Source organism: Heptranchias perlo, chromosome 20, assembly GCF_035084215.1.
Source record: "Heptranchias perlo isolate sHepPer1 chromosome 20, sHepPer1.hap1, whole genome shotgun sequence".
Lineage (NCBI taxonomy): Eukaryota > Metazoa > Chordata > Chondrichthyes > Hexanchiformes > Hexanchidae > Heptranchias > Heptranchias perlo.
The window spans coordinates 8,527,230-8,737,191 of NC_090344.1; the positions used below are offsets into that span (position 1 = coordinate 8,527,230).

General features: G+C 44.7%; 1 protein-coding gene and 37 non-coding genes across 38 annotated transcripts; 25 read left to right on the forward strand and 13 right to left on the reverse strand.

The window, feature by feature from the left end:
• Positions 1-1,297: 1,297 nt before the first annotated feature.
• Positions 1,298-1,371, reverse strand: trnan-guu (transfer RNA asparagine (anticodon GUU)). Its single transcript has one exon. It is a non-coding gene; the product is annotated as a tRNA-Asn (tRNA).
• Positions 1,372-7,496: 6,125 nt separating this feature from the next.
• On the forward strand, positions 7,497-7,578 carry trnas-uga (transfer RNA serine (anticodon UGA)). The gene has a single exon. It is a non-coding gene; the product is annotated as a tRNA-Ser (tRNA).
• A 4,444-nt stretch (positions 7,579-12,022) lies between these two features.
• trnat-agu (transfer RNA threonine (anticodon AGU)) lies at positions 12,023-12,096 on the reverse strand. The gene has a single exon. It is a non-coding gene; the product is annotated as a tRNA-Thr (tRNA).
• A 9,406-nt stretch (positions 12,097-21,502) lies between these two features.
• Positions 21,503-21,584, reverse strand: trnas-gcu (transfer RNA serine (anticodon GCU)). Its single transcript has one exon. It is a non-coding gene; the product is annotated as a tRNA-Ser (tRNA).
• Positions 21,585-27,823: 6,239 nt separating this feature from the next.
• On the reverse strand, positions 27,824-27,896 carry trnav-cac (transfer RNA valine (anticodon CAC)). Its single transcript has one exon. It is a non-coding gene; the product is annotated as a tRNA-Val (tRNA).
• A 9,415-nt stretch (positions 27,897-37,311) lies between these two features.
• LOC137335901 (zinc finger protein 850-like) lies at positions 37,312-82,281 on the forward strand. The gene is made up of 4 exons (XM_068001419.1): positions 37,312-37,394; positions 40,419-40,600; positions 63,503-64,253; positions 79,683-82,281. The coding sequence occupies exons 1-4, from the start codon at positions 37,312-37,314 to the stop codon at positions 81,613-81,615; spliced, it is 2,949 nt and encodes a 982-aa protein (XP_067857520.1). The 3' UTR covers positions 81,616-82,281.
• Positions 40,822-40,894, reverse strand: trnar-acg (transfer RNA arginine (anticodon ACG)). Its single transcript has one exon. It is a non-coding gene; the product is annotated as a tRNA-Arg (tRNA).
• On the reverse strand, positions 47,503-47,574 carry trnaw-cca (transfer RNA tryptophan (anticodon CCA)). The gene has a single exon. It is a non-coding gene; the product is annotated as a tRNA-Trp (tRNA).
• trnak-uuu (transfer RNA lysine (anticodon UUU)) lies at positions 55,275-55,359 on the forward strand. The gene is given in 2 exon segments: positions 55,275-55,311; positions 55,324-55,359. It is a non-coding gene; the product is annotated as a tRNA-Lys (tRNA).
• trnay-gua (transfer RNA tyrosine (anticodon GUA)) lies at positions 68,269-68,363 on the reverse strand. The gene is made up of 2 exons: positions 68,327-68,363; positions 68,269-68,304 (listed from the first exon to the last, which is right to left on the reverse strand). It is a non-coding gene; the product is annotated as a tRNA-Tyr (tRNA).
• On the reverse strand, positions 71,947-72,039 carry trnay-gua (transfer RNA tyrosine (anticodon GUA)). Its single transcript has 2 exons — positions 72,003-72,039; positions 71,947-71,982 (listed from the first exon to the last, which is right to left on the reverse strand). It is a non-coding gene; the product is annotated as a tRNA-Tyr (tRNA).
• An 11,721-nt stretch (positions 82,282-94,002) lies between the features above and the next one.
• On the reverse strand, positions 94,003-94,076 carry trnai-aau (transfer RNA isoleucine (anticodon AAU)). Its single transcript has one exon. It is a non-coding gene; the product is annotated as a tRNA-Ile (tRNA).
• Positions 94,077-96,546: 2,470 nt separating this feature from the next.
• Positions 96,547-96,620, reverse strand: trnai-aau (transfer RNA isoleucine (anticodon AAU)). The gene has a single exon. It is a non-coding gene; the product is annotated as a tRNA-Ile (tRNA).
• Positions 96,621-99,109: 2,489 nt separating this feature from the next.
• On the reverse strand, positions 99,110-99,183 carry trnai-aau (transfer RNA isoleucine (anticodon AAU)). The gene has a single exon. It is a non-coding gene; the product is annotated as a tRNA-Ile (tRNA).
• A 14,785-nt stretch (positions 99,184-113,968) lies between these two features.
• On the forward strand, positions 113,969-114,041 carry trnaf-gaa (transfer RNA phenylalanine (anticodon GAA)). The gene has a single exon. It is a non-coding gene; the product is annotated as a tRNA-Phe (tRNA).
• A 1,967-nt stretch (positions 114,042-116,008) lies between these two features.
• On the forward strand, positions 116,009-116,081 carry trnaf-gaa (transfer RNA phenylalanine (anticodon GAA)). The gene has a single exon. It is a non-coding gene; the product is annotated as a tRNA-Phe (tRNA).
• A 2,056-nt stretch (positions 116,082-118,137) lies between these two features.
• On the forward strand, positions 118,138-118,210 carry trnaf-gaa (transfer RNA phenylalanine (anticodon GAA)). The gene has a single exon. It is a non-coding gene; the product is annotated as a tRNA-Phe (tRNA).
• Positions 118,211-119,104: 894 nt separating this feature from the next.
• On the forward strand, positions 119,105-119,177 carry trnaf-gaa (transfer RNA phenylalanine (anticodon GAA)). Its single transcript has one exon. It is a non-coding gene; the product is annotated as a tRNA-Phe (tRNA).
• Positions 119,178-120,873: 1,696 nt separating this feature from the next.
• On the forward strand, positions 120,874-120,946 carry trnaf-gaa (transfer RNA phenylalanine (anticodon GAA)). The gene has a single exon. It is a non-coding gene; the product is annotated as a tRNA-Phe (tRNA).
• Positions 120,947-121,637: 691 nt separating this feature from the next.
• trnaf-gaa (transfer RNA phenylalanine (anticodon GAA)) lies at positions 121,638-121,710 on the forward strand. The gene has a single exon. It is a non-coding gene; the product is annotated as a tRNA-Phe (tRNA).
• Positions 121,711-123,686: 1,976 nt separating this feature from the next.
• Positions 123,687-123,759, forward strand: trnaf-gaa (transfer RNA phenylalanine (anticodon GAA)). Its single transcript has one exon. It is a non-coding gene; the product is annotated as a tRNA-Phe (tRNA).
• Positions 123,760-124,652: 893 nt separating this feature from the next.
• trnaf-gaa (transfer RNA phenylalanine (anticodon GAA)) lies at positions 124,653-124,733 on the forward strand. Its single transcript has one exon. It is a non-coding gene; the product is annotated as a tRNA-Phe (tRNA).
• A 1,697-nt stretch (positions 124,734-126,430) lies between these two features.
• On the forward strand, positions 126,431-126,503 carry trnaf-gaa (transfer RNA phenylalanine (anticodon GAA)). Its single transcript has one exon. It is a non-coding gene; the product is annotated as a tRNA-Phe (tRNA).
• Positions 126,504-128,359: 1,856 nt separating this feature from the next.
• trnaf-gaa (transfer RNA phenylalanine (anticodon GAA)) lies at positions 128,360-128,432 on the forward strand. Its single transcript has one exon. It is a non-coding gene; the product is annotated as a tRNA-Phe (tRNA).
• Positions 128,433-130,159: 1,727 nt separating this feature from the next.
• On the forward strand, positions 130,160-130,232 carry trnaf-gaa (transfer RNA phenylalanine (anticodon GAA)). The gene has a single exon. It is a non-coding gene; the product is annotated as a tRNA-Phe (tRNA).
• Positions 130,233-131,325: 1,093 nt separating this feature from the next.
• On the forward strand, positions 131,326-131,398 carry trnaf-gaa (transfer RNA phenylalanine (anticodon GAA)). The gene has a single exon. It is a non-coding gene; the product is annotated as a tRNA-Phe (tRNA).
• A 1,728-nt stretch (positions 131,399-133,126) lies between these two features.
• trnaf-gaa (transfer RNA phenylalanine (anticodon GAA)) lies at positions 133,127-133,199 on the forward strand. Its single transcript has one exon. It is a non-coding gene; the product is annotated as a tRNA-Phe (tRNA).
• A 6,886-nt stretch (positions 133,200-140,085) lies between these two features.
• trnak-cuu (transfer RNA lysine (anticodon CUU)) lies at positions 140,086-140,162 on the forward strand. Its single transcript has one exon. It is a non-coding gene; the product is annotated as a tRNA-Lys (tRNA).
• Positions 140,163-141,180: 1,018 nt separating this feature from the next.
• On the forward strand, positions 141,181-141,253 carry trnaf-gaa (transfer RNA phenylalanine (anticodon GAA)). The gene has a single exon. It is a non-coding gene; the product is annotated as a tRNA-Phe (tRNA).
• Positions 141,254-144,110: 2,857 nt separating this feature from the next.
• On the forward strand, positions 144,111-144,183 carry trnak-cuu (transfer RNA lysine (anticodon CUU)). The gene has a single exon. It is a non-coding gene; the product is annotated as a tRNA-Lys (tRNA).
• A 1,018-nt stretch (positions 144,184-145,201) lies between these two features.
• trnal-gag (transfer RNA leucine (anticodon GAG)) lies at positions 145,202-145,274 on the forward strand. Its single transcript has one exon. It is a non-coding gene; the product is annotated as a tRNA-Leu (tRNA).
• A 4,511-nt stretch (positions 145,275-149,785) lies between these two features.
• Positions 149,786-149,858, forward strand: trnaf-gaa (transfer RNA phenylalanine (anticodon GAA)). The gene has a single exon. It is a non-coding gene; the product is annotated as a tRNA-Phe (tRNA).
• A 7,124-nt stretch (positions 149,859-156,982) lies between these two features.
• Positions 156,983-157,053, reverse strand: trnag-gcc (transfer RNA glycine (anticodon GCC)). Its single transcript has one exon. It is a non-coding gene; the product is annotated as a tRNA-Gly (tRNA).
• A 12,940-nt stretch (positions 157,054-169,993) lies between these two features.
• trnat-ugu (transfer RNA threonine (anticodon UGU)) lies at positions 169,994-170,067 on the forward strand. Its single transcript has one exon. It is a non-coding gene; the product is annotated as a tRNA-Thr (tRNA).
• A 3,323-nt stretch (positions 170,068-173,390) lies between these two features.
• trnas-gcu (transfer RNA serine (anticodon GCU)) lies at positions 173,391-173,472 on the forward strand. Its single transcript has one exon. It is a non-coding gene; the product is annotated as a tRNA-Ser (tRNA).
• Positions 173,473-178,440: 4,968 nt separating this feature from the next.
• On the reverse strand, positions 178,441-178,529 carry trnap-cgg (transfer RNA proline (anticodon CGG)). The gene is given in 2 exon segments: positions 178,441-178,476; positions 178,494-178,529. It is a non-coding gene; the product is annotated as a tRNA-Pro (tRNA).
• Positions 178,530-183,641: 5,112 nt separating this feature from the next.
• Positions 183,642-183,715, forward strand: trnat-agu (transfer RNA threonine (anticodon AGU)). The gene has a single exon. It is a non-coding gene; the product is annotated as a tRNA-Thr (tRNA).
• Positions 183,716-202,934: 19,219 nt separating this feature from the next.
• On the forward strand, positions 202,935-203,019 carry trnak-uuu (transfer RNA lysine (anticodon UUU)). Its single transcript is given in 2 exon segments — positions 202,935-202,971; positions 202,984-203,019. It is a non-coding gene; the product is annotated as a tRNA-Lys (tRNA).
• Positions 203,020-209,962: the final 6,943 nt, after the last annotated feature.

A 209,962-nucleotide genomic window follows, 5' to 3' on the forward strand; every position in this document is an offset into this window, starting at 1 on the left:
GACTGGACACATTCTTTCCATTGGAAAGGTTGGGCATGCAAAACTAGAGCTCCCTGGATGACAACAGAATATTTGAGACAGCATTTTGTACATTCTGAACACCAATGTCCGGACAGGTGTGCCCGCGGTTATCACCCACAACCTCGTCACCTCCACGCTGAAACAAAAAGGGGCCACATTCTGCTTCAGTGAGATGAAATCCGAGAGCGGTTTCAAGGTCAATTGTAATTGCAAGTAAAATGCATTCAGAGGACATGAGGTCAATGAGATACCTCCAAACACCCTGCCAGTTTTACAGCAGCTCAAGATCAAAAGTTCGGGGGGTTGGGGGGGAAATGAGGGCTCGACCGGGATTTGAATCCTGGATCTCTCACATGTTTCAAACAACAAACCCAAAGTGAAAATCATACCCCTATACCAACAAGCCCGCTGGAAAGAAAAAGCAACAAGCAGTAGTTTCTGAGTATCAGCGGCCACTTTCCCCAAACCTCCCTTTCAGTGCCGTAAATAAAAGTGTGTCCGTACATTAGTGAAGAATCATAAAGCCAATTTCTTCACTGTTGAGTTTTGTTTGGGGCTCCTGACGCTGATAAAGATGATTGGGGACAATTGATGAGTTAATGGTTGTAAAGGCGCAGATACTCCGGTGCAACGGTGCAGATACTCCAGTGTGAGGGTGCAGATACTCCGGTGTGAGGGTGCAGATACTCCGGTGTGAGGGTGCAGATACTCTGCTGTAAAGGTGCAGATCCTCGTATTTAAAGGTGCAGATACTCCGTTGTAAGGGTGCAGATACTCTGCTGTAAAGGTGAAGATGCTCGTATTTAAAGGTGCAGATACTCCGTTGTCAGGGTGCAGATATTCCGGTGTAAGGGTGCAAATACTCGGATTTAAGGGTGCAGATACTCGGATGTAAGGATTTGTTGCCGCGCTGCAGGATCCTTTCATGATCTCTCACAAATCAACTGAAACCCATCGGAATGTGAATACAATGTGAAACCCATCGGAATGTGAATACAATTTTGCGTTTCCAAAATAAACGGGAGTGACATTCATTGTGGAAACAGTCTGGTGTCGCTCACTGCAGAAATATCCATGTCAGAGTGAAGCGCCTCTCCTGCAACCTTCGGACCTTGTCTGTCAAGAAGAATTCAGATTTCCCCGAAGCCAATCACAGGTTAAATGGTGGAAGATCGGCCGTCCTCAGCTGGCCATCGAAAGCGGGCATTTGTTTTATAGCCAAAACAAATATCAGAAACCATGAAATGCGAGACCATGAAGATAAACGTTACCCCACCGTCTCTGGGTGGGCTCGAACCACCAACTTTTCGGTTAACAGCCGAACGCGCTAACCGATTGCGCCACAGAGACAGTACCCGTGTAGTACTGAACCACTGATTCAACGAGCTAAAAAATCAGGTTGCAGCGATTAATATCACCTCTCTCTGCTATCAGTTTACTTTTCCAAAATAAAGTGTGTGAAGTTTGCACGAGTGAAAATCTGTGCTCTGTTATTCCTGAACATTAAACTCACTTTGCCATTAAACACCTGTGTGTTGGAAGACTCAGTCACCTCGTGGTCGAGAGGATTGATTTATCGAGCTGTGATTCGCCATTCTCCATTCCAGTAATATTCAGGTTCACTGAAAATGAGATGAGATGAAATGAGCAGGTCCGACGAGCAGGTCTGTGACACTACACGGTGTCTACAAAGTTGTCTCTTGCACTTACAGTGAAGCGGACGGCAGTTTTCACTCTTAAACCAGTAACTATGATGTTCAGAAAAAGTGTGGCCGAGAAATGCTCGATTGCAGCTCGGTGACACGGGGTCAGAGTAAAGTTCAGTTCATTCGATTGCCGAGTGGCGAGAAGGTGGATTTGGAACTCCTGTGCGGCTGCACTGCGAGTTGTCCAGATCTGCTTGGAGCGATATTCACTTCAATTCATCACTGACAGGGACAATTTGATTCTAAGTTTCTTTTTCTCTGCTGCTTGGTGAGATTTCAAAAGTTGTAAACGACCCATACCGACCCCAAACTCGTCACTTCCACTCTGACAGATGAAACGCGGTCACACTCTTCACTTCAGTGAGATGAAAGCCGGGAGCGCTTTCACGGTCGAATGCAATGGCGGACAAAACTCATTCCAAGAAAGTGCAGGTCATTGAGGTGCCTTTAAATTCCTGATTGTTTGAACTGAACGTCTTCCCAAAGCGTTTGAGATTCACGTGGAGCGATTTGGGGACTTCTTTTCCCTCTTTGCAAAAGTTTCAACCGCAGGTCAAGATCAAAAGTCGAGGGCAGAATGAGACGCCTTCCTGAAATTTGAGAACCAGGGAAGCAGACTTTACAGCAAGGTTCTGTTTATTGAGAAAAAGCAGATGAAATATTCATTCCGGAACGATCCAGAATCCGATCAGCTCGAAAAGTAACGGTTACCCCGTGATTTGAACACGCAGCCTTCTGGTGACGCAACAAGTCATGAAGATCGAAGCAGGAAGTTGAAAAGTGGGAATTGATAGTTTCAGTGAGTGGGCAAAACTGCGGCAAATATAGTTCAATGTGGGGGAGAGCGAGGTCATCCACTTTAAATCTAAGAAAGATAAATCAGAATGTTTTCTAAATGGTGAGAAACTGGGAACTGTGGAGGAGCAGAGAGATTTAGGGGTCCAAGTACAGAAAGCGCTACCAACTAGCGTACAGGTACAGTAATTAATTAAAATGTCTAATGGACCGTCAGTACGGCCGGTTAACTCAGTTGCTTAGAGTGTTGTAATGCCATGATCATGGATTCGATTCTTATAATTTACTTTATTTATTTCGGCTTTTCATAACTTTTAAAATCGAAGCTTTACAAAAAAAAAATGAAGACAGATTCGAGGGGACAGTTTTTTGAATAAAATCCATTGTCACTTTGCCCCTGGACCGGAGAAACACGTCTTTCTTTTTATTCGGGTTTTTTTGGCAACTGACCCTGTGACGCAACGGCTGGTGTGTTGGACTTCTACTTGTTTTGTTTGATAAGCTATTCAAAGGTTGTGGATTCGAGTTGCAACGGCGTTGCATTTTAGTTCGGGAGCTGGGAAGTGAAATTTTGCAGCAAAACCGCAACAGGATCATTAATGTCCGTCAAGGATGTGAAACTGCCCCCGACACTTCATCTGACACAAGTGGCTCCAGTCACACCCGAATTCATGATTGTTAAACCACTCTGAGCTGGATTGGCGAAACGCTCTCAAGAAGGAGACTCATCATCTGCTCAGACCGAAAGTCAATCTGCTGGACTTCCGGCTCTGTCAGTCTGCATGTTCCTTCAGACAGGTTTCTAACTGGACACATGCATCCTGCTGCCGTGCGAGCATTGGTGCTTCAGGGGTAGAATTCTTGCTTGCAGTAATTCTATTCCTGTAAAACTAGCTCCTGAAGTGTAAGATGGAAAGTATCCTGGCTGAGCGGCCTCTGGCGCTGGTTTAAAGCTCCAGTTAAATCCCACGATTTGAAGATGGATCAAAATCATAGTTTGTGTCTACAAAACTGCAGCCTCCCTCCTGTAAACAAGTAATACCAAACATCTCATCTGCTCTTGCAACCGCGTAGTCCGGAGGAACCACATGGCAATTCAGATAATTAAATGAATTTTGGAGCACATCAATTTTACCTTCAACTCCGGTCGAAATGTTCACAAGGAAAAGGATTGTTTGATCTTGCTGAGATTCGAATTAAAAACCCCGGTATTTCCTGAGCCTGTAACTAATATAAGGACTGATTGCGCCGCTGGAGCCCGGTCACTCTGATCACCTGTCCCACTCTGCTGGAAAGAATCTGAAGGTGAGAGGTCATTACCTGTGGAAACGTGTCCAGTCACTGTGATGAATCTAATATCTGCACTTTCACTTTCAGCTTCTTTCATATCCTCTGCTCCATTGCACTGCAATCGGGATTTCTGTGAACAGGTCAAAATGGATAATTGCAGAAATTCTGTCAGTGGTAAAATTAGAATCGAGAAACGCACCAAACATTGAAACCAGCGATTTAAACCACGAGCTCAGACTTCCACAAAACAAGGCCTGTCTTTAAAGGTCTGTTTAATGATCAAATTAATTAATTGAAGCCATTTGACCGCATTTGCCTAGTGCTGGGGTTGTTTGCCTTAGAGCAGAGAAGGTTCAGAGGAGATTTGATAGAAGCGTTCAAAGTCATGAAGAGTTTAGATAAAGTAAACAAAGAGAAGCTGTTTTAATTGGCGGAATGGTCGGGAACCAGAGGACACAGATTTGAGGTGATTGCAAAAGAACAAAAGGCGATATGAGGAAAAACTTCATTTCGCAGCGAATAGTTCTGATCTAGAATGCGCTGCTTGAAAGGGTGGTGGAATCAGATTGAATCGTGAATAAAAAAAGGAATTTCAAGGGGAAAAATACAGAGCACCGGGAAAAGGCCGGGGAATGGGACTAATTGGATGGCTCTTATAAAAAGCCGCCACAGGCTCGATGAGCCGAATTGCCTCCATCTGTGCTGTAACCATTCTATGATTCGATGGACAGAAGCGGTCTGAATGAATGGGCGATCGGTTGTGGGTAACAGGGACATTTTCGACTGTTTGTCCGGTTGTGTTACTGACGGCTCCTTGTTCTCGGATTATGGTTTTCATTTTGGCCGTTTCACTGTTTGATATGCGAGAGGTCCCCAGTTCAAACCCCAGAACCCTCCTGTTTCACTATTTCCAGTGAAGATTCACTTATTTCTTTCTCACATCTTTTCAGCGTTGCAGAAAGCAGCATTGATTCAATTCTCGAGCATGTTTGAGGTCCAGAGGCCAGAATGCAGCCGGTTTATCGACGCAACACACACGGAGAGAGTAAAATATCTCACGGCGGTGTGCAGATTGAAACTGAAGGTGAATTTATCCCAATTCAGGCGATCTCAGAGGTGCGGAATAAAAATGCTCCTTAATTGGTCGGGAATACGAACCCTGTTCCCTCGCGTGGTAAGTGCAAATTCTACCAGTGAAACAGCAACGTTTGCATGGCATCGGGCTCTCTGTGTCCAGTTGGAAACCTGTTTGAAACAACATATAATTTCACAAACCTCCTCTGAGTACCTTGCACATTCTGATTTACAGCCCTGCATTACCAGCACTCGCTGCTTGTGATGGCCGAGTGGCTCAGGCGTTAGATCTGAAACTGGACAGGGTCTTTCGGTGAATCATTGGAATGCTGCTCGCGGCGCTATTGTTTAAAGTTTTGTTCAATGCTCAAATAAATATGAACTGGAAATAACGGGCCTCATTTCCTTCTCTCAGAGAGATCCTCCATCGCGGCAGAGCCTTTTAATTGGGAGCCCAATGGTCATGCAAAATTTCAAGGTGCGTGAAGGAAACTTCACAATAATCCGCAACTGGAATATTGTGTCTAGTTCTGGGCACCGCACTTTAAGAAGGATGTGAAGGCCTTAGAGAGGATGCAGAAAAGATTTACTGGAATGGTTCCAGGGATGAGGGACTTCAGTTACGTGGATAGACTGGAGAAGCTGGGGTTGTTCACCTTAGGGCGGGAAGGTTGAGAGGAGATTTGCTAGAAGTGTTCAAAATCATGACGGGTTTAGATAAAGTAAATAAACAGAAACTGCTCCCGTTGGCGGAAGGGTCGAGAACCAGAGGACACAGATTTACGGTGGTTGACAAAAGAACCAAAGGCGATATGAGGAAAAACGTTTTAAATCGGCGAGTAGTTATAATCTGGAATAGATCTCCTGAAAGGGTGGTGGAAGCAGATTTAATCGTGACTTTCGAAAAGGAATTAGATTAATATTTGAAGGAAAATATTTGCGGGTCTACAGGGAAAGAACGGGGGAATGGGACTAACTGGATTGCTCTTAAAGAGAGCCGGGGCAAGCTCAATGGGCCGAATGGCCTCTTTCTGTGCAGTAACGATTCTATGAGTGTATGATTCCATCTCTCTCAAGCTTCATTTCAAATTCTGCTAACTTGATATTCAGACTTTTTTTTCTTTACTTTTATCTCTCTATCTCTCCCTGTCTCTGTCCCTCTCTGTTTTCCCCTGATGGACTTCTCAAGCTTCCTTGAACGGCCAAAGCTCATCGAACCTGCGACACCAGCAGAGAACGGTAAAGATCGAAAGACTGAGACGGGAGGCAAAGTAAAGGACCAACCCAGATGATGAATTCGTAGCCAATGTCCACATATTGATGTCTCTTCGTACTCATAGTGAAATCATCAGTACTTTTAGCCCAGTACAAAAACAAAATCTTGTATTTACGAAGCGCTTTTCACGACATCAAGACCTCCCAAAGCGATTTACAGCCAATGAAGTATTTTTGAAGTGTAGTCACTGTTATACTTGTGGTGGAGTGGATAATCTGCGGATGCCGAGACAGACAACAATGTAGCTTTAGAGCAATTAATTCTGCAAAGTCGCACTTGATATTACAACTCGCACATTCGAAACGAATGTGGTAAAGAGAGGCTAATATTGTTGATATGAAATAGTTAATGTACGTCTTCACATTGCCGTACATCGGAACAGAAAAAGTGATAGGATGGAGAGAATGGTGGCCGATCGGCTGTGGGTGGCACAGAATTCTGCATTGGTTGCACCCCTCTGTTATCAGTGGCTCGTTGATCTTGGGGTATGATTCTCGCTTTGGGGATTTGCTGATTGTTCTGTGAGAGATCCCGGACGAGCCCTGCGGTGTTACCATTTTTAGTTCAAAATCACTAATTGGCTTCTCACGTCTTGTCAGCGGTGTCGTCGGCAGGATTATCTTAATTCCAGTGCATGGAGGACAGAATGCAGAGGTTCTGTCGACGACAACACACACGGAGAAAGGAAAATATCACAAGATGGTGTTCAGATTGAAGCTGAATGTCAACGGATCACAATTCACGTGACCTCATGAATGGAGAATGAAAATGCTCCTCTATTGGGTGGTGATCGAACCCGCGCCTCCCGCGCAGAATGCAAGAATTTTATTACTGAAATAACAAAGTCCGCATCGCAGCCCGCGGCATGTGTTCAGTTCGAAACCTGTCTCAAAGAACATACAGTCTCAGAGTTCTCCTGTCATAACCTTCTTCATTCTCTTCTGCAGCCGTGTGGGATTTGTCGCTTGCAGCTGCGATGACCCAATGATTAAGGCGTTCGACTTGCAATGTGATTTTCCAACCCAGCTTCGACGCAACACACGTGGAGAATGGAAAATGTCTCGAAATGGTGCGCAGATTGAAGCTGAGGGCGAATGTCGCACAATTCACGCGATCGTATGAATGGAGAATGAAAATAATCCAAAACGAACCGGAAATCGAACCCCGGTTTCTCACGTGATAAATGAGAATTCTATCACCGAAACAGCAAAGTCAGCACATTAACAAGCTGTAAGTTTCCAGTTGGAAACCTGTCTGAGAGAACAAAGTGTCACAGATCTCGTGTGATAACCCTACGCATTCTGATTTATAGCTGTGCATGATCGATGTTTGCCGCTGCGATGGCCGAGTGGTTAAGGCGTTGGACTTGAAATCCAATGGGGTTTCCCTGCACAGGTTCGAATCCTGTTCGCAGCGCTACTTTTTAAAGTTTGTTCAGTGTTCAAATTAATATGAACTTGAACGAACGGACCTTGTTCGCTCCCTCAGAGAGGTGCTCCATCGCCAACGACGCTTTTAACTCGGAGCCCAATGATCTCTCGCAAAATTGCAAGACACGTGAAGGAATCTCTCCCAAGCTCCATTCCAAGTTCTGCTCGTTCGCAGAACTTGACATTTATACAATTTATTTCTATGTTTTAATCTCTCCCTATCTCTGTCTCTTGACTTTGCCTGTTTTCTCCTGATGGACTTCTCAGGCATCGTGAACAGCGAAGAATGATGGAACCTGCAACACCAGCAGAGAAGGGTAAAGATGGAAAGACTGAGACGGTAGGAAAAGAAAAGGTGCAACCCAGCTGATGAATTCGTAATTAATGTCCACACATTTATGTTTCTTCCCCTCACAATGAAAAAATCAGCAATTTGAGTACAGTACACTTATGGTAGAGTGTATAATATGCGGATGTTGAGACCGACAATCGAACCTTTGCCGTGGTGATGAAAGCGCCGAATCCTAAACACTAAACCCCAAGGAAACGCTGAAAATTCTTTGCTGCCAACAAGCAGAGCAACGCGGCCTTTCCTACTTGGCCCTTTGTAATTCAGGTCATTTTCCTGCCAGACAAACTGCTGGCACAAAATGGCATTTTCTGTTCGAAATAATATCGCGACAGAGGTGATGTTCAGGCAATGACATCACCAAGTGCAAGTAGGCATGTACATGAAATGGAAAGTGAGGTAAAATACGACCACAAGCTGCTGATGGACATGTTTCCATTTCCAAAATTCACGCACTGAATGCAGCTCCTTGGAAAACTGCAAGGTCACGCAGGTCCATCATGAATCGTTTGAAGCAACTGGCAGTTTAAGGTGGCATCTCCTGCTGCTTCTGTGGGGAGTGAGAGAGAGGCACTGTCGGTATTTGCGTGCCGTTTGATTTTGCACAGAACTGCACAGAGAAACAGCAAATATACCGGGGCTGTGAGATGTTCTATATTATTGATATTTCGCCACAGGAATATCCGCGGTCAGAACCTGAAAAGAAGGAGAGATAAGAGGCCTGAGAATAAACACAGAGCTGAATGAATCAGGAAAGAGCGAAAGAAAAAATAATGTCATCAGTTCCACTTTGTCTCGTGCGCAATCTTGGGAACTCCCCAATGGCCTGGTGGTGAGAATTCGGTACTCACACCGCCGCGAGGTTCGATTCCCAGTCAGGGAATTAACTTTAAAAAGAGTTATGAACTTATTAAATTAATTACATGAAGCTAATTAAATCCTGTTCGTAGTTGAATCCCTGTTTTAATCACCATGAATCAATCGATAACTTTCTATTTCAGACTGAAGGCGATATTGACGTGGTTACCGAGAGACAGTCAAAACTTTAATAAGATTTTTATGCTTTGAATGTGATGATTTTTTTTCATTTTATAGACTGCATCTTAAGAGTGGGATTAAAAACGCAGTGGAGTCGTTGTTAAATTTAACATTAACTGGCAATTGTCGCTGTTTATCACAGGAGCACCCGAACTGGTTCTCCGATCAAGATGAAAGTAACGCAACGAGGAACATCTGATACAACACGAGAGGCATCGTGCTATGACAAAAATCCCCACCGTTTTGCTTTTCCAAAATAAAGGGTGTGAAATTTATTCTCTGAACATAGAAACAGTCTGGTCTCGCTCACTACAGAAATCTCCATGTCACAGCGAACCAGCTCTCCTGCTGTGAATGCGGCCTCCCTTCGGGCCTTTCGGGGTTTGTCTGTCAAGGAGAATTGTAATTACCGTGAAGCCAATGTTCCATTCCTTTATATGATTCATGTGCCTGATTCCCGACCGCAGGGTAAATGGTAGAATATCAGCCCTGCTCAGCTTGCAATGATTCCGGTACATTTTCTTGATTCCAAAACATGCGTTGAAACCCTGGAACTTTGAGGCGATGAATCCTGAGGAAAAATAAAATAAGGGCTCGAACAATCAAACTTTCACGCTAACGGATAACACCGCCGAGAACAAGTGAAGAGATCACCTGCTAAACCAATAATTCACTGGGCTAAACTTTGAGATTGCAGCGACCAATGTAACAACTGTCTGCAATCAGTGAAAAATGAATGATTAAAGCTTGTAGGAGTGAAAATCCAACCAGCCGGTCTTCACTCTTAAACCAGCAACTATGAAGAAAAACATGCCGGAGAAATACTCGATTTCAGTGCGGCGACACTGGGCCAGAGTAAAGTTCATTCAATATAATTGCCGAGTGGCTGGAGGGTGGATTTGGAACTCCTGACCAATTGCACCACGCATTTTCCAGATCTGCTTGGATCACCTATCCCTTCAGCTCATCACTTAGAGGGACAACTCGATTCTCGGTTTCTTTTTCCTGACGATTGATGAAATTTTACAAATTGGAAGCGATCAATATCAAATGTAAAGACGTGATGTGGAGATGCCGGTGATGGACTGGGGTTGACAATTGTAAACAATTTTACAACACCAAGTTATAGTCCAGCAATTTTATTTTAAATTCACAAGCTTTCGGAGATTTCCTCCTTCCTCAGGCAAATGTTTGCCTGAGGAAGGAGGAAATCTCCGAAAGCTTGTGAATTTAAAATAAAATTGCTGGACTATAACTTGGTGTTGTAAAATTGTTTACAAATGTAAAGACGCCACCGACATGCTCACAGATGCAAAGCGGCCACACTCTGCTTCAATGAGATGAAAGTCAAGAGCGATTTCACGGTCGAATGCAATGGCTAACACAATTCATTCAACGAAAGTTCAGGTCGTTGAGGTGCCTTTTAAGTCCTGATTGTTTCTATTGAACTTCTTCCCAAAGCATTTGAGATTCACGTGGGACGATTTGGGGACGTTATTTTCTTTTGTGCAAAAGTTTCAACTGCAGTTCAAGATCAAAATTCCTGGGACGACAGTTGTTCACAATTTATCGGTGCTGGGACCACTGCTGTTCACAATTTATCGGTGCTGGGCCACGGTTGTTCACAATTTATCGATGCTGGCACAACTGTTGTTCACAATATATCAGTGATGGGACCACTGTTGTAAACACTTTATCAGTGTTGGGACCACTGTTTTTCACAATTTATCGGTGCTGGGACCACTTTTGTTCAAAATTTACATTCATGATTTGGACACGGGAATCGGAAGTACAATTTCAAAACTTAGGGACGACACCTAATTGCGAGCTGTAGTTAATACAAAGAAAAATGCGAATAATAAAGGAAGACATTAGTAAATTTGCAGAATGGGCGTGTAAATGGCAAATTAATTGCAATATTTGTCATATACTCCCTTGCCTTTTTGCCCCCCCTCAATAAATGCATTACGTCACACTTCTTCAGATTGAATTGCATTTGCCACTTTTCTTTCCACCTGTCAGCTCTATGGATATCTTCCTGCAGTCGACAGCTTTCCTCCTCACTCTCAACCACAGGAACAATTTTTGTATCATCTGCAAATTTCTTCATCATGCCCCCTACATTTAAGTCTAAATCAATGATCTGTACCATGAAAAGCAGGGACCTGGTACGAAGCCGCATGGAACCCCACTCGAAACAGCCTTCCAGTCACAAAAGCACCCGTCGACCACAACCGCTTGCTTCCTGCTGCTCAGCCAATTTTGGATTCAACTTGCCAATGTCCCTTGGATCCAATGGGCTTTTACATTTTTGACAAATCTGCCCTGTAGGACTTTGTCAAAAGCCTCGCTAAAATCCATGTTGACTACATCAATCGCGATACCCTCATCGATCCTCCTTGATACCTCCTCAAATAATTCAATTCAAACGACCATCCCTTAACAAATCCACGCTGACTGTCCTTGATTAATCCGTGCCTTTCTAAATGACGATTCATACTTCCCATCGAGTTTAGGCCGACTGGCCTGTATTTACTCGATCTATCCCTTTACCCCTTTTTCAGCAATGGTAGAACGTTAGCAATCCTCAAATCCTCCTGCACGACACCTTTTGCCAGGGTGGATTGGAAAATGATGGTTTGAGCCTCCGCTATTTCCTTCATTGCTTCTGTTAACAACCTGGGATCTATTTCATCTGGGCTTGGAGATTCAGGTCGAGCAATTTGAGGACTTCTTTTTCCTCTTTGCAAACGTTTGTCCCGCAGGTCAAGATCACAAGTCTTGATCCAAATTAGGATGTCTTCCGGCTTTGAACCTCAAATCGTGAATTATACCCCGATCCCAACGAGCCCAGAAACAAGAACGTGTCCTCAAATTAACGTGTTACAGACACATTCTCTGAGAGGTCTGTCTGTGGAATAAAAGGGCGTTTTTGAACAGTCATTCTGTTATCCGTTTCCTCCTGAAACCTGAACAAAAACGAACACCACATTGTTATTTTGTCGCTTTACTCCATAAATTAGGTAAAATAATGAACTGCACAAGGCACGACTGGGAGTTGAACCCAGGATCTTCTGTTTACTAGACAGATGCTTTAACCAACTAAGCCACAGCGCCAATTGATGACATGGTGCCCCCACCTCCTCACTAATATCTATCAGCGACACTTCACTGTTGGGGGTTCAGGCCGTTTTGTCTCTGTCCATTTCGCTTGTCCGTTCACCTGTGCATTCCGACACTGACTGCATTTCTCGCTGAGTTTATCTTTGTGTACCCTTCAGTGAGTTGATACACGGATGATTATGTGTGATTGTATTTGTGACATGAAATAAATCAGGGCTTCAGACAATTCTCGCTCTGACATTGGAGAACTATTGAGCCGAACTTTACAGCGAAGTGTTGTTTATTGTCGTGCTGAAACTAAAAAAATCGCAAGAGGAGCAAAAAGGGAAAAGGAGAAAAACTTATGAGGGAAAATGAGGACAACTCTCAAGATTTTTACGAGTATATTCAGAGAAAGAAGGGAGGCTTAGAGTAATGTGGGCCGCTTAAAGACAGATGGAGGTGATATTGTAATTGAAAATCAGGAAATGGCAGAGTTGCTAAATTTTTACTTTGCATCGGTCGTCACAGAAATGGATGAGGCTAACATACCAGAGACACGAGGAAAACTGTTAATAAATCAAGGGGATTCAGTACAAGTAAAATAATGGCAATGGAGAAAATGAGGAGGCGGAAGAAAGATAAATCTCCAGGAGCTGATGGTTTCCACCCCAGGGGATTAAAAGGAACAGGTGAGGAAATTGTACATACTTTAGTCATGATCGATCAAAACTCTCTTGATTTAGGAATTGTTATTTAACGAATCGCATCTTGATTGGAGGCTTCTGTTTGAGAAAGATCTCGAAGTGATAATTGAGAGACCGAAAATGAAGCTGTTTGGCAGGAGCGCTGATGCTGTCGGTTGTTCGCTGCTCTCGTGTTGCACAATTGTTAAGCGTGCGTTACTTATTTATAGCTGTATGGGCTCCAGAAATGACCAGGTTGTGAGTTCGAGCGTCTTCTAAAACAATCAAACCTTTTACTCCGAACATTTTGATCGGAGTTCAAGGTACAAATGGTATCTTCCATAACGCATCTTGTTAACAACCAGTCGTTTTTACAATACGCTCTTGTGGGACAAACGTATGGAGGTCAACAATCGACTTCGTAGTTTTCCCATGTGGGCATTTGGGTTCCTCTGGCCTACCGTCTTTCAATAGCAGGTGCCAGTTTACTTGTTCACAGGGGGAGAGGGGGCTTTTTGCGGCAGCTCATATGGCAAAGGGGCCGGTACAAGATCTTTAAATCTGAAGAACCAAACAAACAATTATTTTCTTTAAGCCGATTTTCATCGGTTGGAAGTTTCTTGTTGGGAAAATTTGGAAGAGAAATATGCTGCCTGATGTCACTGTGTCACGGGTGAAATTATTCAGCTTACAGATGTTAATACGCTGAAAGGTCGAGAGGCCTTTTCCAACTCCCGTGTGAGACAAGTTCAGCTTTTGAGCCGCTGGGTAAAGTGTTATTTTAATTGCTGCTAACGAATGACAAGACATTTGGCACAAACAAGAAGAATTGTAAACTCACGAGTTCACTGTCCATGTTTCTTACATCTTGTTCAACAGGAACAAGGATTCTCCTCAACACGTTGCTGAGAATTTTATCAAACGGACCTTACCCTCGTTCGACGGCTGCAGGGATAATTCAGAGATCTCCCATGAATGTGTACGATGGGAGCTTATGTAGTATCGAGCCTGAGTAGCTCAGTCGGTAGAGTATCAGACTTTCAAAGTGGGCAGTGAGCTGAAGGTCCAGTGTTTAACTCCCTGTCTAGGCTCCAAATTTCGGAACAGCTGGCAAGCTGTGTCTTTGCAGCGGGACCTGCGATGTGTTGTCAAAGTTTCGATCGTATCTTGTTTCCCAGGGATGGGCAGTAATGCGCTGTCTGAGGCGGTTCCCGATCAGGAATTCAACTTTACTGTATTAGTTCACTGTATTAATTTCGCAAAACTCATTCAACTCTGTAAAAAAGACGAATACTTGTTCAAATCGCCATTGATCAACCAGTAACTTTCTGTTTCCGGCTGAAAGTAATGCTGACTTTTTTATGCGTTAATTCACCTGGCCGAATTTAGGGCGTTCAGAGGGGAAGTGAAAAAGGAAATGAGAGGCAAAGAGAAATATGACTATCGACTGACGGCCAACATAAAAGGGAATCCAAAAGACTTCGACAGGCATGCAAACTGGAAACGGGTAGTAAGGGGAGGGGTGAGGCCGATTAGGCACGATAAAGGAGATCTACTCATGGAGGCAGAGGGGATGGCCGAAGTAACAAATGAGTATTTTGCATCTATCTTTACCAAGAAGACAGAGTCTCAGCAAAGGAAGTTATCGTTGAGATACTGGATGGTCTAAAAATTGATAAAGAAGAGGCACTTGAACGGCTGGCTGTACTTAAAGTAGATAAGCCACCACGTCCGGATTGGATGCATGCTCGGTTGTTGAGGGACGTAAGGGTGGAAATTGCGGAGGTACTGGCCATTATCTATCAACATGTGTGTGGTGCCAGCGGACTGGAAAATTGCAAAGGTTACACCCTTGTCCAAAAAAGGGTGTACAGCTAAACCCAGCAATTATAGGCCAGTCAGTTTAACCTCAGTGGTGGGGAAACGTTTAGAAACCATAACCCGGGACAGAATTAACAGCCACTTGGGCGAGGGTGGATTGATTAGGGAAAGGCAGCACGGATTTGTTAAAGGCAAATCGTGTTTAACTGAACTGTTAGAGTTTATTGATGAGGTAACAGAGAGGATAGATGAGGGCAATTTAGTTGATGTGGTGTATGTGAACTTTCAAAAGGTGTTTGCTAAAGTGCCACATGGTGGGCTTCTCATCAAGATTGCGGCCCATGGAATAAACGGGGCAGAAACAACATAAATGCAGAATTGACGAACAGCAGGAATCAGATTACTGGTGAACTGTTGTTTTTCGAACAGGCGAGAGGTGTACAGTGGCGTTCCCCAGGGATCAGTGCTGGGACCACTGCTTTTCTTGATATATATTAATCACTTGGACTTGAGTGCACAGAGCACAATTTCAAAATTTGCAGATGAAACAAAACTTGGAAGGGTAGTAAACAGTGATACGGATAGTAATAGACTTCAAAGGATATAGACAGGCTGGTGGCATGGGCGGAGACGGGGCAGATGACATTTAACGCAAAAAAATGCGAAGTGATACATTTCGGTCGGAAAAACGAGGAGAGGCAAAATAAACTCCAGGGCACAAATGTAAAAGCGGTAGAGGAACAAAGAGGTGTTTATGTGTACAAATCGTTGAATGTGGCAGGGCAGGTTGAGAAAGCGGTTAAAAAGCATACGGGATCCTGGGCTTTAGAAATAGATGTATAGAGTACAAAAGTACAAAAGTATAGAAGTCAGGATGAAACTTTATAACACACTGGTTCGAACACAACTGAAATTTTGTGTGGGGTTCGGGACACCGCACTTCAGGAAAGATGTGAAGGCCTTCGAGGGGGTGCAGAAAAAAAATACGATCATAATTCCAGGGATAAGGGACTTTACTCACGTGGATCGACCGGAGAATCTGAGGTTGTTCTCCTTGGAACAGAGACGGTTTTGTCGAGATTTGATAGAGGTATTCAAAATCATGAAGGATCTCGGCATGGAAGATGGAGAGAAACTGTTCCCATTGGCGGAAGGGTCAAGAACCAGAGGACATAGATTTAAAGTGATTGGCAAAATAACCAAAGGTGACATGAGGAAAAACTTTTTCACACAGCAAGAGGTTCGGATCTCAATGCACTGCCCGAGGGTGTGATGGAGGCCGATTCAATCATGGCCTTCAAAGGGGAGCTGGATCGGTACTTGAAAGGGAAAAAAAATGCAGGGCTTCGGGGAAAGGTGGGGGAGTGGTTCTAGCTGGATTGCTCTTGCAGAGATCTCGCACGGACTCGATGGCGCGAATGGCCACTTTCCGTGCTGTCAGCTTTCTATGATTCAATTCTATGTGTCGGTTGCAATGCAAAGGGAACAGAGCGTGCCAGAAATCGATACGACTCCGAGTATCCTCACAAGCAATGTATTTTAAGAGCAACTAATTCTGAAACGTCTTACTTGATAACTCAAGTCGTGCACTCGAAAGCAATTTGGTAAAGGGAGACTAATATTGGTGAATGGAAATAGTTAGTGCACAACTTGATATTGCTGTCCACCCGAACAGAAAACGAGATTGAATGGATCGAAATGGTCTGATAGGATGGTCGATCGGCTGTGAGACGCAACCAACTTTTACACTGGCTGCAAAGCTAAAGTAACAGCGGCTCGTTGGTCTAGGGATATGATTCTCGCTTAGGGAGTTTCATTGAGTGATATGCGAGAGGTTCCGGGTTCAAATCCCGGACGAGCCCTCATGTGTTTTTCCTTTTCGTGAAAAGTCACCAATTGTCTTCTCACATCTTTTCAGTTCTGCTGTTGGTGGAACTGAATTATATCCAGAGGATGTTTGAGCTCCAGTGGACTGAATGCCGAAGTTTCGTCGGCGCAATACACATGAAGCAAATAAAATGTCTCAAGAAGATGAGGAGATTGAAACTCAATTTGGATTTTTCCCAATTCAGGCGGATATTAGGTGACGGGATAGAAAGCCACATGTCCAAGTTTGCCGATGACACCAAGATGGGCAGCATTGTAAGCAGTGCAGATGAAAGCATAAAATTACAGAGAGGCATTAATATAAAAAATGAATGTGCAAAATTGTGGCAAATCGATATGAATTTCGTCAAGTGTGAGGTCATCCACTTTGGACCTAAAAGGATAAATCAGAGTACTTTCTAAATGGTGAAAAGCTCGAAACAGTGGAGGTCCAAAAAGACTTTGGTGTCCATGAACATACATCATTAAAATGTCATGGACAGGTACAAAAAATAATCAAAAAGGTTAATGGAATGTTGGTCTTTATATCCAGAGGACTAGATTCAAGGGGATAGGCATTATGATACAGTTATACAAAGCTCTGGTTAGACCACACCTGGAGTATTGCCTTCGGTTCTGGGCAACGCACCTTAGGAAGGATATATTGGCTATGAAGGGAGTGCAGCGTCGATTTACTAGAATGTTACCTGGACTCCACAGTTTAAATTACGCGGAGAGATTACATAAACTCGGGTTTGCCTCGAATACAGTACATTAAGTGCTGATTTGATCGAACATTTCAAAATATTAAAGGGAACTGATGGGGTAAATAGAACAAAAACTATTTCCACCCGTTAGCATGTCTCGGACTCGGGGACATAGCCTAAATATTAGGGTCAGGACTTTCAGGAGTGAAGTTGGGAAACACCTCTGCAAGCAAAGGGAGGTAGAAGTTTGGAATTCTCTTCCACAAACGGCAGTTGATGCGAGCTCAATTGTCAATTTTAAAACTGAAATTGATAGATTTTTGTTAACCAAAGGCATGAAGGGACATGGGGCTAAGGCGATAATATGCAGTTAGGTCACATATCAACCAAGATCTCACTGAATTGCGCATAAGGCTCGAGGGGCGAAATAGTATACTATTGCTCCTCAGCTCCTCATTGTTACAGAATGATCCTGCATTGTATCGGGAATCGAACCAAGGTCTCCAGCGTAACAAGTAAGAATTCGACCCCAAGCACCATCAATGCGCGCGTTTGTAACAGCAGCATGTGTCCATTTGGAATCCGATCTGAATGAACATGCCGTTTACAGCTGCGGTGGCCGAGTTTTTAAAGCGTTGGACTCAAAATTCAATTGAGGTTTTCCTGCCCAGGTTTGAATTCTGCTCGCAGAGCTATTGTTTCAAGATCCCTTCAGTGCTGAAATAGATTAATTGGAGTTAATTGACCGCATTTATCTCTCTCCCAGAATGAGAGATTCTCCAGCGAGGCCGGTGCTTTTAAGTTGTGTCCAATCTTCTCTTGCAAGATTTCAATACCGAAGAAGGAATCTCTCCCAATCTGTAACATAAATTCTGCTAGTTTGCAAAACCTGACATTTATGCTCTTTATTTTCTTTGCATGCATCTCTCCATCTCTCCATGTCTCCGTCTCTTGTCTCTCCGTATTGTCCACAATGGACTTCTCAGGCTTCCTTGAACGGCGATGGCTGATCTAAATTGCAACAATTGCAGAGAAGGGTAAAGAAAAAAAAGACTGAGGAAGTAGGAAAAGGAAAGGTGCAACCCAGCTGATAAATTCGTAGCTAATGTTTCCACATCCGTGGCTCTTCGTTCTCATGGTGAATGAAAGCAGCAATTTGAGTAAAGTGTACTTATGGTGGAGTGTAAACTATGACGATGCCGAGACAGACGACAATGTCGTTTCAGAGTAATTCATTCTGTAAAGTGTTACTTGATAATACAAGTCGTACATTCAAAACAAATTTGATAAAGAGAGACGAATATTGTTGACCTGAAATAATTAGTTTAGAACCTGATATTGCTCTACATCGTATATCGTACAAGAAAGCGAGATTGGATGGCCATGGTGTTCTGAAAGGATGGCGGATCGGCTGCGTGGCAGCGAAATTTTACAGTGGCTGCACGGCTCTGTTCCCAGTTGGACTTTGGATCTGATTCTCGCTCAGGGAGTTTCACTGGTTCAAATCCCGGTATGAGCCCCCTTGCTTCCCCATTTTTCGTCAAAAAACACCAATTGGCTTCTCACATCTTTGAAGCAAGTGCAGAAGGCAGGTTTGATTTATCTCCAGCCGAGCATGTTTGAACACCAGAGGACAGAATGCAGAGGGTTTGTCCACGAAAGACACGTGGACGAAATGAAGATAATCTTTCAAGAAGTTGTACAGATTGAAGCCGGCACATGAATTTATCCCAATTCAGGCGATCTCATGGGTACAGATACAAAAGGTAAAGGAAGCTGCATTGGCCTGGAACCAAACCCCTGGTTTCCCGTCGCAGGCGTGGATTCTACACTGAACCACCAATCCACACACGGCTGCAGGCTGCACGTGTAGCGTTGGATACAAGTCTGGAACATGCAGTCTGGCAGAGTTCCTGTGATAATCCTGCGCAGTCTACAACCGCGTGCTACCTGTGGGTGACCAAACGAGTGGGTCAAGCATGGTCTTGAAATTCACTGAGATTCGAAATCACTTCACACCGCCACTGTAAAATGGTCAAATAAATAAGAGCTGTCTTTACCAGGCAGTGTTTACTTTTTTCAGAAATAATGTAAGAATCCAGCCCCATGTACACGTCTAAGATTTCACGGCATGCGACGAATTTCCTTTAAGCTGCCACCTAAATTCTGCTCAATCACAGAATTGGAGATTTATACTATTTTTCTTTGCATGTATCTATCTATCTCTGTCTGCGTTTCTTCACTTTCGCTGTTGATCCCTAATGGACTTATCAGGCTTCCTTCAACAGCCAGGTCTGCAAACCCGGGATGGGAAAAGGCTGTCGGTTCTTCGTCCAATTGTTGGATTTCAACGGGATGAGATTTGCTATTTTCCGTCTCCGTTTTCGGAAAAAATAAACCCAGATCGGATTCCCCGTCCTCGGGTCCCGTCACCTTCGGGTAATGGGAATGAACCCGATCGAGCACTCGATTTAATATCTGTATTCTCATTGTTTAACAATAAAATTATAGGGATATATTTATTTTGAGGACACATTTTAGAAATGAACACATTACAGACTTATTCGAAAACTAGAAGCACGTGGGATTAAAGGGTCGGTGGAAACGTGGGCAAGTAATTGGCTAAAGGATAGGAGGCCGAGATTCGTGGTGAACGGATGTCTTTCTGACTGGAGAGAAATATGCAGTGGAATCCCCCAGGGGTCGGTATTAGGACTATTGCTTTTCTTGTTATATATAAATGACTTGGATGTGGCAATAGGGAGTACAATTTCGAAGTTTGCGGATGATACAAAACTTGGTAACGTGGTAAATAGTGAGCAAGATAATAGCAGACTTCAGGAGGACAAAGTCAGACTGGTGAAATGGGCAGTCACGTGACAGATTTAACGCCGATCAGTGTGAAGTGATGCACTTTTGGAAGAAGAACATGGAGAGGCAGTATAATCTAAATGGAACAATTTATGGGGGTTCCAAGAGCAGAGGGACCTGGGGGTTCATATTCAGAAAACAGGGCAAGTTAATAAGGTGATTAAGAAAGCATATGGGATACTTGGCTTTGTGAATCGGGGCATTGAATATTAAAAAAGGAAATCATACTAATCCTTACAAATTATTGGTTAGCCCTCAGCTGAAGTACATTGTACAGATCTGGGCACCACACTTTAGGATGAAAAGGCATTGAAGAGGATTCAGAGCAGGTTGACCTGGATGACACCAGTGATGAGGGACTTCAGTTCTGTGGAGAGATTGGAGAAGCTGGGATTATTGTCCTTACAGCAGAGATGGTTAACGGGAGACCTAATAGAGATATTCAAAATAATGAGGGGTTTTGAAAGAGCAAGTAGGGAGAAACTGTTTCCTCTGGCAAGTGGGTCGGTAACCAGAGATCACAGATTTAAAATAATTGGCAAAAGAACAAGAGGGGAATTGAGAAGAATTTTTTTCACACAGAGGGTTGTTAAGACCAGGAACGCACTTCCTGAAAGGGTGGTGGAAGCAGATTCCATAGGATCATTCAAAAGGCAATTGGACATAATTGAAGAGGACTAATTTGCAGTGTTATGGGGAAAAATCTGGGGTGTGGGTCTAATTTGGACAGATCTTCGAAAATGCTGACACTGGCACGACGGCCGAATGGCCTGCTTCTGTGCTGTAAATTCTCTGATTCTATGATAACCTTCTGAATCATTGAAATTGATGCTATTCGTTGTTGAGGAACCAAGAAAATTATAACCGTGATATTCGGCTTCTCCATTCCCTTATGAATATCGCAGCTTACAATGTCCAGGCGGGGGTGGGACTGAATGGGGGATAGAGTGCGGAGATTGAAATGGAAGCCCAGCAAAATGAACTTGGTCTCATCAGTTTTTGTTATTTTTCCTACCAGTTGCCCGAAGCAGGCGGTGATCCTTCGTGTCGAGAGAGGATCGTCATTTCAGTTCAGAAGGAAAAAGGTCTCAAGAAAATCGGGTAAAACGCACACAGAATGATCCGGGACTTACAGCACACCCCTTTTTAACAGACACAGACACGGAATAATCCGGGACTAACAGTACGTCCCTTTTTAACGGACACAGACACGGAATGATCCGGTCATAAATCTTCATTGTGGTCCATACGTTTCTCTTACGTTGACCATAAGATTTACTCTTTTTACAATGACACCAATGTAAAATCTGATACTTCGCGACCATACAATCTCAACACCTTCCTGGAAGGAACTGTTGCTGACTTCAGCAAACAATGCAATACCCACGGTCTGCCGTTTCGAGAAGGATGGGACTTTGACCCGATCTTCTGGGTGGACTGAATGAGAGAAACAAAACTTGAACAAAATACCGACGAGGATAGGATTCGAACCCACGCGTGCATAGCACACTGGATTAGCAGTCCATCGCATTAACCGCTCGGCCACCTCGTCGCATTAGGAAATAACCGAAAGGGCCTTTATTCAAAATGAAAATACTGGCTATGTTGCCAGCCTGAAATAGAAACTGCAAATGTGTTTATCCTCAGCAGGTCAGGCAGAATCTTTGGACACAGAAACAGAGTGAACGTTTCAGGTCGATGACCATCACATAAGACTTCCAACTCACTCAACTTGCGCCTTGCAGATGGTTGAACGGCTTTAGGGAATTAGAAGGTGAGTGACTTGGCTCAGAATATCCAGCCTCTGATCTGCTCTTGCAACCACAGTATTTATGTAGCTGGTCCAGTTATGTTTCTGGTTAATGATAACCACTAGTATGTTGATGGTGGGGGTTCGGCGATGTTAATACCAAATCCCAACAGAAGACATTTACTGTAAAGAGTCCAGGGATATGGGGTATTAATTTCATGGATAGACTGGAGAAGCTGGGGTTGTTCTGCTTGGAACAGAGACGGTTACGAGGAGATTTGATAGAGTTATTCAAAATCATGAAGGATCTGGATAGAGTAGATGGAGAGAAACTGTTCCTATTGGCGGAAGGTTCAAGGACCAGAGCACATAGATTTAAGGTGTTTGGCAAAAGAACCAAAGGTGACATGAGGAAAAACTGTTCCACACAGCGAGTGTTTCGGGTCTGGAATACACCGCCCGAGGGGGTGGTGGAGGCAGATTCACTCAAAGTCTTCGATAAGGAACTGGATAAGTATTTGAAACGAAAGAAAATACAGGGCTACAGGGATAGGGTGGGGGAGTGGGTCTATCTGGATTGCACTTGCAGAGAGCCGGCACGGACTCGATGTGCCGAATGGACTCTTTTCGTGCTGTGACCTCTCTCTGATTCTATTCTATTTGTGGGAGGCGATGCAAAGCGACCGGAGCGTGACGGAAATCGACCTGCTCATGTACATTCTCTGATAATAAATCCTTGTGTGATGCAAAGAAGAAATTCATAATTATGTTAGATATCTTTTATATTATACTGACTATAAGAGGTGCTCGGTTCACCAGGGCGCCATTGTGCACATTGGTTGATACTTCACCGAGATCACGCCTTACAGTCCCAACACCTCCGTCTAAGAAACAGTTGGGTGGCAATCCAGACTTTGCTGAATTGTTCAAACAGGTGTAAACCAGCAATGCAGAAAAGCACTTCTTGTCAAAGAAGGGTTTTTGGTGAGGCGGCCAAAATGAAAAACTCTACAAATTCTGGCAGCAGTGAGATACGAATCTACATAATTCAGAGATGTAAGTCCGCATCTTGGACAGCGCAGTTACTCACGCAAATAGTAAACCATTCAGTTCTGATGATAAAGGTCATAGAGCTGGAACGTTCCCTCTGGTTCTTTCTCCACAGGTGCAGCCTGACCTGCTCAGCGTTTTCAGCATTTTCTGTTTTCATTTTTGTGCTTTCACAATGGCTGTTGTCCTGAAAACACCCAATTTGACCCAAGGACGCAGCTCGCACTTTACTTTCCTCACGCGCTTAAAGTCTGCCGTTTCCGAACAAAATCCCCTCCGCGCCGAGCTTTACAAGGACCTTTCGCTCACGGCCAATCTCCTGTAATCGACACCTTTTCACCATTGCCGCTCTTTTCATTTCTCCTCATTACTTTTCAATCGGACATTTCCACAGACATATTAAGATCAAGCGGAACATTTCCGACCTTCCTGCACCGCCCAGATTGCCAAAAGTGCACCTTTCAGCCCTCATTCGCAGCTGTGCAGCGCCGCCCGTCTCTCCCGCACATCAACTGCTCGGGGAAAAGCGCCAACGACCATGAAAACAAAACCCAGTTCTTCAGTTAACATCCCGCGTATCACAAGATACCCCATGGAAATTTCACGGAAAAGTATGCGCTGTCCTTCCGAATGCCAGCCCTGCTTTCTTTGAGCTCGTCTCTGGAGCAGATGGAAATGTATCGACTGGTTTCAAGGCACAAATGGACATTGATGCGAACGGGACATGTGCCCCCGAGAAACAGCGGTCGATGCAGTGCAAACTCAAAGGTGTAAGACTGTGAAAGTGAGGGTTAGAGTAGGCAAGGCCGCAGAAAAGTGTCAATGAAATAGACCATGATTGTGGAAGGAAAAAAATCTGGAAGAAGCGGCGGGTCTGAATTATGGATCTTTCAGCAGAGAAACATGAGAGAACAAAGACAGGACACAGACAAAGGTGCTGGAGGCAGAAAGAAAAAGAATGAAATAATAGAAATGAAAAGAGAGTGAAAGAAAGGATAGGATATAAGGCGATGAAAGAAAGAAAGAGAGAAAGAAATAAGGGAGCGAGAAAATCAAGCGTGCAATACTCAACCCGCAAACGGGCGCTGCTCCCAATCGGCTACACTTCGCCCCACAGAACCTCATCCCATTCACACCATCCTACAATATACTGTCAATGCTGTGCAGTGAAACAGAGAATTTAAAGGTATAAAGACACTCACATCGTCCTACAATACACTGTCAATACCTGTGTAGAGAGCCAGAGGGTTTAAAGGTACAGAGACACTCACACACCGTCCTACGATACACTTTAAATACACGTGCAGTGAGACAGCGAGTTGAAAGGTACAGAGATACTCCTGGTGTAGCTGAGGCTTGTCAGCCAACAGTCCCCTCCTCCCAGTATTGGCTGTGGAGGAAGTACAGTGTAGATTTAATGGAATACCTTCAGTCTGACCGAGGTTAGGCTGACTGGCCATGTGTTTATCTAGCTTCGCCGTAAACGAATCCATGCTATTCGCCTAAACTACTCCTTGTGGGAGCGAATTGCACATTCTAACGACTCTCTGGGTGAATGTGTTCCTCTTGAATGCCATATTGAATTAAATAGTGAATACCTGATGTTCATGGCTCCAATGATTTGGAGTCCTCACCTCCGCAAGTGCAAACACCTTATCTACGTCGAACCTATCAAACCCTTGCATAATCTTAAAGTCCTAGATCAGGTCACCCCCGAGTCTTCTCTTTTCTATACAGAAGAGCCCCAGTCTGTTCAAACTTTCAAAATGGGCAAGTGTGAGCTCATTTACTTTGGACCGAAGCAAGATAGATCAGAGTATTTTCTAAATGGTGAGAAGCTAGGAACTGTGGAGGAGCAGAGATATTCAGGGGTCCAAGTACAGAAATCGCTCAAAGCCAGTGGAATGGGAGAAAAATTAATTTAAATGTCTCATGGGATGTTGGCCTTTATTTCAGGGAAGCCGATATTCAAAGGGGGGAAGTATGTGACAGATAGAAATCCCTGCTGAGAAACAATTTAAAGTATTGCATTCAGTTCTGGGCACCACATCTCAGGAAGGAAATGTTGGCCTTGGAGGGGGTGCAGCGCAGATTCACCAGAATGATACCGGGGCTAAAATGGTTAAATTATGAAGACAGGTTATGCGGAGGTCGGTCCTCATTTTTCTCTTATGAATCCGGCCACAACCGTTTTCTGTTGACGGGAGCGCGTCTGATACTAAGTCAGTCAGAATCGGATGCAAATCACATCACGGGCACAGCGGCTCTGGAACTGACGACTGGTTTAGCATTGAGTTTTTTTATGGGATAGGCTGTACATTGTTTGTATAATAATAATATTAATAAGTTGGATACAATGAAGGTTTTTTCCGTTGTTTCCCGTTTCCACCCTCACCAGTTTTATATAGTAACAGGTAACAATGTTTAAGGGATGTGATGTGCAGTGTTTGAAGAATCAGTGTAATTTAACTTGATACATTGAAGAATCTCTTGTCTATCCCAGGCTCTTACCTCAGGTTTAGACCCTCAGCTAGTTTAAAATCGGTGACTCACTGATATCAATAAACCAGTAACAACCCCGAAACCTCAGCGGGTATATTTGTTCCGATACTTAGTGACGGTCCCAATTTGCATTGAAATTCCAATCAACAAATCCCAGAGGCTGTTTCGGGTTTGACAAACTGTGAAATAGATTGTTTTAAACGCCGAAAAAAGGGGAAACCTGGTGGTTGATATCAAGTTTTATACATTATCTCTGATCTGATTGGTGCGCCTTTCCCTTCAATTCACGACTTACAGGAAAAACTCGATTTTACAGTCAATTTTCGGGTCATGACGTATGGTAATATTTCAAATATTTGATATCGACCTTTATCAATCCCAATATCGTCACCTACACGTTTGACAAATGCAAAGCGGCTTCAATCACGGTTTTGCTGACACAACTCGTTCAAAGATACTGTCGGTAATTCGAGGGTCTTTCAAGTCATGACACGAACGTCACAGTTCGCGCTGCCGTTTTCCGCAAGACGCTTCAGATTCATGGGGAATGATTTCGGTCTGGCGGTTAAATCAGTTCCCTCTTCACAAATCCGCGTTTGACCCCGTGTCTTATAGTATTTTTGATAACCGATACCAAATCGGCTTGCTCTGTACTGTACATTACTTTTTAAATATTACAGCTAAGCAGAGCACTTGAGCTGTCACAGCTGTGACTTTGACTTTTCTCCCTTTCCTCTGGATCTCCTCGGCAACTGTCACGAACCACAATCTTCTGTCACACTTCTCCATCAGAAAGTTCCGAGCCTCGGTTTTCAAATGAAATAACGCCCATCTCTTCAATCAACGACAGCCCAGAGAGAGTTTCCCAATTTCGTCTCACACTTTCCCCAAATACTCCTTAAAGTACCATCAAAAATTGTCCCTAAGTTAATAATAATATAATTAAAGGCTCTTATCGTCTGGGGTTTTGTTTCAGATTCCACGGCTTTTAAAGGTCACTGCGGATATTTATCGAAGCGCATCTTGATTGGAGGCTTCTTGGAGAAATCGGAGAAAGATCTCGAAGCTCTTGTAGCGCAAGCGGTCAGCGAGCGGCACTTTTATCAGTTTCAGAAATGCCCAGGTTGTGAGTTTCAGCCTCACCGAGAACAGTCGAACATTTTACTCCGAACATTTTGACCGGAGTTCAAGGTACAACTGGTATGTTCCGTCACGCATCTACTTCTTAGTGTTCCCATGTGGGCACTTGGGTTCCTCTGGCCTACCGTCTTACAACAGTAGGTGCGAGTTTAATTGTTTACGGTGGGAGAGGGGGCGATTAGCGTCAGCTGATGCCGCAAAGGGGCCGGTACGAAATCTTTAAATCTGAAGAACCAAACACACAATTCTTCTTTTCGTGAAGCCGATATTCATCGGTTGGAAGTTTCGTGTGGGGAAAATTTGGAAGGGAAATATTCTGCCTGATGTCACTGTGTAACGGGTGAAATTATTCAGCTTACAGATGATAATATGCTGATAGATCGAGAGGCCTTTTCTAACTCCCGTATGGGACAAGATTAGCTTTTGAGCCACTGGGTGAAATGTTATTTTAATTGGTGCAAACGAATGACACGACATTTGGCACAAACAGGAAGAATTGTAAACTCACGAATTCGCTGTCTGTTTCTTACATCATGTTCAACAGAAACAAGGATTCTCCTCAACATGTTACTGAGAATTTTATAAAAGGGATTTCACCCCAGTTCGACGTCAACGAGGGATAATTCAGAGTCCTACCATAAATCTGTATAATGGATCTTTTTGTAATATTGAATCTGGGTAGCTCAGTCGGTGGACTATCAGACTTCCATAAGCGGCTCGTGATTTGAGTGTGCAGAGTTCAAATCCTTGTTCAGACAATAAACATTGAAACAGCTGGCAAGTTCTGTGTTTGCAGCGAAGCAAGAACACTGCGGGACAGATGATACCTGCGATGTGTGGTGAAAGCTTCGGTGGTATATTGTCCCCCAGGGATGGGCAGTATTGCGCTGTCTGAGGCGGCATTTGCAGCTTTCCGCCAGCAACCTGTGATTGGAGGGAGCGGGGCCGGACAGGCGGCCTGAATGTCGTTGCTGTCGTGGCCGCACTCAATCCGGGAGCTGGGGAACATCGAACTTCGAAAAACTGATGTGTTTGTTGCCGCGGCTGCAATGCTGTTTCGAACTGTAGTTATTAACCGAGGCCGCTCTTCAGGGTCCTTTAATGGTCTCTCACAAATCAACTAAAACCAGTCGCAATGAGGAGCTTTGAGAGGGAAATTCTGCACAGTCAGGGCAGGAAACTGGAGTGAAGGAGAGACATTTTCGGTATCTGTGTAATGTTTGAGTGTGTGTCGAACTGAACAGAGAAAGGAAAATATACCGGTTTTGTATTTTATTCATATTTCACCACAGAGTGAATTCTTGCGTTTTTTCATATTTATTGATTTTTAGTGGATAACGTTTTGAAAATGTTTCCGCCTGGTTTCGAACCTGGGACCTTTCGCGTGTGAGGCGAACGTGATAGCCACTACACTACGGAAACGCTGCTGTGCAAACAGTTATAGGAAATGCTCGGAAGATAGTTGCCGTCTACAAATGTTCTCAGTGCTGGGAGACGGGCCGGTTTTCCTTCAGGAAATTAACTTTTACAAAATAGTTTGCTCTATTAATTTCGCAAAAATCATTCAACTAAGTAAAAAGACGAACAGTTGTTCAAATCGCCATTAATCAACCAATAACTTTCTGTTTCCGACTGACGGAAATCCAACATGTTTTTCATTCATTCATTCACCAGGCTGAATATAGAAAGTCCAGATGGGAAGTGAAAAAGGAAATAAGAGGGGCAAAGAGAGAGTATGAGAATAGACTGGCGGCCAATATAAAAGGGAATCCAAAAGTCTTCTACAGGCATGTAAATATTAAACGGGCAGTAGGAGCCCTACTCTGATTCAGGACCATAAAAGAGAACGATTCATGGAGGCAGAGGGGATGGCCGAGATACTAAATGAATACTTTTCATACGTCTTTACCAAGGAAGAAGATGCTGCCAGAGTCTCAGTAAAGGAAAATATGGTTGAGATACTGGATGGGCTAAACATTGATAAAGAAGAGGTACTTGGAAGGCCAGCTGTACTTAAAGTAGATATGTCAACCGGCCGGATGGGATGCATCGTCGGCTGCTGAGGGAAGTGAGGGTGGAAATAGCAGAGCTGCTGGCTATAATTTTCTAAACATCTATAAATACGGGGGCGGTGCCAGAGGACTGGAGAATTGCAAATGTTACATCCTTGTTCAAAAAAGGGTGTCAGGATAAAGCCAGCATCTATATGCCAGTCACTTTAACCTCAATGGTGGGGAAACTTTTAGAAACGATAATCCGGGACAGAATTAACAGTCACTTGGACGACTGAGGCTTGATTAGGAAAGCCGGCATGGGTTTGTTGAAGGCAAATCGTCTTTAACTAACTTGATAGAGTCTTTTGATGAGTTAACAGAGAGGGTTGATGAAGCAACGGAGTTGATGCGGTGCATATGGACTTTCAGAAGGTGTTTGATAAAGTTTCGCAGGATAGGCTTATCAGTAAGATTGAGGTCCATGGATTAAAGGGGGCAGTAGAAACATGGATACAGAATTGGATAAGGGACAGGAAGCAGAGAGTAGTGGTGATTGGTTGTTTTTTGGACTGGAGGGAGGTGTACAATGGTGTTCCCCAGGGGTCAATGCTGAGACCACTGCTTTTCTTGATTTATATTAATGACTTGGACTTGGGTGTACAGGGCACAATTTCAAAATTTGCAGATGACACAAAACTTGGAAGGGTAGTAAACAGTGACAGACTTCAAGAGGTTATAGATTGGCCGGTGGCATTGGCGGACACGTGGCAGATGAAATTTAATGCAAAGAAATGCGAAATGATACATTTCGGTAGGAAGAACCAGGAGAGGCAATATAAACTAGAGGGTACAACTCCAAAATGGGTACAGGCCCAGAGAGATCTGGTGGTTTATGTGCACAAATCGTTGAAGACTTCAGAACAGGTTGAGAAAGCGGTTGAAAAGGAAATTGGATCCTGGACTTCATAAATAGAGGCATCGAGTAACAAGCTATGGAAGTCATGATGAACCAATATAAAACACTGTTTCGGCAACAACTGGACTATTGTGTCCAGTTCTGTGCACCGCAGTTCAGGAAAGATGTGAAGGCCTTACAGAGGGTGCAGGAGAGATATACTAGAATGATTGCAGGGATGAGTGACTTTAGTTACTTAGACAGACTGGAGAAGCTGGGGTTGTTCTCGTTGGAACAAAGAAGGTTGCGGGGAGATTTGATAGAGGTATTCAAAAGCATGATAAGTCTAGACAGAGTAGATTGAGAGAAACTGTTCCCAATGGTAGGAGAGTCGAGAATCAGAGGACATAGATTTCAGGTGATTAGCAAAGGAACCAAAGCTGACATGAGGAAAAACTTTTTTTAAACAGCGAATGGTTAGGATCTGGATTGCACTGCCAGAGGGGGTGGTGAAGGCAGATTCAAAGGAAACTAGATAAGTGCTTGAAGGGAAAAAAATTGCAGGGCGACAGAAAAAGGACGGGAGAGTGGGAATAGCTGGATTACGATTGCATGGAGTCGAATGGCGTCCTTCCGTGCTGTAAACTTTCTACGATTTCTTTGGGATGTGAGCATCGCTGGCAAGGCCAGCATTTATTGGCCATCCCTAATTGTGCTTGAGAAGGTGGTGGTGATTCAGCTCCTTGAACCTCTGAAGTCCGTGTGGATGAAGGTTCTCCCACAGTGCTGTAAGGTAGGGAGTTCCAGCATTTTGACCCAGCGACGATGAAGGAACGGAGATATATTTCCAAGACAGGATGGTGTGTGACTCGGAGGGGAACATGCAGGCGGTGTTGTTCCTATGTGCCATATGCCCTTGACTTTCTAGGTGATGGAGGTCGCGGGTTTGTCGAAGAAGTCTTGCAAATTGCTGCAGTGCATCCTGTAGATGGTACACACTGCACCCACGGTGGTGGAGGGGGTGAATGTTTATGGTGATGGATGGGGTGCCAATCAAGCGGGCTGCTTTGTCCTGGATGGTGTCGAGCTTCTTGATTGAAGCTGGAGATGCACACATCCAGGCAAGTGAAGGGTATTCCATCACACTCCTGACTTGTACATTGTAGATAGTAGAAAGACTTTGGGGAGTCAGGTGATGAGTCACTCGCCGCACAATACCCAGCCTCTGACCTGCTCTTGTAGCCTCCGTATTTATCTGGCTGGTCCAGTTCAGTTTCTGGTCAATGGTGAGCCCCAGGCTGTTGATGGCGGGGAATTCAGCGATGATAATGCCGTTGAATGTCAAGGGGAGTTGGTTGGACTCTCTCTTGTTAGAGTTGGTCATTGCCTGGCACTTGAATGTTACTTGCCACTCATCAGCCCAAGGCTGATTGTTGTCCAGGTTTTGCTGCACGCGGGCACGTACTGCTTCATTATTTGAGGGATTGCGAATGGAACTGTACACTGTGCAATCATCAGCGAATATCCCCATTTCTGACCTTATGATGGAGGGAAGGCTATTGATAAAGCAGCTGAAGATGGTTGGGTCGAGGACACTGACCTGAGGAACTCCTGCAGTGATGTCCTCGGGCGGAGATGATTTGCCTCCAACAACCACTACCATCTTCCTTGGTGCCAGGTAAGATTCCAGCCACTGGAGAGTTTTCCCCCTGATTCCCGTTGACTTCCAATTTCCTCGGGCTCCTTGAAGACACATCGGTCAAAGGCTGTCTTGATGTCAAGGGCAGTTACTCTCACCTCACATCCGGAATTTAGCTCTTTTGTCCATGTTTGGACCAAGACTGTAATGAGGCCTGGAGCCGAGTGATCGTGGCGAAACCCAAACTGAGCATCGGTGAGCAGGTTATTGGTGAGTGAGTGCCGCATGATAGCACTGTCGACGACACCTTCCATCACTTTGCTGATGATTGAGTGTAGACTGATTGGGCGGTAATTTGCCGGATTGGATTTGTCCAGCCTTTTGTGAACAGGACATCCCTGAACAATGTTCCACTTAGTTGGCTTTCCACCTTGATTACCAAGTGACAGTCGAAAGATTAATGAGTTTGTTGTGTTTTTCCTGTGTTGAATTGTCACCCGTTCTCATTTAAAGGCGGTATTTTAGGACTTGGTTAAAAATGTTTCGTGCTCGTGATGCAAGGTATCTGGTGCAGTCTTTGTTAAATTCCCCACCTTAGTAATACAGAAGGGCAACGGCTGCTCCACTCTATCATACAACCCCAACTAGTGCCGCCTCAGTTAAAGTACATGAACTAGTGCCCCCCACTCTTGTATAAACTCAAGTGAGTGCATACAAAGAGTGTGTGTTTGTTTGACTGTGTTGTTTATGCAACAGCATCCGCCAATCTTTCCGTTGCTGTCGAAAGATTGTTGGAGACGAAAATCGAATCCCACCCGGACAGTCCTGAAGCATCAATGTCAGGACTCAGTGCACTCGGCCATGCTCTATGTCAATGTTGTCCAAGAGAAATTGCTGACTAGCCGCAAATGTGGCTATGGTGGCATTGTCTAAGTCACATGAACGAATTTTAGCAGAAAACATCTTGCACACACACAATATACAGTGAGGTGTACTTCATATGTGTCTGTTTCATAACAAACATCTCCCACCATTCAGTAACCGAGGAAGTAAAGCACTCACAACGATCAAAACATTCACACACTCTGCTTTTCACCATTTTATCAACAACACACAAAAAGTTTAAAGTCCACATGCGAATATGAGTATTGAGATCACACGCCTCAAGACGTGTCCATGATTCATTTTTATTTAATAATCGCAATTGTAAATTGCCACATCTGGATTCCCATTCAGCCAGATGAGGCTCGTGGCTAAGGTATTGGAACAACTGGTCAATGCCACAATGGACTGATTCCACGGGCCGTGTTCTTATGACCTCAAACACTGCACATTCTTACAACAAATAAAAATAAATCTGCCGGGGACGGATGTCGGGTTGGTTTTCTGGAAGCAACAAATCAACTGGGCAGAAACATTACCTCCAGCCTCACGCACAAGAAAGAATTTCGTACAAGCAAAGGACTGAATGTGAAGATTGAGGATTCAAAACCACACCACCAGGCGAAACTGCGATCTGAATACAGCGCCCTCAACCGCTGGCTCATCCTGACTCGAGAATCTCGAGTTCACTGACCCCGATTTACTCAGTGAGGCCCAATGGCAGTTTCACTCTCTCTGGTTCTCGCTTAATCCTGCTGGAAGGCCGAGTGATCAGTTTATAAACTCTTCGGAGTTTCCTCTGCCTGTCCTCGGTGTATGGGGACGTTTGGTCGGGCCGTGCTATCCAGTTTCCCAGGGAAGGGCAATAATGCTCGGTCTGTGACTGCATTCGCTGCTTTCCATCGGCAGCGGGTTATTGGGGAGAGCAGGACCGGACAGACGGCCTGAATACTGCTGCTGTCACGGCCTCACTCACTCCGGTTGCTGGGGAACAACAAAAAACTGATGGGATTGTTGCTGCATCTGATATGCGGCTTAGAACTGCTGTTGTTCACGGAGGCAGCGCTGCAGGATCCTTTAATGATCCCTCACAAATCAACTGAAACCTGTCGGAATGTGAATACCATTTTACTTTTCCAAAGTAAGGGGAGTGACATTCATCACGGAAAAATGGGAAACAGTTTACATCTCGCTCACTGCAGAAATATCCACGTCACAGCGAGACAGCTCTCCGGCAAACAGCGAGACTTCTCTTCGGACCTGGTCTGTCAAGAAGAATTCTGATTACCTTTAAGCCAATCTCGGTTTTTTTATTTATCGTTCTTGTGCCTGCTCTCCGACCGCAGACTAAATGTTGGAATATCAGCCGTGCCCAGCTGGTATCAGCACTTTAGAAACCCGGGAATGCGAGACAATGAATGTTAAGGTAACAGTTCGCCCCTGTGAGTGGAATTGAGCCACCGACCATTATTAATTAACAGTAACCAATTGCGCTACAGAAACATGACGTCTTGCGCACTGAACCATTAATTCACCGAGCGAAAGCTTCAGCTTGCAGCGATCAATGTAACAGCTGTCTTACCATCAGTTTACTTTTCCAAAATAAAAGGGTGTGCAGTTTGCACGAGTGAAAATCTGTGCTGTCTTTTTTCTGAACTTCAAACTCCCGTTTCCCCTAAATGCTTGTATGTTGGAAGACTCAGTCACCAAGTGACAGACAGCATTGTTTTTTCGAGCTGTGATTCACCATCCTCTATTTTAGTAATGTTCAGGTTTTCTGAAAATGAGATGAGTTGAAATGAGCAGGTCCAACGAGCCGGTCTGTGACACTACGCGATGTCTGCAATGTTGTCTCTTGCACTTACAGTGAAACGGACGGCAGTTTTCTCTTTTAAACCAGTGGTTATGATGTTCAGAAAAAAATGTGCCCGAGAAAGACTGGATTTCAGCGGGTGACTCTGGGCCAGAGTAAAGTTCAGTTAAAATTTGTGATTGCCGAGTGGCTGGACGGTGGATTTGGAACTCCTGTGTGACTGCACTGCGCGCTGTCCAGATCTGCTTGGATCGATATTCCCTTCAACTCATCACTAACAGGGACAGTTCGACTATAAGTTTCTTTTCCCCGGCGCTTGATGATATTTCAAAAATTGGATAAGACCCGTGCTTAGCCTAACCACGTCACTTACACGCTGACAGATACAAAGCGGCCACTCTCTGCTTCAGTGAGATGAAAGCCGAGAGCAGTTTCACGATCGAATGTAATGGCGAACAAAACTCATTCAAAGCAAGTGCAGGTCACTGAGGTGCCTTTAAAGTTCTGATTGTTTGAACTGAACTTCTTCCCAAAGCGTTTGAGATTCACGTGGGGCGATTTGGGGACTTCTTTTCATTTTATGCAGAAGTTTCAACTGCAGTTCAAGGACAAAAGCCCTGGGACCACTGTTATTCACAATTTATCGGTACTGGGACCACTGCTGTTCACAATTTATCGGTGCTGGGACCACTGTTGTTCACAATTTATCGGTACTGGGACCACTGCTGTTCACAATTTATAGCTGGTGGGACCACTGTTGTTCACAATTTATCGGTGCTGGGACCACTGTTATTCACAATTTATCGTTGCTGGGACCACTGTTATTCACAATTTATCGTTGCTGGGACCACTGTTGTTCACAATTTATCGGAGCTGGGATCGTTTTTGTTCACAGTTTATCGGTGCTGGGACCACTGTTATTCACAATTTATCATTGCTGGGACCACTGTTATTCACAATTTATCGTTGCTGGGACGACTGTTGTTCACAATTTATCGGTGCTGGGATCGTTTTTGTTCACAATTTACCTGGACTGGAACCATTGTTGTTCACAATTTATCGGTGCTGGGACCACTGTTGTTAAAAATTTACATTAATGATTTGGACACGGAAATCGGAAGTACAATTTCAAAATTTGCGGACGACATCTAATTGGGAGCTGCAGTTAATACAAACGCAAAATGCGAAAAGTACAGGAAGACATTAGTAAACTTACAGAATGGGCGTGTAAATGGCAGAATAATTTCAATATAGAGAAGCGTGAGGGGGTGCATTTTGGTAGGACGAATAAGTAGGCCACATACTGCTGGATAATAAGAGTCTAAATGGAGGAGAGGAGCAAAGGGATCTATGGGTACCGATAGACAAATCATTAAAAGTCACTACGCAGGTTAATAAGGCTATGAGAAAACAAACCAAGCACTAGGGTTCATTTCTAGAGGGATAGAACTGAAAAGCAGAGAAGTTATATTAAACTTGTAGACAACCTAGTTCAGACAACATCTGGAGTACTGGGCACAGTTCTTTCTCCATATTATAAGAAGGATATAGGGACATTGGGGAAAGGTGCAATAAGATTCACAAGGATGATACCAGAACTGAGAGGATATACTTATCAGGAAAGGCTGAACAGGCTAAGGCTCTTTTCTCCAGAAAAGAGAAGGCCGAGGTGTGACCTGATAGAAGTAATGAAGTTAATGAAAGGGTTTGATGTGGCAGGCTTGTGGGGGTGTCCAAAACTAGTGGTCATAAGTATAAGATAGTCACTAATAAATCCAATGGGGAATTCAGGATCAACTTCTTTACCCAGGGTGTGGTCGGAATGTGGAGCACGCTTGCACAAAGAGTAGTTGAGGAAAATAGCATAGATACATTTAAAGGGAAACGAGTTAAGCACACGAAGAAGAAAGGAATAGAAAGATATGCTGATCGGGTTAGATGTGGAAGGGTGAGAGGAGACTCGTGTGGCGCATAAACGCCAGCATTGACAAGTTGGGCCGAATGGCCTGTTTCGGTGCTGTAGACTCTATGTAAAAGTCGAGGGCAGAAAGAGACACCTCCCTGAAACTGGGGAACTCGGGAGACAGACTTTAGAGCAAGGTTCTGTATAATTAGAATGAGCAAATAAAACATTCATTCTGGAACATCCGGAATCCGATCAGCTCTAAAAGCAACTGTTAACCCCGCGTGATTTGAACACGCAGCTTTCCTGTGACACAATAAGTAATGTGGATGCAAGCAGGAAGTTGAAAAGTGGCGTTGGTAGATTAAGAGAGTGGGCAAAACTGCGGCAAATAGAGTTCAATGTGGGAAAGTGCGAGGTCATCCACTTTGGTCCCAAGAAAGATAGATCAGAGTATTTTCTAAATGGCGAGAAGCTAGGAATTGTGGAGGAGTAGACAAATTTAAGGGTCCATGTACATAAACCACTGCCAACGAGCGTGCAGGTACAAAACATAATTCAGATCAATAGCGGAGTATTAGAAAGGGTCGTTAGTTCACTTGGTTAGTCCTAATCACGGGTTTGATCCCCGTACGGGCCATGAGAAGCTCACTGGATTCGTTTCCGTTTTTTGCAAGTCTTAAAATCCAACCTTTACAAGCAAATCCACACTCCGAGTCAAGGGAATTTTTCTGGTTAACATTCATTGCATCTTTGCCCCTGGGGCGGAAAAAAAACAGCTCTTTCTTTTTATTTGTCTTCCTCTGGTTTGCAGATAAACGTTTAACTCGCGGCCTGTTCCCATTAATGGTCAGAAGCAGTAACAGACAGACAGAGCGGGTCTGACCGCCACGAGATCTGGAAAAGACAACAGTTTAGGGCAAATGCATCAAATCCAATGGTCACCTGGAACCGGGGGAGACAAAACCAAGAGAAAAAGGCAGAGGGGAATAGAGAAATAAAAGCTAAAGGAATATGATCGAAATTTTTCCCAAACGTGATTCCTTTCTATTCCATCCCCAATCCTCCAGTGGCGGATATAAAATTTCACTGTAAATAAACGCAAGAATGGACCTAAATCTGGTTCTGGGGAATGAGGTGGGCCAAGTGGAGCAAATGTCAATGGGGGAACATTTAGGGAACAGCGATCATAGTATCATAAGGTTTAGAATCGATAAGGTTTATGGAAAAGAACAAGGAGCAATCTCGAGTAAAATTAGTTAATTGAGGAGGGCCAATTTCAATGGGTTGAGAACGCATCTGGCCAGGGTAAATTGGAATCAAAGATTGACATGGAAAACTGTAATTGAACAATGGGCGGCCTTGAAAGAAGTGATGGTTCAGGTACAGTCCAGGTACATTCGCACGAGGGGGAAAGGTCGGGCAAATAAAGCCAGAGCTCCCTGGATGACGAAAGAGATAGAGAGTAAGGTGAAACAGAAAAAAGAGGCGTAGGACAGATGTCAGATTGATAATACAAGTGAGAACCGGGCTGAATGTAGAGAGTTCAGAGGGGAAGTGAAAAGGGAAAAAAGGGGCATGGAGAGATTATGAGTATATCCTGGTGGTTAACATAAAAGGGAATCCAAAAGTCTTCTTTTGGCACATGAACAGTAAACGGGTTGGAAGAGGAGGGGTGGGACCGATTAGGGACTAAAAAGGAGAGCTACGCATGGAGGCAAAGGGCATGGCTGTGGTACTAAGTGAGTACGTTGCATTTGTCTTTACCAAGGAAGAAGATGCTGCCAAGTTACAGTAAAAGAAGTAGTTGAGATACGAGATGGGATATAAATTAATAAAGAGGAGCTATTAGGGAGGCCAGCTGTATTTAAAGTAGATCAGTCACCTGGTCCGGATGGGATGCATCCTAGTTTGCTGAGGGAATGAAGGGTGGAAATTGTGGAGGTACTGGCCATAATCTTCCAATCATCCTTAGATACGGGGGTAGTGCCTGAGGACTGGAGAATTACTCCCTTGTTCAAAAAGGCATGTATGGATAAACCCAGGAACTACAGGTCAGTCAGTTTAACATCCGTGAAGGGGAAACTTTTAGATACGATAATCCGAGACAAAGTTATTCGCCAATGGACAAGTGTGGATTTATTAAGGAAAGCCAGTACGGATTTGTTGAAGGCAAGTCATGTTTAACTAACTTGATTGAGTTTTTTGTTGAGGTAAGAGAGATTCGATGAGGGCAATGTGGTTGACATGGTATATCTGGACTAGCAAAAGATGTTTGATAAAGTGTTGCATAATAGGCTTGTCATCAAAGTTGAAGCCCATGGAATAAAAGGGGCAGTGGCAGTACGAAATTGGCGAAGTGACAGGAAACAGAGAGCAGTGGTGAACGGTTGTTCATCAGACTGGAGGGAGGTGTACAGTCGTGTTCCTCACGGGTCGGTACTAGGACCACTGCATTTCTTGATATATATTAATGAATTGGACTTTGGTGCACAGGGCACAATTTCAAAATTTGCAGATGACACAAAGCTTGAAAGTGTAATGAACAGTGAAGAGGATAGTGATATGACAAAGACAGGCTGGTGGAATGGGCGGACAAATGGCAGATCAAATTTAACGCGGAGAAAAGCGAAGCGATACATTTTGGTAGGAAAAACGAGGAGAGGCGAATTAAACTAAAGGGCTTAATTCGAAAGGAGCTGCAGGAACCGAGAAATCTGGGGGTATGTGTGAACAAATCTTTAAAGGTGGCAGGGCAGATTGAGAAAACGGTTTAAAAAAGCATATGGGATCCTGTGCTTTACAAATTGAGGCAAAGAGAACAAAAACAAGGAAGTTACGATGAGTTTTTACAAAACACTGGTTCGGCCACAACTGCAGTATTGTGTCCAGTTCTCGGCACCGCACTTTGGGACGGGAGTGAAGGCTTTAGAGAGGGTGCAGAAAAGATTGATTAGAATTGTTCCAGGGATGTAGGACTTCAGTTACGTGGATAGACTGGAGAAGCTGTGGTTGTTGTCCTTGGAGCAGAGAATGTTGAGAGGAGATTTCATCGATGTATTTAAAATCACGAAGGGTCTAGACAGAGTAGATAGAGAGAAACTGCTCCCATAGGCGGAAGGTTCAATAACCAGAGGACAAAGATTTATGGTGATTGCAAAAGAATGAAAGTCGACATGAGGAAAAACGCTGTTACACAGCGAGTGGTTAAGATCTGGAATTCACTGCCTGAGTGAGTGCTGGAGGCAGATTCAATCGTGGCTTTCAAAAGGCAATTGGATAAGTAATTGAAGGGAAAAAAATGCAGGGCTACGGGTAAACTGCGGGGGAGTGTGACGAGCTGGATTGCTCTTGCAGAGTTCCGGCATGGACTCGATGGGCCGAATGGCCTCCTTCCGTGCTGTAACCATTCTAGGATTCAAAGAAGCAGAAATTAAATAACTCAAACTGCCGAATCCCGAGATCTTTAGCCCTTTCGTCAAATGCCCTCCCAAATGAGCTATTTCCACCCCACTGTTAATTGATCTTTGTGTCCTTATGTTGGAAGAACATATAAACCCAGGGGGAATTGCCCCTCCCGGTCATTCCGCACTTCATGTATAAACATCGCACTCATATATACACACCCACAGTTCATATATAAACATCGCACTCATATATACACACCCATAGTTCATATATAAACATCGCACTCATATATACACACCCACAGTTCATATATAAACATCGCACTCATATATACACACCCATAGTTCATATATAAACATCGCACTCATATATACACACCCACAGTTCATATATAAACATCGCACTCATATATATACACACCCATAGTTCACATATAAACATCGCACTCATATATACACACCCACAGTTCACATATAAACATCGCACTCATATATACACACCCACAGTTCACATATAAACATCGCACTCATATATACACACCCATAGTTCACATATAAACATCGCACTCATATATACACACCCACAGTTCATATATAAATATCGCACTCATATATACACACCCATATTTCATATATAAACATAGCACTCATATATACAGACCACAGTTCCTATGTAAACATCGCACTCAGAAATACTCAGCCACAGTTCATATATAAACATCGCACTCATATATACACACCCATATTTCATATATAAACATCGCACTCATATATACACACCCACAGTTCATATATAAACATCGCACTCATATATACACACCCATATTTCATATATAAACATAGCACTCATATATGCACACCCATAGTTCATATATAAACATCGCACTCATATATACAGACCAGAGTTCCTATGTAAACATCGCATTCAGAAATACTCAGCCACGGTTCATATATAAACATCGCACTCATATATACACACCCATATTTCATATATAAACATCGCACTCATATATACACACCCAGTTCATATATAAATATCACACTCAAATATACAGACCCACAGTTCATATCTAAACATCGCACTCATATATACACACCCATATTTCATATATAAACATCGCACTCATATATACACACCCATAGTTCATATATAAACATCGCACTCATATATACAGACCCACAGTTCATATATAAACATCGCACTCATATATACGCACCCACAGTTCATACATAAGCATCGCACACATATATACACACCCATAGTTTATATATAAACATCACACTCATATCTACACTCCAACAGTTAAAAAAGAACAGCGCACTCCTACTCCACACCCAGTTTATCTGTTTCCAAAGTCCTGTTTATAGTTCTCACCAAAGTCTAAACACTGAAAGTTTAACTGTTCTCCAGATACTGTCCGTCCTACTTTGTATTTTCAGCATCGGATTTCCTGCAGACCGGCAAAGGGAGCGGAATAGCGGTCCTGTCGGTGAATGCTGCTTTTAACGAACGTCTCGGCGTCCAGGAGCTATCGGGGATTGGAAAGCTCTTGTGTCACACGAAGTGTCTGAACGGCCCGGATACACCTGAAGGTCATCAGCGCGGTGTCTCCACCTCGTGCTGCAATGTTCGTGTGTCTGACATCAAACTAAAAGGCGGCTTGTTGGAAAACGTTGTGGTCACAGTTTCTTTTTGTAATTGAACCTAAATCTTTCAAGATGGAATGTTTTCTTTGCTGCTTCACCATAAACAATATCTTGTTACGAAATTTGATTCTTTGTTCCCCAGTGTCAGCGATAAAATTGCATGAACCTGAGCCAGGTAGGAGTCGAACCTGCAATCTTCTGATCCGTAGTCAGACGCGTTATCCAATGCGCCACTGGCCCATGTGATGACCGTTAGTGTATTTTATTTAATTTTTCATTAAATCTACCGACAGGTTGACACAGAGATGAACACAGCGAAACAGACAAGAGAAACAGAAATGAACCAAACGGCCTCAAACTCCAACACACAGTGGCGAGTGTCTGACAGGTATCAGTGAGAGGAGATGGTGAATTTGCAGCTTAATTTGGCCCCGTGGCTTCGCTGCTCAAAGTGCCTGTTTCGTCGGGTCCTTTATTGACTTCAGCCTCCGATGTGATATTTGCCCAATTTGTGAGTTAAGCAACGAAATAACATTTTAAAAAATAATATTTGTATTCGTTTCGGAGTCAACAAGGAAAGGATTCCAGAACTGCAGTGCGGAAGTGCTCCTTCATTGTACAGATGGACCTCTCATACAATGTCTCCAAAACACGTTTCGAGGATACTGCTTCAGAGGGCTGATTTTACAAACTACTTTAGTTACAACCAGCAACCCATCTCCATTAAAAGTTGCGAAGCGATACTCGTTTCAGAGCAGTTTTCGCTGTTCAACTTTTGTAAAATTAGTAGAAACTCATTTTGAACACATCTTAGTATTAATGAGAATATCAGGCACATGACAATTGGGATGGAACCGTCTCTTGCAATAAGTACAAAGTATAATCGATTACAAAGTGAAAAAGCCAATCCAATCTCTCAGTCTCTCTCTCTGTCACTTTCTCGGTGAGTGAACCTTAACCAGCAGAAGAAGCTTAAACAAAGAACTGAGCAGTTTTGTTTGTTTCCTTTTCCTTCGGGCGAGTACAGTTGAAGAGAATGATTTATGTTTCCTGCTGGACAAATAACTGGAATGAGCAGTGTATCCGGTTCCCATGGTACCCAGTGAAACATCCACGTTTCGATCTCCCATTTACACTGATAGCTTCCTTCCTTACTAATTATAGGAAACTTTTGGTAAGGTTCAATCACACTTCAGAAGTCCAGAAGCGCAAAGGAACGTAGACGTCTCATCGTGACGTCACCGACAGGCGAGGGAGGTTTGCAGGTTTTCCTGGAGCTGTCAATGTATAAACTCCTTCCAATGTGCAAACTCCCCTCACCAACAGCAATTCAATTCTAACTGATCTGAGACTTTGATCATTTATGGTGATTATACTTTGTGGAGTTAAAGCAGCAGTAAAATCCGTTATGTGTTATACACATAGCCGTTCAGTCAATATAAAACATTGTCATCCGACTTACCATGTGCAATGCCACACGGGGTGCCTCCAGCAGTTGTTCTCCCGGTCACACATCCGGCATCACCTCTCGGTCTCACACTTCAGAGTCACTCCTGAATATAAACACATTTCTGCTTCAGACTTTTACCTGAAGGTCAACAAATCACAAGTCAAGATGGAGGGAACAAACAAATCACATATTTAAGATCGTTAACGGATAGAAATTCACCATAAATGACTGAAAAAAATGAAGCAAACGGATCAAGATGAACAATTATCAAAAGGTAACAATTAAAGAAAGGAGAAGTGGAACCGATCAAATCGCTCCAAATAGTTTTTGAAAAATCCTTTTGGTTTTCATCTTAGGTTCTCTGTTAAGTTGGGGACGGACATCTAGAAATATGTTTCGCACCATCATAAAGACAATTCGAATACAAATTTCACAAAGTCGGCCTTAATCTTACTTATACGATCGCATGTTATGTGTTTGTAAAACCTGCAATTGTTTTACCATTCTTTAAGTTTAGAGGGATACTCTGAATATATGTTCTACATTGAAACGTAAGTGGATTAATAAAATATAATGAGGAAATTTGTTTAAGAACATGAAGAGCTGCTTTCCCATGTTGGATATCGAGATATATTTATTTACACAACTGTCATTTGTGAAATGATGGAATGTATTTATTTCTATATCTGTACAGGTAAGGAAATCCCCACTGGATAATTTCCAGGAACCAGCCAAATAATAAATTAGTTTGTCAATTCCAAAGCACCCGTTGGGATTTGCTGATTGAAAATTTGAATGAAAATCGAGACCATCACAAAGCATTGGAACAAATATACCCGCTGAGGTTTCGGGGTTGTAACTTTTTTATTTATATCACTGAGTAACCTATTCTAAACAGGGTGAAGCTACAAATCTAATGATCAGAGTCTGGGTTAGAGAAAGAATAGATGAAAGTATCAAATTTAATTACACTGATTCCACAAACGCTGCACACCACATCCCTTAAACATTGTTAACTGTTTCGACATAAAACTGGAGAGGGTGCAAACAGAAAGTAACAGAAAAAAGCTCATTAATGTCTCAAACTTAATTTTGATATTGTTGCACAAACACTGAACATCCCATCACTAAAACACTGTCCTGATCCAAAATCTATCAGCAGGACCCTGAGCCACAGTGAAAATGCTGTGATTTCAACCTGGTTCAAAACACGCATCCTTCTGATGTGGAGGCAGACGCGACTGTTCTTGCACCAGGCCCACAACAAGCGGCTGGAGCCGGATCCATTGGAGGGTGATCCGTGCAGACTGCCGCCGCGGCTCTCGGAATGTGATAGGCGGAAGGAGGAGCAGCATGACCGCCTCAACCAGAGCACAGGATCCCCGCTCTCCCACGTACTGCATAACTGACGTTGTGGCGCAATGGATAGCGTGTTGGACTTCTACTTAATAATTGGAGGAGATATTCAAAGATTGTGGGTTCGAGTCCCACCAGAGTTGAATTTTAGTTTCGGGAGCTGGGAAGTGAAATTTTGCAGCAAAACCGCAACAGGATCATTAATGTCCGTCAAGGATGTGAAACTGCCCCCGACACTTCATCTCACACAAGTGGCTCCAGTCACACCCGAATTTATTATTCTAAATCCACTCTGAGCTGGATTGGCGAAACACTCTCAAGGAGGAGACTCATCCTCTGCTCAGACCGAAAGTCAATCTGCTGGACTTCCGGCTCTGTCAGACTGCATGTTCCTTCAGACAGGTTTCGAACTGGACACGTGCATCCTGCTGCCGTGCGAGCATTGGTGCTTGAGGGGTAGAATTCTTGTTTGCTGTAATTCTATTCTTGTAAAACTACTCCTGCAGTGCAGGATGGAAAGTATCCTGGCTGAGCGGTCAAAGGTGCTGGTTTGAAGCTCCAGTTTGATCCCAAGATTTATAGATGGATCAAAATCATAGTTTGAGTCTCCAAAACCGTAGCCTCCCTCCTGTGAACAACTTACTTGACTTCGTCCTCACCAATCCACCTGTCGCAAATGCATCTGTCCATGACAGTATTGGTAGGAGTGACAACCGCACAGTCCTTGTGGAGACCAAGTCCCGTCTTCGAACTGAGGAGACCATCCAACATGTTGTGTGGCACTACCACCGTGCTAAATGGGATAGATTCAGAACAGATCTGGCAGCTCAAAAGTGGGCATCCATGAGGCGCTGTGGGCCATCCGCAGCAGCAGATTTGTATTCCAGCACAATCTGTAACCTCATGGCCCGGCATATTCCTCACTCTATCATTACCAACAAGCCAGGAGATCAACCTTGGTTCAATGAGGAGTGTAGAAGAGCATGCCAAGAGCAGCACCAGGCGTACCTAAAAATGAGGTGCCAACCTGGTGAAGCTACAACTCAGGACTAGATACGTGCTAAGCAGCGGAAGCAACATGCTATAGACAGAGCTAAGCGATTCCACAACCAGCGGATCAGATCAAAGCTCTGCAGTCCTGCCACATCCAGTCTTGAATGGTGGTGGACAATTAAACAACCAACGGGAGGAGGAGGCTCTGCAAACATCCCCATCCTCAATGATGGCGGAGTCCAGCACGTGAGTGCAAAAGACAAGGCTGCAGCATTTGCAACCATCTTCAGCCAGAAGTGTCAAGTGGATGATCCATCTCGGCCTCCTCCCGATATCCACACCATCACGGAAGCCAGTCTTCAGCCAATTCGATTCACTCCACGTGATATCAAGAAACGGCTGAGTGCACTGGATACAGCAAAGGCTATGGGCCCTGACAACATCCCAGCTGTAGTGCTGAATATTTGTGCTCCAGAACTAGCTGCGCCTCGAGCCAAGCTGTTCCAGTACAGCTACAACACTGTCATCTACCCAACATTGTGGAAAATTTCCCAGGTATGTCCTGTCCACAAAAAGCAGGACAAATCCAATCCGGTCAATTATCGCCCCATCAGTCTACTCTCAATCATCAGCAAAGTGATGGAATGTGTCGTCGACAGTGCTATCAAGCGGCACTTACTCACCAATAACCTGTTCAACGATGCTCAGTTTGGGTTCCGCCAGGACCACTCGGCTCCAGACCTCATTACAGCCTTGGCCCAAACATGGACAAAAGAGCTGAATTCCAGAGGTGAGGTGAGAGTGACTGCCCTTGACATTAAGGCGGCATTTGACCGAGTGTGGCACCAAGGAGCCCGAGTAAAATTGAAGTCAATGGGAATCAGGGGGAAAACTCTCCAAAGGCTGGAGTCATACCGAGCGCAAAAGAAGATGGTAGTGGTTGTTGGAGGCCAATCATCTCAGCCCCAGGACATTGCTGCAGGAGTTCCTCAAGGCAGTGTCCTAGGCCCAACCATCTTCAGCTGCAACATCAATGACCTTCCCTCCATCATAAGGTCAGAAATGGGGATGTTCGCTGATGAATGCACAGTGTTCAGTTCCATTTGCAACCCCTCAAATAATGAAGCAGTCCGAGCCCGCATGCAGCAAGACATGGACAACATCCAGGCTTGGGCTCAAAACTGGCAAGTAACATTCGCACCAGACAAATGCCAGGCAATGACCATCTCCAACAAGAGAGAGTCTAAGCACCTCCCCTTGACATTCAACGGCATTACCATCGCCGAATCCCCCACCATCAACATTCTGGGGGTCACCATTGACCAGAAACTTAACTGGACCAGCCATATAAATACTGTGGCTACGAGAGCAGGTCAGAGGCTGGGTATTCTGCGGCGAGTGACTCACCTCCTGACTCCCCAAAGCCTTTCCACCATCTACAAGGCACAAGTCAGGAGTGTGATGGAATACTCTCCATTTGCTTGGATGAGTGCAGCTCTAACAACACTCAAGAAGCTCTACACCATCCAAGATAAAGCAGCCCGCTTGATTGGCACCCCATCCACCACACTTAACATTCACTCCCTTCACCACTGGCGCACTGTGGCTGCAGTGTGTCCCATCCACAGGATGCACTGCAGCAACTCGCCAAGGCTTCTTCGACAGCACCTCCCAAACCCGCGACCTCTACCACCTAGAAGGACTACAGCAGCAGGCACATGGGAACAACCCCACCTGCACGTTCCCCTCCAAGTCACACACCATCCCGACTTGGAAATATATCGCCGTTCCTTCATCGTCGCAGGGTCAAAATCCTGGAACTCCCTTCCTAACAGCACTGTGGGAGACCCGTCACCACATGGACTGCAGCGGTTCAAGAAGGCGGCTCACCACCGCCTTCTCAAGGGCAATTAGGAATTGGCAATAAATGCCGGCCTCGCCAGCGACGCCCACATCCCATGAACGAATAAAAAAATACTAAACTTTGCAACAGAGTAGTCCGGAGGAACCACATGTCAATTCAAATAAGTAGATGCATTTTGGAGCACACCAATTGTACCTTCAACTCTGGTCGAAATGTTCACAAGCAAAAGGATTGTTTGACTTAGCTGAGACTCGAATTAACAATCTCTCCATTTCCCGATCATGACCTGTCATATAAGGACCGCGCACTGACTGATTGCGCCGCTCGAGTCCGGTCACTTTGATCACCTGTCCCACTCTGCTGGAAAGAATCTTCAGTGTTTGAGGCCCTTACCTGTGGAAACGTGTCCAGTCACTGTGATCAAACTAATATCTGCACTTTCACTTTCAGCTTCTTTCACATCATCTGCTCCATCGCACTACAAGCGGGTTTTCTGCGAACAGGTCAAAATGAACATTGCCAGAAATTCTATCAGTAGTCGGATTGGAACCCAGCGCCCACACAGCGATTAGATTTATTGTCTTAAAGCAACGAGCTTTGTTCGCAAATCGCCTTGCCAGTCTTTCACGTTTTGTTTAATGCCCAAATAAATACATTGGAGCTAATTGACCGCATTTACGCCGTGCTGGGGTTGTTCTGCTTAGAACAGAGAGGGTTCAGAGGAGATTTGATGGAAGTGTTCAAAGTCATAAAGGGTTCAGATAATGTTAATAAAGAGAAGCTGTTCCTATTGACGGAAGTGTCGGGAACAAGAGGACACAGATTTGAGGTGATTGGCAAAAGAACCAAAGGCGACATGAGGAAAATCTTTTTTACCCAGCGAATAGTTATGATCTGGAATGCGCTTCCTGAAAGGGTCGTGGAAGCAGATTCAATCGTGGCTTTCAAAAAGAATTTGATAAATACTTGAAGGGGAAAATGCAGGGCCACGGGGAAAGGGACGGGGAATGGGACCAATGGGATTGTTCTTACAAAAGGCAGGTAAGGAATTGATGGGTCGAATAGCCTCCTTCTGTGGTGTGTTCATTCTGTGATAAATATTATTTTACATACAGTGAACAGACCATCCCTGAAAGACTGCCCCGCGATAAAACAGAGTGACACTGAAACGTTGCGAAAATGCAATGACCCCGACATGATTCGAACACGCATCATTCTGATCTGGAGTCAGACGCGCTACCGTTGCGCCACGAGGTCTACAGCAAGTAGCTAGATCCGGATCCATAGGAGGGAGATCGGTACCGACCGCCACAGGGACTCGAAGAGGCGGAAGCAGCAACAGCAAAAGCGCAGGAGCCCCGCTCTCGAATCCAGCCGTTCCCAGCGGAGAGCTGCCAGTCCCGGCCTGAGCCCTCACTGGGAGCCGCCTGGCATTCTTTCTTCACAGAACGGGACCAATCCAGTTTCAGCTCACACACAAGCTCAGGAATCCCACTCCTGACAGATTCACTTATTTAAACCTTGTTTAGATTAAGTGAATTGGGATTTAATTCAATCCTCATCTGCCCTCCGCCCTGTCAGTTCAGGACTTTATTTAAACCGATACTTGGAGCTCTGTTTTACAGGGTGCCGCCTGTTCATGCATTTCTCAGTCCCACTACAAACACTGATTGCTGCTAACTTCTGCTTAATACAAAGTGCTCAGGAACGAGGGAATTTCTCCTGGGTACTGAGTTCGAGTTAAGGAACAATAGAGGTGCGATTACACTACTTGGTGTATTCTATTGGCCAACAGCTGGTGGGACGGATATAGAGGAGCAAATTTGCAGGGAAATTACAGAGAGGTGCAAAAGCCATAGAGTATTAATAACCGGGGATTTCCAATATCCTCATGTAGACTGAGATAACAATAATACAAGGCACAAAGAAGGGGAAGAATTTTTGAAATGTGTTCAGGATAACATTCTCGACCAGTACGTTTCTGGCCCACTGAGGAAGGAGGCATTGCTGGACTTGGTTCAAAGGAATGAGGCGGGCCAAGTGGAGCAAGTGCAAGTGGGGGAGCATTTAGGGAGCAGCGATCAGTTTCATAAGGATTAGAATAGCTATGGAAATGGACTCTGTCAACTCTAAAGTAAAAATACTCAATTGGAGGAGGGCCAATTTCAGTGGGATGAGAACAGATCTGGCCCCGGTAAATTGGAATCCAACATTGTCTGACAAAACTATAATTGGACAGTGGGCGGCTTTTAAAAAGATGATTCGGGTAGAGAGAAGGTACATTCCAACGAGATAGAAAGGTAGGGGAACTAAAGCCAGAGCTCCATGGATAATAAGAGAGATAGAGAGTAAGATGAAGGGGGAAAAAGTAGCGTATGACAGGTGTCAGGTTGATAACACAAGTGCCAACCAGAGACAATAGAGAAAGATCAGAGGGGAAGTGAAAAAGGAAATAAGAGGGGCAAAGAGAGAGCACAAGAAAGCGGAAAACATAAAAGGGAATCAAAAAGTCTTCTACAGACAAGTTAACAGTAAACGGGTAGTAAGAGGAGGGTTGGGGACGATTCGGGACCATCGAGGAGATCTGCTCATGGAGGCAGTGGGCATGGCAGAGGTACTAAATGATTACTTTGCATTGGTCTTTACCAAGGAAGAAGATGCTGCCAGATTCTAGGTAAAGTAAGATATAGTTAAGATTCTGGATGGGCTAAAAAATGAGAAAGAAGAGGTACTAGAAAGGCTTGCTGTACTTAAAATAGATAAGTCAACTGGTCCGGATGTGATGCAACCTAGGATGCTGAGGGAAGTAAAGGGGAAAATTGCAGCGGTACTGGCCATAATCTTCCAGACATCCTGATATATGAGGATGGTGCCTGAGGACTGGAGAATTGTAAAGGTTACAACCTTGTTCAAAAAAAGGGTGTAAAGATAAACCCAGCAACTATAGGTCAGTCAGTTTAACCTCGGTGATGGGGAAAGTTTTGGAAATGATAATCCGGGACAGAATGAACAGTCACTTGGACGAGTGTGGATTGATTAGGGAATGCCAGCACGGATTTGTTAAAAGCAAATCGTGTTTTACCAACTTGATAAAGTTGTTTGATGAGGTAACAGAGAGGGTAGATGAGGTCAATGCAGTTGACGTGGTGTATATGGACTTTCAAAAAGCGTTTGATCAAGTGTCACGTGGTAGGCTATTGATCAAGATTGCAGCCCATGGAACACAGGGGGCAAAAACAATATGGTTACAGAACTGGCTAAATGACAGGAAACAGAGAGTTGTGGTGAACGGTTGTTTTTCGGACTGGAGGGAGGTGGGCAATGGTGTTCCATAGGAGTCGGTGCTGCGATAACGTCTTTTCTTGATATATATTATTTACTTGGGCTTGGGAGTAAATGGTACAATATCAATATTTGCAGATGACACAAAACGTGGACGGGTAGAGAACAGTGAGGTGGATAGACATGAATAGGATATGGACATGCTGGTGACATGGGCGGACACGTGGCAGATGAAGTTTAACGCGGAAAAATGCGAGATGATGCATTTCGGTGTGAAAAAAGAGGAAAGGCAATATAAACTAGAGAGCAGAATTCTAAAAGGGTGAGAGGAACAGAGGGATCTGGGGGTACATGTGCGCAAATCGTTGAAATTGGCAGGGCAGGTTGAGAAAGCGGTTTAAAAAGCAGTCGGGGTCCTGGGCTTTATAAAGAGGAAGTCATGATGAACCTTTATAAAATACTATTTCGGCCACAAATGGAGTATTGGGTCCAGTTCTGGGCAGTGCACTTTTGGAAGGATGTGAAGGCCTTGAGAGGGCGCAGAGGAGATTTACTAGAATGATTCCAGCAATGAGGGACTTAAATTACATGGATAGACTGGAGAACCTGGGATTGTTCACCTTGGAACTGAGAAGGCTGAGAGGAGATTTGACAGAGATATTCAAAATCATGAAGGGCCTAGACAGGGTAGATAGAGTTAAACTGTTCCCATTGGCGGAAGGGACATGAACCAAAGGGCATAGATTTAAGGTGATTGGCAAAAGAACCAAAGGTGACATGAGTAAAAACTTCTTTCCACAGCGAGTGGTAGGAAGCTTTGATTTTTGTGCTTTGCATGTGATGAAATGTCATCATTTTACAGACTGTATCTTAAGAGTGGGATTAAATGCTCAGTGTTTATGACACCAGGAATCTGGTGCAGCCGTTGTTAAATTTATCAATAACAGACAATTGTCGCCGTTTATCACAAGAACGCCCTAACCAGGTATGCGATCAAGATGAAAATAACGCAAAGATGGACAATTGATACAACACGAAAGGCATCGGGCTATGACAAAAATCCCCACCGTTTTGCTTTTCCAACATAAAGGGTGCGACATTTATTCTCTGAATATAGAAACAGTGTGGTCTCGCTCACTACAGAAATCTCCATGTCACAGCGAATTCGCCTTTCGGGACCTTGTCTGTCAAGATGAATTGTGATTTCCGTGAAGCCAATGTTCCATTCCTTTATAGGTTTAATGTGCCTGCTTTGCGATCACAAGGTTTTTTTTTAGTCCACAGGGTAAATGGTGGAATATTAGCTCTGCTCAACCGGCAATGATCAAGGTACATTTTCTTGCAGACAAAACACACATTAAACCCTGGAACATTGAGGCGATGAATCCTCAGGAAAAATAAAATAAGGGCTCGAATCAATCCAACCAATAGCACCATCGAGACAAGTGAAGAGTCCACCTGCTAAACCAGTAATTCACTGAGCTAAACCTTGAGGCTGCAGTGACTAATATAACAGCTGTCCACCGTCAGTTTACTTTTCCACAATGAATGGTTGAAGCTTGCGGAAGTGAAAATCCAACGAGCCGGTCTTCACTCTTAAACCAGCAACTGTGAAGTTAAGAGAAACGTGCCGTGAAATATTCGATTTCAGCGCGGTGACACTGGGCCAGAATAAAGCTCAGTTAATATGATCGCCGAGTGGCGAGAGGGTGGATTTGGAACTCCTGATCGACCGCACTGCGCATTTTCCAGATCTGCTTCGAGCACCAATCCCTTCAATTCATCACTTACAGGGACAATTCGATTCTCGGTTTCTTTTCCCTGAACTTGACGAGATCTTCAAAATTATAAGCGACCAAAATCAAAGCGAACCTCGTCACCGACATGCTCACAGATACAAAGCGGACACACTCTGCTTCAGTGAGATGAAAGCCCAGAGCGGTTTCAAGGCGGAATGCAATTGCAAAGAAAGCTCGTTCAATGAAAGTGTAGGTCATTGAGGTGCCTTTAAAGTCCAGATTGTTTGAACTGAACTTCTTCCGAAAGCGCTTGAGATTCAGGTGGAGTAATTTGTGGACTTCTTTTCCCTCTTTACAAAAGTTTGAATCACATGTCAAGATCAAAATTCCAGGGCTAAATTTGGGTTTCTCCGGGGTCTGAAGCTCGAATCGAGAATTATACCCCGACCTCATCGAACCCAGAAATAAATCAAGGGGATTCAATCCAAGTAAAATAATGGTATTGGAGAAAATAATTAGATTAAAGATAGACAAATCTCCAGGACCTGATGGTGACCATCCCAGGGGATTAAAAGGAGTAGGTGAGGAAATTGTACATGTTTCAGTCATGATCGTTCAAACTCTCTTGTGTCAGGAATTGTTCCATGGATTGAAAAATTGCCAATGTCATTCCATTATTTAGGAATGGGAGGAGAGATAAAGTAGGAAATTATAGACCTATTAGTCTGACGTCTATTGTCGGGCAGTTACCAGTATCTGCTATTAGGGAAGAGTGACTGAGCACTTGGATAAATATGAATTGATCAGAGAAGCCGGCATGGATTTGTAAAGGGTAAGTCAAGTGTAACAAAACGAGCTGAACTTCTTGAAGATGTAATAATGTGGTAGATAATGCAGTGTCTATGGGTATTATATGTATATTGACTTCCAGAGGCAATCGATAAGGGAACACATAAGAGACTGTTAACAGAAATGAGATCACATGGAAATTAAAGCAACCTATTGACCTGGGTAGGGAGTTGGTTTGGAGGTAGGAGACAGAGAGTCGGGATAATGGATCTGTGCTCAAATTGACAGGATGTGATTAATGGTGTCCCCCAGGGATCTGTACCGGGGCATCAGCTTTTTACTATATGTATAAATGAGGCAAATGAAGAAATAGAGAGCCATATATCCAAGTTTGTCGACGACACCAAGTTAGGTGACACAGTGAGTAATGTAGATGGGAGCATAAAGTTGCAAAGCGAAATTGATAGATGAAGTGAGTGGTAAAACTGTGGCAGATGGAGCTTACATAGAATTACATAGAATGTACATCACAGAAACAGACAATTCGGACCAACTAGACTATGCCGGTGTTTATGCTGCAGACGCGCCTCCTCCAACCCCTCTTCATCTAACCCAATGAGCAAACTCGAATATTCCTTTCTCCTCCCTGTGTTTATCTCGCTTCCCTATAAATGCATCCATGCTTTTCGCCTTAATTATTCCTTGTGGTAGTGAGTTGCACATTGTAGCGAGCCTCATTGTAAATATGGTTCACTTGAATGCCATTTTGGATTAAATGTGACGATCTTATATTTATGGCCCCAATTTTGGACTCCACCCCACAAAATTGCAAACACCTCTGACTTCTCAAACCCTTGCATAATCTTAAAGTCCTATTTCATGTCACCCTCAGCCTTCTATTTTCTATGGAAAGAGCCGTAGGCTCTTCAATCTTTCAATATGGGGAAGTGTGAGTTCATCCACTTTGGACCTAAGCAAGATAGATGAGAATATTTTCTAACTGGTGAGAAACTAGGAACTGTGGAGGAGGAAAGATGTTTACGGGTCCAAGTGCAGAAATCATGAAAAGTCAGTGGACAGTTACAAAAAAATAATTAAAAAGGCTAATGGAAATTTGGCCATTATCTTCAGGGAGCTGGAATTCAAAGGGGTGGAAGTTATGTTACAGTTATATAAACTCTGATGAGACCACAGTTCGAGTCCTGCATTCAGTTCTAGGCACCACACCTCAGGGAGGATATAATGGCCTTGGAGCGGGTGCAGCGCAGATTCACCAGAATTATACCGGAGCTAAAATGGTTAAATTATGCGGACAAGTTGAATAGAAAATGTTTGTATTTCCTTGTGTATTGAAGATTAAGTGATGATGTAATCGAGTTGTTGAAGGTGATTGAATGAGCCAATGGTGTGTGTGTGAGCTGTGAAACAGCTTGAAATACCAATCCTCTCCACCACTGGGGACTGAGTCTTCCAGCATCCAGGGATTTTCACTCGTGCAACTTTCATCCACATTTTCTGCTCTTCATTTCTCCGACCTGCTTGTTGCGCCTTTTCCTTCAATTCAGAACTTACAGGAAATACTCGATTCTGCCATCAATCTTCGGGTCACATGGTGAGATTTCAAATAATTGAAATCGACCCTTTTCAACCTCAATATCGTCACCGACACGTTTGACGAATGCAAAGCGGCTTCAATCGCGGTTTTGCTGCACAACTCGATCAAAGATACTGTCGGTAATTGGAGGGTCTTTCAAGTCATGACACGAACATAACAGTTCGCACTGCCGTTTTCCCCAAGACGCTTCAGATTCATGTGGAATGATTTCGGTCTGGCGGTTAAATCCGTTCCCTTTTTACGAATCCGCCTTTGAACCTTGGACTTTAATATTTTTATAACCGATACTAAATCGGTTTGTCCTGTACTGTACATTACTTTTAAAATATTACAGATAAGCGGATCACTTGAGCTGTCACAGCTGTGACTTTGACTTTTCTTCGTCTCCTCTGGATCTCCCCGACAACTGCCACTAACCACAATCTTCTGTCACACTTCTCCATCAGAAAGTTCCGAGCCTCGGTTTTGAAATGAAATGACGCCCATCTCTTCAATCAACGACAGCTCAGAGAGAGTTTCTTAGTTTCAGCTCCCACTTTCCCCAAATCCTCAAAGTAGCATCAAAATAATTGTACTTAAGTTAATAATAATAACAATATAATTAAAATTCTTATGGTCTGGGGTTTTGTTTCAGATTCCACGGCTTTTAACGGTCACTGCGGATGTTTAACGAATCGCCTCTTGGTTGGAGGCTTCTGTGTGGGAAAGATCAGGAAGCGATAATTGATAGACCGAGGATGAAGCTGTTTGATGGGAGCACTGGTGACACAGACCGTGCGCGGCTCCAGTGGTGCAATCGGTCAGCGCGCGTTACTTCCACAATAATTATACGCTCGAGAAATGCTGGGGTTGTGAGCTCCAGCGCCATCGAAGGTCGTTGAAACTTCTCAACATTTTGACTGGAGTTCAATGTAAAACCGGTTCCAGAACACATCGACTTCTTCATGTCCCCATGTGGGCACTGAGGCACCTCTGGCCGACCGTCTTGCAATAGCAGGTGAGAGTTTATTTGTTAAAAGGAGGGAGAGGGGGCAATTGGCGACAACTGAAATGGTAAAGCGGCCGGCACGACATCTTTAAATCGAAAGAACCAAAAACACAATTCTTCTGTCCGTGAAGCAGGTATTCAACGGTTTGAAGTGTCGTGTCGGGAAAATTCGGGAAGTAAGTCTGCTGCCTGGTGTCACGGTGTGACGGGTGAAATTATTCAGCTTTCAATTGTTGATCGGCTGAAATGTCGAGAGGCCTTTTCCAGCTCCCGTGTGGAACAAGTTTAGCTTTTGAGCCAATGTGTAAAGTGTTGTTTTTAATTGCTGCTAACGAATGACAAGACATTTTGTACAAACAAGAAGAACTACAAAATCACGAGTTCACTGTCCATGTTTCTTACATCATGTTCAACAGGAACAAGGATTCTCCTCAACACGTTGCTGAAAATTCGATAAAAGGGATACTCCCCCAAATTCGACAGCGACAAGGATAATTCAGAGTCCTACCATGAATCTGTATGATGGAAACCAATTTGACAGCGAGCCTGAATAGCTCAGTCGGTAGAGCATCAGACTTTTAAAACAGGTAGTGATCTGAGGGTCCAGGGTTCAAGTCCCTGTTCAGGCTAAAAGTTTTAAAACAGCTGGCAAGATCTGCTTTTCCAGCGGACCAATATCAGCGAAAGGAGCAAGAGTTGGCCATGCAGTCCCTGGAGCCTGCTTCGCCATTTGATAACGTCATCGCTGATCTTCGACCTCAACTCCACTTTCCCGACCTATCCCCATATCCCTTGAGTTCTTTTGTGTCCAAAAATCTATCTACCTCAGTTTTGAATCTATTCAATGGCTCAGCATCCACAGGCCTCTGGGGTGGAGAATTCCAATGATTCACAACCCTCTCAGTGAAGAAATCTCTCTACAAAATGGCCGGCCCCTTATCTTGAGATTATAACCATTAGTTCTAGACTCTCCAGCGTGAGGAAACAACATCCCAGTATGTACCCTGTCAAGCCCTCTAAGAATGTTATATGTTTCAATGAGATCACCTCATTATTGTGAACTGCAGAGAATATCGGCCCATTCTACTCAATCTCTCCTCACAGGACAACCCTCTTATCCCAGGAATCAATCTAGTGAACCTTTGTTGCACCCACCCGAAGACAAGTGCATCGATCCGCAGATAAGGAGATCTGCCAGGTGAATTAGATGTTTGTTGCAAACACGGAGTATTAATGAAACCAAGACTTCCTTGCAGAGCAAGGAGTTGGAAAGAAAGATGCTGGGCATTGAGAGGCGAAGGATTTTGTATGTTGCAGGATGAATGGACAAAAGGATCTCAACTCCCTGCTTCTTTTCTACACTGATAAATCGAGACAAAAATAGAATCTCCGTGCTTCTTTCAGATAATGAATGTCTGAATGCTCAAGAGATCACTGATCCAAGCCAATTATCTCCTCTCGCACTCTCCTTTGAAATTGTGCATTTTTTCACACTGGGATTCAACTTGAAGAAAACGAAGCTGTGATCAGCTGGTGTTGTTCAGGAAACGGAGTGCAAGAAGATACATAAAAGGCCAATGATAACAGTGACTGTTCGAACACTGTGAGCTACAGTTAAAGATTAGCAACATTTGAAGTGTAGGCAGCAGATATTTTCCAAGTCATGACAGAAATGGCAAGAAAATTTCATGCAGACTTTGATCAGCGTCATGACTTTAGAAAAAGCCGGCATTTCAGACCGGCATTTCACACTCTGGATCTTGACCCTTCCCCTGGGATTCTCACTTTGAACAAGTGGGATTTGTTTTGAGACAGGATGTCCCAGCTCTCCACCTTTAAAGGGACAAGGACAGGACCAGATGTGCTGAATGGCATTTCTTTTTGACTTCACTGCAGTGCCTAGAAACCCTGCTCACTATGGTCTGTGTGTGTTTGATGGGACAGCATAGAGGGTGTGGAGGGAGCTTTACTCTGTATCTAACCCGGGCTGTCCCTGCCCTGAGAGTGTTTGACGGGGCAGTGTAGAGGGAGCTTTACTCTCTATCTAACCCGTACTGTCCCTGCCTTGGGAGAATTTGATGGAACAGTGTAGAGGGAGCATTACTCTGTGTCTAACCTGTGCTGTCGGTATCCTGGGTGTGATTGATAGGGCAGTCCTGAGGGAGCTTTACTCTGTATCTAACCCGTACTGTACATACCCCAGGAGTGTTTGATGGGACAATTTAGAAGGTACTTTACTTTGTATCTAACCCGTGCTGTACATACCCGAGGAGGGTTTGATGGTACAGTGTAGAGGGAGCTTTACTCTATATGTAACGCGTGCTGTACCTGCCCTGGGCGTGTTTGATGGTGCAGTGCAGAGGGTCTTTAGTCTGTATCTAACCCGTGCTGTACCTGACTGGAGAGTGTTGCCACTGGGTGCTCACCTCGATGAGAACAACATTTAACCCGAAGATGATAAGATAAACCCATCTGCTCCTCCCCTGTACACAGACCTTGGGAGACATTGAGTGTACCTAACATATTTAGACAATGCCCATAATCAATTTTTGAACACCTCCCTCAGATCTCCCCTTACCGTTCTTTGTCCTATGAAAAGAGTCCCAATTTCTCTAATCTCTCCTCATATCTAAAGTCTCTCGTCACTGATATTTCACATTTCAGTGAATCATTTCTGCACTCTCTCCATGGCATTGACATCCTTCCGAGTGTAAGATCCCCAAAACTTGACACAATATTCTAACCGCAGCCTAACCAATAACTTGTACAGGTTTACATGGCCTCTGTCCTTTTGTACTCTATACCCCTATTTGTAAAACCGAGGATCACATGTATTTTTCAACCACTTTATCAACTTGACCTCCCACTTTTAAAGGTTTGTGTATCTGAACACTTTGCAGGTTTAGAGATATTAACATAACATGGCTAAAATACATTGACATTAAATGTCTGATATAATGTGTATTATGGGAAAGAGAAGTTTAATCTGAGTTAGAAACTCAAACAGTCGCTTGACTGCAGGCAGGTCGTCATGGCAACACTAATCAGCCATTCCATTCCACAGAGTCGGCTGGTTGGAATCTCTAATCCGATAAGGGGAAGGAACAGCAATTCGTCTGTTATTAACCATAATATAAACCTGAACCAGAGTGAGCAATATAGTAGATTAGATTGTAATGTGTGATGCTTATTTAATGAATATGAAATGTTTTCTCCTGATGTCAAGTAGCATACAGGGTAAGATAAGGCAGAAAAGGAAAGCTTATGTCAGACACCGAGAGCTCAATAATACAGAAAGCCGAGAGGAGTATAAAAAGTGCAGGGGTGAAATTAAAAAGGAAATTAGGAAACCAAAGAGAGAGCATCAAAAAATATTGGCAAATAAAATCAAGGAAAATCCAAAGATGTTTTATAAATACATTAAGAGCAAGAGGAAAATGAAGGAAAGGGTAGGGCCTTTTAGAGACCAAAAAATGAACCTATGTGTCGAGGCAGAAGATGTAGGTCTGGTTCTTAATGAATACTTTGCTTCCGTCTTCACAAAAGAGAGGGATGGTGCAGACATTGTAGTTAAGGAGAAGGTGTGTGAAATATTGGGTGCGATAAACTGAGTGAGAGAAGCAGCATTAAGGGGTTTAGCATCTTTGAAAGTAGATAAATCACCAGGGCCGGATGAAATGTATCACAGGGTGTTACAAGATGCAAGGGAGGAAATAACGGAGGCCCGAACCATCATTTTCCAATTCTCAGTGGATACAGGCGTGGTGCTGGAGGATTGGAGGACTGCTAATGTTGTACTATTGTTTAAAAAGGGAGCGAGGGACAGACCGAGTAATTACAGACCAGTTAGTCTAACTTTGGTGGTGGGCAAGTTTAAGAATCAATTCTGAGGGACATGATAAACCATCACTTAGAAAGGCACGGAGTAATCAAGGACAGTCAGCGTGGATTTGTTATGGGAAGGTCGTGTCTGACTAACTTGATTGAATTTTTTGAGGAGGTAAGAAGGAGAGTCGATGAGGGTAATGCATTTGATGTAGTCCACATGGATTTTAGCAAGAGTTTTGACAAGATTGCACATGGCAGACTGGTCAAAAAGGTACAATCCCATGGGATCCAAGGGAGAGTTGCAAGTTGGATCCAAAATTGGCTCAGTGGCAGGAAGAAAAGGGTGATGATCGACGGGTGTTTTTTTGACTGGAAGGCTGTTTCCAGTGTGGTTCCGCAGAGCTCAGTACTCGGTCCCTTGCTTTTTGTGATGTATATGAATGATTTGGACTTAAATGTAGGGGGCTTGATCAAGAAGTTTGCAGGTGATACAAAATTGGCCGCATGGTTGATAGTGAGGAGGAAGCTGTAGAGTGCAGGAAGATATCAATGGACTGGTCAGGTGGGCATAAAAGTGGTAAATGGAATTCAATCCAGAGAAGTGTGAGGTAATGAATTTGGGGCCAGCAAATAAGGCAAGGGAATACACAATAAATGGGAGGATACTGAACGGTGTAGAAGAAGTGAGGGACCTTGGAATGCATGTCCACAGATCCCTGAAGGTAGCAGGATAGGTAGATAAGGTGGTTAACAAGGCATATGGAATTCTTTCCTTTACTAGCCACGGGTAAGCGTACTCCAAGGCGGCCTTCGAGACACACGTTAACGCAAAATCGTCGAGCAGAAATTGATAGCCAAGTTCCGCACCCATGAGGACGGCCTCAACCGGGATCTTGGGTTCATGTCACGCTACACGTTACCCCACCAGCGAACAAATGTTATCTGTTTTTAATATAACGGGTCAGTTGCTGTCTTTTCTATGTTTCTACCTCTCTATCTCTGTTTTTTTTTTGTTTGTTGTTTTTTTTTTGGTGATTTGTATATTCTGAGACCTGGCAGGTAACACCTGTCTGTCTGCACACTGATTGCCTTGGCAACGGGCAGTTGAAAAAACTGTCTGTCCTCACCAAGCATTGTTCTGTGAATTATAAATGCGATTTCATTTCGAGGATTTCATTCCACATCGTTCACCTGACGAAGGGGGAAGCCTCCGAAAGCTTGTGAATTTAAAATAAAATTGCTGGACTATAACTTGGTGTTGTAAAATTGTTTACAATTGTCAACCCCTAGACCAGGGAGGTTATGCTGGAACTGTATATAACACTGGTTAGGCCACAACTTGAGTACTGTGTACAGTTCTGGTCACCACAATACAGGAAGGGTGTAATTGCACTTGATTGGGTACAGGGGAGATTTACGAGGATGTTGCCAGGACTGGATAATTTTATGCACGAGGAAAGATTGGACAGGCTGGGATTGTTCTCTTTGAAACAGAGGAGGCTGAGGAGTAATTTCATTGAGGTGTACAAAATTATGTGTGGCCGTGATAGGCTGGGTAGCAAGGACCGATATCCCTTAGCAGAGAAGCCAATAAACAAAGGGCAGGGCATAGATTTAAAGTGATTGGTAGTAGGATTATTGAGGAGCTGAGGAAAACATTTTTCACCCAGAGGGTGATAGGTGTCTGGAACTCACTGCCTGAAAGGGTGGTAGAGGCAGAAACCCTCAACTCATTTAAAAGGTACCCGGATATGCACCTGAAGTGCTGTGACCTACAAGGCTATGGACCAAGTGCTGGAAAGTGGGATTAGGCTGGATGGGACGAATGGCCTCCTTCTGTGCCGTAAATTTTCTATGATTCTATGATTCTAATTAACAGTAAGCAGGGTAGTTCAGGGATCAGGAGAACACTACTGAAGAAAAGTAACTGCTGGGAACCAAGCAATGTGTCCTTGTAAACCACAGATGAGGGAAGTTGCAGCTCCAGTGACAGATGGATCACAACAGGGTATAAAAATGAGGGGATACTGATGTAAGGGGCAGTTGGGACTGGAGACACCGGAGATCAAGCTCAGGGCGTCCGTCGTTCCATCCAGAGGACTGATCTCGTCTACACGGGGGATTTGCATGTTTACTCTGGAACGGTAGAAGCAAGAGAATTTGCTCATATATTTCTTAATGAGGTATTAAAGTTGCTGACTCTCAGACTTGTTAATTAATAAGACAATGCATCAGTTAGAACCTTCCACACCTAAGTCTCTTTGCTGCTCGACTTTAAGACTTTGACCATTTAGTTTACATTTCATCTCATTTTTCTTCCTCTCAAAATGCATCCCGTCACATTTCTCTGCATTAAATTTCACCTGCCCCATTTACTAACCCGTGGACATCACAATTGCCCAAGGTGCCAATTTTGGCGTCATCTAGAAATCTTCACCTTTTGTCCCACATATCCAAGCTCAGATCATTCTCTATATTGAGAAGAGCCATGGTAACACTGACCCTGGGGCACACCACTATTAATATCCCTCCAGTCTGAAGAACATCCATTAACCACTACTCTCTGTTTTCTGCCCTTTACACAACTTCCTATCCACACTGCCTCATTCCCGATAATAAGGGCAGTATTAATTTTATCAACAAGCCTCCTGTCCGGCATCTTACCAAACACCCTTTCACAATCAATGTACACAATATCCACGACATTCCCTTTATCAGTAGACTTGAGTTCTCTCAAATGATCCATGTTGGCTGTTCTTAATTAATGTGTTTTTCTAACAAATGTTGAAATGCTTGCTCCACCTCATCTGCTTTGATCTGTTTCAAAACGCAACAGAAAGATCAAGTCGTCTTCTGGAGTTTAAGATAAATTAGATTTTAAAAATTATGTTTAAGACAATGACGGGCATCTGGGCTGAGACCCGCCCATTCTGTGCCGCAACTCTCGCCCCTCACACACTCCGATTGATTGGAGGAACAACTCACCCGCTCACCCCTCCAGTCAATTTCCGCTCCTCCTATTGATACGGAACTCTCCTTCATCACCATGGTGGGATTAGTGCTGACACTGACATCCTGAGGTGCAGTTCGAAAATAAACCTTAATTGAACCCGTCAGTTGCAACATTTAATAAAACGAAATTAATAAAAGTTACCGTAAAATATATTTTCTGGAGTTTACCAAAGTGGTGGAGCGTCTGCGCTGTATGTTTGTGCCAGTTTAAATGGCACGAAGAGCTGGGGTTTCAGTTAATTTTATTTTCCTTGGTCCAAACGCGCTCTCGCTTCTTCCAATGTATTTGCTTCTCAGCAAGATGTTAAGACCAGCAATGGCGGCTGCAACACCCAGCATGCAGCACGGTACAGATTGAGCCCTATCTGAATCAGTGGAGCACAGCGCGCAGGCGCAGTCTGACTCATTATCGGGCTGTGTGTCCTGAGCATGCGCGGTCAGTCGAGGCTGCTGGAGGAGCGCGTTCGGTGCAGGTGAGAGGATCGGAGCAAGAGGATCAATAAACCCCGGGGCCCGGGTCCGGGCTCAGGCCCAGGCTCAGGCTTCACAAACCCCGAGTGCGGCCCCAGACCCGAATATAAAACAGTGAACATTATCCCCCCTCACTACCCGCCGGTTTCCGGTTTCTCCCGTTTCGCTCCGGACCAACTCTCAACAAAAGGAGAAATGGTGATCGGTCAGGGAGCGTCTGTAAATGAAGGAGAAATAGTGATCGGTCAGGGAGTGTCTATAAATGAAGGAGAAATGGTATTCGGTCAGGGAGCGTCTGTAAATGAAGGAGAAATCGTGATCGATAAGGGAACAAATGCAAATGAGGGGGAAATTGTGATCGGTCAACGAGCGTTTGTAAATGAAGGAGAAATGGTGATCATTCAGGGAGCATCAGTAAATGAAGGAGAAATGGTGATCAGTCAGGGGGAGTCTGTAAATGAAGGAGAAATGGTGATCAGTCAGTGAGAGTCTGTAAATGAAGGAGAAATGGTGATCTCTTTTTCTTCAGTCATCCAGGGAGCTCTAGCTTTGGATGCTATTCCTTTGCTCCTCGTGGGAATCGGTCTACTCTCTACCAAACCCACTCCTCCTCGAAGGCCTCCCATTGTTCAATTACTGTTCTGCCTGCCAATTTTTGATACCAATTCACCTGGACAAGATCCCATTTTAACTCATGAAATTAGCCCTCCTCCAGTTAAGAATTTTCACATTTGACTGTCCCCTGTCCTTTTCCATAACTGTTCTAAACCTAATGAGATTATGATCACTGCTGCCCCACTGAAACATGCTCCACCTGTCCCACTTCATTCTCCACACCGAGCCCACTGCTGTACTCACATTCACTCTCTCACATTCACTCTCTCACACTCACTCTCTCACACTCACTCTCTCACATTCACTCTCTCACCCTTTCACTCATGGTTTAGGGCCACTGAAAAATGATGCGATGTGTTTGGATTTCAGCACAGGGAGGAGGGAGAGTGTGTGGGACGGGGATTTACAGCTTTGAGGAATAAGAGAGGAAAGAATGTTCCATAGAACGTCGAGTTATCTGATCTGAATTTTTATCCTGTACTTACAGTGATAACTTTTATAAACTCCTTTTACAGGGTATTAGAAGGGGAGGATTTGCAGAGGGAAACTCAAACCAAAGATCACGTCAAGATCTGACAGAGTCATTTGATTCATCAGGACTTGAAGATCATCGGCCTTTGAATGTGGAAGGAGAAATGTTTGTCTGTTCGATCTCTGGGAGAAGATTTCAAACATCAGTGTGAGTGGAAAAGCACCAAGACACACACACCCGAGTGAGAGTGTTCCAGTGCACTGACTGTGGAAAGAGCTTTAACCAGTTACACAGCCTGAAAAAACATCACACCATTCACAGCGGGGAGAAACCGTACACGTGTTCTGTGTGTGGACGAGGCTTCAACTGATCGTCCAACCTGGAGAGACACAAGGACACCCGGACCACGGAGAAAACGTGGAAATGTGGGGACTGTGGGAAGGGATTCAATTACCCGTCACTGCTGGAAACTCATCGACGCAATCACACCGGGGAGAGGCCGTTCACCTGCTCCGTGTGTGGGAAGGGATTCACTCAGTCATACAGCCTCCTGATGCACCAGCGATTTCACTCTGATAAGCGACCTTTCAAGTGTTCGATTTGTGAAAAGAGGTTTAAAAGCAAAAGTAACCTGCTGACACACCAACGCATTCACACCGGGGAGAGGCCGTTCATCTGCACCGTGTGTGGGAAGAGATTCACTCGGTCATCTCAGCTTCTGTCACACCAGCGAGTTCACACTGAGGAGAGGCCGTTCTCCTGCTCCGTGTGTGGGAAGGGATTCACTGGTTCATCCACCCTGCTGACACACCAGCGAGTTCACACTAGGGAGAGCCCGTTCACCTGCTCCGTGTGTAAGAAGAGATTCACTCAGTCATCCCACCTTTTGTCACACCAGCGAGTTCACTCTGATGAGAGACCTTTTAAATGTTCTGACTGTGAGAAGAGGTTTAAAAGCAAAAGGAATCTGCTGACACACCAACGCACTCACACTGGGGAGAGGCCGTTCACCTGCTCCGTGTGTGGGAAGGGATTCACTCGGTCATCCATCCTGCTGACACACCAGCGAGTTCACACTGGGGAGAGGCCTTTCAACTGCTCCGTGTGTAAGAAGAGATTCACTCAGTCATACCACCTTCTGCAACACCAGCAAGTTCACTCTGATGAGAGACCTTTTAAATGTTCTGACTGTGAGAAGAGGTTTAAAATCAGAAACGAACTGCTGAGACATCGACGCACTCACACTGGGGAGAGGCCTTTCAACTGCTCCGTGTGTGGGAAGGGATTCACTAATTCATCCCACCTTCTGAAACATTAACTTGTTCACACTATTGAGTGACCTGTTAATGCACTGACTGTGAGAAGAGCTTTAAAAGCAGAAATGAACTGCTGACACATCAATACATGCCCATTGGGGAGAGACTGTTCACCTGCTCCGTGTGTGGGAAGGGATTCACTCAGTCATCAGACGTGCTGAGACACCAGCGAGTTCACATATGACTGCAGGGGTCGGATTCTGCTGTTAATCGCATCCAGGACTGAACCATATCCATTCTGACAGTTGGGGTTTGTTTCTGCTGATGTCAATAACCCCTATAACTGGGCTGGAGTTTAATATTCTGGATATCTGTTCAATAAATCAGATTTGTTTTAAACACCTTCTTGTAGATTTTAGTCTTTCCCACCTGAGTGTTTAGCATCACCTGACTGGAGCTCAGAAAGGACAATATGGGGGGAGGATCTTCCGGTGGGAACAGAACTTCAGCCTGGACACAGTCCTTCAGGGCCACACTGAGAGGGGCAAACGGCACTTTGGTCTTTCTCATCTCTCTTCGGTGACAGCAAAGTCACTGTATGACATCCAGTCTAAAAATGACTGTGGTAATTATTCTATGGAGATTTCACCTGTTTGAGTGACAGTCCTGAGTCTACCATTTAAGGCAGGCGTTAACTCATTTAAAATAAACCCGTTAAAAATAAATGAGTTAAAGTCTGCATTAAAATAGCAGAGGGAGGAGTTCACAGGAGCCTGTTAACTGCTGGTACAATTATACAACAGTCATTCGATCTCCAGATAAAGAAGGACCTGCAGTGTGTTTCCAGAATTCATGGTTTTATTGATGTGTGCGTGTTAGACACCAGGATCACTAAAAATACACGACCCGGACCATCCACAGGGTGGGGGCGATCCCGACAGTTACTCTGGGATCACTCCCACTGCGGAACTCCACCACTGACCCTGCTGAAGGTTGCAGGCTCAGGGAGTGGGGCCTCCAGGAGTGGACTGTAAGAAAGCTGGGTTTCAGTATCCTGACAAATATATGCTGAGGTACCAGAGGAATCCTTACTAAGGAACCGTCTGGGATTTTACCTCTCAGTGTGGGTCTAATGGTGAATGATTCCTGACTCCCCGAACTGTCTTACATTTAACCCAGGTCGGAACAGGATGAATTCAGTTTACAGGAAAATTGGGACAAATATCACCCACAATCGAGGGAGACAAAAGCAGCCATTAGAGAAGCTCAGAGATCTTTGGAAAAGAAGATGGTGCACAATTGTGGGAATAATAGCAAACGCCTTTCCAGCTACGTCAGGAGTCAGAAGACCATTAAAGATGGTTTAGGGCCACTCAAAGACAGTTCAGGACAGATTCCCGGGCTATAGCAGAGATGTTAAATGACTATTTCTCATCAGTTCCACTCCTGTGGATGATGCTCAGATTCCAGCTGTGGGATGTGCTGTCAACAATAACATCATAAATATTAAAATAGAAAGGGATGTCACTTTGGATAAAATATGAACTCTCAAAATGCATTGTGCTCCAGGTCCAGATGATATCCACCCCTGGGTGTTTAAAGAGATGGGACGGGTGCTCTGTGAGCCCCTTGCCTGTATCTTCAACAGATCAATAGAGTCAGGGATTGTCCCCTGAGATTGGAAGGTAGCTCACGTCGTTCCCATTTTCATTAAAGGGGACAAATCAGAGCCGGGGTATGACAGGCCCATCAGTGTGACCTCGATCAGAGGGAAGATGCTTGAAGGGATCCTAAGAGATGCTGTTTATGATCCCGGGGAAAGAGAAGGAGCCATTAGAGATACTCAACACGGCTTCTGGGAAAGAAGGTCGTGTCTCACAAACTTGCTTGAGTTTTTTGAAGAAGTTGCTGGGTCAGTGGATGAGGGTAATCCTGTTCACATTGTCTATCTCAGGGGTGTCAAACTCATTTCCTTTGGGGAACCTGACCCGATATCCTGGCACTTGGCCTGGGCCACATTCAGCAAAAGTTATTAAACTGGAAATAGATGAAGATGAACTATATTTTTACTTCCATACATTTAGATGTTGTTTACTGCTACTGTTGCTCCTGATACCTGGCGCCTCTTAGCTTGAACTATTGCACCAACATTTGGAGTAAATGACTGGCCTGAGGCCTGTCTTGGATAAAAACATGAGGACCACTTGTCATTACAGAACTGTGTGCCCCAAACACTAACCCTGGAAGTGAATTCCACAGACTGCCTACTCCCTATGTAAAGAAGTTTCTCTTGACTACTGCTCTAAAACAGATAGCAGTGGTTAATTGTAGCGACTCACACTGCATAAGGTGGAAAGTGATGCTCCACAAGGATTGGTTCTGGGACCACTGTTCACAATTCACATAAACGATTTGGACTCGGGAATCGGAATTACAATTTCAAAATTTACAGATGACACCAGATTGGCGGGGTGGGGTGGAGTTTAGATAATATTGATGAAGATTGCGACCAAATACATAAGGATGTTTGGAAGATTATGGCCAGTACCTCTGCAATTTCCACCGTGAATTCGCTCAGCAACCTAGAATGCATCCCATCCGGACCAGGTGACGTTTCCACTTTAAGTCCAGCCAGCCTTTCAAGTACCTCCTCTTTATGAATTTCTAGCCAATCCAGTATCTTAACGACATCTTCCTTTACTGACACTCTGGCAGCATTTTCTTCCTTGGCAAAGACAGATGCAAAGTATTTATTTAGTACCTCAGCCATGCCCACTGTCTCCCACTGCCACTTCCTCACTATAACTGGGGTGAGTGGTACAATGGATAACGCATCTAACTATAGCTCAGCAGACGATATGTTCGATTCCTACTTGGCTTGGGAGTTTTTTTAATGCAAACTGCATTATTTTATGGCTTTCAATACCTTGCAAGCTGTCCTACTTGATGGTGCTGCCTGGCTCCATACCTGGTAAGTGCCTTCTCAGTGCAGCAAGCAGTGGTTCAATGCCATAATCTGAAAGTCCTGAATCCAATCTTCAGAGAAGGCATCAAGGATTACGATGCTTTTTTTTCCATCTCTCACCTCATCTTTCCATCTTTGCTGCATAGCAAAATCAAGAACTTTTGCTTCCTGCAGCACATCAAAAGATTTGCTGCCCCTTGACCTCTCTGTACCCAAACACACAGTGAAGTTTAGGAAGTTCATGGGCTATGGACTCAATGACAACACTCTTGTTTCTGTATAATTGCACCAAGACAATCGGTGAGTGGAGAATATAATCAACGATCCCGCTACTTCTCACATGCCAAGTGAGCGCTCTACCAGTTGAGCTAATTCCTCGTTTGCTGTTTGTAAATCGTCCTTCACAGTTCCCGCCTCGCACTCACCTCCAAGCTGCTCCACGACCAGCAGAGAAATCTTGCCTTGGGTTGCTGCTCCCTGAATATATCAAATACTTTGCTCCAATCGGCGGTATCGAGCATCAGCAAGTGAGGAACAGCAGAACGGGAAGCCACAGTAATCATGAATGATGCTGAGAAGAGCCCGAGCCTGCGGAAGGAAGATGAGGTCACCGGAAAGCAACAGCCGCCCGAGCTTGAGGGAGCAGCGTGAGCCCTGACTGACTGACTGATCGAAGACCTTTTTGCCTGAAATTGAGGGCGATTTGAAGTGTTGCTGCTCAAAGGCACTCCCTGCTGGTGAGCAGAGGGAAATGCTCGAGTGAAACAGCCGTGCTTGGGCAGAAACAGAAAGCTTTCAGGTTTGAGAAAGGAAAAGTGGTGTCCTGTGACTCAGTGGCAAAATGTTAATCTGTAAGATGCCTGTAAAGTTCAGAGAGCGACCTTGAGGTAATTGTTGCTTATTCCAAAAGCACACTCACTCCTTCGAGCCGGAATTGAACCAGCGACCTAAGGATGACTTTACTTTAGTTTCATTCATTACAGTCCTCCGCTCTACCAGCTGAGCTATCGAAGGGAAGTGATAGAAAGGGTTGTCTTTGGTGATTGTTCACCGTGCGCCTGTTAACATGTTCAGACTCGTGGAGTCCGGTGCTGATCGAAGACTTCTTTTGCCTGAAAGCCAGAGCTGAGTGTTTTGAAGTATTGCTGCTGAAAAGCACTCCCTGCTGGTGAGCAGAGGCAAAACAGCCTTGTTTGGGCAGACACAGAAAGTTTCACGGTTTGTGAAAGGAAAAGAGGCGTCCTGTGCCTTCATGGCAACATGTTAATCTGTAAGTTGCGTGTAAAGTTAAGAGAGCGACCTTGAACTAATTGCTGCTTATTGCAAAAGCACACGTACTCCTTCGAGCAGGAATTCAACAAATGACATAAGGATCAGTTTGTCTTATTTTCCATGACAGTCTTGTCGCGCTACCAGCTGAGGTATGGAAGGGAAGCGGCAAAAATGTTTCACTTTGGTGATTGTTCACCGTGCACCTTTGACACACCCGGACTCGTGGATTCCAGTGCTCATGACTGAGGCTGACTCGGTCCCTGCTCATACCGCAGTGATGTGGGAGTGGGAGCTGCTCCGTGTTCTCCACAGCCTGGGCCAGTGACACAATGAATAATGCGACTGATTATTGATCTGGAGATTGTGGGTTCAAGTTTACGGAGGGTGTAAAGTGGAAGGCTGGGCCTGGAGTGCATTGGAATAGTCGAGTCTAGAAGCAAACAAAGGCACGGATGAGGGTTGCAGCAGCAGAACTTCATTCTGGCAGTTGGGATTTGTTTCTGCAGATGTTAATAGCCGCTATAACTGGGCTGAAATTCAATATTCTGGTTATATGTCAAATAAATCAACTTTGTTTCAAACAGAATGGTTCAATTACTTGCTGATTTCAAGATAAGAGACTAATTGATGTCCTAATTACCGATTATTATGCTTTTTCTCCTTTCTCACTGTAAATTACTTCAGTTCTCATACCTTCAATTACTCTCATGGCCAAGTCCCAGTTCCCCGGTCCTTCCTGATTGCCTTATCCAGCCTTCAGATCCATGGAAGGTATCTGTAATGTACCGGGGAACACTAAACACAAAACCCAGTCTGTGAATCACTTTCAGCTACTGGACTTATCGTGTGTCCCACAGCATCTCTCTCACCTTCAATGCGTGAATTGAGCATCAGGCCTGGAAATCTCGTCTTCAATTTAAATACACTCAGCAAATGTATTTAACAAAATACTGACAAGTAAACATATCACGGACCAATAATCCAGCACTAAATTCAAAGGAGTAAGTCTGTTATCAAACTCCTTGAGTGGACAGAATAAAGAAAAATCCCAACTCTAAGATTCCCTGGAATCCTTTGCAAATACCTTACAAATCTTGACAATAATCAACAAGTCTAATTTAATGTTGATCTTTATCTTGAGTGGGGTTGGAATACAGAAGTGATGCTTCAGTTGCAAAGAACCTTGGTCAGACCCCATCTGGAGAACTGGGCACTGAACCGAAGGAGAGATAAATCGGCCTTGGGAAAGATACAGTGCAGATTCACCAGAATGATGCTGGGGTTAAAAGGATTAAATTATGAGGATAGGTGGCATGAACTTGGTTTTTATTCCCATGAGTTTGGAACATTGAGATGTGATCTCACTGAGGTGTTTAAAATAATAAAGGTACACAATAAGGTAGATACAGAGAAATGATTTCTTCTGGAGGGGGAATCCAGAACAAGTCAGTAATATATATCAAGAATAGCAGTGGTCCCAGCAACGACCCCTGGGGAACACCACTGTATACCTCCCTCCATTCCGAAAATCAGTCATTCACCACTACTCTCTGCTTCATGTTATTCAGCCAATTCTGTATCAATGCTGCTACTGCCCCTTTTATTCCATGTGCTTCAATCTTGATGACAAGCCTATTATGCGGCACTGTATCAAACGCCTTTTGAAAGTCCATACACACCACATCAACCGAATGGTCCTCATCGACCCTCTCTGTTACCTTGTCAAAAAACTGTATCAAGTTAGTTAAACACGATTTGCCTTTAACAAATCCGTGCTGGCTTTCCCTAATCCTTGTCCAAGTGACTGCTAATTCTATCCCGGATTATCGTTGCTAGAACTTTCCCCACTGCCGAGGTTAAACTGACTGGTCTGTAGATGCTGGGTTTTATCATTCACCCTTTCTTGAACAAGAATGTAACATTTGCAATTCTCCAGTCCTCTGGCATCACCCCCATACCAAGGGATGTTTGGAAGATTATGGCCAGTACCTCTGCAATTTCCACCGTTACTTCCCCCAGCAAAGTAGGATGCATCCCATCCGGACCAGGTGACGTTTCTACTTTAAGTACAGACAGCCTTTCAAGTACCTCCTCTTTATGAATTTTTCGCCAATCCAGTATCTCAACGACATCTTCCTTTACTGACACTTTGGCAGCATTTTCTTCCTTGGTAAAGACAAATGCAAAGTATTTATTTAGTGCCTCCGCCATGCCCACTGCCTCCTACTGCTACTTACTCACTCTATCCTGGGCCAGTGGTGCAATGGATAACGCATTTGACTAAAAATCACAAGATTATAAGTTCGACCCCAATCAGGCTTGGATTTTTTTTTGCAAACTGTGCATTATTTTATGGCCTTCAATACCTTGTAAGCTGTCGTAATTGCTGGTGCTGCCTGGCTGCATACCTGGTAAGTGCCTTCTTAGTGCAGCAAGCAGTGCATCAGTGTCATAATTTGAAAGTCCTGAATTCAATCTTCACAGAAGACATCAAGGATTACGAAGCTTTTTTTTCCCATCTCTCACCTCATCTTTCCATCTTTGCTGCAGAGCAAAATCAAGAACTTTTGCTTGCTGCAGCCCATCAAAAGATTTGCTGCCCCTTGACCTCTCTGTACCCAAACACACAGCGAAGTTTTGGAAATACATGGGTTATGGACTCACTGACAACACTCTTGTTTCTGTATAATTGCACCAAGACAAACGGTGAGTGGAGAATATAATCAACGATCCCACTACTTCTCACATGCTAAGTGACAGCTTTACCAGTTGAGCTAATTCCTCGTTTGCTGTTTGTAAATCGCCCTTCACAGTTCCCGCCTCGCACTCGCCTCCAAGCTGCTCCACGACCAGCAGAGAAATCTTGCCTTGGGTTGCCGCTCCCTGAATATATTAAATACTTTGCTCCAATCGGCGGTGTCGAGCATCAGCAAGTGAGGAACAGTAGAACGGGAAGCCACAGTAATCATGAATGATGCTGAGAAGAGCCCGAGCCTTCGGAAGGAAGACGAGGTCACCGGAAAGCAACAGCCGCCCGAGCTTGAGGGAGCAGCTTGAGCCCTGACTGACTGACTGATCGAAGACCTTTTTGCCTGAAATTGAGGGCGATTTGAAGTGTTGCTGCTCAAAGGCACTCCCTGCTGGTGAGCAGAGGCAAATGCTCGAGTGAAACAGCCGTGCTCGGGCAGAAACAGAAAGCTTTAAGGTTTGAGAAAGGAAAAGTGGTGTCCTGTGACTCAGTGGCAACATGTTAATCTGTAAACTGCCGTTAAAGTTCAGAGAGCGACCTTGAGGTAATTGCTGCTTATTCCAAAAGCACACTCACTCCTTCGAGCCGGAATTGAACCAGCGACCTAAGGATTACTTCAATTGTTTAATTCACTACAGTCCTCCGCTCTACCAGCTGAGCTATCGAAGGGAAGTGATATAAAAGATTGTCTTTGGTGATTGTTCACCGTGCGCCTGTTGACATGTTCAGACTCATGGACTCCAGTGCTGATCGAAGACTTCTTTCACCTGAAAGCGAGAGCTGAGTGTTTTGAAGTATTGCTGCTCAAAAGCACTCCCTGCTGGTGAGCAGAGGCAAAACAGCCTTGTTTGGGCAGACACAAAAAGTTTTAAAGTTTGAGAAAGGAAAAGAGGCGTCCTGTGCCTTCATGGCAACATGTTAATCTGTAAGGTGCCTGTAAAGTTAAGAGAGCGACCTTGAACTAATTGCTGCTTATTGCAAAATCACGCGTACTCCTTCGAGCAGGAATTGAACAAATGATATAAGGGTGCCTTTGTCTTATTTTCCACGACAGTCTTGTCGCTCGACCAGCTGAGATATCAATGGGAAGCAGCAAAAATGTTTCACTTTGGTGATTGTTCACCGTGCACCTTTGACACACCCGGACTCGTGGATTCCAGTGCTCATGACTGAGGCTGACTCGGTACCTGCTCATACCGCAGCGCTGTGGAAGTGTGAGCTGCTCCGTGTTCTCCACAGCCTGGGCCAGTGACACAATGAATAATGTGACCAATTATTGATCTGGAGATTGTGGGTTCAAGTTTACGGAGGGTGTAAAGTGGAAGGCCGGGCCTGGAGAGCATTGGAATAGTCGAGTCTAGAGATAAACAAAGGCACGGATGAGGGTTTCAGCAGCAGAACATCAATCTGGCAGTTGAGATTTGTTTCTGCTGATGTTAATAACCGCTATAACTGGGCTGAAATTCAATATTCTGGATCTATGTCAAATAAATCAACTTTATTTCAAACAGAATGGGTCAATTACTTGATGAATCCAAGGTAAGAGACTAATTGATGTCCTAATTACCGATTATTATGCCTTTTCTCCTTTCTCACTGTAGATTAATTCAGTTCTCATACCTTCAATTACTCTCATGGCCAAGTCCCAGTTCCCCGGTCCTTCCCGAGTGCCTCTCCCAGCCTTGGGATCCAGGGAAGGTATCGGTAATGTACCCGGGATCACTAAACACAAAACCCAGTCTGTGAATCACTTTCAGCTCCTGGACTTATCGTGTGTCCCACAGCATCTCTCTCACCTTCGATGTGTGAATAGAGCATCAGGCCTGGAAATCTCGTCTTCAATTTAAATCCACTCTGCAAATGTATTTAACAAAATACAAACAAGTAAACACATCACGGCCCAATAATCCAGCACTAAATTCAAAGGAGTAAGTCTGTTATCAAACTCCTTGAGTGGACAGAATAAAGAAAAATCCCAACTCTAAGATCCCCTCGAATCCTTTGCAAATACCTTTCAAATCTTGACAATAATCAACAAGTCGAATTTAATGTTGATCTTTATCTTTAGTGGGGTTGGAATACAGAAGTGATGCTTCAGTTGTAAAGAACCTTGGTCAGACCCCATCTGGAGAACAGGGCACCGAACCTAAGGAGAGATAAATCGGCCTTGGGAAAGATACAGTGCAGATTCACCAGAATGACGCCGGGGTTAAAAGGATTAAATTATGAGGACGGGTTGCATAAACTTGGTTTTTATTCCAATGAGTTTAAAACATTGAGATGTGATCTCATCGAGATGTTTAAAATAATAAAGGGATTCAATAAGGTAGATACAGAGAAATGATTTAATCTGGAGGGGGAATCCTGAACAAGAGGGCATAAGAAATAGGAGCATGAGTGGGCCATACGGCCCCTCGAGCCTGCTCTGCCTTTCAGTAAGTACATGGCTGATCTTCTACCTTAACTCCACTTTCCTGCCTGATTCCTTGAGTCCTGTGTCCAAAAATCTCTCGATCTCATTCTTGTATATATTCAACGTCTGAGCGTCCACAGCCCTCTGGGGTAGAGAATTCCAAAAATTCACCACCTTCTGAGTGAAGAAATTTTTCCTTATCTCTGTCCTAAATGGCAGATCCCTTATCCTGAGACTATGCCTCCTAGTTCTAGACTCTCCAGCCAGGGGAAACAGCCTCTCAGCATCTACCCTGTCAAGCCCTCTAAGAATTTTAGACGTGTCAATGAGATCACCTCTCATTCTTCTAAATTCCAGAGATTATAGGGCCATTCTGTTCAATCTCTCCTCACACAACAACCATCTCATCCCAGGAATCAATCCAGTGAACCTTTGTGGCACCCCCTCGAAGGCAAGTATATCCTTCCTCCGGTAAGGAGACCAAAACTGTACACAGTACTCCAGGTGTGGTCTCACCAAAGCCCCATATAATTGCAGCAAGACTTCCTTACTCTTATACTCCAACCCACTTGCAATAAAGGCCAACATACCATTTGCTTTCCAAATTGTTTGCTGTACCTGCGTATTAACTTCCTGTGATCCGTGTACAAGGACACCCAAAACCCTCTGAACAACAGCATTTCTTAGTCTCTCACCTTTTAAAAAAATATTCTGCTTTTCTATTCTTCCCACCAAAGTGAATCATTTCACATTTCCCCACATGATACTCCATCTGCCAACTTCTTGATAATCTTAACATTAGAGTTAGGTCATTTATGAGCAAAATAAGATAGTAATTTTTCACACAAATGGTGGTGGAAATTATAAACTCACTTCCCCGAAAGGCTGTGGATGCTGGGGCTCGATTGAAATGTTCAATATTGAGATTGATGGGTTTGTGTTGTGTGAGGGTTGAAAGGGATCTGGAGCTTGAATCTGATCAACAAGCCTCCTGTCCGGCATCTTCTCAAACACTTTTTAACAATCCATCTTCACAACCTCCATTGCATTTTATCCCCACACTGTGTTATTCCCTCCAATAATCCCTGCTGTCTGTCCTGAATTAATCCATTTCATTCCCAATGTTGAAATCTTTGCTCCACCCACTCGGTTCCATCGGTTTTTCTCCACAACACAAAGGGCCAGTTTTCCCCAAGAGTTTCACACCAATCAGCTTTCAAAATGAGGCAGAGTTTCAGCCAATGAGGGAGATCCGGGCTCAGCCCCGCCCACTCGGTGCCGCAAGTCCCGCCCCTCACACACTCCCATTGGTTGGAGGACCAACCGCCCGCTCGGTCCTCCAGTCCCTCTCCGCTCTTCCTATTGGTCCGGAGCTCCCGTCAATCACCCGGGCAGTGTGAGCTGAGCATGCGCGGCGGGCGGGGAGTGAGGCCGAGATCGTGTCCGCAACAGGTGAGAGATGGGCGGGGGGAGCGGGTTAATAAACCCCGGGGGAGGGGGCGGGGGCTTCACAAACCCCGAGTGCGGCCCCGGGCCCGAATATCAAACAGTGAACATTCTCCTCTCTCTCTCTACACTCCGGGGGCTCCGGTTTAGATCAGACCCGAAACTCAACAAACGGCCCGCGGCCTCCGAGCATGCGCAGAGTCAGCGTCAAACCTCGTGACTCATCGAATCAGGGAGCGTCTGTAAATGAAGGAGAAATGGTGATCGGTCAGGGAGCGTCTGTAAATGAAGGAGAAATGGTGATTGGTCAGGGAGCGTCTGTAAATGAAGGAGAAATGGTGATTGGTCAGGGAGCGTCTGTAAATGAAGGAGAACTGGTGATTGGTCAGGGAGCATCTGTAAATGAAGGAGAAATCGTGATTGGTCAGGGAGCATCTGTAAATGAAGGAGAAATGGTGATAGGTCAGGGAGCGTCTGGAAATGAAGGAGAAATGGTGATCGGTCAGGGAGCGTCTGGAAATGAAGGAGAAATGGTGATCGGTCAGGGAGCGTCTGTAAATGAAGGAGAAATGGTGAACGGTCAGGGAGCGTCTGTAAATGAAGGAGAAATGGTGATAGGTCAGGGAGCGTCTGGAAATGAAGGAGAAATTGTGATCGGTCAGGGAGCGTCTGGAAATGAAGGAACAATGGAGATCGGTCAGGGAGCGTCTGTAAATGAAGGAGAAGTGGTGACCAGTCAGGGAGCGTCTGTAGATGAAGGAGAAATGGTGATCGGTGGGGGAGTGTCTGTGGATGAAGGAGAAATGGTGATCGGTCAGGGAGCGTCTCGAAATGAAGGAGAAATGGTGATCGGTCAGGGAGCGTCTGTAAATGAGAGATAAATGGAGATCAGTTAGGGCACGTCGGTAAATGAAGGAGAAATGGTGATCAGTCAGGCATCGTCTGTAAATGATGGAGAAATGTGGATCGGTCAGGGAGCATCTGTAAATGAAAGAGAAATGGTGAAGGTCAGGGAGTCTGCAAATGAAGAGGAACTGGTGATCGGTCAGGAAGCATCTGCAAATGAAGGAGAAATGGTGATTGGTCAGGAATTGTTTGTAAATGAAGGAGAAATGTTGAATGTCAGGGAGAGTCTGTAAATGAGGAAGAAAACATGACGGTTCATAAGAACATAAGAAATAGGAGCAGGAGTAGGCCGTACGCCCCCTTGAGCCTGCTCTGCCATTCAATAAGATCAAGGCTGATCTTCGACCTCAACTCCACTTTACTGCCCGATCCCCATATCCCTTGATTCCCTTCGAGTCCAAAAATCTATCGATCTCAGCCTTGCAAATACTCAACGACTGTGCATCCACAGCCCTCTGAGGTAGAGAATTCCAAAGATTTACAACCCTCTGAGTGAAGAAATTCCTCCTCTTCTCAGTCCTAAATGGCCGACCCCTTATCCTGAGACTATGCCCCTAGTTCGACACTGTCCAGCCAGGGGAAACATCCTCTCAGTATCTACCCTCTCAAGCCCTCTCCGAATCTGAGAAGTTTCAATGAAATCACGTCTCATTCTTCCAAACTCCAGAGAGAATGAATTAGCCCATTTTACTCAATCTCTCCTCATAGGACAACCCTCTAATCCCAGGAATCAATCTAGTGAACCTTTGCTGCACCGGCTCCAAGGCAAGTATATCCTTCCTTAGATAAGGAGAGCACAACTGTACACAGTACTCCAGGTGTGGTCTCACCAAAGCCCTGTACAATTGCAACAAGACTTCCTTATTCTTCGACTCCAACCCCCTTGCAATAAATTCCAACATTCCAGTTGCCTTCCGAATTGCTTGCTGTACCTGCATGTTATCTTTCTGTGTTTCTTGTACGAGGACACCCAAATCGCTCTGAACACCAACATTTAATCATTTCTCACCATTTAAAAAAAATTCTGTTTTTCTATTCTTCCTACCAAAGTGAATAACCTCACATTTCCCCATATTATACTCTATCTGCCACCTTCTTGCCCACTCACTTAACCTGTCTATATCCCTTTGCAGACTCTTTGTGTCCTCCTCACAGCTTACTTTCCCATCGAGCTTTATATCATCAGCAAACTTGGATACTTTACACTCGGTCCCATCATCGAAGTCAATGATATATATTGTAAATAGCTGAGGCCCAAGCACTGATCCTTGCAGCACCCCACTAGTTACACGTCTCGGTCATTAATATATATCAAAAAGAGGCATGGTCCTGACACCAACCCCTGCGGAACACCACTGTATACTTCCTTCCAGTCTGTGAAACAATTGTTCCCCACTGCTCTCTGCATTCTGTCTCTCCGCCAATTTTGTATCCATGCTGCCATGGGCTTCAATTTTACCAACAGGTCCATTCGGTGGTACTTTACCAAACGCCTTTTAAATGTCCATGGACACAACATCGAGTGCACTACCCTCATCAACCCTCTCCGTTATTTCATTGAAGAACTCAATCAAATTAGTCAGACGTGATTTTACTTTTAACAAATCTATATTGACTGTCATTTATTAACTCACGTTGTTCCAAGTGAGAATTAATTTTGTCCCGGATTCTGGTCTCCAGAAGTTTCCCACCACCGACGTTGGGCTGACTGGCCTGTAATTGCCGGGTTTATCCCTCTCCCATATTCTTGAACAGGGGTGTAACACTTGCAATCCTCCAGTCCTCAAACATCACTCCCATATCCAAGGAGGATTGGAAGATTGTGGTCAGAGCCTCCGCTATCTACACCCTTACTTCCCTCAGTAATCTCGGAGGCATCACATCTGGACCGAAAATCTTTTTTACTTTGAGCACTGCCAATCTTTTAAGTACCTCCTCTTTATCTATTTTTATTGTCTCCAATATCACTGCTACCTCCTCCTTTACTGTACAATGGCAGAATCCTCTTCTCTGGTGAAGACGGATGTAAAGTATTCATTTAGTGCCTCAGCCATGCCCTCTGCCTCCACAAGAAGATCTCCTTTTTTGTCCCAAATCGACCCCACCCTTCCTTTGACACCCCTTTTACTGTTTGTATGTTTAGAAAAGACTTTTGGATTCCATTTTATGTTAACCACCAATCTATTCTCATACTCTCTCTTTGCACCTCTTATTCCCTTTTTTAGATCTCCTCTGTACTTTCTTTGTTCAGCCTGGTTCACGACTGTATTATGAACCTCACATTCGTCATAAGCCTCCTTTTTCTGTTTCATTTTAATCTCTATCTCTTTAGTCATCCAGGGAGCTCTAGCTTTGAATGCCCTTCCTTTCTCCCCCGTGGGCTGTCTGCTCTGTACCCGAACCCACTCCTCCTTCAAGGCCTCCCATTGTTCAATTACTGTTCTGCCTGGATTTTTGATTCCAATCCATCTGGACAAGTTCCCTTTTTAATTCACTGGAATTCGCCCTCCTCCAGTTAAATATTTTCACATTTGACTGTCCCCTGTCCTTTTCCGTAACTATTCTAAACCTAATGAGATTATGATCACTGCTGCCCCACTGAAACATGCTCCACCTGCCCCACTTCATTCTCCACACCGAGCCCACTGCTGTACTCACATTCACTCTCTAACGCACTCTCACATTCACTTTCTCACTCTCTCACATTCACTCTCTCACATTAACTCATGGTTTAGGGCCACTGAAAGATGATGGGATGGGTTTGGATTTCAGCACAGGGAGGAGGGAGAGTGTGTGGGACGGGGATTTACAGCTTTGGGGAACAAGAGATGAAAGAATGTTCCGTAGAAACTAGAATTGTGTGTTCTGAATTTCGATCGTGTATTTACAGTGATGACTTTTGTAAAATCTTTTTGCAGGGTATTGGAATGGGAGGATTTGCAGACAGGAAACTCAAACCAAAGATCATGTCAAGATCTGACAGAGTCACTCGATTCATCAGGACCTGAATATCATCGGCCTTTGAATATAGAAGGAGAAATGTTTGTTTGTTCTGTCTGTGGGAGAAGATTTCAAACACCCGAGTGAGAGTGTTCCAGTGCACTGACTGTGGAAAGAGTTTTAACCAGTGAAACAGCCTGAAAAAACATCACACCATTCACAGCGTGGAGAAACCGTACACGTGTTCTGTGTGTGGACGAGGCTTCAACTGATCGTCCAACCTGGAGAGACACAAGGACACCCGGACCACGGAGAAACCGTGGAAATGTGGGGACTGTGGGAAGGGATTCAATTACCCTTCAGAGCTGGAAACTCATCGACGCAGTCACACTGGGGAGAGGCCGTTCACCTGCTCCACGTGTGGGAAGGGATTCGTTCAGTCATACGGCCTCCTGATACACCAGCGATTTCACACTGGGGAGAGGCCGTTCACCTGTTCCGTGTGTGGGAAGAGATTCACTGATTCATCCTCCCTGCTGATACACCAGCGAGTTCACTCTGGTAAGAGACCTTTTAAATGTTCTGACTGTGGGAAGAGGTTTAAAAGCAAAAGTAATCTGCGGACACACCAACGTACTCACACTGGGGAGAGGCCGTTCACCTGCTCTGTGTGTGGGAAGAGATTCACTGATTCATCCTCCCTGCTGATACACCAGCGAGTTCACTCTGATGAGAGACCTTTTAAATGTTCTAACTGTAGGAAGAGCTTTAAAAGGACAAATGATCTGCTGGTACACCAGCGCACTCACACTGGGGAGAGGCCATTCACCTGCTCTGTGTGTCAGAAGAGATTCACTCAGTCATCCCACCTTCTGAAACACCAACGCACTCACACTGGGGAGAGGTCGTTTACCTGCTCTCTGTGTGGGAAGGGATTCGATCGGTCATCCACCCTGCTGACACACCAGCGAGTTCACTCTGTTGAGAGACCTTTTAAATGCTCCGACTGTGAGAAGAGATTTAAAAGCAGAAACGATATGCTGACACACCAACGAGTTCACACTGGGGAGAGGCCGTACTGCTGCTTTGTGTGTGGGAAGAGATTCACTCAGTCATCCAACCTTCTGACACACCAGCGAGGTCACACTGGGGAGAGGCCGTTCACCTGCTCCGTGTGTAAGAAGAGATTTACTCGGTCATCCAGCCTTCTGTCACACCAGCGAGTTCACTCTGATGAGAGACCTTTTAAATGTTCTGACTGTGAGAAGAGATTTAAAAGCAAAAGTAATCTGCTGAAACACCAACGCACTCACACTGGGGAGAGGCCGTTCACCTCCTCTGTGTGCGGGAAGGGATTCACTGATTCATCTGAACTGCTGACACACCAACGAGTTCACTCTGATGAGAGACCTTTTGAATGTTCTGACTGTGAGAAGAGGTTTAAAAGCAAAAGGAATCTGCTGACACACCAACGCACTCACACTGGGTTGAAACCGATCACCCGCTCTCAGCATAAGAAGAGATTCACTCGGTCATCTCACCTTCTGTCACACCAGCGAGTTCACTCCAATGAAAGACCTTTTAAATGTTCTGACTGTGGGAAAAGCTTTAAAAGCAGAAACGAACTGTGGACACACCAGCGCACTCACACTGGGGAGAGACCGTTCACCTGCTCTGTGTGCGGGAAGGGATTCACTATTTCATCCGAACTGCTGATGCACCAGCGATTTCACTCTGATGAGAGACCTTTCAAATGTTCTGACTGTGGGAAGAGATTTAAAATCAGAAACGAACTGCTGAGACATCAACTCACTCACACTGGGGAGAGGCCGTTCACCCGCTCTCAGCATAAGAAGAGATTCACTCGGTCATCCCACCTTCTGTCACACCAGCGAGTTCACACTGGGGAGAGGCCGTTCACTTGCTCCGTGCGTAAGAAGAGATTCACTCGATCATCCCACCTTCTGTCATACCAGCGAGTTCACACTGATAAGACACCTTTTAAATGTTCTGACTGTGGGAAGAGGTTTAAAAGCAAAATTAATCTGCTAACACACCAACGCACTCACACTGGGGAGAGGCCGTTCATCTGCTTCGTGTGTAAGAAGAGATTTACTCGGTCATCTCACCTTCTGTCACACCAGCGGGTTCACACTGATGAGAGACCTTTTAAATGTCCTGACTGTGAGAAAAGCTTTAAAAGCAGAAACGAACTGTGGAGACACCAACGCACTCACACTGGGGAGAGACCGTTCACCTGCTCCGTGTGTGGGAAGAGATTCACTTGGTCATCCACCCTGCTGACACACCAGCGAGTTCACACTGGGGAGAGACCTTTTAAATGTTCTGACTGTGAAAAGAGGTTTAAAAGCAGAAACGAACTGCTGAGACACCAACGCACTCACACTGGGGAGAGGCCGTTCACCTGCTCCGTGTGTAAGAAGAGATTCACTCGGTCATCCCACCTTCTGACACATCAACGTACTCACTCTCATGTTCTGACTGTGAGAAGTGTTTTAAAAGCACAAATGATCTGCTGAAACACCAACACACTCACACTGGGGAGAGACAGTTCACCTGCTCTGTGTGTGGGAAGGGATTCACTAATTCATCCCACCTTCTGAGACATCAACTTGTTCACACTATTGAGTGACCTTTTAATTCACTGACTGTGAGAAGAGCTTTAAAAGCAGAAATGAACTGCTGACACATCAACTCACGCCCATTGGGGAGAGACTGTTCACCTGCTCCGTGTGTGGGAAGGGATTCACTCAGTCATCACACGTGCTGAGACACCAGCGAGTTCACATATGACTGCAGGGGTTGGATTCTGCTGTTAATCCCATCCAGGACTGACCCATGTTCATTCTGACATTTGGGGTTTGTTTCTGCTGATGTTAATAACCCCTATAACTGGGCTGGAGTTTGATATTCTGGATATCTGTTAAATAAATCAGCTTTATTTTAAACCCTTGTTGTAGATTTTGGTCTTTCCCACCTGAGTGTTTAGCATCACCTGACTGGAGCTCAGAAAGGACAATCTGGGGGGAGGATCGTCCGGTGGGAACAGAACTTCAGCCTGGACACAGTCCTTCAGGGCCACACTGAGAGGGGCAAACGGCACTTTGGTCTTTCTCGTCTCCCTTCTCTGACAGCAAAGTCACTGCGGCGTCCAGTCCAAAAATGACTGTGGTAATTATTCTATGGAGATTTCACCTGTTTGTGTGACAGTCCTGAGTCTACCATTTAAGGCAGGCGTTAACTCATTTAAAATAAACCCGTTAAAAATAAATGATTTGAAGTCTGTATTAAAATAGCAGAGGGAGGAGTTCACAGGAGCCTGTTAACTGCTGGTACAATTATACAACAGTCATTCGATCTCCAGATAAAGAAGGACCTGCAGTGTGTTTCCAGAATTCATGGTTTTATTGATGTGTGCGTGTTAGACACCAGGATCACTAAAAATACACGACCCTGACCATCCACAGGGTGGGGGCGATCCCGACAGTTACTCTGGGATCACTCCCACTGCGGAACTCCACCACTGACCCTGCTGAAGGTTGCGGGCTCAGGGAGTGGGGCCTCCAGGAGTGGACTGTAAGATAGTTGACAAATATATGCTGAGGTACCAGAGGAATCCTTGCTAAGGAACCATCTGGGGTTTTACCTGTCAGTGTGGGTCTCTGGGTGAATGATTCCTGACTCCCTGAACTGTCTTACATTTAACCCAGATCGGATCAGGATGAATTCAGTTTACAGGAAAATTGGGACAAATATCACCCACAATCGAGGGAGACACAAGCAGCCATTAGAGAATCTCAGAGATCTTTGAAAAGAAGATGGTGCCCAATTGTAGGAATAATAGCAAACGTCTTTCCAGCTACGTCAGGATTCAGAAGACCATTAAAGATGGTTTAGGGCCACTGAGAGACAGTTCAGGACAGATTCCCAGGCTATGGCAGAGCTGTTAAATGACTATTTCTCATCAGCCTACACTCCTTTGGATGATGCTCAGATTCCAGCTGTGGGATGTGCTGTCAACAATAACATCATAAATATTAAAATAGAAAGGGATGTCATCTTGGATAAAATACGAAATCTCCAAATAGTTTCTGCTCCAGGTCCAGATGATATCCACCCCCGGGTGTTTAAAGAGATGGGACGGGTGCTCTATGAGCCCCTTGCCTGTATCTTCAACAGCTCAATAGAGTCAGGGATTGTTCCCTGAGATTGGAAGGTAGCTCACGTAGTTCCCATTTTCATTAAAGGGGACAAATCAGAGCCAGGGAAAGACAGGCCCATCAGTGTGACCTCGATCTGAGGGAAGATGCTTGAAGGGATCCTAAGAGATGCTGTTTATGATCACGGGGAAAGAGAAGGGGCCATTAGAGATACTCAACACGGCTTCTGGGAAAGAAAATGGTGTCTCACAAACTTGCTTGAGTTTTTTGAAGAAGTTGCTGGGTTAGTGGATGAGGGTAATCCGGTTCACATTGTCTATCTCAGGGGTGTCAAACTCATTTCCTATGGTGAACCTGACCTGATATCATGACACTTGGCCTGGACCACATTCAGCACAAGTTATTAAACTGGAAATAGATGAAAATGAACTCTATTGTTACTTCCATACATTAAGATGTTGTTTACTGCTACTGCTGCTCCTGATACCTGGCGCCTCTTAGCTTGAACTATTGCACCAACATTTGGAGTAAATGACTGGCCTGAGGCCTGTCTTGGATAAAAACATGAGGACCACTTGTCATTACAGAACTGTGTGACCCAAACACTAACCGTGGAAGTGAATTCCACAGACTGACAACTCCCTATGTAAAGAAGTTTCTCTTGACTACTGCTCTAAAACAGATAGCAGGGGTTAATTGTAGCGACACACACTGTATAAGGTAGAAAGTGATGTTCCACAAGGATTGGTTCTGGGACCACTGTTCACAATTCACATAAACGATTTGGAATCTGAATCAGAAGTACAATTTCAAAATTTACAGATGACACCAGATTGGCGGGTGGGGTGGAGTTTAGATAATATTGATGAAGATTGCGATCAAACACAAAATACATTCATAAACTTGCAAAATGGGTGTATAATTGGCCAATGAATTTTAATGCAGATGACAGTGAATTGGAGCATTTTGGTCGCAAGAATTTGGAAATTGTGCCCTGTATACCCAAGTCCAAGTCATTAATGTATATCAAGAAAAACAGTGGTCCCAGCACCGAACCCAGGGGAACAACACTGTATACCTCCCTCCATTCCGAAAAACAACCGTTCACCACTACCCTCTGTTTCCTGTTATTCAGCCAATTCTGTATCCATGCTGCTACTGCCCCCTTTTATTCCATGGACTTCAATCTTGATGACAAACCCATTGTGAGGCACTTTATCTGACGCCTTTTGGAAGTCCATACACACCACATTAGCTGCATTGCCCTCATCTACTCTCTGTTACCTCATCAAAAAACTGTATCAATTTAATTAAACACGATTTACCTTTAACAAATCCGTGCTGGCTTTCTCTAATCCTTGTCCAAGTGACTGCTAATTCTCTCGCGGATTATCGTTGCTGGAACTTTCCCCACTACCGAGGTTAAACTGACTGGTCTGTCGATGCTGGGTTTTATCTTTCACCCTTTCTTGAACAAGGGTGTAACATTTGCAATTCTCCAGTCATCTGGCATCACCCCCTTATCCATGGATGTTTGGAAGATTATGGCCAGTACCTCTGCAATTTCCACCGTTACTTCCCTCACGAACCGAGGATGCATCCCATCCGGACCAGGTGACGTTTCTACTTTAAGTCCAGCCAGCCTTTCAAGTACCTCCTCTTTATGAATTTTTAGCCAATCCAGTATCTCAACTACATCTTCCTTTACTGACATTCTGGCAGCATCTTCTTCCTTGGTGAAGACAGATGGAAAGTATTTATTTAGTACCTCTGCCATGCTCACTGCCTCACAATGCTACTTCCTCACTATAATTGTGAAGAGTGGTGCAATGGATAACGCATATGATTATGGATTAGAAAACAAGAGGTTCGATTCCTACTTGGTTTGGGAATTTTTTTGCAAACTGTACATTATTTTATTGCTTTCAATACCTTGCAAACTGTCCAACTTGGTGGTGCTGCCTGGCTCCAGACCTGGTAAGTGCCTTCTTAGTGCAGCAAGCAGTGCATCAGTGTCATAATCTGAGGGTCCTGAATTCAAACTTCAGAGAAGGCATCAGGGATTACGAAGCTTTTTTTCCATCTCTCACCTCATCTTTCCATCTTTGCTGCAGAGCAAAATCAAGAACTTTTGCTGACTGCAGCCCATCAAAAGATGTTCTGCCCCTTGACCTCTCTGTACTCAAACACACAGTAAAGTTTCGGAAGTACATGGGCTATGGACTCGCTGACAACACTTCTTTCTGTATAATTGCATCAAGACAAACGGTGAGTGGAGAATATAATCAACGATCCCGCTACTTCTCACATGCCAAGTGAGCGCTCTGCCAGTTGAGCTAATTCCTCGTTTGCTGTTTGTAAATCGTCCTTCACAGTTCCCGCCTCGCACTTGCCTCCAAGCTGCTCCACGACCAGCAGAGAAATCTTGCCTTGGGTTGCAGCTCCTTGAATATATTAAATACTTTGCTCCAATCAGCGGACTCGTAGATTCCAGTGCTCATGACTGAGGCTGACTCGGTACCTGCTCATACCGCAGCGCTGTGGGAATGTGAGCTGCTCCGTGTTCTCCACAGCCTGGGCCAGTGACACAATGAATAATGTGACTGATTATTGATCTGGAGATTGTGGGTTCAAATTTACGGAGGGTGTAAAGTGGAAGGCCGGGACAGCAAAGCATTGGAATGGTCGAATCTAGAGATAAACAAAGGCACGGATGAGGGTTTCAGCAGCAGAACTTCATTCTGGAAGTTTGGATGTGGTTCTGCTGATGTTAATAACCACTATAACTGGGCTGAAATTCAATATTCTGGATCTATGTCAAATAAATCAACTTTGTTTCAAACAGAATGGTTCAATTACTTGCTGAAATCAAGATAAGAGACTAATTGATGTCCTAACTACCGATTATTCTGCATTTTTTCCTTTCTCACTTCAGATTATTTCAGTTCTCATATCTTCAATTACTCTCATGGCCAAGTCCCAATTCCCCGGTCCTTCCCGAGTGCCTCTCTCAGCCTTGGGATCCAGGGAAGGTATCGGTAATGTACCCGGGATCACTAAACACAAAACCCAGTCTGTGAATCACTTTCAGCTACTGGACTTATCGTGTGTCCCACAGCATCTCTCTCACCTTCGATGTGTGAATAGAGCATCAGGCCTGGAAATCTCGTCTTCAATTTAAATACACTCAGCAAATGTATTTAACAAAATACAAACAAGTAAACACATCACGGCTCAATAATCCAGCAGTAAATTCAAAGGAGTAAGTCTGTTATCAAACTCCTCGAGTGGACAGAATAAAGAAAAATCCCAACTCTAAGATCCCCTCGAATCCTTTGCAAATACCTTACAAATCTTGACAATAATCAACAAGTCTAATTTAATGTTGACCTTTATCTTGAGTGGGGTTGGAATACAGAAGTGATGTTTCAGTTGTAAAGAACCTTGGTCAGACCCCATCTGGAGAACTGGGCACCAAACCGAGAGAGAGATCAATCGGCCGTGGAAAAGATACAGTGCAGATTCACCAGGATGATGCCGGGGTTAAAAGGATTAAATTATGAGGACGGGTTGCTGAAACTTGGTTTTTATTCCATTGAATTCAGAACATTGAGATGTGATCACATCGAGGTGTTTAAAATAATAAAGGGATTCAATAAGGTAGATACAGAGAAATGATTTCTTCTGGAGGAGGAATCCAGAACAAGAGGGCATAAGAAATAGGAGCAGGAGTGGGCCATACGGCCCCTCGAGCCTGCTCTGCCAAACAGTCAGTGCATGGCTGATCTTCTACCTTAACTCCACTTTCCTGCCCGATTCCTTGATTCCCTCGATGTCCAAAAATCTCTCCATCTCATTCTTGAATATACTCAACGACTGAGCATCCACAGCCCTCTGAGGTAGAGAATTCCAAAGTTTCATCACCGTCTGAGTGAAGAAATCTTTCCTCATCTCAGTCCTAATTGGCTGATCCCTTATCCTGAGACTATGCCCCCGAGTTCTAGAATTTCCAGCCAGGGGAAACAGCCTCTCAGCATCGACCCTGTCAAGCCCTCTAAGAATTTTAGACGTTTCAATCAGATCACCTCTCATTCTTCCAAACTCCAGAGAATATAGGGCAATTCTACTCAATCTCTCCTCATACAACAACCCTCTCATCCCAGGAATCAATCCAGTGAACCTTTGTTGCACCCCCTCGAATCAAATATATCCTTCCTCAGGTACGGAGACCAAAACTGTACACAGTACTCCAGGTGTGGTCTCACCAAAGCCCGATACAATTGCAGCAAGACTTCCTTACTCTTATTCCTCAATGCACTTACAATAAAGGCCAACATACTATTTGCTTTCCTAATTGTTTGCTGTACCTGCATATTAGCTTTTAGAAAATATTCTGCTTTTCTATTCTTCCCACCAAAGTGAATAATTTCCAAATTTCCCCACATTGTACTCCATCTGCCACCTTCTTGATAATCTTAAAATTAGAGCTAGGTCATTTAAGAGCAAAACAAAGTGGAAATTACAAACTCATTTCCCCAAAAGGCTGTGGATGCTGGGGCTCGATTGAAACTTTCAAAATTGAGATTGATAGATTTGTGTTGTTTGAGGGTTGCAAGGGATATGGAACAAAGGCGAGTAAATGGAGTTGTGGTACAGATTAGTCCTGATCCAATTGAATGGTGGAGTTGGCTTCAGGGGCTAAATGGCGAATTCCTGTTCCTGAACCCAGTCACTGACACCAATCACCTCCATTCTGAAAAAATCACCACAGTCACTGACATTAATCTTAACCTGTCTGATACAAACCAACCCCATACTCACTGACACCCATCTCACTGAATGGTGGAACAGGCTTGAGGGGCTGAATGGCCTACTCCTGTTCCTAATGTTCCTATATCACACTTAAGTTGCTAACATTCCTCTTCACAGTTCTTAATGCTCCCTATCTTGGTGTTGTCAGGAAATGTTGATCTAATGCCCTTGTACCTAAGCCCAGGTCATTGCTCTGTATTGAGAAGAGCAATGGTCCCAACACTGCCCCTGGGGACACCACCGTTTACATCCCCACAGTCTGAAAAACATCCATTAACCACTACTCTGCCCTTTATCCAACTTCCCATCCACACTGACCCACTCCCTTTAATACCGTGAGCTTTAATCTTATCAACAAGCCTCCTGTCCGGCATCTTCTCAAACACTTTTTAACAATCCATCTTCACAACATCCATTGCATTTTATCCCTACACTGTGTTATTTCCTCCAATAATCCCTGCTGTCTGTCCTGAATTAATCCATTTTAGAACAAATGTTGAAATCTTTGCTCCACCCACACGGTTCCATCTGTTTAAAGCCACAACAGAAAGGGCCAGTTTTCCCCTCGAGTTTGACATCAATCAGGTTTAAAAATGATGTGGAGATGCCGGTTATGGACTGGGGTTGACAATTTGTAAACAATTTTACAACACCAAGTTATAGTCCAACAATTTTATTTCATAATCACAAGCTTTCGGAGGCGTCCTCCTTCCTCAGGTGAATGTGGAAATGAAATCCTCGGACATTTCGCATTTATAAATCAGAGAACAATACCTGGTGATTACAGATCGTCTTTCCAACTGCCCGTTGCCAAGGCAATCAAAGTGTTCAGACAGAGAGGTGTTACCTACAGGGCCACCGAATATACAAACAACCAAAAAGTAGAAAAAAACAGAGAGAGAGAGGCAGAAACACAGAAACATCCGGAAGGAAGAGAAAGACAGCAAATGACCCGTTATATTAAAAACAGATAACTTTTGTTCACTGGTGGGGTTACGTGTAGCATGACATGAACCCAAGATCCCGGTTGAGGCCGTCCTCATGGGTGCGGAACTTGGCTATCAATTTATGCTCGACGATTTTGCGTTGTCGTGTGTCTTGAAGGCCGCCTTCGAGTACGCTTACCCGAAGGTCGGTGGCTGAATGTCCTTGACTGCTGAAGTGTTCACCGACTGGGAGGGAACCCTCCTGTCTGGCGATTGTTGCACGGTGTCCGTTCATCCGTTGTCACAGCGTCTGCATGGTCTCGTCAATGTACCAGGCTCTGGGGCATCCTTTCCTGCAACGTATGAGGTAGACAACGTTGGCCGAGTCACAGGAGTATGAACCATGCACCTGGTGGGTGGTGTCCTCTCGTGAGATGGTGGTATCTGTGTCGATGATCTGGCATGTCTTGCAGAGGTTACCGTGGCAGGGTTGTGTGATGTCGTGGACGCTGTTCTCCTGAAAGCTGGGTAATTTGCTGCGAACGATGGATTGTTTGAGGTTGGGTGGCTGTTTAAAGGCGAGTAGTGGAGTTGTGGGGATGGCCATAGCGAGGTGTTCGTCGTCATCGATGACATGTTGAAGGCTGCGGAGAACATGGCGTAGTTTCTCCGCTCCGGGGAAGTACTGGACGACGAAGGGTACTCTGTTGGTTGCGTCCCGTGTTAGTCTTCTGAGGAGGTCTACGCGATTTTTCGCTGTGGCCCGTCGGAACTGTTGATCGACGAGTCGAGCATCATATCCCGTTCTTACTAGGGCATCTTTCAGCGTCTGTAGGTGTCCATCGCGTTCCTCCTCGTCTGAGCAGATCCTGTGTATTCGCAGGGCCTGTCCATAGGGGATGGCCTCTTTGACATGGTTAGGGTGGAAGCTGGAAAGGTGGAGCATCGTGAGGTTGTCCGTGGGCTTGCGGTAGAGTGAGGTGCTGAGGTGCCCGTCTTTGATGGAGATTCGTGTGTCCAAGAAAGAAGCTGATTCTGAGGAGTAGTCCATGGTGAGCTTGATGGTGGGATGGAATTTGTTGATGTTATCGTGTAGTCTCTTCAGTGATTCTTCGCCGTGGGTCCATAGAAAGAAAATGTCGTCGATGTATCTGGTGTATAGTGTTGGTTGGAGGTCCTGTGCAGTGAAGAAGTCCTGCTCGAACTTATGCATGAAAATGTTGGCGTATTGGGGTGCAAATTTGGTCCCCATGGCTGTTCCGTGTGTTTGGGTAAAGAACTGGTTATCGAAGGTGAAGACATTGTTATCCAGGATGAAGCGGATGAGTTGTAGGATGGCGTCTGGGGATTGGCTGTTGTTGGTGTTGAGTATTGATGCTGTCGCAGCGATGCCGTCATCGTGGGGGATACTGGTGCATAGTGCTGAGACGTCCATCGTGGTGAGAAGTGTTCCTGGTTCAACTGGTCCGTGGGTACTGAGTTTTTGTAGGAAGTCTGTAGTGTCGCGACAGAAGCTGGGGGTTCCCTGTACGATGGGTTTCAGGATGCCCTCGATGTATCCAGAGAAGTTCTCACACAGGGTTCCGATAGGACGTCTGGGTGTGTTGGCTTTGTGTATCTTTGGGAGGCAGTAGAAGTCTCCCACTCGGGGAGTACGTGGGATGAGAGCGTGCAGGATGCTTTGAAGGTCAGGACCTCTCTGGATACATCGAGGGCATCCTGAAACCCATCGTACAGGGAACCCCCAGCTTCTGTCGCGAAACTACAGACTTCCGACAAAAACTCAGTACCCACAGACCAGTTGAACCAGGAACACTTCTCACCACGATGGACGTCTCAGCACTATACACCAGTGTCCCCCACGATGACGGCATCGCTGCGACAGCATCAATACTCAACACCAACAACAGCCAATCTCCAGACGCCATCCTACAACTCATCCGCTTCATCCTGGATCACAATGTCTTCACCTTCGATAACCAGTTATTTACCCAAACACACGGAATAGCCATGGGGACCAAATCCGCACCCCAATACGCCAACATTTTAATGCACAAGTTCGATCAGGACTTCTTCACTGCACAGGACCTCCAACCAACACTATACACCAGATACATCGACGACATTTTCTTTCTATGGACCCACGGTGAGGAATCACTCAAGAGACTACACGATAACATCAACAAATTCCATCCCACCATCAAGCTCACCATGGACTACTCCTCAGAATCAGCTTCTTTCTTGGACACACGAATCTCCATTAAAGACGGGCACCTCAGCACCTCACTCTACCGCAAGCCCACGGACAACCTCACGATGCTCCACTTTTCCAGCTTCCACCCTAACCACGTCAAAGAGGCCATCCCCTATGGACAGGCCCTGTGAATACACAGGATCTGCTCAGACAAGGAGGAACGCGATGGACACCGACAGACGCTGAAAGACGCCCTAGTAAGAACGGGATATGACGCTCGACTCATCGATCGACAGTTCCGACGGGCCACAGCGAAAAATTGCATAGACCTCCTCAGGAGACTAACACGGGACGCAACCAACAGAGTATCCTTCGTCGTCCAGTACTTCCCCGGAGCGGAGAAACTACGCCATGTTCTCCGCAGCCTTCAACATGTCATCAATGACGACGAACACCTCGCTATGGCCATCCCCACACCTTCACTACTCGCCTTTAAACAGCCACCCAAACTCAAACAGACCATCGTTCGCAGCAAATTACCCAGCTTTCAGGAGAACAGCGTCCGCGACACCACACAACCCTGCCACGGTAACCTCTGCAAGACATGCCAGATCATCGACACAGATACCACCATCACACGAGAGGACACCACCCACCAGGTGCACGGTTCATACAACCTGTGACTCGGCCAACGTTGTCTACCTCATACGTTGCAGGAAAGGATGCCCCAGAGCATGGTACATTGGCGAGACCATGCAGACGCTGCGACAATGGATGAACGGACACTGCACAACAATCGCCAGACAGGAGGGTTCCCTCCCAGCCGGGGAACACTTTCGCAGTCATGGACATTCATCCACCGACCTTCGGGTAAGCGTACTCCAAGGCGGCCTTCGAGACACACGTCAACGCAAAATCGTCGAGCAGAAATTGATAGCCAAGTTCCGCACCCATGGGGACGGCCTCAACCGGGATCTTGGGTTCATGTCACACTACACGTAACCCCACCAGCGAACAAATGTTATCTGTTTTTAATATAACGGGTCATTTGCTGTCTTTCTCTTCCTTCCGGATGTTTCTATGTTTCTGCCTCTCTCTCTCTGTTTTCTTTTCTTTTTTGTTGTTTGTACATTTGGTGGCCCTGTAGGTAACACCTCTCTGTCTGAACACTTTGATTGCCTTGGCAACGGGACCTCCTCAGAAGACTAACACGGGAAGCAACCAACAGAGTACCCTTCGTCGTCCAGTACTTCCCCGGTGCCGAGAAACTACGCCATGTTCTCCGCAGCCTTCAACATGTCATCAATGATGACGAATACCTCGCTATGGCCATCCCCACACCTGCACTACTCGCCTTTAAACAACCACCCAACCTCAAACAGACCATCGTTCGCAGCAAGTTACCCAGCTTTCAGGAGAACAGCGTCCACGACACCACACAACCCTGCCACGGTAACCTCTGCAAGACATGCCAGATCATCGACACAGATACCACCATCACACGAGAGGACACCACTCACCAGGTGCACGGTTCATACTCCTGTGACTCGGCCAACGTTGTCTACCTCATACGTTGCAGGAAAGGATGCCCCAGTGCATGGTACATTGGCGAGACCATGCAGACGCTGCGACAACGGATGAACGGACACCGCGCAACAATCGCCAAACAGGAGGGTTCTCTCCCAGTCGGGGAACACTTCAGCAGTCATGGACATTCAGCCACCGACCTTCGGGTAAGCGTACTCCAAGGCGGCCTTCGAGACACACGACAACGCAAAATCGTCCAGCAGAAATTAATAGCCAAGTTCCGCACCCATGAGGACGGCCTCAACCGGGATCTTGGGTTCATGTCACGCTACACGTTACCCCACCAGCGAACAAATGTTATCTGTTTTTAATATAACGGGTCATTGACTGTCTTCGTTCTGCCTCCCTCTCTTTTTTTTGGGGGGGGGGGTTGTACATTCAGTGGCCTTTTAGATGACACCTTTCTGTCTGCTCACTGTGATTGACTTGGCAACGGGCAGGAATCACCAGGCATTGTTCTGTGATTTTCAAATGCGAAGGATTCGAAATTGTCACTTCCACAAATAGGAATAGAGAACGAGATTGGGTGGACAGAAGCGGTTGGAAAGGATAGCCGATCGGCTGAAGACTATGGTGAAATTTTAGACCAGCTGCAGGGCTTTTCAGCAAGCGGCTCGTTGGTCTAGGGGTATGATTCTCGCTTTGGGCGTTTTTCTAATGGAATATGCGAGAGGTCCCGGGTTCAAATCCCGGTCGAGCCCTGTTATCTCACTGCTTTTTAGTGAAAAGTCACCAATTGGATTCTGACATCTTTGCAGTTGTTCGAATTGAATTATATTTGAGCTCCAGAGGACAAAGTGCTGAAGTTTCCAAGGCGCAACACACACGGAGTAAATAAAATGTCTCAAGATGATGTGGAGATTGAAGCTGAATGTGAATTTACCCCAATTTAGGCGGTCTCATTGATATTAGATGACGGGATCGAGAACCACATATCCAAGTTTGCCGATGACACAAAGATAGACAGAATTATAAGCAGTTTGGATGGAAGAATGAGATTACAGAGAGATATCACTAGATTAAGTGAATGGGCAAAACTGCGGCAAATGGATTTCAACGTAAGCAAGTTTGAGGCCGTCCACTTTGGACCTCAAAAAGATAGATGAGAAAACATATTAATGGATGTTACTCCAAAAAATTGACCACATGACATTTTGTGTGGATTCGCTTGTTTCTCAAGTCTGCCAAACTTTTAAAAGTTACCAAAATATTGCAAAAGGAACCTTATGGCCCGTACGGGGATCGAACCCGCGACCTTGGCGTTATTAGCACCACGCTCTAACCAACTGAGCTAACCGGCCATGTATACATTTTAGCTTTATGGGCTTACCCGCGTGTTGGGTAGTTTGTGTTTATTTTTACACCATCTGACAGGGTTTTACAACGAATATTGAATAAATCACATCCCTTAAACATTGTTACTTGTTTCTGTACATACTGTCGAGGATGTAGATCAAAATTAACAAACAAAGAGCACTTTAATGTAACAAATTAAATTCCGATCAATATTATTTTACCAACAATGAACAGCCCATCCATAAAACACTGCCCCGCTATAAAACCTGTGGGCAGGACCCTGAGCTACTGTGAAAATGATATCACCGCAACGTGATTCGATCACGCTGCGTTTTGACGTTGAGTCAGATGTCTGTCTGTCTATCCGTCTGATTGGGTCTCTGCCTTATTCTCAGGCCAGTCTTTTTGTTTGCTGGCTGCAGGCCTCGCTCCCCGACTGACTGAACAACTACCGGGCCGTGTGCCAGAATCAATGACTGTGACTGACTGTCTGCCCATTTATGGCCACATTTCTGAGTTCCTGCCATCGCTCTGTGTCGCAGGCCTGTCTCTGTCCCTTAGGATCACAACACACCCACAAGCTGCACGACTGAACGCAGGTTTGGTCAGTCTGTCCGCGCAGGTCCTTCGGAAGCTAATGATTTTGAACTAAATTATTTTTCCTGAGTGACTTGTGAAGTTTGGTTCAGTGATATGTTTGCGAAAGAGAACGGAGGAAATAGTTAGTGTGCAACTCGACATTTCTCTACATCGGAATACAAAACGTGATTGGATGGATAGAAGAGGTCTGAAAGGATGGCCGATCGGCTGTGGGTGGCACCGAATTCTGCAGTGGCTGCAGTGGTTCATTACCGGTAATGAAAATGAGGTAATATACTACCACAAGCTGCCGCTGAAAATCATTCAATTTCCCAAACTTGACCCACCGAATCAAATGAAGCTCCTGGGAAAGCTACAAGACAACGCCGGTCTATCGGGCATCGTTTGAAGCAACTGTCAGTTTAAAGTGGCATCTACAGCCATGCAAGTATTGCCACGTGCCGCTGAGATCGCCGAGTGGTTGAAGAGTTAAATTCAAGATCAAATGGAATTTTCCTTCGCAGGTTTGATTTCTGCTCGCTGAATTATTGTTTAAAGATTCGTTCAATGCTCAAATGAATGAACTGGATCTAACTCACTTCATTTATCTCTCTCAGTGCATGAGAGATACTCGAGCGTGGCCGGCGCTTTTAATTGAGTGCCCAATGTACTCTTGCAAAATTCAAATACACAAGAAAGAATCTTGCCCAATCTGCAACTAAAATTCTGCTACTTTGCAGAACCACCCATTTATAAGCGACTTTATTTAGATGAATCTCATTATCGCTCCTTGTCTCTTGTCTCGATGTTGTCCCCTGATGGACTTCTCAGGCTTCCTGGAACGGGAAAGGCTGATCGAACCTGCAACACCAGCAGGAAAAGGGAAAGGAAATAAAGACTGAGACGGTCGGAAAAGTAATGGTGGAACCCAGCTGATAAATTCGGAGCTAATGTCTCCACATTTTTGTCTCTTCGCCCTCACAGTGAAAGGAAACAGCAATGTGAGTAAAATATGCTTATGGTAGCTTGTATGCTCTGACGATGCCGAGACAGATGCCAATGTAGCTTCAGATTAACTAATTCTGAAAAGTATTATTTGAAGAAACAAGTCGTACATTGTAAACGAATTTAGTAAAGAGAGGCTAATATTGGTGACTGGAAATAGGTAGTGTACAACTTGATATTGCTGCAAATAGGAATAGAAAACGAGATTGGGTGGACAGAAGCGGTTGGAAAGTATAGCCGATCGGCTGAAGACTATGGTGAAATTTTAGACCGGCTGCAGGGCTTTCTAGCAAGCGGCTCGTTGGTCTCGGGGTATGATTCTCGCTTTGGGCGTTTTTCTAATGGAATATGCGAGAGGGCCCGGGTTCAAATCCCGGACGAGCCCTGTTATCTCACTGCTTTTTAGTGAAAAGTCACCAATTGGATTCTGACATCTTTGCAGTTGTTCGAATTGAATTATATTTGAGCTCCAGAGGACAAAGTGCAGAAGTTTCCAAGGCGCAACACACACGGAGTAAATAAAATGTCTCAAGATGATGTGGAGATTGAAGCTGAATGTGAATTTACCCCAATTTCGGCGGTCTCATTGATAATAGATGACGGGATCGAGAACCACATATCCAAGTTTGCCGATGACACAAAGATAGACAGAATTATAAGCAGTTTGGATGGAAGAATGAGATTACAGCGAGATATCACTCGATTAAGTGAATGGGCAAAACTGCGGCAAATGGATTTCAAAGTAAGCAAGTTTGAGGCCGTCCACTTTGGACCTCAAAAAGATAGATGTTACTCCAAAAAATTGACCACATGACATTTTGTGTGGATTCGCTTGTTTCTCAAGTCTGCCAAACTTTTAAAAGTTACCAAAATATTGCAAAAGGAACCTTATGGCCCGTACGGGGATCGAACCCGCGACCTTGGCGTTATTAGCACCACGCTCTAACCAACTGAGCTAACCGGCCATGTATACATCTTAGCTTTATGGGCTTACCCGCGTGTTGGGTAGTTTGTGTTTATTTTTACACCATCTGACAGGGTTTGACAACGAATATTGAATAAATCACATCCCTTAAACATTGTTACTTGTTTCTGTATATACTGTCGAGGATTTAGATCAAAATTAACAAACAAAGAGCACTTTAATGTAACAAATTAAATTCCGATCAATATTATTTTACCAACAATGAACAGCCCATCCATAATACACTGCCCCGCTATAAAACCTGTGGGCAGGACTCTGATCTCCTGTGAAAATGATATCACCGCAACGTGATTCGATCACGCTGCGTTTTGACGTTGAGTCAGATGTCTGCCTGTCTATCCGTCTGATTGGGTCTCTGCCTTATTCTCAGGCCAGTCTTTTTGTTTGCTGGCTGCAGGCCTCGCTCCCCGACTGACTGAACAACTCCCGGGCCGTGTGTCAGAATCAATGACTGTGACTTACTGTCTGCCCATTTATGGCTACATTTCTGAGTTCCTGCCTTCGCTGTGTGTCGCAGGCCTGTCTCTGTCCGTTAGGATCACAACACACCCACAAGCTTCACGACTGAACGCAGGTTTGGTCAGTCTGTCCTCGCAGGTCCTTCGGAAGCTAATGATTTTGAACTGAATTATTTTTCCTGAGTGACTTGTGAAGTTTGGTTCAGTGATATGTTTGCGAAAGAGAACGGAGGAAATAGTTAGTGTGCAACTCGACATTTCTCTACATCGGAATAGAAAACGTGATTGGATGGATAGAAGAGGTCTGAAAGGATGGCCGATCGGCTGTGGGTGGCACCGAATTCTGCAGTGGCTGCAGTGGTTCATTACCGGTAATGAAAATGAGGTAATATACTACCACAAGCTGCCGGTGAAAATCATTGAATTTCCCAAACTTGACCCACCGAATCAAATGAAGCTCCTGGGAAAGCTACAAGACAACGCCGGTCTATCGGGCATCGTTTGAAGCAACTGGCAGTTTAAAGTAGCATCTCCAGCCATGCAAGTACTGCCACGTGCCGCTGCGATCGCCGAGTGGTTGAAGCGTTAAATTCAAGATCAAATGGAGTTTTCCCTCGGAGGTTTGATTTCTGCTCGCTGAATTATTGTTTAAAGATCCGTTCAATGCTCAAATGAATGAACTGGATCTAACTCACTTCATTTATCTCTCTCAGAGCATGAGAGATACTCGAGCGTGGCCGGCGCTTTTAATTGGGTGCCCAATGTACTCTTGCAAAATTCAAATACACAAGAAAGAATCTTGCCCAATCTGCAACTAAAATTCTGCTACTTTGCAGAACCACCCATTTTTAAGCGACTTTATTTACATGAATCTCTCTATCTCTCCTTGTCTCTTGTCTCGATGTTGTCCCCTGATGGACTTCTCAGGCTTCCTGGAACGGTAAAGACTGATCGAACCTGCAACACCAGCAGGGAAAGGTAAAGGAAAAAAAGACTGAGACGGTCGGAAAAGTAAAGTTGCAACCCAGCTGATAAATTCGGAGCTAATGTCTCCACATTTTTGTCTCTTCGCCCTCACAGTGAAAGAAAACAGCAATGTGAGTAAAATATACTTATGGTAGCTTGTATACTCTGACGATGCCGAGACAGATGCCAATGCAGCTTCAGATTAACTAATTCTGAAAAGTATTATTTGAAAAAACAAGTCGTACATTGTAAACGAATTTAGTAAAGAGAGGCTAATATTGGTGACTGGAAATATGTCGTGTACAACTTGATATTGCTGTATATAGGAAGAGAAAACGAGATTGGGTGGACAGAAGCGGTTGGAAAGGATAGCCGATCGGCTGAAGACTATGGTGAAATTTTAGACTGGCTGCAGGGCTTTCTAGCAAGCGGCTCGTTGGTCTCGGGGTATGATTCTCGTTTTGGCGTTTTTCTAATGGAATATGCGAGAGGTCCCGGGTTCAAATCCCGGACGAGCCCTGTTGTCTCACTGCTTTTCAGTGAAAAGTCACCAATTGGATTCTGACATCTTTGCAGTTGTTCGAATTGAATTATATTTGAGCTCCAGAGGACAAAGTGCAGAAGTTTCCAAGGCGCAACACACACGGAGTCAATAAATTGTCTCAAGATGATGTGGAGATTGAAGCTGAATGTGAATTTACCACAATTTAGGCGGTCTCATTGACATTAGATGACGGGATCGAGAACCACATATCCAAGTTTGCCGATGACACAAAGATAGACAGAATTCATAGCAGTTTGGATGGAAGAATGAGATTACAGAGAGATATCACTAGATTAAGTGAATGGGCAAAACTGCGGCAAATGGATTTCAACGTAAGCAAGTTTGAGGCCGTCCACTTTGGACCTCAAAAAGATAGATCAGAAAACATATCAATGGATGTTACTCCAAAAAATTTACCTCATGACATTTTGTGTGGATTCGCTTGTTTCGAAAGTCTGCCAAACTTTTAAAAGTTACCAAAATATTGCAATAAGAACCTTATGGCCCGTACGGGGATCGAACCCGCGACCTTGGAGTTATTAGCACCACGCTCTAACCAACTGAGCTAACCGGCCATGTATGCATCTTAACTTTATGGGCTTACCCGCGTGTTGGGTAGTTTGTGTTTATTTTTACACCAGCTGACAGGGTTTTGCAACGAATATTGAATAAACCACATCCCTTAAACATTGTTACTTGTTTCTGTATATACTGTCGAGGATGTAGATCAAAATTAACAAACAAAGAGCACTTTAATGTAACAAATTAAATTCCGATCAATATTATTTTACTAACAATGAACAGCCCATCCATAAAACACTGCCCCGCTATAAAACCTGTGGGCAGGACACTGAGCTACTGTGAAAATGATATCACCGCAACGTGATTCGATCACGCTGCGTTTTGACGTTGAGTCAGATGTCTGTCTGTCTATCCGTCTGATTTGGTCTCTGCCTTATTCTCAGGCCAGGCTTTTTGTTTGCTGGCTGCAGGCCTCGCTCCCCGACTGACTGAACAACTACCGGGCCGTGTGTCAGAATCAATGACTGTGACTGACTGTCTGCCCATTTATGGCCACATTTCTGAGTTCCTGCCTTCGCTCTGTGTCGCAGGCCTGTCTCTGTCGCTCAGGATCACAACACACCCACAAGCTTCACGACTGAACGCAGGTTTGGTAAGTCTGTCCTCGCACGTCCTTCGGAAGCTAATGATTTTGAAATGAATTATTTTTCCTGAGTGACTTGTGAAGTTTGGTTCAGTGATATGTTTGCGAAAGAGAACGGAGGAAATAGTTAGTGTGCAACTCGACATTTCTCTACATCGGAATAGAAAACGTGATTGGATGGATAGAAGAGGTCTGATAGGATGGCCGATCGGCTGTGGGTGGCACCGAATTCTGCAGTGGCTGCAGTGGTTCATTACCGGTAATGAAAATGAGGTAATATACTACCACAAGCTGCCGGTGCAAATCATTCAATTTCCCAAACTTGACCCACCGAATCAAGTGAAGCTCCTGGGAAAGCTACAAGACAACGCCGGTCTATCGGGCATCGTTTGAAGCAACTGGCAGTTTAAAGTGGCATCTACAGCCATGCAAGTACTGCCATGTGCCGCTGCGATCGCCGAGTGGTTGAAGCGTTAATTTCAAGATCAAATGGAGTTTTCCTTCGCAGGTTTGATTTCTGCTCGCTGAATTATTGTTTAAAGATCCGTTCAATGCTCAAATGAATGAACTGGATCTAATTCACTTCATTTATCTCTCTCAGAGCATGACAGATACTCGAGCGTGGCCGGCGCTTTTAATTGGGTGCCCAATGTACTCTTGCAAAATTCAAATACACAAGAAAGAATCTTGCCCAATCTGCAACTAAAATTCTGGTACTTTGCAGAACCACCCATTTATACTCGACTTTATTTGCATGAATCTCTCTCTCTCTCCTTGTCTCTTGTCTCTGTGTTGTCCCCTGATTTTTGTGGACTGAAGAGCGGAACAGTCTCGATGAGCGAAATGGCCGAGTCCTGTTCCCGTGTTCCTCATTGGTTCAGAATGTAAAACGATCCTGCATTGGCCAAGTATCAAACCCAGGTCGCATGATCAGCAGGCGAGAATTCAACGCCAACACCACCAATCCTCGCATGGCCATTTGCTGCATGTATCCATTTGGAATCCTGTTTCAAAGCACATGCAGTCTGGCGCAGGTCCTGTGAAAACCTTTGCAGTCTGACCTGCAGTTGTGCAAGAACTGCTGCGTGCAGCTGCGATGGCCCAGTGTTTGAAGCGTTAGACTCTTCCTCCACTGGGGTTTCTTGCACCGGTTTGAATTCTACTCGGTGAGTTACTGTTTAACGATCTGTTCAATGTCCAAATGTATGAAGTAGAGCTAATTGACCGCGTTTACCCTTTTCAAAGCAGGAGAGGCGGGCGCCCAACGTTCTCTTTCAAAATTTCAAGACACGAGAAGGAATATCTCCAAATCAACACCTTACATTCTGCTAGTTTGCTGAACTTGGCATTTATACTCTTCGTTTATTTCCTTGCATCTCTGTATCTGTCACGGACTCTGTCTCTTGTCTCTCTGATAGAATTCTCAGGCTTCCTTGAAAGGCGAAGGCTGATCTAACCTGCAAGACAAGCAGGCTGAGATGGTCGGAAAAGTAAAGTTACAACCCAGCTGATGAATTCGTAGCCAATGTCTCCACATTTATGTCGCTTCAGAGCAATTCATTCTGCAAAGTGTTTCAGGATAATGCAAGTCGTACATTCAAAACGAATTTGGTGAAGAAAGGCTGATATTGTTAACTCGAAATAATTAGTGTCCAATCTGATAACGCTGGCCATCATATTTTGTACAAGAAAGCGAGATTGGATGGACATTGTGTTCTGAAAGGATGGCTGATCGGCTGCGTCGCAGCAAAATTTTACATTGGCTGCATGGATCTGTTGCCAGTTGGTCTTTGGATCTGATTCTCGCTCAGGGAGTTTCACTGGTTCAAATCCTGGAGCTCTTATTCACTTTCACTGGATTTCCCACCAAAGCCCAAATAAAGTTTCAGTCCCTCCGGTCCTCCATAAATCCTGCTCTCGCAGCCTCACTCACTCCGGGAGCTGGGGAACAGCGGAAAACTGATGGGTTTGTTGTCCATCTGAAATGCGGCTTCGAACTGTTGTTTTTCGCCGAGACAGCGCTGCAGGGGCCTTTCATGATCTCTCACAAATTAACTGAAACCGGTCGGAATGTACAAATCATGTTGCTTTTCCAAAATAAAGGAGTGACATTCATTGTGGAAACACGGTAGCAGTCCGGTCTCGCTCACTGCACAAATATCCATATCTGAATGAACCAGCTCTACGACATTGAGTCCTCCCTTCGGACCTTGTCTGTGAAGAAGAATTCTGAGTTCCGTATCGCCAATCTCGGATTTTTAAATATTTTTCATGTGCCTGCTATCGGACCGCAGAGTCAGTGGTGGAATATCAGCCGTGCTCCGCTGGCAATTTTTACCCTGCATTTTCTTGCAGACAAAACACACATTGGAAACCTGGCGCTGTGAGGCAATGAATCCCGAGGTAAAAGTTATCCTGGGCGGGCTTAAACCAGCAACCTTTCAATCAACAGCCGAACGCGCTGACCGATTACACCACAGAGACACAATGTGCTTTATACTAAACCATTAATTCACCGCGCTGAAGCTTGAGTTTGCTGCGACCAGTACAGCAGCTGTCTACCATCAGTTTACTTCTCTAAAATAAAAGGTGTGCAGCTTGCACGAGTGAAGATTTGTGCTGTATTATTTCTGAGCATTAGGCTCATAACTGCCTGTATGTTTGAAGGCTCAGTCCCCAGTGGTAGAGAGAAGTGGTTTTTTGAACTGTTATTTTTTTTATTATTCGTTCACGGGATGTGGGCGTCGCTGGCAAGGCCGGCATTTATTGCCCATCCCTAATTGCCCTTGAGAAGGTGGTGGTGAGCCGCCTTCTTGAACCGCTGCAGTCCGTGTGGTGACGGTTCTCCCACAGTGCTGGGAAGGGAGTTCCAGGATTTTGACTCAGCGACAATGAAGGAACGGCGATATATTTCCAAGTCGGGATGGTGTGTGACTTGGAGGGGAACGTGCAGGTGGTGTTGTTCCCATGCGCCTGCTGCTCTTGTCCTTCTAGGTGGTAGAGGTCGCGGGTTTGGGAGGTGCTGTCGAAGAAGCCTTGGCGAGTTGCTGCAGTGCATCCTGTGGATGGTGCACACTGCAGCCACAGTGCGCCGGTGGTGAAGGGAGTGAATGTTTAGGGTGGCGGATGGGGTGCCAATGAAGCGGGCTGCTTTATCTTGGATGGTGTCGAGCTTTTTGAGTGTTGTTGGAGCTGCACTCATCCAGGCAAGTGGAGAGTATTCCATCACACTCCTGACTTGTGCCTTGTAGATGGTGGAAAGGCTTTGGGGAGTCAGGAGGTGAGTCACTCGCCGCAGAATACCCAGCCTCTGAACTGCTCTCGTAGCCACAGTATTTATATGGCTGGTCCAGTTAAGTTTCTGGTCAATGGTGACCCCCAGGATGTTGATGGTCGGGGATTCGGCGATGGTAATGCCGTTGAATGTCAAGGGGAGGTGGTTAGACTCTCTCTTGTTGGAGATGGTCATTGCCTGGCACTTAACTGGCGCGAATGTTACTTGCCACCTATGAGCCCAAGCCTGGATGTTGTCCAGGTCTTGCTGCATGCAGGCTCGGACTGCTTCATTATCTGAGGGGTTGCGAATGGAACTGAACACTGTGCAGTCATCAGCGAACATCCCCAATTCTGACCTTATGATGGAGGGAAGGTCATTGATGAAGCAGCTGAAGATGGTTGGGCCTAGGACACTGCCCAGGTTCTATTTCAGTAATATTCCCGTTACCAGAAAATGAGATGAGACGAAACGAGCAGGTCCAACCTGCCGTTCAATAACACTACACGGCATCTAAAAAGTTGCCTCTTTGCACTTACAGTGAAGCGGAGGGCAGTTTTCACCCTTAAACCAGCAAGATAGGTGGCGCAGTAAATAGTGTAGATTGGAGCCATTGATGATTAACTGAGAGGGCAAAACTGTGACAGATGGAGTTCAATGTGGGGAAGTGTGATATAATCCAGTGGGAAACTAAGATAGATCAGAGTATCTTCTAAATGGAGAGAAGTTCGGAAGTATGGAGGAGCAGAGAGATTCAGGGCTTCATCTCCAGAAATCTTTGGGTTTGTTGATTTGCTGGCAGCTTGTGTTTTCGACATAATAGTTTCATTTTCGTGTTGCGGGTTCGATTCTCGGTCAAGAAAATCGTTTTCACAAAACAATGATGAACCTTAACAATTTAATACACGAAACCGATGATTCTCTGTGAAAGATGAATAATTGTAATCGTCATTAATGAACCGATAACTTTCTGCTGCAGACCGGTGTTAATATGAACATGGTTAACGAGTGACAGCGAAACTTTGTGCTTTGCATGTGATGAACTTTCATCCGTTCTCATTTCACAGACAGTAATTTAAGAGTCTCGTTAAAAATGTTCGGTGTTTATGACACCAGGACTGTGATAGAGCCGTTGTAAAATTGAACAGGAACAAACAATTGGCGGCGCATTTTCACAGGTGAAGCTCAGCCCTGGAGGGTCATCAGGAGTAACTTCCCAAATAACGTTTCTGCCTCCGATCTAACCGGGGACTTTTCGCATGTGAGACGAACGTGACGACCGCTAAACTAGCGAAACCTTTGCTCAGTTCATAGCACTGTGTCGCTTCTCCGTTAGACAACATCACTTCTGTCCCACACTAAACGCCGCCAATCCTCTTCCGCTTTCCTTCACAAGCATCTCAATGATCAAAACGTCACAAGTTACACAGGAAAAAATCTTCAAAATTTCAAAATCATTAATCTCCAGCAGGAACTAAGATATTAATTCGTGGTATTTAGGTGTCACTGGCAAGGCCAGCATTTATTGCCCATCCATAATTGTCCTTGAGAAGGTGGTGGTGAGCCGCCTCCTTGAACCGCTGCAGTCCGTGTGGTGAAGGTTCTCCCACAGTGCTGTTAGATAGGGAATTCCAGGATTTTGAGCCAGCGACGATGAAGGAATGACGTCACCATTCCAAGTCGGGATGGTGTGTGACTTGGAGGTGAACGTGCTCTTCCCATGTACCTGCAGCCATTGTCCTTCTAGGTGGTAGAGGTCGCAGGCTTGGGAGGTGCTGTCGAAGAAGCCTTGGCGAGTTGGTAGAGTGCATCTTGTAGATGGTACACACTGCAGCAGATTAAAGTTGCGTTCAGTCAAAGTCGGTGTGTGAATGTTGTGTGTGTATTGTCATCCTGAGAGACAGAGACAGGATTGTGACACAGAGCGAAGATATGAACTCAGAAATGTGGCCATTCAGTTCCATAAAAAGGCAGACGGTAAGTCAAAGTCATTCATTCTGACACACGGTCCGGTACTTGGTAATTCAGTCAGGGAGGGAGGCCTGCAGCCACCAATCAAAAATCCTGAGAATAAGGCAGAGACGCATTCAGACGGATATACAGGTAGACAGCCAGATAGACAGACAGACAGACGGGCAGAGAAGCAGACCGTGTCCTTTGCCTTTTATCCTGATTTGTCAGTAATAATTTTAAACAGCATCTGGATCGGTCCCTTCCTTTAATCCTGTGCAGCAGCAGTGACAATAAGTTTGTGGATTTGAGGGTTGAGCCGAATCCGAGTCCGATCCCCAGTCCCCAGGAGAAATTCCCTCATTCCTGGGCACTTTGTGTTAAGCAGAGGTTAGCAGCAAAACGTGTTAATAATGGGAGTAGTGGGACTGAGAAATGCTTAAACAGCCGGCAGCCTGTGAAACAGAGCTCCAAGTATCGGTTTAAATAAAGACCTGAACTGACAGAGCGGAGGGCAGATGAGGATTGAATTAAATCCCAATTCACAAAATCTAAACAAGGTTTAATGAAGTGAACCTATCAGGAGTGGGATTCCTGGGCCTGTGTGTGAGCTGAAACTGGATCGGTCCCGTTCAGTAAGAGAGACCGGCAGGCGGCTCCCAGGCCGGGCAGCGGCTGTTGCTGCTGCTGCTTCCGCCTCTGAGAGTCCCTGCGGTGGCCGGTACTGATTTCCCACTTATGGATCCGGCTCCAAGTTTTGGTTGTGGACCTCGTGGTGCAACGGTAGCGCGTCTGACTGCAAATCAGAAAAAATGCTTGTTTGGATCACGTTGGGGTGATTGAATTTTCGCAACGTTTCAGTATCACTCTGTTTTTTAGCGGGGCAGTATTTTAGGGATGGTCCATTCACTGTATGTAAAATAATATTTATGATAGAATGAACACAGCACAGAAGGAGGCCATTCGACCCATAAATTCCTTACCTGCCTTTTGTAAGAACAATCCCATTGGTCCCATTCCCCGTCCCTTTCCCAGTGGCCCTGCATTTTCCCCTTCAAGTATTTATCAAATTCCTTTTTGAAAGCCGCGATTGAATCTGCTTCCACCACCCTTTCAGGCAGCGCATTCCAGATCATAAGTATTCGCTGCGTAAATAAGATTTTCCTCATGTCGCCTTTGGTTCTTTTGCAATCACTTCAATCCTGTGTCCTCTGATTCTCGACACTTCCGCCAATGGGAACAGCTTCTCTTTATTGACTTTATCCAAACCCTTCATGACTTTGAACACTTCGATCAAATCTCCTCTGAACCGTCTCTGCTCGAAGGAGAACAACCCCCGCACGGCGTAAACGCGGTCAATTAGCTCCATTTTTTTATTTGGGCATTAAACAAAACGTGAAAGACTGGCAAGGCGTTGTGCGACCGGAACTCACTGCTTTAAGACAATAAATCCAATCGCTGCGTGGGCGCTGGGTTCAAATCTTACAACTGATAGAATTTCTGGCAATGTTCATTTTGACCTGTTCGCAGAAAACCCGATTGTCGTGCGATGGAGCAGAGGATGTGCAAGAAGCTGAAAGTGGAAGTGCAGATATTCGTTTCATCACGGGGACAGGACACGTTTCCACAGGTAAGGGCCTCTTACCTTAAGATTCTTTCCAGCAGAGTGGGACAGGTGATCAGAGTGACCGGACTCTAGCGGCGCAATCGGTCAGTCCGCGGTCCTTCCATGACAGCACAGGATCGGGAAATGCCGTGGTTGTTAATTCGAGTCTCAGCAAGGTCAAACAATCCTTTTGCTCGTGAACATTTCAACCGGAGTTGAAGGTACAATTGGTGTGTTCCAAAATGCATCTACTTATTTGAATTGCCATGTGGTTCCTCCGGTCTGCGCTGTTGCAATAACAGATTAGATGTTTAGCATTACTTGTTTTCCGGAGGGAGGCTGCGGAATTGGAACCACAAACTATGATTTTGATCCATCTAAATTTCAGGGATTTAACTGGAGCTTTAAACCAGCGGGTTAGACCGCTCAGGCAGGATACTTTCCATCTTGCGATTTTTAGGAGCCACTTTTACAGGAATAGAATTACTGCAAGCAAGAATTCTACCCCTGAAGCACCAATGCTGTCACGGCAGCCTGATGCATGTGTCCAGTTAGAAACCTGTCTGAAGGAACATGCAGTCTGACAGAGCCGGAAGTGCAGCGGATTGACATTCGGCCTGAACAGATGTTGAATCTCCTCCTTGAGAATGTTTCGCCAATCTTCCCGTCCTTGACGGACATCAATGATCCTGTTGCGGTTTTGCTGCAAAATTTCACTTCCCAGCTCCCGATCCCTGAACTAAAATTCAACTCCAATTATTAAGTAGAAGTCCAACACGCTATCCATTGCGCCACAGAGTCAGTTCTGCAATGTGAGGCAGAGCGGGGATCTTGTGCTGTGGTTGAGGCGGTCAGGCTGCTCCTGCTTCCGCCTCTCACATTCCGAGAGCCGCGGTGGCGGTCGGCACCGATCGCCCTCCAATGGATCCGGCTCCAGCCGCTTGTTGTGGGCCTGGTGCAAGAACAGTCGCGTCTGTCTCCAAATCAGAAGGCTGTGTGTTTTGAAACAGGTTGATATCGCAGCATTTTCACTGTGGCTCAGGGTCCTGCCGACTGATTTTAGATCGGGACAGTGTTTTGGGGATGGGCTGTTCGATGTTTGTGCAACAATATCAAAATTAAATTTGAGACATTAATGAGCTTTTTTTCTGTTACTTTCGATTTACACCCTCTCCAGTTTTATGTCGAAACAGTTAACAATGTTTAATCGATGTGGTGTACAGTGTTTGTGGAATCAGTGCAATTAAATTTGATACTTTCATTTGTTCCTTCTCTAACCCAGACTCTTATCATCAGATTTGTAGCTTCACCCAGTTTAAAATAGGTTACTCAGTGATATAAAGAAGTCAGTAACAATCCCGAAACCTCAGCGGGTATATTTGTTCCAAGGCTTTGTGATGGTCGCGAATTCCATGCAAATTTTCAATCAGCAAATCCCAAAGGGTGTTTTGGGTTTGACAAACTAATTTAAGTACTTGACTGGTTCCTGGAAATGATCCAGTAGGGATTTCCTTACCTGTACAGATATAGAAATAAATACATTCCATCATTTCACAAATTACAGTTGCATAAATAAATATATTGCGATATCTAACATGGAAAATCAGCTCTTCATATTCATAAACACATTTCCTCATTTTATTTTATTAATCCACTTCTGTTTCAATGTAGAACATATATTCAGAGCATCCCTCTTAACTTAAAGAATGGTAAAACAATTGCAGATTTTACAAACACATAACATGCTATCGTATAAGTAAGATTAAGGCCTACTTTGTGAAATGTTTATTCTAATTGTCTTTATGATGTTACGAAAAGTATTTTTCGATGTTCGTCCCCAACTTAACGGAGAAACTAAGATGAAAAACAAAAGGATTTTTCAAAAACTATTTGGAGCGATTTGATCGGTTCCCCTTCTCCTTTCTTTAATTGTTACCTTTTGCTAATTGTTCATCTTGATCCGTTTGCTTCATTTTTTCCTCAGTCATTTATTGTGAATTTTATATCCGTTAACGTTCTTAAATATTTGATTTGTTTGTTCCCTTCCTCTTGACTTGTGATTTGTTGACCTTCAGGTCAAAGTCTGAAACAGAAATGTGTTTATATTCAGGCGTGACTCTGCAGTATGAGAACGAGAGGTGATGCCGGATGTGTGACCGGGAGAACAACTGCTGGAGGCAGAACTGTCCGTAACCTAACATACCCACTGTGGCATTGCTTATGGTAGGTCGGATGACAATGTTTTATATTGACTGAACGGCTATGTATATAACACAAAACGGATTTTACTGCTGCTTTAACTGGACAAAGTATAATCACCATAAATGACCAAAGTCTCAGATCAGTTAGAATTGAATTACTGTTGGTGAGGGGAGTTTGTACATTGGAAGGAGTTTATACATTTACAGCTCCAGGTAAAACTGGAAACCTCCCTCGCCTGCAGGTTACGTCACCACGAGGTGTCCACCTTCCTTTGCGCTTCTGGACTTCTGAAGTGTGATTGAACCTTACCAAAAGTTTCCTATAATTAGTGAGGAAGGAAGGTATCAGTGTAAATGTGAGATCCAAACGTGGATGTTTCACTGGGTACCATGGGAACGAGATACACTGCTCATTCCAGTTATTTGTCCAGCAGGAAACAGAAATCCTTCTCTTCAACTGTACTCGCCCGAAGGAAAAGGAAACAAACAAAACTGCTCAGTTCTTTGTTTTAGCTTCTTCTGCTGTTTTACGTTCACTCACCGAGAAAGCGACAGAGAGAGACTAAGAGATTGGATTGGCTTTTTCACTTTATAATCTATTACACTTTGTCATTATTATAAGAGACGGTTCCACCCAACTGTCCTGTGCCTGACATTCTCATTGATACTAAGATGTGCTTTAAATTACACATTGCGGATAAAAGCTGAACGCCGAAAACTGCTCTGAAACCAGCTTTGCTTCGCAACCTTTCATGGAGATTGGTTGCTGGTTGCAGTTAAAGGAGTTTGTAAAATAAGCCCACGAGTGCATTATCCTGAAAACGTGTTTTGGACACATTCGCAGCTCAAATATATTGCATTAAATATAACAAATATACAAATACGTCACATGTGTTAAGATTAACACATAATGATACGAGGAAGGAGGCATTGGTGGATCTGGTTCTGGAGAATGAGGTGGGTCAATTGGAGCAAGTGTCAGTGTCAGATTTATTGAACGGTGATCATAGTATCATAAGATTTAGATGAGTTATGGTGAAGGAGAAGGAGCTATCTCGAGTAAAGTACTTAACAGGAGAAGGGCCAATTTTAATGGGTTGAGAACGTACCTGGCACGTGTAAATTGGAATCAAAGATTGGCAGGCTAAAATATAATCGGACAATGGGTGGAGGAGATGTTTCGGGTACAGATTAGGTAGATTCCCAAGAGGGGCGAAGGTAGGGCCTGAGATCGCTGGATGACGAAAGAGATAGGGGGTAAAATGAAGCAGATAAAGGGGGTTTATGATAGATATCAGTTTGACAATACAAGTGAGAACCAGGCTGAATATAGGAAGTACCGTGAAAAAGTAAATAAGAGGGGCAAAGAGAGAATATGAACATAGTTTGCCGGCTAACATAAAAGTTAATCCAAAAGTCTTCGACAGGCATTTAAATAATGAAAGGTTCATAAGAGGACGGGTGTGGCCGAATAGGGACCAAAAAGGAGATCTACGCATGGAGGCAGAAAGCGTGACTGAGGCACTAAAAGAGTACTTTGCATCTGTCTCTACCAAGGAAGAAGATGCTGCCAAAGTCACAGTAAAAAGGGAGGTAGTTGAGACACTGGATGTGGTGAAAATTGATACAGAGGAGGCACTTGAAAGGCTGGCTATGCTTAAAGTTGATAATTCACCCGGACCGGATGGGATGCTTTCAAGGTTGCTGAGGGAGTGGAAGGGTGGAAATTTCAGAGGTCCTGGTCATAATCTTCCAATCCGCCTTAGATGCGGGGGTGATGCCAGAGGACTGGATGATTACAAATGTTAGATCCTTGTTAAAAAAGAGTGTAAGGATAAACTCAACAACTCCAGGCCAGTAACATTAAACTCGGTGGTGGGAAAGCTTTTATAAACGATGATCCGGGCCAAAATGAATAGTCACTTGGGCAAGTGTGGATTAATAAACGAAAGCCAGCATGGATTTGTTAAAGGCAAATCGTGTTTAACTTGATTAAGTTTTTTGATATGGTAACAGAGAGGGTTGATGAGGGCAATGCTGTTGATAAAGTGCCACAACAACAGCAGCAACAACAACAACAACATCAACAACGACGACGACTTGCATTTATTTCGGGCCTTTAACGTAATGAAACGACCCAAGGCGACTCACAGGAGAGATTATCGAACAAAATTTCACACTGAGCCACATAAGGAGGTATTCGGACAGATGAACAAAAGCTTGGTTGAAGAGGTAGGTTTTAAGGAGCATCTTAAACGAGGAGAGAGAGGTAGAGAGGCGGTGAGGTTTAGGGAGGGAATTCCAGAGCTTAGGGCCGAGGCAGCTGAAGGCACGGCCGCCAATCGTGGAGCAATTAAAATCGGGGATGCAAAAGAAGGAAGAATTGGAGGAGCGCTAAGATCTCGGAGAGTTGTAGGGCTGGAGGAGTTTACAGAGACAGGGAGGGGCGAAGCCATAGAGGCATTTGAAAACAAGGATGAGAATTGTAGGGCTGGAGGAGGTTGCAGAGATAGGGATAGGCGAAGAGATGGAGGGATTTGAAAACATGGATGAGCATTTTAAAATCGATGCTTTCCCGGACTGGGAGCCAATGTCGGTCAGTGATCACAGGGGAGGTGGGAGAACGGAACTTGTTGAGCGTTAGGATACGGGCAGCAGAGTTTTGGCCTCCTTCCCTCCTCGAACGATTCTATGATTTGTCAAGCTCAAATGCTTGCTACTTCAGTAAGAGTTCCGTCTGTGCAAAGAATGGGCATTTCAGCAGTCCTTTCCTTGTTGGCTCCGGAATTAATACAAATACGGCCCTGCCTTACTTTGTTGTTTAATTCACAAATGAGGTAAATATCAGATGGAACAAAAAGGCGCCGCTGGCAATCGAACCTTGGATCTCTTGTTACAAAAAAGGCAATTTGCCCAGCTTTTGCAAATTAAGGAGACAAATTAAGCTGCAACGACCCTACCTCCTCTTCCTGATATCGACCTATCACTGTCTGTTAGCGTTTGAGGCAGTTTATATTTTTCTATTTCTCTTCTCCATTTCGCTGTGTTTACCGATACTCTGGATCTCTCGCTGTGTTTACCGATACTCTGTATCTCTCGCTGTGTTTACCGATACTCTGTATCTCCCGCTGTGTTTACCGATACTCTGTATCTCTCGCTGTGTTTACCGATACTCTGTATCTCTCGCTGTGTTTACCGATACTCTGTATCTCTCGCTGTGTTTACCGATACTCTGTATCTCCCGCTGTGTTTACCGATACTCTGTATCTCTCGCTGTGTTTACCGATACTCTGTGTCTCTCGCTGTGTTCATCTCTCTGTGTCAATCCGTGGGCTAATTCTGAATGAACAATGAAATAAATGAGGAGTTTTAGACAATTCTCCCTCTGACACTGAGGAACCAATGAGCGAAATTTTACAATAAGATACTGTTTATTGTGAAGCAGCAAAGAAAACATTTCATTTTGAACGACTGAAGTTCAGTTATGCGCAAACAGAAACTGTGACCACAACGTGTTTGCAACAAGCCGCCTTTCAAGCTGATGTCAGACACACTAACATTGCAGCACGAGGTGCAGGCACCGCACTGATAACCTCCATGTGTATACGGGAATATCAGATACTTCGTGTGACACAAGATCTTTCCAATCCCCGCCAGCTCCTGGGCACCGAGACATGCGTCAGAAGCAGCATTCACCGCCAGGACAAATATCGTGCCCCCTTTGCCAGACTTCAGAAAATTTAATGCTGAAAATACAAAACAGGATGGACAGTATCTGGAAAACAGTTAAACTTTCAGTGTTCAGTCTTTGGTAAGGTCGAGAAACATAACTTTGAGTAGATATTAAGTGGATGTCAATAAGAGTGCGCTGTTGTTTTATAAAGTGTGGGAGTCCATATATGAATACGATGAACACATATGAACTGTGGGTGTGTATATATGAGTGTGATATTTATATATGAACTGTGGGTGTGTATATATGAGTGTGATATTTATATATGAACTGTGGGTGTGTATATATGAGTGTGATGTTTATATATGAACTGTGGGTGTGTATATATGAGTGTGATGTTTATATATGAACTGTGGGGGTGTATATATGAGTGTGATGTCTATATATGAACTGTGGGGGTGTATATATGAGTGTGATGTTTATATATGAACTGTGGGTGTGTATATATGAGTGTGATGTTTATATATGAACTGTGGGGGTGTATATATGAGTGTGATGTCTATATATGAACTGTGGGGGTGTATATATGAGTGTGATGTTTATATATGAACTGTGGGGTGCATATATGAGTGCGATGTTTATAATATTGAGAGGATGACAACTCTGGATCCATTCGCCTGTCTGATACCTCTTGAGCCCACCTTACCTTCTTTGATTTTCCCTGAGTTCCTCATCTTCTCTGATACCCTCAGAGAGTCCTTTACACTATTTGAACCTTGTCAGCGCCGTTGACACTCTCTGATACCCGCTGAGTGCCCCTCACCCACTGATACGCCCTGAGCGTCCTTACACTCTCTGATACCCTCTGGCAGTCCTTCCCCTCTGTGAGATCTCAATATACTCTCTGATACCCTCTGACTGTCCTTTACCCTCTCTGAGCCCCGTTACACTCTCTGATACCCTCTGACTGTCCTTTACCCTCTCTGAGCCCCATTACACTCTCTGATGCCCTCTGACTGTCCCGTCCCCTCTCTGAGATCCCCTTGCCCAAATGGATCGCCACTAAGAAGCCATTAGACGTCCTGATGCCTTCTCAGAACCCGTTACCGTCCTTGCTATCAAAGTACGGTGTAACTTCACAGGTGGATCTACCGGTCTGTGTTAAGGATGAGATCCAGAGTTTGTTCGGTGGCTGTTGCTTCCGCCTCTGAGACCTGTATTGGCAATCGGTACCGATCTCCCTCCTATAAACTGGGTGTGGAAATATGCATGCGTTGTTGTTTTATAAACTGTGTGAGTGCATCTCTGAGTGTGATATTTATATGAACTGTGGGTGTGGAAATATGAGTGCGATGTTTCTATATGAAATGTGGGTGTGTATATATGAGTGCGATGTTTTTTTATGAATTGCGGAATGAACAGGAGGAGAAATGCCTCCTGGATTTATATTTTCTTCCAAGACAATGACATAACTTAAACTTTTAAAAAGGGGCAGAAATAGCTCAGTTGGGAGAGCGTTAGACTGAAGATCTAAAGGTCCTTGGTTCAATCCCGAGTTTTGGCAGTTCCTGGTTATTTAGTTTCTTCTTCCTTGCTTCGATTCTCGCATTTATTTACAGAAACATTTGATACCGGCCACTGAAGGATTGGGGATGGAATCGAGAGGCATCAAGGATGGGAAATATTTATGGTGTCTAAATTTGGCTTTGATTTCTCTCATACCTTCTGCCTTTTTCTCTTGTTTTTTTCATTCTCGGTGCCGCTAACATTGCATCACCAGGTGTCGGCACCGCGCTGATGATCTTCATGTGTATTCGCGCCTTTCAGACACTTCGTGTGACACAAGAACGTTCCAATCCCGGCCAGTTCCAGGACACCGACTCCTCCGTCGAAGCAGCTTTCACCACCAGGACCGATATCGCGCTCCCTTTGCCGTACTTCAGCAAATTTAAATCTGCAAATACAAAACAGGACGGACAGTATCTGGAAAGCAGTTAAACTTTCAGTGTTCAGATTTTAATAAGAACTATAAACAGGGCTTTGGGTAGATATTAAGTGCGTGTGCAGTAAGAGTGCGCTGTTGTTTTATAAAGTGTGGGAGTCTATATATGAGTGCGATGTTCACACATGAACTGTGGGTGTGGAAATATGAGTTTGATGTTTATATATGAACTGTGGGTGTGTATATATGAGTTTGATGTTTATGTATGAACGATGGGTGTTTATATATGAGTGTGATATTTATATATGAACTGTGGGTGTGTATATATGAGTGTGATGTTTATATATGAACTGTGGATGTGTATATATGAGTGTGATATTTATATATGAACTGTGGGTGTGTACATATGAGTGCGATGTTTATATATGAACTGTGGGTGTGTATATATGAGTGTGATATTTATATATGAACTGTGGGTCCGTATATATGAGTCTGATGTTTATATATGAACTGTGGATGTGTATATATGAGTTTGATGTTTATATATGAACGATGGGTGTTTATATATGAGTGTGATATTTATATATGAACTACAGGTGTGTATATATGGGTGTGATGTTTATATATGAACTGTGGGTGTGTATATATGAGTGCGATGTTCACATATGAACTGTGGGTGTGTATATATGAGTGCGATGTTTATATATGATCTGCGGGAGTGCATACATGAGTGCGATGTTTATCTATGAAGAATGGGAGTGTATACATTAGTGCGATGTTTATAATATTAAGAGGATGCCAACTCTGGATCCATTCGCCTATCTGACACCTCCTGAGCCCACCTTACCCTCTTTGATTCTCCCTGAGCTCTTCATCTTCTCTGATATTCTCAGAGAGTCCATTATCCTCTTTGAACCTTGCCAGCGCCCTTTACACTCTCTGATACCCGCTGAGTGCCCCTCACCCACTGATACGCCCTGAGCGTCCTTACACTCTCTGATACCCTCTGGCAGTGCTTCCCCTCTGTGAGATCTCAATATACTCTCTGATACCCTCTGACTGTCCCTCACCCTCTCCGAGCCCCATTACACTCTCTGATGCCCTCTGACTCTCCCTTCCCCTCTCTGAGATCCCCTTGCCCAAATGGATCGCCACTCAGAAGCCATTAGACGTCCTGATGCCTTCTCAGAACCCGTTACCGTCCTTGCTCTTAAATTACGGTGTAACTTCACAGGTGGATCTCCCGGTCTGTGTTAAGGATGAGATCCAGAGTTTGTTCGGTTGCTGTTGCTTCCGCCTGTCCCATCCGAGAGCTCTATCGGCAGTCGGTACCGATCTCCCTCCAATAAACTGGATGTGGATGTATGAATGCGTTGTGGTTTTATAAACTGTGGGAGTGTATCGATGAGTGTGATATTTATATGAACTGTGGGTGTGTATATATGAGTGCGATCTTTATATATGAGCTGTGGGTGTGTATATATGAATGAGATTTTTTCTATGAATTGCGGAATGAACCGGAGGGGAAATGCCTCCTGGAGTTATATTTTCTTCCAAGACAATGACATAAAGGTAATTGTTGAAAAGGGGCCGAAATAGCTCAGTTGGGAGAGCGTTAGACTGAAGATCTAAAGGTCCTTGGTTCAATCCCGAGTTTCGGCAGGTTCCTGATTATTTAGTTTCTTCTTCCTTGCTTCGATTCTCGCGTTTATTTGCAGGAACATTTGATACCGGCCACTGAAGAATTGGGGATGGAATCGAGAGGCATCAAGAATGGGAAATATTTATGGCGTCTATATTTGGCTTTGATTTCTCTCATACCTTCTGCTTTTTTCTCATGGATTTTTCATTCTCGGTGCCGCTAACATTGCAGCACCAGGTGTCGGCACCGCGCTGATGATCTCCATGTGAATCCGCGCCTTTCAGACACTTCGTGTGACACAAGAACGTTCCAATCCCGGCCAGTTCCGAGACACCGACTCCTCCGTCGAAGCAGCTTTCACCACCAGGACCGATATCGCGCTCCCTTTGCCGTACTTCAGCAAATTTAACGCTGAAAATACAAAACAGGACGGACAGTCTCTGGAAAGCTGTTAAACTTTCAGTGTTCAGATTTTAATGAGAACTATAAACAGGGCTTTGGGTAGATATTAAGTGCGTGTGTCGTAAGAGTGCGCTGTTGTTTTATAAAGTGTGGGAGTCTATGTATGAATTCGATGTTCACACATGAACTGTGGGTGTGTATATATGAGTGCGATGTTTATATATGAACTGTGAGTATGTACATATGAGTGCGATGTTTATATATGAACTGTGGGTGTGTATATATGAGTGCGATGTTTATATATGAACTGTGGGTGTGTATATATGAGTTCGATGTTTATATATGAACTGAGGGTGTGTATATATGAGTGCGATGTTTATATATGAACTGTGAGTGTGTATATATGAGTGCGATGTTTATATATGAACTGTGGATGTGCATATATGAGTGTGATGTTTATATATGAACTGTGGGTGTGTATATATGAGTGCGATGTTTATATATGAACTGTGGGTGTGTATATATGAGTTCGATGTTTATATATGAACTGTGGGTGTGTATATATGAGTGCGATGTTTATATATGAACTGTGAGTGTGTATATATGAGTGCGATGTTTATATATGAACTGTGGATGTGTATATGTGAGTGCGATGTTTATATATGAACAATTGGAGTTCATATATGGGTGCAATATTTATATATGATCTGCGGGAGTGCATACGTAGGTGCAATGTTTATATATGAACAATGGGAGTGTATACATGAGTGCGATGTTTATAATATTAAGAGGATGCCATCTCTGGATCCATTCGCCTATCTGATACCTCCTGAGCCCACCTGACCCTCTTTGATTCTCCCTGAGCTTCTCATCTTCTCTGATACGCTCAGAGAGTCCATTATCTTCTTTGAAATTTGTCAGCGCCCTTTACACTCTCTGATACCCGCTGAGTGCCCCGCACCCACTGATACGCCCTGAGCGTCCTTGCACTCTCTGATTCCCCCTGGCAGTCCTTCCCCTCTGTGAGATCTCAATATACTCTCTGATACCCTCTGACTGTCCCTTACCCTCTCTGAGCCCCATTACACTCTCCGATGCCCTCTGACTGTCCCTTCCCCTCTCTGAGCCCCATTACACTCTCTGATGCCCTCTGACGGTCCCTTCCCCTCTCTGAGATCACCTTGCCCAAATGGATTGCCGCTCAGAAGCCAGTGGACGTCCTGGTGCCTTCTCAGAACCCGTTACCGTCCTTGCTATCAAAGTACGGTGTAACTTCACAGGTGAATCTACCGGTCTGTGTTAAGAATGAGATCCAGAGTTTGTTCGGTTGCTGTTGCTTCCGCCTGTCACATCCGAGAGCTCTATCGGCAGTCGGAACCGATCTCCCTCCAATAAACTGGGTGTGGATGTATGAATGCGTTGTGGTTTTATAAACTGTGTGAGTGCATCGATGAGTGTGATACTGATATGAACTGTGGGTGTTTATATATGAGTGTGATCTTTATATATGAGCTGTGGGTGTGTATATATGAGTGCGATGTTTATATATGAACTGTGGGTGTGTGTATGAGTGCGATTTTTTTTAATGAATTGCGAAATGAACAGGAGGGGAAATGCCCCCTGGGGTTATATTTTCTTCCACGACAATGACATAAAGTAAACTTTTGACAAAGTGCTGAAAAAGCTCAGTTGGGAGAGCGTTAGACTGAAGATTAAAAGGTTCTTGGTTCAATCCCGAGTTTCGGCAGTTCCTGGTTACTTAGTTTCTTCTTCCTTGCTTCGATTCTCGCATTTCTTCACAGTCACATTTGAGACCAGCCACTGAAGGATTGGGGATTGAATCGAGAGGCATCAAGGATGGGAAATATTAATGGCGTCTTTATTTGGCTTTGATTTCTCTCATACATTCTGCTTTTTTCTCTTGTTTTTTTCACTCTCAGTGCCGCTGACATTGGAGCAGGAGGTGTCGGCACCGCGCTGATGATCTTCATGTGTATTCGCGCCTTTCAGACACTTCGTGTGACACAAGAAAGTTCCAATCCCGGCCAGTTCCGAGACACCGACTCCTCCGTCGAAGCAGCTTTCACCGATAGGACCGATATCGCGCTCCCTTTGCCGTACGTCAGCAAATTTAACGCTGAAAATACAAAACAGGACGGACAGTATCTGGAAAGCAGTTAAGCTTTCAGTGTTCAGATTTTAATGAGATCTATAAACAGGGCTTTGGGGAGATCTACAAACAGTGCGTGTGTCGTAAGTGTGCCTTGTTGTTTTATAAAGTGTGGGAGTCTATAAATGAATTCGCTGTTCATACATGAACTGTCGGGGTGCATATTTAAGTGCGATGTTCACATATGAACTGTGGGTGTGTATATATGAGTGTGATATTTATATATGAACTGCAGGTGTGTATATATGAGTGCGATGTTCACATATGAACTGTGGGTGTGTATCGATGAGTCTGATATTTATATGAACTGTGGGTGTGTATATATGAGTGCGATCTTTATATATGAGCTGTGGGTGTGTATATATGAATGAGATTTTTTTCTATGAATTGCGGAATGAACCGGAGGGGAAATGCCTCCTGGAGTTATATTTTCTTCCAAGGCAATGACATAAAGTTAATTGTTGAAAAGGGGCCGAAATAGCTCAGTTGGGAGAGCGTTAGACTGAAGATCTAAAGGTCCTTGGTTCAATCCCGATTTTCGGCAGGTTCCTGATTATTTAGTTTCTTCTTCCTTGCTTCGATTCTCGCGTTTATTTGCAGGAACATTTGATACCGGCCACTGAAGAATTGGGGATGGAATCGAGAGGCATCAAGAACGGGAAATATTTATGCCGTCTATATTTGGCTTTGATTTCTCTCATACCTTCTGCTTTTTTCTCATGGATTTTTCACTCTCGGTGCCGCTAACATTGCATCACCAGGTGTCGGCACCGCGCTGCTGATCTTCATGTGAATCCGCGCCTTTCAGACACTTCGTGTGACACAAGAACGTTCCAATCCCGGCCAGTTCCTAGACACCGACTCCTCCGTCGAAGCAGCTTTCACCACCAGGACCGATATCGCGCTCCCTTTGCCGTACTTCAGCAAATTTAACGCTGAAAATACAAAACAGGACGGACAGTCTCTGGAAAGCTGTTAAACATTCAGTGTTCTGATTTTAATGAGAACTATAAACAGGGCTTTGGGTAGATATTAAGTGCGTGTGTAGTAAGAGTGCGCTGTTGTTTTATAAAGTGTGGGAGTCCATATATGAATTCGATGTTCACACATGAACTGTGGGTGTGCATATATGAATGTGATGTTTATATATGAACTGTGGGTGTGTATATATGAGTGCGATGTTTATATATGAACTGTGGGTGTGTATATATGAGTGCGATGTTTATATATGAACAATTGGAGTTCATATATGAGTGCAATATTTATATATGTTCTGCGGGAGTGCATACGTAGGTGCAATGTTTATATATGAACAATGGGAGTGTATACATGAGTGCGATGTTTATAATATTAAGAGGATGCCATCTCTGGATCCATTCGCCTATCTGATACCTCCTGAGCCCACCTGACCCTCTTTGATTCTCCCTGAGCTTCTCATCTTCTCTGATACGCTCAGAGAGTCCATTATCTTCTTTGAAATTTGTCAGCGCCCTTTACACTCTCTGATACCCGCTGAGTGCCCCGCACCCACTGATACGCCCTGAGCGTCCTTGCACTCTCTGATTCCCTCTGGCAGTCCTTCCCCTCTGTGAGATCTCAATATACTCTGCGATACCCTCTGACTGTCCCTCACCCTCTCCGAGCCCCATTACACTCTCTGATGCCCTCTGACTGTCCCTTCCCCTCTCTGAGCCCTATTACACTCTCTGATGCCCTCTGACGGTCCCTTCCCCTCTCTGAGATCACCTTGCCCAAATGGATCGCCACTCAGAAGCCATTGGACGTCCTGGTGCCTTCTCAGAACCCGTTACCGTCCTTGCTATCAAAGTACGGTGTAACTTCACAGGTGAATCTACCGGTCTGTGTTAAGAATGAGATCCAGAGTTTGTTCGGTTGCTGTTGCTTCCGCCTGTCCCATCCGAGAGCTCTGTCGGCAGTCGGAACCGATCTCCCTCCAATAAACTGGGTGTGGATGTATGAATGCGTTGTGGTTTTATAAACTGTGTGAGTGCATCGATGAGTGTGATACTGATATGAACTGTGGGTGTTTATATATGAGTGTGATCTTTATATATGAGCTGTGGGTGTGTATATATGAGTGCGATGTTTATATATGAACTGTGCGTGTGTGTATGAGTGCGATTTTTAATAATGAATTGCGGAATGAACAGGAGGGGAAATGCCCCCTGGGGTTATATTTTCTTCCACGACAATGACATAAAGTTAACTTTTAACAAGGGGCTGAAATAGCTCAGTTGGGAGAGCGTTAGACTGAAAATCTAAAGGTCCTTGGTTCAATCCCGAGTTTCGGCAGTTCCTGTTTATTTAGTTTCTTCTTCCTTGCTTCGATTCTCGCATTTCTTTGCAGTCACATTTGAGACCAGCCGCTGAAGGATTGGGGATGGAATCGAGAGGCGTCAAGGATGGGAAATATTAATGGCGTCTTTATTTGGCTTTGACTTCTCTCATACCTTCTGCTTTTTTCTCTTGGTTTTTTCACTCTCAGTGCCGCTGACATTGGAGCAGGAGGTGTCGGCAGCGCGCTGATGATCTTCATGTGTATTCGCGCCTTTCAGACACTTCGTGTGACACAAGAACGTTCCAATCCCGGCCAGTTCCGAGACACCGACTCCTCCGTCGAAGCAGCTTTCACCGCCAGGACCGATATCGCGCTCCCTTTGCCGTACGTCAGCAAATTTAACGCTGAAAATACAAAACAGGACGGACAGTATCTGGAAAGCAGTTAAACTTTCAGTGTTCAGATTTTAATAAGAACTATAAACAGGGCTTTGGGTAGATATTAAGTGCGTGTGCAGTAAGAGTGCGCTGTTGTTTTATAAAGTGTCGGAGTCTATATATGAATTCGATGTTCACACATGAACTGTGGGTGTGTATATATGAGTGCGATGTTTTCTATGAATTGCGGAATGAACCGGAGGGGAAATGCCTCCTGGAGTTATATTTTCTTCCAAGACAATGACATAAAGGTAACTGTTGAAAAGGGGCCGAAATAGCTCAGTTGGGAGAGCGTTAGACTGAAGATCTAAAGGTCCTTGGTTCAATCCCGAGTTTCGGCAGGTTCCTGATTATTTAGTTTCTTCTTCCTTGCTTCGATTCTCGCGTTTATTTGCAGGAACATTTGATACCGGCCACTGAAGAATTGGGGATGGAATCGAGAGGCATCAAGAACGGGAAATATTTATGCCGTCTATATTTGGCTTTGATTTCTCTCATACCTTCTGCTTTTTTCTCATGGATTTTTCACTCTCGGTGCCGCTAACATTGCAGCACCAGGTGTCGGCACCGCGCTGATGATCTTCATGTGAATCCGCGCCTTTCAGACACTTCGTGTGACACAAGAACGTTCCAATCCCGGCCTGTTCCGAGACACCGACTCCTCCGTCGAAGCAGCTTTCACCACCAGGACCGATATCGCGCTCCGTTTGCCGTACTTCAGCAAATTTAACGCTGAAAATACAAAACAGGACGGACAGTCTCTGGAAAGCTGTTAAACTTTCAGTGTTCAGATTTTAATGAGAACTAGAAACAGGGCTTTGGGTAGATATTAAGTGCGTGTGTCGTAAGAGTGCGCTGTTGTTTTATAAAGTGTGGGAGTCTATATATGAATTCGATGTTCACACATGAACTGTGGGTGTGTATATATGAGTGCGATGTTTATATATGAACTGTGAGTGTGTACATATGAGTGCGATGTTTATATATGAACTGTGGGTGTGTATATATGAGTTCGATGTTTATATATGAACTGTGGGTGTGTATATATGAGTGTGATATTTATATATGAACTGTGGTTGTGTATATATGAGTGCGATGTTTATATATGAACTGTGGGTGTGTATATATGAGTTCGATGTTTATATATGAACTGTGGGTGTGTATATATGAGTGCGATGTTTATATATGAACTGTGGGTGTGTATATATGAGTTCGATGTTTATATATGAACTGTGGGTGTGTATATATGAGTGCGATGTTTATATATGAACTGTGGGTGTGTATATATGAGTGCGATGTTTATATATGAACAATTGGAGTTCATATATGAGTGCAATATTTATATATGATCTGCGGCAGTGCATACGTAGGTGCAATGTTTATATATGAACAATGGGAGTGTATACATGAGTGCGATGTTTATAATATTAAGAGGATGCCATCTCTGGATCCATTCGCCTATCTGATACCTCCTGAGCCCACCTGACCCTCTTTGATTCTCCCTGAGCTTCTCATCTTCTCTGATACGCTCAGAGAGTCCATTATCTTCTTTGAAATTTGTCAGCGCCCTTTACACTCTCTGATACCCGCTGAGTGCCCCGCACCCACTGATACGCCCTGAGCGTCCTTGCACTCTCTGATTCCCCCTGGCAGTCCTTCCCCTCTGTGAGATCTCAATATACTCTCTGATACCCTCTGACTGTCCCTTACCCTCTCTGAGCCCCATTACACTCTCTGATGCCCTCTGACTGTCCCTTCCCCTCTCTGAGCCCCATTACACTCTCTGATGCCCTCTGACGGTCCCTTCCCCTCTCTGAGATCACCTTGCCCAAATGGATTGCCGCTCAGAAGCCAGTGGACGTCCTGGTGCCTTCTCAGAACCCGTTACCGTCCTTGCTATCAAAGTACGGTGTAACTTCACAGGTGAATCTACCGGTCTGTGTTAAGAATGAGATCCAGAGTTTGTTCGGTTGCTGTTGCTTCCGCCTGTCACATCCGAGAGCTCTGTCGGCAGTCGGAACCGATCTCCCTCCAATAAACTGGGTGTGGATGTATGAATGCGTTGTGGTTTTATGAACTGTGTGAGTGCATCGATGAGTGTGATACTTATATGAACTGTGGGTGTTTATATATGAGTGTGATCTTTATATATGAGCTGTGGGTGTGTATATATGAGTGCGATGTTTATATATGAACTGTGGGTGTGTGTATGAGTGCGATTTGTTTTTATGAATTGCGAAATGAACAGGAGGGGAAATGCCCCCTGGGGTTATATTTTCTTCCACGACAATGACATAAAGTAAACTTTTGACAAAGGGCTGAAATAGCTCAGTTGGGAGAGCGTTAGACTGAAGATCAAAAGGTCCTTGGTTCAATCCCGAGTTTCGGCAGTTCCTGGTTATTTAGTTTCTTCTTCCTTGCTTCGATTCTCGCATTTCTTCACAGTCACATTTGAGACCAGCCACTGAAGGATTGGGGATGGAATCGAGAGGCATCAAGGATGGGAAATATTAATGGCGTCTTTATTTGGCTTTGATTTCTCTCATACCTTCTGCTTTTTTCTCTTGGTTTTTTCACTCTCAGTGCCGCTGACATTGGAGCAGGAGGTGTCGGCAGCGCGCTGATGATATTCATGTGTATTCGCGCCTTTCAGACACTTCGTGTGACACAAGAACGTTCCAATCCCGGCCAGTTCCGAGACACCGACTCCTCCGTCGAAGCAGCTTTCACCGCCAGGATCGATATCGCGCTCCCTTTGCCGTACGTCAGCAAATTTAACGCTGAAAATACAAAACAGGACGGACAGTATCTGGAAAGCAGTTAAGCTTTCAGTGTTCAGATTTTAATGAGATCTTTTAACAGGGCTTTGGGGAGATCCACAAACAGTGCGTGTGTCGTAAGAGTGCCCTGTTGTTTTATAAAGTGTGGGAGTCTATAAATGAATTCGCTGTTCACACATGAACTGTCGGGGTGCATATTTAAGTGCGATGTTCACATATGAACTGTGGGTGTGTATATATGAGTGTGATATTTATATATGAACTGCGGGTGTGTATATATGAGTGCGATGTTCACATATGAACTGTGGGTGTGTATCGATGAGTGTGATATTTATATGAACTGTGGGTGTGTATATATGAGTGCGATCTTTATATATGAGCTGTGGGTGTGTATATATGAATGAGATTTTTTCTATGAATTGCGGAATGAACCGGAGGGGAAATGCCTCCTGGAGTTATATTTTCTTCCAAGACAATGACATAAAGTTAATTGTTGAAAAGGGGCCGAAATAGCTCAGTTGGGAGAGCGTTAGACTGAAGATCTGAAGGTCCGAAGGTCCTTGGTTCAATCCCGAGTTTCGGCAGGTTCCTGATTATTTAGTTTCTTCTTCCTTGCTTCGATTCTCGCGTTTATTTGCAGGAACATTTGATACCGGCCACTGAAGAATTGGGGATGGAATCGAGAGGCATCAAGAACGGGAAATATTTATGCCGTCTATATTTGGCTTTGATTTCTCTCATAGCTTCTGCTTTTTTCTCATGGATTTTTCACTCTCGGTGCCGCTAACATTGCATCACCAGGTGTCGGCACCGCGCTGCTGATCTTCATGTGAATCCGCGCCTTTCAGACACTTCGTGTGACACAAGAACGTTCCAATCCCGGCCAGTTCCGAGACACCGACTCCTCCGTCGAAGCAGCTTTCACCACCAGGACCGATATCGCGCTCCCTTTGCCGTACTTCAGCAAATTTAACGCTGAAAATACAAAACAGGACGGACAGTCTCTGGAAAGCTGTTAAACTTTCAGTGTTCAGATTTTAATGAGAACTATAAACAGGGCTTTGGGTAGATATTAAGTGCGTGTGTAGTAAGAGTGCGCTGTTGTTTTATAAAGTGTGGGAGTCCATATATGAATTCGGTGTTCACACATGAACTGTGGGTGTGCATAGATGAGTACGATGTTTATATATGAACTATGGGTGTGTATATATGAATGTGATGTTTATATATGAACTGTGGGTGTGTATATATGAGTGCGATGTTTATATATGAACTGTGGGTGTGTATATATGAGTGCGATGTTTATATATGAACAATTGTAGTTCATATATGAGTGCAATATTTATATATGATCTGCGGGAGTGCATACGTAGGTGCAATGTTTATATATGAACAATGGGAGTGTATACATGAGTGCGATGTTTATAATATTAAGAGGATGCCATCTCTGGATCCATTCGCCTATCTGATACCTCCTGAGCCCACCTGACCCTCTTTGATTCTCCCTGAGCTTCTCATCTTCTCTGATACGCTCAGAGAGTCCATTATCTTCTTTGAAATTTGTCAGCGCCCTTTACACTCTCTGATACCCGCTGAGTGCCCCGCACCCACTGATACGCCCTGAGCGTCCTTGCACTCTCTGATTCCCTCTGGCAGTCCTTCCCCTCTGTGAGTTCTCAATATACTCTGCGATACCCTCTGACTGTCCCTTCCCCTCTCTGAGCCCCATTACACTCTCTGATGCCCTCTGACTGTCCCTTCCCCTCTCTGAGCCCCATTACACTCTCTGATGCCCTCTGACTGTCCCTTCCCCTCTCTGAGATCACCTTGCCCAAATGGATCGCCACTCAGAAGCCATTGGACGTCCTGGTGCCTTCTCACAACCCGTTACCGTCCTTGCTATCAAAGTACGGTGTAACTTCACAGGTGAATCGATCGGTCTGTGTTAAGAATGAGATCCAGAGTTTGTTCGGTTGCTGTTGCTTCAGCCTGTCCCATCCGAGAGCTCGATCGGCAGTCGGAACCGATCTCCCTCCAATAAACTGGGTGTGGATGTATGAATGCGTTGTGGTTTTATAAACTGTGTGAGTGCATCGATGAGTGTGATATTTATATGAACTGTGGGTGTGTATATATGAGTGCGATCTTTATATATGAGCTGTGGGTGTGTATATATGAATCATATTTTTTCTATGAATTGCGGAATGAACCGGAGGGGAAATGCCTCCTGGAGTTATATTTTCTTCCAAGACAATGACATAAAGGTAATTGTTGAAAAGGGGCCGAAATAGCTCAGTTGGGAGAGCGTTAGACTGAAGATCTAAAGGTCCTTGGTTCAATCCCGAGTTTCGGCAGGTTCCTGATTATTTAGTTTCTTCTTCCTTGCTTCGATTCTCGCGTTTATTTGCAGGAACATTTGATACCGGCCACTGAAGAATTGGGGATGGAATCGAGAGGCATCAAGAACGGGAAATATTTATGCCGTCTATATTTGGCTTTGATTTCTCTCATACCTTCTGCTTTTTTCTCATGGATTTTTCATTCTCGGTGCCGCTAACATTGCAGCACCAGGTGTCGGCACCGCGCTGATGATCTCCATGTGAATCCGCGCCTTTCAGACACTTCGTGTGACACAAGAACGTTCCAATCCCGGCCAGTTCCGAGACACCGACTCCTCCGTCGAAACAGCTTTCACCACCAGGACCGATATCGCGCTCCCTTTGCCGTACTTCAGCAAATTTAACGCTGAAAATACAAAACAGGACGGACAGTCTCTGGAAAGCTGTTAAACTTTCAGTGTTCAGATTTTAATGAGAACTATAAACAGGGCTTTGGGTAGATATTAAGTGCGTGTGTCGTAAGAGTGCGCTGCTGTTTTATAAAGTGTGGGAGTCTATGTATGAATTCGATGTTCACACATGAACTGTGGGTGTGTATATATGAGTGCGATGTTTATATATGAACTGTGAGTATGTACATATGAGTGCGATGTTTATATATGAACTGTGGGTGTGTATATATGAGTGCGATGTTTATATATGAACTGTGGGTGTGTATATATGAGTTCGATGTTTATATATGAACTGTGGGTGTGTATATATGAGTGCGATATTTATATATGAAATGTGGGTGTGTATATATGAGTTCGATGTTTATATATGAACTGTGGGTGTGTATATATGAGTGCGATGTTTATATATGAACAATTGGAGTTCATATATGGGTGCAATATTTATATATGATCTGCGGGAGTGCATACGTAGGTGCAATGTTTATATATGAACAATGGGAGTGTATACATGAGTGCGATGTTTATAATATTAAGAGGATGCCATCTCTGGATCCATTCGCCTATCTGATACCTCCTGAGCCCACCTGACCCTCTTTGATTGTCCCTGAGCTTCTCATCTTCTCTGATACGCTCAGAGAGTCCATTATCTTCTTTGAAATTTGTCAGCGCCCTTTACACTCTCTGATACCCGCTGAGTGCCCCGCACCCACTGATACGCCCTGAGCGTCCTTGCACTCTCTGATTCCCCCTGGCAGTCCTTCCCCTCTGTGAGATCTCAATATACTCTCTGATACCCTCTGACTGTCCCTTACCCTCTCTGAGCCCCATTACTCTCTCTGATGCCCTCTGACTGTCCCTTCCCCTCTCTGAGCCCCATTACACTCTCTGATGCCCTCTGACGGTCCCTTCCCCTCTCTGAGATCACCTTGCCCAAATGGATTGCCGCTCAGAAGCCAGTGGACGTCCTGGTGCCTTCTCAGAACCCGTTACCGTCCTTGCTATCAAAGTACGGTGTAACTTCACAGGTGAATCTAACGGTCTGTGTTAAGAATGAGATCCAGAGTTTGTTCGGTTGCTGTTGCTTCCGCCTGTCCCATCCGAGAGCTCTATCGGCAGTCGGAACCGATCTCCCTCCAATAAACTGGGTGTGGATGTATGAATGCGTTGTGGTTTTATAAACTGTGTGAGTGCATCGATGAGTGTGATACTGATATGAACTGTGGGTGTTTATATATGAGTGTGATCTTTATATATGTGCTGTGGGTGTGTATATATGAGTGCGATGTTTATATATGAACTGTGCGTGTGTGTATGAGTGCGATTTTTTTTAATGAATTGCGGAATGAACAGGAGGGGAAATGCCCCCTGGGGTTATATTTTCTTCCACGACAATGACATAAAGTAAACTTTTGACAAGGGGCTGAAATAGCTCCGTTGGGAGAGCGTTAGAATGAAAATCTAAAGGTCCTTGGTTCAATCCCGAGTTTCGGCAGTTGCTGTTTATTCAGTTTCTTCTTCCTTGCTTCGATTCTCGCATTTCTTTGCAGTCACATTTGAGACCAGCCACTGAAGGATTGGGGATGGAATCGAGAGGCGTCAAGGATGGGAAATATTAATGGCGACTTTATTTGACTTTGATTTCTCTCATACCTTCTGCTTTTTTCTCTTGGTTTTTTCACTCTCAGTGCCGCTGACATTGGAGCAGGAGGTGTCGGCAGCGCGCTGATGATCTTCATGTGTATTCGCGCCTTTCAGACACTTCGTGTGACACAAGAACGTTCCAATCCCGGCCAGTTCCTGGACACCGACTCCTCCGTCGAAGCAGCTTTCACCGCCAGGACCGATATCGCGCTCCCTTTGCCGTACGTCAGCAAATTTAACGCTGAAAATACAAAACAGGACGGACAGTATCTGGAAAGCAGTTAAGATTTCAGTGTTCAGATATTAATGAGATCTATAAACAGGGCTTTGGGGAGATATTAAGTGCGTGTGCAGTAAGAGTGCCCTGTTGTTTTATAAAGTGTGGGAGTCTATAAATGAATTCGCTGTTCACACATGAACTGTGGGGGTGTATATTTGAGTGCGATGTTCACATATGAACTGTGGGTGTGTTTCTATGAGTGTGATATTTATATATGAACTGTGGGTGTGTATATATGAGTGCGATGTTCACATATGAACTGTGGTTGTGTATATATGAGTGTAATGTTTATATATGAACTGTGGGTGTGTATCTAAGAGTGCGATGTTAAAATATGAACTGTGGGTGTGTATATATGAGTGCGATGTTCACATATGAACTGTGGGTGTGTATATATGAGTGCGATGTTTATATATGATCTGCGGGAGTGCATACATGAGTGCGATGTTTATATATGAAGAATGGGAGTGTATACATTAGTGCGATGTTTATAATATTAAGAGGAAGCCAACTCTGGATCCATTCGCCTATCTGACACCTCCTGAGCCCACCTTACCCTCTTCGATTCTCCCTGAGCTCTTCATCTCCTCTGATATTCTCAGAGAGTCCATTATCCTCTTTGAACCTTGCCAGCGCCCTTTACACTCTCTGATACCCGCTGAGTGCCCCTCACCCACTGATACGCCCTGAGCGTCCTTACACTCTCTGATACCCTCTGGCACTCCTTCCCCTCTGTGAGATCTCAATATACTCTCTGATACCCTCTGACTGTCCCTCACCCTCTCCGAGCCCCATTACACTCTCTGATGCCATCTGACTCTCCCTTCCCCTCTCTGAGATCCCCTTGCCCAAATGGATCGCCACTCAGAAGCCATTAGACGTCCTGATGCCTTCTCAGAACCCGTTACCGTCCTTGCTATCAAAGTACGGTGTAACTTCACAGGTGGATCTCCCGGTCTGTGATAACGATGAGATCCAGAGTTTGTTCGGTTGCTGTTGCTTCCGCCTGTCCCATCCGAGAGCTCTATCGGCAGTCGGGACCGATCTCCCTCCAATGAACTGGATGTGGATGTATGAATGCGTTGTGGTTTTATAAACTGTGGGAGTGTATCGATGAGTGTGATATTTATATGAACTGTTGGTGTGTATACATGAGTGCGATCTTTATATATGAGCTGTGGGTGTGTATATATGAATGAGATTTTTTCTATGAATTGCGGAATGAACCGGGGGGGAAATGCCTCCTGGAGTTATATTTTCTTCCAAGACAATGACATAAAGTCAATTGTTGAAAAGGGGCCGAAATAGCTCAGTTGGGAGAGCTTTAGACTGAAGAGCTGAAGGTTCTTGGTTCAATCCCAAGTATCGGCCGGTTCCTGATTATTTAGTTTCTTCTTCCCTGCTTCGATTCTCGCGTTTATTTGCAGGAACATTTGATACCCGCCACTGAAGAATTGGGGATGGAATCGAGAGGCATCAAGAATGGGAAATATTTATGGCGTCTATATTTGGCTTTGATTTCTCTCATACCTTCTGCCTTTTTCTCATGGAATTTTCACTCTCGGTTCCGGTAACATTGCATCACCAGGTGTCGGCAGCGGGCTGCTGATCTTCATGTGAATCCGCGCCTTTCAGACACTTCGTGTGACACAAGAAAGTTCCAATCCCGGCCAGTTCCAAGACACCGACTCCTCCGTCGAAGCAGCTTTCACCACCAGGACCGATATCGCGCTCCCTTTGCCGTACTTCAGCAAATTTAACGCTGAAAATACAAAACAGGTCGGACAGTATCTGGAAAGCAGTTAAACTTTCAGTGTTCAGATTTTAATAAGAACTATAAACAGGGCATTGGGTAGATATTAAGTGCGTGTGTAGTAAGAGTGCGCTGTTGTTTTATAAAGTGTGGGAGTCTATATATGAATTCGATGTTCACACATGAACTGTGGGTGTGTATATATGAGTGCGATGTGTATCTATGAACTGTGGGTGTGTTTATATGAGTGCGATGTGTATCTATGAACTGTGGGTGTGTATATATGAATGTGATGTTTATATGTGAACTGTGGGTGTGTATATATGAGTTCGATGTTTATGTATGAACTGTGAGTGTGTATATATGAGTGTGCTGTTTATGTATGAACTGTGGGTGTGTATATATGAGTGCGATGTTTATATATGAACTGTGGGTGTGTATATATGAGTGCGATGTTTATATATGAACTGTGAGTGTGTACATATGAGTGCGATGTTTATATATGAACTGTGGGTTTTTTTATACGAGTGTGATCTTTATATATGAGCTGTGGGTGTGTATATATGAGTGCGATGTTAAGATATGAACTGTGGGTGTGTATATATGAGTGCGATTTTTTTTTATGAATTGCGGAATGAACAGGAGGGGAAATGCCCGCTGGGGTTATATTTTCTTCCACGACAATGACATAAAGTAAACTTTTGACAAGGGGCCGAAATAGCACAGTTGGGAGAGCGTTAGTCTGAAGATCAAAAGGTCCTTGGTTCTATCCCGAGTTTCGGCATTTCCTGGTTATTTAGTTTCTTCTTCCTTGCTTCGATTCTCGCATTTCTTCACAATAACATTTGAGACCAGCCACTGAAGGATTGGGGATTGAATCGAGAGGCATCAAGGATGGGAAATATTAATGGCGTCTTTATTTGGCTTTGATTTCTCTCATACCTTCTGCTTTTTTCTCTTGGTTTTTTCACTCTCAGTGCCGCTGACATTGGAGCAGGAGGTGTCGGCACCGCGCTGATGATCTTCATGTGTATTCGCGCCTTTCAGACACTTCGTGTGACACAAGAACGTTCCAATCCCGGCCAGTTCCGAGACACCGACTCCTCCGTCGAAGCAGCTTTCACCGCCAGGACCGATATCGCGCTCCCTTTGCCGTACGTCAGCAAATTTAACGCTGAAAATACAAAGCAGGACGGACAGTATCTGGAAAGCAGTTAAGCTTTCAGTGTTCAGATTTTAATGAGAACTATAAACAGGGCTCTGGGTAGATATTAAGTGCGTGTGTCGTAAGAGTGCGCTGTTGTTTTATAAAGTGTGGGAGTCTATATATGAATTCGATGTTCACACATGAACTGTGGGGGTGTAAAAATGAGTGTGATGTTCACATATCAACGGTGGGTGTGTATATATGAGTGCGACGTTTATATATGAACCGTGGGTGTGTATATCTGAGTGCGATGTTTATATATGAACTGTGGGTGTGTATATATGAGTGCGATGTTTATATATGAACAATGGGAGTGTATACATGAGTGCGATGTTTATAATATTAAGCGGATGCCAACTCTGGATCCATTCGCCTATCTGATATCTCTTGAGCCCAACTTACCCTCTTTGATTCTCCCTGAGCTCCTCATCTTCTCTCAGAGAGTCCATTATCCTCTTTGAACCTTGTCAGCGCCCTTTACACTCTCTGATACCCGCTGAGTGCCACTCACCCACTGATACGCCCTGAGCGTCCTTACACTCTCTGATACCCTCTGGCAGTCCTTCCCCTCTGTGAGATCTCAATATACTCTCTGATACCCTCTGACTGTCTCTTACCCTCTCTGAGCCCCATTACACTCTCTGATACCCTTTGACTGTCCCTTCGCCGCTCTGAGCCCCATTGCACTCTCTGATGCCCTCTGACTATCCCTTCCCCTCTCTGAGATCCCCTTGCCCAAATGGATCGCCACTCAGAAGCCATTAGACGTCCTGATGCCTTCTCAGAACCCGTTACCGTCCATGCTATCAAAGTACGGTGTAACTTCACAGGTGGATCCACCGGTCTGTGTTGAGGATGAGATCCAGAGTTTGTTCGGTTTCTGTTGCTTCCGCCTGTCCCATCCGAGAGCTCAATCGGCAGTCGGTACCGATCTCCCTTCAATGAACTGGATGTGGATGGATGAATGCATTGTGGTTTTATAAGCTGTGGGTGTGTATCGATGAGTGTGATATTTATATGAACTGTGGGTGTGTATATATGAGTGCGATCATTATATATGAGCTGTGGGTGTGTATACGTGAGTGCGCTCTTTATATCTGAACCGTGGGTGTGTATATATGAGTGCGATGTTTATATATGAACTTTGGGTTTGTGTATATGAGTGTGATGTTTATATATGTGCTGTGGGTGTGTATCTATGAGTGCGATTTTTTAAACGAATTGCGGAATGAACAGGAGGGGAAATGCCTCCTGGATTTATATTTTCTTCCAAGACAATGACATAAAGTAAACTTTTGACAAGGGGCCGAAATAGCTCAGTTGGGTGAGCGTTGAACTGAAGATTTAAAGGTCTTTGGTTCAATTCCGAGTTTCGGCAGTTTTTGGTTATTTCGTTTCTTCTTCCTTGCTTCGATTCTCGCATTTATTTACAGTAAAATTTGATACCCGCCACTGAAGAATTGGTGATGGAATCGAGAGGCATCAAGGATGGGAAATATTTATGGTGTCTATATTTGGCTTTGATTTCTCTCATACCTTCTGCTTTTTTCTCTTGGTTTTGTCACTCTCGGTGCCGCTAACATTGCAGCACCAGGTGTCGGCACCGCGCTGATGATCTTCATGTGAATACGCGCCTTTCAGACAGTTCGTGTGACACAAGAACGTTAAAATCCCGGCCAGTTCCAAGACACTGACTCCTCCGTCGAAGCAGCTTTCACCACCAGGACCGATATCGCGCTCCCTTTGCCGTACTTCAGCAAATTTAAAGCTGAAAATACAGAACAGGACGGACAGTATCTGGAAAACAGTTAAACTTTCAGTGTTCAGATTTTAATGAGAACTATAAACAGGGCTTTGGGGAGATATTAAGTGCGTGTGTAGTAAGAGTGCGCTGTTGTTTTATAAAGTGTGGGAGTCGATATATGAATTCGCTGTTCACACATGAACTGTGGGGGTGTATATTTGAGTGTGATGTTTATATATGAACTGTGGGTGTTTATATTTGAGTGCGATGTTCACATATGAACTGTGGGTGTGTATATATGAGTGTGATATTTATATATGAACTGTGGGTGTGTATATATGAGTGCGATGTTCACATATGAACTGTGGGTGTGTATATATGAGTGTGATGTTTATATATGAACTGTGAGTGTGTTCATATGAGTGCGATGTTTATATCTGAACTGTGGGTGTGTATATATGAGTGCGATGTTTATATATGAACTGTGGGTGTGTATATATGAGTGCGATGTTTATATATGAACTGTGGGTGGCTATATATGAGTGCGATGTTTATATATGAACTGTGGGTGTGTATATATGAGTGCGATGTTTATATATGAACTGTGGGTGTGTATATATGAGTGCGATGTTTATATATGAACTGTGATTGTGTATATATCAGTGTGATGTTTATATATGAATATTCGGTGTGTATATATGAGTGCGATGTTTATATATGAACAATGGTTGTGTATATATGAGTGCAATATTTACATATGATCTGCGGGAGTGCATACATGAGTGCGTTGTTTATATATGAACTGTGGGTGTGTATATATGAGAGTTATGTTTGTATATGAACTGTAGCTGTGTATCTCTGGGTGCGATGTTTTTATATGAATTTCGGAATGAACAGGAGGGGAATGGAATACAGAGGCATCAAGGAATAGAAATATTTCTATCGTCTGTATTTGGCTTTTATTTCTCTGTTGCCTTCTGCCTTTTTCTTTTGGTTTTCTCACTCTCGGTGCCGGGTGACTATTTGATTTGATGCATTTGTCCTCAACTGATCCTTTTTCCAAATCTCGGGGCGGTCAGACCCGCTCTGTCTGTCTGTTGCTGCTGATGATCATTTGGGAACTGGCCGCGAGTTAAGCGTTTTCTGCAAACAGGACAAAGATAAATAAAAAGAAAGACGTGTTTCTCCGGCCGAGGGGTAAAGTTACAATGGATGTAATTCAAAGGACTGTCCCCGTGAATTTGTCTGTGTTTTTTTTCGTAAAGCTTCGATTTTAAAAGTTACAAAAACCCGAAATAAATAAAGTAAATTACAAGAATTGAATCCGTGATCATGACATTACGGTACATTTTAAGCGAATGAGTTAACCGGCCGTACTAAGGGCACATTCGGCTGTTTAATTAATTTTTGTATCTGTCTGTTGGTTGGTCGCGGTTTCTGTACTTGGACCCTTAAATCTCTCTGATTCTCCACTGTTCCTAGTTTCTCACCATTTAGAAAATACTCTGATATATCTTTCTTAGATTTGAAGTGGATGACCTCGCTCGCTCCGACATTGAACTCTATTTGCCACAGTTTTGCCCACTCACTTCATCTATCAATTCCCACTTTTCTCCTTCCTGCTTCTGTCCATATTGCGCCAGAAGAAGGCTGCGTGTTCAAACCCCGGGGTCACCGTTGATTTAGAGCTGATAGGATTCTGGATCGTTCGGGAATGAATGTTTTATCTGCTTTTTCACAAATAACAGGACCTTGCTGTAAAGTCTGCTTCCCGAGTTCTCAAATTTCAGGAAGGCGTCTCATTCTGCTCTTGACTTTTGATCTTGACCTGCGGATCAAACTTTTGCGAAGAGGGAAACGAAGTCCCCAAATCGCTCCACCAGAATCTCAAACGCTTTGGTAAGAAGTTCTGTGTGAACAATCAGGACTTTGAAGTCACCTCAATGACCTGCACTTTCTTTTCGTGAGATTTGTTCGCCTTTGCATTCGACCGTGAAATCGCTCTCGGTTTTCATCTCACTGAAGTGAAGAGTGTGACCTCCTTGTATCTATCAGCGTGTAAATGATGAGTTTGGGGTCGGTACGGGTCGCTTTCAACTTTTGAAATCTCACCAAGCACCAGAGAAAAAGAAACTGAGAATCAAACTGTCCCGTAAGTGATGAATTGAAGTGAATATCGCTCCAAGCAGATCTGGACAATGCGCAGCGCAGCCGCACAGGAGTTCCAAATCCACCCTCGATCCACTCGGCAATCGCATGAACTGAACTTTACTCTGGCCCAGTGTCACCGCGCTGAAATCGAGTATTTCTCGGCCGCATTTTTTCTTAACATCATAGTTACTGGTTTAAGTGTGAGAACTGCTGTCCGCATCAACGTAAGTGCAAGAGACATCTTTGTCGATATCGTGTAGTGTCACAAACCTGATCGTCGGACCTGCTCATTTCATCTCATCTCATTTTCAGCAAACCTTAATATTGCTGGAATGGAGAATGGCGAATCACAGCTCGATAAAACAATCCTTTCTCCCACGAAGGGACTGAGTCTTCCAACATGCAGGAGTTTAATGGCAAGATGAGTTTTTTGTTCAGAAATAATACGGCAAAAATTTTCACTCGTGCAAACTTCACGCCGTTTATTTTGGAAAATTAAACTGATAGTGCAGAGATGTTGTATTGATCGCTACAACCTGAATTTGTAGCTGGTTGAATTAATGGTTCAAATAGAAATGTGGCCAGTCTCTTTGGCGCAATCGGTTTGCGCGTTTGACTATTAACAAAAGGGGTGGTGGTTCGAGCCCACAAAGTAACGGTAAGGGAGCTTTCACTTCAAGATACATTGTCTTGCTTTTTCTGGTTTCTGATGTGTATTTTGATTGCAAAAGAAATGCCCGGTTCAGATGGCCAGCTGAGCACGGACGTTCTTCCACCATTTAACCTGTGATTGGCTGCACGGAAATCAGAATTCTTCTTGACAGACAAGGTCCGAAGGTTGCAGGAGAGCCGCTTGTCTTCACAGGACATGGATATTTCTGCAGTGAGCGACACCAGACTGTTTCTACAATGAATGTCACTCCTTTTATTTTGGAAACATAACATTGTATTCACATTCCGAAGGGTTTCAGTTCATTATCTTTCAAAACTGTGGCCAATGCAATTCAATGTCGGAAAGTGTGAGGCCAGCCACTTTGGACATAAAAAAGGTCGATCAGAGTTTTTTAAATAAATGGTGAGAAGCTGGGAACTGTAAATGAGCAGAAATATTTGGGGGCCCAAATCACGAAAATCTAGTTCACAGATACAAAAAACTTGAAAAGATAATGGAACGCAAAGGGGTGACAGTTATGATGCAGCTGCACAGAGTTCTGAATAGAACCCATTTAGTGTACTCTGCTCCGTTCTGGGCACTGCACCTCACGAAGGATATATTGGCCTTAAAATGGGTGCAACGCAGATTCACCAGAATGATACCAGGCTAAAATAATTTAATTTTGAGGACAGATTACACAGACTTGCATTCCATTAGACATCGAGTATTAACGGGTTGTCCAATTGAGGCGGTCAAGATGATCACAGGAGTTCATAGTATAGACAGAGAGAAACATTTTTTCTCTTCTGGCGGAGTCAAGAACAAGGGGGCATAGCTGTAGAATTCGAGCCAGGCAGATCAGGGGTGATGCCAGAAACTACTTCTTCACAGAAAGGGCAGTGGAAATCTGGAACTCTCCCACCAAAAAGCTGTTGAGGCTGGGGATCAATTGAAAATTTCAAAACTGAGATTGATCTATTTTTGTTCGGCAAATGTATTAAGGGTTATGTAGCCAAGGCGGGTAGCTGGAGTTAAGATGCAGATCAACCATCATCTGATTGAATGGCGGAATAAGCTCGAAGGGCTGAATGGCCTACTCCTGGTCCTATGCCCCCGTGTTGCTCTGCTTGCAGGATGGTGTAGCAGCGTTTCCTGTTCATCTAATGGTTAGGATTCGGTATCAATGCGGATGTCCGGATTTGATTCCCAGATCAAAGACTATGAATTTGTCGCTGCTGGTACCAACCAAAGTCCTTCCACTGAGTGGAAAGCTCGATCTTGATTAATCACAGCCTTCTCAACACACTGGTGCTTTAACACTCAGAAACTCTTAATTCTTTAGTTTTGTACCGATACATAACGCACTTGCGTAATTTGCCAACTTTTCTAAAGTCATGACGATGCGCAAATTCAGCGAGACGTTATATTGTCATTTCTATCAAGACTTGCAAGATTTGGAACCAATCCTGCTACATGACACTTCAAATATTGTCAGTCTTTAAATGGGGCTCACGATGGCAGAACAAGAAGTGTTATTATTAACCTTTCCTGTATCTTGTTCCATTGCATCTCGTCAATAGCCCCAGGTTATCACAGCACGGCTTTCTTCACATCAAATCCCAGTGTGAAAACATACACCATTTGAAAGCTAAGCAACGTGTGCAACGATTGGAAGGAGAGAGCGATTGGAGATAATGGGTTTGGAGCAGTGAGAACAGCTCTTGGGAATCAAGATGTTCAGTATCTGAAAGGAGCACGGTGATTAGATCATTCCTGGTATTCACAAAATTCAACGTCTGTCAATGCTCAGCATCTTTCTTTCCCCTTCCCTGCTTTCTCAGGTAAGTCCTGGTTTCGATGGTGACATGGAAATGTTAACAGCCGAACGCCCTAATCATTTGCGCAACAGAGAATCATATTGGCCCAGAATGTTACCCTTGGATGCTGGAAGCCTCAGTCCCCAGTTGTAGAGAGGGTTGATTCTTCGAGCTGTTATTCACCATTCTCCATTTCAGTAATTTCTCATTAGCATAAAATTTGATGAGCTGAAATGAGCAGGTTCAATGAGCCGGTCTGCAACACAGACCAATGACTCGGTGCAGCTTGTTATCCAACCACTGGACTCCGTTATCGCCGCTCCTGTCAGTAATACACAAAGAGAAATTGTAAATCTGTAACAGGAAAAGATAATGTACATCATTTATATCATCCAACAGATGTGTTCCCCTTTTGAAAACAATCTGTTTAACAGTTTGTCAAACCCGCATCAGCCTCTGGGATTTGCTGATTCAGAACTGCAATGGAAATTAGGACCGTCACTAAGTATCGGAACAAATATCCCCGTCGAGGTTTCGGGTAGTTATTAGTTTATTTATATCAGTTAGTAACCCATTTCAAACTAGGCGTGGGTCTAAATCTAACGTAAGAGTCTGGATAGGCAGGGGATTCCTAAATGTATTAAGTTATCTCATCTCATTTTCAGCAAACCTGAATATCACTGGAACAGAGAATGGCGAATCACAGCTCAAAAATCAATCCTCTCTTCCACGAGCAGACTGAGTCTTTCAACATACAGGTGGTTAATGGCAAAGTGAGTTTAATTTTCAGAAATAATACAGCACAGATTTTCACTCGTGCAAGCTGCACACCCTTGATTTTGGAAAAGTAAACTGATTGGAAGAAAGCTGTTACATTGAGCGCGGCAACCTGAAGCTTCAGCTCGATGAATTAGTCCTTGAACATTTACAAGCTCTGTTTCTGTGGCGCTATTGGTTCGCGCGTTTGGCTGCTTACCTGTAAAGTTGGTGGTTCGAACCCACTGGAGAACGCTAAAGCAACCTTTCACCTCAACATTCATTGTCTCGCATTTCTTGGGTTCGAATGTGTGTCTTGTCTACCAGAAAATGTACCGCAAACATTGCCAGCTGAGTGCGTCTGATTTTCCACCATTTATTCTGCGGTTGGAGAACAGGCATCTGAAAAATATCCAAAAAAAACGAGATTGGCTTGAACGAAGTCGGAATACTTCTTGACAGAGAAGGTTCGAAGGTTGCAGGCGAGCTCCTTCAGACTGAATCACACTGACATGGATATTTCTGCAGTGAAGGACATCAGACTGTTTCCACAATGAATGTCACTCCCTTTATTTTGGAAAAGTGAAATGGTATTCACATTCCGACTGGTTTCAGTTGATTTGTGAGAGATCGTTAAAGGATCAATCTCCGGTTAAGACGGCCTTTTTCTCTCTCTCTGTTGGCCGAATCCAAAATGAAATTGGAGCTGGACTAATCATGCAGGAAATCAGGAATCACTTTAGCAAACAAAATACGGCCGAAAGCTGGAACTCTCTCATCCCAAAGGACGTGGATTGTGGCTCAATTCATAATTTGAAGTCTGATATTGATAGATCGTTCTTAGATTCGGGTACCAAGGAATATGAGGCCAAGACGGAGAAACAGAGATGAATTGCAGATCAACTCATGATCGAATTGAATGGGGCAGCAGGTTCGAGGGGCTGAATGGCCTTCTCTTGTCCCGATGTTCCTATACTGCTCAGCGCGGGGCTGGACGAATGGTAAAAGACATCAGACTAACTCCAGAATGAAAAAACGGGTGTTCAGAAGTCGATCCCCTGAGATTGTGGAACGAACTGAACTCCTGCAGCAAAGCCAACAGCTGTCTCTCTGCAATAATAAGATGGGAAGAATTTCAGCAGTCCTTCCGGCGAGCTCAGTCGGTAGAGCATAAGACTCTTAATCTCAGGGTCGTGGGTTCGAGCCCCACGTTGGGCGATTTGTGTTCTACTTTTCACACTCGGTGATAACATTTTTAAAGTGCAACCTCTTGTCTCCAGATTCGAAACAGGCACAACTCTGAGCTGTGTGAAAGGAAACCGTGAGCGTTGCCAAATATCCACTCCCTCCCGATTCTACCTTCTCGTTCCCTCCACATGGGACACGGACAGGTTATCGGTTCAATTGGATTCACTTTTTGTTGTGATTAAAAATGTTGAAGGTCAGAAAATGTAATATTTAGGAGATGCCAACGCTGGAACAATTCGCCTCTCTGATACCTCCTGATCCCCCCTTACCCCATTTGATTCTCCCTGTGCTCCTTATCATCGCTGATACGCTCTGTCTCTTACCTTCTCCGATACCCTCAGAGAGTCCATGATTCACTTTGAACCTTGTCAGCGCCATTCGCCTGCTCTGATACCTATTGATTGCCCCTTACACAGATGCGCCCTGAGCCGCCTTACACTCTCCCATACTCGGCAGTCCTTCCCCTCTCTCAGATCTTAAAACACTCTCTGATGCCATCTGACTGCCCGCTCTCCTCTTTGAGCCCCCTTACACTCTCTGATGCCCTCTGATAGTACCTTCCCCTCTCTGAGATGCCCTTGCCACAATGGATCGCCACTAAGAAGCGATTAGACGCCCTGAGGCCTTCTCAGAAGCAATTACCGTCCCTGCTATCAAAGTGCGGTGTAACTTCACAGGTGGATCTCCCGGTCTGTGTTAAGGATGAGATCAAGAGTTTGATCGGTCGCGGCTTCTTCCGCCTCTGAGAGCTCTATCGGCGGTCGGTACCGATCTTCCTCCCACAAACTGTGTGTGGATGTATGAGTGCGCTGTTGATTTATAAACTTTGGTAGTTTACGTATGACAACGATGTTTATATATGAACTGTGGGTGCATCTCTACGAGTACGATGTTTATATATGAATTGTGGAATGAACAGGAGGGGCAATTCCTCCTGGGGTTATATTTTCTTCCACGACAATAACACAAAGTAATCGTTGGGTACAGATCCGAAATAGGTCAGTTGGGAGAGCGTTAGATTGAAGATCTGAAGGTCCTTGGTTCAATCCCGAGTTTCGGCAGTTTTTGTTTGTTTACTTTCTTCTTCCTTGCTTCGATTCTCGGATTTATTTGCAGTGAAATTTAATTCCCGCCACTGAAGGATTGGGGATTGAATAGAGAGACATCAAGGATGGGAATTATTTATATCGTTTGTATTTGGCTGTCATTTCACTGTTACCTTCTGCCTTTTTCTCTTGGTTTTGTCTCTCTCGGTGCCAGGTGACTTTGATTTGTCCGAAACTGTTCCATTTTCCACATCTCGGGGCGGTCAGACCCGCTCTGTCTGTCTGTTGCTGCTGATGATCATTAATGGGAACAGGCCGCGAGTTAAACGTTTATCTGCAAATTGGAGAAAGACAAATGAAAAGAAAGACGTGTTTATCCTGCCCAGGGGCAAAGTTACAACGGATGTAATTCAAAAACGGTCCCCGTGAATTTTTCTGTTGATTTTCTTTTTAAAGCTTCGATTTCAAAAGTTACAAAAACGCGAAATAAATAAAGTAAATTACAAGAATCGAGTCCGTGATCATTATGTTACAGTATACTCTTTGCAAACGAGTTAACCGGCCGTACCAACGGCACATTAGGCTGTTTAATTAATTTTTGTACCTGCAGCGATTTCTGTACTTGGACCCCTAAATCTCTCTGCTCCTCCACAGCACCGAGTTTCTCACCATTTAGAAAATACTCTGATTTATCTTTCTTAGATTTAAAGTGTATGACCTCGGTCTCCCCCACATTGAACACGATTTGCCACAGTTTTGTCCACACACTCAATCTATCAATTCCCACTTTTCAATTTCCTGCTACCATCTGCGATTCTTCCTGCGTCACCAGAAGGCTGCGTGTTCAAAACACGGGGTCACCGTTGCCTTTAGAGCTGATAGGGTTCTGTATCGTTCCGGAATGAATGTTTCATCTGCTTTTTCTCAATAAACAGAACCTTGATCTAAATTCTGGTTCTCTGGTTCTCAAATTTCAGCAAATCGTTTCATTTTGCCCTGGACTTTTGATCTTGTGCTGCGGATGAAACTTTTACAAAGAGGGAGAAGAAGTCCCCAAATCGCCCCACGTGTATCTCAAACGCTTTGGGAAGAAGTTCTGTGTAAACAATCAGGAATTTAAAGGCACCTCAATGACCTGCACTTTCATTGAATGACTTTTTGTCGCCATTGGAATCGACGTGAAATCGCTGTCGGCTTTCATCTCACGGAAGTGGAGAGTGTGGCCGCCTTGTATCGGTCAACGTGTTAGTGACGAGTTTGGGTTAAGCACGGGTCGCGTTTATTTCTGAAATCTCACCAAGCACCGGGGAAAAGAAACTTAGAATCAAACTGTCCCTGTAAGTGATGAATTGAAGGGAATATCGCTCCAAACAGATCTGGACAATGTGCAGCGCAGCCGCACAGGAGTTCCAAATCCAACCTCTCGCCACTCGGCAATCGCATGAACTGAACTTTACTCTGGCCAGTGTCACCGCGCTGAAATCGAGTATTTCTCGGCCACATTTTTTCTTCGCATAATAATTACTGGTTTAAGAGTGAAAATTGTCGTCCGCTTCACTGTAAGTGCAAGAGACAACTTTGTAGACACCGTGCAGTGTCACAGACCTGCTGGTTTGTCCTGCTCATTTCATCTCATCTCATTTTCCGCAAACCTGAATATTACTGGAACAGAGAATGGCGAATCACAGCTCAAAAATCAATCCTCTCTTCCACGAGCGGACTGAGTCTTTCAACATACAGGTGTTTAATGGCAAGGTGAGTTTAATTTTCAGAAATAATGCAGCGCAGATTTTCACTGGCACAAGCTGCACACATTTTATTTTGGAAAAGTAAACTGATTGGAAGAAAGCTGTTACATTGAGTGCGGCAACCCGAAGCTTTAGCTCGATGAATTAGTCCGTGAACATGTGCAAGTTCTGTTTCTGTGGCGCAATTGGTTAGCGCGTTTAACTGCTAACTGAAAAGTTGGTCGTTCGAACCCACCAGAGGACGCTAAGGCAACCTTTCACCTTAACATTCATTGTCTCGCATTTTTTGGGTTCGAATGTGTGTCTTGTCTGCCAGAAAATGTACCGCAAGCATTGCCAGCTGAGTGCGTCTGATTTTCCACCATTTATTCTGCGGTTGGATAACAGGCATATGAAAAATATCCAAAAAAAACGAGATTAGCTTCAACGAAGTCGGAATACTTCTTGACAGAGAAGGTTCGAAGGTTGCAGGCGAGCTCCTTCACATTGACATGGATATTTCTGCAGTGAGCGACATCAGACTGTTTCCACAATGAATGTCACTCCCTTTATTTTGGAAAAGTGAAATGGTATTCACATTCCGACTGGTTTCAGTTGATTTGTGAGAGATCGTTAAAGGATCAATCTCCGGTGAAGACGGCCTTTTGCTCTCTCTCTGTTGGCCGAATCCAAAATGAAATTGGAGCTGGACTAATCATGCAAGAAATCAGGAATCACTTTAGCAAACAAAATACGGCCGAAAGCTGGAACTCTCTCATCCCAAAGGATGTGGATTGTGGTTCAATTCATAATTTGAAGTCTGATATTGATAGATCGTTTTTCGATTCGGGTACCAAGGAATATGAGGCCAAGACGGAGAAACAGAGATGAATTGCAGATCAACTCATGATCTAATTGAATGGGGCAGCAGGTTCGAGGGGCTGAATGGCCTTCTCTTGTCCCGATGTTCCGATACTGCTCAGCGCGGAGCTGGACGAATGGTAAAAGACATCAGACTAACTCCAGAATGAAAAAACGGGTGTTCAGAAGGAGATACCCTGAGATTGTGGAACGAACTGAACTCCTGCAGCAAAGCCAACAGCTGTCTATCTACAATAATAAGATGGGAAGACTTTTAGCAGTCGTCCCGGCTAGCTCAGTCGGTAGAGCATGAGACTCTTAATCTCAGGGTCGTGGGTTCGAGCCCCACGTTGGGCGATTTGTGTTCTACTTTTCACACTCGGTGATAAAATTTTTAAAGTGCAACCTCTTGTCTCCAGATTCGAAACAGGCACAACCCTGAGCTGTGTGAAAGGAAACCGTGAGCGTTGCCAAATATCCACTCCCGCCCGATTCTACCTTCTCGTTCCCTCCACATGGGACACGGACAGGTTATCGGTTCAATTGGATTCACTTTTTGTTGTTATTAAAAATGTTGAAGGTCAGAAAATGTAATATTTAGGAGTTGCCATCGCTGGAACAATTCGCCTCTCTGATACCTCCTGATCCCCCCTTACCCCATTTGATTCTCCCTGTGCTCCTTATCATCGCTGATACGCTCTGTCTCTTACCTTCTCCGATACTCCCAGAGAGTCCATGATCCACGTTGAACCTTGTCAGCGCCATTCACCTGCTCTGATACCTACTGAGTGCCCCTTACACAGATGCGCCCTGAACCCCCTTACACTCTCCCATACTCGGCAGTCCTTCCCCTCTCTCAGATCTTAAAACACTCTCTGATGCCATCTGACTGTCCCTTCCTCTCTCTGAGCCCCCTTACACTCTCTGATGCCCTCTGATAGTACCTTCCCCTCTCTGAGATGCCCTTGCCCCAATGGATCGCCACTAAGAAGCGATTAGACGCCCTGAGGCCTTCTCAGAACCAATTACCGTCCCTGCTATCAAAGTGCGGTGTCACTTCACAGGTGGATCTACCGGTCTGTGTTCAGGATGAGATCAAGAGTTTGATCGGTCGCTGCAGCTTCCGCCTCTGAGAGCTCAATCGGCGGTCGGGACCGATCTTCCTCCCATAAACTGGGTGTGGATGTATGAGTGCGCTGTTGATTTATAAACTTTGGTAGTTTACGTATGACAACGATGTTTATATATGAACTGTGGGTGTATCTCTATGAGTGTGATGTTTATATATGAATTGTGGAATGAACAGGAGGGGCAATTCCTCCTGGGGTTATATTTTCTTCCACGACAATAACACAAAGTAATCGTTGGATACAGAGCCGAAATAGCTCAGTTGGGAGAGCGTTAGACTGAGCATCTGAAGGTCCTTGGTTCAATCCCGAGTTTCGGCAGTTTTTGGTTGTTTACTTTCTTCTTCCTTGCTTCGATTCTCGGATTTATTTGCAGTGAGATTTAATTCCCGCCACTGTAGGATTGGGGATTGAATAGAGAGACATCAAGGATGGGAAATATTTATATCGTTTGTATTTGGCTGTTATTTCACTGTTACCTTCTGCCTTTTTCTCTTGGTTTTGTCTCTCTCGGTGCCGGGTGACTATTTGATTTGTCCTAAACTGATGCATTTTCCACATCTCGGGGCGGTCAGACCCGCTCTGTCTGTCTGTTGCTGCTGATGATCATTAATGGGAACAGGCCGCGAGTTAAACGTTTATCTGCAAATTGGAGAAAGACAAATAAAAAGAAAGACGTGTTTATCCTGCCCAGGGGCAAAGTTACAACGGATGTAATTCAAAAACGGTCCCCGTGAATTGATCTGTGGATTTTCTTTTTAAAGCTTCGATTTCAAAAGTTACAAAAACGCGAAATAAATAAAGTAAATTACAAGAATCGAGTCCGTGATCATTATGTTACAGTATACTCTTTGCAAACGAGTTAACCGGCCGTACCAACGGCACATTAGGCTGTTTAATTAATTTTTGTACCTGCAGCGATTTCTGTACTTTGACCCCTAAATTTCTCTGCTCCTCCACAGCACCGAGTTTCTCACCATTTGGAAAATACTCTGATTTATCTTTCTTAGATTTAAAGTGTATAACCTCGGTCTCCCCCACATTGAACTCTATTTGCCACAGTTTTGTCCACACACTTAATCAATCAATTCCCACTTTTCAATTTCCTGCTATCATCTGCGTTACTCCCTGCGTCACCAGAAGGCTGCGTGTTCAAAACACGGGTTAACCGTTGCCTTTAGAGCTGATAGGATTCTGTATCGTTCCGGAATGAATGTTTTATTTGCTTTTTCACAATAAACAGAACCTTGCTGTAAAGTCTGCTTCCCGAGTTCTCAAATTTCAGGAAGGCGTCTCATTCTGCCCTCGACTTTTGATCTTGACCTGCGGTTGAAACTTTTGTAAAGAGGGAAAAGATGTCCCCAAATCACTCCACGAGAATCTCAAACGCTTTGGGAAGAAGTTCAGTTCAAACAATCAGGATTTTAAAGGCACCTCAATGACCTGCACTTTCATTGAATGAGTTTTGTTCGCCATTGCATTCGACCATGAAATCGCTCTCCGCTTTCATCTCACTGAAGTGAAGAGTGTGACGGCCTTGTATCTGTCAGCGTGTAAGTGACGAGTTTGGGATAAGCACGGGTCGCCTTTATTTTTGAAATCTCAGCAAGCACAGTGGAAAAGAAAATTAGAATCAAACTGTCCCTGTAAGTGATGAATTGAAGTGAATATCGCTCCAAGCAGATCTGGACAATGTGCAGTGCAGCCGCACAGGAGTTCCAAACCCACCCTCTCGCCACTCGGCAATCGCATGAACTGAACTTTACTCTGGCCCAGTGTCACCGCGCTGAAATTCTCGGCCACATTTTTTCTTAACATAATAATTACTGATTAAAGAATGAAAATTGTCGTCCGCTTCACTGTAAGTGCAAGAGACAACTTTTTGGACACCGTGTAGTGTCACAGACCTGCTGGTTTGTCCTGCTCATATAATCTCATCTCATTTTCCGCAAACCTGAATATTACTGGAACAGAGAATGGCGAATCACAGCTCAATAATCAATCCTCTCGACTCCGAGGGGACTGAGTCTTTCAAATTACAGGTGTTTAATGGCAAGCTGACTTTAATTTTCAGAAATAATACAGCACAAATTTTCACTCATGCAAGCTGCACACCCTTTAATTTGGAAAAGTAAACTGATTGGAAGAAAGCTGTTGCATTGAGCGCGGCAACCTGAAGCTTTCGCTCGATGAATTAGTCCTTGAACAACGACAAGCTCCGGGTCTGTGACGCAATTCGCTCGCGCGTTCGTTTGTTAACTGAAAAGTTGGTCGTTCGAACCCACCCGGAGACGCTGAAGCGACATTTTAACTTAACATTCATTGTTTCGCATTTCTTCGGTTCGAATGTGTGTCTCATCTGCCAGAAAATGTACCGGAAACATTGCCAGCTGTCGTGCGTCTGATTTTCCACCATTTATTCTGCGGTTGGATAACAGGCATATGAAAAATATCCAAAAAAAACGAGGTTGGCTTCAACGAAGTCGGAATACTTCTTGACAGAGAAGGTTCGAAGGTTGCAAGCGAGCTCCTTCACACTGACATGGATATTTCTGCAGTGAGCGACATCAGACTGTTTCCACAATGAATGTCACTCCCTTTATTTTGGAAAAGTGAAATGGTATTCACATTCCGACAGTTTTCAGTTGATTTGTGAGAGATCGTTAAAGGATCAATGTCCCGTTAAGGCGACCTTTTTCTCTCTCTCTGTTGGCCGAATTCAAAATGAAATTGGAGCTGGACAAATCAGGCAAGAAATCAGGAATCACATTCGCAAACAAAATACGGCCGAAAGCTGGAACTCTCTCATCCCAAAGGATGTGGATTGTGGCTCAAATCAAATCTTCAAATCTGATATTGATCGATCTTTTTCCGGTTCGGTTACCAAGGGATATGAGTCCGAGGCGGGGAAACAGAGATGAGTAACTGATCACCACATGATCTAATTGAATGGGACAGCAGGTTCGACGGGCTGAATGGTCTTCTCCTGTCCCGATGTTCCTCTTCTGCTCAGCGCGGGGCTGGGCGACTGGTAAAAGGCATCAGATTGACTCTAGAATGAAAAGCGGGTGTTTCGAAGCAACCACCATAAGATGTTCGGACAAACTGAACCCCCACCGCAACGTCACCAACTGCCTCTCTGCAATAATAGTATGAGAAGGAGCCCTGCCGCTGGCCCGGCTTGCTCAGTCGGTAAAGCACGAAATTCCTAATCTCAGGGTCTGTGGGTTTAAACCACAGATTGGACGTTTTGTGTTCTATTTTTCACAATGGGTGATGAAAGGTTCAAAGTGCAATCTCTTATCTCCAGTTCATGAAATCCAGTTATTAAAAAAAAACACTGGGCTGTGTGAAAGGAAACCGTGAGCGTTGCCAAATATCCAGTCCCGCCCGATACTATCTTCTCATTCCCTCCACATGGGACACGGCAGATACCGTTTCAATCGGCTTCATTTTTGCTGTTATTAAAAATGTTGATGCTTAGAAAGTGTAATATTTAGAAGATGCCAACTCTGGATCCATTCGCCTCTCTGATACCTTCTGAGCCCACTTACCCTCTTTGATTCTCCCTGAGCTCCTTATCTTCTCTGATACCCTCAGAGATTCCATTGTCCTCTTTCAACCTTGTCAGCGCCCTTTACACTCTCTGATACCCGCTGAGTGCCCTTCACCCACTGATACTCCCTCAGAGTCCTTAATCTCTCTGATACCCTCTGGCAGTCCTTCCCCTCTCTGAGACCTCAATATATTCTCTGATACCTTCTGATTTTCCCTTCCCCTCTCCGAGCCCCGTTACACTCTCTGATGCCCTCTGGCTGTCCCGTCCCCTCTCTGTGATCCCCTTACACTCTAAGATGCCCTCTGAAAGTTCCTTTTTTCTCTGTGAGACCCCCTTGCCGCCAGTGCATCGCCACTAAGTAGCCATTAGAAGCTCTGAACCCTTCTCAGAACCCATTACCCTCCCTGATACCCAAGTGCGGTGTAATTTCACAGGTGGATCTACCGGTCTGTGTTCAGGATGAGATCCAGAGTTTGTTCGGTCGCTGCTGCTTCCGCCTTTCCAACTCCGAAAGCTCCACCGGCGGTCGGTACCGATCTTCCTCCTATAAACTGGGTGTGGATTTGTGAGTGCGCTGTTGTTTTATAAACTGTGTGAGTTTATATATGACAGCGATGTTTATATATCAACTCTGGGTTTGTATGTATAATTGTGATGTTTTTATATGAAGTATGGGTTTGATTGGATTAGTGTGATGTTTATGTATTAACTGTCGGTGTGTATGTATGCGTGTGATGTTTATGTATGAACTGTGGGTGTGTATATATGAGTGCGGTGTTTGTATATGAACTGTGGGTGTGTATATATGAGTGCGGTGTTTATATATGAACTGTGGGTGTGTATATATGAGTGCGGTGTTTATATATGAACTGTGGGTGTCTGTATATGAGTGTAATGTTTATATATGAACTGTGGGAGTGTATATATGAGTGTGATGTTTATATATGAACTGTGGGTGTGTCTATATGAGTGTGATGTTTGTATATGAACAATAGGAGTGCATATATGAGTGTGATATTTATATATGATCTGCGGGTGTACATATATGAGTGCGATGTTTATATATGAACTATGGGCGTGTATATATGAGCGTGATGTCTAAGTATGAAATATGGGTGTATCTATATGAGTGTGATGTTTATACATGAACTGTGGGTGTGTATATATGAGTGCGATGTTTTTATATGAATTGCGGAATGAACAGGAGGGGCAATTCCGCCTGGGGTTATGTTTTCTTCCAAGACAATGACATAAAGTAAAATTTTGATATGGCGCTGAAATAGCTCAGTTGGGAGAGCGTTAGACTGAAGATCTAAAGGTCCTTGGTTCAATCCCGAGTTTCGGCAGTTTTTGGTTTCGTTTTTTCTTCCTTGCTTTTCAGTGAAATTTAATACCCGCCACTGACGGATTGGGGATGGAATAGAGAGACATCAAGGATGAAATTTTCGCAGAGAGGGAGAAGTCCCCAAATCGCTCAACCTGAATCTCAAACGCTTTGGGAAGAAGTTTAGTGCAAACAATCAGGAATTTCAAGGCACCTCAGTGACCTGCACTTTCTTTGAATGAGTTTTGTTCGCCTTTGCATTCGACCGTGAAATCGCTCTCGGTTTTCATCTCAATTAACCAGATTGGAGCCGCGTTGTATCTGTCAGCGTGGAAGTGACGAGTTTGGGGTAAGCACCGGTCACCTTTATTTTTGAAATCTCACCAGGCACCAGAGAAAAGGAACTTAGAATCAAACTGTCCCTGTCAGTGATGAATTGAAGGGAATATCGCTACAAGCAGATCTGGACAACTCGTAGTGCAGCCGGACACGAGTTCTAAATCCACCCTCTCGCCACTCGGCAATCGCATTAACTGAAATTTACTCTGACCCAGTGTCACCGCGCTGAAATCAAGTCTTTCTCGGTTACATTTTTTCTTAATGTCACATTTAATGGTTTAACAGTGAAAACCGCCGTCCGCTTCACTGTAAGTGGAAGATACCACTTTGTAGACACCCTGTAGTGTCACAGACCTGCTCGTTGGACCTGCTCATTTCAACTCCTCTCATTTTCTGCAAATTTGAATATTACGGAAATCGAGAATGGTGAATCACAGCTGGAAAAATCAATCCTCTCTACTACTGGGGGACTGAGTCTTCCAACATACAGGCATTTAGGGGCAAGGGGAGTTTGATTTTCAGAAATAAGACAGCACAAGCTGCATACCCTTTATGATGGAAAAGTAAACTGATATTAAGACAGCTGTCATATTGATCGCTGCAAGCTGAAGCTTTAGCTCGGTGAATTACCGATTCAGGATCTACAATGTGATCTCTCTGTGGCGCAAATGGATAGTGCTTTCGGCTATTTAACTGAAAAAATGGTGATTCAAACCCACCTGGTGACGACTGGGTAACTTTTACCTTAACATTCATTGCCTCACATTTCCAAGTTTCGAATGTGTCTCTTATCAGCAAGAAAATGTACCGTAAACATTGCTAGCTGAGCGTGGCTGGTATTCCACCATTTGATCTGCGGTCGATAACAGGCATCTGAACAATATCCAAAAAACCGAGATTGGCTTGAAGGAAATCGGTATATTTCTTTACAGACAAGGTTCAAAAGGAGGAATCACTGTTAAAGTAAAATTGTTTTCATATTCCGACAGGTTTCAGTTTATTTTTGAAAGATCATTAAAGGATCCTGCATCGCTGCCTCCGTTAATACCAGCAGCTCGAAGCCGCATTTTTTACGCAGCAACAATCTCATCAGTTTTCCGCTGTTCCCCAGCTCCCCGAGTGAGTGAGGCCGTGACAACAGCAACATTGTCCGGCCCTGCTCTCTCCAATCACCGGCTGCCGACGGAAAGCAGCGAATGCAGTCTCAGACCGAGTTTTGCTGCCTCTCCCTGGGAAAATGAATACCACGGCCCGACCAAACCTCCACATACACAGGAGCACGGGCACAGGAAAATCCGGGGAGATTGCATTCTGGTCACTTGGTCTTCCAGCAGGATTTACCAAGAACCAGAGAGAGTGAAACGGTAATCAGGCCCTCCTGAGAAAATCAGGGTCATTAAACTAAAGCTTTTGGAGTCAGGATGACTGAATGGTTTAAGGCACTGCGTTCAGGTAGTAGTTTCCCTTTGGAGGTGTGGGTTTGAATCGCACTTCTGACGTTCAGTCCTTTACAATTACAAAACTATTTTTGTGCCCTCGGCTGGAGGTGATTTTTCTGCTCAGTTGATTTGTTCCTTCCAGAAAACCAACCCGACATCCGTCCCCGGCAGGTTTGTTTTTATTTTTTGTTAGAATGTGTATTGTTGGGGGTCAGCAGAACACGGCCCGTGGAATCAATCCACTGTGGCATTGAGCAGTATTGGCCAATACCATAGACAATAGCCTCATCTGGCTAAATGGGAATCCAGAAGTCGTTAACTGCAATTGCGATTATTAAATAAAAACATGAGTAATGGGCACAGACTTTGTGCCTGTGATCTCAACACTAAAATTTGCATGACGTATGCATGTGAACTTTAACCCTTTCTTGTGTTGTTGATGAAATGGTAAGATGGAAAGCAGAGTGTGCGAGTGTTTTGATCGTTGTGAGGAATTTACTTCCTCGGGTACTGAATGGTGGGAGATGTGTGTTATGAGGTATAAACATATGAAGTACATCTCACTGTATATTGTGTGTGTGTAAAATGTTTTCTACTTAAATCCCTTCATGTGGCTCAAAGGGTATCGCCAAAGCCACACCTGCAGCTTGTCAGCAATTTCTATCGGATCACACTGGCATAGAGCATGGCGGAGTTTTATTTATATTCGTTCATGGGATGTGGGCGCCGCTGGCGAGGCCGGCATTTATTGCCCATCCCTAATTGCCCTTGAGAAGGTGGTGGTGAGCCGCCTTCTTGAACCGCTGCAGTCTGTGTGGTGACGGTTCTCCCACTGTGCTGTTCGGAAGGGAGTTCCAGGATTTTGACCCAGCGATGATGAAGGAACGGCGGTATATTTCCAAGTCGGGATGGTGTGTGACTTGGAGGGGAACGTGCAGGTGGTGTTGTTCCCATGTGCCTGCTGCTCTTGTCCTTCTAGGTGGTAGAGGTCGGTGTGCAGTCGCACCCCCAGCTTTGGAAGACAGCGAAACTTTACACTGGCTGCACGAAGCAAGTAACAGCTCTTGGTTGATCCAGATGCATGATTCTCGCTGAGGGGCTTCAGTTGATTAATATCCGAAAGTTCAACGTTCAAATGCCCGATGAGCCTTGATGTCCCACTAATTTGAGTGAAAAGACAGCAATTGGCTTCTGACATCTTTTCAGTATTGCTGTTGGTAGGATTGAATTACATGCAGAGCATGTTTGAGCACCAGAGGACAGAGTGCTGAAGTTCTCAGGGCGCAACACATGTAAAGTAAATAAAATGTCTCAAGATGATGAAGAGATTGATGCTGAATGTGAATTTCCCCCAGGTCAGGCGGTCTCATTGATATTAGATGACGGGATAAAGAACGACATATCGAAGTTTGCCGATGGCCCCAAAATGGGGAGCGTTGTAAGCAGTGTAGATGAACGCATAACATTCCAGAGAAACATTAATATAATAAATGAATGGCCAAAACCGTGGCAAATGGATTTCAATTTTGGCAAGTGTGAGGTCATCCACTTTGGACTTCACAAAGATAGATCAGAATACTTTACAAAAGGTGAAAAATTCGAAACTGTGGAGTTCCAAAGGAACTTAAGTTTCCATGTACATAGATCAATAACATGTCAAGGACAGGTACAGGAAATAATCAAAAAGGCTAATGGAATGGTGGCCTATATATTTAGAGGACTAGAATAAAAGGGAATAGACGTTATTCTAGAGCTACACAAAGCTCTGGTTGGACCAAACCTGGAGTACTCTGTTCAGTTCTGGACACCGCACCTTAGGAAGGATATACTGTCCTTGGACGGAGTGCAGTGTAGATTTACCAGAATGATACCTGGACTCTAAGCGTTAAATTGCTAGGAGAGATTACACAAACTATGGTTCTATTCCCTGCAATTTAGTCGATTAAAGGCTGATGTGATCGAAATTATCAAGGTATTAAGAGGAACTGATGGGGTAGTTGCAAAGAAACTATTTCCGCTGGTTGAGGTCTCTAGGACTTGGGGGCATTGCCTAAACATTAGAGTCAGGACTTTCAGGAGTGAAGTTATGACACACTTCGACAAGCAAAGGGAGGTAGAAGTCTCTTCCACAAACGGCAGTTGATGCGAGCTAAATTGTTAATTTCAAACTCGTGATTGAGAGATTTTTGTTAACCAAAGGTATTTAGAGATATGGGACTAAGGCGGGTTCAGGGAGTTCGGTCACAACTCAGCCATGATCTCATTGAGTTGCGGAACAGGCTGGAAGGACCAAACACCAAACTCCTGTTCCGAAGTTCCTCCTTGGTGCCGAATGCAAAATGATCGTGCATTGGCTGGGAATCGAACCCGGGTGTCCCGCGTGGTAGTCAAGAATTCTACCCCTGAAGCACCAATGCTGGCTTGTGTAGTGCTTGCATGTTTCTAAATGGAATCCTGTCTGAACGAACATGCCGTTTTGCAGCTGCGATGGCCGAGTGGTCAAAGCTGTTGTCTCAAAACTCCAATGGGGTTTCCCTGCCTCGGTTTGAATTCGGCTCGCAGTGCTTCGGCTTAAAGATCTCTTCAATGCTCAAATACATTAAATTGAATTAATTGACCGCGTTTACCTCTCTCTCAGCATGAGAGACACTTCAAAAGTGGCCGGTGCTTTTAAACGGTCGTCCAGTCTTCTCTTCTAAGATTTCAAGACCCGAGAAGGAATCTTTCCAAATCTCTAACTTAAATTCTGCTAGTTTGCAAAACCTGACATTTATACTCTTTATTTTATTTGCATGCATCTCTCCATCTTTCCCTGTCTCTGTCTCTTGTCTCTCTGTGTGACCCCTGATAGACTTCTCAGACTTCCTTGAACGGCGAAGGCTCATCTCACCTGCTACACCAGCAGAGAAGTGTAAAAAAAGGCACTGAGACGGTTGGAAAAGTAAAGGTGCAACCCAGCTGCTGCAGCTATTGTCTACACACTTCAGTCTCTTCGCTCTCACAGTGAAACAAAGCACCAATTTGATTGAAGTATACTTATGGTAGAGTGTATGTTATCACGATGTCGAGACAGACGGCAATCATAACATAGAATCCTAGAAAGTTAGACGATAGAAGGAAGCCATTCTGTACATCGTGCCAGTGCCGGCCGAAAAAGCTGTACCAAGCCTCATCCCAATTTCCAGCGTTTGGTCCCTAATCCAGTTGGTTACGGGTCTTGACGTGCATATTGAAGTTTTTATTTTTCAATGCGATGAGGGTTTCTGCCTCTCCCACCCTTTCAGGCAGTGATTTCCAGACCCCCACCACCTGCTGGGTGGAAAAAAAATCTACCGCTCCCCTCTAATCCTTCTACCAATTATCCTAGATCTATGTAACCTGATTATTGACATCCGTGCTAAGGTAAATAGGTTCTTACTATCCACTCTATCTAGGCCCTTCTTAATTATATACACCTCAATTAAATCTCCCAACAGCCTCCTCAGTTCCAAAGCAAACAACCCGAGCCTATCCAATCCAATCTCATAGCTAAAATTCTCATGTTCTGTCAACAGTGTCGTAAATCTCCTCTGTACCATCTCTAGTGCAATCACATCTTTCCTGTAATGTGGTGACCACAACTGTATGCAGTATTCTTGCTGTGGCCTAACTGTAGTTTCATAAATTTCTACCATAACCTCTCTGCTCTTACATTCTATGCCTCGGCTAATAAAGGAAAGTATCTTGTATGCCTTTTTAACCACCTTAACTACCTGTCCTCTTACCTTCAGGGATCTGTGGACATGCACTCCAAGGTCCCTCTTTTCATCAACACCTCTCAGTATCCTCCAAAGCAATGTAGTTTCAAAGCAACCAATTCTGAAACGTCTTACTTGATAATACAAGTCGGACAGATGAAACCAATTTCTTAAAGGGAAACGAATATTGGTGACACTAAATAGTTAGTGTACAACTTGATATTACTGCATACCGGAATAGAAAACGAGATTGGATGGATAGAAAAGTTCTGAAAGGATGGCTGATCTGCTTTGTGAGACAGCGAAACTTTACACTGGCTGCACGAAGCAAGCAACAGCGCTTGGTTGATCCAGATGCATGATTCTCGCTTTGGGGCTTTTGTTGATTAATATCCAAGAAGTTTCGGGTTCAAATCCCCGATGAGCCTTGCTGTCCCACTACTTTGAGTGAAATGACACCAATTGTCTTCTGACATCTTCTCAGTATTGCTGTTGGTAGGATTGAATTACATGCAGAGCATGTTTGAGCTCCAGAGGACAGAGTGATGGAGTTCCCAAGACGCAACACATGTAAAGTAAATAAAATGTCTCAAGATGATGAAGAGATTGATGCTGAATGTGAATTTCCCCCAGTTCAGGCGGTCTCATTGATATTAGATGACGGGTTAGAGAACGACATATCGAAGTTTGCCGATGGCCCCAAAATGGGCAGCGTTGTGAGCAGTGTAGATAAAAGCATAACATTCCAGAGATACATTAATATAATAAATGAATGGCCAAAACCGTGGGGAATGGATTTCAATTTTGGCAAGTGTGAGGTCATCCACTTTGGACCTCACAAAAATAGGTTAGAATACCTTACAAAAGGTGAAAAATTCGAAACTGCGGAGTTCCAAAAGAACTTAGGTGTCCATGTACATAGATCATTAACATGTCATGGGCAGGTACAGGAAATTATCAAAAAGGCTAATGGAATGGTGGCCTACATATTTAGAGGACGAGAATACAAGGGAATAGACATTATTCTAGAGCTACACAAAGCTCTGGTTGGACCACACCTGGAGTACTGTGTTTAGTTCTGGGCACCGCTCCTTTGAAAGGATATACTGTCCTTGGAGGGAGTGCAGTGTAGATTTACTAGAATGATAACTGGACACGAAGCGTTAAATTGCTAGGAGAGATTACACAAACTATGGTTGTATTCCCTGCAATATAGTAGATTAAGGGCTGATGTGATCGAAATTATCAAGATATTAAGAGGAACTGATGAGTTATTTATATAGAAACTATTTCCGCTCGTTGGGCTGTCTCGGACTTGGGGGCATAGCCTAAAAATTGGAGTCAGACTTTCAGAAGTGAATTTGGGACAACTGTCCACAAGCAAAGGGAGGTAGAATTGTGGCAGTCTCTTCAACAAACGGCAGTTGACGCGAGCTCAATTGTTAATTTCAAACCCGTGATTGAGAGATTTTTGCTGACCAAAGGTATTTCGAGATCTGGGGCTCAGGCGGGCACAGAGAGTTTGGTCACAACTCAGCCATGATCTCATTCAGTTGCGGAACAGGATGGAAGGACCAAACACCAGACTCCTCTTCCGAAGTTCCTCCTTAGTGCAGGATGCAAAATGATCGTACATTGGCCGGGAATCGAACCCAGGTCTCCCGCGTGGCAAGCGAGAATTCTACCCCTGAACCACCAATGCTGGCTTATACAACAGCTGCATGTTTCTCTATGGAATCCTGTCTGAACGAACATGCCGTTCACAGCTCCGATGAACGATTGGTTCAAGCGGTGGTCTCAAAACTGCAATGGGGTTTTCCTGCCGAGGTTTCAATTCTGTTCGCAGTGCTGCGGTTTAAAGATCTCTTCAATGCTCAAATACATTAAGTGGAATTAATTGACCACATTTACCTCTCTCCCATCATGAGAGATACTTCAACGTGGCCGGTGCTTTTAATTGGGCGTGCAATCTTATCTTCCAAGATTTCAAGACCGAGAAGCAATATCTCCCAATCTGTAACTTGAATTCTGCTAGATTGAAAAACCTGACATTTATACTCTTTATTTTCCTTGCATGCATCCCTCTATCTTTCCCTGTCTCTGTCTCTTGCCTCTCTGTGTGTCCCCTGATAGACTTCTCAGGCTTCCTGAACGGCGAAGGCTGAACGAAACTGCAACACCAGGAGAGAAGGTAATGAAAAGTACTGAGACGGTAGCAAAAGTAAAGGTGCAACCCAGTTGCAGCAGCCAATGTCAACACACTTATGTCTCTTCGCTCTCACAGTGAAACAAAGCACCAATTTGATTAAAGTATACTTATGGGAGAGTGCATATTATCACGATGCCGAGGCAGACGGCATTCATATCATAGAATCCTCGAAAGTTACACCACAGAAGGAAGCCATTCTGCACATCGTGCCTGTGCCGGCCGAAAAATCGGTACCGAGCCTCAAACCCCTTTCCAGCGTTTGGTCCCTGATCTTGTAGGTTACGGATCTTCACGTGCAGATTGAAGTTTTTATTTTTCAATGCGATGAGGGTTTCCGCCTCTCCCACCCTTTCAGGCAGTGATTTTCCGACACCCAACCCCCTCTGGGTGGAAAAAAATTCTTTCGCTCCCCTCTAATCCTTCCACTAATTACCTTAGATCCATGTATCCTGATTATTGACCTCTCTGTTAAGGGAAATAGGTCCTTACTATTCACTCTATCTCGGCTCGTCATTATTGTATACACCTCAATTAAATCTCCCAACAGCCTCCTCAGTTCCAAAGCAAACAACCCCAGCCTATCCAATCTAATCTCATAGCTAAAATTCTCCAGTTTGGCAACATTGTCGTAAATCTCCTTTGTACCCTTTCTCGTGCAATCACATCTTTCCTGTAATGTGGTGACCACACCTGTACGCAGTATTCTTGCTGTGGCCTAACTATTGTTTTATAAATTTCTACCATAACCTCCCTGCTCCTATATTCTATGCCTCGGCTAATAAAGGAGTTTATACTTGATGGCTTCTTAACCACCTTATCTCGCTGTTCTGCTACCTTCTGGGATCTGTGGACATTCACTCCACTGTTCTGCTGTTTCTCTACATCTCTCAGTCTCCTCCCAAGCAATGTAGTTTAAGAGCAACTAATTCTGAAACGTCTTACTTCATAATTCAAGTCGTACAGTCGAAACCAATTTGGTAAAGGGAGACTAATATTGGTGACTGGAAGTAGTTAATGCACAACTTGATCTTGCTGGGTACCGGAATATAAAACGAGATTGAATGGACAGAAGAGGTCTGAAAGAATGGCAGATCGGCTGTGGGAGGCAGCACACCTTTAAATTGGCTGCACGTTTTTAGTATCAGCGGTTCGTTGGTTTCGGGATATTATTCTCGCTTATGAAGGTTATGCTAGGCGCTATACGCAAGATCTCAGCTTCAAATCCCGCACGATCCATGCTGTTTCACTGCTTTTAGTGAAAAGTCACCAATTAGCTTCCGACATCTTTTCGGTTTTGCTGTTGGTCGAATTGAATTCTGTCCAGAGAATGCTTGAGCTCCAGAGGACAGAGTGCGGAAGTTTCCAAGGCGCAACACACGTGAAGTAAATAAAATGGGCCCGATTTTACCAGGGGTGCGGGTACTCGGCGGGGCGGCCAGCGGGCGCGGTGAAATTAGTGGGTTGCCCGCGCGATCGTAACAGGCAACACACTAATTGGATCCACTGACCTGCTCCTCCGGGTTCCCCGATGCTGATCTGCGCGTTGGGCGGGCTGCGCATGCGCAGTAAGATCTGTCAGCTGGAGGCGCTCTATTTAAAGGGGCAGTCCTCCACTGACAGATGCTGCCACAAACAGCAAAAATTACATCATGGAGCAGCCCAGGGGGAAGGCTGCTCCCAGTTTAATGATGCCTCACCCCAGGTATCATTAGATGGGGTGAGGAGGATGGGGAGGACAGAGATCTTCCCCCCGGCGGGCGGGAGGAAGCGGCCCACCTCTGCCACCAAGAAGGCCTGGCTCGAGGTGGCAGAGGGGGTCACCTGCGCCACCAACATATCGCCCACCTGCATACAGTGCAGGAGGCGCTCCAATGACCTCAGTAGGTCAGCAACAGTGAGAACACGTAGTCTTTCCCCAACACTACGCCTGCCACAACACTGCCCCCACCCCACATCTCCTTCGGCACTGCCAACACTACTCTGTCACATGACCCCTCATACCCACTCAAACGTCATCCTCAACTTACCTCCACCTACTCACCTCGCGAGTACTCACCCCGCCACTACCACGCAACCTAATCCTCATACAATCTCATGGCTCTATCCCATACTCACCCTCTCGTGCATCTCTCTCACGGCCAGCCTCACTCAACCTGCCACCACCTGTGCTGCAGCCACAGGGCATGCATCACATATGTGCAGTCGGCAGCGTAAGGCAAACGTGTCGTGAGCATGAAGGGGATGCACAAGGGTGTTTGAGGAATTGTCATGGTTCTTACTTCTATTGAATTAAAGAACAACTCACATCACACATTATATTGGCACCACTACTGCCATGTCTTCGCGAATCCTGTCCGGTTTGTGCAATAATGCCCGCTCCTGGGTATCCCTATGAGGACCCACGACTGATGCCACCCAGTGTGTCACTGCAGAGTGGGTGTAGGTGTATTTGCAGGGTTCTTCTGCGCAGACGACTGAGAGACATCGGGGATGTCCCCGGTTGCAGCCTGGAAGGCTGTGGAGCAGATGTTCGGGAGGGCAGTGGTGACTTTGACAGCGACAGGTAGGAAGATGGTGCACGGGCCAGCCAGGAGCAGCTCGGCATGAAAGAGGCTGCAGATGTCCACGGCTACATGTCGAGTGACTCTGAGCCTCCGTGCGCACTGCTGCTCAGAGAGGTCCAGGAGGCTGAGCCTGGGTCTGTGGAACCTGTGGCGAGGGTAGTGCCCTCTGCGACGCATCTCTCTCTGCGGTAGCCCTCCCTCCTGCTGTGCAGGTGGATGTGCCACAGCACTCTGTTGTGGAGCTCCACTTGTCAGAGGTTGACGGCGTGGATGGCGAGGCTGGTGAGGCCGTTCGCCCTCCGAGGAGGTCATGACTGCAGCTACGGCGGCCCCCATCCGCAAGATGTACATCTGAGGGGGTCCGCAATGTAGGTACATGTCTCCGGACCCCGGGGTAAGTGTGCAGGTTGGTGACTTCGACCATCAGGAGGAGGGTGGTGGAGGCCAAACTTTGTCCCAAGTGACAGAGCGGCCTCCTGCAATGGCTGAGGGTCTCCCCCCACCCCACCTGTCAAATGGACCTTTGCAGCTGCCACAGGCTGACGGCTGCAACACGTCCATTTCAACTGGGACTGTTTCCCCCAGTGTGTGAAACGGTCCCATGTTTATCCAAAATCACACACAGTGCCTTAATCAGGTCAGTTAATGACCTGAACAACCAAAGTAAATACACTCAAGTGGCATCCCGCTGGCTTTAATTGCCTGCGGGATTCCCACCAGCGGGGGCTGCGCACGCACCCCCGCACGTCAGCGCGGAACCCGGACGTGGGCGGGTTCGAGGCGCGATCCGGTCCCTCTCCGGGATTTCGGGATTTTCTGGGCCCCCCCGCCGAGAACGCACCCGGTAGCGGGTGCTAACATCGGGCCCCTTGTGTCATAAGCACGGAGCATTTTTAACCAAGCCCTAAAATACTGCCTGTGAACTGAGAACGGATGACAATTCAACACAGGCAAAACACAAAAAACTCATTAAAGTTTAGACTGTCACTTGGTAACCAAGGTGGAAAGCCAACAAAGTGGAACATTGCTCAGGTATGTCATGTTCACAAAAGGCTGCACAAATCCAATCCGGCCAATTACCGCCCCATCAGTCTAATCTCAATCATCAGCAAAGTGATGGAAGGCGTCGTCGACAGTGCTATCAAGCGACACTTACTCACCAATAACCTGCTCACCGTTGCTCAGTTTGTGTTCAGCCAGGACCACTCGGTTCCAGACCTCATTACAGCCTTGGTCCAAACCTGAACAAAAGAGCTAAATTCCAGAGGTGAGGTGAGAGTAACTGTCCTTGCCATCAAGGCACCCTTTGACCGATGTGTCTTCGTGAGCCCTCGGAAATTTAAAGTCAACGGGAATCAGGGGGAAAACTCTCTAGTGGTTGGAATCTTACCTGGCACCAAGGAAAATGGTGGTGGTTGTTGGAGGCGAAACATCTCCGCCCCAAGACATCACTGCAGGAGTTCCTCAGGGCAGTGTCCAAGGCCCAACCATCTTCAGCTGCTTTATCAATAAACTTCCCTCCATCATAAGGTCAGAAATGGTTATGTCCACTGATCATTGCATAGTGTTCAGTTCCATTGGCAATCCCTCAAATAATGAAGCATTCCATGCCCACGTGCAGCAAAACCTGGACAACATTCATCCTTGGGCTGATAAGTGGCAAGTAACATTTAAGTGCCAGGCAAAGACCAACTCGAACAAGAGAGAGTCTAACCACCTCCCCTTGACATTCAACGGCATTACCATCGCCGAATTCCCCAATGTCAACAGCCTGGGGATCACCATTGACCAGAAACTTAACTGGACCAGCCACATAAATACTGTGGCTACAAGAGCAGGTCAGAGGCTGTGTATTCTGCGGCGAGTGACTCACCTCCTGACTGCCCAAAGCCTTTCTACCATCTACAAGGTACTAGTGAGGAGAATGATGGAATACCCTTCACTTGCGTGGATGTGTGCAGCTCCAGCATCAATCAAGAAGCTCGATACCATCCAGGATGAAGCAGCCCGCTTGATTGGCACCCAATCCACCACCCCAAATATTCACCCCCTCAACTACCAGCGCACCGTGGCTGCAGTGTGTCCAATCCACAGGATGCAATTCAGCAATTCGCCAAGGCTGCTTCAACAGCACCACCCAAACTCGCGACCTCTACCACCTCGAAGGACAGGGCATCTGGCACATGGGAACAACACTACCTGCATGTTCCCCTCCAAGTCACACACCATCCTGTCTTGGAAATACATCGCCGTTCCTTCATCGTCGCTGGGTCAAAATCCTGGAACTCCCTACCTAACAGCACTGTGGGAAAACCTTCACCACACGGACTTCAGAGGTTCAAGGAGGTGGCTCAACACCAACTTCCCAGCGACGTTCACATCCCATAGAAATCGTAGAAAGTTGACTGCACGGAAGGAGGCCATTCGGCTCCATGCAATAGTAATCCAGCTCGTCCCACTCTCCCGCCCTTTCCCCGTCGCCCTGCAATTTTTTCCTTTCAAGCACTTATCCAGTTCCCTTTGAATCTGCCTTCACCACCCCCTCGGGCAGTGCATTCCAGATTCTAACCATTCGTTGTTTAGAAAAGTTTTTCCTCATGTCACCTTTGGATCTGTTTGCCAATCACCTGAAATCTATGTCCTCTGGTTCTCGACCCTTCTACCTCTGGGAACAGTTTCTCTCTATCTACTCTGTCTAGACCCAACATGATTTTGAATACCTCTATCAAATCTCCCCGCAACCTTCTCTGTTCCATCGACAACAACCCCAGCTTCTCCAGTCTGTCTAAGTAACTAAAGTCCCTCATCCCTGCAATCCTTCTAGTAAATCTATCGTGCACCCTCTGTAAGGCCTTAACATCTTTCCTGAACTGCGGTGCAGAGAACCGGACACAATAGTCCTGTTGTGGCCGAAACAGTGTTTTATAAATGTTCATCATGACTTCCTTACTTTTTTACTCGATGCCTCTATTTATGAAGTCCAGGATCCCGTATACCTTTTCAACCGCTTTCTCAACCTGCTCTGAAGCCTTCAACGATTTGTGCACATAAACCACCAGATCTCTCTGGGCCTGTACCCATTTTGGAGTTGTGCCCTCTAGTTTATATTGCCTCTCCTGCTTCTTCCGACCGAAATGTACCATTTCGCATTTTTTTGCGTTAAATTTCATTTGCCACGTGTCCGCCCATGCCACCGGCCAATCTATAACTTCTTGAAGTCTGTCACCATCCTTCACACTGTTTACTACCCTTCCAAGTTTTGTGTCATCTGCAAATTTTGAAATTGTGCCCTGTACACCCAAGTCCAAGTCATTAATATAAATCAAGAAAAGCAGTTGTCCCAGCATTGACCTCTGGTGAACACCATTGTATACCTCCCTCCAGTCCAAAAAAACAACCAATCACCACTACTCTCTGCTTCCTGTCCCTTAGCCAATTCTGCATCCATGTTTCTACTGCCCCCTTTAATCCATGGACCTCAATCTTACTGATAAGCCTACCGTGCGGCACTTTATCAAACACCTTTTGAAAGTCCATATGCACCGTATCAACTGAGTTGCCTTTATCTTCCCTCTCTGTTAACTCAACAAAAAACTCTATCATATTAGTTAAACACGATTTGCCTTCAACAAACCCATGCCGACTTTCCCTAATCAATCCACAGTCGTCCAAGTGACTGTTATTTCTGTCCCGGATTGTCATTTCTAAAAGTTTCCCCACCATTGAGGTTAAACTGACAGGCCTGTAGATGATGGCTTTATCATTACACCCTTTTTTGAAAAAGGATGTAACATTTGTAATTCTCCAGTCCTCTGGCACCACCCCCGTATCTGTGGATGTTTGGACGATTATGGCCAGTCCCTCCTGCTATTTCCACCCTTCCTTCCCCCAGCAGCCTACGATGCATCGCATCCGGACCGGGTGACTTATCTACTTTAAGTACATCTAGCCTTCCGAGTACCTCTTCTTTATCAATGTTTAGCCCATTCACTATCTCAACTGTATTTACCTTTACTGAGACTCTGGCAGCATCTTCTTCCTTCGTAAGGACGTATACAAAGTATTCATATAGTATCTCGGCCATCCCCTCTGCCTCCATGAATCGCTCTCCTTTATGGTCCCTTATCAGAGTACGGCTCCTACTGCCCGTTTAATGTTTACATGCCAGTTTATGTTGGCCGCCAGTTTATTCTCACACTCTCTCTTTGCCCCTCATTTCCTTTTTCACTTCCCCTCTGAACTTTCCATATTCAGCCTGGTGAATGAATGAATGAAAAACATGTTGGATTTCCGTCAGTCTGAAACAGAAAGTTATTGGTTGATTGATGACGATTTGAACAACTGTTCGTCTTTTTACTGAGTTTAATGAGTTTTGCGAAATGAATACAGCGAACTATTGTGGAAAATTTAATTCTCTGAAGGGGAACCGGCCCCGTCTCCCAGCACTGAGAACATTTGTAGACGGCAACTATCTTCCGAACATTTCCTATAGCTACATGCATAGCAGAGTTTCCGTAGTGTAGTGGCTATCACGTTTGCCTCACACGCGAAAGGTCCCCGGTTCGAAACCAGGCGAAAATATTTTCTAAACGTAATCCACTAAAAATCAATAAATATGTAAAAACGCAAGAATTCACACTGTGGTGAAACATGAATAAAATACAGAACCGGTATATTTTCCTTTATCTGTCCAGTTCTCCACACACTCAAACATTACACAGATACCGACAATGTCTCTCCCTCACTCAAGTTTCCTGCCCTGACTGTGCAGAAAGCCCCTCTCAAAGCTATTCGTTGCGACTGGTTTTAGTTGATTTGTGAGAGATCATTAAAGGACCCTGAAGAGCCGCTTCGGTTAATAAATACAGTTAGAAACAGCATTGCAGCCGCGGAAACAAACACATCAGTTTTTCGAAGTACGATGTTCCCCAGCTCCCGGATTGTGTGAGGCCACGACAGCAACGACATTCAGACCGCCATATCCGGCCCCGCTCCCATCCAATCACAGGTTGCTGGCGGAAAGCAGCAAATGCCGCCTCAGAAAGCGCATTACTGCCCATCCCTGGGAAACAATACACCACCGAAGCTTTGACAACACATCGCAGGCATCATCTGTCCAGGAGTGTTCTTGCTTCACTGCAAACACAGAACTTGCCAGCTGTTTCAAAGTTTATTATCTGAACAAGGATTTGAACTCTGCATACGCAAATCACTAGCTGTTTACAGAAGTCTGATAGTCTACCGACTGAGCGACCCAGCCACAATATCAAAAAAAGATCCGTTATACAGATTTATGGTAGGACTCTGAATTATCCTTCGTAGAATCGAACTCAGGTGAAGATCCCTTTTATAAAATTCTCAGTAACGTGTTGAGGAGAATCCTTGTTCCTGTTGAACATGATGTAAGAAACATGGACAGTGAACTCGTGAGTTTACAATTCTTCTTGTTTGTGCCAAATGTCTTGTCATTCGTTAGCACCAATCAAAATAGCACTTTAGCCAGCGGCTCAAAAGCTGAACTTGTCCCACACGGGAGCTGGAAAAGGCATCTCGACCTTTCAGCGTATTAACGTCTGTCAGCTGAATAATTTCTCCCGTTACACAGTGAAACCAGGCAGCAGATTTCCCTTCCAAATTTTCCCCACACGAAACTTCCAACCGATGAATATCGGCTTAACGAAAAGAAGAATTATGAGTTTGGTTCTTTAGATTGAAAGATCTCGTGCCGGCCCCTTTGCCATATCAGCTGCCGCTAATAGCCCCCTCTCCCCCTATAAACAAGTAAATTCACACCTACTATTGCAAGACGGTCGGACAGAGGAACCCAAGTGCCCGCTTTGGAACAATAAGAAGTCGATGCGTTATGGAACATAACAGAGTGCACCTTGAACTCCGGTCAAAATGTTCGATTGTTTTCGGTGAGGTTCAAACTCACAACCTGGGCATTTTTGGAGCTCATAAAAGTACAGCACGCTGAGCGCTTGCGCTACAAGAGCAGCGCACTCTCGGTTATATCAGTGCTCCCGTCAAACAGCTTCATTTTCCGTCTCTCAATTATCGCTTCGTGATCTTTCTCCGATTTCTCCAAGAAGCTTCCAATCAAGATGCGCTTCTATAAATATCCGCAGTGACCGTTGAAAGTCGTGGAATCTGAAACAAAACCCCAGAAGATAAGAACTTTTATTTATATTATTATTAACTTGCGGACAATTTTTGATGGTACTTTAAAGAGGATTTGGATAAAGTGTGAAATGAAACTGAGAAACTCTCTCTGGGCTGTCGTTGATTGAAGAGATGGGCGTTATTTCATTTGAAAACCGAGGCTCGGAACTTTCTGATGGAGAAGTGTGACAGAAGATTGTGGTTCGTGACAGTTACCGGGGAGATCGAGAGGAGAGGGAGAAAAGTCAAAGTCACAGCTGTGACAGCTCAAGTGCCCTGCTTATCTGTAATATTTAAAAAGTAATGTACAGTGCAGGGCAAACCGATTTTTTATCGGTTATCAAAAATATTAAAGGATACAGGTTCAATGGGGGATTTGCGAAGAGGGAACGGATTTAAACGCCAGACCGAAATCATTCCACATGAATCTGAAGCGTCTTGCGGAAAACGGCAATGCGAACTGTTATGTTCGGGTCATGACTTGAAAGACTCTCCAATTACCGACAGTATCTTTGAACGAGTTGTGCAGCAAAACCGTGAGTGAAGCCGCTTTGCATTTGTCAAACGTGTAGGTGACGATATTCGGTTTGATAAGGGTCGATTTCAATTATTTGAAATCTCACCATACCTCTTGACCCGAAAATCGACGATAAAATCGGGTTTTTCCTGTAGGTCGTGAATTGAAGGGAAAGCCGCATCAAACAAATCAGGGAAATGAAGAGCAGAAAATGTGGATGAAATTTGCACGAGTGAAAATCCCTGTTTTTCGGAAGACTCTGTCCCCAATGGTGGAGAGGATTGATATTTCGAGCTGTTATTCACCAGCCTTAACTTCAGTAATTTCCTGTTTGCTGACAATGAGATGAGACGAAATGAACAGGTCTAACGAGCCGGTCTGTAACACAGGACAATGATTCAGTGCAGCTCGTTACCCAGTCACTGGGCTCCGTTATAGCTGCTCCTGTCAGTCAAACACAAAGATAAATTGTAAATCTGAAACAGAAAGCGTTAATGTAAAACACTTAATATCAACCACCAGTTTTTCCCTCTTTCCGGCTTTTAAAACAATCTGTTTCACAGTTTGTCAAACCCAAAACAGCCTCTGGTATTTGCTGATCGAGAATTTCAGTGGAAATTGGGACCGTCACTTAGTATCGGAACAAATATACCCGCTGAGGTTTCGGGGTTGTTACTGGTTTATTTATATCAGTGAGTGACTGGTTTTAAACTAGGTGAGGATCTAAGCCTGAGGTAAGAGCCTGGGATAGACAAGAGATTCTACAATATATCAAGTTAAATTACATTGATTCCACCAACACTGTACATCACATCCCTTAAACATTGTTACCTGTTACTGTATAAAACTGGTGAGAGTGGAAATGGGAAATAACTGAAAAAACCTGCATTGTATCAAACGTATTATTATTATACAAACAATGTACAGCCTATCCCATAAAAAAGACTCAATGTAAAACCAGTCGCCAGTCCCAGACCCGCTGTGCCCGTGATGTGATTTGCATCCGATTCTGACTGACTTAGTATCAGACGCGCTCCCGTCAACAGTAAACGGATGGGGCCGGATCCTTAAGAGAAAAATGAGGACCGACGTCCGCATAACCTGTCTTCATAATTTAACCATTTTAGCCCCGGTATCATTCTGGTCATTCGGCGCTGCACCACTCCAAGGCCAATATTTCCTTCCTGATGTGTGGTGCCCAGAGCTGAATGCAGTACTTTAAATGGGGTCTCAGCAGGGATTTCTATCTGTAACATACTTTCCCCCTTTGAGTACCAGCTTCCTTGAGATAAAGGCAAACATCCCATGAGACATTTAAATCAATTTTTCTACCATTCCACTGGATTTAGCGATTTCTGTACTTGGACCTCTAAATCTCTCTGCTCCTCCACAGTTCCTAGCTTCTCACCATTTAGAAAATACTCTGATCTATCTTGCTTCAGTCCAAAGTAGATGAACTCACACTTCTCCATATTGAAAGTTTGAACAGACTGGGGCTCTTCTGCATAGAAAAGAGAAGGCTAAGGGGTGACCTGATATAGGACTTTAAGATTATCCAATGGTTTGATAGGTTAGACGTAGATAAGGTGTTTGCATTTGTGGAGGTGGGGATTCCAAATCATTGAGGCAATGAATATCAGGTATTCACATTTACCCAGAGAGAAGTTAGAATGTGCAATTCGCTCCCACAAGGAGTAGTTTAGGCGAATAGCATGGATTCGTTTACAGCGAAGCTAGAAAAAGAAATGGAGGAGAAAGGAATATAATGGTTTGCTCATCGGGCTAGATTAAATGGGGATGGCGGAGGCTTGTTTGCAGCATAAACACCGGCATTGTCTAGCTGGGCCGAATTGCCTGTTTCCGTGATGTACATTCTATGTAATTCTATGTTACTCCATCTGCCACAGTTTTGCCAACTCACTTAATTTATCAATTTCCCTTGGCAACTTTATGCTTCCATCTACATGACTCACTGTGACACCTATCTTGGTGTCAGCGACACACGTGGATATACGGCTCTCTATTCCTTGGTCTACGTCATTTATATGCCGGGTCTCTGTCTCCCATCTTCTATCCAACTCCCTACCCATTTCATTAAGTTGCCTTAAATTCTACGCACTGTCATTGTGGTTAACAGTCTCTTATATGGTACCTTATCGAATACCTCTGGAAGTCAATATCATATAACAACCATGGACACTCCATTAACTACCATGTTAGTTACATCTTCATAAAGTTCAACTAGTTTTGTTAGACTTGACTTACAAAATATCCATGCTGGCTCTCTCTGATCAATTCATGTTGATCCAAGTGCTCAATCTTTCTTTCCCTAATAACGGAAACTGGCAACTTCCCCACAACGGATGTCAGACTAATGGGTCTATAATTTCCAACATCATCTCTGCTACCCATCCCAAATAATGGAGTGACATTGAAATTGTTTCCATCAAAGGAACAATTCCTGAACCAAGAGAGTTTGAACGATCATGACTAAAGCATGTACAATTTCCTCACCTGGTCCTCTCAGTCCCCTGGGATGGTCACCATCAGGTCCTGGAGATTTGTCTATCTTTCATCTAATTATTTTCTCCATTGCCATTATTTTACTTATACTGAATCCCCTTGATTTATTTACAGTTTTCCACATATCTCTGATATGTCAGCCTCATTTATTTCTGTGAAGAACGAAGCAAAGTAAATATTTAGCAACTCTACATTTCATGATTTTCAATTACAATATCACCACCATCTGTCTTTCAGCGTCTCACATTACTCTAAGCCTCCATTCTTTCACTTAATATACTGGTAAAAATCTTGACTGTTGTCCTCATTTCCCTAACAGTTTTTTCTCCTTTTCCCTGTTTGGGCCTCTTCCGGTTTTTAATTTTCAGCACCAAAATAAACAATACTTTGCTGTAAAGTTCGTCTCAATATTTCTTCACTTTCAGAGAGAGAATTGTCCAAACCGGTAATTTACTTAATGTAACAAACATAAGTACACATAATCATCCGTATATCAACGCATTGATGGACACACAAAGATGGACACAACGAGATATGCAGGCAGCATCGGGATGAACAGGTGAACGAACAAGCTGAACAGACAAAGATGAAACGGTCTGAACCCCAAAAAGTGACGTATCGCTGATAGATATTAATGAGAGGAGCTGGGGCTGAGTTATCATGAATGGGCGCCGTGGCTTAGTTGGTTAAAGCATCTGTCTTGTGAACAGAAGAGCCTGGGTTCAACTCCCAGCAGTACCTTGTGTCACTAATTATTTTTACCTAATTTGTGGAATTAAGCGACAAAATGGCACTTTGGAATTGGTATTTGTTCAGGTTTGAGGGGGAAACTGACATCAGATTGACTCTTCTAAAACGCCCTTTCATTGTACAGTCAGACCTCTCATAGAATGTGTCTGCAACGGGTTAACTTAAAGACACGTTCTTGTTTCTGGGCTCGTTGGGGTCAGGGTGCAATTCACGATTTGAGGTTCAAACCCGGAAGTAGTCCTAATTTGGACCTTGACTTGTCATCTTGACCTGCGGTGAAAATCTTTGCAAAGAGGAAAATGAAGTCACCAGATCACTCCACCTGAATCTCCAGACACCGATGAAATATATCCCAGGCTGTTAACAGAAGCAAGGAAGGAAATAACGGAGGCTCTGACCATCATTTTCCAATCCTCCCTGGTCACAGGTGATATGCCGAAGGATTGGAGGGCTGCTAAAGTTGTACTGTTGTATAAAAAGGGAGAAAAGAATAGATAAAGTAATTATAGGCCAGTCAGCCTAACCTCGGTCAGGCTGAAGGTATTCTATTAAATCTACTCTGCACTTCCTCCACGGCCAATACAGGGAGGAGGGGACTCTTGACTGACAAGCCTCAGCTCCATCAGGAGAGGGAGACTGACCCACGCTCTCTCTTGCTTCTGGGATGTGCCACTTTAGAAAAAAAAAGGTGAATTTCTCTATATCTTTAAAAGCTCTGTCTCACTGCACATGATTTAAAGTGTATTGTGGGACGCTGTGAGTGTCTCTGTACCTGTAAACTCTCTGACTCACTGCACGGATGTTTAATGTGTACTGTAGGATAGTATGTAAGTATCTCTGTATCTTTAAACTCTCTGTCTCTCTGCACAGGTATTGAAAGTGCATTGTAGGATGACGTGTGTGTCTTTATGCCTTTAAACTCTCTGTTTCACTGCACAGCATTGACAGTATATTGTAGGACGGTATGAATGGGATGAGGGTCTGTGGGGCGAAGTGTAGCCGATTGGGAGCAGCGCCCGTTTGCGGGGTGAGTATTGTACGCTTGCTTTTCTCTCTCCCTTCTATCTTTCTTTCTCTCTTTCTTTTTTTCACCTCCCTCTCTCCCATTCTTTCTTTCACTCTCTTTTCATTCCTCTTATTTCGTTCTTTGTCTTTCTGCCCCAGCACCTTTGTCTTTATCCTGTTTTTGTTCTCTCATGTGTCTCTGCTGGATGATCCAAAATTCAGACCCGCCGCTTCTTCCAGCTTTTCCTTCCTTCCACAATCATGGTCTATTTCATTGAGACTTTCCTGCGGCCTTGCCGAATCTAACATTCACTTTCACATTCTTACGCCTTTACGTTTGCTCTCCATCGACCGCTGTTTCTCGGGGGCACATGTCCCGTTCGCATCAATGTTCATTTGTGCCTTGAAACCAATCGATACATTTCGATCTGCTCCAGAGACAAGCTCTAAGAAAGCAGGGCTGGCATTCGGAAGGACAGCGCATACTTTTCCGTGAAATTTCCATGGGGTATCTTGTGACACGGGGGATGTTAACATGGTTTTGTTTCCATGGTCGTTGGCGCTTTTCCCCGAGCAGTTGATGTGCGGGAGAGACGGACGGCGCGACATAGCTGCGAATGACGGCTGAAAGCTGCACTTTAGCAATCTGGGCGGTGCAGGAAAGTCGGACATGTTCCGCTTGATCTTAATAGGTCTGTGGAAATGTCCGATTGAAAAGGAATGAGGAGAAATGAAAAGAGCGGCAATGGTGAAAAGGTGTCGATTACAGGAGATTGGCCGTGAGCGAAAGGTCCTTTGAAAGCTCGGCGTGGAGGAGATTTTGTTCCGAAACGGCAGACTTTAAGCGCGTGAGGAAAGTAAAGTGCGAGCTGCGTCCTTGGGTCAAATTGGGTGTTTTCAGGAAAACAGCCATTGTGAAATCACAAAAATGAAAACAGAAAATGCTGAAAACGCTGAGCAGGTCAGGCAGCGCCTGTGGAGAAAGAACCAGAGGAAACGTTTCAGCTCTATGACCTTCATCATCAGATCTGAATGACTCACCATATGCGTGAGTAACTGCGCTGTGTGAACTGCTGGCTTCCATCTCTGAATTATGAGGGTTCGAATCTCACTTCTGCCAGAATTTGTGCACTCTTCGATTTTCGCCGCCTCACCAAATACCCTTCTTTGATAAGAAGTGTTTTTCCGCATTGCTGGTTTGCACCTTTTTGCACAATTCAGCAAAGTCTGGATTGCCACCAACTGTTTCTTAGACGGAGGTGTTGGGACTGTGAGGTGTGATCTCGGTGAAGTATCAACCAATGTGCACAATGGCGCCCTGGTGAACCGAGTACCTCTTATAGTCAGTATAATATAAAAGATATGCACCATAATTATGAATTTCTTCTTTGCATCACACTAGGATTTATTATCAGGGAATGTACATGAGCAGGTCGATTTACGTCACGCTCCGGTCGCTTCGCATCGCCTCCCACAAATAGAATAGAATCAGAGAAAGGTCACAGCACCAAAAGATGCAATTCGGCACATCGAGTCCGTGCCGGCTGTCTGCAAGTTCAATCCAGACAGACCCACTCCCCCACCCTATCCGTGTAGCCCTGTATTTTCTTTCGTTTCAAATACTTATCCAGTTCCTTATTGAAGACCATGATTGAATCTGCCTCCACCACCCTCTCGGGCGGTGTATTCCAGATCCTAAACACTCGCTGTGTGGAAAAGTTTTTCCTCATGTCACCTTTGGTTCTTTTGCAACACACATTAAATCGATGTTCTCTGGTCCTTGAACCTTCCGACAATAGGAACAGTTTCTCTCTATCTACTCTGTCTGGATCCTTCATGATTTTGAATACCTCCATCAAATCTCCTCGGAACCGTCTCTGTTCCAAGCAGAACAACCCCAGCTTCTCCAACCTATTCATGAAACTTATGCCCCTCATCCCTGGAATCTTTACAGTAAATCTCTTCTGTGGGGATTCGGTATTAACATCGCCGAATCCCCCACCATCAACATAACTGTCGTTAACATTAACCGGAAACTTAACTGGACCAGCCGCATAAATACTGTGGCTGCAAGTGCAGGTCAGAGGCTGGATATTCTGCGCCAAGTGACTCACCTTCTAATTCCCTAAAGCCGTTCAACCATCGACAAGGCGCCATTTGAGTGAGTTGGAATACTCGTGTGATGGTCATCGACCTGAAACGTTAACTCTGTCTCGATGAATAAAGACCTGCTGAGGAGATACACATTTACAGTTATTATTTCAGTATTTTCATTTTGAATAAAGGGGCTTTCGCGTATTTTTGCATGTGACGAGGTGGCCGAGAGGTTAAGGCGATGGATTGCTAATCCATTGTGCTCTGCACGCGTGGGTTCGAATCCCATCCTCGTCGTTATTGTTTTTAAGTTTTGTTTCACTCATTCAGTCCACCCAGAAGGTTTCGTGAAAGTCCCATCCTTCTCGAAACGGCAGACGGAGTATTTTGCATTGTTTGCTGAAATCAGCAACAGTTCCTTCCAGGAAGGTGTTGAGATTGTAAGGTCGCGAAATATCAGATTGTACATTGGTGTCATTGTAAAAAGAGTAAATCTTATGGTCAACGTATGTACCATAATTATGATTAGGTCCTGATCATTTCGTGTCTGTGTCTGTTGAAAAGGGATGTGCTGTAAGTCCCGGATCATTCTGTGTGCGTTTTAACCGATTTTCTTGATCCCTTTTTCTTTCTGAACTGAAATGACGATCCTCTCTCGTGAAGAATTTTCACCGCCTGCTTCGGGCAACTGGTAGGAAAAATAACTAATACTGATGAGACCAAGTTCATTCTGCTGGGCTTCCATTCCAATCTCCACACTCTATCCCCCATTCAGACCCACCCCCGCCTGGACATTATAATCTGCGATATTCATAAGCGAATGGAGAAGCCGAATATCACGTTATAATTTTCTTGGTTGCTCAACAATGAATAGCTTCAATTGCAATGATTCAGAAGGTAATCATAGAATCATATAATCTTACAGCACAGAAGGAGGCCATTCGGCCGTCGTGCCAGTGTCGGCTTTTTCGAAGACCTGTCCAAATTAGACCCACACCCCAGATTTTCCCATAACCTTGCAAATTCGTCCTCTTCAATTATGTCCAATTGCCTTTTGAATGATCCTATGGAATCTGCTTCCACCACAATTTCAGGAAGTGCGTTCCTGATCTTAACAACCCTCTGTGTGAAAATAATTCTCCTCAATTCCCCTCTAGTTCTTTTCCCAATTATTTTAAATCTGTGATCTCCGGTTACCGACCCACTTGCCAGAGGAAACAGTTTCTCCCTACTTGCTCTTTCAAAACCCCTCACTATTTTGAATATCTCTATTATGTCTCCCGTTAACCATCTCTGCTGTAAGGAGAATAATCCCAGCTTCTCCAATCTCTCCAAATAACTGAAGTCCCTCATCACTGGTATCATCCAGGTCAACCTGCTCTGAATCATCTTCAGTGTCTTTTCATCCAAAAGTGTGGTGCCCAAATCTGTACAATACACTTCAGCTGAGGCCTAAACAATGATTTGTAAGGATTAGTATGATTTCCTTTTTTTGTGTTCAATGCCCCTATTTACAAAGCCAAATATCCCATACGCTTTCTTAACCGCCTTATCAACTTAACCTGTTTTATGTATATGAACTCCCAGGTCCCTCTGCACTTGGAACCCCCCATAAATTGTTCCATTTAGATTATACTGCCTCTCCATGTTCTTCATCCAAAAGTACATCACTTCACACTGATCGGCGTTAAAACTGTCACGTGACCGCCCATTTCACAAGTCTATCTGTGTCCTCCTGAAGTCTGCTATTATCTTGCTCATTACTTACTCCGTTGCTAACTTTTATATCATCCGCAAACTTCGAAATTGTACCCCCTATTCCCACATCCAAGTAATTTATATATAACAAGAAAAGCAATAGTCCTAATACCGACCCCTGGGGGATTTCATTGCATATTTCTCCCCAGTCAGAAAAACATCCGTTCACCACGAATCTCTGCCTCCTATCCCTCAGCCAATTACTTGCCCACGTTACCACTGGCCCTTTAATCCCACGTGCTTCTAGTTTTCGAATAAGTCTGTTATGTGTTAATTTCTAAAATATGTCCTGAAAATAACTGTAATTTTATTGATAGCAATGAGAATACAGATATTAAGACCGAGTGATAGATCGGGTTGATTACCAATACCCCAAGGTGACGGGACCCGAGCATGGGAAATCCCATCTGGGTTTATATTTTCCGGAAACGGAGACGGAAAATAGCAAAACTCATCCCGTCGAAATCCAACAATTGAACGAAGATCCGACAGCCTTTTCCCATCCCGGGTTTCCAGACCTGGCCGTTGAAGGAAGCCTGATAAGTCCATTAGGGAGCAACACCGAAAGTGAAGAAACGCAGACAGAGATAGAGAGATACATGCAAAGAAAAATCGTATAAATCTCCAATTCTGTGATTGAGCAGAATTTAAGCTGCAGCTTCAAGGAAATTCGTCGAATGTCGTGAAATCTTAGACGTGTACATAGGGCTGGATAATAACTTTATTTCTGAAAAAAGTAAACGCTGCCTGGTAACTACAGCTCTTATTTATTTGACCATTTTACAGTGGCGGTGTGAAGTGATTTCGAATCTCAGTGAATTTCAAGACCATGCTTGACCCACTCGTTTGGTCACCCACAGATAGCACGCGGCTGTAGACTGCGCAGGCTCATCACAGGAACTCTGCCAGACTGCATGTTCCAGACTTGTATCCAACGCTACACGTGTAGCCTGCAGCCGTGTGTGGATTGGTGGTTCAGTGTAGACGGGAAACCAGGGGTTTGGTTCCAGGCCAATGCAGCTTCCTTTACCTTTTGTATCTGTACCCATGAAATCGCCTGAATTGGGATAAATTCATGTGCCGGCTTCAATCTGTACAACTTCTTGAAAGATTATCTTCATTTCGTCTACGTGTCTTTCGTGGACATACCCTCTGCATTCTGTCCTCTGGTGTTCAAACATGCTCGGCTGGAGATAAGTCAAACCTGCCTTCTGCACTTGCTTCAAAGATGTGAGAAGCCAATTGGTGGTTTTTGACGAAAAATGGGGACGCAAGGGGGCTCATACCGGGATTTGTACCAGTGAAACTCCCTGAGCGAGAATCAGATCCAAAGTCCAACTGGTAACAGAGCCGTGCAGTCACTGTAAAATTTCGCTGCTACGCAGCCGATCCACCATCCTTTCAGAACACCATGGCCATCCAAACTCGCTTTCTTGTACGATATACGATGTAGAGCAATATCAGGTTCTAAAGTAATTATTTCAGATCAACAATATTCGTCTCTCTTTATCAAATTAGTTTTGAATGTACGACTTGTATTATCAAGTAACACTTTACAGAATGAATTACTCTGAAACGACATTGTCGTCTGTCTCGGCATCGTCATAGTTTACACTCCACCATAAGTACACTTTACTCAAATTGCTGCTTTCATTCACTATGAGAACGAAGAGCCACGAATGTGGAAACATTAGCTACGAATTTATCAGCTGGGTTGCACCCTTCCTTTTCCTACTTCCTCAGTCTTTTTTTTCTTTACCCTTCTCTGCTATTGTTGCAGGTTAGATCAGCCATCGCCGTTCAAGGAAGCCTGAGAAGTCCATTGTGGACAATACAGAGAGACAAGAGACGGAGACATGGAGAGATGGAGAGATGCATGCAAAGAAAATAAAGAGTATAAATGTCAGGTTTTGCAAACTAGCAGAATTTATGTTACAGATTGGGAGAGATTCCTTCTTGGGTCTTGAAATCTTGCAAGAGAAGGTTGGACACAAGTTAAAATCATAGGCCTCGCTGGAGAATCTCTCATTCTGGGAAAGAGATAAATGCGGTCAATTAACTCCAATTAATCTATTTCAACACTGAAGTGATCTTTAAACAGTAGCTCTGCGAGCAGAATTCAAACCTGGGCAGGAAAACCTCAATTGAATTTTGAGTCCAACGCTTTAAACACTCGGCCACCGCAGCTGTAAACGGCATGTTCATTCAGATCGGATCCCAAATGGACACATGCTGCTGTTACAAACACGCGCATTGATGGTGCTTGGGGTCGAATTCTTACTTGTTACGCTGGAGACCTTGGTTCGATTCCCGATACAATGCAGGATCATTCTGTAACAATGAGGAGCTGAAGAACAAAAGTATACTATTTCGCCCCTCGAGCCTTATGCGCAATTCAGTGAGATCCTGGTTGATATAGAACCGAACTGCATATTATCGCCTTAGCCCCATGTCCCTTAATGCCTTTGGTTAACAAAAATCTATCAATTTCAGTTTTACAATTAACAATTGAGTTCGCATCAACTGCCGTTTGCGGAAGAGAGTTCCAAACTTCTCCCTCCCTTTGCTTGCAGAGGTGTTTCCCAACTTCACGCCTGAAAGTCCTGACCATAATGTTTAGGTTATGTCCCCGAGTCCTAGACACGCTAACGGGCGGAAATCTTTTATTTTCTATTTACCCCATCAGTTCCCCTTAATATTTTGAAATGTTCGATCAAATCAGCACTTAATCGACTGAATTCGAGGCAAACCCGAGTTTATGTAATCTCTCCGCGTAATTTAAACTGTGGAGTCCAGGTAACATTCTAGTAAATAGACGCTGCACTCCCATCATAGCCAATATATCCTTCCTAAGGTGCGTTGCCCAGAACTGAAGGCAATACTCCAGGTCTGGTCCAACCAGAGCTTTGTATAACTGTATCATAATGCCTATCCCCTTGAATCTAGTCCTCTGGATATAAAGACCAACATTCCATTTACCTTTTTGATTATTTTTTGTACCTGTCCATGACATTTTAATGATGTATGTTCATGGACCCCAAAGTCTTTTTGGACCTCCACTGTTTCGAGCTTTTCTCCATTTAGAAAGTACTCTGATTTATCCTTTTAGGTCCAAAGTGGATGACCTCACACTTGACGAAATTCATATCGATTTGCCACAATTTTGCACATTCATTTATCATATTAATGCCTCTCTGTAATTTTATGCTTTCATCTGCACTGCTTACAATGCTGCCCATCTTGGTGTCATCGGCAAACTTGGATATGTGGCTTTCTATCCCGTCATCTAATATCCGCCTGAATTGGGAAAAATCCAAATTCAGTTTCAATCTCCTCATCATCTTGAGACATTTTATTTGCTTCATGTGTATTGCGTCGACGAAACTTCGGCATTCAGTCCACGAGAGCTCAAACATCCTCCGGATATATTTCAGTTCCACCAACAGCAAAACTGAAAAGATGTGAGAAGACAATTGGTGACTTTTCACTAAAATGAGAAACACATGCGGGCTCGTCCGGGACTTGAACCCGGGACCTCTCGCATATCCCTGAATGAAACTCCCGAAGCGAGAATCATACCCCTAGACCAACGAGCCGCTGTTACTTTAGTTGTGCAGCCAGTGTAAATGTTGGTTGCTTCTCACAGCCGATCGACCATCCTTTCAGACCACTTCGATCCATTCAATCTCGTTTTCTGTTCGGGTGGACAGCAATATCAAGTTGTACACCAACTATTTCCATTCACCAATATTAGTCTCCCTTTACCAAATTGCTTTCAAGTGCACGACTTGAGTTATCAAGTAAGACGTTTCAGAATTAGTTGCTCTTAAAATACATTGCTTGTGAGGATACTCAGAGTCGTATCGATTTCTGGCACGCTCTGTTCCCTTTGCATTGCAACCTGCACATAGAATTGAATCATAGAAAGCTTACAGCACGGAATGAGGCCATTTGCGCCATCGAGTCCGTGCGAGATCTCTGCAAGAGCAATCCAGCTAGAACCACTCCCCTGCCTTTCCCCGAAGCCCTGCATTTTGTTTCCTTTCAAGTAATTATCGAGCTCCCCTTTGAAGGCCATGATTGAATCTGCCTCTGACGATCCGGATTCTTTCCCCTCAGTCTGGTTCAGTAATAACTGAAGTCGAATACATTTTAAAGTTCAGCACAACTTTAAAAGCAGGGTTCTTAGTCTGCAGCATTGATTTGGACTCCTGATAGAGTCCCTCTATGCTGGCAGAGCAAGAACAAAAACATACAGAAATCCACACGTTTTCATACAAATCAATAGGGGTTGGAACATATTTAACGAGGGTCAACACCAATCATAAGCCGGGCATAGGTTGCCATGCGAGGTTACATTATTTCCGGTCAATCATAAATCGTCCATGTGCTGATCATGCTGCTGTTAGACATCAAAGGGGATACTTCCTCACTTTCCAACTTGGAATGTTCTTCCCTGTCCCTTCTGTTCCTTATCTCCCAACCTGGAATGTCTTTCAACTTTGGCTAAGCTCGTGACCTATATTGATCTGCCATAAACATGGAGACATTCAGACCAGTCCTTGACTCACATCAAAGACCTATCATTGATAAGACAATGCAGGCCTGCTGACGACACAAACATATGGCCCAGCAGGAGGCCAGGCCACCTGTACCAATCTCAGTTACTAACTAATTAACACTTTCTAACCATTTTGCATTCTGCTTCTTTGCCACGTAGGCATCTTAATATTTTACCGAAAACTGACCACGTAGGGATTCTCACCTCCATCACACCCTCGGGCAGTGCATTCGAGATCCGAACCTCTCGCTGTGTAAAAAAGTTTTTCCTCATGTCACCTTTGGTTATTTTTCCAATCACTTTAAATCCATGTCCTCTGGTTCTTGACCCTTCCGCCAATGGGAACAGTTTCTCTCCATCTTCCATGCCTAGATCCTTCATGATTTTGAATACCTCTATCAAATCTCGACAAAACCGTCTCTGTTCCAAGGAGAACAACCTCAGATTCTCCGGTCTATCCACGTAAGTAAAGTCCCTTATCCCTGGAATTATGATCGTATTTTTTTTCTGCACCCCCTCGAAGGCCTTCACATCTTTCCTGAAGTGCGGTGTCCAGAACCCCACACAAAGTTTCAGTTGTGTTCGATCCAGTGTGTTATAAAGTTTCATCCTGACTTCTATACTTTTATACTTTTGTACTCTATGCATCTATTTCTAAAGCCCAAGATGCCGTATGCTTTTTAACCGCTTTCTCAACCTGCCCTGCCACATTCAACGATTTGTACACATAAACACCTCTTTGTTCCTCTACCGCTTTTACATTTGTGCCCTGGAGTTTATTTTGCCTCTCCTCGTTTTTCCGACCGAAATGTATCACTTCGCATTTATTGCGTTAAATTTCATCTGCCCCGTCTCCGCCCATGCCACCAGCCTGTCAATATCCTTTGAAGTCTATCACTATCCTTATCACTGTTTACTACCCTTCCAAGTTTTGTTTCATCTGCAAATTTTGAAATTGTGCTCTGTGCACTCAAGTCCAAGTCATTAATATATATCAAGAAAAACAGTGGTCCCAGCACTGATCCCTGGGGAACGCCACTGTACACCTCTCTCCAGTTCGAAAAACAACAGTTCACCAGTAATCTGTTTCCTTCTGTTCGTCAATTCTGCATTTATGTTGTGTCTGGCCCGTTTATTCCATGGGCCGCAATCTTGATGAGAAGCCCACCATGCGGCACTTCAGCAAACACCTTTTGTTAGTCCTCATACACCACATCAACTAAATTGCCCTCATCTATCCTCTCTGTTACCTCATCAAAAAACTCTAACAGGTCAGTTAACCACGATTTGCCTTTAACAAATCCGTGCTGCCTTTCCCTAATCAATCCACCCTCGTCCAAGTGGCTGTTAATTCTGTCCCGGGTTATCGTTTCTGAACGTTTCCCCACCACTGAGGTTAAACTGACTGGCCTATAATTGCTGGGTTTAGGCGTACAACCTTTTTTGGACAAGGGTGTAACCTTTGCAATTTTCCAGTCCTCTGGCACCACCCACATATCTAAGGATGTTGGTAGATTATGACCAGTACCTCCGCAATTTCCACCCTTACTTCCCTCAGCAACTGAGCATGCATCCCATCCGGACCGGGAGGCTTATCTACTTTAAGCCCAGCCAGCCGTTCAAGTGCCTCTTCCTTATCAATTTTTAGACCATCCAGTATCTCAACGATAACTTCCTTTGCTGAGACTCTGGCAGCAGCTTCTTGGTAAAGATAGATGCAAAGTACTCATTTGGTACCCAGGCCATCCCCTCTGCCTCCATGAGTAGACCTCCTTTTTCGTGCCGAATCGGCCTCACCCCTCCTCTGACTACCCGTTTACTGTTTGCATGCCTGTCGAAGTCTTTTGGATTCCCTTTTATGTTGGCCGTCAGTCTATAGTCATATTTCTCTTTGCCTCTCATTTCCTTTTTCACTTCTCCTCTGAACTCCCTAAATTCGGCCTGGTGAATTAACGCATAAAAAAAAGTCAGCATTTCTTTCAGCCGGAAACAGAAAGTAACTGGTTGATCAATGGCGATTTGAACAAGTATTCGTCTTTTTTACAGAGTTGAATGAGTTTTGCGAAATTAATACAGTGAACTAATACAGTAAAGTTGAATTCCTGATCGGGAACCGCCTCATACGGCGCATTACTGCCCATCCCTGGGAAACAAGATACTATCGAAACTTTGACAACACATCTCAGGTCCCCCTACAAAGTCACAGCTTGCCAGCTGTTCCGAAATTTGGAGCCTGGACAGGGAGTTAAACGCTGGACCTTCAGCTCACTGCCCACTTTAAAAGTCTGATACTCTACCGACTGAGCTACCCAGGCTCGATACTACATAAGCTCCCATCGTACATATTCATGGGAGATCTCTGAATTATCCCTGCAGTTGTCGAACGAGGGTGAGGTCCGTTTGATAAAATTCTCAGTAACGTGTTGAGGAGAATCCTTGTTTCTGTTGAACAAGATGTAAGAAACATGGACAGTGAACTCGTGAGTTTACAATTCTTCTTGTTTGTGCCAAATGTCGTGTCATTCGTTAGGAGCAATTAAAATAGCACTTTACCCAGCGGCTCAAAAGCTGAACTTGTCCCACACGGGAGTTGGAAAAGGCCTCTCGACCTTTCAGCGTATTAACATCTGTGAGCTGAATAATTTCACCCGTGAAACAGTGAAACCAGGCAGCATATTTCTCTTCCAAATTTTCCCAACACGAAACTTCCAACCGATGAATATCGGTTTAAAGAAAAGAAGAATTGTGTGTTTGGTTCTTTAGATTTAAAGATCTTGTACCGGCCCCTTTGCCATATGAGCTGCCGCTAAAAGCCCCCTCTCCCCCTGTGAACAAGTAAACTGGCACTTGCTATTGAAAGACGGTAGGCCAGAGGAACCCAAATTCCCACATGGGAAAACTAAGAAGTCGATTGTTGACCTCCATACGTTTGTTCCACAAGAGCGTATTGTAAAAACGACTGGTTGTTAACAAGTTGCGTTATGGAAGATACCATTTCTACCTTGAACTCCGATCAAAATGTTCCGAGTAAAAGTTTTGGTTGTTTTAGAAGACGCTCGAACTCACAACCTGGTCATTTCTGGAGCCCATACTGCTATAAATAAGTAACGCACGCTTAACAATTGTGCAACACGAGAGCAGCGAACAGCCGACAGCATCAGCGCTCCTGCCAAACAGCTTTATTTTCGGTCTCTCAATTATTATGATGTGGAGATGCCGGTGATGGACTGGGGTTGACAATTGTAAACAATTTTACAACACCAAGTTATAGTCCAACAAATTTATTTTAAATTCCAAATTTAAAATAAATTTGTTGGACTATAACTTGGTGTTGTAAAATTGTTCTCAATTATCACTTCGAGATCTTTCTCAAACACAAGTCTCCAATCAAGATGCGCTTCGTTAAATAACAATTCCTAAATCAAGAGAGTTTTGATCGATCATGACTAAAGTATGTACAATTTCCTCACCTGTTCCATTTCATCCCCTGGGGTGGAAACCATCAGCTCCTGGAGATTTGTCTATCTTTCGCCTCCTCATTTTCTCCATTGCCATCATTTTACTTGTACTGAATCCCCTTGATTTATTAACAGTTTTCCTCGTGTCTCTGGTATGTTAGCGTCATCCATTTCTGTGACGACCGATGCAAAGTAAAAATTTAGCAACTCTGCCATTTCCTGATTTCCAATTACAATATCACCTCCATCTGTCTTTCAGCAGCCCACATTACTCTCAGCCTCCCTTCTTTCTCTTAATATACTCGTAAAAACCTTGAGAGTTGTCCGCATTTCCCCTCATAAGTTTGTCTCCTTTTCCCTTTTTGCTCCTCTTACGATTTTTTTCGTTTCAGCACCACAATAAACAACACTCCGCTGTAAAGTTCGGCTCAATAGTTCTCCAATGTCAGAGCGAGAATTGTCTGAAGCCCTGATTTATTTAATGTCACAAATACAATCACACATAATCATCCATGTATCAACGCACTGAAGGATACACAAAGATAAACTCAGCGAGCAATGCAGTCAGTGTCGGGATGCACAGGTGAACGGACAAGCGAAATGGACAGAGACAAAACGGCCTGAACCCCCAACATTGAAGTGTCGCTGATAGATATTAGTGAGGAGGTGGGGGCACCATGTCATCAATTGGTGCTATGGCTTAGTTGGTTAAAGCATCTGTCTAGTAAACAGGAGATCCTGGGTTCAACTCCCAGCAGTGCCTTGTGCAGCTCGTTATTTTACCTAATTTATGGAATAAAGCGACAAAATAACAATGTGGTGTTCGGATTTGTTCAGGTTTCAGGAGGAAACGGATAACAGAATGACTGTTCAAAAACGCCCTTTCATTCCACAGACAGACCTCTCAGAGAATGTGTCTGTAACACGTTAATTTCAGGACACGTTCTTGTTTCGAGGCTCGTTGGGATCGGGGCATAATTCACGATTTGAGGTTCAAAGCCGGAAGACATCCTAATTTGGACCAAGACTTGTGATCTTGACCTGCGGGACAAACGTTTGCAAAGAGGAAAAAGAAGTCCTCAAATCGCTCGACCTGAATCTGCAGACCCAGATGAAATATATCCCAGGATGTTAACAGAAGCAAGGAATGAAATAGCGGAGGCTCTGACCATATTTTCCAATCCACCCTGGCAAAAGGTGTCGTGCAGGAGGATTTGATGATTGCTAACGTTGTACCATTGTTGAAAAAGGGAGACAGGGATAGATCGAGTAAATACAGGCCAGTCGGACTGCACTCGAGCTGAAGTATGAATCGTCATTTAGAAAGGCACGGATTAATCAAGGACAGTCAGCGTGGATTTGTTGAGGGATGGTCGTTTGAATTGAATTATTTGAGGAGGTATGAAGGAGGATCGATGAGGGTAGCGCGATTGATGTAGTCAACATGGATTTTAACGAGGCTTTTGACAAAGTCCGACAGGGCAGATTTGTCAAAAATGTAAAAGCCCATTGGATCCAAAGGACATTGGCAAGTTGAATCCAAAATTGGCTGAGTAGCAGGAAGCAAGCGGTTGTGCAGCAGAGCTACCCGTGGTGCCAGGAAGTTGGCTGCTGCTGCCTTCCCCTGATAAGTCATCCCCCACAACAGCATCCAAAGTGGCATATCTGTTTGAGAGGGGGATGGCCACAGGGGACCGCTGCACTACCTGCCTGCACCTCTTACTCTTCCTGGTGGTCACTCATTCACTTCCTGCCTGTATACCCTTTACCTGCGGTGTGACCAACTCGCTAAACGTGCTATCCACGAGTTTCTCTGCATCGCGGATGCTCCACAGTGAATCCACCCGCAGCTCCAGCTCCGAGATACGATCGGTCAGTAGCTGCAGGTGGACACACTTCCCGCACACATGGTCGGCAGGGACACTGGTAGTGTCCATGACTTCCCACATCTTGCAGGAGGAGCATATCACGGGTGCGAGGTCTGCTGCCATGACTTGCCTTTGCTTAGTTACCCCTTTTAAATTACGTTCAAATTAGAAAATGTTAACTATACTAGGGACCTTGGTTCACGAAAAAAAAAACACTACCTGCTATAAAACCTGCAGATCTTCCCTTTCTTATTACTTTACTTACAGTAAAATGGTAGAAATACTCACCTGAACCTACTCACCAATCAGCTGCCTCCCCTGTGCCGCGTCACTTTCTGACTGGTGACGTCACCCCGAACTGCCGCTGGTCTCAGAGTCTCGCTCTCAGAGTGAGCTCTGGTCTCACTCTCTCCGCGCTGTTTATATCCCCGCTCTGGACTCACTCTCTCCGCGCTGTTTATATCCCCGCTCTGGTCTCACTCTCTCCGCGCTGTTTATATCCCCGCTCTGGTCTCACTCTCTCCGCGCTGTTTATATCCCCGCTCTGGACTCACTCTCTCCGCGCTGTTTATATCCCCGCTCTGGTCTCGCTCTCTCCGCGCTGTTTATATCTCCGCTCTGGTCTCACTCTCTCCGCGCTGTTTATATCTCCGCTCTGGTCTCACTCTCTCCGCGCTGTTTATATCTCCGCTCTGGTCTCGCTCTCTCCGCACTGTTTATATCTCCGCTCTGGTCTCGCTCTCTCCGCGCTGTTTATATCCCCGCTCTGGTCTCGCTCTCTCCGCGCTGTTTATATCTCCGCTCTGGTCTCGCTCTCTCCGCGCTGTTAATATCCCCGCTCTGGTCTCGCTCTCTCTGCGCTGTTTATATCTCCGCTCTGGTCTCGCTCTCTCCCGCCGCTCACCGACTGAACTCTCGCTCTCTCCGCGCTGTTTATATCCCCGCTCTGGTCTCGCTCTCTCCGTGCTGTTTATATCCCCGCTCTGGTCTCGCTCTCTCCGTGCTGTTTATATCCCCGCTCTGGTCTCGCTCTCTCCGCGCTGTTTATATCCCCGCTCTGGTCTCACTCTCTCCGCGCTGTTTATATCCCCGCTCTGGTCTCACTCTCTCCGCGCTGTTTATATCCCCGCTCTGGTCTCACTCTCTCCGCACTGTTTATATCCCCGCTCTGGTCTCGCTCTCTCCGCGCTGTTTATATCCCCGCTCTGGTCTCGCTCTCTCCGCGCTGTTTATATCCCCGCTCTGGTCTCACTCTCTCCGCGCTGTTTATATCCCCGCTCTGGTCTCGCTCTCTACGCACTGTTTATATCCCCGCTCTGGTCTCGCTCTCTCCGCACTGTTTTTATCCCCGCTCTGGTCTCACTCTCTCCGCGCTGTTTATATCCCCGCTCTGGTCTCGCTCTCTCCGCGCTGTTTATATCCCCGCTCTGGTCTCGCTCTCTCCGCGCTGTTTATATCCCCGCTCTGGTCTCGCTCTCTCCGCACTGTTTATATCCCCGCTCTGGTCTCGCTCTCTCCGCACTGTTTATATCTCCGCTCTGGTCTCGCTCTCTCCGCGCTGTTTATATCTCCGCTCTGGTCTCACTCTCTCCGCACTGTTTATATCCCCGCTCTGGTCTCGCTCTCTCCGCGCTGTTTATATCCCCGCTCTGGTCTCGCTCTCCCCCGCCGCTCACCGACTGGACTCTCGCTCTCTCCGCGCTGTTTATATCCCCGCTCTGGTCTCGCTCTCTCCCGCCGCTCACCGACTGAACTCTCGCTCTCTCCGCGCTGTTTATATCCCCGCTCTGGTCTCGCTCTCTCCCGCCGCTCACCGACTGGACTCTCGCTCTCTCCGCGCTGTTTTTATCCCCGCTCTGGTCTCGCTCTCTCCCGCCGCTCACCGACTGGACTCTCGCTCTCTCCGCGCTGTTTATATCCTCGCTCTGGTCTCGCTCTCTCCCGCCGCTCACCGACTGGACTCTCGCTCTCTCCGCGCTGTTTATATCCCCGCTCTGGTCTCGCTCTCTCCGCACTGTTTATATCCCCGCTCTGGTCTCGCTCTCTCCGCACTGTTTATATCTCCGCTCTGGTCTCGCTCTCTCCGCGCTGTTTATATCTCCGCTCTGGTCTCACTCTCTCCGCACTGTTTATATCCCCGCTCTGGTCTCGCTCTCTCCGCGCTGTTTATATCCCCGCTCTGGTCTCGCTCTCTCCCGCCGCTCACAGACTGGACTCTCGCTCTCTCTGCGCTGTTTATATCCCCGCTCTGGTCTCGCTCTCTCCCGCCGCTCACCGACTGAACTCTCGCTCTCTCCGCGCTGTTTATATCCCCGCTCTGGTCTCGCTCTCTCCCGCCGCTCACCGACTGGACTCTCGCTCTCTCCGCGCTGTTTTTATCCCCGCTCTGGTCTCGCTCTCTCCCGCCGCTCACCGACTGGACTCTCGCTCTCTCCGCGCTGTTTATATCCCCGCTCTGGTCTCGCTCTCTCCCGCCGCTCACCGACTGGACTCTCGCTCTCTCCGCGCTGTTTATATCCCCGCTCTGGTCTCGCTCTCTCCCGCCGCTCACCGACTGGACTCTCGCTCTCTCCGCGCTGTTTATATCTCCGCTCTGGTCTCGCTCTCTCCCGCCGCTCACCGACTGGACTCTCGCTCTCTCCGCGCTGTTTATATCCCCGCTCTGGTCTCGCTCTCTCCCGCCGCTCACCGACTGGACTCTCGCTCTCTCCGCGCTGTTTATATCCCCGCTCTGGTCTCGCTCTCTCCCGCCGCTCACCGACTGGACTCTCGCTCTCTCCGCGCTGTTTATATCCCCGCTCTGGTCTCGCTCTCTCCCGCCGCTCACCGACTGGACTCTCGCTCTCTCCGCGCTGTTTATATCCCCGCTCTGGTCTCGCTCTCTCCGCACTGTTTATATCCCCGCTCTGGTCTCGCTCTCTCCGCACTGTTTATATCTCCGCTCTGGTCTCGCTCTCTCCGCGCTGTTTATATCTCCGCTCTGGTCTCACTCTCTCCGCACTGTTTATATCCCCGCTCTGGTCTCGCTCTCTCCGCGCTGTTTATATCCCCGCTCTGGTCTCTTTCTCTCCCGCCGCTCACCGACTGGACTCTCGCTCTCTCCGCGCTGTTTATATCCCCGCTCTGGTCTCGCTCTCTCCCGCCGCTCACCGACTGAACTCTCGCTCTCTCCCCGCTGTTTATATCCCCGCTCTGGTCTCGCTCTCTCCCGCCGCTCACCGACTGGACTCTCGCTCTCTCCGCGCTGTTTTTATCCCCGCTCTGGTCTCGCTCTCTCCCGCCGCTCACCGACTGGACTCTCGCTCTCTCCGCGCTGTTTATATCCCCGCTCTGGTCTCGCTCTCTCCCGCCGCTCACCGACTGGACTCTCGCTCTCTCCGCGCTGTTTATATCCCCGCTCTGGTCTCGCTCTCTCCCGCCGCTCAACGACTGGACTCTCGCTCTCTCCGCGCTGTTTATATCTCCGCTCTGGTCTCGCTCTCTCCCGCCGCTCACCGACTGGTCTCTCGCTCTCTCCGCGCTGTTTATATCCCCGCTCTGGTCTCGCTCTCTCCCGCCGCTCACCGACTGGACTCTCGCTCTCTCCGCGCTGTTTATATCCCCGCTCTGGTCTCGCTCTCTCCCGCCGCTCACCGACTGGACTCTCGCTCTCTCCGCGCTGTTTATATCTCCGCTCTGGTCTCGCTCTTTACCGCCGCTCACCGACTGGACTCTCGCTCTCTCCGCGCTGTTTTTATCCCCGCTCTGGTCTCGCTCTCTCCCGCCGCTCACCGACTGGACTCTCGCTCTCTCCGCGCTGTTTATATCTCCGCTCTGGTCTCGCTCTTTACCGCCGCTCACCGACTGGACTCTCGCTCTCTCCGCGCTGTTTTTATCCCCGCTCTGGTCTCGCTCTCTCCCGCCGCTCACCGCTCTCAGGTCCACTACCGCTCTGCAGGAAAAGCAAGGCAAAGCAGCACCTCCTTCCCCCACTTTACCAAACTCCCACACTTACCGAACTCTCAGCACACTGTGTTGTCCTCACACCGTGCTGTCCGCACTGACAGGCCCCTGTATTTCTACAGTTGAGACTCAGATAGACAATGTGAACCGGATTACCCTCATCCACTAATCCGGTAACTTCTTCAAAAAACTCAAGCAAGTTTGTGAGACACGACCTTCTTTCCCGGAAGCCGTGTGGAGTATCTCTAATGGCTCCTTCTTTTTCCCCGTGATCATAAACAGCATCTCTTAGGATCCCTTCAAGCATCTTCCCTCTGATCGAGGTCACACTGATGGGCCTGTCATTCCCTTTCTATGATTTGTCCCCGTTAATGAAAATGGGAACTACGTGAGCTACCTTCCAATCTCAGGGAACAATCCCTGACTCTATTGAGCAGTTGAAGATACAGGCAAGGGGCTCACAGAGCACCCGTCCCATCTCTTTAAACACCCGGGGGTGGATATCATCTGGACCTGGAGCACAAAGTATTTTGAGATTACATATTTTATCCAAGATCATATCCCTTTCCATTTTAATATTTATGATGCTATTGTCGACAGCACATCCCACAGCTGGAATCTGAGCATCATCCACAGGAGTGTAGGCTGATGAGAAATAGTCATTTAACAGCTCTGCCATGGTCCGGGAATCTGTCCTGAACTGTCTTTCAGTGGCCCGAAACCATCTTTAATGGTCTTCTGACTCCTGACGCAGCTGGAAAAGCTTTTACTATTATTAAAATTGTGCACCATCTTCTTTTCCAAAGATCTCTGAGCTTCGCTAATGGCTGCTTTTGTCTCCCTTGATTGTGGGTGATATTTGTCCCAATTCTCCTGTGAACTGAATTCATCCTGGCCTGATCTGAGTTAAATGTAAGACAGTTCGGGGAGTCAGGAATCATTCACCACAAGACCTCCACTGACAGGTAAAACCCCAGACGGTTCCTTAGTAAGGATTCCTCTGGTTCCTCGGCATATATTTGTCAGGATACTGAAACCCAGCTTTCTTACAGTCCACTCCTGGAGGCCCCACTCCCTGAGCCTGCAACCTTCAGCAGGGTCAGTGGTAGAGTTCCGCAGCAGGAGTGATCCCAGAGTAACTGTCGGGATCGCCCCCACCCTGTGGATGGTCCGGGTCGAGTATCTTTCGTTATCCTGGTGTCTAACACAAAGACATCAATAAAACAGGGAATTCTGGAAACACACTGCAGGTCCTTCTTTACCGACAGATCAAATGACTGTTGTATCATTGTACCAGCAGTTAACAGGCTCATGTGAATTACCTCTTCTGCTATTTTATTGCACGCTTTAACCCACTGATTTTAAATGGGTTTATTTTCGCCTGCCTTAAATGGTGGACTCAGGACTGTCACACAAACAATTTAAATCTTCATAGAATAATTACCAGTTATTTTTAGACTGGAGACTTAAACCTGCCGTTTCACTTCCAGTCAGGAATCGATCACAGTTTTACACCAATCTCTGATTTGACAGCACTTTTCCAGCATTCACCATTGTCCTTCTTGACTCCATTGGAATGGACCCTTCTGTTCCGTGCCGAGGAGATCTGAACCATGAAAGAGAGCGGCTGGGACACATTTCTTACACGCAAGATGAACCCGCACGGCGACTTTACTGTCAGTGAAGAGAGACGAGAAAGACCAAAGTGCCGTTTGCCCCTCTCAGTGTGGCCCTGAAGGACTGTGTCCAGGCTGAAGTTCAGTTCTCACCGGACGATCCTCCCCCCAGATTGTCCTTTCTGGGATCCAGCCAGGTGATGCTAAACACTCAGGTGGGAAAGAACAAAATCAACAATTAAGTGTTTAAAACAAAGCTAATTTATTTAACAGGTATCCAGAATATTAAACTCCAGCCCAGTTATAGGGGTTATTAACATCAGCAGAAACAAACCCCAACAGTCAGAATGAACATGGTTCAGTCCAGGATGGGATTAACAGCAGAATCCAACCCCTGCAGTCATATGTGAACTCGCTGGTGTCTCAGCACGTGTGATGACTGAGTGAATCCCTTCCCACACACGGAGCAGGTGAACAGTCTCTCCCCAACAGGTGTCAGTTGATGTGTCAGCAGTTCATTTCTGCTTTTGAAGCTCTTCTCACAGTCACTGAGTTTAAAGGTCACTCAATAGTGTGAACAAGTTGATGTCTCAGAAGGTGGGATGAATTAGTGAATCCCTTCCCACACACGGAGCAGGTGAACAGTCTCTCCCCAGTGTGAGTGTGTTGGTGTTTCAGCAGATCATTTGTGCTTTTAAAGCCCTTCTCACAGTCAGAACATTTAAAAAGTCTCTCCCCAGTGTGAGTACGTTGGTGTGTCAGCAGATTCCTTTTGATTTTATATCTCTTCTCACAGTCAGAACATTTAAAAGGTCTCTCATCAGTGTGAACTCGCTGGTGTGTCAGCAGGTTGGATGACTGAGTGAATCTCTTCCCACACACAGAGCAGGAGAACGGCCTCTCCCCAGTGTGAACTCGCTGGTGTTTCAGCAGGTTGGATGATTGAGTGAATCTCTTCTTACACACGGAACAGGAGAATGGCCTCTCCCCAGTGTGAATTCGCTGGTGTCTCAGCAGGGTGGATGAACGAGTAAATCTCTTCTTACACACAGAGCAGATGAACGGCCTCTCCCCAGTGTCACTGTGCTGATGGCTCAGAAGTATGTTTCTGCTTTTAAAGCTCTTCCCACAGTCAGAGCATGTAAAAGGTATCTTATCAGAGTGAACTCGTTGGTGTGTCAGCAGGTGGGATGACTCAGTGAATCCCTTCTGACACACGGAGCAGGTGAACGGCCTCTCCCCAGTGTGACTGCGTCGATGAATTTCCAGCTGTGACGGGTAATTGAATCCCTTCCCACAGTCCCCACATTTCCACGGTTTCTCCGTGGTCCGGGTGTCCTTGTGTCTCTCCAGGTTGGACGATCAGTTGAAGCCTCGTCCACACACAGAACACGTGTACGGTGTCTCCCTGCTTTGAATGGTGCAATGTTTTTTCAGGCTTTGGAACTGGTTAAAGCTCTTTCCACAGTCAGTGCACTGGAACACTCTCACTCGGGTGTGTGTGTCTCGGTGCTTTTCCACTCACACTGATGTTTCAAATCTTTTCCCAAAGACAGAACAGACAAACATTTCTCCTTCCACATTCAAAGGCCAATGATATTCAGGTCCTGATTAATCGAGTGACTCTGTCAGATCTTGACGTGGTCTTTGGTTTGAGTTTCCTGTCTGCAAATCCACCCCTTCAAATACCCTGTAAAAGGAGTTTACAAAAGTTATCACTGTAAGTACAGGAAACAAATTTAGAACAGACAATTCTAGTTTCTATGGAACATTCTTTCCTCTCTTGTTCCTCAAAGCTATAAATCCCCATCACACACACTCTCCCTCCTCCCTGTGCTGAAATCCAAACCCATCGCATCATCTTTCAGTGGTGCTAAACCATGAGTGAAAGGGTGAGAGAGTGAGCGTGAGAGAGTGAGCGTGAGAGAGTGAGCGTGAGAGAGTGAGCGTGAGAGAGTGAGCGTGAGAGAGTGAGCGTGAGAGAGTGAATGTGAGTACAGCAGTGGGCTCGGTGTGTAGAATGAAGTGGGGCAGGTGGATCATGTTTCAGTGGGGCAGCAGTGATCATAATCTCATTGGGTTTAGAACAGTTATGGAAAAGGACAAGGGACAGTCAAATGTGAAAATTCGTAACTGGAGGACGGCTAATTTCAGTGAGTTAAAAAGGGATCTTGTCCAGGTGGATTGGAATAAAAAATTGGCAACAAAACAGTAATTGAACAATGGGAGGCCTTCAAGGAGTTGGTTTGAGTACAGAGCAGAAAGATTCCAACGAGGAGGAAAGGAACGGCCTCCAAAGCTCGAGATCCTTGGATGAATAAAGGTGCAGAGATCGTTATTCTTCACTCATTTACAGACGCTCCCTGACCGATCAACATTTCTCCTTCATTTACAGACACTCCCTGACCGATCACTATTTCTCCTTCATTTTTAGACGCTCCCTGACCGATCACAATTTCTCCTTCATTTACAGACGCTCCTTGACCGATCACCATTTCTCCTTCATTTACGGACGCTCCCTGACCCACCATCATTTCTCTTTCATTTACAGACGCTCCCTGACCGATCACTATTTCTCCTTCATTTTTAGACGCTCCCTGACCGATCATTATTTCTCCTTCATTTACAGACGCTCCCTGACAGATCACCATTCCTCCTTCATTTACAGACGCTCCCTGACCGATCACCATTTCTCCTTCATATGCAGACACTCCCTGACCGATCACCATTTCTCCTTCATTTACGGACGCTCCCTGACCGATCACCATTTCTCCTTCATTTACAGACGCTCCCTGACCGATCACAATTTCTCCTTCATTTACAGACGCTCCCTGAGAGTTCCCAGTTCACACCGCGCAGGCGCGGGGCCGCGTCCTTTTGTTGAGAGTTGGTCCGGAGCGAAACGGGAGAAACCGGAAACCGGCGGGTAGTGAGGGGGGATAATGTTCACTGTTTTATATTCGGGTCTGTGGCCGCACTCGGGGTTTGTGAAGCCTGAGCCTGGGCCTGAGCCCGGACCCGGGCCCCGGGGTTTATTGATCCTCTTGCTCCGATCCTCTCACCTGCACCGAACGCGCTCCTCCCGCAGCCTCGACTGACCGCGCATGCTCAGGACACACTGCCTTATCAAGAGTCACTAATGCGCCTGCGCACTGTGCTCCTCTGATTCAGATAGGGCACAATGTGTACCGCGCTGCATGCTGGGTGGTACAGCCGCCATTGCTTATCGTAATGTCTGTACGAAAAGCAATAACATTTGAAGCAGGGCGAGCGCGTTTGGATCAAGGATAATGAAATAAACTGAAAGCCCAGCCCTTCGTGCCATTTAAACCGGCACAAACACACGGCATAGAAGCCCCCCCCCCCCCCACACACTTTGGTGAACTCCAGAAAATATTTGATTCGGTAACTTGTATTAATTTCGTTTTATTAATTGTTGCAACTGACGGGTTCAATTAATGTTTATTTTCCAACTGCACCTCAGAACCGTCAGTTTCTCCATTAATCCCGCCATGGTGATTAACGAGATATCCGGACCAAAAGGAGCAGCAGGAATTTATCGGAATTTCCTGTAACGAGTGGGGTGCCACAGCGATCAGTGCTGGAGCCTCAACTTTTTACAGTATATAATAATGGCTTGGATGAAGGAACAGAGTGTCTTGTGGCCAAATTTGTTGATGATACAAAGATAGGTGGAAAAGCAAGTTGCGATAAGGACACAAAGTGACTGTAAAGAGAAATTGACAGGTTAAGCGGATGAGCAAAAATTTGGTAGATGGAATATAACGTGGGAAAATATGAAGTCATGCACTTTGGGAGGAAAATTAAAAAAGCAAAATATTATTTGAATGGAGAAATATTACAAAATGCTGCGGTACAGAAGGATCTGGGTGTCCTCGTACATGAAACATAAAAAGTCAACATACAAGTGCAGCAGGTAATCCGGAAGGCAAACGGAATATTGGCCTTTATTTTGAGGAGGATGGAGTATAAAAGCAGGGAAGTCGTGCTACAACTGTACAGGGTGCTGGTGAGACCACATCTGGTGTACTGCGTACAGTTCTGGTGACCTTATTTAAGGAAGGGCAGACGTGCATTGGAGGCAGTTCAGAGAAGGTTCACTCGGTTGATTCTGGGTATGGAAGGGCTGTCTTATGAGGAAAGATTGAAGAGGTTGGGTCTATAATCATTGGAGTTGAGAAGAATGAGAGGAGATCTTATTGAAACATACAAGATTCTGAGGGGACTCGACAGGGTAGATACTGAGAGGTTGTTACCCCTCATGGGGGAATCTAAAACTAGGAGGCATAGTCTCAGAATAAGTGGTCGCCCGTTTAAGACGGAAATAAGGAGGAATTTCTTCTCCCAGAGGGTTGTGAATCTTTGGAATTCTATACCCCAAAAAGCTGTGGAGGCTGAGTCATTGAATACATTCAAGGCTGAGTTCGACAAATTTTTGATTCGCAAGGGAGTCAAAGGATATGGGGAAAGGGCGGGAAAGTGGAGTTGAGGTAAACATCAGATCAGCCATGATCTCATTAAATGGCGGAGCAGGCTCGTGGGGCCGAATGGCCTACTCTTATCTCTTATGATCTTATGGGCTTGTGGTAAATTGACTGGAGGGATGAGAGAACAGTTGGTCCTCCAACCAATCGGAGTGTGTGAGGGGCGTGAGTTGCGGCACCGAATGGGCGGGTCTAAGCCCAGATGTCCTCATTGTCTGAAGCATCATTTAAAAAAAATAATTTATCTTAAGCTCCAGGAGCAAACTCGACCTTTCTGTTGTGGCTTGAAACAGATGAAACCAGATGAGGTGGAGCAAACATTTCAACATTTGTTGGATAAACACATTAATTAAGAATAGCCAACATGGATAATTTGTGATAACTCGAGTCCACCGTTAAAGGGAATGTAGCGGAGGTTGTGGAGATGGATTGTGAAAAGGCATTTGATATGATGCCGGACAGGAGGCTTGTTGATAAAATTAATACTCACGGTATTAAAATGAATGGGGCAGTGTGGATAGGAAGTTGTGTAAAGTGCAGAAAACAGATAGTAGTGGTTAATGGATGTTCTTCAGACAGGACAGAGGTAAACAGTGGTGTCCCCCACGGTCAGTGTTGGGACCATTGCTCTTCTCAATACAGAGAATGATCTGAGCTTGGGTATGTGGGACACACGGTGAAAATCTCGAGATGACGCCAAAATTTGCAGCGTGGCGAACTGTGAAGAGGAGTCAGTGACTTCATTGTGACGTCCACAGGTTCGGAAACAGGCAGGTGAAGTTTAATGGAGAGAAATGTGACGTGATACATTTTGAGAGGAAGAAAAATGAGATGAAATGTAAACTAAATGGTCAAAGTTTAAAGTAGAGGAGCAGAGAGACTTCGGGGTGAAAGATTCTAACTGATGCATTGTCTTATTAATTGACAATTCTGAGAGTCAGCAACTTTAATTCCTTATTAAGAAATATATGAGCAAATTCTCTTTCCTCTACCGCACCAGAGTAAAGATGCAAGTCCCCCGTGTACACGAGATGATCCCGCTGGATAGAACCTCAGGCATCCTGAGCTTGATCTCCGGTGTCTCCACTCCCGACTGCCCCTTACATCAGTATCCTTTCACTGTTATACCCTGTAGTGATCCATCTCTGGCACTGGAGCTGGAACTTCCCTAATCTGTGGTTTACAAGGACACATTGCTTGGTTCCCAGCAGTTACTTTTCTTAGTAACGTTCTCATGACCCCTAAACTACCATGTTTACTGTTAATTAGAATCAGCGACGCCCACATCCCGTGAACGAATAAAAAAAAAATTACGGCACAGAAAGAGGCCATTCGGCCCGTCGTGTCTGTTCCTGCCGAAAAAGAGCTATCCAGCTTAATCCCACTTTCCAGCTCTTGGTCTGTCACCTTGTATGTTATGGCAATTTGAATATATACCCACGTACTCTTTAAATGCGATGAGGGTGTCCGCCTCCACCACCCTTTCAGGCAGTGTGTTCCAGACACCACAACCCTTGGGTGAAAGAATTTCTCCTCAGCTCCCCACTAATCCTTCTACCAATCACTTTAAATCTATACCACTGTTTATTAACCTCTCTGATCAGGCCCCTCATAATTTTGTACACGTTAATTAAATCTGCCTTTCGCCTCCTCAGTTCCAAAGAAAACAATTCCAGCCTATTCAATCTTTCCTCTTAGCTAAAATTCGACAGTCCAGGCAACATCCTTGTAAATATTTCTTGCTTCGTATAAAATGTCTGCTATTTGAAAGTTGTGACATTGATCAAAGTCTGCGTTAAGTTTTCTTGCCATTTGTGTCAAGATTTGGAAAAGTTCTGCTTCCTAACACTTTAAATGTTGCTGACCTTTAACTGTAGCTCACAGTGTCCGAACAGTCACTGTAATCATTGGCCTCCATCTCCTTAACAACACTTGCTGATCACAGCATAGTTTCCTTCAAATTGAATCCCAGTGTGAAAAAATGCACAATTTCAAACACGTGCAAGATTGGAAGGAGAGTGCGACTGGGGATAATTGGCTTGGATCAGTGATCTCTTCAGCATTAAGACATTCATTATCTGAAAAAAGCACGGAGATGAGATTTTTGTCCATATTTATCAGTACAGAAAAGAAGCAGGGAGTTGAGATCCTTTTCACCTATACGTCACATTCTGTTGGGGGTTCAGGCTGTTTTATCTTTGTCTATTTCGCTTGCCCGTTTACTTGTGAATCCAGATACTGACTGCGTTTCAGGCTGTGTTTATCTTTGTGTATCCATCAGTGCGTTGATGCACGGATGAATATTTGTGCTTGTGTTTATTTGTTACATTAAATAAACTAAAGGATCAGACAATTCTCGCTCTGACACTGAAGAACTAATTAAGCAAATTTCACAGCGAAGTGTTGTTTATTGTGATGCTGAAACTAAAAAAATCATAAGAGGTGAAAAAAGGGAAAACGAGAAAAACTTGTGAGGGAAATTAAGGACAAGTCTCAAGGTTTTTACACGTGCATGAAGAGAAAAAAGGGTGACTAAGAGTAATGTGGGCCCCTTAAAGACAAATGGCGGTGATATTGTAATTGAAAATCAGGAAATGGCAGACCAGCTAAATACTCGCAGAAAAGGATGAGGATAATATACCATAGACACGAGGAAAACTGAAAATAAATCAAGGCGATTCAGTGTAAGTAAAATAATGGTAATGAAGAAAATAATGAGACTAAAGATAGTCAAATCTCCAGGATCTGATGGTGTCTATCCCAGGGGATTAAAAGGAGTAAGTGAGGAAATTTTACAAGCTTTGGTCATGATCTTTAATACTCTCATGATTCAGGAATTGTTCCATGGATTGAAAAATTCCAATGTCACTCCATTATTTAGGAAGGGGAGGAGAGATAAAGTAGGAAATTATAAACCTATTAGTCTGATGCCTGTTGTGGGGAAGTTACCCGTATCTGTTAGTAGGGAAAGAATGACTGAGCAGTTGGATAAATATGAATGGATCAGAGTGAGCCAGCATGGATTTGTAAAGGGTAAGTCAAGTCTAACGAAACAAGCTGAACATTTTGAAGATGTAAATAACGTGGTAGATAATGCAGTGTCTATGGGTGTTATATGTACATTGACTTCAAGAGGCATTCGATAAGGTACCACATAAGAGAGTGTTAAAAACAATGAGAGCGCATGGAATTTAAAGCAACCTATTGACATGGGTAGAGAGTTGGTTAGGAGGTAGGAGACAGAGAGTAGGGATAATGGATCTGCGCTCAAATTGACAGGATGTGATTTGTGGAGTTCCCCAGGGATCTGTACCGGGGCATCAGCTTTTCACTATATGCATAAATGAGGCTATTGAAGAAATAGAGAGCCATATATCCAAGTTTGTCGACGACACCAAGTTTGGTGCCACAGTGAGTAATGCAGATGGGAGCATAAAGTTGCAAAAGGAAAATGATAGATGAAGTGAGTTGGTAAAACTGTGGCAGATGGAGCTTACATAGAATTACATAGAATGTACATCACAGAAACAGGCAATTCGGCCCAACTAGACTATGCTGGTGTTTATGCTGCAGACGAACCTCCTCCAACCCCTCTTCATCTAACCCAATGAGCAAACCCGAGTATTCCCTTCTCCTCCATGTATTTATTTCATTTCCCCATAAATGCATCCATGCTATTCGTGGTAGCGAGTTGAACATTCTAATGACTCTCTGCGTAAATATGGTTCTCTTGAATGTTATATTGGATTTATTAATCACTATCTTATATTATTGGCCCCAGGTTTTGGAGTCCCTACCCCCAAAGTACAAACACCTTATCTACATCTGACCTATCAAAACCTTGCATAATCTTAAAGTACTATATCAGGTCACCCTCAGCCTTCTCGTTTCTATAGATAAGACCCCCAGCGTGTTCAAACTTTCAATATGGGAAAGTGTGAGGTCATTCACTTTCGACCGAAGCAAGATCATTAAGAGCATTTTCTAAATGGAGAGAAGCAAGCAACTGTGGGGAAGCAGAGATATTTAGGGGTCCAAGTACAGCAATCACTAAATATCGGTGGACAGGTACAAAAGTAATTAAAAAGGCTACTTGAATGTGGGCCTTTATCTCAAGGGAGCTGGAATACAAAGGGTGGAAGTTATATGCATGCTGAACAGCAGAAGCAACAATATATAGACAGAGCTAAACGATTCCACAAACAATGGAACAGATACAAGCTGTGCAGTCCTGCCACATCCAGTCGTGAATGGTGGTGGACAATTAAACAACTAATGGGAGGAGGAGGCTCTGTAAACAATCCCATCCTCACTGATGGTGGAGTCCAGCACGGGAGTGCAAAAGACAAGGCTGAAGCGTTTGCAACCATCTTCAGCCAGAAGTGCCGAGTGGATGATCCATCTCGTCCTCCTCCGGATATCCCCACCATCACAGAAGCCAGTTTTCAGCCAATTCGATTCACTCCACGTGATATTAAGAAACGGCTGAGTGCATTGGATGCAGCAAAGGCAATGGACCCCAACAACATCCCAGCTTTAGTGCTGAAGACTTGTGCTCCAGAACTAGCCGCGCCTCTAGCCCAACTGTTCCAGTACAGCGACAACACTGGCATCTCCCCGACAAATTGGAAAATTGCCCAGGTATGTCCTGTCCACAAAAAGCAGGAGAAATCCAATCCGGCCAATTACCGCCCCATCAGTCTACTCTCAATCATCAGCAAAGTGATGGAAGATGTCGTCGACAGCGCTATCAAGTGGCACTTACTCACCAATAACCTGCTCACCGATGCTCAGTTTGGGTTTCGCCAGGACCACTCGGCTCCAGACCACATTACAACCTTTTTAGCAAACATGGACAAAAGAGCTGAATTCCAGAGGTGAGGTGAGATGACTGTCTTTGACATCAAGCCAGCATTTGACCGAATGTGGCATCAAGGAACCCAAGTAAAATCGAAATCAATGGGAATTAGGGGGAAAACTCTCCAGTGGCTGGAGTCATACCTAGCACAAAGGAAGATGGTGGCGGTTGTTGGAGGCCAATAATCTAAGCCCAAGTACATTGCTGCAGGAGTTCCTCAGGGCAGTGTCCTGGGCCCAACCATCTTCAGCTGCTTCATCAATGACCTTCCCTCAATCATAAGGTCAGAAATGGGGATGTTCGCTGATCGTTGCACAGTGTTCAGTTCCATTCGCAACCCCTCAGATAATGAAGCAGTCCGTGCCTGCATGCAGCAAGACCTGGACAACATGCAGGCTTGGGCTGATAATGGCAAGTAACATTCGCGCCAGACAAGTGCCAGGCAATGACCATCTCCAACAAGAGAGAGTCTAACGACCTCCCCTTGACATTCGACGGCATTACCATTGCCGAATCCAACACAATCAACATTCTGGGGGTCACCATTGACCAGAAACGTAACTGGACCAGCCACATAAATACTGTGGCTACAAGAGCAGGTCAGAGGCTGGGTATTCTGCGGCGAGTGAATCACCTCCTCACTCACCAAAACCATCTACAAGGCACAAGTCAGGAGTGTGATGGAATACTCTCCACTTGCCTGGATGAGTGCAGCTCCAACAACACTCAAGAAGCTTGACACCATCCTGGACAAAGCAGCCCGCTTGAGTGGCACCCCATCCACCACACTAAACATTCACTCCCTTCACCACCGGCGCACTGTGGCTGCAGTGTGTACCATCCACAGGATGCACTGCAGCAACTCGCCAAGGCTTCTTCGACAGCACCTCCCAAACCCGCGATCTCTACCACCTAAAAGGACAAGGGCAGCAGGCACATGGGAACAACACCACCTGCACGTCCCACTCTAAGTCACACACCATCCCGACTTGGAAATATATTGCCGTTCCATCATCATCTCCAGGTCAAAATCATGGAACTCTCTTCCTAACAGCACTGTGGGATAACCTTCACCACACGGACTGCAGCGGTTCGTGAAGGCGGCTCACCACCACCTTCTCAAGGGCAATTAAGGATGGGCAATAAATGCCGGCCTTGCCAGCGACGCCCACATCCCTTGAACGAATAAAAAAAATGTTACAGTTGCATAAACTCTGCTGAGACCACATTTAGAGTACTGCATTCAGTTCTGGACACCACGCCTGAGGGAGGATATCTTGGCTTTGGCGGGGATGCAGTGCAGATTCACCAGAATTGACCAGAATGATACCTGGGCTAAAATATTTAAATTATGCGAACAGGTTGCGTGGACAAGGTTTGTATTTCCTTGTGTATAGAAGATTAAGTGTTGATGTAATCGAGTTGTTGAAGGTGATTAAATGAGCCAATGGTGTGTGTGCGAGCTGTGAGACACCTTGAAATCCCAATCCTCTCCACCACTGGGGACTGAGTCTTCCAACAGACAGGGATTTTCACTCGTGCAAGTTTCATCCACATTTTCTGCTCTTCATTTCTCCGACCTGCTTGTTGCGCCTTTCCCTTCAATTCAGGACTAACAGGAAAAACTCGATTCTGCCATCAATCTTCGGGTCACATGGTGAGATTTCAAATAATTGAAATCGACCCTTATCAAACCCCAATATCGTCACCTTCACGTTTGACGAATGCAAAGCGGCTTCAATCGCGGTTTGGCTACACAACTCGTTCAAAGATACTGTCGGTAATTGGAGGGTCTTTCAAGTCATGACACGAACATAACAGTTCGCACTGCCGTTTTCCGCAAGACGCTTCAGATTCATGTGGAATGATTTCAGTCTGGCGGTTAAATCCGTTCCCTCTTCACAAATCCGCCTTTGACCCCGTGTGTTTTAGTATTTTTGATAACCGATACTAAATCGGTTTGCCCTGTACTGTACATAACTTTTTAAATATTACAGATAAGCAGAGCACTTGAGCTGTCACAGCTGTGACTTTGATTTTTCTCCCTCTCCTCTGGATCTCCCCGGCAACTGCCACTAACCACAATCTTCTGTCACTCTTCTCCATCAGAAAGTTCCGAACCTCGGTTTTCAAATGAAATAACGCCCATCTCTTCAGTCACCGACAGCTCAGAGAGAGTTTCTTAGTTTCAGCTCCCACTTTCCCCAAATCCTCAAAGTAGCATGAAACTAATTGTCCTCAAGTTAATAATAATAATATAATTAAAAGTTCTGATCGTCTGGGGTTTTGTTTCAGATGCCACGGCTTTGAAATGTCACTGCGGATGTTTAACGATTCGCCTCTTGGTTGGAGGCTTCTGTGTGGGAAAGATCACGAAGCGATAATTGAGAGACCGAGGATGAAGCTGTTTGATGGGAGCACTGGTGACACAGACCGTGCGCGGCTCCAGTGGCGCAATCGGTCGGCGCGCGTTATTTCGACAATAATTTTCCGCTCGAGAAATGCTGGGGTTGTGAATTTCAGCTCCATATAAAGTTGTTGAACCTTCTAAACATTCTTGATTGGAGTTCAAGGTACAACCGGTTCCACAACGCATCGACTTCTTCATGTCCCCGTGTGGGCACTGAGACTCCTCTGGCCTCCCGTCTTACAACAGCAGGTGAGAGTTTATTTGTTCATAAGAGGAGAGGGGGCGATTGGCGAGAGCTGAAATGGTAAAGCGGCAGGCACGACATGTTTAAATCTGAAGAACCAAAACACAATTCTTCTTTCCGTGAAGCAGGTATTCATCGGTTTGAATTGTCGTGGAGGGAAAATTCGGGAGGCAAATCTGTTGCCTGGTGTCACGGTGTATCGGGTGAAATTATTCAGCTTTCAATTGTTGATCGGCTGAAATGTCGAGAGGCATTTTCCAGCTCCCGTGTGGAACAAGTTTAGCTTTGGAGCCATTGGGTAAAGTGTTTTATTTTTATTGCTGCTGAGGAATGACAAGACATTTTGTACAAACAAGAAGAATTGCAAAATCACGAGTTCACTGTCCATGTTTCTTACATCATGTTCAACAGAAACAAGGATTCTCCTCAACACGTTGCTGAAAATTGGATAAAAGGGATACTCCCCCAAATTCGACAGCGACAAGGAGAATTATGAGTCCTACCATGAATCTGTATGATGGAGACCAATTTGACAGCGAGCCTGAATAGCTCAGTCGGTAGAGAATCAGACTTTTAAAACAGGTAGTGGTCTGAGGGTCCAGGGTTCAAGTCCCTGTTCAGGCTAAAAGTTTTAAAACAGCTGGCAAGATCTGCTTTTCCAGCGGACCAATATCAGCGAAAGGAGCAAGAGTTGGCCATGCAGTCCCTGGAGCCTGCTTCGCCATTCGACAAGGTCATCGCTGATCTTCGACCTCAACTCCACTTTACCGACCTATCCCCATATCCCTTGAGTTCTTTTGTGTCCAAAAATCTATCTACCTCAGTTTTGAATCTATTCAATGGCTCAGCATCCACAGGCCTCTGGGGTGGAGAATTCCAATGATTCACAACCCTCTCAGTGAAGAAATCTCTCTACAAAATGGCCGGCCCCTTATCTTGAGATTATAACCATTAGTTCTAGACTCTCCAGCGTGAGGAAACAACATCCCAGTATGTACCCTGTCAAGCCCTCTAAGAATTTTATATGTTTCAATGAGATCACCTCATTATTTTAAACTGCAGAGAATATAGGCCCATTCTACTCAATCTCTCCTCACAGGACAACCCTCTTATCCCAGGAATCAATCTAGTGAACCTTTGTTGCACCCACCCGAAGACAAGTGCATCGATCCGCAGATAAGGAGATCTGCCAGGTGAATTAGATGTTTGTTGCAAACACGGAGAATTAATGAAACCAAGACTTCCCTGCAGAGCAAGGAGTTGGAAAGAAAGATGCTGGGCATTGAGAGGCGAAGGATTTTGTATGTTGCAGGATGAATGGAAAAAAGGATCTCAACTCCCTGCTTCTTTTCTACACTGATAAATCGAGACAAAAATATAATCTCCGTGCTTCTTTCAGATAATGAATGTCTGAATGCTCAAGAGATCACTGATCCAAGCCAATTATCTCCACTCGCACTCTTCTTCCACGTTGCTTAGCTTTGAAATTGTGCATTTTTTCACACTGGGATTCAACTTGAAGAAAACGAAGCTGTGATCAGCTGGTATTGTTCAGGAAACGGAGTGCAAGAAGATACATAAAAGGCCAATGATAACAGTGACTGTTCGAACACTGTGAGCTACAGTTAAAGATTAGCAACATTTAAAGTGTCAGGCAGCAGATATTTTCCAAGTCATGACAGAAATGGCAAGAAAATTTCACACTCTGGATCTTGACCGTTCCCCTGGGATTCTCACTTTGAACAAGTGGGATTTGTTTTGAGACAGGATGTCCCAGCTCTCCACCTTTAAAGGGACAAGGACAGGACCAGATGTGCTGAATGGCATTTCTTTTTGACTTCACTGCAGTGCCTAGAAACCCTGCTCACTATGGTCTGTGTGTGTTTGATGGGACAGCATAGAGGGTGTGGAGGGAGCTTTACTCTGTATCTAACTCGGGCTGTCCCTGCCCTGAGAGTGTTTGACGGGGCAGTGTAGAGGGAGCTTTACTCTCTATCTAACCCGTACTGTCCCTGCCTTGGGAGAATTTGATGGAACAGTGTAGAGGGAGCATTACTCTGTGTCTAACCTGTGCTGTAGGTATCCTGGGTGTGATTGATAGGGCAGTCCTGAGGGAGCTTTACTCTGTATCTAACCCGTACTGTACATACCCCAGGAGTGTTTGATGGGACAATTTAGAAGGTACTTTACTTTGTATCTAACCCGTGCTGTACATACTCGAGGAGGGTTTGGTGGTACAGTGAAGAGGGAGCTTTATTCTATATGTAACGCGTGCTGTACCTGCCCTGGGCGTGTTTGATGGTGCAGTGCAGAGGGTCTTTAGTCTGTATCTAACCCGTGCTGTACCTGACTGGAGAGTGTTGACACTGGGTGCTCACCTCGATGAGAACAACATTTAACCCGAAGATGATAAGATAAACCCATCTGCTCCTCCCCTGTACACAGACCTTGGGAGACATTGAGTGTACCTAACATATTCAGACAATGCCCATAATCAATTTTTGAACACCTCCCTCAGATCTCCCCTTACCGTTCTTTGTCCTATGAAAAGAGTCCCAGTTTCTCTAATCTCTCCTCATATCTAAAGTCTCTCGTCACTGATATTTCACATTTCAGTGAATCATTTCTGCACTCTCTCCATGGCATTGACATCCTTCCGAGTGTAAGATCCCCAAAACTTGACACAATATTCTAACCGCAGCCTAACCAATAACTTGTACAGGTTTACATGGCCTCTGTCCTTTTGTACTCTATACCCCTATTTGTAAAACCGAGGATCACATGTATTTTTCAACCACTTTATCAACTTGACCTCCCACTTTTAAAGGTTTGTGTATCTGAACACTTTGCAGGTTTAGAGATATTAACATAACATGGCTACAATACATTGACATTAAATGTCTGATGCAATGTGTATTATGGGAAAGAGAAGTTTAATCTGAGTTAGAAACTCAAACAGGCGCTTGACTGCAGGCAGGTCGTCATGGCAACACTAATCAGCCATTCCATTCCACAGAGTCGGCTGGTTGGAATCTCTAATCCGATAAGGGGAAGGAACAGGAATTCGTCTGTTATTAACCATAATATAAACCTGAACCAGAGTGAGCAATATAGTAGATTAGATTGTAATGTGTGATGCTTATTTAATGAATATGAAATGTTATCTCCTGATGTTAAGTAGCATACAGGGTAAGATAAGGCAGAAAAGGAAAGCTTATGTCAGACACCGAGAGCTCAATAATACAGAAAGCCGAGAGGAGTATAAAAAGTGCAGGGGTGAAATTAAAAAGGAAATTAGGAAACCAAAGAGAGAGCATCAAAAAATATTGGCAAATAAAATCAAGGAAAATCCAAAGATGTTTTATGAATACATTAAGAGCAAGAGGAAAATGAAGGAAAGGGTAGGGCCTTTTAGAGACCAAAAAATGAACCTATGTGTCGAGGCAGAAGATGTAGGTCTGGTTCTTAATGAATACTTTGCTTCCGTCTTCACAAAAGAGAGGGATGGTGCAGACATTGTAGTTAAGGAGAAGGTGTGTGAAATATTGGGTGCGACAAACTTAGTGAGAGAAGCAGCATTAAGGGGTTTAGCATCTTTGAAAGTAGATAAATCACCAGGGCCGGATGAAATGTATCACAGGGTGTTACAAGATGCAAGGGAGGAAATAACGGAGGCCCTAACCACCATTTTCCAATTCTCAGTGGATACAGGCGTGGTGCTGGAGGATTGGAGGACTGCTAATGTTGTACTATTGTTTAAAAAGGGAGCGAGGGACAGACCGAGTAATTACAGGCCAGTTAGTCTAACTTTGGTGGTGGGCAAGTTTAAGAATCAATTTTGAGGGACATGATAAACCATCACTGAGAAAGGCACGGAGTAATCAAGGACAGTCAGCGTGGATTTGTTATGGGAAGGTCGTGTCTGACTAACTTGATTGAATTTTTTGAGGAGGTAACAAGGAGAGTCGATGAGGGTAATGCATTTGATGTAGTCTACATGGATTTTGGCAAGAGTTTTGACAAGATTGCACATGGCAGACTGGTCAAAAAGGTACAATCCCATGGGATCCAAGGGAGAGTTGCAAGTTGGATCCAAAATTGGCTCAGTGGCAGGAAGAAAAGGGTGATGATCGACGGGTGTTTTTTTGACTGGAAGGCTGTTTCCAGTGGGGTTCCGCAGAGCTCAGTACTCGGTCCCTTGCTTTTTGTGATGTATTTGAATGATTTGGACTTAAATGTAGGGGGCTTGATCAAGAAGTTTGCAGGTGATACAAAATTGGCCGCATGGTTGATAGTGAGGAGGAAGCTGTAGAGTGCAGGAAGCTATCAATGGACTGGTCAGGTGGGCATAAAAGTGGTAAATGGAATTCAATCCGGAGAAGTGTGAGGTAATGAATTTGGGGCCAGCAAATAAGGCAAGGGAATACACAATAAATGGGAGGATACTGAACGGTGTAGAAGAAGTGAGGGACCTTGGAAAGCATGTCCACAGATCCCTGAAGGTAGCAGGATAGGTAGATAAGGTGGTTAACAAGGCATATGGAATTCTTTCCTTTACTAGCCACGGCATAGACCAGGGAGGTTTTGCTGGAACTGTATATAACACTGGTTAGGCCACAACTTGAGTACTGTGTACAGTTCTGGTCACCACAATACAGGAAGGGTGTAATTTCACTTGATTGGGTACAGGGGAGATTTACGAGGATGTTGCCAGGACTGGATAATTTTATGCACGAGGAAAGATTGGATAGGCTGGGATTGTTCTCTTTGAAACAGAGGAGGCTGAGGAGTAATTTCATTGAGGTGTACAAAATTATGTGTGGCCGTGATAGGCTGGGTAGCAAGGACCGATTTCCCTTCGCAGAGAAGTCAATAAACAAAGGGCAGGGCATAGATTTAAAGTGATTGGTAGTAGGATTATTGAGGAGCTGAGGAAAACATTTTTCACCCAGAGGGTGATAGGTGTCTGGAACTCACTGCCTGAAAGGGTGGTCGAGGCAGAAACCCTGAACTCATTTAAAAGGTACCCGGATATGCACCTGAAGTGCTGTGACCTACAAGGCTATGGACCAAGTGCTGGAAAGTGGGATTAGGCTGGATGGGACGAATGGCCTCCTTCTGTGCCGTAAATTTTCTATGATTCTATGATTCTAATTAACAGTAAGCAGGGTAGTTCAGGGATCAGGAGAACACTACTGAAGAAAAGTAACTGCTGGGAACCAAGCAATGTGTCCTTGTAAACCACAGATTAGGGAAGTTGCAGCTCCAGTGACAGAGATGGATCACAACAGGGTATTGAAATGAGGGGATACTGATGTAAGGGGCAGTTGGGACTGGAGACACCGGAGATCAAGCTCAGGGCGTACGTCGTTCTGAGAATACCTACGAGGTGCCCCTCGAATGAAATGCATATGTAGTAAGCTTTCAGTAGCTCAATAAGATGCCTCCATAACAAAATGGCAGTATGTTAAACCAAGGGTTAATATAAGTGGCCCATTTTGCTAGCTAGAATTAGAACAATGAGCATTTCAAATGAGTTTATCCTTGAGCATTCGTTTATGTTATTAATTTCCTGTATGAAAATGTATGCTTTATTATGAATCAAGCAAAGCGATATGATAAGCTGAATTGTGATTAATTTCCTGTATGAAAATGTATGCTTTATTATGAATCAAGCAAAGCGATATGATAAGCTGAATTCTGGGGTAAGCAGGTGTTGGGAGTGTTGTTTTGCAGCTACCTAATGAATGGATCCTTATTTCGGACAAGGTCGAAAAACATCCCAGGCCTGAGATAAGTGAGACTCCCTTTCCTGTGACCTACGTATGAACAGGTATCACCTGTGAGTGGTCGGTCATTATGTCAGTTAATATGGCTTGCCCAGACTCAGCTTATGATTGGTTTTAACCCCTTGCTACTCATGTCCCTCCCCACTCTGAAAATGTATAATTGTGTGAACTCTGACTGTGTAAATTGCCTGTTCTATGAGATTGACCAGACTCTGTCAAGAGTTGAAATCAATTCTATAGATCGGGCCAGCTGCAGCTAATAAATTGTGTTAAAACTTTCAAGTGTATTCGCTTTCAGTTTTTGCTGAACCAGACTAAGAGTAAAGAATCCGGTCTCGTCATTTGGGGGCTCGTCCGGGATCTCACTGGTCGATCGACGAGAGTTCGCGGCGGAAGAGACGAGTTGTCTTGGACACGGACGAAGGAGAGGGCGCCCCGGGTGAGTAAACACTTCTTTACCACTCCGGCTTTCCTAAATCTGTCACGTCTGACGACGAATCGTCCCATCGCTAACTCTTGCGTGGCGTCCTTACGAGATTCAGCCGAGTACATAGTCTGGCGAATACACGGATATAGGTTAGTGATTAACATCACTAAGGTTCAGTCGGCGTACTGAGGGAGTGGTAATCAACATACCACTCGGTCAGGCTTTGAGTTCCCGGTAATTGAGTATAAACCGAAACTCTGAAGCGGTAGGTCAGTGATCAACAAACATCACTGAGTCCAGTTCGCGTTCCTGGTCATTGAAAATAAACAGGAAGTGCGAATACGGTGCCATAGTGATCAAAATATCACTCGGTTCGAGTTCCTGGTGATTGGATATAAACAGGACCTTTGAACACGGTGGGTCAGTGATCAATATCACTAAGGGTTAGGTTTCAAGTCTCTGGTGATTGGGTATAAACCAGAACTTTGAATCCTTGGGGATTGGGTACAAACAGGAACTGATTGCTTGTGCTGATCGACTACAGAAGGAAGTGCCTGTCACACACCCCGCCTTAGACTGGTTGTTAAGAGAGGAGATCCTCCACGCGAAGGTCAGGACCCTGAAGTGGGTGTAGGCACAAAGGGCACTTAGGATTGTGAGGCACAAGCAGTCAGGACCATCATTAAATCCAGGAAGTAACTGGGTGGCGACATACGGTAGCGTTAACTAGTTGACTTGACTGGGTAGCGACCAATACAGTTGTGTTAACTGGTCGACTAAGGATAACAAAACAGGATACGATGGGTAATTGTTTGGATGTCACTACGGAACCGGGAAGTCCCTTACAAATTTTGTGTGAAAAATATCCAGACAAGGTAAAACAATTAAGACAGTTGTCAGGGGGGCTGAATAAAAGACTGGGCAATGAGGAATGGCCATTGGGGGGAAGTAAAAAGCTAGATGCCGTCACTAAGGCTGAGGAACTAATTTGGAAAAATAACGGAGGTAAACCAGCCAAAGGGTTAATTGCTTTATGGAAACAGTACTGTCAGGAATTGAGAGGAGCGTCAGTATTAGCCAACTGGCAAGATAACGCGTTAAAGTTAGGAATAGGACTCACTGAAGGAGGAATAGTTAAGTCTGCAGAACTCCTAGAAAAAGAATGTGCTCATGCAGAACGGGAGTCTGAAAAGACTTCGGTCGAGTCTAAAACACTTGATAGGAGTGGATTACGTAATCCAATGGTTGGCATGGCTTTGACCGGGGAAGACGATGAATTAGATGAATGGAACTTCAGGTCCCATGTAACTCCCCAGGGTCCTAGTGCTCCTCCTGCATACAGTAACCTCTA

What these genes read in the sequence shown, in the direction of transcription:
- LOC137335901 (XM_068001419.1), top strand. Translation starts at nt 37,312, where the DNA reads ATGGAGGCAAAGGGCATGGCTGTGGTACTAAGTGAGTACGTTGCATTT. An exon ending in CGGCCCGGATACACCTGAAG is followed by an intron (nt 40,601 to 63,502) that starts GTCATCAGCGCG and finishes TCAACTGATCGT; the next exon opens with CCAACCTGGAGAGACACAAG. An exon ending in TGTAAGAAGAGATTCACTCA is followed by an intron (nt 64,254 to 79,682) that starts GTCATACCACCT and finishes GAGGTTTAAAAG; the next exon opens with CAAAAGTAATCTGCGGACAC.